Below are 288,358 nucleotides of genomic sequence, written 5' to 3' on the forward strand. Positions count from 1 at the left end.
CATATATTACACATTTCCGAGATATTTGAATTTTAGAATTTATCAACCAATCAGGGATCAGCTTCACGAACAAGCAGGCCTACAAAACTCAAGATAAAATTTGTGAAACGGATCATAACCTTGTTTGTCACTCTAATTATTTATCAAATTATTAAAACTCTACATTATTCTATTTAATACACAGAATAATTTCTATTTTTACTACCACTAACTGTCACCAGACAGTACAAAAAACATCTCTATTTATCTCATCTTATGTAATATAGTTTAAGAAGTGAGCATTATCTCATTCTCTAAAGCAAGTCTGACGCTGATAATGTTGCTATGGGATGTATCTGATAACATTATGGTGATATGTAGTTGGATCGACTTTAAACTTTAGTCAACAGGGTGAAGTCCATTTCAGGATACACCAAAGTCAGCACTGACATAAAAGCCAATTCAGCACCTTAATTGTCATGACACTTAACTGCAGTTACAAAGTATGCAAAAGTGCAGCATGCTAGGTTACTGAATGTAGACTGTTCAGGATAACTGTATCCAGCTTAGGATCATTCAGCTGGAACATATAAGGAAAGAAGAGGACTATCTAGCTGGTTTAATCCAGGCACATGTAAAATTATAGTTATAGAATTAGGCATGGGTTCTGATAGTTACCAAGGTAAGGGGAATGCAAGAGTCAGGGAAGGAATTACTGAATCTAGTCCTAAGGTTCAATATACTTATGTTATTTGTGAGAATGAAGGGAATATTGCACTAAACAAAGCTACTGTAAAATAGGTAAATGCAACTTCCACTTAGACTAGAAGCAAAACAACTGACGATATAAAGACAGCATATTTCTAGATTGTATCATGGCCAGTCTTCTGGAATAAGTTTGAAAACCAACCAATTCACTATCCTTATGAAAGAAGAAATTCCTCAACGGGTAAATAAAATTATAACATTTGGTTCTGGAATCTCCCACAAAGGACAACAATCTTCCAGCATCTACTGTCAAGCCCCACTAAGAATCTTGTATGTTTCAGTTGGTCACCTTTCATTCTTCTAAAATCTAATGAGTATAGACCCAACCTATTTAACCTCATTTAAAGCAGAGGAAGCTAGAAACACATGGAGGGGACTTCTGTAAATTAATGATGACACTGGAACAGCAGAAAGGGGCAACCCAACTTCAGGAAGTCAGGCTGTAGAATTGATTCAGGTAGCAATGAAAAACGATAAACGCAATAATTCATTTATGGGAGGGGTATACAGGCTGTCTAACAGTATCCACATTGTAAGACAAAGTTTCAAGAAATAGTGGGAGTTTGTTGGAATGAAATGGCAAGAATCATGAGAGGTTTTAATCAACCTAACTTGGAAATATTAGAGGGGTAAACATTGCCTACATGAGGAGTTCATAGTGTGTTTTCAGGAGTTTCTTAAGAAGCTCATTCTGGAGTAAACTAGACAGTAGGCTATACCAGACCTGTTATTGTGCAACAAGGTAGGATTAATTAACTTCACAGTGAAGGCACCCCTTGGTAGCAGAAATCATAAATTGATTGTTACATTCAGATTTACTGAGTGAAAAGTGCATCTAAGATTGTTGAAATTAAATAAGGGCAATTATGAAGGCATAAAAACAGAGCTGGCATAAGTGAATGAGCAGATTAGGTTAAAAGATAGATCAACAGTGATGTAGTGGTAAATACCTGAGGGGATATTTCAGAATCTGCAAGACATTCCAAAGAGAAAGACGTTTCTAAAGGGAGGACTCACTGTTCGTGGTTAACCACAAAATTTAAAGATGGCATCAAACCAACAAAAAAAATGTAGTTCTGCAAAGATGATTTGCAATTCAGAAGACTGGATGAAAAAAACAAAGAATGACTAAATGATTAATAAGGAGGGAAAAATTAGAGGACAAGAAAAAGAGAGCTGGAAATATAAAACAGATAGTAAGACTTTCTGCAGACCTTTAGAATTGAGAAATTAGAAAGAATTGGTCTAGATAAAGTAATTATAGTGAATTAGTAATGGAAACAAGGAAGATGGTAGATGACTGGACATGAATACTGTAACAGCCTTCACCAAAGGGATTATAACATCACAGAAATATCTGTAAAAATAGGGAAATGGAAGGCAGGGAGGAATTCAAGAGAATTACAATTTCTAGGGTTGGTACCGAACAAATTGTTAAAACAGTGGGATGACAAGTTCCAGCAGCTGATGGATTTCATTCTAAGGTCTTAGAAGGGCACAGTGAGATTGTTGTTCGGCTTTAATTTTTCAAACTTCTTGAGATTTTTGGAAGGGTCAATCAGATTGGAAAATAGAAAATATAACTCCTTCATTCAAAAATGAAAAGTAAGAAACTACAAGGAAGCTAGCTTAACACTTATCATAAGGAAGATGCTAGAAGTCATTCTTAAATAACATATGTCACTTCGAAAAGTTCAAGGTAGTCAAGCAGAGTCAACATAGTTTTGTGAAAAAAAAATCATGTTTAATTAACTTGAGTTATTTGAGGAAGTGACATGCTGTGGATAAAGGAGAACCAGTGAAGATTCTGTACTGAGATGTTCAGAAGGCATTTGATCAGGTATCATCAAAGATTATGACAGAAAATAGAATCTCATAGTGTATGGTATGAAATGTTAGCATTCATAGAAGATTGATTAGCTAACAGGAAACAGGCATAATTAGGTTATTTCCTAATTGGCAAGATGTAATGAATGGTGTGTCACAGGGATCTGTGCAAGAGCCTCAATGTTTACAATTTACATAAATAACTTGGATGCAAGGACCAAAGGCATCACTACTAAATTTGCAGATGACTGAAAGATAGGTAGGAAAGTAAATGTTGAAGAGAACGTAGGCTATGTAAAATTACAGAAAGGGTAAGTGAGTGGACAAAGAGCTGACAAAATTAACTATGATTGGTAAAATGTGAAATTGTCTACTTTGGTAAAAAAAAAGCAGCATTTTATATAAATGGTGAGAGACTGCAGAGTTCTGAGATGCAGAGGTCTGGGAGTCCTAGGATATAAATTGGAAAATGGTTACTATGCAGGTACATTAGGTAGTTTGAACACGTATTCTTATGGCGATGGGAACTTAATACTAACGTAGGGAGATGATTCTTCCATTATGCAGAGCATTGGCAAATGCAGACCTGGACTGTTGTACAGTATTGATCTACTTTGTTAAGATGTAAGTGTATTGTGAGCAGTTCAGAGGTTTACTAGACTAATACTTAGAATGGGCAGTTTGTCTTATGAATGTAGATTGGACAAAGCTTGAATCTGCTGGAGTTTAGAAAAGTGAGAGGTAATTTAGTTAAAGCATATAAGAGACTGAGGTATCCTGATAGAAGTGGGAGGGATATGACTATCTAGAACTAGATGGACATTGGACAAACAGGCAGAAAACTAGCCACCAAGATACATGAACATCAACTAGCCACTCTCACTAGTATCCTTACATACAGATAAGGAAGGACACCACTTCGACTGAGCCAACACATCCATCCTAGGACAAGCTAAACAGAGACACGCACAAGAATTCCTAGAAGCATGGCATTCCAACTGGAACTCAATCAACAAGCACATCATGTTACACCCCACCTACCACCCCCTGAGAAAAAGAACAGGAAATTACATCACCACAGAAAATGACATCACCAACCGAAAGAAGCCCAAACATATAAATAGAAAGCAGGAATCATCGGCAGTGCTTTGCCTGGAGGCGCACTGAAGATGTTACCTAGTAGGGTGCCAAAATAACTGGAAAAGAATCTTCCAGGTCAGCAAACAAACCTACAATTAGATGATACTGTTTAAACATCAGGGGTCATCCTTTTAAACTAAATATGAAGCTTTCTTTTTCCCTCAAAAAGTGTTGTGTGTCTTTGGAACACTTTTCCCCCAAAGTAGGTAGAAGTAGTTTTTGAATGTTTTTTAGGCAAGGCTAGATAGATTCTTGATAAGTGATGGGGTGGATGGTTATCAGAGATCGGCAGGGAAGTGCAGTAATCTGATCAACTATGATCTTATTGAATGGTGAACTAGGCTCTAGGAGACAAGGAGCCTTTTTATCCCAATTTACATGAATGTCTTCCATCTCTTGGAAACAACACAGAAAGGTGAGGAAACTGTATTTCAGCTATATATTTTCCTCAAACCCCAACTGGAGTATAGTATTCACTTGTAGACACTGAACCTCAGAAAAGATATAATTAACTTTAGTAAGAGTTTGAAACAGCTTTTACAGGGTAATATAAAGGATAAAAGAGGGAACCATTGAGGACAAATTTCATTAAAACAACTTGTAATTGCTTAAATTTGTTGGTAAAAGAGTGATCTAACCAAGGTGTTTAAAACAAGAAAGAATTCTACAGAGGGAGAGTATTTCCTCAGGTGGAGTCCCTGTCATGGAGGCACAATCTTTTAATTAGAGCTAGGCCATTTAAGGACATTTTTACACAAATGTAGTTAAAATCTGGAACTCTCATTCTGATAACATTAGAAGTAGTGGGTCTATTGAAATTTCCAACATCGATATTGATAGCTTTGTGATAGTGTACACTTTTAATTGTTACACACAAAAAGCAGCAGCAATAAAAGTGTGTGGAATAAACTATTAAGGGACAAAGACAAACTTATGCAGGAATTGAAGGCAATTAGTCATGTCTTAGAAAAGGAGTGCACATCTGCTTGATAACTGGCTGCTCATGCCACAAGGACAACTGTTTGCCCTGCAGAGGAATTTACGGAGTTATTCCAGGAAAGCTATATTTTCAAACAGATAGTCAGTGCCAAATGTAACAAGGAATAGTGAAGTTAATTCTGATAAAAAGGCAAGGTACGGACTTGTAATATTGTGGATGAAAAAGTCTAAAGAAGCATCAATACTATCACATCATGGACCTGAAGGAAAAACGAAAACCAAAACAATTCAGCAGCAGAACTTTGAAGAACAACACTGCACAGGATTGAAGCTTGGAAACTTCCATAAGACAGACACTGTTGTTTAGAATTGCAGTTATATTCTACCATTAATTGGGTAATAGTCAAGCTGAATTGTGAGGCTTAACTTTCTTCCTTGAAGGGTCTCATTTTGATTGCTACATGCAATAAAGTTTAAATCATTGTTTCAGTATTTGATTGTCTGTGAGATTTCTTAATAAGTACCTGATTTAAAGGTAACTTGTGGTGATTTGCCCACAAGAGCCTTGCAACATAAACTATTGAGGATTACAGAATAAACACAAGTTTTAGATCAAACATCACAAACTGAATGATGAATAGGCTTCAGATGTGAATGGCTTATTCCTGTTCCAGTAAAATGTTACCACTAATTCAAGCTCTGAATTATTTATACTTATCTCTCTAAATAATTATTTTAGGATGCAAGTCCTAAAATTGAACCTTTAAGTCCTTCTATAGCAGATAAACAAATACATTTTATACTGCGATATCGCACATTTACTGTTTACCAAACAACTTCCATTTTGATAGCATCTTTAGTGTAGTAAAGAATCACAAAGCAGTTCAAACAATATTTGGCCTCCAGCCACATAGGATGCAAACAGAGTTGAATAAACATTTTATCAAAGGAATTTAAGGCATTCAACAAAGAGATTGACTATAGATAAGCATTAAAAAAATTCTAGATATAGGGGCCTAGGCTGCTGAAGGATTTTTTACATCACTGGTGCTGTAATAAAATCAGAAATGTTCAAGAGGCCAGAGTTGGAGAACTGCAAATATCTTGGGAAGTTATAGAACTGTACAGAGAGATAAGGAAGGGCAAGGCCATGGAGACATTCGATAATAGAATTTTTGAAAATAGTTTAGCCGTATTAGGAGCCAAGGTGTGCAAGGGTTAGCACAAGGGGACAAAGCTTTAAATTGAGGGGTGATAGATATAGGGCAGATGTCAGATGTACGTTCTTTACTCACAGCGTAGTAAGGGCGTGGAATGTCCTGCCTGCAAAGTCGTAGAGTCGCCAGCTTTAAGGGCATTTAAATGGTCATTGGAGAAACATACAGATGATAATGGAATAGTATAGGTTAGTTAGGCTTCAGTTGGGCCAACCTGTGAAACCATCGAGGGCTGGAAGGCCTGCACCATGCTGTATGTTCTAGGGTGATGGTGAATCTGATTTGATCCAAATTAGGGTATGAGCAGCAAAGAAAATTGTAGAGGTACATGTTAACTGAAACTGAATGTGCACTACTACTGTAATGTTGATAAACTATGGTCCAAATCCTTAATCACAGCCAGACCTGAATCCTGAGAGAAGTAGAAGAGTCCTGAGGAACAGAGTCTCACCCCAGGCTTGGCTTTACATTGTTACCATAACAATGCACTGATGCTGAACTTGCAGTGTAAATGCAGACTATGTCTGCAGTTACACTCACCGTCTGACATGAAAAAATTCCAGTTTTCAAAATCATTTTAGGATTCAATATGTGAGAAACAATGCTCACACACTTCAATAATTGCAGTCCGAGACAAAATCTGAATCAGTAGTGTCCTTTATTTTTACACTTGCAAGTGGGTGTGATGTCCAGTGCCAGGCAAGGCAGAGGACATACACACACCAAATTCAACAAACTCTCGATATTTATATAATTTGGTTCCTACATATTTTTTCTTATTTCATTGTTTCCCCCCTGTTTACATCCTCCACTTCCCTAAGACTGGTCCCACCACTCCTGCTTATCTCTTGCCTTATCCGGCCTTATATGTGACAAAATGCTTATTTCTGGCCTCACAAGGCCATTTGACCTCATCCCACTGCAGGTCATTGTTAGGCATATTCTTTCTTCATCAGTATCTACTCTTTCCATCTGGGCTTCTCCCGAAGCCACTCTGATCTTTATGACCTCTTTAATTAGGGTTTGTTCCTGTGTCTCTGTAAAAGTGGGAAACAGATGTTTATACCTACTGTTTGTACAGGCGTGTATCTAGCCTAACTTCATCCCCTCACGACATCTTATCTATTTGTCCATAATATCTACCATTGTTTTGCAATCACGTTTCATGCTGGCATACAATTTTAGCTAATACAAAAACAATTATATATTTCCTCCACATAGTTTCCATTCTTGTTGACTCAGCTCTTGGCTGAAACAACCACACACTGATATGAGTTCATTTACTTTGTATCAGAAATTATAATTGCAGAATTGCAGAACTGCAGAAGTAACATTAATTTACCTATATCCCACAATTTCCCCTTTTTATAATTATCATTTGTTATCTTCTGCATTTTTTCTTTTAAACATCGCCCCCAAAATTCGCAAGCATCATTCCGGAGATTTCATCCATCTTGGTCTCACTCATCTCCTCATTATTTAGCCGATAAAGTTCCTCTGACTGAATCCTTTTTAGGGGGCATCTGTTTCATCAAGGCTGTTTCAATCAGTCTTTCGGTGAGCCCTCGTATACAGGGTATGATACAACAGCCAATGGCCACCAATACCCCGACTACTACTTTCAGGGAAGTAAGGATAGAAACCACCACCCCCTTCCATTTTCCAAACCATGATTCAAGCCATCCCGTGAGAGTTGTGTCTACTCCTGAATTCTCAGCCAGTTCCTCTGCTAAGGCCCGAGTAATTGAACCATCAGGTGCAGTGTTATTAGGAATAAAGGTACAACAACTTCCTCCTAACATCACACACACCCTCTTTCTCTGCTAAAATCATATCAAGGGCCATTCTGTTTTCCCATGCCATTCTACTTGTCGCATCAAGCTGTTCTGATATTCCTTTAACCGCATCTCTTGTATAATTTATAAATCGCTGTTGATTATAGAAAATGTAATTTATCCAATCTACATTTTTATTAATTGTTACCCACCAAAAGAGAGCTGACTCAAAGCCTGCTGCAATCTGGTTACGAGCCTTGAATTCATCAGGTACTCCCCTGGGGACTCCTACCAAATCAAGATAAATCCTGTCATCAAAAGAAGTGTCTAACAGTAATCTCTTACCCCTTCCCTTTTTCCCTACTATCTTTTCCTTCTCAAATGCCAGGGTAAATGGAATTGCCAATTGTACAATTGCACATATCCTTCTCCAATCCGGAGGTATTTTGCCTCCACAGTACCACCACAGATCCGCTCGGGGAACCTTTAGTGCTGAGTAGTTCCCTCCCTTCTCCGTTTCGGTAACATTCTTAATCTCTGTACATAATTTCAGCTCCCCCAAATCTCTCGACCGACTTGTACCTCGCCTGCGCACACACGACATGTGATTTCCAACTGCGGCGGAAAATGTGGGGGGGACTTTTGCATATTTCTTCTCCAAGGGAGGGAACATTAGAGATAGGGAGGTACAATTCCTATCATTCCATGCAGTCTCATCCTGATACAGGGCTATCATACATTTCATGCCCTTCCTGTCTCGCTTCCACCCGAGCGGAAAGGGTACCACCTGGGCCACTGGCCTACCGGAGGCACATGCATAGCAATTGCTTTTGTTCAGACTTTTTACAGTATACTTTACCCATTCAACCCAGGCTTTTGCAATCCCGTAACCAGTTTCTATTTCGATGGTCTGTTTCAAGTCCTTTACCTCTATAATTTTTACTACTTTAGGATCATCAGGAGGGGTGAAAGGTTGTATCTTATTACACAGTAATTCTACCCGTTTTCCCTGTCCTACGCTAATTCGAAAACAACAGCCCAAGAAATCCTTCCCATTTGCTTTCATTTCGATCCCAAATGTTTCATTTAATTGTATCTCATAGGTGCCCCCCCCCCCCCCCAGAATTGCTTCGTGCTATGTGGTTTTCCTTATTGTTAGGTATATTGGGACAATCGCGAGCTGGTCGGAATGGGGCCCGGTGTACTGTGACGAGACCATTATACCAAGTACCATCCCCAAGGCCATCCCCATAGGACTTAAGATGTATCTCAGAGCTGCGGTACTGTTCCTGATTATCTACATCCCCACAATTTACTAAGCTGCATGCATCAGCGTCTATTACTTGTGGATTATCAGACTCAGGAACTGTTAATAATACATATGAAAATAATATTTGACAAAATCCCAATACTAAGAGGGCTAGCATCATAACTCTAAGCATTCCCAGTATTCTAAACATCATGCTGAAGCACAAAAAGACTTAATATACAATCTTACAGGAATAATCCCGCACTCGCGTCACCACTGTATAATCAGTTACTCAAAGTCTCTTTAGTCTGAGTTTCAACGGGTCTTGCATTGATTCGGCTGTCCAGACTTCTTCCTCAACTGGAGGGTCCACAGGCCCTTTGATCCGAGTGTAGTGAGTCCAGCCTTTCTCCGCCGTCCTTATTGCCGTTTCGGTAGTCAAAAGAGCCTGGTACGGCCCTTCCCAGTCCGGCTGCAATTTAGTCTCTGTCCATGATTTTACTAAGATCCAATCACCCGGCCGGATGGGGTGAACGGTGAATTCAAGGGGTGGAGTCTGTGCCAATAAACCCTGTTTCCTGAGGAAAGATAAAGAGGAGGACAAGCCCAGTATATACTTCTTTAAAAACAAATCTTTAGTTTCGGGAATTGGCAATTCTCCATTCGTTTTCAGATAAGGTAATCCCAATAAAATTTCATAGAGGTATAGTCCCAAATCTTTCCTTTGCCAAGGGACAAGCCCAAAAGGCATCCTTTAAATCTATCACACTAAACCATTTGTGGTCATGGGGGATCTTACTTAATTTCTTATCAGTCCCTCAATTACTGGCTGCAGTCCTCGTGTACCTTCTATGAAAATGGGATATTGTCGCTCACAGACAATGTCCCCTTTCCTTTTTAAATTTATTAGAAGGGGAGGGACTTCCCTTCTCTAGCCCATACAATAGGGTCTATCTCTCTCTCCACATCCTCTGTCAACATTGCCATTTGTACAACTATTTTTTTTTCCTGAATTCCAATCTCCAGTCCTAAGAGGATAATTAAGTCTCTCCCTAGTAAGTTACTTCCTATATCAGGGATATACAGCAGTTCCCCTGTGACCCTATCCTTAGGACCTTCTATCATCATAGGTTTAAATACTGGAACAGTAAATCCTTCCCCTTTTACCCCCAAAATAGTAATTGACCGTGTTGACATTTCTACTTTCTTTGGTTTAAAATTCAGCGATGACCGTGCTGCCCCCGTATCTACTAGGAAGACTACCTCTTCCCTATAGGGTCCCACTTTCAGGTTTATCAAGGGTTCCTGGTGGGCCCCCGAGGGCAGGAACCCCTGACACCCCTATTCTTCATCAAAATTCATAAGCAGAATTGCCCTTTCTTCCCTTTGTAGATCAGGACACTCCTCCTTAAATGCCCTATCTTCCCACAATAATAGCATCTACTATTATACTATTTACTGGGGAAGAAAGGGGACTTATACGAGGAGCAGCCATTAAAATATGCGACAGAGAACACCCGATTGGAGATCTCCATCTCTGCCCCTGTCGCTCGAATCCTCTATCAAATGCTCCCCCTTTTCCTCTCCCTCTTCCTCTCCCTCTCTGTCCTACATGCTGCCACCCGTCGCTCCGGTTGCTCACTATTGGTTCCATTCTTTTCTTAACTACCTCATCAACCGTAGCTACCATCATTTTCACCTTCTGTTTTTGTCTCTCATCCTCCTTCTTTACAAACACTTTCTGTGCCTCTCTTAACAATTCATCTAATGGTTTTTCACTCCACCCTTCTATCTTCTGTATGTCTGGCCATGCCTTTGTCACAAAATGTACTTTCAAAAGACCCTGTGCCACTGGGTCCTCAGGGTTCATTCCAGAATATTTCCGCATTGAGTCCCTTAATCTTTGCAAGAAAGCTGAGGGAGTCTCATCTTTCTCCTGTCTAACTTCAAAGGCTTTAGTCAAATTCTGTGACTTCAGAACTGCCTCTCTTATTCCTTTTAGAATTAGGTCTTTCAATTCCCTAATTTCTTCTCTTTGCTCTGGGTTTTGGTTTTCCCACTGGGGGTCTCTGAGGGGAAACTTTACCTCTCCCTGTCCAGCATCCCCATCTCCAATCGGGTGTTCTCTGTCCCATATTTTAATGGCTGCTCCTCGTATAAGTCCCCTTTCTTCCCCAGTAAATAGTATATTCAAAACAGACATTAAATCAGCCCAGGTATACAGACTTGGCTCCAAAAATTGATTAATTTGTTCAGACAACCCCACTGGATCCTCAACCAGGACCTTCATTTCCTTTTTAAATGTTCTGACCTCCCCACTGGTGAGGGGGGCACTTACAAACCCAATCTCTTTGTCCCCTATTGATACATCCCGAAGGGGATAAGTCATTACGTTCTTCCTTTGTTTTTCTTAAAGAAATATTGCACTATTTCTAGCTCCCCATAACTTCAAACACCAATTCATCAATTCATGCTTGACTAACTTTTAAAGCCTGTTCCTAACTTGTAAATATATTTATGTTCATTTATTCAGTATTTAATATTTAAAATGTAAAATGCATACAGTTCCTAATTTTGAAATCCACTGTAATCACCCAGTTTTAGTCCCTTAATTTAAATCCAAAATTAGTTTTCTTAAGTTGTCCTGACCAATCATTACTCAATTACAATACTATAGGTCATGAAATAATCAGAGCTGCCTTAAAAGAATTTGTCTATTCAAGTTTAAAAAAAAACTTCTAATGCATGAACATTGGCTGAATCCAAGGTCACAGATATTAACCATAGGATTTTATTTTTACTATAATCTAATGTTGAACTGAAACTTCAACTGTCCTCCATAAATCGCTTTTATGTAAAGATAAAAGAGATTAGTTAGAAACTGACAGTAAGGCAGTCATGACCTATAAAAAGAACAGGAGTTATCATTCTTTTTTTCATAATCTCTCTAGAATCCTTAACCTTAAAATAAATCATGTTAAGTTTCCATAATAAAAATCAGATTCAAAACAGTCCTGGAAGTCAAGCTCCAGGGAATAAAACGCAAACATTCAATCACCAACAAACAAATGTTCATTCAAACCAAATCACAACGGGTTAAACTTTCTACCAGCTGTACAGCTCTTTTCATTCTCTCTCTCTCACACCTTGACATATAAATTCAGATATTTACAAACCCAGTCTTCGTCCGACCTGTACTTTGGCCAGAAGATGGCGGGACGAAGAATGGATTCCTTAGTCCATACAAAGCAACAATATTTAATCATCCTTTTCCCTTGTGCAAGTATTATTTTGCCAATTCCACAACATCCTGCCCAAAGGACTTTCTGGAGGTATGTTGTAAGGGACCCCGCCTCCATTTCTTCTTTTGTTTTCCTGGAGGCTTTTTCCTTACCCACGGCACAACCCATATTGAGTTCCTTCGTTAGTCCCTTATTAACTACTAAAACTCAATCCCGGCCACCAAGGCAATACTTAAAAGTCAATTTTCTTACCTTGGTCTGTGCACAGAGTTGCCTGGCCCCTTTTCGCCGTATGTTCTATCGAGCTCCTATCACTGTCTGATTCAGATGTCTCTCTTGTGGGATCCGTACCAGTCGCCCAAGGGAGCGGACCAAACCAGGACACAAGACCGCTCCTCAATGGGGAACGGGACGCGTCTTCCCAGTGTCCAAGGCCAGCCACTTCCCCCCGGCGATGGAAGAAAATCCCGGACAGCCCCCAATTGTGAGAAACAATGCTCACACACTTCAACAATTGCAGTCCGAGACAAAATCTGAATCAGTAGTGTCCTTTAATTTTACACTTGCAAGTGGGTGTGATGTCCAGTGCCAGGCAAGGCAGATGACATACACACACCAAATTCAACAAACTCTCGATATTTATATAATTTGGTTCCTACATTTTTTTTCTTATTTCATTGTTTCCCTCCCTGTTTACATCCTCCACTTCCCTAAGACTGGTCCCACCACTCCTGCTTATCTCTTGCCTTATCCGGCCTTGTTTGTGACAAAATGCTTATGTCTGGCCTCACAAGGCCATTTGACCTCATCCCACTGCAGGTCATTGTTAGGCATATTCTTTCTTCATCAGTATCTACTCTTTCCATCTGGGCTTCTCCCGAAGCCACTCTGATCTCTATGACCTCTTTAATTAGGTTTGTTCCTGTGTCTCTGTAAAAGTAGGAAACAGATGTTTATACCTACTGTTTGTCTCAGCCTGCTCCTGCCCCACCGAACTCATCTCTGCATACCTCGACACGGTCCTGTCCCCCTTAGTCCAAGAACTCCCCACCTACATTCGGGACACCACCCATGCCCTCCACCTCCTCCATGATTTTCACTTCCCCGGTCCCCAACGCCTTATCTTCACCATGGACATCCAGTCCCTATACACCTCCATCCCCCATCACAAAGGACTTAAAGCCCTCCGCTTCTTCCTTTCCCGCCGTACCAACTAGTATCCTTCCACTGACACCCTCCTTCGACTGACTGAACTGGTCCTCACCCTGAACAACTTCTCTTTCCAATCCTCCCACTTCCTCCAAACCAAAGGAGTAGCCATGGGCACCCGCATGGGCCCCAGCTATGCCTGCCTCTTCATAGGATATGTGGAACTGTCCATCTTCTGCAGCTACACTGGCACCACCCCCCACCTTTTCCTCCGCTACATCGATGACTGTATTGGCGCTGCCTCATGCTCCCACGAGGAGGTTGAACAGTTCATCCACTTTACCAACACCTTCCACCCCGACCTCAAATTCACCTGGACCGTCTCAGACTCCTCCCTCCCCTTCCTAGACCTTTCCATTTCTATCTCGGGTGACCGAATCGACACTGATATTTACTATAAACCGACCGACTCCCACAGCTACCTAGACTACACCTCCTCCCACCCTGCCCCCTGTAAAAACGCCATCCCATATTCCCAATTCCTTCGTCTCCGCCGCATCTGCTCCCAGGAGGACCAGTTCCAAAACCGTACAACCCAGATGGCCTCCTTCTTCAAGGACCGCAATTTCCCACCAGACGTAGTCGACGATGCCCTCTACCGCATCTCTTCCACTTCCCGCTCCTCTGCCCTTGAGCCCCGCCCCTCCAACTGCCACCAGGACAGAACCCCACTGGTCCTCACCTACCACCCCACCAACCTCCATGTACAACTTATCATCTGCCATCATTTCCGCCACCTCCAAACGGACCCCACCACCAGGGATATATTTCCCTCCCCTCCCCTATCAGCATTCCGAAAAGACCACTCCCTCCTTGACTCCCTCATCAGGTACACACTCCCTACCAACCCAACCTCCACTCCCGGCACCTTCCCCTGCAACCGCAAGAAATGCAAAACTTGCGCCCACACCTCCCCCCTTACTTCCTTCGAAGGACCCAAGGGACACTTCCATATCCGCCACAAATTCACCTGCACCTCCACACACATCATCTATTGCATCCGCTGCACCCGATGTGGCCTCCTCCATATTGGGGAGACAGGCCGCCTACTTGCGGAACGTTTCAGAGAACACCTCTGGGACACCCGGACCAACCAACCCAACCACCCCTTGGCCCAACACTTTAACCCCCCCTCCCACTCCACCAAGGACATGCAGGTCCTTGGACTCCTTCATCGCCAGACCATGGCAACACGACGGTTGGAGGAAGAGCGCCTCATCTTCTGCCTGGGAACCCTCCAACCACAAGGGATGAACTCAGATTTCTCCAGTTTCCTCATTTCCCCTCCCCCCACCTTGTCTCAATCAAATCCCTCGAACTCAGCACCACCTTCCTAACCTGCAATCTTCTTCCTGACCTCTCCACCCCCACCCCACTCCGGCCTATCACCCTCACCTTGACCTCCCTCCACCTATCGCATTTCCATTGCCCCTCCCCCAAGTCCCTCCTCCCTACCTTTTATCTTAGCCTGCTGGACACACTTTCCTCATTCCTGAAGAAGGGCTTATGCCCGAAACGTCGATTCTCCTGTTCCTTGGATGCTGCCTGACCTCCTGCGCTTTTCCAGCAACACATTTTCAGCTCAGGCGTGTATCTAGCCTAACTTCATCCCCTCACAACATCTTATCTATTTGCCCATAATATCTACCATTGTTTTGCAATCACGTTTCATGCTGGCATACAATTTTAGCTAATACAAAAACAATTATATATTTCCTCCATAGTTTCCATTCTTGTTGACTCAGCTCTTGGCTGAAACAATTACACACTGGTGTGAGTTCATTTACTTTGTATCAGAAATTATTATTGCAGAATTGCAGAAGTAACATTAATTTACCTATATCCCACAAATATAATCAATTGTCAGAGTACAGACATTTGCTATTTTCAAATTACAGAGCATTACCTTCAGTGACCATACAAAATAAAGATGGTTGTGTATTAGTTGTGGAGCCAAAAGCAAATGAGAAAGTTCTATGAATAAGAATTATAAATATTTAGAGCAGGTCAGTAGTGTCTGTAATGAATAAGGAGGTTCTGAAAACTGCCTTTTTCCTAATCAGATGCTGACTAACTTGCTTCACATCTCCAGCATATTCCAAGTTTTAATTTCAAATTTCCAAAATTTGCATTCTGATTATTTTACTAAACAATAATTTGACTGAATTAAAAAAATGTTACAGTCAACAATAAATGATGAGGTGTGATCACAAGAATTTTTGCAGCTACTGCCTTAATATTACAAACTCTGGCTCCTAATGTGCCCCTTTCTGTTTGACCAGAAGTGTGCCTCGTACTATTTTGACACTCGTGAAATTGCAATGAAATTCAAGTCTTAGCCCCTTGAGGAAGCCTCGTTCATTTATTTATCATTGATACTGAACAGTAGAAAAAACCCTCCAATAAGCATAGCAGTCACTGTCATCTCCATTAGTTTCTGAATATGCCACCTCCCCTCCAGACTTTCCTTGTTTTTGCGAAGCTGCATCCTTCTCCAGCGTTGGGTCTGCTCCCTGGCCAATTGCTCCCCATAATGAGCTTTGTAGAACTCATCAAAATTGAACATCGATTTCTCGGAGCTCAATTTATCTGACGAGCTCCAAGCCTGTGATTGTTTTGACGTTGAGGTTTGGGCTTTCTCCAAAGGTTTCTTCCCGCTACGTAAATCTGCTGCTGTCAAAATTCCCCGGTCATACTTCTTCCTTAGGGTCACGCTTCCCAGCACGGAATATGCCTCATTGATTTGAGTGAACCTCAATGCTGCTTCCTCACTGCCTGCATTTCTGTCTGGATGGTAACGAAATGACTGCTTGTAGTATGCTGATTTGATCTGGCTCTGGGTGGCACTGGGAGAGATTTTCAAAATATCGTAGTAGAGCGTGTTGCTTGCTCGAGGAAGTGGGACAGCATTATTTCTTCCAGAGTACCTGTTGCCATCTCTAAAGTAGCCGTAGGGTCTGCACTGGTGATGTACCATGGTGACAAAATGCCAGTGTCCGTTACTGTCTAGGGCTGATGCCCAGCCATTTGTGACGATTGACCGTTTAAAGCTCCAAAGGCCCTGGAGGTATTTGTGGTTCCTCAAGTGAGGGGCCAAGACCCGACAGGACAGGCAGCTGCCACGGTGAATAAACCCATTAACATGCATCATGTATAGGTCAGTATTACTGAGCTCCCTATTCTGGGAACAGAGGTGCCTTTCCAGTGGAAATGTCACACTGCCAGCTACAGGAGGGTCACTGCCAGGTGTTTGCTGTGTGCGGTGTAACTGTAGGGCGGTCGGAGCTTGTGAGAGCCGGCTCCCCTGCTCTGCTGCTCGCCGCCGCCTGGGAGTGTTCCGGCTGGGAGTGGGCTCCAGGATCCCAGCCGCGGCTCGGCTCTGGGCGCCCGGCCTCTGCGCCACCGAGGGAGATAGCAGCAACCGCCGCCGTCCACCGGCCCCCTGGTCAAAAACGCCGGCGGCTGCCAACCTGGATCCACCGCCCAGATTGCAGGCGCTAACAGTCAGCTTGCGGACACAGTCCCCGGGGTTCCGGTGCTGGCGGACCCTCACCGAGCGACCGGCGAAAACCAGCGCCATCTTCACGGCCCACCTTGTAGGGGGGGGGGCCGTGGCTTTGACTGACAGGCACGGCAGCTAATCACAAGGCTCTATCCTCTAACCGCCGTTACATCCAGCCACTCACCGCGTCCGCACGTCAGCCTATGACAGTGACCGTTCCGTTTCGGCACCGCCCACAGGCTCCTGATTGACAGTTCCGAGAAATCACTTGTTACTTCAATTCCAGAGACATCGAGATAGGGTATACAACTCGGAAACAAACTCTTCGGTGCAATTCGTCCATGCCCACCAGATAGCTTAGCCTAATCTAGTCACGTTTGCCAGCATTTGGCTCATTATCCCTCTATTCCTTCCTATTCAGATACCCATCCAGATGCCTTTTAAACATTGTAATTGTTCCAGCCTCCACCACAGCCTCTGGCAGCTCATTCCATACACACACCACCCTCTGCATGAAAAAGTTGCCCCTTAGGTCCCTTTTAAATCTTTCCATTCTCAACTTAAAACTATGCCCTCTAATCTTGCACTTCCTCGCCCCAGGGAAAGCTCCTTGTTTATTTACCCTATCCATGCCCTTCATGATTTTATTAACCTCTATCAGGGCACCCCTTAGCCTCAGACGCTCCAGGGAAAACAGCCCCAGTCTGTTCAGCCTCTCCCTATAGCTCAAACCCTCTGACCCTGTCAAGAGACCAACATCCAAGTCTGATTCCTCTATACGTTTTAGGCAATATTGTTGAAGGAAAACTAATTTGTTATTTTCCATTAATACGTGTGAATGCATTATGTTCCCAAGATGGTTGATTTTAATCATAAACATCAAATTTACAAATAACAGAAAGTGTTGGGGGCCACTGAGCAGATCTGCAGAGAAAGTTATTAACATTGCAAGTGGATTGACTTGGTTAGAAATATTTACAAACTTAGTTTTCCATACAAAAATATTCTTTGTTTTTACACAAAAATGTAGTTTTGATGAGAAGTCATAGGTCTGTAACATCAGTGGTGGAGGAACATTTGGAAAAAAAACTAAGGGAAAAAAATATTCTCCACTTGGATAGGCAAGGATTAATAATGGATAACCAGCATGGCTTATCAGGGGGAGATCACATCTGACAGGTTTGATTGAGTTTTTCAAGGAGGTGACTTCATGTACAGATGAGGATAGTAAGGCTTTTGTCAAGTAAAACAAAGAACTATAGATGCTGGAGATTGTTTATCAACAGAAATTGCTGGAGAACCAAAACAAAAGCAGAATTTCTGGATAAGTTTCTCTAGCAATTTCTGTTTTTGGCTTTTGACAAGGCTAAGTGGATTGACCATGCTAAATTGTCCACAGCTGTGCAAGCTATGTGCACACATGGTAAATGCAGGTTTATTGGGACAGGGTGGGGGCCTGGGTCTGGGAGGGTCAGTGTAGACTTGATGGGCCAAATGGCCTCTTCCCCCAATCTCGTGATGCTATGATTTTAGGTCTTGCATGGCGGGCTGGTAAAGATGCTAAAATCCCATGGGGTAACATGGCAAATTGTATCCAAAATTGGCTTAGTGGCAGGGTGCAGAGCTCAAAAGTTATTTCTGTGACTGGAAACCTGTGTCTAGTGGTGTACCAAGGATTCTTTGCTAAGTTCCATGCTGCAATGTACATTAATGATCGAGATATGAACATAGGTGGTATGATTAATTAGTTTTGAATGCAAGTGCAAAGAGGTTATGATGGAGGTGCATACAATGTTATTTGTGCCAAAGCTGGAGGTCTATGTGCAGTTCTGGTCAGCAAACTATAGGAAGGATAAGATTGTATCATAGAATCTCTACAGCATGGAAGCACGCCATTCCACCAATCCAGTCCACACCGACCCTCTGAAGAGTATCCAACCCAGACCTAACCTGCTATCCTATCTCTGTAACTCTGTATTTCCTATGGCTAATCCACCTACCCTGCACATCTTTGGACTGTGGGAGGAAACCAGTGCACCCAGAGAAAACTCACACAGACATGGGGAGAATTTGCAAACTCCACACAGTCACCCAAAGATGGAATCGACCACTTGTGCTGAGGCAGCAATGCTAATGACTGAGCCACCGTACTGCCCCAGAGCAAGTGCAGGAAATTCACCAGGTTTTTGGGTGGTTTGGAACAATTCAGGTATGAAGAAAGACTAGACAGGTTTGAGATGTTTTCCTTAAAGCAGAGAAGGCTGAAAATGGACCTAATTGAAGTGTACAAAATAATGAGGGGTATAGTGAGTTTAGATATGAAGAATCTTTTCCCTTCAGTAGAAAGGTCAGTAACTGGGTAGCACATTTTAAGGTACAGGGCAGAGGTTTAGAGTTCATGTGAGAAAAAGAACTACACACAAAGGCCAGTGAGTGTTTGGAATTCACATTTGAAAGGATGATAGAAACAAGGACTTTTACCAAGACTTTAAAAATTATTTGGCTGAGCACATGAAATGCCATAGCATAAAAGCCAAGTGCTGGAAAATGGTAATGGAATAGATGTTTGACTACCGCACAGCAATGATAAGCCAAAAGGCCTTTTTCCAAACTATAAAAACTCAACAAGCAAACGTGAACTCTGTTCCCCTCCACCGATGCCGACTGACTTGCTGAGTATTCCCAACACTTGCATCTGCTGTACAGTACTTTGCTTGTAAAAGTACTCAACTTTTCTGAATTGGTTTCCATTTCACTATATTTTTTTCCTCTCTGTGAAACTCCTGAAGCCATGCCATGTTAAAAGTGCCCCACCAAAAAGAAGCATTCTTCATCTATTGCCAAGAACGGATTGGATATTGGTTTGGGCTGGACTACAGCCTAGCCATCACCTTGCAGGAAGGTCGTGATGACGTCCTCTATGCACGTGCCAGGGCTGCGTCAAGCGGACGCACGGCGCAGGCGCAGAGTCCAGCTTGCGGATCGGGGCCGTGCTTGTCAGAAAAGGAGATAAAGTTTTATTTTCCAACAAAATCTCGGATGAAAAGATGTCGGGCCGGTCGGTGAGAGCAGAGACACGCAGCCGAGCCAAAGATGACATCAAAAAGGTTATGGCAGCTATCGAGAAGGTCCGAAAATGGTGAGCCGCTCTCCGATAAATACTTTTATTGAAGGGGGAAAGACGACGCACGGGCGGGAGCAACGGAATCCGGCTGCGGAAGTGATGTGAGGGACATTTGATTGACGTTATATTCAGCCAGTCAGGAACGACGGTGACCTACGGTTCCTGTGGTAACCGCGTCTCTGGACTGACGAGGAGCTAAGGAGGCTAGACTTCCGGTTGTATTGCAGGAACTGTGTGGGCAGTGCCAGTTTGATTCATTTGCTGAAAGTCCTACAGTGAAGTCAAATTAATAGTAGAGCAGGCCCCGTTCTGGAGCATTATTCTCTTCTAGGGGAAGAGCAGTCTGGCTCCTGTTCGGCCACCTGACAAATTCCCTCGTCCAGGAGACTTTTTCTTTTAAAACATAGTTCTAAGTACCTAGTCGTAAATGGCCTGTAGTCTTATTTAAAACTGAGGCTATTAGGTAGTCAACGGAAGTTTCTCTGAGATGTTGGTATAGCACTGTTCAAAGCATGCAGTTAAATTCCATAAGTTCTTGTTCTTGTTACACTGTAGCTTGGATACAGTGGCTGCAAACTCTAAATTACCTTCAAGGACAAGTGCTGCAGAAGCCTGTGAACATCACCTGCATGTTCCCTTCCATGTCACACACCATCTTGACTTGCAACTTTATAGTTGTTCTTTCACTGTCTCTGGGATAAAATCTCAGAACTCCCAAACAGCTCTATGAGTGTCCATACACCCTCAGGACTCCAGCAGTTACATTACATATTAGATTACATTCTCTACAGTGTTGGAACAGGCCCCTTCGGCCCAACATTTCCACACCGACCCTCGGTATCACTTTCTCTAGGACAGTAAATGCTCGTGATGCCCACATCTCAATAAAAAACTATGGTCTTGTAAATTTTTCCATTCCTTCTCAAAACAAATTAAAAAGGATTTGGTCTCACTGTTGCAATGTATTTTAACTTATAGTGTATTAGGAATCTAGGCCACCTGCGTTGCAACATTAGTTTTTCTCTCTCTGCCTATAGGTATCTATCTCTTACAATGGCATCAACTTGTGCTGTTGCAATCAAGCCTTATATCTTAAAGTGCCCCATGCACAATAGTGCTGTTCTTGTAAAAATGTGGGAGGTATTTGCTGTTGGCAGCAACATGGAGGCAAATTTGTATAAATTCAAACACTTCCTCCTGTCAATTAACTGAAGAAAACTGGCAGTGTAATCAGGCACAGTTTGTTCTATTCCAGTGCATTGGCTGTGTTTAACAACTGAACACAAAGTAAGACATGTTACTGTTGTAAATGCTGAAATTTGAATAGGAGGAGAAAAAGTATAGAGAGAAACAAAAGTGAGCTGCAGGGAAAGAGCTGTTCTGTTTAACCTGTCAAGAGGAATGCTGGAGGCAGCTAATTCTCTGGAGGAGAGGGAACTGGCAGCAATTTAAGACCTCAGAAAGATGCAGCCTGCTATGGGCAGTGGGGAAGAAATCATTTGTGTAAGCTATGCTACAGGAAACTGGTTCAGGACATCTTGGGAGACTTGTGTGAAAGAACTGAACATTATAACTTCAGGAGAAGTGAACCCATTTAAATATTTATTTTATTATTGTCACATATACCTGAGTACAGTGAAATGTTTTATTTTGTGTGCAGTACAGGTAGATCATATCATGCAAAATGTATTAGGGTAATAGAACAGACTGAGGAATACAATGTAATGGCTGCAGAGAAGACGTACAAAGAAGGGATCAACATTAAATTTAAAATTTGAGAGGTCCATTCAGAAATCTAGTAATAGCAGGGAGGAAGCTGTTTAATCTGTTGGTATGTGTGTTTAAATCTTTGTATCTTCTGCCCAATGGAAAAGTTTGGAAGAAGTTATAACTGGGGTGGGAGGAGTCTTTGATGATGTTGGCTCCTCTCTCGAGACAATGAGAAGTATAGGTGGAGTTAGCTTGCATGATGGACTGGGATGTGTTCACAACTTTCTGTAGTTTCTTATGGTCCTGGGCAGAGCAGTTGCCGTACCAAGCTGTGATGCATCTGATAGAATGCTTTCTGTGGTGCATCTATAAAAATTGGTAAGAGTCTTCATGGACATGCCTGTCTCTGTTCTATAAAGAGTGTAATTTGGAGAATGTTATATCAAATAAAAATGCAGCAGTTTGTTAAGAAACTAATAAAGATATCTTTTTCTGTCGTATATTAATATGAATAACAATCAGTTGTACTTAATTTATATAAAAGAATGCTGCAGGTGCTGGAAATCTGAAATTTAAAAAAAAAGAGTGTGCTGGAGAAACTGAACAGGTTTGGCAGCATCTTTGAAGTGAGAAATGTTTTGAGTTCAGTATGACTTCTTCTGAACAGATAGGAGCTGGAAAATCATGGCTTTTTGGCTCATGACAGAGGGGGAGGAGGAGCAAGTGAAACAGCTGGTGAATTTGCTCCAAAGCAGAAGATCATGGCAATGATAAGGGTGCTAGATTTGCAAAATAGTGAATGTTAGCTGTGAAAGGAAAAAAAATTAGTCCACTTTGGTGAGAATTGTATTTATTAGTTCCAGTAATTGATTGACACAGTGATTAGCACTGCTGCCCCACAGTGCCAGAATCTTGGTTTGCTTCTTACCTTGGGCAACTGTCTATGTGGAGTTTGCACATTTTCTGTGTCTGCACCAGTTTCCACTGGGTACTCTGGTTTCCTCCCACAGCCCAAAGATGCGCATTGGCTATGCTAAAACTACCCAGTAGTTACTAGGGATGTGCAGTCTAGGTGGATTAAATTTATTTCTGAAATTGTTAAACACAATATTGAGTCCTAAAGACCATAAGCTCCCGAGGCAGAAGATGAGGTTTGTTTCTGCAGCTTGTGTTGAGCCTCACTGAAGCACTGCAGCAGGCCTGAGACAGAAATGTTGACCAGGGAACACGATGCTTTGCTGAAGTGGAAGACATCGGGGTTACTTTAAGAGTCTGAGCATAAGTGTTCAGCAATGTAGTTTCCTAGTCTGTATTTTGTCTCCCCAGTATAGAGTAAACCAGATTGTGAGCAGACTGAATGAAGTTCAGTTAAATTGCTGTTTCCCTGGAATGTGTGTCTGGGGCATTGAAGAGTAAGGAGGAGGAGATAAATGGGCAAGCGTTGTAAGGCAAGGTGGAGTCGGGGATGTAGGGAGATGTTGGGAGTGGACCAAAGTGTCGTGAAGGAAACGGTCCCTCCGGAATGCTGACAAGGGTAGGGAGGGAAATACTTGTCTGGTGCAGGCATTGTGCTGGAGGTGGAAATGATGGCTTATGGTCTTTGTATGAGCAGACTGGTGAGGTGTAAAGTGAAGAGAAAGGGAAACCTTATCTTTGTTGTGTGACAGGAGGAAAGGGATGAGGGCAGAAGTATGGGAAATGAGTTGGTCCTGTCAACCCATGGTGGGGGTTGTTTGGGGGTTTTGGTCCTTGGGCTGAGGAAAATAGTAGACATTTTATGAGATCCCTCCCCAGCAGAAGGTGGTATCATCAGAACAGATGTGACAGAGAAGATGAAACTTGGAGAATGGAATGGTGTCATTACAGAAAGCAGGGTATAATCAAGGTAACTGTGGGAGTCAGTGAGTCTATAATAAATATTGGTGGCCAGGCTATCCCTGGAAATGGAAACAGAGATGAAGCGGTGTGGAATTTGGGTGCAAAATTAATAATTTCTTTCCTCCAATTCTAAATGATACAGAGAAACTGCATCAATTACGTCATTGATGTACTAGAGGATGAGTTGTGGGGAGTGATAGGCAGAATTGGGTACCTATACCTTTGACCTGAACAAGTGAGAGGAGTTAAAGGAGAAGTTGTAAAAGTGAGGATGAGCTTGGTCAGGTGGAGGGTAGTGCTGGTGGTGGGTACAGTTCAGGCCTTTTCTCAAAGAAGAAGCAGAGAACCCTCAGACAAAATTGCTGGGGAATAGTGTAGACAGCTTGAATGTGCATGGTGAAGAGCAGATGTCTGGAGCCGAGAACAATTCTTTGAAACTGACGTGAAGTATCCAACGAGTTATGGATGTAGGTGGGAAGGGACCGGACACGGGGAGTTAAAAAGTTGAGTCAAGGTAGGAAGACATAAGTTCCGTGGGGCAGGAACAGGGTTCACCAGGGCAGTTCTGTTTGTGAATTTTGAGAAGTAGGTAGAAGCAGCTGTGTAGGGTGGGGAGCTATGAGGTGTGATGCTGTTGGGAGAAAATCTCCATATGAGATGAGATCAGTGACTGGAATGGAATTGGTGGGTCATAGCCTGAGGGAGATAGAGGAGGCATTCTAGAGCTGATGCTCAGCCTCCACAAGGTAGAGGTTAGTATTCCAGACAAGAACAGCACTATCCTTGTCAACCAGTTTGAATTTAAAAGTCAGGGTTGGATCTGAGAGCAAAGAGAACTGTGAGTTCAGAGGACAACCGATGTCACGTTGACTGTTTTCAATGAACGGATAAAAGGCCAGATGGAGAGGTTGAGGAGGAGGAGAGTTTTGGAGGCAGAGGAAGGAGTCTCTGGGTTGGGGAGAGGACTCCTGCTTAAGGATACAGTCCTGCAAATAATGGTGATGGAAGAAGATTTTGATGTCAGGTTGTGTCTTAAATTCATTGAGGTTGGGACACAAGCGATAAAACTAAATTCTTTGCTGGTACAGCAATGGAGAGTGGAGTGTCAGAAGGTGTGGTAAATACCAGATAAGAGTTGGGGTTAGAGGTCAGAGGGTTTAGGTCAGTGCAGTGGTTCAGTGGTTAGCATTGCTGCTTCATAGTTCCAGGGACCTGGATTTGATTCGGGCCTTGGGCAACTGTCTGTGTGGAGTTGAACATTCTCCTTGTGTCTGTGTGAGTTTCCTCCAGGGACTCTGGTTTCCACCTCTAGAGATGTACAGGTTAGGTGAATTGGGCATGGAAAATTGCCCATAGTATCCTGGGATGTGGAGGTTAGATGATTTGCCGATGGGAAATGAAGGGTTATATGGTAGGGATAGAATTGAAGGGAATGGAAGGGGAGGACGCTTTCAAAGCGGCATGTGTATCAATGAATTGTTGCAATTTCCATTCCTTAATATCTGAGAAGAGAAAAAGTTTCTTGTTAAAATGTTGAATGAGCTAAAGAATGCAGTGGAACTCGGGGATTGAGATAGCATGAGTTGGTGAGGATGGAGAGAGAGGTCAAGATTGTATATGTGGCAGCACATGGCACTGAAGGTGGATATCAGGATGTGCTGAGAACAGCTGTCTGAGGAGCATTGTACATCACAGAGATACCTCGGATGGATGTATTTGGAATCCATGTGCGGTAAGTCTGATCCTGAGGCAGTCACTGAGGAATGAATTATGGCTATATAAGAGAGTTTTGGTGAAAACCTTTATCAATCAGGAGGATCAAACATAGATTTCTAGCTTCCACAGTTCTTTGTTTTTAATCAACTTATTCAAATTGCTATCTTCCCAGTAAAACAATGTATTCACTTTTGTAGACAATAACAAGAGTATCTGTACTGAATCTGTTTAAAACCTCAGAGACGGGCTAGGAATGTCAGGATTTGTAAATGGTTATATTTTAAACAGTCACTTATTTCCGATATGGAATGGAGTTGATGGTCTAAATGTTATCAATTAACATTTCATCCAGGATTTAAAGCCCATATGATTTTACATTACCATGGAGATAGGCTTTGGGAAATGAGAAGTCAATAGGAAACCATTATAGGATCGGGTTGCAGGTTTCCCCAAGAGATTGCTGAACTTTACAGACATAGCCAGTGTTTAAGACTCTCAGAAAGAGGATGATAATTGGCCATTTACTATTATTCATTATGTGGAATGCAGGTAGCACCTCAGTTTCAGACTGAAGAGACCAAATTCATGGGAGTAAAGAACTGAGAATAGCTTTGGACTGGTTTCTGGAGGATGAATTACCCACTTAAAAGACAGAGTAAACTAAAGCTGTGGAGATGGATTTCTGGCTGGTAATTGTTCTGCAATTAATAATGTTATAATTAATGCAATAATGTTTAGTTGTTGCAGAGTGATTAAGTTATTTGTCCAATTATCCACAAGCTCAGGCTGGGGATCTGGATTTGATTGAAGTCACACTATTCACTTGGTGGAATTTCAATTCAGTGCAAATGAAAGTACCAAACTATCTTCTGTCATAAAAACCCATCTAGTTCACTAATGTCCTTTAGTGAAGCAAATATGCCATCCTTGCCTACATGTGACTTCAGATCCATAGCTCTGCTTGCTTTCTGAAATGGCTGAGCAAACCACTCAGTTTAAGGACAATTAGGGTTAGTTAACTATCCAGTGAGGTGACTGCTGCCCTACTCAGTGACACCCACATTCAGGGAAAGAATAAGCACAGCGCTGTCACCAGTAATGTTAGGATCACTTTGAGGTGATATATTAAGAGCATCACATAAAGCTCTTCAAAAACAAATATGTCATGGAACCTTTTATATCCAGGTGACCAGGAAAACGTTTTCCTCTTGAATTTGTTTTCCCTTTACCAATGTACTTTTGCACTGTACTAAACCACCTGCTTAGATTATTTGCATAACACTAAATTAGAGCTTGACTCCTTGATTTTATAAATCAAATAAAAATGGTTTCACTGAATCAAACTGATACAAAGTGTTCTATTCAGGTTTAACAATGTAGAAATAAGGTAGGCCATTTAGCTACCTACTTTGTTCTTTCATTCTATGAGATTGTACCTGACCTGCAACCTGCTCCTTATAGCTGTCTCTGTCCCATACTCCTTAATACCATTGACTTAATGTATTAATCTCAGTTATAAAATTAGCAATTGAATTAACATTAATTGCTGTTTGTGGAGGTGAATTTCAGACTTCCATCAATCTTTGCATAAAGAAATGTTGTCTGATTTAATTGCTGACATGTTTGTCTCTAATATTTAGATCATGTTCCCTATTCTGAGGTTTTTCAGTGAGTGGAAATGGGGTACATCAGCAGAAACTATCTGTACTTCTAGTATACTAGATTTCAATCAAATCACCCTTCTAAATTTCAGAAAAACAATCACAGGTTGTTTAATCTCTCCTCACAGCTAAATTCAATTATTATTCTGGTAACCCTATACTTGACCAAGTCTGAGGTCAGTAAATCCTTCTGAAGGTGTGGTGCTCAAAATCTACAACTATCAGGATTCCAGGAATTTAATCAGGGTTTTGTATAGCTGAAGCATGATTTCTTCTTCCTTGTATTCTACTCCAATATCTATCTGCAATATATTTTTAATTCTCTCATGGGGCATATATGTTGATGGCTGGCCAGCATTTACTGCCTGTGTGTAGTTGTTCTTGAGAAGGTAATGTTGAGCTGTCTTCTTGAACTGCTGCAATTCATTTCTGTTGGTTGAACCACAATGCCATTAGGGAAGAAATTCCAGGATTTTAACCCAGTGACAGTGAAGGAATAGCGATGTATTTCCAAGTCAGGATGGTGAGTGACTTGGAGAGGAACTGGCAGGTGATGCTGTTCCCATGTATCTGTTGCCTTTGTAATTCTGGATGGAAATGGTTGTGGGTTTGGAAGGTGCTGTCTGATGACCTTGGGTAAATTTCTGCAGTGCATTTGTTGCTGAGCATTGCTGGTGGAGGTTGTAGATGATTAGCATGACATCCACAATCAAGTGGGCTACTTTGTCCTGGATGGTGTCAAGTTTCTGAGTGTTGTTGGAGCAACACACATCCAGGCAAAGTGGGGAGTATTCCACCATAGTCTTGACAAATGGGTCTGGGTGGTTTACTCTTCAGGAGGTCAGTGTGGATTGTTGGGCCTTATGGTCTATTTAGATGCTGTAGGGATTCTATGATTCTATGTAGATGGTAAACAGGCTTTGGGGTGTCAGGAGGTGAGTTACTCTCTGCAGTATTCCTTGCCCTTGACCTGCTCTTGCAGTCACTGTATTTATATGTAACAAGTCCAGTTGAGTTTCTGGTCAATGGGAACCAGACGTTGATAATGGGGGATTCAGTAATGGTAATACCATGGAATGTCAATAAGCAGTGGTTAGATTGTCTTTTATTGGAGGTGGCCATTGTCTGGTATGTGAGGTGTGAATGTTACTTGCCACTGATCAGCCCAAGCCTGGATATTGCCTGCATTTTTTGCATTTGAACATGGACTACTTCAGTATCTGAGGAGTTACAAATGGTGCTGAAGACTGTGCAATTGTTGATGAACATCCCCACTTTTGACCTTGTGATGAAGGGAAGATCTTTGAGGCATCTCAAGATGGTTAGACCTAGGCCACTACCCCGAGGAACTCCTACAAAGATGTTGTGGAGCTGAGATGACTGACCTCCAACAAATGCAACCACCTTCCTTTGTGTCAGAAATGACCCGAACCAATTAAGAGTTTTCCCTTGTTTCCTATTGATTTGGTTTTGCTGAGGCTTTTGATACCATATTTGGTTGAATGTAGCCTTGATATCCAGGGCTGTCACTCTCACCTCACCTCTGGAATTCAGCTCTTTTATCCATATTTGATCCAAGATTGTAATGAAGTTAGGAGCTGAGTGGCCCTGGCAGAACCCAAAGTTGGTTTCGGTGACTGTTTGTGTGGAGTTTGCATATTCTCCCCATGTCTGTGTCGGTTTCCTCTGGGTGCTCTAGTTTCCTTCCATAATCCAATGATGTACAGGTTAGGTGAATTGACCATGCTAAGTTGCCCATAGTGTTCAGGAATGTGTAGATTAGGTGCATGAGTTAGGGTATATGTAGAGTAATAGGGTAGGGGAATGGGTCTGGGTGGTTTACTCTTTGGGGGAGGTCAGTGTGGACTTGTTGGGCCTAATGACCTGACACTGTAAGGTTCTATGATTCAATAAGCTGATGATTGCTGCGCACTTGCTGCTTGATGGCATCCTTCATCACTTTTACTGATGTTTCAGAGTAGACTTATAGGGTAACAATTAGCCAGGTTGGATTTGTCCTGCTGTTCTTGTACAGGACATAACTGGGCAATTTTCCACATTGTTGGGGGGGATGCCAGTATTGTAGTTGTACTGGAACAGCTTGGCTATGGGTGTGGCAAATTCTGCAACACAAATCTTCAATACTATTGCCATATTTAAATGACCTGTGAGCCTAGATTGTCCAGTCTGCTTAGACCTCCACTTTGTCGAGCTTTATCTAGCATCTTGCCATTTATCTTTTTTAGGGCAAAAATGGAAGATCTCACATTTGCCTATATTGAAATCTCTTTGTCGATTCATTGAATATATTAATATTGCTCTTTAATACAATATTTTCTGTCATTGGCAAATATGGATATATGGCTGTGTATCTTATCAACAAAGTTGTTACTGAATGCAATGAAACATTTTTTTTTGTTTTAGAGCGTGCAAGTGATTTATTTAAGTGTGTGGCACACGTTAATTTTTTTGCCTGGCAAGTTTGAAGGCAAATGTTATGTGCGGCTGTGTAGAAACATTTAGGTTGCTGCATGTCTGCATATCTTGCAGGGAACACTGCAATAGTCAGTTCCTACAAACTATTAATCCAGTTCTCCATCTCCTTTCGTTAAGGCAATTTCCTTAATAGGTCAACAATTTGCCTTCAATTCCATGAGTTCAGACTTTGGCTAATGGCCTCTTAGGAGGGACTTTATGAATGACTTCTAAAATCCATATGAATAACATCTATCAATATTCTCTTGTCATTTAATTCATTCAGCTCTTCAAAAAATTTGATCTGATTTGTTAAACATGACTAACCTTTACAGATCTATGCTTGTTTTTTGTGATCAACTAAAATGCTCACATTATTTACTCACCTTGTTCTTAACCTTTAGACTGCATAAATTTTACCACGCAGAAATTAAGGTAACTGGCCTTTAATGCCCTAGTTTACTTTTCTCCCCTTTCTTAAGTAGCAGAGGGCGATGCATGATTTTCCAATCTAAAGGAATAATGTCTGAACCAAAACAACTTTGGAAGCTCATAATTAGGACTTCCACAATGTTCTCATCTACATTGTTTAAAGCCCTGGAATAGAAATGAACCTGGTCTGGGGTATTACAGCTTTATTGCCATTACTTTCTTCGTTACTGTTACCTTGAATATGGTAATTTTGTTCAATTCTTGTTGCTGATTCAGTAATAGTTATGTTAGGATGTTTAATATGCTGACCTCTTTGCTGCAAGTACTATTAAGATGGAATTATTCAGTTTGCCTGCATTTCCTTATCATTGATAATATCACTATTAATTGTTTTCGAGGAGCCCATAATGTTTTGGGTTTTTTTTCTTCTAATTCAAAGTACCATGACTAGGGTAGGAATAGGTCCAGTCAAGGATAGTAGTGGGAAGTTGCGTGTGGAGGCGGAAGAGATTGGGGAGACACTGAATGAATACTTTTCTTCAGTATTTACTCAGGAACAGGGCATTGTCGTCGATGTGAATACTGAGACACAAATAAGTAGAATGGATGGCTTTGAGGTATGTAGAGAAGAGGTGTTGGAAATCCTGGAAAAGGTGAAAATAGATAAGTCCCCTGGGCCTGATGGCATTTATCCTAGGATTCTCTGGGAAGCAAGGGAGGAGATTGCAGAGCCATTGGCCTTGATTTTTATGTCCTCTTTGTCTACAGGAGTAGTGCCAGAAGACTGGAGGATAGCAAATGTGGTTCCCTTGTTCAAAAAGGGGAGTAGGGATAACCCTAGTAACTATAGGCCGGTGAGTCTCACTTCTGTTGTGGGCAAAGTCTTAGAGAGAATTGTAAGGGATAGGATTTATGCACATCTGGATAGGAATAATGTGGTCAAGGATAGTCAGCATGGTTTTGTGAAGGGCAGGTCGTGCCTCACAAACCTTATTGAATTCTTTGAAAAGGTGACGAAGGAGGTTGATGAGGGGAAAGCGGTAGATGTGGTATATATGGATTTTAGTAAGGCGTTTGATAAGGTTCCCCATGGTAGGCTACTGCAGAAAATACGGAGATATGGCATTGAGGGTGAATTGGAGGTTTGGATTAGGAATTGGCTGGATGGAAGAAGACAGAGGGTAGTAGTTGATGGCAAAGTTTCTTCATGGAGTGCCGTCACTAGCGGTGTTCCGCAAGGATCTGTTTTGGGACCAGTGCTGTTTGTCATTTTTATAAATGACCTGGAGGAGGGGTTAGAAGGTTGGGTGAGCAAGTTTGCGGATGATACGAAAGTCGGAGGAGTTGTTGACAGTGAGTAAGGATGTGGCAGGTTACAGCAGGATATAGAGAAGCTGCAGAGCTGGGCAGAAAGGTGGCAAATGGAATTCAATGTAGCTAAGTGTGAGGTGATTCACTTTGGGAAGAATAACAAAAAGATGGGGTACTGGGCTAATGGTCGGATACTTGGTAGTGTGGATGAGCAGAGGGATCTTGGTGTCCATGTACACAGATCTCTGAAAGTTGCCACCCAGGTAAATAGTGCGGTGAGGAAGGCATATGGCGTACTGGCTTTTATTGGTAGAGGAATTGAGTTCCGGAGTCCTGAGGTCATGATGCAGTTGTATAAGACTCTGGTGCGGCCGCATCTGGAATATTGTGTGCAGTTTTGGTCGCCATACTATAGGAAGGATGTGGAGGCACTGGAACGGGTGCAGAGGAGGTTTACCAGGATGTTGCCTGGTATGGAAGGAAGATCGTATGAGGAAAGACTGAGACACTTGGGGCTGTTTTCATTAGAGAAAAGAAGGTTTAGGGGTGACTTGATTGAGGTGTACAAGATGATTAGGGGGTTAGATAGGGTTGACAGTGTGAATCTTTTCCCGCGTATGGAGTCGGGTATTACAAGGGGGCATAGCTTTAAATTAAGGGGGGGTAGATATAGGACTGAAGTTAGGGGTAGGTTCTTCACTCAGCGAGTCGTAAGTTCATGGAATGCCCTGCCAGTAGCAGTGGTGGACTCTCCCTCTTTATGGGCATTTAAGCGGGCATTGGATAGGTATATGGAGGATAGTGGGTTAGTATAGGTTAGGTGGGCTTGGATCGGCGCAACATCGAGGGCCAAAGGGCCTGTACTGCGCTGTATTCTTCTATGTTCTATGTTCTAAAGTATTTTATGTTGGTTTTAATATTCCTTGCACGTTTTGTTTTATATCCCCTTTTCGAAATTCTTAATGTTGGTTTTGTCACCCTTTGCTTTGTAAATTTACCACTCATCATAATCGATGCATCTTCATTTGCACTTCTATGTACTTTTTTTATCTTAGTTTTATGGTCTTTCCGAGAACATATTGATTTTGGAAACTATCCCAGTTATACTCCAGAAACGTACTACTTTCTTGGCACATACTAGTTTGCTTTTATAAGAAAAGTTAAAATGCTTGAATGTATATTTCTTTGCAATATACATTCAAATCATTGAGACATCTGCCATACTGTTATAAGGTCCGCAACAATCCCGTCAATACTTACGATCTTCCCAACATAGATGTCCCCTTAATTATTTAATGCTCTACAGCTACTACATTACGCTTCTTCTTTACCTCCTCCTCCATCCTCGCTGGTTAGAATTCTGACTTTTTTCTGACAAGTCTTTTATCCTCATTCTCACATGGAACAAGTGCATTGTACTCCTTGGATATGATCACTTTTTCTGTTTCCTGATTTCTAATTCAACTAGATTCCCTTACTCTATATGCTATCAACAACATCAACACCAGCATGTACCTGTACCTTTTAAGAGGTGGGACTGAAGTTTGGAGAAAACTATCCCTAAATTCTGTGTTGAAATGTCTGCAATTCACACAGCAGTTTAGTGAGCTGGACAGATTTGAGACCGATTCACCTACTGGAAATGTGTTCACTTGAAGCAGTCTTGCTATCTACAAATTTCCACATTCTGCAATGCAAATACACAATCTACCATATGTAATGCATAGCATTTATATTATTCATAACTACTGTGTGTTTATAATCTAAGTTATTGTTTTATTGCTTCAGAGAAATTAACCTATAGCAGAGAAGGAAGCTGTTTAGCCCATTGTGTCTGTACTAATTCTTTGAAAGCTCAGTCATGACTCGTCCCACTGCCTTGCTGTTTGTCTGTAAATTTGTATGTTTTCCAAATATATCTGAAATCAGTTTCCGTCAGTTTTTTTCTGGCACAATGTTCCATATTCCAGCAATTCAGCTCTTGAGTAGAGAGACAAATCGTCATCTTTTCTATAAATAATTTAATCATGATAATGAATTCATGACTTCTATTTATCAAGCAACTTGCTGGAAAAACTAGTTTTGCTTTACCTGCTTTGTTAAAAGCCTGACCTCTTGAAAACCTCTGATGTCACCTTTTTCATGTATCTGCCCAAGGGGGACAGTACTGTATTAGCATTTTCAACCTCTCTTCAGAACTGAAGTCCTTCATCATTGATAACATCCTGATAAACTTTATTTGTACTCTTTTTCTAATGCCTTTACATTATTACAAGCATCCACACTTCTTTAGCTGAGGCCTGAACAGTATTTTCTAACGTTCTAAACTAATCTGTGTTTTTATGCTTTAATCCTTTATTTATAAATCCCAGTAGCCTGTATGCTTTTCAATTACCTTATCAAGTTGTCCTGCCAATATGTCAGAATTGATGTATTTTAACACCAAGGTCTCTCTGCTCAACTATACTGTTCACAAATGGGTCAAATATTCTGTAGTGTCTTTCCATATTTATTATCTGTGTGCATTGCTTTATATGCCTTCATTCTAAGTCATTCTGCAGTCTATTAACTATCCTTGTCGTAATATACTTTAGCAAATAATATATAAACTTAATGCTGCTCCCTGTATCAGAATCGAGGTAATTTATATAGATTGAGCAGGAGAATCGACGTTTCGGGCATGAGCCCTTCTTCAGGAATGAGGAAAGTGTGTCCAGCAGGCTAAGATAAAAGGTAGGGAGGAGGGACTTGGGGGACAAAGCTTTTCACTGTGCCTCGGTGCATGTGACAATAAATTCAATTCAATTCAAAATTAGTAATCTCCAAGACTGAAATAATGTGACCAATACCTCCACTTTTTTTTTGCTTCTTTTTACAACCTAGCACACACTCCATCTGGATCAAGAGACAAATCAATTTCCAGTCATTCAAATTTTTTTGTCATATCTTTTCTATTTATTATTACCTATTCATAATTTCCTGCTAATAAAAACATAAAAAGCTGGAAAATCTTATCAGGTCTGGCAGCATCTGTGGGGAGAAAGCAGAGTTGATGTTTCAAATCCAAAGTGACCCTTCTTCAGAACCATTGAACCAGTATCTGCAGTTCTTTTGGTTTTTCATAATTTTCCACTTTTTCTTTTTGAGTTCACCACCACAACAACCACTCCTTTGTGAAAGTACGTGAAAAGCATGTACTTAATACTTTTACAATGCTACTTGACTCTACGTGAAGACTTTCTTTTGGTCTCTAATAACTGCTTTTACTTTCTATGACATTTTTGGAAACAAACCCAAATTTTAAAAGAGACAAGCTCTCTAATGAGGCATGTGTCTCTTTTTATACACTTAACATATTTGAACAGGATTTTTTTTTAATGACATACCTTCATGGCAGCGGAACCTGAACTCAGATGTTCTGGTCTAGAGAGACATTACAACTGTGCCATAGACCCCTATAAAGTAATAGTTCAGGCAATTGAATTCCTCATCCAGTAACATTACCACTATGATGCTGGTCCTGTAAATGGCTACTTGATGCTCTATTTTAAATGTAACCAGCGCAGACCTGCTTTGACACACCTTTTGGGGCAGGTAAGACTTGAACTTTCAGACCCACAGGTATGGATACACCACCTCGGGATCCTTACAAAGTTTTCGATCTTTGGATTACTAGTCCAGTAACAATACTATTATGATTCAATTTCTATAAATGACTGCTTCATACTTTTTAAATAAACATTTAACTAAAATCAATTAAACCTAATTAAAAGTTAACAGCCCTCTAAAGGGACACTATAAGAAAAATCAAATGCTCAAAGCAAATTTAAAATGTAAATTTCAATGTAATTACGGGTCAAGATTATGCACTCCAGCCCCTGCGGTTCTTACAATTTATATCTTAATAGAATGTTTTATGGTTCAATTTAATTTTGCTTGCTAATCTTTTCTCATAATGCTTTTGCCTCCCTTATAAACGTTTCATTTCTCTTCTGTACTTTCCATGATGTTTCTGGTTAATAATTGAATTTTGCTCCTTACAGTTGTAGAAGTCTCCTATTTCTATTTCATTTCGATTTTTGTTTCTTTTTATCGTCAGAACGGACGAACTGTGGATGCTGTACCTTCTCCTTTCAAAGGAATATGCATGGTTTTTACTTGGACTAGCTTTCCCTGACCATTTTCCATTGCCCTGGAATAATAGAGAAAGATAAAGAGAAGGGAGACACACACTAATATGGATTAATATTACAGAATAACCTTGGTTATCTGAACATAGATTATCTGAATTTCAGATTATCCAAACAATTGAATTGAATTGAATTGAATTTATTATCACATGTCACACTGAGGCATGGTGAAAAGCTTTGTCTTGCGTGAAATACAGGCAGCTCACAGAGGCTTAGCAATACTTATTCTCCGCGAGGACAAAGGGTTGTGAATGTGAACACACAAGAGCAACATATGTGCAAGCCCAAGCTGTGCGCTGTAACAACAAGATTCCCCCTCAACATTGACTCGCTCTGTTTTGAAAATCCAACAATTTTTTTCCTCAGCTCATTCTCTAGAGAGTTAAATCAAAAAATGCACTCGCACTTTTAGTTTCCATTGTTTTTTCCTCCCGTTATCCCATGATGACTCTTTTTTTTTCCAAACAAAAAATAGTTCAATATCTTTCAGCTGACAAGAAAATTTAATGTAACCTTTTTTTTGATGGGGAGAGCAAATCGTAGTGAGTTAGCTCACGTGAAAATAATCACGAGGAAAACTTGATGGGACGAAACACAAGGAAAACATTACTGCCCCCTCTAAAAAACATTAATGAGAGATGGAAGCTGAAGTCAGCGAAAAAACTTTCCCTCTCTCTCCTGTATTTCCCTCTCTCTTGTATTTTGCACCTGTCTCTCTCTCAAAGTTCTCGGCGATCGCTATGGAGCGAGGGACAACACTTGGTTAGTCTGGGCAGTGGAATGACACAACAGAAATATGCGGCTGGTGTTGAGGACTGGGATAAAACTGAGGAAAATATCAGCGAAAGCTTTCATAGACTTCAGTCACACTCTAGTCAAAATATGATTTTATTTGTAAATTATCATGAATTTTTAACCCAATATCCAGTGTTTGTATACATTTTATTGATTGAAAGAATTAAAAATCTGTAAACATGCTTTTTTACGTATTTATGTTCAATATGGCTTCCTTTGTTCGGATAACTGATCTGTTCGTAAGCAATCAGTTAACCAAACAAAATACTCCCTGCCCGTTGAGGTTGTTCTGTTTCATGTTAAACGGAAATAATTTGCTCATTGATCCTGGAAATAATCCTATTTAGGTGTGTGTGTGTGTGCGCTGTTGCATTGTTGGAAGTATATGTTAAGCTTAAAACAATGAGAAGGAGGTGGAGAAATGCTGAAAATTTCAAAGGTATTTAACAAAAATAGGGTGGTAATATTCAAAAGTTTATTTATCATAATGTAAAGTGAGGAAAATATAACATTAAAATAGCGAAGAAGAATGTTTGCAATCAATGACTTTAATCCGACAAGAAACGAAGTGGAGTAAGTGGTATAAGAGGTCATCTGCCCAATTATGGACAAGATAATCAGAGGGTTAGTTAGGGTGGACAGGGAGAGCCTTTTTCCAAGTATGGGGACGGCAAATACAAGGGGACACAACTTTAAAGTGAGGGGAGATAGGTATAAGACAGATGTCAGAGGTAGTTTCTTTACTCAGAGAGTAGTAAGGGTATGGAATGCTTTGCCTGCATTGGTAGTAGATTCGCCAAGTTTAAGTGCATTTAAGTCATTATTGGACAGGCAAATGGATGTACATGGAATAGTGTCGGTGGGATGGGCTTCAGATTAGTATGACAGGGCAGGCGCAACATCGAGGGCCGGAGGGGCTGTACTGCGCTGTAATGTTCTATATTCTATATGTTCAATATAATTCCTTTTAAAACAACTATGGAAATAGACCAGAAGACTTTGAATTTGAAAAATATTCACAGCTAATTTGAGAGATATAAGAGGAGATGGGTACAGGTGAATTAGTAAAGATGATTCCAGGGTAAAACAAGAATATGAAAAATCCCTCTGACCTTGATTAAACCAGGTCTCTGTTCATGCAACCACATCATAATCCCAGTTACCAATTTGTGCCAAATATCACTCTTATTAATGAGACTGATTTCTTTAATTCCAATGCAGCATAAAATATCAATTTTCAATTTGAGTATATTGCAGGTTAATTTTGAAAAGTTATATAAAGGATATTAAGTGTTATGGTCTTGAAGCAATTTGGCACCATATACATTACTTCTCTTGGGGTTGTCCATGGCAAACTGGAAGCTAGACCACTAATCACTTGTTACAGCGAAATCATGTTTTTGTTTGACCCTTTAAGGTAGCATGACATAATTGCTGTAAATATATAGTGAAGTAAGGTCAATAAGAATTGAATTGATTTTTGTTTTGGCAGATTGCCAGTAGTCGTAAATTTCTGGCTCTTGGTCAGTTTGTAAACTACTTCAGCAACTACAGTCAACATGAGCGTGATGTGACTAGCATGTTTTCTTTTGTACATATTTTAATATACTTATATTTTAATATACATACAATTTGTTGATATTTTACCCAATGTGACAGATTCTGACAATGTGCATCAGTTAATAGAAATTTTAAACCTGAGAACTTAAGTTTTTATGACAGAAGCTTTTTGTGACTATTGTGATTACTGCCGTGCGCTGTTTACATTTCTAACAGTCACCAGCGAAGACTGTATCTTTATTAGTCTGTGTAGATTCGCATGACATTTATTTGAACTTTAAATCTCAAGTCTTCTAAAAATTCAGCTCATTGACAGTGAACTCTGAATTACCACAGGGAGAAGAAATGGGTGACGGTGGGTGATACATCATTGCGGATCTTTAAATGGGTACCAGTGACTGACCCTAAAGAGGTTGGTAGAGATGAAAAATTACACCCTCATATTTCATGCTTATTCAGTTAAATTGTATTTTTTTTCTTGTCTGTAATGTAATATCATGGATTTGGTCCTACAACACAAAACAGCCTGACTTTAAACTATGTACCAGATATTGATGTTGGAGCTATATTACATTGTTGATGTAAGGAAGTTTTAATTTGATAAGCAGAAAAATGTTCAATTTTTTAATAGAAAAATTGCAAACCAAAGAGTAAGTTGCACTAAGTTGTTTTATCACAACTCCTGGGTTAGAGGAAAGAAAATATTTCACCATGTAAGTATAACTGATATTGCCAACCAATAAGTTTTCCCTTTCTTCTGTTTATAAACTGTTGGGAAAGTGTGAAATTTGCCCTGATAAGTGCAAGATGTAGCTTTGAAAGCATTTCTCTTTGTTCAGCAATATTGCAGTTCAGATCAATCAGGCTTCTCTCAGTATTTTCTCAAGATCAGTCATGATAACACACCCTGTCTGTTCCACTTAAAACAAAAACAGAGTACAATCAGACAAAGTCAACATGGTTTTGTTAAAGGGAATTATGAGTAATAAATTTATTAGATTTTTTTGAGAATCTCCAAGCACTTTTGGCAAAAAGTGCTTGGTGATTCCAGCAGTCACTTAAGAAACAAATGCTGTAATTGATAATTGACAGTCAATTAACTTTTTGATTTTTCTCCTTCTTTCCAAAGGATATCCGAGCTCCCCGAATGACTCAATTGGTAGGTTTTGTTTTTATTTATTTTTTCACAAAACATGGCTGGTTCAGCATTTATTGTCCAACCCACGTAGAGTCATAGAGATATACAGCATGGAAACAAACCCTTCGGTCCAACTCATCCATGCCGACCAGATATCCCAACCTAACCTTGTCCCATTTGCCAGCACTTGGCCCATATCCCTCTAAACTCTTCCTATTCATCTACCCATCCAGATGCCTTTTAAATGCTGTAATTGTACCAGCAAAAACCACTTCCTCTGGCAGCTCATTCCATACATTAACTGCCCTCTGCCTGAAAAAGTTGCCCCTTAGGTCCCTTTTATATCTTTCCCCTCTCACCCTAAACCTATGCCCTCTAGTTCTGGACTCTCTCATCCCAGGGAAAAGACTTTGTCTATTTATCCTATCTACGTCCCTCAAGATTTTATAAACCTCTATGAGGTTGCCCCTCAGCCTTCTATGCTCCAGGGAAAACAGCACCAGCCTGTTCAGCCTCTCCCTATAGCTCAAATCCCCCAACCCTGGCAACATCCTTGTAAATCTTTTCTGAATCCTTTCAAATTTCACAACATCCATCCAATAGGAAACAGACCAGAATTGCATGCAATATTCCAAAAGTGGCCTAACCAACGTCCTGTACAGCCGCAACATGTCCTCCCAACTCCTATACTCAATGCTCTTACCAATAAAGGAAAGCATACCAAACGCTGCCTTCCCTATCCTATCTACCTGCGACTTTACTTTCAAGGAGCTATGAACCTGAACTCCAAGATCTCTTTGTTCAGCAACACTACCTAGGACCTTACCATTCGGTGTATAAGTCCTGCTAAGATTTGCTTTCCCAAAATGCAGCACTTTGTATTTATCTAAATTAAACTTCATCTGCCACTCCTCAGCCCATTGGCCCACTTGAGAAAGGATGGTGGTAAAGCACCGTCTTGAAATGCTACAGTCCATGTGCTGTAGGTACATGCACAGCGCAGTTAAGAAGCGACTTCCAGGACCTTTTCAATAGTGAAGGAACAGCAATATATTTCCAAGTCAGGTTGGTGTGTGTCTTGGGAGGGGAGCTTGCAGATGGTGGTTCTCCCTTGTCCTTTTAGATGACAGACATTGCAGGTTTGGAAGGTATGATTGAAGTAGCCTGGGTGAGTTGCAGCAATGAGTAGATGTCTTGTAGATGACATTCACTGCTGCAGTGGTTGTAAAGGGAGTAAACATTGAAGGTTATTGTTGGAGTGCTAGTCATGCAAGCAGTTTGTCCTGGATGATGTCAAGCTGCTTAGATTTTGTGGAATTGGCATTGGTCATTACCTGACAATTGTGTGGCTTGAATATTGCTTTCCACTTATTAGACCAGGTCTGGATGTTGTTCAGATCTTTCTTATCTGGATATGAACAACTTCAGTATCTGAGGAGTGCTGTGATCCCAAGTGATGTTATTATTGGATAGGTCAGATCCCAAAATGAAAACTGGCTTGATGAATTTTTAATTTAATTTAATGTGGTGGTCTTTTACTCAGACATAAGCACCCTGAATCATAGATTTAACAGTAAAATTCATTGTACAAAAGAAATAAAAATAAAATAAACCGAGCTATCTGCATATGATTTGAAAAATATCAAAACATATACTGAAACAAATCCCATCTACACCCCAACACAAAACTTCATAGTCACTAAAAAAAAAAAGGTAAATATCCATTCTGTATCAGACCTGTAGGTTTGAATTAACTGCTTCTTCCTTTGACATTTACAGCTGAGATCTTGGACTTGCTCAGCTTTGAATAGCCAGTTCATGTTCCAACCAAATATTCCTAAACTGGAATTTTCACAGACTACTGTGTCACTGAGATAAATTATTTCCTTCACTGCACTGAATCATAGAAACCATACAGTGCAGAAAAAGGCCATTTGGCCCATTTGAGTCTGCACTAATGCTCTGAAGAGCATCCCACCCAGATGTAGCACCCCACCCTGTCTCCATAACTCCGCATTTACCATGGGCTAATCCACCTAGCCTGGAAACCTATGGACACAATGAGGCAATTTGGCATGGCCAGTCCATCTAAGCTGTACATCTTTGAACTATGGAAGAAAATTGGAGCACCTGGTGGAAACCCATGCAGACACTGGGGAGAATGTGCAAACTCCACACAGTTACCCAAGGCTGGAGTCAAACCTGGGTTCCTGGCACTGTGAGGCAGCAGTGCTAACCACTGAGCCATAGTGCTGCCACTGAGCAGCTGCCACTGCGGCAACTGACACCCAAACTCCAAATCTTTACGCAAGCCTTGAACATCTCCTTTTCCTAGGAGAGACAACTTGTATCTGACTTAAGTGAAGTCCCCTTTGAACTTCGCCCAAAAGCATTTGAAATAAATTTGTAAAAAGCTTGCTTATTCCAGACTATGATAAGCTAATGACTTAATGTTTCCTCTCTCTGGCCATAAATCCCAAAGTATAAACAAACTTTCGTCAACATTCCAGGAGGTGCTTACTGGTTTACATATTATGGTTCTGGAAAAACTAGTCAATTTTTAAACCTCTTCACAAAAATAGACCATCATCCATATGCCACCAGTTTAAACTTCAAGCCTTACCTCTCTATCTCATTAACAAGATCTTTCTCTATCTCCAACAAGGCCTGGACAAACTGCATTACTCTTGTGTAAATTCCACTCATTTCACCTCCCCATTAGTAGCCATGCCTTCAGCCATTCCATCGATATCATTAAAAATTCACAGCATGAGAAATGAATATTCGGTCCTTTATGTCTTCACTGGAGCTCAGAGAGCTTTCCAGCCTTATTCCACATTCTGACTCTTGGTCTCTCGCCTTGTAACTGCAGCACTTCAAGAGCTAAACTCAATGCTTTTTAAATGCATTGAGCATTTCTGCCTCTATCTTGCTTGCAAGCAATATGTTTCAATTCCCACCATTCTCCAAATGAAAACATTTCCCCTTGAATATTCTCTACATCTCGTACTTATTACCTTTAAATCTATGCTACTCTGGTGCTGCCCCCTCAACCAAGGAATTAAGGTCGTTAGAGCACTCATCATAATTTTATGCACTTCAGTTTCCACTGTTCCAAGGAGACTAGCCAATGATCAAACTATCCAGTCCTTCCTCCTAAACTTCTCCAGCCTAGACAATATGTTTGACAATATCCTTTGTGGCTTTTCTCATGCCATAACCAGAACTGCATGCTGTATGTCATTTGTGGCGCAATTTGCATTTATACAAATCTAGCATAATCTCCCTACTTTTATTTTCTATATCTTATATTCTATATAGGCAATAATGCCATATACCTTCTACACTATGTCATTATCTGTCAGGTCAGTTTTGGGGATCAGTGGACATATATTTATTCTGTTCTTCTAGATCTCTTGGTATTGTACTAGTCATTGTGTGTTCCCTTGTCTTTTAACCTTTTCCAAATGCATTAACCAACATTTTCTGGATTGAACTCCGTTTTCCATTGTGTTTTTTCAAGCTGACTAGTTCATTGACATCCTCCTGTAGTCAGCAGTTTTCTTCTTCATTAATACAATTGCCCATGTAGTTGTATCATCTGCAAATTTCATTATACCACCTGTATTCAAATCCAAATAATTGATACAAGTACAAAAAACAAGGTACGCAGTACTGAACCCAGTGGGAGCCTACTGGAAACAGGCTTCTAGTCTGAAAACTCCATTGATCATTATCCTTTCCTTAATAACTCTGAATGATTCAGATTTGGCTCCAGCTTGTCACTTCATCTTGAATTCCATGCATCTTACTTCTGTGACCAGTCTGACATGTGGGATCTTATCAAAAGCTTCACTAAAATCCATCTGTATCACATTCAATACACTAATCCCATGACTATCCTCATTACCTTGTCAAAAAAAATCAATCATCTTAGTAAGACACAACTTTCCAAAAAGAAATCCATGCTTGCTAATGGTCAGAAAGGCATATGGCATACTTGCCTTCAATGGTCTTTGTTTAATCTACTGCCTTTCTGAAGATAAATTAAGATTTATACTGTCCCTTAGAACTTTCCCAATAATTATCCCATCTCTCTTATGAAAATATATTTTAGAAAATATATTTTTCCTGGATTTTACTCGAGAATATTTCATGAGTTTTAATTGTTTTTCTAATTTCCTTTTAATTTCACACTTTACGACCTTTAGGTTTCCTGCAGTACCTGTATTAAGCCCTCATTATCAGTAATTAGCTTTCATTTTTCTCTTTATCTTCTTCTTTAAGGTCCGTGACAGGCAAGGTTCTCTGGATTTGTTTGTCACAGCCTTTATCTTTAATGGAAATTCTTGCCATGAAATCTCACTATCTCTTGTTGAATGCCTTCCACTGACTTGTCACTGCCTCACTTTCAAGTAACTGTCTTATCATCAGGTTTAGCTACATCAAAACTCATTTGGTCCTGAATGCCAGAATTTCTTCCCAAAACCCCTCCAGTTTTTTGCCTCTTCTACCTCTTTTAGGACATTCCTTGAAACTTCTTTGACTGAACTTTTAGTCATCTTTTCTGATAGTTTATTCATTAGTTCAACAATTTTTTTAATTTCCTTTTATTAAACTCCTCTTAAGTACCTTGGGAAAATGCTGTGTAAATGTAAGTTACTGTTGTTAAATGAGGGCTGAAGGGTACTGTCATTGCTTCGATTCCTTTGTTGTCTTATTAAAGAGCAATTGAAGAAACAGCTTTTAATTGATTAAGCATCTGATTACTTGATTTGAACTATCAACACCCTTTCTCCGAAGCACTCTTTTCCGCTCCCACCGCCACTCAACTATTACATAAATGCTGCCCCCTTCACATTTCACGTCAGTTCTGATGAAGAGTCATTTAGACTCAAAACGTTGGCTTGCTTTTTCTCCATTGACGCTGTCTGACCCACTGTAATCTACAGCATTTTGTTTTCAGTGCAGAAATTAAGTGTTTAATTTAGTTTGTCCCTGCCTCTTTGTAAAGAAAAGTCTGTTGTAATTATGATGTGCCATCAACTCAAAATTCTTTTTACTGTGGGGATAATTACACATTGGATAATATAGTATTAACCGACTGTATGCTCTATTGATATTTAGTAGAGGTATACCAGGGATGGAAGTGGAAGGGTCAAAAGGTGGATCAAGGCAGAGGGATGAAGTATTTATTGGAATTACTTTCACCAGCCTTCTGTGGACTGAATGTAATAAAAAGTTAACTGGAATTACTTTCAAATACATTTCTAGTGGAAAAATGTGCAAGGTTCAATTTCTGTACGGAAGGAAGAATGAGTTTAAAAAATGCTTTGCTTTACTCTGCAATCTGTTTCCTTTCTTTTGCTGCATCCTCTCTGTTCCACATAAAACAAAATAAGAGTCCAGTCTGACAGAGTCAACATGGTTTTGTTAAAGGGAATCATGACTAATAAAACGTATTTGGAGTTCTTTAAGGATGTAACAAGCTGTGGTAAAAGTGCTGAAGAGATCAGAGCCTTGACAAAATACAATCTGTATCAATACTCCAAACAGGGAAACCTCCTGTGTTATAATCAAATTTGCTACTGACAGTAAAGAAAGTTGTGGTTGAGGATGCAAAGTCTGCAAAGGTATATAAGTAGAGTGGGCAAAAATTTGGCAGCTGGATTATGATAAAAGGAGATGTGAGATTGTCCACTTAGTCAAATGAATAGTAAAATAATGGGCTCGAGGGACCAACTGGTCTACTCCTCCTATTTCTTAACTCCTTAGGACAAAGCAAAATCGAAGAACAGTCTTGAAACAAAAAGTACAAAGGGAGACAAAGGCTTCCAGCTGCTGCCTGTGTCAGATAACAGCTCTTCCCCCATCCTCCTGGAACTGAATGGTAAGTATGTTTAAAATGTTAGTACTTGATGCTCTGAGATGACCCTTTGCACGCACTGTTCGATTTGATTTGATTTGATTTATTTTCTTCAGCTATGAGCAATGTTGAAGAGATTGCATATCGTTGTTCTGGGAAAGTAATGCTAAGTGGGCCCCTTGAAAGGTTTATTTAATTTTTGTTTACAATTAAGTGGCTTGTAAAATAAGTTCAAAGGGCTTCAAGAATCACACTAGAAGTAGAGGACTAGAGTCACATGTAGGACAGACCTGCATAACAGGTACCTTTACCTGAAACTAGTTACGTTTTTCAAATCTATTTTTTTTTCTCTTATATTACCAAATCTTTGGCTATTAAATTTCTTAACTTACCTAGTGGAATTTGAGATGCTAATCTAGTTCAGTGTCGTAATAATAATCCCACTACTTTACCATTAATGCTGAATGATAATGAACTGTGTGAACAAAATCTTACCATTTGATATTTTCATGTGCAATGCCACATTAAAATAGGTTAATAATTTTGTTGTTAGCTTAAATATTACCAAATTATTATAAGAACATTAACATTTCTGTCATAAATGCTCTTTGTGACAACCTTGATTCATCATCTCAAAATCCTACATGTGACCAGCAAAACATCATCTTAGTATTAAATGATTGAAAAGACATTGTTTTTCAAAATTTGGGCAGAGTATATAAATAGTTTTTCTGAAATTTCATAAAGAGTGAAAGTGTCGTGAAACTTCACTGACGCTAAATGTCAACACTAATTTAAAGGAATGGTTTCGGGCATCTGTGGTGCAAGAAGTAGCATCCTTATCTCTGAGCCAGGAGTTACGAATGAGCCCACACTTATAATTACACCCTCCTTATCCAGCAAATCCTAAGAAGGCCAATCAGTTTGGAAACCTGCAAATTCCAACATACCATAATGGCAGATGGTAGGAGTGGGAGAGATTCCTGACATCCTTGTGATAAAAAGAATGTTGGAGCCTCTACCATCATTATCCATAGCTCCAGAATACAACATGCATGTTGCTGCAGCAGCTCTAATACTGTGAGTAGACAGTGACATACCACCACCATAGGAGGGAAGCTGAGGAATAAGTGCATGATTTATAACAGAAAATAGAAAATATGAAATGTTTAATCTCCAGTGCAACTGGTGCAATGATCTTTGTTATGCTGACTACAAAGTAAATACTAGTAAATTGACTAATATTTTGAAAAAGTAACACAATGTTAGATCAATGAATAAATGTGAGTAAATGCTCAGTCCAAGATGTAATTCTTGATCAGTATATAGTTATGTGGTATCAGTGGTGTCAAAATTAAAAACTGTATTTGGTCAAAGTTCTTGGACTAATGAAGAATAAGTGTTTGGCAGGAGTATTCTTATGGATTCTTGTAGAGAGAGGAGGAAAACTTCTTCAAGGAAGGCATCCTTGCAAGAGGATTCGCAGTAGGGTTAAAATCAACGAGGTAAAAACAAGGACTGCAGATGCTGGAAACCAGAGTCTAGATTAGAGTGGTGCTGGAAAAGCACAGCTGGTCAGGCAGCATCCGAGAAGCAGGAAAATTGATGTTTCGGGAAAAAGCCCTTCATCATTCCTGAATAAACAAAGTGCAATAAAGGGCACAAAGTGAGGGCAGTTTCAGGTTGGTTGTGTTAACACCCATTGTTATTTGGACTTCCAGTAGTAAATACCTGTAATTTATGCAGTAATCGCCAGACTCAAGCTCTTTCTTCAATGAAGAGATGGATGGACTCCTACAGTGGCACTATTTAATAACAGCAACATTCAAATGTGCAGTGCAAACTAGCAAATATGATGGGGTCTTCTCAGCTTAATCCTAATTCCACTTATTTGATCTGAGGGTCTTTGTGAGCTCCACGTTTAGCCTTCAGTCACTAAGTTAAGTGTGGATAAATGTTCAGATCAGAAAGATCTTGGCTTTGATGTCAGATATTGTGGAACAACCTGATGGTGTTTACTATCCTGACTTGTACATGAAAAGTGGTCACCTGGGAACAGCCAAGCTTCTTGGTCACGTAACCTTGCAGGAGTCAGTGTCTCCAGGGAAGCAGGGACAAGAACTCGGGAAAAATCTTATTAAATTGTTTTTTTATAACATTAATGGGCATACATTGTACCTAAATGATTGGAAATCTTTTTCCTTCTAATGATCATTTCAGATTGATTAAAATATGATTGTGTGTTTTAATCTTTCAGATGAGACCAGTAATCAGAGCTCCTTATCAGATGCCTACCAGGTAAAAGTGGACAGCAGTACAAACTCGAGCCCCAGCCCGGAGCAAAGTGAACCTGTCAGCCCAACGCTTCTGTCTGATTTTAAAGCAGATGACTCTCAGCCTCCCATGCTTGGGCAGGAAAGCATGGAAGGTATGGAGAGCAACAGGAATTATATTGGCTGTTACTGTGCAATCACTGTGAATATGTAAAACTATCCTTGAGTAGTTAATTGGATGACCATTCAGAGCAGATCGCAGAGTGTGCTGAGTTGTCAGAGGTGCCATGCTGCCTTTAAAATATTAAAGTGTGGTCCAGAATGACCACTTAGATAATTGTGAACAAGAACCCAGGGGCGCGCGCGCGCGTTGCGTTGGGTGAACGTAGCTGAGAATGAAATAGGTAGATGAAGGTGGGGGAGAAGGTGATGGGGTGAAGTGGCTAGATGGCAAAGGTGATGGACAAGTTAAGAGGGTGGTGACAAGTTGGAGGCTTGGGACTGGGATAATGTGGGTGGGGGTGGGAGGGGGGAGATGAAATGACCTATCCCCACGACTAGGGACATATTTCCCTTTCCAACCCTATCAACGTTCCAGAGACACCGTTCTCTCCACGGCTCCCTTGTCAGATCCATGACCCCACCAGCCCACACCCTACTCCTGGCACCTTCCCCTGCCACTGAAGTACAAAACCTATGCCCACACCACCCCCCTCACCCAAGTCCAAGGCCCCAAGGGATCCTTCCACATCCAATAGAAATTTACCTGTACCTCCCCCAATGTCATCTACTGTATCTGTTATGCCCAATATGGTCTCCTCTACATCGGGGAGACTGGATGCCTATTTGTGAATCATTTCAGAGAACATCTCTGGGACACCTGCACCAACTAACCCCACTGAAGACTTCAACTCCCCCTCCCACTCCTCCAGGGACATGCAGGTCCTGCCTCCTCCATTGCCAAAACCTTACCACATGGTGCCTGGAGGAATAACGCCTCATCCTCTGCCTTGGGACCCTGCAACCACATGGATCAATGTGGATTTCACCAGTTTCCTCATTCCCCCTCCCCCCACATTATCCCAGTCCCAAGCCTCCAACTTGGCACTGCCCTTTTGACCTGTCTATCACCTTTCCTATCTACTTGCTCCACCCTCCTCTCCAACCTATCACCTTCTCCTCGACCGTCATCAACCTATCACATTCTCAGCTACTGTTCCACCCCCCTCCCATTTATCTCTCAGCCCCCTGTCGGAAAGCCTCATTCTCCTGCTCCTCGGATACTGCCTGACCTGCTGCTCTTTTCTAACATCACACTCTCGACATAAAGATTATGCACCCGCATTGAAGTTTACACAACATTGATCAATTGTTGGTAAACAGAACATCCCTAGACAACTTATTCTTGTACTGTAATACCCTTTAAAGGAAGACCAGCATGCATTTGATGTCCTAATTGCTAATTTTGTGTCTTTTGCACAAATACACCAAAGTCATAGAGTCATAGAGATGTACAGACTGGAAACAGACCCTTTAGTCCAAACCGTCCATGCCGACCAGATATCCCAACCCTATCTAGTCCCACCTGCCAGCAACCGGCCCATATCCCTCCAAACCCTTCCTATTCATATACCCATCCAAATGCCTCTTCAATGTTGCAATTGTACCAGTCTCCGCCACGTCCTCTGGCAGCTCATTCCATACACGTACCACCCTCTGCGTGAAAAAGTTGCCCCTTAGGTCTCTTTTATATTTTTCCCCTCTCACCCTAAACCTATGCCCTCTAGTTCTGGACTCACCGACCCCAGGAAAAAGACTTTGTCTATTTATCCTATCCATGCCCCTCATAATTTTGTACACCTCTATAAGGTCACCTCTCAGCCTCTGATGCTCCAGGGAAGACAGCCCCAGCCTGTTTAGCCTCTCCCTGTAACTCCGATCCTCCAACCCTGGCAATGTCCTTGTAAATCTTTTCTGAACCCTTCAAGTTTCACAACATCTTTCCGATAGGAAGGTGACCAGAATTGCACGCAATATTCCAACAGTGGCCTAACCAATGTCCTGTACAACCACAACATGACCTCCCAACTCCTGTACTCAATACTCTGACCAATAAAGGAAAGCATACCAAATGCCGCCTTCACTATCCTCTCTACCTGCAACTCCACTTTCAAGGAGCTATGAACCTGCACTCCAAGGTCTCTTTGTTCAGCAACACTCCCTAGGACTTTACCATTAAGTGTATAAGTCCTGCTAAGATTTGCTTTCTCAAAATGCAGCACCTCCCACTTATCTGAATTAAACTCCATCTGCCACTTCTCAGCCCATTGTCTCAGAACATCGTAGTTAAATGTTTTATTCCCTTAAAAATATATTCTACTATATTATTCATACTACTAAAATGAATACAGCACACAATTTTACCATTTCACTTTCCAACTGATGTCCCCAATTGTCCTCACAACACACACCTGTGTCATTTCTGTGGTGCCATTCAAGATGATCAGCTTGCTAACACTATTGAAGAATGCTTAGAGCTATGCATGAAGAATAGTGGTCTTGGAGAGGTACTGAAGGCTACTTGGTATTCATGAAATTGTATTGCAGCAAGAGACAACATCCTCCTTACAAGTGAGATGAAAAAAAGTGTCCCATTGTTTCTATGTACACAGTAATAGTGACATTGTAAAACTCAGTACTTAGCCTTCGTCTCTTTCCTGCAGAAAACATTGGCTGTCAACTAGGATGCAGATCAATCAGTACTGCAGCTCTTCCTCAGAGTAGCCTACCTCAATCGTCAATCTGAACACTAATACTAATTGTTCCAACAGAGATCAACCAACTAACTAACAGAATCGACCTAAACTGTGAGCGTCAGACAGCTGTTCAATTGTAAATGCATAGGTTTTCAGAATGGGACCCTTGGCTGGTTACCCTGAAGCCATTGCATATTGTCCTCTGTATGGCCTCAGCATTAAAATCAACTAGCTCTGTTTAAGACAGAAAATAATGGCTCTGTTCCTCACTAATTCACTTATAATTTTATTCATTAATAAAATAGTTTTATTTCCCTGATGCTTTGAATAAAGTGCAAACAGGTTTTCAATTTCCAAGTTATTTTAGTCAGATTCTCACAATTCTCTTTTCTCCTGCTAAGATCCCAACCATTTTTCTGACTCTTATTCAGCAAGTGGACATTTATGGTTAGTCTGGATAGAAATTATGGTAATTTCTCAATTCTCTCTCACAGAACCTTCCCTTCCTTCCTCAGAAGTAGGAGATGACCCTCCAATGCTTACAAAGGAGGAGCTGGTTCCCTTGCAGCCTCAGGTAAGCCACGAACCAATTGTGTGTACACCTACGTTTTGGGGAAGACTGAGCTCCTGTATGTTTTAGTGTAGTTGTGAGAATGAAGCACACATTCGAGTTAAGCTCCAAACCCCAAATTTAAACTTTTCTAATAGCACTTCTTTTACTTGATTTATTTAGATCAGTTTGGACATGTATAAGTTAAATGTGCAGATCCCAACATTTTAATTTGGATAAGCACACAGACAAATGAACAAAAGTCAAGTCTTAGGGTGCGTGTGCATTGTCATTTTGGTGTAATTATCCCTGTGATTCATTTTTATCAAACAGATGTGAAACTGGTGCAGAAATTTGACTCCTGCTTCAAGGCCATGGTTTCCAAATTAAGATGACACATGCAAACGCATTTAATGCTTACCAGGATAATAAACTATTATCCTGGTAGAGGATGGGAAAAAAAAGTGAATTTCATCACTGTGAATCTTAGGATTTGAGCTAATAAGTAAATGCTATGAAAATTGGGAAGCTACAGATTCTTTTAGGAAAATTGGTTTAAGTCACCAATCATGTAGTCTCTACTGTAAAATGAATATTAGATTAGATTAGATTCCCTACAGTGTGGAAATAAGCCCTGCGGTCCAACAAGTCCACACCGACCTTCCTAAGAGTAATCCACCCAGACCCATTCCCCTATCCTATATTTACCCCTGACTAATGCACCTAACGCTATGGACAATTTATCATGGCCAATTCACCTGACCTGCACATCTTTGGATTGTGGGAGGAAACTGGAGCACCTGGAGGAAACCCACACAGACATGGGGAGAACGTGCAAACTCCACAGACAGTCACCTGAGGCAGGAATCAAACCTGGGTCCCTGGTGCTGTGAGGCAGCAGTGCTAACCACTGAGCCAACGTGTCACCCAGTTGTGGAGAGACAGATAGGGAAAATCTTGCTCTGATGTTTTCCATGGTCCGTTACCTTGTAGAATCCCTGTCTTTAGTGTTGCACAAGAATAACCACTTTAATAAGTACAGAAAGCAGTGCAACAGGTAGGATGAATGAGTTGCAGAGCAGGAGAGAAATTTGGAAAGTGATGCTATTGGCAATATTGATCCAGAGAATAGAGCATTTGAATTTTTATCGTATTTGAATTTTTTTAAGCAAATTAATTATTTTAGGATTATTAAAAAGTATTGTCAAAATAAAACTGAAAAGTGGTATTAATAATTTCCAGTTTCCAAGGTGGATATGGTCTTTGTGGCTGTCTGTCTTTAAATTATTATGTACCACTGACACTAAACTCATTTTTAACAATAAAGCTCATGTATTGGATGAATCAAAATAAGCAAATTCTTTGGTGAATTCAATGAAGACAATATTCAAGTGGGAGGCTGAAAATCTCACTGGATCACAGAATTTTAATGGGAAAAATGTAATGTTATATTCAGCAGTAGAAAGATTAATCTTTTTTCAGTTTTTATTTCATAGGGACCCATTCAAAATGTTAATACAGATCTTGGTTTTCAGTGAATTTTCATTTGAACCAAAGTTTTGTAGTTTTAACAGCAAATCTTTAACATGCTTTTTGATTCTTCAGATCAACTCTTTCTATGGTTTGTTATCAGGTTGTGGAAGAGGAGGATGATGAATATTCAGGGGCACCACCACTGAAGAGGGTATGCACTGGACAGAATGCTGTGACCCAGCCAGTAACCGAGAGCTAACCCAGAATCTCAATTTGGCTCTTTGCCATGGTACAATCTGACTTGACCATCACACATATGACTGACTTTGAAGAATGATATTTATTTTCTACTTTTAATGAATTGTGATGGTTGTGACTTTGGAGTCTGAATTTATAATGTTTCTGTATTGCAGGATGATGTCCCTTTTGTTGGGCATAGTTCATGGCTCCATTGGGTCTTCCAAGTTGAAGACACTTTTATATTGATGGTGTCAAAAGTATAACCTAATATAAAAGATATGCTCTCCTTGCCTCTGAATTGTGTCTAACATTTGGTTTTCATCAATCTTAAAATTACCTATTGGAAGTAAGAACACATGGGCTTCCTTCTTATTGACCCACTACAGGGATTGATTGCACACTGCTACAGTATAGAGGGAGGAGCACAGACTTCAGGACTGTTCTTTTGGAGCCCTAACATCAATATGAAAGTGCCTTGACATTGAAGTGCCTCCAATCTTAATCAAGGCTAAATGAGCTTACTGATGACAGATTTGTGCTAAGATTGATTCTTGACTCTATCCCGAAATTTTTAGTTTTCATCCTGAAATCCTCCTTATGATACAAAGTTGCGCTTTATCATTTGTAGCCAAGGAAAGCACAATAGGGTGCAGTTTAAAAAAATTGAATTGTTGAAGTTGGATGGCTATATGGAAGTATTTGGTACAACATAAGAACTAGGAACAGGAGTAAGCCATGTGACTCCTCAAGTCGGCTTTGACATTTAGCAAGATCATGGATGATCTGATCTTGGTCTCAGTTTCACTTTTCTGCTTCTTCCTCTCAACCCTTGAGTCCTTATTGTTCAAACTTCTGTCTTTCTCAACCTTGAATATAGTCAAGGATTCAACCTCCACAGTGCGGTGGGTAGAGATTTCCAAAGATTCTTCTTCATATTTATCTTAAAAGGGCAGTCCCTTATTCTGGAACTATACTATACATTCCTCAGGATAATGCGTTCCAATAAGAACATCTCCCATTCTCTTAACCTCTGAGTACAGATCCAACCTTTCTTCATAAAATAACCCAAAAAATAAACACATAAGTATATTGAAAAATGCATTTTCTGGAGTTCATTATTTAATAAATTTGCTTCAGTGAAAAAGAATGGAAAGTCTTGTGAAAGAACAGGTTTCATTTTTAAGTTAATGTAAGCCGTTGCTATATCTTTGACATATGTGGAAAATGATGCACTTAATTTTCAGTGATACTGAATCAATCTTTTATACCATGTTTAACCAGGACTTGCATTTTTCACTAGGGAGAGCACAATGGTGGCTCAGAGATGATTTAAAAATATGCATAGAAAATAGATTCTGTTCTTTAGTTTATTTGCTTTCAGTCAACAAGCAGCCAGGCTTATTGTGACAATGGTGTGAGTGTTAGTGACTTGACGACTGAATTGGATTTAACTGTACTTCACTCCACATTTAAATCATCCATTGGCACTGATTCCACAGGTTCACACAGTAACCACTTTGTCAAAAGAGGGGAGTATATAGCTGTATACGGAACATATCCCACCTGGGAGTTGGTATGATGAGAGGAGGAAGGAAGAAAATCTCCACCCAAACACCAAACCATTCACATTCTGTTACTTCATTTACTGAATCAAATTGCCAACTGTCTTGCAGCTGATTTTACTGAAATCAGACCATTTCTTATCTGGAGATGATCCCAGATTGAACATCAGAAGTGGAATGTAAATGGTAATACTAATCAACCAACCATTTTAAGGATAAGTACAATATATGAAGGTCCTTAAGCATTTTGATCCTTGTATAATACACTGGTTATCAGGTTACAATATTTCAATGTTTATTGAAACATCACTGTCTATATTAATTGTTAGCTGGAATATTACCAACAGATTAATACTTTATGAAACCCCATTTGGCTCACATTAAGAATTATTGTCTAAGCGTGGCTCGAGGGGTCTGCAGTTTGTGTGGACCATCTCTGATCCTGCAAGAGCCAATCAACACTTTCAGGAAGGAAAATAATTTTCAAAAATTGGGTATTCATTTCCTGATTTTATTATAAACCGATTGTCTACCTTCAGTTTCTCATTGCTTTTCTATACAATTTTTTATTGCCTTTTTTGGCACAAGAATACAGGAAATTAATCCATTAATTACACAGCAAAAAGACAGTTCACAGTAATGTTTAATATTTTTCTTCTTATCCATACTATACTTGGAAAGTGTTCTTTTTAATGGAAGTTTCTACCTATAAATAGTGCTCCTGCCAAAGTATCTCCTTTCTGCCTTGCATATGCAACACAAACCCATTCAGACCCTGCCCCATGATCTACACTGACTACGTTGCCTAGATGTGAGTACTAGTGTTTTTTTTAGTTAGATACAGTATTTAACTTCTGATGCTTACTTGTCTCATTTTTATCTTTATTAATGTAACTCTCCCCTCTTTCATGGATCAACCCAAATGTAAAGCTACTCAGTGTCTCAGTTTAGTTATGATGTGGAGGTGCTGGTGTTGGACTGGGGTGGACAAAGTTAAAAATCATACAAGACCAGGTCAGAGTCCAAAAGGTGGATTTGGAAGTACAAGCTTTCAGAGTGCTGCTTCTTTGTCAGGTAGCTAGTGGACCAGGATCATAGGACATACTATATATATAGCAAAAGATCATAGTGTCATACAACTGATGCATTATATTGAGCAAACAGCAATCTAGATTTGTTGAATATGTTGCATCAGTTGTATGACACCATGATCTTTTGCTGTAAATTCTGTGTCCTATGATCCTGCTCCACTAACTACCCGACGAAGGAGCAGCACTCTGAAAACCCTTCCCTCCAAATATAACCTGATGTTGTGTAATATTTTTAAAAAACTCTGTTTAAAACATTTATCACTATATGAAAAGCGGATTATAGTAAATTGGCAATCTATTTTAAACCTGCTTGATGTACCTTTTTTACTGAAGTTGATATAAAAGAACGTCAGGTAAGATGTGAAATGGATAGTTTATTCATCATTGCCTGTTTCATCCAGCAATTCATGTTGAAAGCACCCCAAATTTCTTCTTTCTAGAAGTATATCAGTTGCATATTCTATAGCTTTGTTTTGGCTGAGTCAGTATTTTGGCCTTGTGTATTAGATCTGTATTCCACTTCACTACTACTTAATCCTAACATTCTAGTCTTTAGTACATACCCCAGTGAATAGCTTTGTCATTTTTTAAGATCTTGAAAACTTTAAAATGTGTTAAATGTATTTTATATGAAAAAGAAAGTATGTTTACAGTGTGGTCTCTTACCTTATCTCATCCACAGACCCCATCCCACCACTTCCCCAGCCCAGTGGAGATTGTGTACTTTGCTTCTTGCTACTTTATATAGTGGCTGTTTTAACCACTGGGATCTCTTTCAAAGTTTCTGAAGAGCAGAGATTTCCTAGTTACAATACGGAGACACCTATCTTGTTGATATAGATTTTGCTTTTCATGGAAGTGAAGCCAGAACAATGTGAAACTATTAAAAGATTGTAATTTCTGAAGAAAAATGCATAAGAGTTATATTTTTGAATACAAAGAGCTAAATAGATTAATCAATTTGTACATTGAATATTTTTCTTTGCTATTCCACTTAGCTTGCTCTTTTTGAAGGAAACTATCATTTTTGTTAGTTTATTTTTCATCGAGGATATTACATGGAAAATTTGCTTTGTATATATGGTATTTTGTGCAATGGAATGGAAACGAGCCAGAATATTCTGGGGCATTCAAACAGGCTCACATTTTATTTCAAAATAAGGTTTGAATGATAGTAAGTTAATTTTCCTATGATGTAATGGACTGTTCATTTTTGATGTTGTACTGGAACATATGTTGTTAAGTTAAATGCTGATAATTCTGATTTGTAACTCAACTATTTTTCCAATCAATGTCAGACAACACAAATGTTGATGAGGGATTCTAAATGTCTGCATAAAAAGTCTTCATCATTATTGGATCAAAGATGCAATAAGCATTGCTTAAAGAAGATCCATGTACTTGGTGTATGATACATCCATTTGTATTGCAGTCAATGTTAATAATTAACTTGTGAATCACTAAACCTCTGTTTTAAATGATTCAACAATGTAATTAAGTTCCTTTCATAATTTAAGAAAAATCTTGTTAACTTTATTGCAAAATTATTTCTGGCTTTTTCTGCCTCAAATAAATTTGTCCAGGCAGTGAAGAAGAAATGTTAGTAATTTGTCATACTTTAGCAGTGGGACATTCCAAAGAAACAAGATTTGAAAGGTATATGTACACTGTCAGATGTGGTATGGTGCCTCGACTACACTGTATTTATAGTTGCAGACTTTACAAACATCACCTAGAGAGCATTCAATTTTACAAAATGTCTAGTTTGATTCTATTGCACAGTCCAAATTCTAAAGAATAGTTTATCAGTTAGATGTTTGGTTTAAGTATTTTCATGTTCAATTTTCTTTTAAAATTTTGAAAAGGTAAGCACCAGCCTTGGCAATCGGTATAAGCACATGTGTATATTTTTAAAGTATTTGTGTATTATGGCCATTTGCATATTCCACTGTTTAGGATAAAGCACTTACTGAAAGTTATTTTCTGATATTTACTGAGGCACCATAAAATGGGTGCTGATCCTCTCCTATTGCCTTCAATGTGTATTGACTTCAAAATATGTCTCCTATTCATCAATACTGAGACAGAAACAATGTATTAATCACTGGTGCGTGCCTCAGTGATAAAAATTTGCAAAAGATGCAAACCATAATGTCAAAAATACTTTTTTTACCTCAAAGGTTAAGTGTTGCCTTTCATATTGTAAAACCTGAATGACTATTTAGATTGCTATTTGAAATGCTTGTGAAAATAAAGTGTTGCAATGCATTAAAAAGTGCACTATTTTACTTAGAATATCAATCAAAGTGATTATAATACCTGGTAAATTCATACTTGTGATTTGGAATGTGATATGCCACCTCACACAGATACAGATTGCAGTTCGGTGCAATATACTTGAGATTTCAAAAGACTAAAGTGGACTTAAAGTGACTAAATTGAGGTTAGGGGCTGAAGAAGCAGATTGACAGGTTAATGTTAATAGAATGAAATTTGTAACCATTATTATTTATTATTTACATAAAATGTTTACCACCAAATTGGAAATTGTTTAAATTGATAAAATGTAAAAAAAAAATAACTTGCAGATTGGGCGGGTAAATGGCAACTGATAGGTGTAAGGTGGTATGGTTTGTTAGGAGAAATAAGTAAGTTACCTTGCAAAATAAAAGCTGGTATGATACAAATTCACAAATCATGAAAATCAAAAATGCTGGTTAACAAAGCTCTAAAAATGCAAATAAAACATTAGGGTTCATAACTTATATTTTTGTATTTAAATAACTTAGTATTATACTTGTATTGAAACTTAGACCACATATTGAAGTACTAGGCAAATATCTGGTTTCTATATTGCAAAAGCAATGTAAAGTTACTGAAGGGGATGCAAAAGAAAATCTGACAAGAATTCCACCAGAGCTGAGAGGTTACAACTATAATGGAAGGCTAAACAAGTTTGGGTTCTTTTCTTTCAAAAAGTGAAGTTTCAGATGTGATTGGATTGAGGTCTAAGATTTTAAAGGAGTTTAATAGGGCATAGATATTTTCACTTGTGTTATTGTCCAAAACACAGGGCCATAAATACAGGGGGCGGCACGGTTGCTCAGTGGTTAGCACTGCTGTGTCACAGCACCAGGGTCCCAGGTTCAATTCCAGCTTCAGGCGACTGTCTGTGTGGAGTTTGCGCATTCTCCCCGTGTCTGTGTGGGTTTTCTCCGGGTGCTCCGGTTTCCTCCCACAGTCCAAAGATGTGCTAGTCAGGTGAATTGGTCATGCTAAATTGCCCATAGTGTTAGGTGCATTAGTCAGAGGGGAAATGGGTCTAGGTGGGTTACTCTTCGGAGGGTCGGTGTGGACTGGTTGGGCCAAAGGGCCTGTTTCCACACTGTAGGGAATCTAATCTAAAGTGGGCAGCACGGTGGCACAGTGGTTAGCACCGCTGCCTCACAGTGCCAGAGTCCTGGCTTCAATTCCCACCTTGGGCGACTGTCTGTGTGGTGTCTGCGTGGGTTTCCTCCGGGTCCAAAAAAAGATGTGCAGGTTAGGTGAATTGGCCATGCTAAATTGCCCGTAGTGTTAAGTGTAGGGGAATGGGTCTGGGTGGGTTGCTCTTTGGAGTGTCGGTGTGGACTTGTTGGGCCGAAGGGCCTGTTTCCACACTGTAAGTAATCTAATCTTTAAAAAAAAGCCACTCATATCTACATTGTAAACCAACAGCAACCTGAATATACCAAACTGCAAATCTACTAAGTTTACATCCCCCATGAATTCCTGTATAGTAGTGAGACAGGGACTACTTATGATCGGCAAGGTATCCTCAGCATATCTTGGGAAGACAAAGTCACCAACTTTGAGGTCATCGTTCGTGAAAGCATACACAATTTTCAAAAAATATCTGCAGTGACTTGTCATCATCTGTCCAGAAATAATTACATGTGTGGTAATCTGGACACTGGGTCTAATCTACTGGCTGTGTATATCTAGAGTCATAGAAATGTATGGCATGGAAACAAACCTTCGGTGCAACTTGTCCATGCCAACCAAATATCCTAACCTAATCTCGACCCTTTCTATTCATATACTCATCCAGATGCCTTTTAAATGCTGCAGTTGTACCAGCCTCCACCAATTCTTCTGGCAGCTCATTCCATACATGCACCACCCTCTGTGTGAAAAAGTTGCCCCTTGGATCCCATTTATATCTTTCCCCTCACTCTGTAGCTTTGGCTCTCCACACACATCTTTCTCTCCCCCCGGGAAAAGACTTTGTCTGTTTATACTATCCATGCCACTCTAAAATGTAGCACCTCAAATTTATCTAAATTAAACTCCATCTGCCACTCCTCAGCCCATTGGCTCATCTGATCAAGATCCTGTTGTACACTGAGGTAACCTTCTTCACTGTCCACTACACCTCCAATGTTGGTGTCATCTGCAAACTTACTACAACACACCTACAGGTGAGCTATGAAATAAGGAAACATTGAATCAGGCAATTCGGAGACAGCCATTGAATGTTGAGATCCCTGGAGAATGATTATTCAGAGGGGCTATCAAAAGAGGAGGGAAGAAATGGGAAATGTCTCAGCGCATTGCCTTTATCTGCAGCAAGTGCAACAGAGACTGCTGTGCAGGAGTAGGACTTCTGCATCACAGTAAGTGATGTTTAACAGAATTGACTACCAAAGTGCAAGCCATTGTCTCGTGATTTGGGAGGCTGACAAACTAATAAATCAGTAAGAAATTCTATGGAAAATTCTTTAATCAAAGTAAAATCAACATTCAGGAGATACTCAGAAGGTCAGTCAGCATCTGTGGAGACATAAATAAAGTTAATAGAGTTCAATGACCCCTTTTAAGCAATCATGTGGAGTTAAGTTGCAATCAGTCATGATCTTAGTAAATGACTGTGCAGCTCAAGTGTCTTACCCCTGTTATGTATGTTCACATACACATATAGAATGTCAAACTGACAGGGTGAGATGAAGTAAGATGGGAAGACACTTGTGATTGAGATAAATTCTGAAAATGGTTGGGCTGTAAATACTATGAAACACAAGAGTGATTCTATACATGTTATGATTGCTACCACGTAGCACCCAACATTCATGATTATACTTGAATTTTCCTGAGTACTGCAGGAACACTGGATTGCCATAATGTGTAGGTGCTCGTGTTGTACTGAGTGGACTAAATCAGAATTCACAGGACACCTGAAGAAGAGGGGCTGCCCTTCGAACGCTTGCGATTTCAAATAAACCTATTGCACTATAACCTGGTGTGGTGTGACTTCTGATTTTGAACATTGAATTGACAGTAGAGAAAATAATCTCCCTTAGTTTGTTAAATTTCCTTTTTTCTTTATAATTTAAATGGTTATTGCTTGTGTCCCTTGAGGAAGGGCATCTCATTTGATAATTTTATTTGGTTGATGGGACTGAGCCAACCGAAAGAGAGTGAACAATTCTGGAGAGAGAGAGTGTGCAAGTTGCTGCGGTGTGAGCTGGTGGTTGACCAGGAGGACGGTCTGCAGCGGCAGTTGTCAGCTTGACTTGTCAGGGATATAGAGCGTTTGGACAGTTCATAACCGAGAGGCGTGAGAGCCGCCACCGCTGCTGCCCGAGCCGGGTGGGTGGGACACAGGGCTCCATCACGCTGCAGCCGGAGCTGAGGCGGGCTCCGCTCCCACACGAGCTGCAGGAGGATCCGGAGTGAGGCGTGAGGCCTACTCCGTTACCAAGGAAACCGCGGGGACAGCGGGCATGGCGTATTGCGGCGATGAGCGGGTGGAAGCGGTTTACCGGACCCGGGACCCGGTGAAAAATCTCCGGATCCGGTACGGGGCGAGGAGAAGATTAACCCGGGTTATTTTCTTCTGGGGTGGAAGAGAATGAGAATAACACGTTCTTTGGGCGGGAGGGGGAGAGGGTGTAGGAGTGAGGTGAACACCGTTGTGAGAATAATGAATATTTGGTTGTAAATGAGATGAATATAAGGTCAGGAAATGATCGTGTTTAATGTTTGAGGGGTGTGTAGAGTGTGATGGTGGGTCATATTATTGTGGGGTAGAGCATTCAGCTGTTGCATTTATTGAATAAAACTTGTTTTATTGCTTCAGTATGGAGAGGCGATGTCCTAAGTGGTATTATTATTAGACTTTTAACTCAGGGGACACTGATGGTGTCCTTGGAACTTGGGTTCAAAACATGTCAGATGGTGAAATAAACAACCGCCTTGAATTAAGAGTCTAACAATGACCATATAACCATTGTTGATAAAACTCATCAGTTTCACGAAAGACCTTATACTCCTAAGCTGCTGTCCGTAACTGGTCTGCCCAACAAACCCACTGCAATGTGATCGATTCTTAACTGCCCTCTGGAAAATCCTGGAAGCACAATAAGTGTTGGCCCAGCCAGTGATATCCACATCCTGTGAACAAATAAAAGAAACATGTTCAGGACAGAAGAACATGGGAGTGGTTCCGGGTAGAACGGTAACTAAGGATGATGTTTTTGGACGAGAAACTGACTAGATGGTTCTATTTTTCTAAACAAAAGCGAGATGTTGAGATGGAAAGTTGGATTCATGAAGGACAGCCAATGATCTCAATCGAAAACTTACCTGTGAAATGTTGCTTATCACTGTTGCACTTTGGCTAAAATTGCATTTATGTCAGAGTTACTCTGTCAAGCTGTCAAAAAATGTAGTGTTGGAAAAGAATAGCCGGTCAGGCAGCATCTGAGGAGCAAGAGAGTCAACATTTCAAGCATAAGCTCCTCATCAGGAATGTGTGAGTGTGTTGGCGGGGGGAGAACGGTGAGGAAAGGGGGCTGACATAAATGGGAGGGTGTGTGGAACTGAGTGGAAAGTAGCTGGAAATGAAGGTGGGGGTGATGGTGATATGTCAGAGTGGAGGGTGGAGCAGATAGGTGAGAATGAAGATGGACGGGTAGGGCAATGCCGAGTTGGAGGGTTGGATCTAGGATAAAGTGGGGGGAGGGGAGATCAGGAAACTGGTGCAATCAACATTGAACCCGTGTGATTGAAGGGTCCCACGGTGGAAGATGAGGTGTTCTTCCTCCAGGCGTTGTGGGGCTAAACTTTGGTAGTGGAGGAGGCTTGGGACTTGCATGTCCTTAGCACTGTAGGAGGGGGAGTTGAAATGTTTGGCCACAGGGTGGTGGGGTTGATTGCGTGTCTCCTGGAGATGTTCTCTGAAACGTTCTGCAAGTTGAAGTCCTGTTCCCCAATGTACAGAAGACCACATGGAGAGCAACAGACACAGTAGATGAGACTTTTGGAGGTGCAGGAAAATCTCTGCCAAATGTGGAAGGATCCTTTGGGGCCTTGAATGAAGGTGAGGTGGGAGGTGTGGACACGTAAAACCTGTCTTATGGCAGCAAGAGAAAGTGCCGGGAGTAGAGAGTGCATTGCTTGGGGATGGAGACCTAACAAGGAAGTCGTGGAGGGATATGGACTCTGCAGAATGCAGATAGGGGTGGGAAAGAAATATATCTCTCGTGGTGGGATCTGATTGTAGGTGTTGGAAAGGGCAGAGGATAATGTGTTGTATCTGGAGGTTGGTCGGGTGAAAGTTGAGGACTGGGGGCGGTCTGTCCTTGTTGCGATTTGGAGGGGTGGGGTTCAATGGTGGCGGTGCAGGAACCCCACCCTTGAACTTTGCCCTTGAACCCCACCCCTCCAATTGCAACAAGGACAGAACCCCCTGGTCCTCAACTTCCACCCCACCAACCTCCGGATACAACGCATCATCCACTGCCATTTCCGCCACCTACAAACAGACCTCAGCACCAGTGATATATATTCCCTCCCCACCCCTGTCTGCATTCCACAGAGACCATTCCCCCTGTGAATTCCTGGATGGGTCCATGCCCCCCACCCCCCACCAACCCACCCTCCACTCCTGGCACCTTCCTTTGCCAATGTAAGAGGTGCAAAACCGACACCCACACCTCCCCCTTCACTAATATCCAAGGCCCCAAATGATCCTTCCATTTCCGTCAGAGATTTTCCTCCACCTCCAAACACCTCATCTACTGTGTCCGTTGCTCTCAATGTGATCTCCTGCACACTGGGGAGACAGGACGCTAATGTGTGGAACATTTCAGAGAACATCTTTGGGACACAAGCATTCAACCCCACCGCTCTGTGGTCGAAAACGTCAACTCCCCCTCCCAGTCCGCCAAGGACATGCAAGTCTTGAGCCGCCTCCACCACCAGATTCTAGCCACGGGACACCTGGAAGAAAAACGCTACCTCTTACACCTTGGGACCCTCCAACCACACGGGGATCAATGTCGATTTCACCAATTTTCTGATCTCCCCTCCCCCCACTTTATCCCAGATCCAACCCTCCAACTCGGTACAGCCCTCTTGAATTGTCATACCTGTGCCTCTTCCTTCCCATCTATCCACTCCACCCTCCACTCTGACCTATCACCATCATCCCCTTACCTTCATCTACCTATCACATTCCCAGCTACCTTCCCCCTCACAACCCCACCCTCTCCCATTTATCTCTCAGCCCCGCTTGGCCCCCCACCCCACCATATTCCTGAGGAAGAGCTTATACTCGAAACATTGAATCTCCAGCTCCTCGGATGCTACCTGATGGCTACCTGATGACCAGCTGTGCTTTTCCAGCACCACCCTTTTTGACTCTGATCTCCAGCATCTGCAGTCCTCACTTTCTCCTCACTCTGTCAAGCTTCCTAGCAGGTTATTCATAGTATTAATAAGTTTATTGTTAACCAGACAATTTCAATAATTTAAATGTTAAGTTGACTGAAGCAAGAAGTTAAGTGTGTTCAATTTTGTTTTGAAGTGTGTGGCTTCAACGGGTAACCCCAACGGCAGTCTTCACTCAACATGTTCTGCAACCAGCAATTCAACATGGACAAAATCTCATTGAAATGTCTACGTTTGACACCCAGTCTTCAGGCAGAATGACAGGTAAACTCCACATTTATCACATGCAGTCATTGAGTCATACAACACAGAAATGGACCCTTCAGTCTAACCAGTCCATGCCTAACATAATCCCAAACTAAACTAGTCCCACCATTCTGCTCCTGGCCCATATCCCTCCAAACCTTTCCAATCTTTTAAATGTTGTAATCGTACCTGTGTCCACCACTTCCTCAGGAAGTTTATTCCACATGCGAATCACACGCTGTAAAAAAAAACCCTTATATCTTTTTTAAATCTCTCTCCTCTCATCTTAAAAATGTGCCCCCCCAGTCTTGAAATTCACCGTCTTAGGGAAAAGACAACTACCATCAACTCTACCTATACCTCTCATTATTTTCAACTTCTCAAGTTCCTATGCGGATTTTGCTTTCCTTGTTATTTGAATTACCAACTTGTTCCAAAGTGAGTTTAACATGGGATAATAGAGTTATAGGCCACTGCATCTTATAACAGTTTGGTTGAGAGTGTAGAGATATGTTATGCTGTATGACATTTGAGACAGAGTGATTGTATTGTTAGTAAAGACAAGCTAACTCTTTCATTAGCATTTCTATATTACTGTCCTCAAACTAATGTCTTCGCACATCTCCAGATTTGGGTGTATGCTGTCCTCAGTTTTGCTCTGCAGTTGAGTGCTCGAAGATTAGCTATAAATGTTCTTTTTCTCTAAGGCTAAGTGCCTCAGGGGGCATTCGAGGCCCAACCACCTTCAGGTGAACCATCAATAACTTTTTCTCTATCATAAGATCTAAAGTAGGAATGTTCACTGATTGCAGAATTATAATCCCATCTAAGGTTATTATTGGGAAAGTTGGATCCCAAAGTGAAGTCTGCTTTGGTAATCATGTTTGTTTTGGTTTTAACAAGGGGTCGGTTTCCCTTTGATACACAAGTGTGCAAATTTTGTCTTAACAATAAAACAAATTAATTTTGCAAAATAAATTATAATAAAATAGAATGAACAATCTATTTACTTAAAGCACAAAATTCAAGTGTTTTAAATATGCAGTAAAAGTATAATCCTGTTAATCCCAAAATAGTCCTGTACCAATTCCAAAAAAAACCAAGTCTCTTACAAAACAGCCAATAGCAATCCTTCTACAATACTCACATCAGCATTCCTTGGTTAACACCTCAGTAGGTTTTTGGTAACAATTACTTTGGCTCCTAGACCAGGACCTCTAATAACTTTATTCCTGGAGTTGTCATACATCTGAGTTTAAACAAATTCACCTTCATGTTTTCTTTAGGATTTTATCTCAATATTTCCAGCCTGGGGCTGTCATTAATTCCTTACTCTAATGTAGTCTAGTTTACCATATTCTCCCCTCCTTAATTCCATCACTATTCAAACATACTTGCCCACTTGAATCTTGTCTTAATTTCCTTCTTTTAACCTGTTCTAAGATATTTCCTCATTCTATTCTTACTGTTGTCCCATTTCCCTATCCCTGTATCAGTCGAAGTAAACACTCAGAGACACAGTACGACTTTACCTTCATATTTATTCAGGGCTCTGAGAGACAGACAGAGAGAGAGAGAGAGAGAGAGAGAAAATGATTGTGCATATGCACAGAGCCCTGAGTTCTCAGTCTTCTCTCGAACAGCAGATTCTTAAGGAATTATATAGTTACTTACAGGGAGCACCAAACAAAAAAGGTAACATCTTGTTGGGTGACCGTTACAATCAGCGAACATCAACAGTAAAGATTAAGCCATCTGGCTTTATACTTGAATGTTCTTAACCTTGTTAACTGGTATTACACAATGGATGCTTTTTACCTCGTTAACCCACTACCCTTGCCTCCAGAACCTCTTTGTTTACTGCAAGTTCTTATCTGGTCAAAGTCATTCTAGCTGAGCAGTTATCAAGCAACCCAAAACTTAACTCTTTCCCTACCTGCTCATACCTTATACACTTTCTCATTACCACCACTGGAATATTGCCTATCCCTAAGCTATTTCCCACTCTGAAACATTCCTCCATTCTATCTTGATATGTAATAATGCTTTTCAGCATTCTCTCCTTACCCATGGTGAGGTATTACCCATTTTTCCTTATCTATGCAGAGATACATAAAGTAAAAATTGCCATAGTCCCAGAGGACCAAAGGGCTGCTCTCTCATTTAGAGAAAGAAACATTATGCTGGTTTAACCTGATGGTTACTATGTCTCAGGTAAGAGGCAATGTCAAGAAGGTGGGCTCTTCATGTTGATCACAGCCAGTACATAAATTTAAACCACATTATGCTGTCACAAATTAGCCATATAACTGACTGGGTTAACTGACACACTCCACCTAGCACACAGAGAATCCCCTATTGTTTCCTTACCTATACTAAGATGTTCTCCTACTCTATCTTTAACTATGCCAATGTATTCCTTAATTTTGTCCTTTTTTGAGACTGCAACAATATTTGTCGTTTCTTTCCTTCATTTTTTAGGTGGTTATCGGACACATGACCAGGAGGAGGTTGTGGTGGGTTGGCAGGAGAAGCTATTCAGTCAGGTAACTCATCTGTCATTTTACTGTGAAATCAGAACAATAGTGATTGATTTTGAAGTTTACTGTTAAGGCGGAAGGATATTATTTGAGGGATATATTTCACTTTATATCTTTGCTTTACAATATATTTTTAAAACAAACAACCGTAAATTATAGATTAGAAGCAGCCCTATGCTAGCATCAGGTCCACTAAATTACATAATTTCATTTAATCAAATTGAATTCATAAAGCAGTCACTATTTCAAGACTAGATTGACAGATTTAGTGCTCTGAGTGTGCTGGTGTGGTAGGATTTGTGGGGCACAATCATGTTGGTGTGATATAGAGGAGACTGATTGACCTCAGACTATTCTATAGGTGGTCTGTAACCTTACCACTGAAGTCATTGGGAAGTAAAGATGAAGCTTTTATTCCCCTTACATATTAAAAATTTGTTAGGTACTGCTTCTACTCCAATGACCAAATGGGAGGCAAGCCATTTTATTTGCACAGATTTGACTATTGAGCAAGGCAGCAACGCTGAGCAGTTGCTCAGTGCAGTAAATGCCGAACAGTGAGGGATTGGAGAGTGAGGGCAGATCGCAGAATCATTAGAGTAGTTGTACCACAGAAAGAGGCCATTAAACCTATTGTGTCTATGCTGGTTTTCTACCCAGTTTGCGACCTCCACTTGGTGCTAATTCCTTGTTTTTCCCTCTAACCCTGCAATTCTTTCCCTTTTTCAAATAATAATCAAATTACCTTTCAAAAGCGACTATTAACCATGTCTCCATCTCTTTCCAGCATATTTTAGATTCTAACTACCTGTAGCATTAAAAGGGTTTTTCTCACATTGCCACTGCTAACTTTTAGCATTCACATTAAACCTTTCCTTTCTCGATCCTTTCACCATAGGAACAGTTTCTCTCTATCTAGTATGTCCATGCCCCTCATGATTTTGAACATCCTTATCTTGGCTAACTCTTCTCTTATGCAAGCAATGTCAATTTCTCCAATCTTTCTACGTAACTGAAGTTTCTATACATACAGACAAGGAAGTACACCACCTTGGCTGGGACAACACACACATCTTAGGTCAGGTGAAACAAAGACATGCTTGAGAATTCTTAGAGGCATAGCATTCTAACCAGAACTCCATCAATAAACACATCGATTTCGATCCTATCTACCTTCCCTTAAAAAAAAGAACCAAAAATGACATCACCCACCTTAACAAAGGAAGACTTATATATAGGGAGATGGGACATACCACCAGCACTTCACTGGAGACTCTCACTGATGATATTACCTAGTATGGTGACAAAACATCTGAAAACATCAGTGAGCTAACTTACATACTGAACTTTCTCATCCCGCGAACCATTTTTTGAGAATCTTTTTGCATTATCTCTAATTTCTTCAAATCCTTCCTAAAGTATGGTGCCCAGTCTTAGATGAAAAAAAAACATCCAGTTCAGGCCTTACCTATATTTTATACAGGTGTACCATAAATTGCTTTTTTACTCTGTATGTCTGTTGATAAAACCCACGTTGCTGTCCCACCCAGACCCATATGCTTTTGTGTCTTTTTCAGCAAAGCCTTGACAAGGTCTCACATAGGAGACTTACAAAGAAGGCAAATGCACATGGAATACAGGGTGATTAATAAAGAACATTTAACATTGGCTCATTTGTAAGAGATAGAGATGGCTGAAAGTTGCTTTAGTGACTGGAAGCCACTGTCTGGTGACATGCTACAGGAATCTGTGCTGATTCTCCTATTATTCATCATTATATACATTACATAGATGACTGTGTCGGGGCTGGATTAGTAAGTTTGCAGATGACGCAAAGATTGGTAGGGTGGTTAACATTGAGGTTGGGGTTCTTTAGGCTCCAAGAAGATATCAACCAGATGGTCAAGTAGACAGATAAATGACAGATGAAATTTAACTCTGAAAAGTGTGAGGTGATACACTTTGGAAGCAGTAATTTGACAAGGAAGTATTCAATGTACAGCATGAACTAAGAAGTTCTGTGGAACAAAGAGACCTCTGAATGTTTGTCCATAAATCTCTGAAGGTGATGTTAGGCTGGTGAAGAATGCTTATGGGGCACTTGCCTTTATCAATCAAGATATAGGAGAAAGTGAGGACTGCAGATGCTGGAGATCAGAGCTGAAAATATGTTGCTAGAAAAGCGCAGCAGGTCAGGCAGCATCCAAGGAGCAGGAGAATCGACGTTTCGGGCATGAGCCCTGACTCCTGAAGAAGGGCCCATGCCTGAAACGTCGATTGTCCTGCTCCTTGGATGCTGCCTGACCTGCTGCGCTTTTCCAGCAACACATTTTCAGCTCAATCAAGATATAGATGACAAAAACATGGAAGTTACATTGGAGTTATGTTTAACTTTGGTGAGACCACAACTAGAGTACTATGTGCAGTTCTGCTCACCACATTCAAATTACACTGAAGTGGGTGCAGAGGTGATTCACCAGGATGCTGCCTGGGGTGAAAAATTGAAGTTACAAGGAAAGGGTGGACTGGCTTGGTTCGTTTTCATTGGAGCAGAGAAGATTGAGTGCTGAAATGATTGGGGTGTACAAGATTATGGGGGGGGCATGGACAGAGTGGGTAAGGTGTAGCTATTCTCCTCAGTTGAAGGGTCAGTTATGAGGTGACATCGGTTCAAGGTGAGGGACAGGATGTTTAGGTGTGGATGTGAGGGAGAGCGTATTTATCTAGATGGTGGCGATGGTCTAGACTGTGCTGCCTGGGAGGGTGGAAGAGGCAAATTACCTCTCGTTCTTTAAAAAGTGCTTGCATGATCACTTGGCATGTCATAATATTTAAGGTGATGGGCCAAGTACCAGCAAATGGGATTAGGTTGAAAGTCAGGTGTTTGTCGGTGTCGGAAACCTCGACGGGCCAAAGGGCCTCTTCTGCACTGTGATTCTATGCTTCTCTTTTTGATGTGTACTATTTTATTTTATATTGTCTCTCTGTTTGACCTACCCAAATGAAAAGCCAAACTTCAAAATGATGCTGAAGTGTAGCAACTCTCCATGCACTGTCCCTAACAAATTATCCCCTCACATCTTTCATAATTGTTGTACTCTCTTAAATCTCAATTATATCTTTCTATGTGCCTTCTCTGCAGGCATAACACCATATTCTGCATTCTGTTCTATTACCCTGACGTACTTATGTAAGGTATGATTTGTCTGGATAGCATGCAATACAGTATTTCTCACTGAATCTCAGTACGTGACAATAGTAAATCAAATCAAACCCCTCTGCATTGAATTTCATCTGCTTCTTATCCACAAATTATAACACATTCTGGGGAATTCTTGCATTTTTTTTGTAATACTTCCAAGTTTCCAAGTATAAATTTGTAAGTTGTGCCCTGGAGAAGGAGATCCAAGTCAGTCGTATAAGTCAGGGGTCCATTGTTTATTACACTGATTAAGAATCTCATTTACCTCCATTCTGAGAAGGCAAAGATTTTTAACACAATTCAGCCAATCTCATATCCATGGTTGTACGGTCCATGAACTCTACTTTGCTCGCATCTGTTGTGAGACATATTATCAAATGTCTTTTGGAAGTCCATGTACACCATGTTAACAACATTACCCTCATCAACCTGTTACGTTATCAAAAATCATGTGAAAGTTAGTTAAATACAATTTGCCCTTAAACCATACTGATTTTCCTTACTGAACTCACATTTGTTTATTAGCTTTGTCCTGAATTATCATTTCTAAATGTTTTCTCACTACTAAGGTTAAACTGAATGGTATGTAGTTGTTGGACTTGTATTTATACTGTACATCCTTTTATGAATGAAGGTGTATGTAACTTTTTGCCATTCTCTAATCTTCTGATAACAGTCTTGAAGCTCAGGAAAATTGGAAAATTAAAGCCACTGTGTTCACAGTTGCCACACTCACTTCCTTTGGTATCCTTGGATGCATCTTATTTGGTCCTAGTGCCTTATCAACTTTTAAGTAGACAGGCAATCCATTAACCATCCCCACCTCCCCCACATCAATTTTAAATTATTCATGATTCTGAGCCTCATGTTTCATCATGATCTGCATCTTCTTTCCTCATAAAGGCAGATGCCAAGTATATATTTAATAACTCAGGTATGCCTCTATATCTATATGTCAATCCTCTAATCAGTTCCACTTCTATTTGTATGCCTGCAGAGGGCTTGCAGAAATTGGTGATTTGAAAAGAACATTTTTTTCTTCTCTTCATTCGTGAGATGAGGGCATCACTGGCTAGGTCAGCACTTATTGTCTATCCCTAATTGCCCAGAGGGCAGTTGAGTCAACCACAGAACTGTGAGTCTGGAGTCACATATAAGCTAGACCAGGTAAGGATGGCAGTTTCCTTTCCTAATTCCACCATCTACCTTGGAAGGATTCAGACCTAGGTCTCCAGAGTATTACCTGGGTAGCTGGATTAACGTTCCAGTGATAATACTACTAACCTGTCACCTCCCCTAAGAATTTTCTAGAATATTCTGTTTTCATTCTAGTTTGAAATTGATCTGTTCAAGAACGAACATGCCTGTCAGAGTCCTTTGGACTTCCAGTATCGCAATGAGATCCTGTCTTTGGAGGAAACAGAGAAGAAGAACTTCCGAATCTTCACCTGTACTGACTTCGACCGATATACCAACATGCAAGAGGTACTGAAACTCAGTCATTGCTGCATTTTTATGTTAAAAATGGTCAACAATTCAGCAGACCAGGATCAAATTGAATTGCTAAGATTGCTTATAGCAGACAAATCCTGATCTTCCAGTTAATGTAATCTCTATGGTTTTTCTGGAACTTCAAAACAAGGTAATATAGTGTTCACAGTACAGATTATAAGCATCTGATAGTGTTCCTCTGGTACTGTATATTGAATAAAAGAAAGTTTAAATAAGTTTGAAGACAACCTGATATATTGTTTGTGAAATACTATTGTTTAACCGAAGAATAAAGTCAGTTGCGCTCTCTTAGAATTGGGAAACATCTCTAGAATAAGTAAAACAACATATTGAGGTTGGTTAACTTCATGATAGTGTGACTCGTACTCAAGATCATGTCTATCTGGTCAGAAAGTATTTTGAGAATGGATGAAGATGAATCTCAGGAGCAAACAAAAAAACTATCATTTGGTGAGTTGTGTTTTGCATAAAACCTTCACTATACTGTCTGCCTCTACTGATTCCAACATCTCTTCTTCCAAGCACTTTCTTTGTTGGTGCCAAAGACTACTATTTAAACAAGACCGGGTTCCTTAAAAATGGGAATGTTACTTTTTATGCATTTAATGGTGATTTATTGTCTGAAATTGAATAAAAACTACTGTTGATATAAATAGTAAGCTACAGAATTATCGGCAAGCTTGTTAGTATTAGAATAGCAGAAGAATGTCACCAGATATTGTAATTTGAGGTGCATTAAATGACCCTCCATCTTGCAAGCATTGTCTATTTACAGTGTTTATCACATCTTTCTATTTTGATGTCATGGAAGATGAATTTCAAATTTTAGACAAAAATTTTAAAAGGAGTCTTTGATTGTTAGATGTTGGTTATAGAACTGTTAATATTGGACCAGTGTTTCTGGAATTGTGCAGATTTGCTGAGTAGTACAAATAGGAAATCTTCATTGCAGTACATTGCAGGGGCTGTGAGAGTTACACATCAACTTATCTAAAAGTTTTGAGAGTGTTGAGATTTTGGAGAAGATTTATTACTCAGGTTGTGGATCAGGTTGTAAATTTGCTCACTGAGCTGGTAGACATTTTGTCATCTTGCCAGGTAATATCGTCAGCGAGCGTCCAGTGAAACGTTGGTGTTCTCTCCCACTTGCTGTTTATCTATCTCGACTTGTTGTGGTAGGTGATATCGCTTTTGATTCTGTTTCAGAAAGGTTGGTAAATGGAGTCTAAATCTATATGTTTTTTAATGGAGTTCCAGTTTGAATGCCAGGTCTCTAGGAATTTCCGTGCATATCTTTGTTTAGCCTGTCCAAGAATGGATGTGTTGGCACAATCAAACTGGTGTCCCTCTTCGCCAGTGTGTACGGATTCCAGTGATAGTGGTCATTGCAATCCTGTGCACAGTATCATAGTGGTTATACTGCTGGTTTAGTAATCCAGAGGCCTGGACTTGTAGTCAGCCTTAAAAGTGGAAATCCTATGGCATTAATGAACAGGCTGAAGACCAATTCTTATACACTATAAAATTTCAGTAGCAGAACAGGAAAGTATACCAAGGAATTTTCTAAAGCTTTTAACAGAACATGATACATAATAATCCAATAAAAAGCCACATATTTCTAAACCTACACACAACATAAACAGAGACATCTATAAAAATATAATCAAATACCCACCACCATTTCAATTACGTTACAAAAGGGAAGTGAATTCCCAGTGGGATTTGGTGATTTTTGTTTTGCTGGAATGTTTGTTACTCAGCTATAGAATATGATTATTCTGGAGGGTCAGTTGTGGTATAAGAAAATGGCAACTTACTGTGCAGTAGTGAATTGTCCTTCAGCTGATCTGGCCTACATGTGACTCCAGAACCAGATGCAATGTGGTTGACTGTCAACTGCCATTTGAAATGACCTAACAAATAGTTCAAAGGCAGCTACGGATGGGCAAGAAGTGCAGGCCAGCTAGTGACACCCACATCCCATGAGTGAATAATAGTAACAGAATATGATAGCGTCTCACAAATAGCACAATACGAAGGTCAGCCTGACAGTTGTTCTCCCCCCCACCATCAGTATTATTAATTTCCAATAGTAGGACTAATTCCTCCATGTGCCAATAGGTACTTCACACAGATGATTCAATTCTTTATTTTTGCCTCTTGAGGCAAGCTCCAGCATCTGTAACAGTTCCTGCAGGTTTGGCTCTCAGCTGCTGTAAGTACCCATACTGAGGTCAGAACTTTACTGAATGTACTTATGTTTCTGTTTTTATAATTGATGTGGAAGACCCATGCAAACTTTTCACCCACTTTGGTCAGGGTAAGAGATCATGTTGCAGCTGCACTGAGAGCAGCCCAGACTTAGGCTGCAGGAGCTGGCACTTTAATTGTAGCAGATTGAGAAACCTTCGACCTCTGATGATATTTGAGGGATGGAGCATTGAAGTCTGAGTTTTTGCAGTGCGATGTTTTCTCATCTCTTTGTCCTCCTATTTTAAGAAAGGGCTCAAACGGCATTACCTCAGTCAATGATAAGAAGTGGTGCTGGACAGGGAGGTGTGTCAAGTAGAATCATCATTTTGTTGGACCCCTTGAAACATTGTAAGGATCCATGGACCCCTGGATGTGAATTTCTGATTTACAGATAGAAACAGGGTATTTGGTACAACAGTCCTGATATTGTAATTCACACAAACCTTCTCTCAGGAGAAAGTGAGGACTGCAGATGCTGGAGATCAGAGTCAAAACGTGTGGTGGTGATGAAGAGCTTATGCTTGAAATGTCGACTCTCCTCCTCGGATGCTGCCGGACTGACTGTGCTTTTCCAGCACCACACGTTTTGACCATGAACCTTCTCTCAGCCTACTTCACTTTAAAGGATTTGTCGATGATCTTCTCACAGAAGTAAATGCTGCTGATACTGCAAATCTGAAAGAAAAACCGTGAGACCTGGAGAAACTCAGTAGGTTTGACAACTTCCATAATAAGAGAAACAAGTTAATGTTTTGATTCAGTTTGACTTCTTCAGAATGGGAGAGTGGTGAATTCCTATGTTGAGAAAAAAGGAAAATATGTCAGAAGCATGATGGCATCATTGGAATAGGTATGATGGAGGTGGAGAATGGAATGGATTCATTAGACAAGAAGCACACTGTGAGAATGTGGAGTCAAAGTAACTAGTAATGGTGAATTTGTCATGAATATTAGCTGACAGTCCTTTCATGTATATGAAAACAGAAGTTGAAGAAGGGAAAGGAAGAGTGAGAGATAAACCAGATAAAGCTGAGAAAAGGGTGGACATTTTGAAGCAAAATGGATTTATTTTCTAGTTCTAGATGAAAGCAGGAAGCAGAACTGAAACAGTCTTTGATGTACCAGAAAAACAGAGTTATGGGAGGGAGCCTGAGTAGGAATGGAACAAGAAATATTCCACAAGTCCCACAAAAAGACAGGCAAAGTAGGGCCAATCGAGATTAACTACACATTGACTTGGAAGGAATTAGATTAATTAAAGGAGAAATTCAGTGAGAGAAGAGGCTCTGCCAGACAGAGGGTGGTGGTGTGAATGTGAACTATTGAGGCCTTCATTTAAGGAATAAGTGGAGAACCCTCAGACCATCCTACTGAGGAATGGAAGTGCAGAGGGATTATGTATCCAGAATGGTGGTGGTTAGGGCCAGAAAACTGCAAATCTTTGAGATGCTGTAGGGCATTAGAAGAATCGCAAATGTAATTGGGAAGAGCTTGGACACGGGTAGAAGAAGAGAGTCAAAGTGGGAAGAACTAAACTGGAGTGTAGGCATAGACTAGAATGATGAGTCTGGAAGATCAGTTCTGTTTCTGGATTGGGGAAGAACATAAAAATGTTCTGTATTAAATTGGGGAACTATGAGGTAGAGGGAAGATTTCTAAAGGAGATGAGGTCATTGACAATCTGGAAATAATGGCTTGATGTTCAGGCATGGGGTCACTGTCTAGGGGAAATAGGAAGAAGTATCAGATAGTTGACATTTAGACTCTGCGACATAGAAGACTATGTACTATTCTTGTGGCCAGGTTTGTTAACAAAGTCAGAGTTAGACCTGAGAGAACAGAGTACAGCAGGTTCAGAGGTAGTCAGCAGAGATATTTAAGGTGGTTGATTTCACGCTGACAGTTCTTGATGATGAGATTGTGAATGGGTCAAAGACCAGATGGAGGAGTCCATGTGAAGGGAGAATATTGGACACCCGTGAAAGAGTCCATGGATTTGAAGGCAGGGACATCTGACAGCAGAAGTGGATATAAAGGTGAAGGTGACTGAGATAGGGTTCAGTGTTTTGCCGCTCCTGAAATTCATTGAGGTGGGGGTGTAAAGATATAAAACTGAGACTTTTGTTGAGTGCAGATTGTTCAGTATGTTAAAATGGAAACTCAGAATATAGTGAATACACAACAAGAGATGGAATAAGGTGAAAGGTGGGTCAGAGGAACTGGATGGGAAAGGGTCAAGAGAGATGTTGGCACCCATAAATTGTTGGAGCTATCATTCTTCAACATCATTATTTCTCCATACTATGTCTATGTACACTGAATGTATCCTTTTCTTTTTCCTTTTATTTCTTTCTTCACTTATTGTTTATCTATACTGGCTAGAATCAGAGATGTACAGCACTGAAACAGACCCTTCGGTCCAACTCGTCCGTGTTGACCAGATAACCCAACCCAATCTAGTCCCACCTGCCAGCACCTGGCCCATATCCCTCCAAACCCTTCCTATTCATATACCCATCCAGATGCCTTTTAAATGTTGTAATTGTACCAGCCTCCACCACTTCCTCTGACCACTCATTTCCATACACCACAACTACTTGAAAACGTTACACATTAGGTCCCTTTTAAATTTTTCCCCTCTCACCCTAAACCTATGCCTTCAAGTTTTGGACTCCCCACCCCGGAAAAAGACCACGTCTGTTTACCCTATCCACGCCCCTCATGATTTTATAAACCTCTATAGGTTATCTCTGACGCTCCAGGGAACAGCCTTTATCTATAGCTCAAATCCTCCAACCCTGATAACATCCTTGTAAGTCTTTTCTGAACCCTTTCAAGTTTCACAACATCCTTCCTATAGGAGGGAGACCAGAATTGTACACAATGTTCCAAAAGTGGCCTAACCAATGTCCTCTGAAGCTTACCCTTCAGTCCAAATCGTTCATGCCGACCAGGTATCCTAAACTAATCTAGTTTCATTTGCCAGCATTTGGCCCATATCCCTCCAAACCCTTCCCATTCATGTACCCATCCAGGTGCCTTTTAAATATTGTAATTTTACCTACCTCCTCCACTTCCTTTGGCAGCTCATTCTGTTCACACACCATCCTCTATATGAAAAAGTTGTTTCTTAAGTTCCTTTAATATCTTTCCCCTCTCACCTTAAACCTATGCCCTTCAGTTTTGGACTCCCCGACCCTGGGGAAAAAGACCTATTCATGCCCTTTATAATTCTATAAACCTTTATAAGGTCACTCTGAAGCTCCAGGAGGAAATAGCCTCAGCCTCTCCTTATAGCTCAAATTTTCCAACCCCAGCAAGGTCCTTGTAAATCTTTTCTGCACCCTTCCAAGTTCAACAACATCTTTCATAAAGCAGGGAGACCAGACGTTTTCATACCAGTCCAGTTCCTCAAACTCATGCAGCATATACTAGACTGTAGCCCAGCTGTTATGTCTTCATTTCACACATTTTCATCCTCCCCTTCTTTTCCACAATTTGATGGTCTATTTCTTTTAGCACGTGTTGTCCTTTTATCTTTTATTCCAAACCATTTGGATTCTGTTTCTGCTGTCATTGTTTTCTCTAATGAATCCGTCTAATCAGCAATCCGTCATATCTTCATCCTTCCCTATCCTTTCTATTATGTTATTATCCGCAATGTTTATTTGCTATATCTCTTCTTCATGCAGCCATTTATGCGATTCCTTCCTGGAGATTACTGTCTCCATTAGCCCATTTTATTTTGAATACAATGTACTTTACTGCACTAAGAATTTAACTGTTGTTAAGAGGTCTTTCCATACAGCTGATAACTATTTATTTCATGACCTTTTTAAGTTTATTTTTGTTCCTTACCTTGATCTGACCTTTGTTGTCCTCTACAATTACTTTCATCATCGAACATGTTGTTTTCACAAGATTCCTCTTCCCATTTCTTCTACACCCCTCCCCACAACTCCCATGCTAAAAATGTATTCTAATACAGATAGAATTTTCTCTCAATATCAGACTATTTATAATGTTAAAATATGACAAGTTTTGCATACAGTTAACACCAGAACTCACATCTGAATTGTTGAATTTGGTCCTTTTACTGGAAAAGTGATGGGACATACTGATTTTAATAAGATAAGCATCACATTTCATTCTTTTCTTTGTATGGATGTGTTGCTGTTTTCTGTATTATTTTTACAGAAACACTCCTTTCATGTTTAGTGCATAAGCCAAGTGCTTTCTTCATAAAATGTTGGTATGATATTTATCCAGGGCCATTGAAGTCAAGGCCAATACTTTGCTAGCACAAAATTCACACTCAACTGCCAGCAGGAGATAGTAGTTAATTTTTCTTGTCCTTTTGATCCTAGCCCACTGAGATAAATGTCAAAGATCAGTTACTCGAGGACAAACTGTGAATCAAATCTAGATTCTTGTACACTGAATAGATAGATTCTCACAGTCTAGAAGAAACCCATTCAGCTCATTGCATCTGCCTTGGTCTTTAAAGGAGCTATTCAATTAGTCACACTCCCCTTCCCCGAGAGTTTTTTTTTGCTTTTCAAGTAAATATCAAATTCCCTTTGAAAGTTACGATTGAATCTGCTTCCATCAGCATTTTAGTACTAGAGCAGGCAGCTCATTGACTCAAAGAGATTGGTACAAAGCTTTCCTTTAACCTTCCACACCATGTATTGTGACTGGCTAAGAAATAGAGAAGCTGGTGACCATTATAGGGTTCTCTAAGTGACAATGTGACCCTGGTTACAGAGCTATGTAAATACTGAACCAAACTGAAGTTGTGCCAGCTGTTGGTAGTAAATGTGTATCCTGTTTTCCAGTATTCTCAGTCTACGACCACATCAGCAAAGGAGGTTCCATCGTATCTGGCAGAAAGGATGTCACATGTTCGACGCAGAAGGCAGGAGCGCAGAATGATGTAAGTGGAGAGATGGCAAATATTCATTTGATAAAGCAGTGGAAATATTGAAGTTTGTGTTCTAAACAGAGATACAATTTAAATATCTCTTTAAATATGGAGTACCTTATGCCAGCTCAGTAAAATGCTAAGCATTTTGCTTCAGTTGTTTTGAGTCTTTATTTGGGTCTATGTGTTAGTTGTAAATGGAGTGTTTTGAACCATAGCCTGCTACTGTGTGTGAATCCTTCAGTAAGTCCAAATTTATAAAGGCATTCCTTGCTACATTTTTTCTTTCATCTGTCCATGAAGCAACCAATCTGTTTTGATTTTCCTATTATCATTCTCTTTCTAGTCTCTCTGACATGTTCTGTAATCTGTGGGTATCATCTAATGTCTGTACCCAGTTGACTACCCTGAATGTGCAAGTTTACATGTAGAGAATTAGAGGCTGTTTGATTGTGGGTGATTTCACAACTGAGCCCAGGCATTGTCCTGTGTAGATTCATGTGAAAGTCATCAGCAAAGTGGGATAGTAGTGTTGTGGAGTTGAAGCACTTTACTGTGGACAATATCAGTAGAGATTTGAAGAAATTGCAGAAAAAAGGAGATTCATGTATCAAAAAGGGGTGGACTTCCTTTACCTCTTTTTCCTTGTTGATTTTGATTTCAAACTAACTTGTAACTGTACAGAGAAAAAGCTCAAAGTTTGTGAGAAGATTTGTAGCTTGGGTACTTCTTTGATTCCTGATTCTTCATCCTGTGTGAGAGCCTGGACAGTGATGACAGAATATTTGTGGAGAGCTAAAAAGATCTGTCAGAAATGAGCCTGACCAGGGTTTGCCTATGTCTTTTCCAGTAGGGATCAATGGATTGCAATTGGGCTGATTTTCTTTTCCAGTTTGACTCCTATAATAACAAGCCATGAAATTAGTATGGACCAGGTGTCAAATTTGAAGGCTTTTGTACTTCCTAGCTTTCTATGAATTTGGCAAGTTGAGAGTTTTCATCATACTCTTGACTTGTACTTTGCAAATGGTGGGCAGGCTTTTGGGAAACAGGAGGTGAATTACTTGTTGCACAATTCCTAGTTTCTGATTCGCTCTTGTAGCTACAGTATTTGTGTGGCTAATTACAATTAAATTTCTGATCGCCCAGGATGCAGGTAGTGTGCGATTTAGTGATGGTAGTGTCATTGAATGTCAAGGAGTGCTGGTTAGGTTCTCTCTTGTTGAATATGGTCATTGCCTGGCACGTGTGGAGTGAATGTTACTTGCTACTTGTCAGCCCAAGCCTGGTTGTTGTCTAGATCTTGTAGCATTTAGGCATAGAGTGCTTCAGTATTTGAGAAGTTGCAAATGGTGCTGAAAATTGTGCAATCATCAGTGAATGTTGCCACTTCTGATCTTGTGATGGAGGGATAGTCATTGGTAAAACAGCTGAAGATGGGAGGACCAAGAACATTACTCTGAAGAACTCCTGCTGAGATGTTCTAGAACTGAGAAGACTAACCTTCAACAACCATAACCATCTTCTTTTGTGTCAAGCATGATTCTAAACAGTGGAGAGCTTTCTCCTTGATTCAGTACACATATGTTACATTGTTTGCATTCATAGTTTCAGAGAGTGAAATTGCAAATCAGTAATGTTATAAGCTTATGTATACTAAGAACAAAAATAAAAGAGCCCAAGATAATTTCTCATTGAACTTCCTGTAACCCAGATGAGGCCTTACTCTCCACTTTTGAAACTATTTCTGGCTGTGAAAAGCTAGTATCTAACTCCTTGCATTATTGTTCCCAAGAGAGGAGACTTCAACTTCTTATATGCGAGTGGGACTAGCTAAGTTAATGTAAACCAGGAATTGAACCTGGGTCATTGTCTTGAGGTGGGAAGCAAACTATAATGCCTTTACACTGACATTTTATGTTTACACTGACAATTAGGGAAGGGAAGGTTCCAAGGTCACGGATCATTACCTGGCAGCCAACTGAGGAGTTTGTGAGGAATAATCATGTCTTGAATAACCCTATGCAAACCATGTATATTATGGGAGACCTGGGGCCCTACGGAAAGTAAGTCTTCCATCTTTGAGTCAAAATCATTCTAGATTGAATTTGCTGACATTGACTACAGTTTTAATGGTCAATTCTGTTCTGATTGTCTAGGCTGGGGAAGCGTGAGGATGAGTATGTACTGTGCACCATTAAAGTGGACAACAATGGTGTTCTATCCATAAGACCAGACTTCAGTGGCTCCAAACCAGCCTACAGGCAAGCACTCTATTCTGATACCTCTGAGTATTAAGATAGTAGTCAATGGCATCTGTATTTCTTGCATTCTGTATTGCAAGATATTTTTGCAACTTGTTAGAGTTTGAGACACTTGGAAGTTAATTCAGTGGCTTATTTTGTGTGCGCGAATTCTTGGCCCAGATCACTCCCTCCCGTCTGGATTTCCTCTTCAGAAATAATTTATCCACATCTATCTTGCTGAATCTGTTGAGTCAACATTATTCTTCTGCTTCTAAACTTCAAGGGCTACAATCCACGTTAATGGAATCCTTCCCCAAAATGTAACTCTTTAAGCCCTAATGTATTCTGGTAAATCTTTGCTCATCTCCTTCTAAGATCACTCTCTCCATTCTGAGATGTTATGCCCAGAACTCATCCCAGTTCTGCAGATAGGATCAGATCATGGCTGGCTGCAGCTGAAGCATAACTTGCTCACTTGTGTTTCACAGGCTCCCTCGAAATAAAAGCCAACATTCCATTAGCATTTTCTTGATTACTCTTTATGTTTGTTCACTGCAGATTTCAATGCATACAGACAGCCAAATCTTGTTAATCCATCACAACTTTTCTGTGCCATTGAGAAAATATGTCTTACATTAAAATCTAAACTGAAAACTAAAACATTGGAAATACAGAGGTCATTTAGTGTTTAAAAGTAACTGGTTAACATTTGGATGGAGACTGTGCCACTTTTGATTAACAATTAGGTTAAGGAAGATGCTTCTTTTACAGGACTAATTTGAAGGGAATGGCAGGCAAAAGGTGGAGGTGAGGAGTCCAGAGATGAATTAGTTTAGCAGGCACCTGAAGCAATGGGTCTGAAATATTGGAATGGGGTTAAATTACATGGGAAATGGAAAAGAAAAAACGAAATCAGAAGTGGGCACAGTGCCTGGTATGTCACCTTTTGTAACAAGGGTGTCTTAGCTGTGAACCTGTGCCTTGAAGGTTAAGATATTCAGTTGCATTTGGCCATTCCCAATATTTGATAAATCCTGAATCAGCCCACCACAATTTGTTTATATCAATGCTGTGAGATTCCTCCAATGGAAAATGGAATTTAAACTACATTTATGCTGACACCTTTGCTATTAACTATCATCTGCTATTTACAATATATCTCAATTGTGGCTCAGTTGGTAATAGTTCTGCTTTTGCATCAGAGGCTGTCGGTTCAGGTCCGATTTCAGTGACACAGGACAGCAATCTAAACCAATATTCCAATGCAGTACAAAGAGTTCCCATCAGGGTCCTCTTATAGAGCACAAAGGATTCCATGGTTCTGTTTCAGAGAGATGAAAGAATTGTCTCTGGTGTCCTGAGCAGTGTTTATCATTCAATCAATATCAGAGTGTCTGGCCATTTTCACATTGCTATTAATGGGATCCTGCTGTTGCAAATTGATTTCACCATTTCCTGCATTATATCAATGTCATCTCTTTAAAAAAAACCTTTAATAGAGTGTAAAACATTTAATTGTGAAAGGTGCTATACAAGTGCAAGTCCTCATTCATTCATCTTTTCTGTAAAGGGAACCTAACCATTGCCTTTATTATAAATTCTATCTGAAACATTAATCTTTCTCATTCAGCTGCTGATTGTTCAAATGTGAGCTGCTGGCATTTTTTTAGTTTCTGAAGCCTTATAATTTTTGTTAGATTTTCTCCTCCAAAATTGAGTCTGCTTGTTTATCAAATAGACCTGTGACATAATTTCCTTTTTGAACCTTTGGTTCTTATTTCTGTTAAAAATCACACCAGGTTATAGCTTGGTGCTTCTAAATAAACCTATTGGACTATAACCTGTTGGTGCTTCTAAATAAACCTGTTGGACTATAACCTGGTGTTGTGTGATTTTTAATTTTGTAACCCCAGTCCAACACTGGCATCTCCAAATTGTTCTTATTTCTGACATTCTCCATTTTGGCTATGAATAGAATTGAGACTGAAGGAGAGAAGAAGGATCTATGGCTGTACACAATTAACAACGTATCCGTCACAGTCCAGAAGGAAGATCAGGAAAGAGAGAAAAATCTCTTCAAAGATGTAAGAAAAGGTTGCTTTTTTAAGTGAGGTGATGCTCATTTTCTTCAGGCTAACCGGGGCTGCATGTAGCTGTTGAATTATGTTGATTAGAACTGATACTCCTCCATCTCAGAACAAAGGTTAACTTGTGCTTAAAAGCCCAGTAAGAAATTATTAATACTTATTTTCTCATGTCTCTCTCTCTCTATGCACTAAGGCAAAATAAGGTGTGACAGAATGACACAACCACCCATTTGTACCATACACATGTGATCCTTCTTCAATTTTGAGCCTATCCACTAATATCTGTTGGAAGATGTACCTAATTTCTGGAGTATTGTGAGCAGTTTTTATCCACTTATTTAAGGAAAGATAGTATTTCATTGAAGGCATTTCAGAGAGGGTGCACCAAGATGATCACCAGCATGGACGATTGTCTTGGGAGCAAAACTTAAACTGGTTGGGACGCTGCTCCTTGGAATTTAGACAAGTGAGAGGTGCTCTCATTGAAACATATAATATGTTGGGGCTTGACAGGCTAAATGTGAAGGGAACGCTTCCACTTATGGGAGATAAGCAGAGGGCTCAGGATAAAGGGGTGCCAATTTAAGTCTGAGTTGAGGAGGAATTTCTTCTCTGAGGGTTGAGTGCTTTTGGAACTCCTTGCCACACAGAGCTGTGGGGGTAGAGTCCTTGTGTACATTTAAGACTGGGACAGACAGATTTCGATCTTTAAGACAATTAAAGGTTAAGGGGAAAGATGAGGAAAACCGGTATTAGGAATATTGGATAAGCCATGATCTTATTGAATGGCAGAGCAAGCTGGAGTGTCTGAATGGCCTACTCTTATCCCTTATGGTCATTCTCAGTTAGTGTCTCTGAAGGCCATTAAATGTATAGCTAGACAGTTACAAGATTAATACAAAGAATACATCAACAGAAAGTGTGTTGCACTTTTTACAGTGTCACAGTACCATGAATTTAGCTAAGAGAGCACTGTACAAAACAGACATCAAGCCATTATCTATGGATAGTGAAGAAACAACCTACTATAAATTCAACTGGCTGCTGTGTAAAATGGAATTGCAAGGAGGTGCTGTGTGTTCTGTTTTTGAAATATCCTGATTAGAGGTGCTATATCTTCTGCTCCTATGTGGTATTCCCTAACCAGCAACATTTTGCTTTGCTCCTGCAGAGTCCTCATAGGAGCAAAATAAATAGCACCTTTTCCAGCATATGTTTAATTCAGATAAGTGCGAGGTGTTGCAATTTGGTAAAGCAAATCTTAGCAGGACTTATACACTTAATGGTAAGGTCCTAGAGAGTGTTGTTGAACAAAGACACCTTGGAGTGTAGGTTCATAGCTCCTTGAAAGTGGAGTAGCAGCTAGATAGGATAGTGAAGAAGGCATTTGGTATGCTTTTCTTTATCGGTCAGAGTATTGAGTACAGGATTTGGGAGGTCATGTTGCAGCTGTACAGGACATTGGTTAGGCCATTGTTGGAATATTGCGTGCAATTCTGGTCTCCTTCCTATCGGAAAGATGTTGTGAAACTTGAAAGGGTTCAGAAAAGATTTACAAGGATTGTTGGCAGGTTTGGGGGCTTTGAGCTATAGGGAGAAGTTGAATAGATTAGGGCTGTTTTCTCTGGCGTATCAAAGGCTGAGGGGTGACCTTATAGAGGTTTACAAAATTATGAGTGGCATGGATAGCATAAATAGACAAAGTCTTTTCCTTGGGGTGCGGGAATCCAGAACTAGAGGGCATAGGTTTAAGGTGAGAGGGGAAAGATATAAAAGAGACCTAAGAGGCAACTTTTCACGCAGAGGGTGGTCCGTGTATGGAATGAACTGCCAGAGAAAGTGGTGGAGGCTGGTATAATTGCAACATTTAAAATGCATTTGGATGGGTATATGAATAGGAAGGGTTTGGAGGGATATGGGCCGGTTGCTGGCAGGTGGGACTAGATTGGGTTGGGATATCTGGTCAGCATGGATGTGTTGGACCGAAGGGGCTGTTTCCGGGCTCTACATCTCTATGACTCTATATGTCAGACTGAGCTAAGTAAGCATTCTGTACTGAAGTGATTGTCTCTGTCTCAGTATCTACTGATCTTTCTCAGGTTCTCACTTATTCTAATCCTATCACTTCTAACAAGTCGTTTCTTATTTGTTTCTCCAAGCCTAAATTCTGTCTTTCACATCTGTTTACGGTTTTTCCCTAATTGAAGACATAGTTTCAATAGACAACCTGCTTTTTTGTTTAACGTTACTTCCATGAAGTTTTCTGCTTTTTGTTCTTGTCAAGCACATTGATTTCCAATGGCTCAGTGTAAATTCCAAGTTGTTCCAAACTATTTGTGTGCCTAAGAAGGATGCTGTGTTCCGAAAAAGATTAGAAGAAAATTCTAACTTGTTCTCCGACTTTTCTGTTGTGTCTTTTCTTTCTCATCTCTATATTTAGAGATTTTAGAGATTTATCTGAGAAGACTCCTACGAATAGTTCCTTGAATATGTGAAGATCAAGGGTCAATTAAGGGTTTACTCCATATCACTTGATCCAGACCTGAATACTCTTCACTCGTTCAATCCTCTGTTTCTTCTGTAATCTTTTAAAATCAAGCTGAGCATTACCTGATCTATCTAAATCTCAAATTTACCAGTTTCCTTGTTCCAGCCCTTGTGATGTTTGATAATCAGTACTATTAAAATTCTTCCTCATGCTCCACCCTCAGCCTGTGTACAACAAACAAAATAAACTTGACTGAGTATAAAGTCTAGTTTAATATACACTAAAAAAATTGCTTTGATGATTAAGCAATGATAAATATGCAGATTCTCATCTTTAACTGTATATCTAATTTGTATTGCCTTTTATTCAATTTCAAGTCTTGACAATTCAGATCTTACCCTTTTTGTTGACAGCTGTACAACAGACACAAGGATTACCTTCATACTTTGGTTGGAGAAGAATTTGAAATAGTAAGTTTTTGTTTTCCCCTTTTAGCTTTAATTTTCAAGAAGATGCAATAATTTTACATGTATTTAGATACGATGCGTTGGTCGCAAGATTGGTAGATTTCCAATATAAGCAAGTCCGCATAGAGTTATACACACTTCAACCAGAATTAGCATGAAGCTGACCATTGCATTAGTAGTGAACGTAATTTCATTGAGGCAAAAGTTAAAATGTTAGTTATGCTGACTAGTATTTCCAGAGAGCAATTGCCATTTTTTGATATCAAATGGGCTATACTGCTGCTGTCTCACTTGCAGGTAACATAACTACTGTTCATAGATCACTTTGCCAATAGCTTGGGTGGTATTTGGGAAAAGGGTTCAGCTATTTTGGCTCTCGAGCCTGAGTTTCTGTCTGATACCAAGATGCTATTATTGTATTCATCTCAGTGCATGGACCAGTAATAATAGGTGATTTTAATTTTTATAATGACTGAGTAAAATTATCAGCCATAATGCAATTAAAAGTCACATGACACCAGGTTATAGTCCAACAGGTTTATTTAATCAGTATTAATGTAGTGAAAGATCAATTCCTGAAATGTGTACAAGATGGGTTTCTGGAGCAATACATTAAGGAATCAACTAAAGATTTAAATATTTTAGATTTAATAATGTTTAATAAGAAAGGGCTAATTAATAACAATGAGGAAATAATGACTATAATATGACAGTTTTATTTTACGTTTGAAAATGATATGTAATTGGTTCTGAAACTAAAGTCAAAAATCTGTACAAAGGAAACTGTAGATATGTAAGGGAGTATGGAAATGCTAAGGATAGTATTTAATGAAGTATTACCTTGTTTCCGAGGAATAAATTATGGCAGAGTGTTACTACTGGTGAACCACAGGATGAGTGCTTGACCCACAACAGTTCCCAGTGATTTGGGGATGTAATAATTAAATGTAATATTTCCAAATTTGATTACGACATAAATCTGGGAGGGAATGTGAATTTTAAGGAGGATACGGGGTGACACGGTGGCTCAGTGGTTAGCACTGCTGCCTTGCAGCGCCAGGGACCTGGGTTCAATTCCAGCCTCTGGCGATGGTCTGTGTGGAGTTTGCACATTCTCCCCTTGTCTGCGTGGGATTCCTCTAGGTGCTCTGGTTTCCTCCCACACTCCAAAGGTGTGCAGGTCAGGTGGATTGGCCATGCTAAATTGCCCATAGATGTGTAGGTTAGGTGCATTTGTCAGGGGTAATGTAGGGGAATGCCTCTGAGTGAGATACTCTTTGAATGGTTGGTATGAACTTGTTTGGCAAATTGGCCTGTTGCACACTGTAGGGATTCTATAAAAATGGACGGCGATGGACTAGTGGTATTATCTTGAGACTATTAATCCATCAACCTGCCAAGGTCCTGGAGCACCTTGGTTCAAGTCCTGACATGACAGGTAGTGGAATTTGAATTCTGGAATAAATATCTGGAATTAGGAGTCTAATGATGATCATGATACAAGGAGGCTTCGAGGAAATTTGACATTCGATGTGAATAGGCAAGAGCATGTTGCATAGAATATGGTGTCAATAAGTGTTAAGTTATACACTTTTGGTAGACAAAAACTAAAAGTTCAAGGATCGGTAGAGAGAGATTAGGCTGTGTTGATGTCCCCAAAGATACATGGGTATCTTTGTTCATGAGTCATTATATTCAAAAAAGAATTTGATACATCAAGGGGTATGGGGAAAAGTAGGATTATGGCTTTGAGGTCGAGGATCAGTCATGATCGTACTGAATGGTGGAGCAGGCTCAAGGGACCGAAAGACAGAGTCCTGCTTCCAGTTCCTATGTTTTTTTCTATATTTATAGGCTAGCATTCAGGTCCAGCAAATAATTAGGAAAGCAGATGGTATGTTGTCCTCCATTGGTTAATAGGTTGTTTCCCTGCCTGTTGAAGTAGATGACACAGAGATAACTTGTTAAGAGAGTCCTAGCCTGGAGAAGAATGGAAAAAGTACTTGAAATAGAATATAGAAATTCTAATTTCACTCAGGAGTTGTAGGACACAGTTTGAAATATGTGAACAGCCCTATGAATGCAAGAGTAAGGAGTGGCAACAGACTGTGCACTGCCAATTAATAAACTCATGGCTGGTCTGATTGTAACCTCAGCTCCATGTTCCTGCCTAAGCCTGATAATCTTTGACTGAAAGAAAAGCAAACTACTGTGGATGCTGGAATTTGAAATAAAGACAGAGAATGCTTGAGAAACTCAGTCGTTTGGCAATATCTGTGGAGAGAGAATATTCTGAAGAAGGCATATTGTACTCAATGTTAAATCTTTCTCCGCGGATGTTTCTCCAATGTTTTGTTAGTAATCTTTTATCTCCTTACCTCCAAGAACAATTTTGTTCTCTTGCTTAAAGTTGTGTCTTGTCCTTTTGACTTTACAGATACCTTATAAAGTTAACTGGTTGATAGTAAAAAAAAAAACCCTAGCTACTGCTACTCTTCCTATGAACAGAATAGGCCATTAAGCCTCTTGCACCTCCTCCAAATTTATTACATCTTAGCTATTTATATGATAGCTCCATATTATATTATAGTTCTAGGTTTTTGTGAATGCACACCTCTCTCAAATGGTCTTATTATACTCCATGAATAGCCTGACTTTAAAACCATATACTTGATTTCCACTTTTTAGAGAAAATATTCTGTACCCTATCAAGTACTTTTTGTCATTTTAAACAGTTGAATCAGATCATTCTTCATCAATGATGACTTCTTAGGTCCTTATTTCTTTGCATTCCCATGAAGAGATATCTCTTTACCACCCCCTGAGAAAAAGAACAGGAAATCACCACAGGGAATGACATCACTAACCCAAGGAAACCTAAACAAATAAATAGAAAGCGGGCCATACGACCAGTGTTTCATCTGATGATGTTACCTAGTATGGTGAAGAAACGTCTGAAAATGAACCTTCTAGCTCAGCGAGCAAACCTACATCCAGAGATATCTCTATTTGTTCATCACTTTCTCTCTTCACCTGCGATTCAATAAGAAACCTAGATATTATAACCACAGACTGACATCTTGATTGACTATGATGTGTCAAATTCGAACACCACACTTCTTTTCTCACAGTCTATGATTTCTTTTTGGTCAAATTGAAATGGATTGGTGAACAGATGGTTGATGTGTGTAATGAAGGTGTTTGAATTGTGATTGACTTCAGTTTTGAAATTCATTCCATTCTAATTCTTGCAGCCTCCCATTGGTACTCTTCAGTTGTTTGTGAATGGAGAAATTGGTAAGTTTGTTATGGCATTGCTTTTAAAAACCTAGACGTTCTTACGAGCAAAGACTATATCGCATAAACCTTCACAAGAAATAATGGATCATGTTGGCACTATTTAAATACATCCCCTGGTGGCAGTACTAAGCAATGCTAATCAATAAGTTTCTGGGCTGACCCACAGTGAATAAACATATGAAAGATGAACAGCAGGAGAAGATTTGCTGGTCTATCATGTCTGCCCTATACGGCCACAATTCCCCAAACATTGCTATTTGCAACATTGCCAGCGATCATGTAATAACCGAGGGAGAATCAAATCTGAAAAATTGTCTTGGACTATCTAAGGTAATCACTACTAGTCTAGATGAACATCCATTGTCTGAATTCATTATCTGTTTGAATCAATTGTTTTACTTTTTATATTCTGTGATTTCCACCCTGATCAAGATTTAGTCCAGATCTCTTTTTAAGATCAATGGATCTGTGCCCACTCATGAACATGAACTAGTTTTATTGGTGTACTGTCCTCAGAGTTGTACAGCATGGAAACAGTCCTCTTGGTCCAACCTGTTCATGCCGACCAGCTATCCTAAATGAAACTAGTCCCATTTGCTAGTATTTGGCCATATCCTTCTAAGCCCTTCCTATTTATGTACCCATTCAGATGCCTTTTGAATGTTGTAATTGTACCTGCCTCCACCACTTCCTCAGGCAGCTCATTCCGTACATGCACCACTCTGAAAACGTTGCTCCTTAAATCCCTTTTAAATATTTCCCTTCTCACCTTAAATATGCGCCTTCTAGTTTTGGACTTTCGTACACTGGGGAAAAAGATCTTGTCTATTTACCCCTCATGATTTTATAAACCTCTATAATGTCACCCCACAGCCTCTGCTCCAGGGAAAATAGCCCTAGCCCATTCAGCCTCTCCCTATAACTCAAAACCTCCAACCTCGGCAACATCCTTGTAAATCTTTTCTGAATCCTATCATATTTAACAACATGTTTCCTGTAGCAGAGAGACCAGAATTGCACACAGTATTTCAAAAATGGCTTCACCAATGTTCTGTACAGCCCCAATTCCTATACTGAATGCACTGACCAATAAAAGCAGCATACTGAAAACCACCTTCACTACCCTATCTACCTGCGACTCCATCTTCATGGAACTACGAAGTTGCACCCAGGGTCTCTTTGTTCTGCAACACTCCCAGCACTGTACTGTTAAGTGTTTAAGTCCTGCCCTGATTTGTCTTACCAAAATGTAACACATCACATTTATCTAAATTAAACTCCATCTGCCACTCATCACTCATCTGATCAAGGTCCCAATGTATTCTGAGATAATCATTTACTTGTCTGCTACCCCACCAACTTTGGTGTCATCTGCAAACTTATTAATCGTTGTTCCCATGTGCACATCCAAATCCTTTGTATAAATGACAAAGCAGTAGACTCAATATAGATTCTTGCAGCACATGGCTGGTCACAGGCTTCTAGTCTGAAAAACAATCTTGCATTACCACCGTCTATCTCCTACCTTTGAGACAATTTTGGATTCAAATGGAAAGGAAAGAAAAAGCTCTTGACTTACTCTTTCAAAATTTGATTGCATGATCCCAGTCTTCTAGGCCTTTATAGTTTTAAACAGTCACCTGTTTTCATTGTGTTCTGAAGAAGGGTCACTGGACCTGAAACGTTTACTCTGCTTTCTCTCCATAAATGCTGCCAGAATTGCTGAGTTTCTCCACCTGTTTCTATTTTTGTTCCAGTTTCTGAACATCACCCTGATGTGGGAATCTCTTGTCCAAACAAACTGCAAAGCCTTATTGCTGATTTTTCCATTGCCTCCAGTATCATTCATCATATAAAGATATCAGAGCTTTGTCCTCATATAATTCTTTTGTCAACAAAAATCTGTATGTAATACTGATTCACTTTGGCAATGCAACCTAGTGCTACATTTTCTTTGGATATATTTTTATAGTATGATAATGAATCTTAAAATTATGTGCAATTATACAAAGATCTCTTGCATTCTCAACCAACCTTTAGTCCTTTTATGTTGTAGATATAAATATATTTGGCATCTTGTCTACATGCATACCACTACCTTTGTCTGAAGTAAATGTCATTTGCCAGATAAGACTCAGTTCTCCATCAGATCAAGATTCAATTGCAGCCGTTTATTTCTATTTAGAGCCTCAGCACTGATCAATAGCTGGTCATGACCAGAGCAATGGTGAGGTGTACTGGAAAACATCAGTATGTCTGACATTGGAGGAGAAAAGCCAGTCAGGATTTCTGTTGCTGATCAGTATATTGATATCAGTATATCAGTTCTGTTGCTGATAAATATTCAACTTGTACACACGAGCTAAATAGTCTGCAAAATTCATTGTGCAGTGTCTAAGGGCAATTGTACTAGTTGGATTTTGTATTCCTAGCTTAGAATGCTGCACATGGTTTGTTGAGTGTGCGATGGGACTAATTAAAATAATTTTAATTTGAATTGGATCATCCATCATCACACAGTTGTTAAATACTTTGACAGGATAACTGTCCTCTCTATAGGGTGATTTGACCATTACTGCCCAGATGTGAAGTGGGAATCATCAGTAAATCCTTGTAGTCCCCTAGGGATTCAGCATAGTGCCCAACAGCATGCTGTCACAGTCAGTTGATATGTGGTGGTTCATAACAACTAAAATCTATAATCTCAAATTTTATTTTATAATGTGGGACTTTTATTAGCTCTAAAATGGCAGTAATGCCAATGTATCCTATGATGCATTAGTAAATCTTTAAATAAACAGATAATGCAGACTGATTTTTTTCATTTCCCATTTGGATCTCCTTCCCTTTGGTCAAAGTGAATCATTAGCCATGTCCTCCCAGCCCATTTTCTCTGTGGTCCCTGTAATGATAAAAAACAAAAGTTCTTATGTATCTGCAGACAAGCTTTCTAAACATTGCACGACTCATCTGTCTGCAACATCACAGTACAATAAGTGCAAGTGCAACCTTTTTTCCAAAGATGTTGCTTTACTGGGATTTCAGATGATAATGGTGAAAGTCTAGCTGTAACCTTGGATAGCTGCAGAGTAAGTATTCACAAATGATGGGAGGTGAACATTGCTGCTAGTTCCTGATACTCAGCAATAGTTGAATACTAGAGGAATGGGAAATCTTGACTGGGAGTCTAAAACAAAGTGGTCACAAATGGATTTTCTCGTAGACTTTGCACTATATGCCTTATAAGTTTGGGTATGCTCCATGAAGGAACCAGATATTTTTGTAGTGTTGGGCCAGATTCAGTGTTTGATTTGGCTGATTTTACTTTTGATCTTTCAGTGTCAGCTCAGGGTTTTGAATATGACAATCTGTATGTACAGTTTCTCCTTGAACTTCCAGACAGTAAGTATATTATTATTTCTTCTAAGTGTGCATGTGCATAGGCGATAGTATGTAGCTTTAGCTTTTGCACACTCGTATGTTACTTTGCCTCTCCGTCTGTAATTTCTCCTTTTCCTTCACTCTCTTGGTCTCGTGTTAATAAGTTATTCAACATCATGTGTGAAGTGAAATTCCCACTGGCTAATGCTCCACTGCTCATCCGCCTAAGTGAGTAAAAGAAGATTCCTATTAGTTATCACTCTCTAATTGTCCTGCCAGTTTGTAACAGCTTTGTCCTCCCCTGCTGAACCACCCATGTGATTGAAGGATAAGCTATACAGGCTTCCCTTTTCTTGTTGAACTGGTGTCAAGAACAATGGAGCAGTTCAGGTACAGGTTATCTTTTTACCTGCTCAACTTCATTTCTTAAATTTTGTTTGTTTATTTCCCCAATAAATAAGAATTGACAATTTTTAAAAAGTTTTCCTCATTCCAAAGATGTGCAGGCCAAGTGAATTGGCCAGGCTAAATTGCCTGTAGTGTTAGGTGCATTAGTCAGAGGGAAGTGGGTTACTCTTCGGAGTGTAGGTGTGGACTGGTTGGGTCGAAGAGTCTGTTTCCACAGTGTAGGGAATCTAATCTAATAACTTGTATTTCTGATATCTTGAATTACTGTGCAACAATTCTAATCCAATGTATAGAATCTATGCTTTTGTCAGAGCTCCACCTTGATTTATTTTTCAGCAATTTCATACATCACCTGGTCTGTTTGTTTATACTGGCAAATTTCCTGCGACTTTGTTTGCAGTATATGTGAGGAAACACTTGACTTATTAAGGTCGGAAACATTTTGGCGTCCAACTTAACTGTTATTTTGCTACTGAAGTGGAGTTTCTGTGGAAGGTGGTCTGTCTGTTAAAGGTTGTGAGGTGTATGTGTGGAAAATAACCATATCGTAGAAAAAAGGAAATAATTGGCTTGCATTTAAAGGGGCTCAGAACACATCCAAAATACTTCAGAGGCAGTCAAGTATTCAAGAGACTTCCACGGTTGGCAAAGAGATAAATAATAGATAATCTAAATTGGGTGGAGTCAGATAAAGCATAGAATTTGACCAGGATACCAAGGGTGCTGCCCAGTTCGAATTGTGCAATGGGAGCATTTATGTCCATTACTAATGTGTTCCCATTAGTATTTAATATGTCATTTGAAAGACAATGCCTGCAAAAGTACACCACTCTTTGTTCTGCTCATAAGTGTCATGCTGAAATCTAGAGTTATAACTAGGCCAAGGCTAATCCTGCATTTGTTTAGAAGTTAGTTGCTATAGAGATTCTGAGATATTCACTGCTTGCACATGTCTGGCTTCCCCCCCAAAGGTCAGAAGAAACCAATAGGAAACTCCTTATTTTAATAAGTGATTGCTTTGTACTATGGTAGGTACAACTTAATATTAGAGTCAAGATTAGAGTGGTGCTGAAAAAGCACAGCAGGTGCTTCATTCCTGATGAAGGGTTTTTGCCCAAAACGTCGATTTTCCTGCCCCTGAGATGCTGCCTGACCTGCTGTGCTTTTCCAGCACCACTCTAATCTTGACTCTAATCTCCAGCATCTGCAATACCTACTTTTGCCTACCACTTAATATTATACATCTGTATTAATGGATCTCCTGTAGAGTTGCTGGCAGTGAATCTAAAGGCATGCATTTTTTTTTGCTGTGTAACAATATATTGCCAAATCTAAAATTTATGCTAATTTAGTTGAAAATGTTTTTATTATTAAACTTTATAAAATATTGCAGAAGGATTCATAGATTTTTGAGATCAAATTGTGTTTCAATTGCTGAAGGTATTGAAACAGCATTCCTGATCATTATATATTTTTATCTATTTAGTAAAGTTTATGTCTTTGCTTTTTTATTGAAACCCAGAATTAAGTAATGGGGAACTTAATTAATTGACAGAGAAGTGGGGAAAATACATAATAATCATGATATATGGAGAATTTGGGAAGAACCTAGAAGCAGTGAAAGGAGGGTGGCTTGGTGTATCTGGAAGAAGGAATATAACGAAGGGGATGTTTAAAACAGTTAAGTGTAACTTTTCATCATTTCTTTGAACTTTTCTTTAATTTTCTTTACAGCACTGACTCATCAACACAGATCTGGGAAAGTTACCAGAGTTATTTGAAGCTTTTAGTGTGCTCATACAAACATGCAAAGTAGGAGCAGAAGTAGGCCAATTGGCCCCTTGAGCCTTTTCCATTATTCAATAAGATCATTGCTGATCTGATACTGCATATTCTTGCCTATCTCTGGTAATCTTTCCCCCCCATTCTTGCTTATCCAGAATCTATTAATGTCTATTTTATAAACATCTTAAGAATTCTGCTATCATTGCCTTTCAAGGAAGAGAGTTCCAAAGATTACTGACCCTCATTGAGAGAGAATTTGTCTTTACCTCTATCTCAAATAGGCCATCCCTTATTTTCAAGTACCCCTAATTATAGATTCTCCCATAATGAAAAGAACACCCTTTTCATATTCACTCTGTCAAGACACCTAAGAATTTTGAATGTTACAATCAAATTGCCTTTTATTCTTGAAAACTCCAGTAAGACCAACCTGTCCAACGTTTCTTTACAAGGAAGGTGTCCATTTCAAGTGATAAATTTTCTTTAAACTGCTTCCAATGCATTAACATTTTTCTCTAAATATGGAGGCCAATCTGTGCACAGTACTGCAGACATGGTCTCTCAAATGTCCTGAATAACTGAAGCATAACCTCCCTACTTTTATATTTCATTCACTTGACAATAAATTATAACATTATATTAGCTTTCCTAGTTACTTGCTGTATCTACATGTTTACCTTTTTGTGACTCATACACTGTGACACCCAGAATCATCTGTATTTGAGTTCTGCAATGTCTCATCATTTAGATAGTATGCTTCTATTTTATTCTTCCTGTCAAAATGGAAATTTCAGATTTTCCCACATGATACTTGTATTTACCAAACCTTTGCCACTCACTAGCTATACCCTTTGTAGTATCCTAATGTGCTTTCCATAACTTACTTTAACATTTGTGTCACCAAGAAATTTGGCGATCAAATCTTTGATCCTTTCGTCTAAGCATTTATGTAAATTGAGGCCTCGGCACCGGACCTTGTGACACACCACATCTTACCAACCAGAAAGTTATCCAATTTATTGTTAACTTGCCAGTCTTCTGTCCATACCAAATGATACCCTTGCACCATGAGCTTTTATTTTCCCCTATAATCTTTGACATGACACCTGATCAAATGCTTTCTCAAAGCCTAAATACAGTACATCCTTTTTGTCCACAGCATGTTACATCTTCAAAAAACTAATAAATTGTATAAATGTGATATTGACTCTGACTTTTCCTAAGTGATCTGCTCTAATGTCTTTATTAATAGCTGATAATGTCATTTTTGTGACAAATGTTAAGTTAACTGGCTTGTGGCTTCCAACTTTGCTTCCCTCAATTTTTGAATTAAGGAATTATACTCGTTATTTTCCAATTTAATGGAATCTTCCTTGTAATTACAAGTATTGTTAAATTGTACAAATTACAAAATCAAATTATAAAATTATAAGCTGTAATTATAAACACATTTTTGTGCTTTATATCCTTAACAACAGTGGAACCAATGTTGAATACTTTTAAGGCAGAAGTTGATAGATCCTTGATTAATAAAAGGGAGTGCAAGGTTATTGGCAATAGGCCAGAATAAGGAGTAATCAGACTCAGTCATGATCTTTAGAGTGGTGGGGCAGGCTTGAAAGGCTCAATGGCATTCACTTGTTTCTAATTCACTTATTGTATAAGCTTACTAAAATCTGTAATAACTCAGGAAAACTTCTGAGATTTGAATTTGTGAATCAGTGCTATAAAAATTTAAAGGAAAGGACCAGTTTGATAAAGACTCAAAATAGTTTCTAGATACTCCCTCACATTATTCTAGATTCCTTTCTACTCGATGCTCCTATGTCATCCTCCTTTCTCTGCCTCCAGGTTCTCTCCACACTCCAAGCCAAAAGTTGTTTTCATCAACTTTTTAGGAAAGAGTATTAATTTGTATTTACTTAGCACCATTCATGTTACTAACCATCCCAAGACAGTCCACAAGACTGTTATCAAACAAGTTTGAACTACATCTTGTAAGATACTAAGGCGGTTGAGCAACAGTTGTTTTAAGACGCATATTAAAGGAGGGAAGAGAGGCAGCGTAGTCTAGGGAGGGAATGCAAAAGGTTAGGACATAGTGGCTGAAGGCATGGTCATCAGTAGTCCAGCAACTAAAGTTGGGTTGCTCAGGAGATCAGAATTAGAGAGATGCAGATATATTCTAGAGTTGAGGAGCTGGAAGTGATTGCAAAGGCATGGAGGGGAAAGACTATTGTGGGATTTGAAAAGAAGCTTGAGTATTTAAAAATGCGGGCATTGCATGGTGAAGAGCTCATGTAGGTCACAGAAGTCCTGGGTGAATGGGGCTTATTGCAGGCGAGGTCATGGTCCAAAAACTTTGGATGAAAGGAAATACAGGTACACAATCCTTTATCCAAAAACCTTGGGCCAGTTGTTTTTCAGATTTAGGAATTTTTTGGTTTTCAGATTTCGGAATAAAAGACATTTTCACAGTGAATTTTAAAAACAGTTACCGAATAGCAAACCCACGTGTGACTAGTACGAGTGCTGAGACACAATTGATGCCTGCCAGTGCTGAGCCACACCGCCACATCACACCTGAGTGATGTGGTTTGAGTGGGTGTGGAGATGGGTCACCTGTTCGCATGCCAAACAACCTTGATATGCAGAAAAAAATCTTCACGAGAAAAACTTCAAATTTCGGAGCTTTTTGAATTTCAAACTTTCAGATAAAGGATTGTGTACCTGTACATGCTTTTTGCAAAGCTTATAATATACTATGTGCAGCTACTAGATGTTTTAATGATTTGGATATGGTTTGTTCAACATGGTGCACAACTATACAGTTTCAAAATATTTATAGGGTAGGTGCAGAGAGATTGTGGGAAAGTCGAGAACCTGAGGCATAATCTCAAAGTAAAGTATTGCCTGTTTAAGACCGAGGTAAGGAGAAATTTCTTTTGTGAGAGTACAAAATTTGTGGAATTATTTACTGCCGAGGAAGTGGAGAGGCTGATCTTTAAGAATATTCAAGGCTGAGAGAGACTAAATTTTGAACAGCATGGGAATCTAGGGTTATGGTGAAAGGTGGGAAAGTACAGTTGAGGGTTATCAGATCAATCATGATCTCATTGAATGGTACAGCGAACTCAATGGGCCAAATGGCCTACAGTCGGTTGTTTCCTATCTGTCCCTTCGTGATTGTAATTTTGGTTCAGTGACCATGCGGTATGTGACACATCTGGTGTATGGTACCAACAAAGCTTAAATAATTATTTTATTTTTTAATGTCTAGATTGGTTCTGTTCTTCAAGACAGCAGTTGTCTGGAGTGACACAGACCTGCTCTACCAAGGTCGAGGGCCGGGTAAGGACATTACAAGAGCAATGTTTGAATTTTGTTAATCAGATTACAAATACAGTTAAGATGATCAGTGAATACTTAAGTCCGTGTGTTGTGGGCATTGCTGATAAAACTAACAGTTATTGCCTACTTCTAAATGCATTTGAGGAGGTGGTGGTGGTGGTGAGCTACCTCTTATAACAACCTGGTGTCGGTACACCTGTGCAGTTAGAAAGGAAGTCCAATGAATTTGAAGGAATAAACGCTATCTGTGGAACCCAGGAATATGTGACTTGCTGGTGAAGTTGTGGTTTGTGGTGTTCCTGTGTGTCTGTTGCCTTGCTTTCCAGCTGATAGAAGTTTGGAAATTGCTATTACAGGGGGCTTGACAAATAACCGCTACTGTGTGATAATAATGGATGAAATGATTATATATGGTAGTGGAGGAGGATCAAGAAGTCATATGTTGCTGTTGAACATCTTGTGCTGCTGGGATTGCACCTATTCAGGCAAGTGGGGAGTGTTTATTCCTTCGCAATAATGACTTCTGCATTACACATAATGAAAAGTCTATAGGGAGTGAAGCCTAACAAACACTCATGGTTTGTCCAGTTGAATTTCTGGTCAGTGGTGATCCTTGATGTCTGTGATGGTGGATTCTGTGATAATTCAGTGTTGTTGAATTGCAAAGAGAGGGTTAGCTTGACTTTTGATGATTGGCACAGTATGGCATGATTAACCTGTCACTTATGAATCAAAACCTGAATATGCTGTACAGCTGCAGCATGACATTCCAACTCCTATACGCATTGCGCTGACCAATGAAGGTAAGCATGCCAAATGCCTGCTTCACTACTCTGTCTATCTGTGACTCCACTTTCAAGAAGCTATGCACCTGCAGCTGTAGATCTTCATACAAGAACACTCTCCAGGGCCCTACCATTAAATTTATAAGTCCGCCTTGGTTTGTCTTGCCAAAGTGCAGCACCTTACATTTATCTAAATTAAACTTCATTAAACACTACTCAACCCATTGGCCCATCTGATCAAGGTAAGATCACCTTTACTTTCCACTACACCACCAATTTTGGTGTCATCTGTAAATTTACTAACCATACCTCCTATATTCACATCCAAATCAGTTATATAAATGACGAAAAGCAGTGAAGATGGCACCGATCCTTGTAGCACACCGCTGGTCACAAGCCTCCAGCCCGAAAAAGAACCCTCCAGCACCATCCTCTGTCTCTTATCTTCAAGCCATTTTGCATCCATTTGGCTAGCTCTCCCGGGATTCCATGTGATCTAACCTTGCTAACCAATCTACCATGCAGAGCCTTGCCTGTATAGACGTCTACTGTTCTGCCTACCTCAGTCTTCTTTGTCACCTTCAAAAATCTCAGTTTTTTTTTAAGTATAATCACTGTTGAAGGTAATTTTACTCAATTTCACAGCAGCATTTCATAAACAGCAATGTGACAGTGAGTGTGTAATCTGAGTGATTTTTGTTTGAAGGCTAAATATTGGTCTAAGCTAGGGTTGTCAGCCCTGGCTCAGTGGATAGCCCCCTCGCTTCTGAGTCAGAGGTTGTGAGTTCAGGTTCTACTGCAGCAATTTGGGTGCAACATACAAGATAGCATTCAGGGCTAAACTGCCAAAAGGGTCTTTCTTGGTTGAGACATTGAACTGGGAACTGTCTGTTGTGTCAGGTCTATGTTAATGATCCATGTCACTGATTTAAAGAAGTGTCCTGGTCAATAATTATCCCAGCAATAGCAGACCTGTTGAGCTGGCTCTGCTATTTATTTTGTTTTGTGGCTGTTCTATGTGTTTTGAATTTCACATTCCTATCTAACTCTGAATAGCCTTTTATTCTCTTGCCTAACAAGAATCTACTTAGATATGCCTTAAAAAATATTTAATTACTCTTCCCTCACCACTTTGAGGCAGAATTCCAAAGTCACATAACCCTATGCAAGAAAAAGATTCTGCTCATCTCTGTTCTGAAAGGGTGAGTTCTAATTTTAAAACATTGCCCTCTAGCTTTGGCTGACCAACAAGAGGAAACATTCTTTTCACAGCCAATTGTCAAGATCATTTGAGATATTATACATTTCATGAAGTCACACCTCACTCTTCTAAACTCGAGTAGAAGCAAGTTTTGGTTTGATTTATTATTGTCACATGTACTGCGAAACAATGTAAAGTATGATGTAAAGCAAATCATACCTTACAAAAATACATCAGGTTATGGAACAGAGTGCAGAAAATAGTTACAGCTACGGAGAAGGTGCAGAGAAAGATCAATTCTAATATATGAGAGGTCTGGTCAAAAGCCTCGTGTCTCCAATCAATCCTAATAAGGCAAAACTATCAATCCAGTAAATCTCCTCTGGACCACCTCTGCTTCCTTAAATAAGGAGATCAAAACTCCAGCTTCCTCATTTACCCTCCGCCCACCTATATCAGTCCCAACCCCCAGATTCAGCACTGCCCTCTTGATCTGCAATCTTCGTCCCGACCTCTCCGCCCCCACCCCCTCTCCGGCCTATCACCCTCACCCTCCTCTCCTTCTACCTATCGTATTCCCAGCGGCCCTCCCCCAAATTCCCCCCCCCCTACCTTTTATCTCCGCCCGCTTGGCACACCAGCCTTATTCCTGAAGAAGGACTTATGCCCAAAACGTCGATTCTCCTGCTCCTCGGATGCTGTCTGGCCTGCTGTGTTTTTCCAGCATCACATTTTTCAACTCTGGTCTCCAGCATCTGCTTCCTCACTTTCCCCATTAAAAAAAACAGTATCCCATTTGCCTTCTTGATAATGTGCTACAACTGCAAACTATTGTTTGTGACTCGAACACCTAAGTCTGATTTCAGCTCCAAATTCACCAGCTATACTCTATTTAAGAAACACTCTGCTTTTCTCAATTTTTTTTGTCAATATGAATAACTTCACACTTTCCCATATTATACTCCTTCTGCCAGAGTTTTGTCTACTCACTCAACCTACCTATATTCATCTGCAAACTTGTTAGTAGTCTTCACAACATACTGTCCGAATTCTTTTGGGTCATCTGTGAACTTAGCTACCATGTCATTGCTTCCTTCATGTAAGTCTTTGATTCAAAAGGTAAAAAATCGATCATTCAGCACAGAACCCTACTGGACTCCATGTTTCATATCCTACAGTAAGACAAAGATGGACTTATATTTATTCTGTTTTCCCTCTATGCTAAAATGTTAAACCTTACATGGTGAACTTTTATTTTCTGCAGTAACCTTTTATGTGGCCTTTTATCAATTGCCTTCTGCAAATCCAAGTGCAAAGTGTGTGTGTGTGTGTGTGTGTGTGTGTGTGTGTGTGTGTGTGTGTGTGTGTGTGTATAGTGCAATGGTGGTCACCTGTAATGTGACATGAACCCAAGGTCCCGGTTGGCTGAGTCACATGAGTACCTGCCATGTACAAGGTGGGAGGTGTCCCCACGCGTAATGGTGGTATCTATGTCCACACTCTGACACGTGTTGCAGCGCCTACCGTGACAGGGTTGTATGGAGTTGTCCTGAGAGCCGGGCAGCTTGCTACGAACAGCGATCTGTTTGAGGTTTGGCGGTTGTTTAAAGGCAAGTAGTGAGAGTGTGGGAAGGTCTTGGTGAGGTGCTCATCCTCATTGATAATGTGTTGCAGGTCACGAAGAACATGGCGTAGTTTTTAAGCTCCTGGGAAATACTGAACAACGAAGGGTACCCTGTTGGTTGCAGCTCGTGTCTGTCTCCTGAGGAGGTCATTACGGTTCCTTGCTGTGGCACGTTGGAACTGGCAGTCGATGAGTTGGGCATAGTACCCCGTTCTTGTGAGGGCATCCCTGAGTACTTCCAGGTGTCTGTCACGTTTCTCCTCATCTGAGCAGATCTGGTGTATGCGTAGGGCTTGTCCATAGGGAATGGTCGTTTTAATATGTTTTGGGTGGAAGCTGGAGAAGTGTAGCATTGTAAGGTTGTCTGTGGATGTGTGGGGACACCTCCCACCTTGTACATGGCAGGTACTCAAGTGACTCAGCCAACGTTGTCTATCTTATACGTTGCAAGCAAGGGTGCCCAGAGGCATGGTACATTGGAGAAACCCAGCAAAGGCTACGACAACGGATGATTGGGCACCGCACAACAATCAACAGACAGGAGTGTTCCCTCCTAGTTGGGGAACACTTCATTGGTCCAGGATATTCGATCTCGGACCTTCAGGTGACCATCCTCCAAGGCGGACTTCAGGACAGGCAGCAGAGGAAAGTGGCCGAGCAGAGGCTGATAGCTAAGTTCGGTACCCATAGGGAGGGCCTCAACCGGGACCTTGGGTTCATGTCACATTATAGGTGACCACCATTGCACTATACACACACACAGATACTCCTACACACACACACACACACACACACACACACACACACACACACATACACACAGACACACATATACACAGACGTGCACAGACATCCACACACACCCTTACAGACACACACACTCCCGCACCCCCTCACAGACTTAAGACACTCTGCACTCACTACACACACACATATGCTTTCTCACACTCACAAACCCCAACCCAGACAGACACACACACACACACAGACAGACAAAGACCCACATGCACACATATATTTTGTGGGGTGAATTTGTACTTGCAGGGTAACATTGTACTTTGCTCAAAAACTGCATGAATACATGTAAAACTCTGTTATCTCACTTTTTAGATTAGAATCAATCTAAACATCATGACATAGACAGAGAACACAGGGGGCTAACACCTTCAACATATTGTCTAGCTATCACCATTGTTAACAGCTAACCTGACAATGCAACTTTTTTAAAAAGGTTTTGTGATTTATACATGAAAGAAGTGAAACTGTCATGGTATTCTAACAGATGAAAGGCTTAACAGACAATCAGTTTTTCAATGTATAATTTTTGTTACATCACACTGTAAATTTTTGCTATACATTCTGTGTGTTAGGATTGAGCCCTCCACTACCACCTGATGAAGGAGTGATGCTCCGAAAGCTAGTGTGCTTCCAATTAAGCCTGTTGGACTATAACCCGGTGTTGTGTGATTTTTAACTTTGTACACCCCAGTCCAACACCGGCATCTCCAAGTCATGCATCTTCTTCAGTTTGCTTAGTACTACTTCCCTCAAGATTGTAGTTTCATTAAGTTCCTCTCTCCTACCTCCTGATTTTCAGCTATTACTGGAATTTTTTTGTGTCTTCACAAGTTAAGCAAAAACTTGTTCATTTCTTGTACCATTTCCTTATTATCCATTTTTAACTCCCCATTCTTGTTCGCTAGAGGACCAATACTATTTATTTATACTTGCTTTTTGTTTTAAAATAGCTGTTGAAACTCTTGCTATCTATTTTAATATTCCTAACTAGCCTCTTGTCATTCTCTAATTGCTTTCTCTCGATGAACTTTTGTAAATCTCTGCCATTCTTTATATTCTAATCAATTATTTGACCTGCCACTCATTTTTGTGCAGTTATATGCTTTTTTCCCTAAGTTTGATGCTTTCTCTAATTTTCTTAACAAAATCACCAAAAATATGTATTTGTTATTACATTGCTGTTTGTGGGAGTATGCTGTTAGCAGATTGGTTGCTACATTTCCTGCATTACCACAGTGAATACTCTTCAAAAAATCTCATTTGTTTTGAAGAGTTCTAAGACATCTGAAGGTAATGAAACTTTTTTCTTAATTTTTAGAACTCCAGGTTTCCTCTCCTCTTCAAATAGTATCATTATCTATTCATTCTCTCTCATTGATGGTGTTTTAATAACTCTTCTGTAAGTTGTCACTTGCAATCCTCACAACCACACTGGATTGTCAGTCTCAATTCCACTCAGGTACTTGGTGTAGGACTTAATCCACAAACGCGATTGAAATTTTGTGAGAAAACGTATACTTTATGTTCAGAACTAGGTTTGCCTATGGGATTATTTCTTCCAAAGTATCTTGCTTCCAGTAATGATGATGTGATTAAGTTCCCCAGAAGAGAAATAATAGTAAAATGATCAACAAGAATTGATTAAAGGTTGTGTCGATTATATGTCTCTGATCTCAACAAGAGATTTAGTTTTCTTTTATTTTAGAATAATCTAGCTGCAAGAAATCTCTTTTTTTGAGCAATTCTGATAGCTGGTTGAAAGCTTTTCAACCTCTTGTTAACTTAGGACTCCGAACCTTAAATTGGACTTCTATGATTCCCAAGAAGAGAAGGATTGAAGTAGAGAGTTAAAAAATATTAACATGAATAGAGTCCTGAATCAAGGTGATCATGTTTAAGACACCTGTCCTGCACAGCGAGCTTACAATAGTCAGATGGTTGGAGGAGATTTTAAGCAACAAACTCACTAGATGTAAGTGCATGAACCCAAGATATTTCACCTCATCTATGAATCTTTGAAATAGTACTTAGTAGAGAATCTTGCAAATTTTGATAAGCTTCTGACTTGAATCACTGAAAGTATAAACCAAATTGATTTAAAATGTTGAATTCAATTTGGTTTAAAGTACAAGTATCTGTTTATTGTATTTTTAATATTTTTAATGTAACCAACTGCGTGAAATAAATTGAAGTTATTGTATTCATATTCTGTCATATTTTAAACCAGGCAGCTGGTGGCTTCATTCTTTCAGTAAATCTCTGGGTTTTTGGATTTAACAAGTGAAGACTTTACTGGGTTCTACTGCAATTTTAACACTTCTATTTCGAGATTCCACTAGCAAGATACTGCTAGTGAGGCACAGCTGAAACTGTAAAACAGTTTTTAAAAGCACGTACACAAGTGCCATAATCCACAGATTTAAGGGAACTGTTTTGGAATAAGATTCCAATGTACTTCAGTTTTAGTAGAAAATCTTGGGTACTGAAAGATTAAAGCAAACCAGTGCTTAAAGCATTGAACATCAACGCTGAAGAGCTCTCTGTCTAATTTCTGTTATTATTTTAAATAGGAGAATGTGGCCTATTTTTCATATCCTTTCAACTTTGAAATGACCTTAAGAAGTGAGGATCAGCCTGAGGGTGAGTTTCCAATTTCTTTTTTGAAGCCAGAAGCCCCTCTGAATTATATAGGATCTCAGAAACTCCACCAGTATAAGCATCCTAATTTGTTTGAGAAATTAAGGTTTTTCCTCTATCTGTAGAATCACAAATGCCAAACAATATGTTTTGTACACAGATACCGAAGCTCTCTGCTTTCTTTTCTGGTGTCAGTCCAACTAGTTCTTTCCCAGTTCTCAATGCATTCTTCCCATAATCTAAGCGCCCGAGATAATGATCTTTAAGCTTCTGTTGCTATTACAAAATTGCCGTTTGTAAAGAGCTTTGGTCGTGGAGTAGCTGGTCTTCGGGTTTTCTTGTATGGGAATGACTGGGATTGGGTGCAAATTGGGAGAGTGGGGATCAGCTTTTGTTCGTAGCTTTTATTTTACTGGGCCTTGTAATAACGGGGACCCAGGTGGTAGTGATGGAAAATTCAGTAAATGAACACAAGTCTGGAATTGAAAGCTAGGATCAGTAACCATATAATCATCTGGTTTATTAATGTCCCTTGGAGGGCTCAATCTGCCATCCTCATCTGATCTGCACCCACGTGGCTCCAGGCCTACAGCAATGTCTGTATTTCAGCTGTCTTATGAAATGGCTGCATTCCTGATGAAGGGCTTTTACCCGAAACGTCGATTTTACTGCTCCTCGGATGCTGCCTGAACTGCTGTGCTTTTCCAGCACCCCTAATCCAGAATCTGGTTTCCAGCATCTGCAGTCATTGTTTTTACCCTTATGAAAGCAAGCCACTCATGTACCAAACTGATTCAGAAAAGTCAACAAGAAATAAAAAGGGACAGGCTACCTGGCATCCAATTAGGCCTGGGAAAAAAACAATGACAAATGCAATCGTGTCAACCTACAAAGACAAATCAAGCAACAGTCTGATGGAAACATGCTTAAGAAATCATACGTTTCAGCCAATTGCACCATCACTAATTGAGGAAGTAACGAGCAGATTACCTGAAGGTGAACCAGTGGATGTTATCTACCTGTACTTCAAAAAGACCTTTGACAAGGTGGCACTGAGGAGGCTGGATCGAACCTTAGCTGTCTGGCAGAAAGCAGAGAATGGAGATAAAAGGGTCCTTTTCAGGGTGGCAGCTGGTGACAAGTGGTGTTCCGCAATGCTCAGTGTTGGGACAACAACTTTTCACTTTATACATTGACAATCTAGATGAAGGAACTGAGGGCATTCTGGCTAAGTTTGTAGACAAAACAAAGGTAGACAGAGGGACAGGTAGCATTGAGGAGGCTGCAGAAGAATTTGGTTAAGTTAGGAGAGTGGCAGATGGAGTACGATGTGGGAAAGTGTGCAGTTTGGTAGGAAGCATAGAGGCATGGACTATTTTCTAAATGGGAAGAAAATTCAGAAGTCTGAAGAGCAAAGAAACTTGGGAGTTCTACTCCAGGATTCTCTCAAAGTAAACTTGCAGGTTGAGTCAGTAGTTAGGAAGGCAAATGCAATTATGATACTTATTTTGAGAGGACTTGAATATAAAAGCAAGGATGTATTTCTGAGGCTCTATAAGGCTCTGGTCAGACCACATTTGGAGTATTGTGCACAGGTTTGGGCCCTATACCTCAGGGAGGATGTACTGGTCTTGGAGCATGTTCGGAGGAAATTCACGAGAATGGTCCCATGAATGAACAGCTTAATATTTTGAGGAATGTTTGAGGACTCTGGGTCTATACTTGATGGAGTTTAGAAGGATGAGAAGGATAATTGAAACTTACAGAATACTGAATGGCCTGGAGATTGGGAGTGGATATTGGGAAGATGTTTCCATTGGTAGAAGAGACTAGGACCCAAGGGTACAGCCTTAGAGTAAAGGGAACATCTTTTAGAATGGAGACAAGGAGAAACTTCTTCAGCCAGAGAGCAGTGTATCTGTGGAATTCACTGCCACAGAGGCTGTGGAGGCCAGGTCATTGAGTATATTTAAGACGAGATAGATAGGTTCTTGATTGTAAAGGGGATCAAGGATTACGGGGAGAAAGCGGGAGAATGGGGTTGAGAAACATATTAGCCATGATTGAATGGCAGAGCAGACTCGATGAGTTGAATGCCCTAATTTCTGCTCCTATATCTTATGGTCTCATAAACATGTGAAACAATCCCAAATCAAATAAATCGTACCCAAGTTCTGCAGACCTGCCACATCCATTTGTGAATGTTGGTGGACAATTAATTAACTAATGTAAGAAAGCATCTCCAAAAGCAGACTCATGGTGGTGGCAAAGTCGAGTTTGAGTCGGTGCTGTACCCAGTTACATTGCTGGCACCTGCATTGGTGTGGTTAGTTGAACACTCAGTGGTGAGATTATTGGTGGAAATGAAGTGGCGCTGAAGAAAGGTGACTTTTGTTCTAGTGGCAACATGAAGGGGGCTCCTGCCTGGCCACCAGGCCCATGGCCTGTGGTGGAGCACTTAACAAGAAGGGCTGTAAATGTTGTTGTTATTTTTTCATTTTCTGCCTTTATATTTTATGTTGTGGTTTATTTTTCTGTATTTTAAGATGGTGCTGGTGAGTGGTGACACTACAACACAACACTTTTCATTGTACCTTGTAACAAAATACACATGACAATAATTAAATGAAATAATGGACACTTTTAATTTTCCCCACTGTTGATGTCAGGCTGACTGGTCTATAATTCCCTGTTTTCACTCCACCTCCTTTTTCAATTAGTGGGGTTATATTACTCACCCTCCAATCCATGGAATCTTGAAAGATGACCATCAGGGAATATAGTGTTTCTGAGCCACTTTCTTAAGCACCGTGGGATGAAGATTATTGGGTCCTTGAGAATTATCGGATTTTGATCCGATCAATTTCCCCAACACTACTTCCCTACGAATGTTGATTTTCTTCAGTTTCCCCCTTTCTCACTAGACCCTGTGTTCCTCAACATTTTTGGGAGGTTATTTGTGTCATCCTTTTTGAAGACAGATCAAGTACAGACATAATCGGTTTGCCATCTCTTTGATCCCCATTGTAACATCCCCTCTTTTTGACTGTAAGGGGCTACCTTTGTCTTCTTTTTCTCTTCACTCTTAACTGCTGAATTCCTGAGGTGAGAGTGACTCCCCTTGATATCAAAGTAATATTTGACGAAGTATGGCATCAAGGAACCATACCACAATTTAAGGCAGAAAAACTCTCCATTACTTGGAGCCATACCTGATACAAAGTAAACTGGCATGGTGATTGGTGGCCACTCATCTCATCCCTGAGGCATTGCTGCAGGAGTTCTTCAAAGTAGTGTTCAATGCCCAACCATCTTCAAAGACTTGATCCTCCTTCCACCATATGGTCAGAAATGGGAATGTTTGCTGATGACTGGACAATCAGTCACGACCTCTACCACCTCAAAGTACAAGGGCAGCCGATGCATGGGAACATCACCACCGCTTGCAAGTCCCTTCCAAGCTGCACACTACCCTGATTTGGAATTATATCAGAGTCAAAATCTCAGAATTCCCTTTCTAATAGCACTGGGAGTCCCCACACCAGATGGACTTCAGCAATTCAGGAGTGTGGCTCATTGCCACTTCCTGCAAAGAATAATTAGGGATGGTTAATGTATATTGGCTTTGCTAATGATGCTCAAATCCTAGAAAGTATTTATAAAATTACTGTGTGCTTCCCGCATGATACACTTCCTCTCAGCAGGCATGATCATAATCAGGGAGGGTTAGATATGCATCAACAGTCATCCTAGGCTGGATATCCAATAACCCATTTTGAAACTTGCTGCGTTAATTGTTCTCTATACCAGAGTGTTAACCACAATGCATTCAGAGTGACACAGGTAACGCTCTATTAACCAATATGAAATGAATGAGAGTAACCATCTAAGCAAATCTTGATTAGATTTTCTTTCCCTGTCATAGAGTCATAGAGATGTACAGCATGGAAACAGACCCTTCGGTCCAACCTGCCCATGCCGACCAGATATCCCAACCCAATCTAGTCCCACTTGCTAGCACCCGGTCCATATCCCTCCAAACCCTTCCTATTCAGTCAGTTCTCTCTTTTTTGTCTCCTCCTGCCTTACAATTTCACAGGGCCTGAAGTAATGCTATACCTTATCCAAGCTGCTTTTATTTGAACATGATATAATCATACAAACATTGGAGTTTGTCACTTTGACAGAGCTCTCTTTTCAATGTATTTTCCATACATCCTTCTTGTAAGATACATATTGCCATCTCAGCTGTGGATTGGAGATCCTGGGCTAAAAATATTGGAGAATTTAAAGAAGGTGGAAATAGAAAATTTTGAGTGAGACTAAGCCCCAAAGCCTAAAGGGTTTAATGGTCAGCACTCAAAGTAGTCTTCTGCTGTGTCAGGGGATCTGCAAATCTACACACCTGCTCACAAGGACCATCTATCAAACAATACTTCATAATCCCAATACTACCTGAGATTTCTGCATGCATGAGTACATACTATTTATTACTAACAACTGTTAAATCATTTTTTTAAGTAGTGTTACTCTTTTCTTTAATGTGGCGTATACTGCAAAGGTGCCTAATGAAACACAAATACAGGGTGCTTAGCTGTTCCCTCTAACTTGACAACATTGTACCAGTACGTCGTGTTATTAGCTGACTGTGACATTGAAATTAAGAATGCAAAGTATTTCAGACTCTGTCTACTTTATCTCTTGTGTTATGTCTCTTGATACTCTTAAGGAATTACTTGAACTTTGAGATAAATTATCAACGCCTTGAAACTTCCTTTGAGGGGACTGGATATTGAAGGAAACCTATCAGTGCTGAACTGTGGATTTTCTTCTGTGTGTATTAGCCACTACAGGCTTGTGCAAGCCTATTCTAATGCTTAAATACATGCAACTCTAGCTACTAATGGTGCACAGAGGTTGAATGTTTTATTGATGATGTATGTATTGCATCCTGCCTTCCTGTATGAGGTACTTGGGTACGTGTAGTTGAGGTGCTCAACCTGTCGATGCAGATTACTACCAGTGTTCAGTTGCCTAAAACTGCACAACATAACATCACAGAACATTAAGAATCTTTCTTTTGCTTGTCCATCCAACTTTTTGGGACATTGGCTTGCAGGTTATGTACAACTGAATTCGTCTCCATCTAACCCTGCAGTTCATATTGAAGAGCCAGAGCAAGTGGTCAGGCATTACTAATGCCTGAGAGTTTTGCTTCCCTGACTACAGACAGGCATGTGATGAAAGCTCCTGTGGATGATTTTCTTGGATCCAGTCTTCCATTGTGGCACCACCTTCATTCCAAAGACAGCCTGCTTATCACCCCAAGTATTGCCATTCCTAACCGGTACTCTCTGCTATCATCAGACAAAATAACTGAGGCCTAATAGAATGTGAGGAAAGGTGATAGATATTTGAATTACAGATAAATTGAATCTGAATTGGTTATATAAATAAGGGGAACTAGTAGTCAGTATTGTGTTGTTTTATATAATGTGAAATAAAGCTCTCTGGTTTAAAACAATAAGCATCTCGTGTATAATATTGATAGCAGAGGATGGTCGGAAGATAATAGTCCATATCAGTTTTTTTTTAATACTCCATATGAAAACTAGTTTGTAAGTGCAGCTGGTAATAAAGAAGGTAAATGGAATTTATTGCTAAAGGAATAGGGTATTAAAGTAGGGAAGTGTTGCTGCAACTGTTCAAGGCATTAATGAGACTGCCCCTGGAATATTGTGAACAAATTTGGTCCAACTTGAGAAGTGATGTAGTTGATTTGGAGACATTTCAGGGAGCTCCATGAGATTAATTTTAGAGATCGGTTTGTCTTGTGAAGAAATCAAACAGTTTCGGCCTATATTCTGTAGAATTTAGAAGAATGAGAGGGGATCTAATTGATCGATTACTCTTATTGAGGTATCTAAGATGCTAAAAGGAATTTGAAAAGTAAATCTAAAGAGGATATTTCCACAGTGGAGACACTCTGGAAGTAAAAATAATTGTGTATATGACCTAAATGATGCTTCTAGAGTTCAATACTTTTCAGTAAGGGTTGTCTTATTGGGCTATCCTCAATTAAAAGCAGATCCTGCATTGTTTTAGTTGTACCATGAGGGCAGATTTCAGAAATTTCATGACATTTGTTGATTTTTTTTAAATGGATGGGAGCAGTGAATTTGAAAATGTTGTCATAGATGGGTTTAAAGCAGAATTCTAAAATTGAAAGTGAGGCTTCTGTGGCTTTTAAGTATATTGGATTATAAACTGAGCACAAAGGATTGGATGTCATATTGTATCAGCAATCTTAGTTGGAAAATGTTAGCCCCATTGCTGTTAGTCAAAGTAGGACCTCACAAAAAGGTGCAGCAGCTTCTAAAGCTGAAATAGAGGCATTTTGAGGTCTAATTGGACAACTGAATTGCTGGTCATTCAAACAAAGACAGATGCCAGTTTGGAAGTGTTAGAGTTGAGTACGATACAAAAATTCCCAACATGGCAGATGTTATTTCACCAAACATAACATTGAAAATAATAAAAATCAAGTAATGTGTTTTGAAATTCCCCTTAGTGAGAGATGCCAGGTATATGAAATTTGTTTTTTTTGTGATGCTTCTTCTACAAATCTCTGTAATGGGTTCTCAAGTGCAAGAAAGTTTATAATTTTTCTTATGGGAAAGGGAGGTATATGTTAATGTTTAACTTGGGAAGCTAAAAATGTACCTTGGTGGCAAAATCTCGTACTCACTGTGACATGGTAGATGTAGCCTTTCTCTTAGCAAAGATGTTGGAAGATTTGTATCATCAATAGTTACAAGTGAGGTGCCGGAAGACTGGAGGTTGGCTAACGTGGTGCCACTGTTTAAGAAAGGTGGTAAGGACAAGCCAGGGAACTATAGACCGGTGAGCCTGATGTCAGTGGTTGGCAAGTTGTTGGAGGTAATCCTGAGGGACAGAATGTACTTGTATTTGGAAAGGCAAGGACTGATCAGGTACAGTCAACATGGTTTTGTGTGTGGGATATCATGTCTCATGAGTTTTTTGAAGACGTAACAAAGAGGATAGATGAGGGCAAAACGGTGGACGTGATCTATGTGGACTTCAGTAAGGCATTCGTCAAGGTTCCCCATGGGAGGCTGGTTAGCAAGGTTAGATCTCATAGAATACAGGGAGGACTAGCCATTTGGATACATAACTGGCTCAAAGGTAGAAGACAGAGGGTGGTGGAAGAGAGTTGTTTTTCAGACTGGAGGCCTGTGACCAGTGGAGTGCCACAAGGATCAGTGCTGGGTCCACTACTTTTCATCATTTATATAAATTATTTGGATGTAAGCATGTATAGTTAGTAAGTTTGTAGATGACACCAACATTGGAGGTGTACTGGACAGCGAAGAAGGTTATCTCAGATTACAACAGGATCTTGATCAGATGGGCCAATGGGCTGGGAAGTGGTAGATGGAGTTTAATTTAGATAAATGTGAGGTGCTACATTTTGGGAAAGCAAATCTTAGCAGGACTTATGCACTTAATAGTAAGATTCTAGGGAGTGTTGCTGAACAAAGAGACCTTGGAGTACAGGTTCATAGCTCCTTGAAAGTGGAGTCACAGGTAGATAGGATAGTGAAGAAGGCATTTGATATGCTTTCCTTTATTGGTCAGAGTATTGAGTACAGAAGTTGGGAGGTCATTTTGCAGTTGTACAGGACGTTGGTTAGGCCACTTTTGGAATATTGCGTGCAATTCTGGTCTCCTTCCTATCGGAAAGATGTTGTGAAACTTGAAAGGGTTCAGAAAAGATTTACAAGGATGTTGCCAGGGTTAGAGGATCTGACCTATAGGGAGAGGTTGAATAGGCTGAGGCTGTTTTCCCTGGAACGTTGGAGGCTGAGGGGTGACCTTATAGAGGTTTACAAAATCATGAGGGGCATGGATACGATAAATAGACAAATTCTTTTCCCTGGGATGGGGAATCCAGAACTAGAGGGCATAGGTTTAAGGTGAGAGGGGAAAGATATAAACGTTTTCACATAGAGGGTGGTATGTGTATGGAATGAGCTGCCAGAGGAAGTGGTGGAGGCTAGTACAATTCCAACATTTAAAAGGCATTTGGATGGGTATATGAATAGGAAGGGTTTGGTGGGTATGGGTCAGGTGCTGGCAGGTGGGACTAGATTGGTTTGGAATATCTGGTAGCCATGGATGAGTTGGACTGAAGGGACTGCTTCCATGCTGTACATCTGTATGACTCTACGACACTAAATTCTAGAAAGGGATTCGGCAATAATACACATTAAGTGCTACATTGATAATATATCACTATGGGAGAATGTATGCAGAACAAAATTTTTGAATGCAAAGCCTGAGGATCACTATTATAGTTTTGAATGGATAGTGGATTATAGAGAAATCTCTGAATTGAAATGGGTGAATAGCAGCAATCAGCTGTCTGATTATTTTGCCAAGAAAGGAGCAAATTCTATGAAACTGTTGGATATACCAGGAAAAGGATGTTTGGAACTTTAAAGTGCAAAGAAAAATACAAGAATTTATGTTGTTATTTTATATGCTTCTTTTGTTCGTGTGTATAAACAGATTCCTCTTTTACTTTTCATATTATATATAAGATTTGTTTAAAAAGAAAAAGAGGAACCTTATTATCTAAAATGGTCTGAAGGAATACCTGAGACTTAATGGAATTTGAGAAAAGGTGATGGATGTATTAATTAAGTGTAAGTTTGGTGTGAAATGCTTATATAAGTATGGGGAGCTGGTGATCAGTAGCCGCAGAGTTTAATGGAGTGTAGCTACCTGAAATAAAACTCTTCCTGCATGTGTGGACTGGGCTCTGTTTAAGAACAATCATCTTCCAGAGATTAATATTCACTGTATCAAAAGATCTTGTCAGCATCTGAAGTAACCTTCTACAAATGATACACCTGTGATTATAAGGTTAAATGTTGTTTAAAACTCTCCAGTAATTACAGGCAAAAATCACGGTGGCTCAGTGGTTAGTACTGCTGCCTCACAGCACCAGGGTCCCAGTTTCGATTCCAGCCTCGGGTGACTGTGTGGAGTTTGCACGTTCTTCCCGTGTTGCGTGCGTTTCCTCCCACAATCCAAAGATGTGCAGTTTAGGTAAATTGGCCATGCTAAATTGCCCATAGTGTTAGGTCAATTAGTCTGAGGGAAATGGGTCTGGGTGGGTTACTCTTCAGAGGGTCACTGTGGATGGTTGGGCCGCAGGGCCCGTTTCCACACTGGAGGGAATCTAAAAACTGTGAAAGTAAAAGTTGTCTTTTCCAATGTCTTCCCAATTCAACTCTCCAAAGAGTGCTAATTCCTGCTTTCCTCCTCACCTTTTCATTACCAGTGATAATTTAGAAATTAGTCTTGACACAGATGCCTGTCTTTGACCTACATCCCCCAAACCAAATAAACACATGCCTATAGCCAGTTCATGATGCAGTCAAATGTTTTTTTTTGGTTTTATTTTTAATTGTTCTCCCCATTTCCTTACATGAAGCTCAGCTGTATCTATGTTTTTCCAGCGCCTTATGTAAAAATCTCTTTTTATCTCAATGCATTAAGTCCCTTGTGTGAAATTTTACTGTATCTGAGCGCCTTAACAATACACTGTCAGTAACAGTGAGAAATGTTTAAGTGTCATTATTAGTCTGATATTTTCTGGATTTTTCAGATACCCTGCCGCAGTGGCCTGTGCTTTACTTTGGAGTTCATTCTTCTGATTTCTGGCAAAGACATCGTATTGAAGGATACGGGTACATCAGAATCCCAGACAGTCCTGGTAAGAAATTGTCTCTCCTCAGAACCCAAATCAGAAAATACCATCACATTCAGCAAAATAGCAAGTGAGGAGACAACTGACAAGATATGTGTTCTGAAAAAAATTCAAACCTGGTCTATCCCTCCACAAGTGCGGAATATTTCCAAACTTGTCTGATTTGAAGCATTTACTGTTTTTGAGCGTTTTAATTCACCAGTGCTCCCTAGTCTTCTTCACACACATTCCTGATGACAAACAATTCCATAGTTTCCCACATTGGTCTTCTGCCATGCTTGCCTGATCATTCTTAATGCAAAGCTGGTCAGTGAGTGTTGAGAAGCTATTGGAAGAATCTGAACCAGGCTGGTTTCGTCTTTCTGTGACTTCCATGCATATTATAGCAAGAAGGAAAGAATGGCTTATTCCTGCCCCACTTGATGGCAAATTGAGGCACTTCTCCTGCTAAGTTTGCACTTAGCTTTGAAATTATGTCTTTGAGCTCCTTCATCTTTACAACTCTGAACTTTCCAACACAATCCTCACCTGAAATATTGGTCAGTTTCTGTTTGGTGACATTCTATTGTCATGCTCAGAAAACTTCCATTCAACTTCACTTGCTTATGTTCCATAATATATACCACTGTGACTTCCTTCTGTAACTATAAAGTTGAAAAATAAACCATTTTGTTCAGAACTTCCATCTCACTGATGAGACTTCAACTCAAACCACATCTAACAACCTGCTGTGAAGACTCTGCTCACATTTTCACAGCTGTAATGAAATACTCCACAGCAGTTGAGACACAGCATTCTAAAACAATTTGTAATCTTCTTTAAAATTGGGAAAATCAATTTTTTAAATGTTTAAAAATTTACAGAATCACATCTTTCCCAATCAGTTTTTTCTGAGGCCACATCCATCCCTTTACCAAGTTTTGTTGAAATTTCTAAGTTAATTTTTGAGATACATTGTTTACAGATGAACAAGCCAAAACATTATTCCTACCCACCTTCAAGAACACAGGTAACCAACTCAATGCGCAATGTATCATTAGACACATGTTTGTGGTGGAATTAGTTGAAACAAAATATATAATAGCAGCTAGACTTTCAAGAGCTGCTTTATCAAAACACAACACGAATATTCCAATATCCAATATTCTTTCCTTACCCTGGAAAGGGTTTTTTAATGATGAATTACCAAAACTGACCATTTCAACTATTAAGAAAAATATCAGGTTGATAAATACTTATATATTTTAATGCACATCCAGTGACACTGTTGGAGAATGGGATATTTTTCTTTTTATTATCTAGTGTTAGTATTGAGAAGTTACAAGTCTCACTCACCACAGATCAATGCAAAATAAATCTCCTTTTACTCTGCCTCCAACCACTTGTATTCAACCTTAGAAGCACATTCCTAACTAGGTCAATGTGGTATTTTTTGGTTGCTCGCACCTGCTTGGCTGTGATCTCTAACTGAGATTAAAGAAAAATAATTATCTTCTGATCGGTTTGTGACATGTGTGTGGTTTGGTTTACGACTGCAAATTCGGCTCCTATCGATACTCTAGATTTTGACAAACTAATATGTTCAACATTTTGGATATTTCTCCAAGACCTCTGCAACCAGAATACTTTTCCAGTATTTCTACTTTATATTTCTAGCCTCTTGTCTCATTTCTGTTAGACCCTTTTATCGCTCTGTCTGTGTTGAAATTGAAGCTAGGTACCAGAGGTGAGGTGTTAATAGCTAAAGTTAATTACTGGCCTATATTTTGTTTGCCTTTTGTGTAATTTCTTTTATTTTCAGGTAGCTGCACTCTGACTTGTCAGACCTGGAGACCGATTGTCCCTGGAACTGTGGCAGAAATGCGAAGATTTTTTGTTGGTGGCTTCCTTGAACTTGAAGATATGACATACACGCGGACCCCAAGCACATTCAAGGTAACTATGAAAATTAGTGGAGATGATGTGAAATTTTTAAGCTGTAACAGGTGCCCACCCTCACCCTACTCACTTGAATTGTAAGTTCGAGCTGTGTGGTACTGAATTGAAGAGCAGGAAGATCCTACTTTAGATCTCTTCCGATGCTGCAGCAGCAAATTACAGCCAGACGTTTGCTTGCAGGACTTCAGTTTGTGGTATCTCCTAAGCAAGAAAGAGAAACAAAATAATTTGATTTCTTGTTCCTGATTGTTGCACAGTATCTGTAATCTTTGCTGGAGAAAGGATCATGGTAGGTTGACCGTGGATAGACGAGGTTTGACTCAGTGGATGTCTGTAATCCATGGCTCTCAAATGTCAAATAGCCATTTCAGTGTGTTAGCCAAGGGCAGATGGGGACTTAAGTGGAAAAAGGGAAGAAAATTATAGCAAAAAATTCAGTAAAAATTCCATTTTGTCAGTGAGAAACTAATTTCTGGAATTGATAACTTTTAACTAAACACAGGTTATCAGTTTTATTGGCCCCAGGGAAAGGGTATTCAATTGCTTAAAGTCGACTTCTATCTCAGACTGCTGGTCTGCTTCTGCCAAATACTTGACTGCTAGTTTTCCTTTTCTCTGCTTTGTTCAATTCCAAGCTTTGGTGGCATTTTCCACCATTGCAGTTTGAATTGTGCTGGGAATCTTTCAATAAATAAACAGTCTGTGCAGGACTTTGAGCATGAGTGAACGTTTTATCAAAGTGTAGGCACGTGTAACTGGGTCAAGTCTGAAAAGAGACACGAGCTTTGAACGTGACTGAGAAGGAGAATAAGGAATAAAACAATTCAAAGAGGTTTAACAGAATGGAGAAAAGCAGGAGAGAAGATGAAGCTAAAATGCTAAAAATAAAAAATAGCTAGAACGGGAAGGGTGAAAAGGGAGGAAAAGGAACGAAGGGAAATAAAAGAAGTTCTGTTAGAAAGTTATTTTTAAAGAGACTTTGCTAGGGGATGTCCTGTGTTGTGTGATGGATTAAGTATAGTGTGATCGGTTGCTGCAGTAGACTAAGGATGCTGCGGTCCTCCAACAACCACCTTGCTTGTTGTGTGAGTAACTGCACATGAATCAATCTGACCTTGAGTGCTGTTCATCTACATAGTGCTGGGATTGGAAGGAGGTGCCTGCCAAAGCTGGAAACACAAGATATAAAAATATGCTGTTACTGCAGTAACAAAACTGTCTCAGTTATAAATATGAAACTTTGAGTATGAGGTATGAGTTAGTTACAAGGCTGCTTTGGCTCATAGTCATGATTTGGAGATGCCGGTGTAGGACTAGGGTGTACAAAGTTAAAAATCAAAATGTTAACTCTGATTTCCACAGATGCTGGCAGACCTGCTGAGCTTTTCCAGCAATTTCTATTTTTGGCTTCTGTTAAAGAGGCTAGCTGAAAAATTAGCATAACCTCAACAGGCAAATCAGCAACCACCTGATGATAGAGCGGCGCTCTGAAAGCTAGTGCTTCCAGTTAAGCCTGTTGGACTATAACCTGGTGTTGTGTGATTTTTAACTTGGCTCATAGTCTCATTGTCTAGCTTTTTGTTCCACTTTCTATGTCACCACACTATCATTGCCTCACTCTGTCTCCTTTAGTATCTTCTGCATTTCGAATGCCTCACCTAATGCCATCCCTCACACCTCGAATCAGGAACAATAGCAGAAATTGCTGGAAAAGCTCAGGAGATCTCGTGAGTTCTGAGCAAGAGTCATTTGACCCGAAACGTTAGCTCTGATTTCTCTCCACAGATGCTAAGCTTTTCCAGCAATTTCTATTTTTGGCTTCTGTTAAAGAGGCTAGCTGAAAAATTAGCATAACCTCAATTGGCAAATCAGCAATCAGGACTGAGGTGGCAGGTAGAGGGTAGTGCCTGTACATCATTTAAACCACTCTTCCCCTAAACTTATTTCACAGCAGACTGTAATGTGATGTGCAAAGGTCTCCATTCAGTAACTGCTATCCAACAGAATCTTTAAACTCCAGTGGTACAATTGATACTGTGAAGGCAAATGGAAGGTTGCATCAACAACTGGTCCTTAATCATACAGGCTCACCTGATCATTGTAATGAGGCAATATCCTGCAATATCCAAAAAATCACATGCTCCTCTCCACAGGGCAAATATTTACCCTCCACTTTTGGTAAACTTCGGCTGATATAAAACTCTAATCCTCTCATGCAGCAAATTTTCCTCCATATCCTAATTGACTTAGGTTAATTTTATTCCTTCACATTCTATAGAACATAGAACATAGAACATAGAAGAATACAGCGCAGTACAGGCCCTTGGGCCCTCGATGTTGCGCCGATCCAAGCCCACCTAAACTACACTAACCCACTATCTTAAATGCCCATAAAGAGGGAGAGTCCACCACTGTTACTGGCAGGGCATTCCATGAACTAACGACTCGCTGAGTGAAGAACCTACCCCTAACATCAGTCCTATATCTACCCCCCCTTAATTTAAAGCTATGCCCCCTTGTAATACCCGACTCAATACGCGGGAAAAGGTTCATACTGTCGACCCTATCTAACCCCCTAATCATCTTGTACACCTCAATCAAGTCACCCCTAAACCTTCTTTTCTCTAGTGAAAACAGCCCCAAGTGCCTCAGTCTTTCCTCATACGATTTTCCTTCCATACCAGGCAACATCCTGGTAAACCTCCTCTGCACCCGTTCCAATGCCTCCACATCCTTCCTATAGTATGGCGACCAAAACTGCACACAATATTCCAGATGCGGCCGTACCAGAGTCTTATACAACTGCATCATGACCTCAGGACTCCGGAACTCAATTCCTCTACCAATAAAAGCCAGTACGCCATATGCCTTCCTCACCGCACTATTTACCTGGGTGGCAACTTTCAGAGATCTGTGTACATGGACACCAAGATCCCTCTGCTCATCCACACTACCAAGTATCCGACCATTAGCCCAGTACCCCATCTTTTTGTTATTCTTCCCAAAGTGAATCACCTCGCACTTAGCTACATTGAATTCCATCTGCCACCTTTCTGCCCAGCTCTGCAGCTTCTCTATATCCTGCTGTAACCTGCCACATGCTTCCTCACTGTCAACAACTCCTCCGACTTTCGTATCATCCGCAAACTTGCTCACCCAACCTTCTAACCCCTCTTCCAGGTCATTTATAAAAATGACAAACAGCAATGGTCCCAAAACAGATCCTTGCGGAACACCGCTAGTGACGGCACTCCATGAAGAAACTTTGCCATCAACTACTACCCTCTGTCTTCTTCCATCCAGCCAATTCCTAATCCAAACCTCCAACTCACCCTCAATGCCATATCTCCGTATTTTCTGCAGTAGCCTACCATGGGGAACCTTATCAAACGCCTTACTAAAATCCATATATACCACATCTACCGCTTTCCCCTCATCAACCTCCTTCGTCACCTTTTCAAAGAATTCAATAAGGTTTGTGAGGCACGACTTGCCCTTCACAAAACCATGCTGACTATCCTTGATCACATTATTCCTATCTAGATGTGCATAAATCCTATCCCTTACAATTCTCTCTAAGACTTTGCCCACAACAGAAGTGAGACTCACCGGCCTATAGTTACTAGGGCTATCCCTACTCCCCTTTTTGAACAAGGGAACCACATTTGCTATCCTCCAGTCTTCTGGGACTACTCCTGTAGACAAAGAGGACATAAAAATCAAGGCCAATGGCTCTGCAATCTCCTCCCTTGCTTCCCAGAGAATCCTAGGATAAATGCCATCAGGCCCAGGGGACTTATCTATTTTCACCTTTTCCAGGATTTCCAACACCTCTTCTCTACATACCTCAAAGCCATCCATTCTACTTATTTGTGCCTCAGTATTCTCATCGACAACAATGCCCTGTTCCTGAGTGAATACTGAAGAAAAGTATTCATTCAGTGTCTCCCCAATCTCTTCCGCCTCCACACGCAACTTCCCCCTACTATCCTTGACTGGACCTATTCCTACCCTAGTCATTCTTTTATTCCTAACATACCTATAGAAAGCCTTAGGGTTTTCCCTAATCCTATCTACTAAGGACCTTTCATGTCCCCTCCTTGCTGCTTTTAGCTCTCTCTTCAGGTCCTTCCTGGCTACCCTATAACTCTCAATCGCCCCAATTGAACCTTCACGTCTCATCTTGAGATAGGCCGCCCTCTTCCATTTAACAAGGGATTCCAATTCCTTATTAAACCACGGCTCCCTCGCACGACCCTTTCCTACCTGCCTGACAGGTACATAATTATCAAGGACACTCAATAGTTGCCCCTTGAACAAGTTCCACATATCATTTACACTCTTGCCTTGGAGTCTACTTTTCCAAGCCACACATCCTAAGTCATGCCTCACCGCATCATAATTTCCCTTACCCCAGCTATAATTCTTGCCCTGTAGTACACACTTATCCCTCTCCATCACGAGTGTAAAAATCACCGAATTATGGTCACTATCCCCAAAGTGCTCACCTACCTCTAATTCTAACACCTGGCCTGGTTCGTTACCCAGAACCAAATCCAGTATGGCCTCACCTCTTGTTGGCCTGTCTACATATTGTGTCAGGAAACTCTCCTGCACACATTGAACAAACACTGACCCATCTAACGAACTTGAGCTATAGCTTTCCCAATCAATATCAGGAAAGTTAAAGTCCCCCATAACAACCACCCTATTACTGTCACTCATCTCCTGAATCACCTTCCCAATCCTTTCTTCAATGATTCTAGGACTATTAGGAGGCCTGTAAAAGACTCCTAACAGGGTGACCTCACCTTTCCTATTCCTAACCTCAGCCCAAACTACCTCAGATGGCAAGTCCTCATCCATCGTCCTTTCCACCGCTGTAATACTATCTTTGACAAGCAATGCCACACCTCCCCCTCTTTTACCCCCACCTCTAAACCTACTAAAACATTTAAATCCCGGAACCTGCAGCAGCCAATCCTGTCCCTGTTCTAGCCATGTCTCCGTAATAGCCACAACATCGAAGTCCCAGGTACCAACCAACGCTGCAAGTTCACCTACCTTATTTCGTATACTTCTTGCATTGAAGTATACACACTTCAAGCCACTTCCCTGTTTACAGGCACCCTCCTTGGAAATTGATGCCATGTTCCTCACCTCCCTACACTCCAGGCCCTGCACCCTGAAGCTACAATCTGGGTTCCCATGCCCCTGCCGAGTTAGTTTAAACCCCCCCCAAGAGCACTAGCAAACCTCCCCCCAAGGATACTGGTTCCCCTCAGGTTCAGGTGTAGACCATCCTGTTTATAGAGGTCCCACCGTCCCCAGAAAGAACCCCAGTTATCCAAAAACTGGAACCCCTCCCTCCTGCACCATCCCTGAAGCCACGCATTTAATTGTTCTCTCTCCCTATTCCTCGAATCTCTATCACGTGGCACGGGTAACAAACCAGAGACAACAACTCTGTTTGTTCTGACTCCAAGCTTCCAACCTAGCTCCCTGAAAGCCTGTCTAACATCCTCAGCACTCCTCCTACCTATGTCGTTGGTGCCAATGTGGACCACGACTTCGGGTTGCTCCCCCTCCCCCTCCAGGACCCGGAAAACACGATCAGAGACATCACGTACCCTTGCACCTGGGAGGCAACATACCAAACGTGAGTCTCTCTCGTTCCCACAAAACCGCCTATCTGTGCCACGAACTATCGAGTCCCCAATTACTACTGCTCTGCTCTTCTTCACCCTTCCCTTCTGAGTAACGGGGACAGGCTCCGTGCCAGAGACCTGAGCCCCGTTACTTACCCCTGGTAAGTCATCCCCCCCACAAATATCCAAAACTGTATACTTGTTCTTGAGGGGAATGGCCGCAGGAGGTCCCTGCACTGGCTGCTTCCTCCCAGTCCCCCTCACTGTAACCCATCTATCTGCCATCTTTGGAGTTACTACTTCCCTATAACTCTGATCTATGACCCCCTCTGCCTCCCGAATGATCCGAAGTTCATCCAACTCCAGCTCCAGTTCCCTAACACGGTCTTGGAGGAGCTGGAGATGGGTGCACTATTCTAAGTTTATAATACTCATCCTGGGCTTTTGTGGCACAGTGGTAGTGTCTGTGTGTGTCTGAGACAGAGGGCCTAAGTTCAGGCTCCTTTCCCCTTCCCCCCCCCCCCCCCCCCCACCACCACCTCCAACCCAGCTCCAGATGTATGTAATAAAATCTGTGAACACATTGATTACAATATATCCAAAATGTTCATCTGTGTTTAAGAACCTTTGTGTCCTCCATTCTCTCTATCTTTGTAACTTTCTTCTGTCTTGCAACCATGCTTCTTTAAACCGATCGTTCCTCCAATTGTGGCATAAACTTTGGACAACATTTTATTTACCCCTACTAATTATCGTCTCCTTTGGCTCAATAAATGCAATTTGAAAAGAAAGGAGATTGAAATTTGAAAAATTAATATAATGAGAAAGAAATATGATGTGAAATATGAGGGATGTTATGGAAAAAGACCAAAGCTTGAGATACAGTTAAACTATCTTCTTTGCATTCAGGGAAAGAGATTGAGTCGATTTGGTTTCAGAACAGAAACAACAGGAACTGTTACCGTGAGGTTTCATTGCATACAGCAGTGCAGGTGAGTAGACCAAAGATGTCTGAACACCAGACAGACATGATGGATGACTTGAATCACTGGATCTGGTGAGTGATGTTTTCCGATGGCATTGCGGGCAAAGCTAATATTTTTTTGACCCCTGTTAATTGTCTTAGCAGCAGTAGAAATGAGCTGTAACCTTGAAAACATTTTGAGTGACTTGCTAGTCAACCACAATGCTTCGACTCTGAAGTCACATTTAGGTCATTATGGATGAGTGTGGCTGATTTCTTTCCCTAAAGAATGTTAGTGAACCAAATAGAACTTTATGAAACTGACCTTTGTGATGTGTATGAATCTATTGAGTTTGTGTTGTCATGTTTGATAGATCTTTCCTTGATTCGAGCATGGCAAGGAAAAAATCACAAAATGTTCTGGAACGTATGGGTGGACTTTCACATCAAGCCTCCCTCCAATCTGTCATAGGTATGTGATTATTAAGATGTAGCTGTGCTACGATACTATGTATTTAGGCTTGACTGGAAACTGTTACATAAATATTTCATTGGTGGTGTTTATTCCTGGCACCGGAAATTACTGCTTAACTATCTGCTGATTTCTTTTTTCCTTTATACTGTGTGAATAGCCAATGGTATCTTATCACACCACTGCATTCCTTAGTCTCTTTGCCTTCTTGGTGTAAGGTGAGACTATTTTGGGATCTTGATAAAACACTGCATTAGCAACTAGTCCATTCGGGTGGAATGGAGGATTAAGTCCTGGCTAGTTTTGTTGGGGAGTAAAGTTTCTTCTGTGGAAGACTCTGAGGTATTACTGTTGTTAAATTTGCAGGATTGAAAGATATCACAGTCGTTGTGCAAAGTAAAGTGTGCATGATTATGTAATAACAGTTAAACGAGCTGCACATTGTTGGGGGAGAAAGTGCTTTGCACAATAACAATGTTTCAAGGGAACATTGGTCCTAGACAAGATATGTTTGGGCAATACCAATGCATTTTCTTGTAGCCAATGGCTCAGCACATAGATGTCCCAAATTTGTGCTAAATTAACATTTTGCCCTGATTTTCAGGAGGGCTGGTGTGAGAAATTTGAAAAACTTGACTAACACTTAGAAGAACCCTCCTCATTAAGGGGTAAGGCAGTTTGCACATTTCATTGAATAACTGAGCTCATTACGCTACTCCCTGATTGGATGGAAGGTAATTTTGTTTGAAAAGATAACCTTCCTTTTCAGTTTTTCCACTGTATGCTTTGTCTTTTTTCCACTCAGCGGCATTTGGGCAAGCTCAGCAACGTATGCGTGAGGCACAAGAGAGCCTGTCAAAAGACCTGCTGCACGCATCATCATTTCTGGAGTCAAAGTCAGTGGCAAAATAAATCAACATCAGTTGCACTGGGCTGTGATATTACAGACTGAGAAATAAAACTGACTCATCCAGAAGACAGCAAGATTGGAGAAACAACCCTGGGAGCATGTATTCTGTTTAATTAGAGTTGGAACACTGCTGCTTGTTGGCTTTTCTATGGTCAAATTTTGAGTTTGCATATATTTCAGCAATGAATGAAGTTAAGCCTCATTGAGTCAGTTGTGGAGCCATAGAGAGTTTCTCAGCTGATTCTCGCTTGTACTATTCAGTCACTTAGAAATTGTGATAAATATGGGCGACATGTTTGAGCTCGTCAAATATTCATTAACTCCTGACAGCAATGCTAAATACTTATTGAAGAATACTTATTTTTCCAAGGCCTTAAATTAGACACTACCGTGTATATATTTGGCTACATATAGCTCCACAAACCAGAAGGTGTTAGCTTTGATTCCTGTTTTTATTTTGCTGGACTAGGTGATTTCATAGTAGCAAGAAGGACACTACAAATGGCAAAGCAACTTGGATGAAGAAGAAAATTCAAATGGTTCCTCCTTCAAATTGCAGTCCAAAACCCTTTTGTAAATGCCTATGTACATTTGAATGTTGGGTGATTAATTTACAATGCACTGTCTAGAACAAGAAGTCAAATCAGAATGCACATCCATTGTGTCTGTTCATTTCTTACATTTAAATTGCAGGACACCATTATCGTTGGAGGAGTTGACCACTTATAGTATGTCCATTTAAACCATGATAGCTGTATAATTCCCAATTAAGAAACGTTTAAACCCACAAAAGACTTGCAGAATCAGACAAGGCCAAAAATTCAGAATTTTATAGGATGCATTATTACTTGATCACTTAATTTACCAAGTATCTCTTTAATTTTCTGACAATATCAATATATTGTGCTGGATGAGAGGTGTTTCTTCCAACTTGGGGATGACAACCTTTAGAAATGCAATCGAGGGAAATGATTTATGTAAAATCCACTGAGAAATTCAAGATTTTGTAAGATATGTTTATACCCTAACTGTTAGCATGAATGCATATAGAATATTGCATATTTCTCATTTGAGCACAGAAAATAAGCTGTATCTGCAATACTAAAACTTACTTTAAACCTTGAACTGAAAGTAGGTTGAAGGACTATAGATACTGGAAATCTGAGGCAGAAGCAGATAAGGCTGGAAATTGCATGTATTTTCATTATTTTCAGTTTTTATCCCTTACTCTTCCACCATCACTGAATTAGAGAAATCCTTTAGTGTTCATTTAATTTTTTGATGTGTGACTCATTAACAAAGGAAGAAATGTATTTCCTCTTCATATATTACGGGTCAAACATTCCTATGATTTTAGATAATGACTGAACATTCCAAAAACTGGTGATAACTCAGGATGTTGCACAAGTTCAGTCGTGCACCATTAGCAATTATACAAACAACCTTAAAGTAAGAAAACAGGTCTTGTGGCACATTAGGTAACATTCCTGCCTCTGAGCCAGAAGTTCTGTGTTTCAAGTCATACTCGAGAATTTGATGGCCAAAGAAGATGCATTCATAATGCAGGAGAAAGGGAGGACTGCAGATGCTGGAGATCAGAGTCAAGAGTATGCTGCTGGAAAAGCACAGCCGGTCAGGCAGCATCCGAGGAACAGGAGAGTTGATGTTTTGAGCATAAGCTTTTATCAGGTCACCCTGATGAAGGGCTTATATCGAAACGTTGATTCTCCTGCTCCGCGGATGCTGCCTGACCTGCTGTGCTTTTCCAGCACCACACTCTCGACCCTGCATTCAAAACGCAGCCAAACAGATTAACAATCTACTTCTAAATTCTACTAACAGGAATGTTACCTGCCAGTGACAGGTGGTGAAAGTGGGAGAGATTCCTGGTAAGCTGTGTGATGGAAAGCAGATGGGAGCCTCTACCATCACTGTTCATGAATGTGGACTGCAATATGCATGTAAAGCTGCATGTTTCTACTTTGAAACCTTGGAGAGTGGTCAGTTAGCTGGGTGGCCAGTGTTGGTCAGATTGGTCCCGACATAATGGAGCTCGATCCCCATTTTGGCTGGAGTAGATTTGGGACCTGCCGCCTTGCCCTACCTAAGGTGAAGGTCGTTGGGCAGTGGTCAGATCTGACTTTCGGCATAAAGCTGAACAAGGTCATAAGTCAAGAGGGGCTGGCCCAAATGATGCATTTGTTAACATAACTACAGTGGCCCTCCCTGAATTCACACCTGCAATGTACTGATACAGTCAAGCATTAAAGCCACTACTAAATAAAACAATCATACCAAAACCATCTTTTGTTTGATGCAGTATAACATATGCATCTGTTCCTCAACTGTTATGAATTTGTTAAATTGTCTTTTGTATAATTGAAGCTGATTTTCTACCCTGCATATAACCTAAGAAAGAAAAGAGCTCAATGTCCAACACCTATCTGCCTCAATTTATTCATGTCCTGCCCAGGCCCTGACTTCACTGAACAATCTCTCTCTATCTGTCTCTCTCTCTGTCTCTCTGTTGTTTAATATGGTTTTCTACTCTGCATTTTGTTTTGATTTGTTTCAGAAGGTGATACATTCTGGGGTTTGATATGGAAGCCCAAGCAATGATAATTCGGGAGCTGTGAAATGAAAGTCTTGAATCTATAATACACAAATAGTTTGTGAGGAGTTCACTATCATTTCGTAAAACTTTGGCGCAAATAGGTAACTTTTAAAGATTCAATGACAATGGGTCGGATTTTCATGGTCCCAGTTAGTACCAAATGGAGATAGGCCCAGGCAAGCATGGCCACCAAATGAGCCAACGTACATTCCTGTCCTTGGCAATTTCCATAGTGTGAGAAAGGAAGCGGGCCCTAGATACTGCCTGCTGCTGTGAAATGTACAGCTGATATCACTGCAGACTCAGTAGCAACCAACTCCAAGTCAGCTATTTTTTGTGGAGGCAGTAAATCTCTACCAGCTGTTGGAAGGCATGACACTGAGATGAGAAGAATTTGAAAGGTAAGTAAAATAGTTTTGTTTTCTTTACAATTCATTATGAGGTGTAACAGCATGAGATCTTTGTGCTCTTAAAGTGAGCAATGACTGCTGTCATTGTTTACTGGGTAGTTAGATCTTCCAAAAAGTTTGCCACATTGTTACTTCTGCCAAATGACAACTGTCAAATAATGACCAATGTAGAAAAGTCATTAGCCGATTAGAGCACATTTTACACAATTAAAAGGGTAACATAGTGTAATGACCAAGTGTATATGTTTAACATTTTTCTCATTTTATATGTTCAGTCTACAAAGCTGTTGAGATTGCAGTTTTGAAGTCTATCTGCTTACTTGGGGAGTTTTATTGGCTTTTGGCCGCAATTTCCATGCCAAATTGGTTTGCAAGTGCTTGACATTACTTACAGGTTTTGTTTGAAAGGTCTGGTGACTTGGGGAGCAGTGAGTCATTCACCAGCTTCCAACTGTTACAACGGAATGTCTGAGTTCTGCTCATAAAAATGGGTAATGGTTAGAGGATGGGAGTAAAGGATGCATTAGGAGTAGCGGTAGAAGTGGGGACTCTACATTGCTCAGAAGCTTTAACAGCATATAGAAGAGCACCTGGTTACATAGTAAGCACTGGGATGAGAGTTTTTGAGAACACAGGCAGGTCTTTTAACCAACCCACTTGGACTAGACCCACTTCTACTTTCAGCTCCCAGTGTTAGACCCACATCCAGGCAGTTCAGAGTCTGGACACCTGGAGATCCTGCTTGCTGACCAACCCATCACAAGATAAAGATTAGATTTGTCTTGCTTTCATTGAGAAGAAAACTTTGGACAATTTTTCACATTTCTCTTTTTATTGAGAGTTTTTAAAATAAAATTACAGAGGAGATTGTATAACAATCTTATGGTACAACAACAATAACAATAATCTGACTACTACTCTACAAAACAAATCAAAAATACCAAAAAAATTCTTCCCATGCTACAATTCAATAAATAATTAGACATAATAAGTTAAATTAGGTTGAGTTGAACTAAACTAATTGAACTTAATTTACACCACTCAGCACCACCCCACCAAAGCTCCCATCATCAGGAGCATCAGTTAACATAGAACAATACAGCACAGAACAGGCCCTTCAGCTCACGATGTTGTGCCGAACATTTGTCCTAGCTTAAGCACCTATCCATGTACCTATCCAATTGCTGCTTAAAGGTCGCCAATGATTCTGACTTTGCCACTCCCACAGGCAGCGCATTCCATGCCCCCACCACTCTGAGTAAAGAACCTACCCCTGACATCCCCCCTATACCTTCCACCCTTCACCTTAAATTTATGTCCCCTTGTAACACTCTGAAACATACCTGTATTTATTCAGGATTCTTTCTCTCAGGGTCCCTCGCCCACCATATACAGTTTTTGTGGCAAAAAAAGGCCCCAATCAGTATGGTTTATAAGTCTGTGTCTAGGTGATTCAAAAAGGGCTGCCACGTCTTTTAAAAAAGTTCTGTTTTCTGTTGCACCATACTTGTAAGGAAGTCTAGGGTAACATACTCCATCACTATCCTATGCCATCCTGAAAGGCCCGGGGGTTTTTTGAGACCCAGCTCATCAGAATGTTATTCCTCGCGCGATATGTAAGGATATTAAACAGTTTCTTCCCAAGCTCATCTAGAGAAGGCAGATTTGGCAATCCTAGAAGGAGAGACACTGGATCTGCCTTAACCTCAGTCCCCAAGATCTCCTCCAACACATTTGCTATGGTGCCCCAATATTTACGAATCTTATGGCATGACCACAAGCAATGTATGAGTGTACCAATGTCTGTTTTACATTTAGGGCACTTTGGAGAGGCTCCTTTTTCTTAAATTTTGCTAGCTGCTCTGGGGCCAAATGGGCTCTGCGGAGAATCTTTAGTTGCATTTACACTGTCTTTCAGATATCCTCCCATACTTCTGCCAAAATTTCTGCTCCCAATTCTTGATTCCAGATTCTGTAAAGCCTTTCAATATCTTCTGAGACACCCCCTCCCTGCAAATGATAGAGGGTACGAAGCGAGAGAGTGCCTGTGGATCGAAGCACTCTCTTCTCCACATAAGACTCATAGGGATGAACCAATAATGTGTTCTTTTTCAGTATAAAGTATCGACTCTGAAAATAGCAGAAGAGGTCCCTACTGGACAATCCATATTTATGACTCAGCTGATCAAAAGACATCATGACATTCCCCTCAAACAGGTCTCCCAAACAGGAGATTCCCCTAGACTCCCATAACTTAAAGCCGAATTCTTCGATCCCGGCCTAAATCCTGGTATTCTTACTATGGTGGTAAGCGGGAAGGTCTTACGTAAATTACCCTCTATCTGTCACATCATTCTCCACGCTTTGACCATATTAATGACTATCAGATTTTACAATACTCCATGACAGTTCTCATCCTTTCCACGAATAGCAAATGAATAAGGGGACATTTTGCCTGGGAGGCTTCAATATCAAGCCACGTTGACATTGGATTTTGACAAGCTCAATCATTCACATAAGACAAAAAAAAACTTACTTGATATCTTTTGAAGTCTGGGAGGTCTACAACCCCTCTCCCGAACCCTGTGGAAGCTGCAGCTTAGCAGACTTGATAAGAGGGTGCCTGCGGTGCCAAATGAAAGATCCAAGCCAATCATGAAGTCTCTGTGGTGTTTGTCTAGGTAGCACCAGAGGGAGCATTCACAAAGGATATAGTGGGCAAGGAAGAACATTGATTTTGGTCAGATCTATTCGACCCAACCAGGATATTGATAACATCTTCCAAAGCTGAAGGTCTTGTCTTCTCGAGCAGTTGTAGAAAATTAGCTTTGTACAATTGGTGAAAGGCAGGGGAAATGAAAATACCTAAGTATAAGATAACTCCCTGTGACTACCGTCTTCAAGGTCAGTTACTCCCACAAGACCCCTCACGGACATTGCATCCGATTTTGTAAAAATAATTTTATACCCCGAAAAAGAGCCAAATAAATTAATATTTTTGTATTAAACGGGGCACAGACACTGTCAGGTTAGCCAGGCCATTCATGAGAACTGCTGCCAGGGGACTGCCACCCACCTAGCGAAGATCCCCCTCTCCAAGACCAAACAAGTTGAAGACATAAAAAACGTATGGCCATTTCATCCAATTACACGCTTTTTCCGAATCTAGGGAGATTACCAAGCCTGGGATTGATCTTTGCTGGCACATCTGGACCATATTCAACACTCTTCTGATGTTGTTAGAGAAGCTGCAACCCGTAGGTGTTCAGACGATTTGTAGCTCGGGTGCTCGTTATTGTGGTTCTGTTCGCCGAGCTGGCGACAAAACCTAGCCAGAGAAACAATAGCCAACCTGCTGGACATACAGAACAGACAACAGGACGTTGAATCTATCAACAAAGACGGCATACTCAAACTACTGGACCTGTGCCTCACAACACATTTCACATTCAACAACCAAATATATGAACAAATCAATGGCATACCCATGGGCTCACCCATCTCTGGACTCATAGCAGAAGTGGTAATGCAAAGATTAGAACAAACAGTCTTACCGCAAATTCAACCCAAACTCTGGGTCAGATATGTGGATGACTCCTTTGTAATCATTAAAAACACAGAAATAGAGAACATACATTGGATCATCAACGTCACACTCACAGGAATCCGATTCACTAGAGAGGAAGAAAAGGACAACCAACTCCCATTCCTAGATGTGATGGTACAGAGAACACCTAATGGAGAATTCACCACAAAGGTATACAGGAAAGCCACACACACAGACCAAGTCCTGAACTACGAAAGCAACCACCCCAATACACACAAAAGAAGTTGCATCAAGACACTATTCAAAAGGGCCACAACACACTGCAGTACACCAGAACTGCAAAAAGAGGAAGAAGAACACCTATACAATTTATTCGCCAAAAACGGATACCCGCGCAATTTCATCAACAGATGCCTAAGGGAAAGACAACGGAACGAGGACATGCCGCAACCCAAAGGACTAGCCACACTACCATACATCAAGAGCATTTCCGAACTGACAACCAGACTACTGTGACCACTAGGACTCATAACAGCACACAAACCAACAGCCATTCTCAGACAACAACTCACCAGAACGAAGGTCCCGATACCCAGTATGAGCAAAACCAACGTAGTGTACAAAATCCCATGCAAGGACTGCACAAAATACTACATAGGACAAACAAGGAGACAGCTAACAATCCGCATCCATGAACAACAACTAGCCATGAAACGACATGACCAGCTATCCTTAGTAGCCACACGCAGATGACAAGCAACATGAATTCGACTGAGACAACACTACTATTATAGGACAAGCCAAACAGAGAACAGCCAGGGAATTCCTAGAGGCATGGCACTCATCCACAGATTCAATCAATAAGCACATTGACCTGGACCCAATATACCAACCACTGCAATAGACAGCTGGAACTGACAACTGGAAGCGGCAGATTCAAACCACTACAAATGCCAGAGGAAAGATCACAGAAGCGCTTCACAGGAGGCTCCCAAGCACTGAGGATGTCACCTAGACAGGGGACGAAACATCTGCAACACAAATTTCCAGCTCGGCAAACAGAACCACAACAAGCTGCAACCCTTAATGAAACCTATCTGGTTCTCCTTTACAAGAGAGAGCAATACTTTCTCCAGCCTCAACAGTAATGTTTTAGACAGAATTTTAAAATCCACATTTATCAGCAAGATGGATCTGTACGAGGTGCAGTCCTCAGGATCTTTCCCTCTCTTAAGAATAAGGGAAATATTAACTTCCCTGAGAAAGGGTGGGAGGCAGTCCTGACTGTATGAACGTTTATACATGCCCAACATTGGCTCAGCCAACATGTTTATAAACCCCTTATAAGACTTGTTCGGGAATCCATGCCTTGCTGCCTCTTGTATCACATGTTGTCAGAGGGACATTCAAAAGGGAGGCCTGCTCCCAAATTTTACCTGGAAAACCCAAGTTCTCAAAAATGGACTCTATCCTTGCCAACCCATCCTCACAGCCCTCCGACCAATATAACTGCATAAAATTTCCTAAATGCTGAGTTGATCTTTTTGGACTCACGAGTGGGAGTACCAGTACCCTCTCTAATAGGCATGATAGATTGAGGAGCACTCTTCTTCCTGGCCAGATATGCCAAGTATCTACCTGGCTTATCACCATGCTCAAATAGTCTTTGCTTTGTGAAGGAGACCTCTCTCTTCACTGCCTGGGTGAGCACAGAGTTCAGAGCAGCCTGGAGAGCTATAATCTGCTGTAACTTAGTCACAGATGGCCTCTCAAAATATGCCGTCTCAGCTGCCTTCATCCAGGCCTCAAGTATATGCTGGTGCTCTCCCCTCTGTCTCTTCCAGGTCGCTGAGTACGAGGTAATTATACGCCTTGAAAAAGCCTTGGCAGTCTCCCAGAACACCAATGTGTTACTGGCCATATCCGAATTAATATTCCAAAAAATCTTAAACTCACTTGTGAAATACTCAATGAACTTACTCACTTTCAAGAGAAAAGGATCCATGTACCAGTGCCACATATCTGTCCCATTATCCGTGATCTTAAAATCAAAATACACTGCCGCATGGTCCGAAATGGCGATGTTCCCAATCTGATAGATCAGTACTGAATCTAAAAAAGTCAGCGGGGCAAAAAATATATTGATCCTTGTGTGGCACTTGTGCGGGTTGGAGAAGAAAGTAAAATTCCTTCCGTTTGGGTGAAGACACATCCACCAACCCCAACTCCTCACAGAGGTCCACCTCTGTGGTTTGGGTTGTGGAGACATGCACGAAAGATCCCTTGGCATCCTATCTACCTCAGGATCCACAAGATGGTTGAAGTCTCCCCCTATAATTGTGTGGTACACTCCAAGGGCCATCAGTCCAGAAAGTGTATCAGTTAAAAATTTGAGGGGTTGTGCTGGGAGGCAGTAGACATTCAAAATGCTGTACTCCTCCCAATGTATTAGGGCTTTGAGGATCACAAATCACCCATTAGTTTGGTCTATCAACTGGAATGGTAGATTCTTCTGTATTGGTATAGCCACTCCTCTGCTTTTGGAATTAAAAGATGAGAAGAACACCCGGCCAAACCCTCCCCGCTGTAACTTTGGATGCTCCTTATCATCTAAGTGAGTTTCTTGTAGCAGAGCAACATCGACCCTCTCCTTTCTGAGACTTGACAGCACTTTCTTTTAACCAGTGAGTGACTCCCCTTTATGATTTTTCATATTTCTAAGTAGATGTCAAGGTTGTAGATGCTCTTAAACGGCATAACTAAGGAAACAGCTAAATCTGGAGTGCAATTCTTCAATCCCATTGCTGGGCCCAGAGTCTTTGTAATATTCAATATCTTAAGCTGTATCTTGATATCCCATGGGGTAAATTGATTTGGTTGAAGACAAGGATGTGAGATGCAGGGGACATTGGGGAAGAGGCTGAGAGATATTATCAGTTTGGAACTTCTGGCTGAAGATAATCACAAATGCCTTTGCCTTGTTTTTTGGGGTCTCCCAAAATGTGGATATTTGTAACAGCTCATCCTTCTGCTAGTTGTTTTTTGTACACTGTCACTCACTACTGGATTTGAGAGGACTGCAGATTTTATCCATTGGTTGTGCAATTATTTAACTGCACACAACACTCATTGACACCATTCAGGGCAAAGCAAAGGCATCACAAATATTAACTCCCTCCACCAAATGGAGAAAGATTGCAGAAAGTTACAGCACAGGGAATTGGGCGGAGTTCTGTATAAATTGCAGAAAGCTGGCATAAAAGTTTAGCAGGTAATAAAGAAGGCAAATTGAATGCTTGCTTTTACTTCAAAGGGAACGGAATATAAAAAACAGGAAGGTCCTGCGAAAACTATGCAAGGCACTGGTCAGACCTAGGCTAGATTGCTGTTAACAGATTTGGTTCCCTTATCTAAGGAAACATACTGGCATTGGAGGCAGACCAGAGAAGGCTTGGAGGTATGGAGGGACTTTCTTATGAGTAGGTTAGCCCTGTAGCCATTGCAGTTTAGAAGAATGAAGTGACCTTATTGAAACATAGTTTAGATGTGGAGAGGTTGGTTTGTCTTGTGGGAGCATCTAGGATCATGGGGCATAATCTCCGAATAAGAGGTCACTATTTAAGACAGGGATGATGAGAAATTTCTTCTAGGAATGCATTATTTTAGATGGCTGTAGAGGCTAATTCATTAGATATATTCAAGACAGAGATAGACATTTCTAATCGTAAGTAAATCAAGGACCATTGGAAAAAGGCAGGAAAGTAGTGTTGAGGATTATCAGCTCAGCGGTGATCTCATTGAATAGCAGAACAGACTCTGGGCTGAGTGGCGGACGTTTTATGGCCTTATGGTCTAACTTTAGAACATAGAACATTATAGTGCAGTATGGCTCTTCGTCCCTCGATGTTACATCAAGCTGTGAAACCAATCTGAAGTCTATCTATCCTATACTATTCTATTTTCATCCATATGTTTATCCAATGACCATTTAAATGCCCTTAAAATTGGCGAGTCTACCACTGTTGCAGGCAAGGTGTGCCATGGCCCTACTACTCTCTGAGTAAAAAACTACCTCTGACACCTGAGTGGTTAGCACTGCTGCCTCACAGCTCCAGAGACCTGGGTTCAATTCCTGCCTCAGGCGACTGTGTGGAGTTTGCACATTCTCCCCGTGTCTGCGTGGGTTTCCTCCAGGTGCTCCGGTTTCCTCCCACAATCCAAAAATGTGCAGGTCAGGTGAATTGGCCATGCTAAATTGCCAGTGGTGTTAGGTGAAGGGGTAAATGTAGGGGAATGGGTCTGGATGGGTTGTGCTTCGGTGGGTTAGTGTGGACTTGTTGGGCCGAAGGGCCTGTTTGCATACTGTAAGTAATCTAATCTACCTGTCCTATATCTATCATCCCTCAATTTAAAGCGATGTGCACTCATGCTAGCCATCACCATCTAAGGAAAAAGGCTGTCATTGTCCACCCTATCTAACCCTCTGATTATCTTCTATGTCTCAATTAAATCACCTCTCAACCTTCTTATCTCTAACAAAAACAACCTCAAGTCCCTCAGCCTTTCCTCATAAGACCTTCCCTCCATACTAGGCAACATTCTAATAAATTTCTTCTGCACCCTTTCCAAAGCTTCCACATCCTTCTTATAATGCGGTAACCAGAACTGTACGCAATACTCCTAGTGTGGCCACACCAGAATTTTGTACAGCTGCAGCATGATCTTGTAGCTCCGAAACTCAATCCCTTTACCAATAAAAGCTAACACACTGTATGTTTCTGAACAACCCTATCAACCTGGGTGGCAACTTTCAAGGATCTATGTACATGGACACCGGGATCTGTCTACTCATCCACACTACCAAGAATCTTATCATTAGCCCAGTACCCTTTATTCCTGTTGCTCCTTCCAAAGTGAATCACACTTTTCCGCATTAAACTCCACTTGCCACCTCTCAGCCCCACTCTGCAGCTTATCTATGTCCCTCTGTAATCTGCAACATCTTCAGCACTATTCACAACTCTACCGACCTTAGTGTCATCTGCAAATTTACTGACCCATCCTTTTACGCCCTCATCTAGGTCACGTATAAAAATAACAAACAGCAGAGGCTCCAAAACAGATCCTTGCGGTACACCACTAGTAACTGAACTGCAGGATGAACGTTTCCCATCAGTCACCACCCTCTGTCTTTCAGCTAGCTAATGTCTGATCCAAACTGTTAAATCACCCTCAATCCCATGCCTCACTATTTTGTGCAATAGTGCCTTACTGAAATCCATATACACCGCATCAACCACTTTACCCTAATCCACCTGTTCGGTCACCATCTCGAAGAACTCAATAAGGTTTGTGAGGCACAACCTACCCTTCTCAAAACTATGTTGACTATTGTTAATCAACTTATTCCTCTGTAGATGATCATAAAATCAATCTCCAATTCTAATTTCCAACACTTTACCCACAACCAAAGTAAGGTTCACTGGTCTATAATTACCAGGGTTGTCTTTACTCTTCTTCTTGAACAAGGGGACAACGTTTGTTATCCTCAAGTCTTCTAGCAGTATTCCTGTGGACAATGACAACATAAAGATCAAAGCCAAAAGCTCTGCAATCTCCTCCCTGGCTTCACAGAGAATTCTAGGATAAATCCCATCCAGCCAAGGGGACTTACTTATTTTCACACTTTCCAGAATTGCTAACACCTTCTCCTTGTGAACCTCAGTCCCATCTAGTCTAGTAGTCTGCAGCTCAGTATTCTCCTGGACAATATTGTCTTTTTCCAGTGTGAATACTGATAAAAAATATTCATTTAGTGCTTTCCTTATTTCCTTGGACTCCACGCATAACTTCCCACTACGATCCTGATCGGCCCTAATCTTCCTGAAGAAGGGCTTATGCCCGAAACGTCGATTCTCCTGTTCCCTGGATGCTGCCTGACCTGCTGCGCTTTCTCAGCAACACATTTTCAGCCCTAATCTTACTCTAGTCATTCTTTTATTCCTGATACACCTATAGAAAGCTTTAGGGTTTTCCTTGATCCTATCTACCAACAACTTCTCATGTCCCCTCCTGGCTCTTCTTAGCTCTCTCTTTAGGTCCTTCCTGGCTAACTTGTAACTCTCAAGCGCCCTAACTGAGCCTTCATGTCTCTCCTAACATAACCCTTCATCTTCCTCTTGACAAGAGATTCAATTTCTTTAATAAACCACGGCTCCCTCACTCAACCACTTCCTCCCTGCCTGACAGGTACATACTTTTTAAGGACACACAGTAGCTGTTCCTAGAATAAGCTCCACATTTCAATTGTGCCCATCCTCTGCAGTTTCCTTCCCCATGCTATGCATCCTAAATCTTGCCTAATTGCATCATAATTATCTTTCTCCCAGCAACAACTCTTGCCCTGTGGTATTTATCTATCCTTTCTCATGGCTGAAGTAAACTTAACCGAATTGTGGTCACTATCACCCAAGTGCTCACCTACCTCCAATCTAACACCTGGCCAGGTTCATTACCCAGTACCAAATCCAATGTGGCCTCACCCCCTTGTTGGCGTGTCTACATACGGTGTCAAGAAACCATCCTGCACGCATTGGACAAAAACTAATCCATCTAAAGTAGTCGAACTATAGTATTTCTAGTCAATATTTGAGTTAAAGTCCCCCCTAACAACTACCCTGTTATTCTTGGTCCTATTCAGAATTATCTTTGCTATCCTTTTCTGTACATCTCTGGAACTAATCTAAAGCTATAGAAAACTCCCAACAGGGTGAGCACTCCTTTCCTGTTTCTAATTTCAGCGCATACTACCTCAGTAGACGAGTCCTCAAATGTCCTTTCTGCAGCCGTAATATTGTCCCTGAACAATGCCACACCTCTCCTGCTTTTAACATCTTCTCTGTTCTTACTGAAGCATTTACATCCTGGAACCTGCAACACCCACTCCTGTCCCTGCTTAATCCATGTCTCCAAAATGGCCACAATATCGAAGTCCTAACTTTTACAAGTCAGCCTGAAAATCCAGTGAAATATTTCCCAATTGACCTAAACAGAGTTCTGGCATTAAACTGCATTGAAAACCTGGCGTATATCAGTATACTCTGATTCCATTCTTCCCATTGTAATATTTCTACAAAGGTAATGTTATGAGTCACGTTCCCTCTAATTTTCGTTCCAGCTTTGTGGATCTCTATGGCGGCAGCGACTTCCAGAATTGGTCGACAATGCTGCCAGTCGCCACAAACAGAGCCTTGGCATGGCTGTGCGCAGCCTAGAGGGAACATTGGTTGAGTCACAAATTGCAGTACATAAAAACGATGTTACATTTTATTGCTGATATAGTTCCATAGACCTTCATTATTTCTAATTGTTTTTGCACTGAGCTATAATTTTGTGCAAGGTAGCATACCTTCAAAAATTGCTGAAATCTTATAACAATTATTTTGATTAATTTCCATTTAATCACAAACTAAAAGGTATTTTGATATGTGACCATGTACAAATTTTAATAAGCTGGTGACAGGACAAGGAGAAAGTGAGGATTGCAGATGCTGGAGATCATAATCAAAAAGTGTGGTGGTGGAAAAGCACAGCAGGTCAGGCAGCATCCGATGAGCAGGAGAGTCGAAGTTTCGGGCATAAGCCCTTCATCAGGAATGTTAGGGAGGAGTCCAAGGGGGCTGAGCTTGGGCAGATCGGGTTGTGGGAAGGAGGATGGACAGGTGGGAGAAGTCCAAGAGGGCGTTGCCGAATTGGAGGGTTGGATGTGGGGAGATGACAAAACTGGTGAAATCAACATTGATGCGGTGTGGTTGGAGGGTCCCAAGGAGGAAGATGACGCATTCTTCTTCCAGGCGTCGGGTGGCTAGGATTTGGCAGCGGAGGAGGCCCAGGACTTGCATGTCTTAGTGGAATGGGAGAGGGAGTTGAAATGGTTGGCCACAGGGTGATGGGGTTGTTTGGTGTATGTGTCCCAGAGATGTTCTCTGAAATGTTCCACAAGTGGGCGTCCTGTCTCCCCAATGTAGAGGAGACCACATCGACAATAACAGACACAGGTCTTTGGATGTGCAGTAAAATCTCTGCCGGATGTGGGAGAATCCTTTGGGGCCTTGAATGGAGATGAGGGGGGAAGTGTGGGCGCAGGTTTTACACCTCTTGTGGTGGCAAGGGAAGGTGTCGGGAGTGGAGAGTGTGTTGGTGGTGGGTGTGGACCTAACTAGGGCGTCGTAGAGGAAATGCTGATAGGGATGGGGAGGGAAATATATCTCTGGTAGTGGGATCTGACTGTAGGTGGTGAAAATGGCGGAGGATGATGCGCCGTATCTGGATAACTTCATAACAATGTCCTGTTGCCAAGTTTGCAGATGACACAAAAATAGGTGGGAGAACAAATCAGAATGACACAGTTTACAAAGGGATATTAGCAGGTTAGGTAAGTGGGCAGATGTGAGAAAATGTGAGGCTATGTGATTTGACAGAAATTGAGGACCTGAATATTATTTAAATAGGAAAGACTGCAGAAAGCATCCAAATTCAGTCAGTAGTCAGGAAGGGAAATGGAATGTAAAGCACTGGTTTGACCCCACGTGCAATACTGTAGACAGTTTTGGTCCCCTTATTTAAGGAAATATATACTTGCATCAGAGGTAATTCAGAGAAGGTTATCGAGGTTGCTTCTGGGTATGGACGGATTTTCATATGAGTAGGCTGGACTTCTATTCATTGGAGTTTAGAAAAATGAGAGAAAACTTTTTAAAATTCATTCACATGATGTGGCTGTCGCTGTCCATCCGTGGTTGCCTGTGAGAAGGTGATGACGAGTTGCCTTCTTGAATTGCTCCAGTCCACAATGCATCAGGAAGGGAATTCCAGGATTTCTACCCAGTGACTTTGAAAAATAATGGCGCCATTTCTCCAAGTCTGGATACTTAGGGGCTTGGTGAAGAACTTGCAGATGGTGGTGTTGCCATGTGTCTGTTGCCCTCACCCACCTAGACAGTAGACCAGTTTGAAAGGTGCTATTCAAGGAATCTCAAGAGTGCTTCTTGTAGATAGTATACCCTGCTGCTTCTGTGTACCGGTGATGGAAGGACTGAATGATTGGAGTGGTACCACTCAGCATGCTGCTTTTCCTGGTTGGTGTCAAGCTTCCTGAGTGTTGTTGAAGCTTCCCTCATTCAGAATTTGTTAGGGTAAATCCCTTTGAGTGAGAATCTAGGATCAGACAGCATAATCTCAGAATAAAGGGTGCCCATTTAAGGTAGATATTAGAAGAATTTTTTTCTTTGTAGTTAATCTGTGGAATTCTTTACTGCAGAGAGCTGTCAAGGGAATCGGGGGTTATTTAGATTAAGCAGGGAAGTAGAGTTGTGTATTATGTGATCAACCATGATGGGCCACAGTCTCCAAGATCTTACTGTCTTATCTTGAAATTTGTTTTTGAGTACACATTCAATTTACACGTGAAATCTGTTTCCACCACCCTTTCACCTATTCCTCATCACTGAACATGCTATTGGTGCAAAACAATTTATTATTTCTCCTTTTACTCTTTTGTAATAACCTAAGGGAAGCAGGCTAAGGCTGGGTACAACGTTAATTTGTTTTCCCCCCTCCAGAACATGGTAGTTTTTATAATGCGTGTAATGTCTTTGAATGAAGCCACTTTTTCACAGCATCAGATAAGCATCAAGAATCCCATTCCAATGTTCAAAAGAGAGCTCTGTCCGCAAACCCTCCTGTCACCTAATATCATCAAAGAGATATAACCAGTCAAAAATTATTTTGCTACCTATAGGATCTAGCTATACAAAATGCTTATGAAACAGTATTCTGAAGCAATTCAAAACTTCATGCTTTTATGTAAATATGTATGTGGCACAAACATTTAAATACATGTTTTCAAGGATTGATATTTGAAAATGGTAAATGCTGACTCAGAATATTCATTTTATTATTTGTAAACTTGGGTTCTGAAATAGTCAAAACCATGTATGGCCTTAATTTTGATGTGCATTACATATTGTGTGTGTGCATTAAGGGGAGATACGGGGCTTGAATTTTCTGAGGCGTGGTAACTTCAAATAGATTACTAGTCTGCTTTTTTGTGAAAGGAGAGAGCTGTATGATGAGATTCTGATCACAGCTCCTTCAGAAATGTGGAGCCATACTTCAATTTTGACAGTTCTTTTATAACACAGAGGAATCATGAAAAGGCAATCCTTTACAGTCAGGTATTATATTCTGAAATGCAAAGGCCCAAAGTCACAGTCACTTTGACAGCTGCTAATAAATGGGAAATACATATGGTAAGTGTGGAGTTAAGTTGCGTGTGGAAGCAAGGGGGCCAGAAAAGTGATTACTTAGAGTAGGTCAGGATGTGTAAGAATAATAGGACTGGTTGGAAAGGATGAATGTTGGGTCAGAGGTTGCAAGTGCAACGCAGGTGGAGGGGGGAAGCAGGTTTGTCCAGAATGGGCACGGGGCAGAGGCAGATAGGGGAGAGTGTATGGAGCAGGTGAAGGGGGTTGGGGTTGGATCCAAATTTCAGTTTTGCAGAACTCACAGATGTTTGTTTTATTTTGATATTTTTGTAGTTCAGGTGTGTTCATAATGATTTTTTAAATAAATGTACAAAGTTTGTTTCACACAAAAAGTACATTATTTTCCACAACAGAACTATTTTACAAAGTCTTATTACAAATATCAGGTCAGGTGGGCCAGTGGGCTGATGAGTGGCAAATGGTGTGTAATTTAGACAAATGTTCGGTGCTGCTTTTTGGAAAGGCAAATCAAGGCAAACTTGTACACTTAATGGTAAGGTCCTAGGGAGTGTTGCTGAACAAAGAGACTTTGGAGTGTAGTTCATAGTGCCTTAAAATGGAGTCATAGGTAGACAGGATAATGAAGATGATGTTTGGTCTGTTTGCCTTTATTGGTCAGTGCATTAAGAATAGGAGTTGGAAGGTCATGTTGCAGCTGTCCAGGACTTTTGGAATACTACATGCAATTTTGGTGTCCCTGCTATAGGATGTTGTGAAACTTGAAAAGGTTCAGAGAAGATTTACAAGGATGGTGCCAGGGTTGGAGGGTTTGAGCTATAGGGAGAGGCTGAATAGGCTGGGGCTATTTTCCCTGGAGCTTCGGAAGTTGAGGGGGAAACCTTATAAATAAATACACTACTATCATAGGGCAAGCCAGACAGAGAACAGCCAAGGAATTCCTAGAGGCATGGCATTCATCCACAAACTCCATCGACAAACACATCGACCTGGACCCAATATACCAACCACTACAGCGGACAGCTGAAACTGACAACCGGAAGCGGCAGGGACAGACCACTATAAACACCGGAGGAAACATCAAAGAAGCGCTTCGCAGGAGGCTCCCAAGCACTGATGATGTCGCCTAGCCAGGGGACGAAACGTTTGCAACAAAAACTTCCAGCTCGGCGAACAGAACCACAGCAACGAGCACCCGAGCTACAAATCTTCGCACAAACTTTGAACCTTATAAATATTTTTTAAATCATTGAAGGGTCATTGGCAGAGTGAATAGACAAGGTGTTTTCCATAGGGTGGGGAGCTCAACACTAGAAGGCATAGATTTAAGGATGGTTTGGATCTGGAATGGAGTGGGTCAGGTGATAGTCTGGGAAGTGTACCTGATCTCCAGGTGTTTTGAGTGTGGGGTTAAGGATGGGGGTCAGTTGAATAGTCTGATGATGTAATTTAGTACTTTAACATTGAGTTATTATTTATTAAATTTCACCAGAGACCTCTGAATTTTAAAATTTAAATGAAGACTTTCAGAGAGTTCCAAGCACGACATAATTGCCCCTTGAAATGTTCAATTTTCTTGGCAATTCCTCTGACGTCTGCCAGCATCGGAATCCACAGAGCCCATAGCACATCTCCCATCTATGCCGACATAACAACTTTCTCGTCATCAGAAAATCAAGGCCATTCTTTTACTTTATATTTGTTCTGTGTGTTACTGGAGTGTCTGAAGTTTGTTGTTACATGATTTTTTTAATGAGGGTTCACTACCTTGGAGTAAAGCTTGAAGTGAACAGCTCAGTCCATTAGGAAAAAGCGGTAGCAGAGATTTTTTAAAAAGTCATTGCCTAGCCACTAAGGTCCAGCAGCACAGAAAGACAGGAAGTCAAGGCAGGCAGTGGGCAGAAATTCCCTATGAGTGAAAAGTGCTGCTCGTTTGGCAGTCTTCAAAAAGTCAGAGCTGGAGAAAGAAATTCTGAGTGGCTCAAGAGAAAAAATATCCAGAAACATGAAACTGTTCAAAGATTAGTGTATGGAAAACATGTATTTGCTCTGAAACTATTTGCGAGTCACAAGAAAACTCCAGAAGCCAATTACAGCTGAGCTGACTGAAGAAACCTAAGCGGACCCTTCACTAAGTCTAGTGGAAAAGCACAGCAGGTCAAGCAGCATCCAAGGAGCAGGAAAATCGGGCAAAATCCCTTAATCAGGATTGAGGCAGGGAGCCTACAGCGTGGAGAGATAAATGAGAGAGGGGTGGGGCTGGGGAGAAGGTATCCAACAGTACAATAGGAGGATGGAGGTGGAGATAAGGTGATAGGTTGGAGAGGACGGTGGAGCAGATGGGTGGGAAGGAAGATTTGCAGATAGGACAGGTCATGAGGATGGTGCTGAGCTGGCAGGTTGGAACTGGGGTAAAGTTGCAGGGAGGGGAAATGAGGAAACTGGTGAAGTCCACATTGATGCCATGGGGTTGAAGTGTTACAAGGCGGAAGATGAGGTGTTCTTCCTCCGGGTGTCAGGTGGTGAGGGAGTGGCGGTGGAGGAGGCCAGGACCTGCATGTCCTCGGTAGAGTGGGAGGGGGAGTTGAAATGTTCAGCTACAGGGTGGTGGGGTTGATTGGTACGGGTGTCCCGGAGATGTTCCCTAAAGCGCTCTGCGAGAAGGAGAAGGACCCTTCACTAAGGTTGAGCATCTCTCAGTTTCTAGTTGAGGGTAAATATGATAGTGTCATAGTGCTGAACAGCATGGAAACTGACCCTTCACTCCATCCATGCTACCCAGATATTCTAAATAAATCTAGTCCCATTTGTCAGCATTTGGCCCATATCCCTCTAAACCTTTTCTATTCATATACCCATCTAGATGCTTTTTAAAGGTTGTAATTGTATCTACGAGCCTGCACCACTTCCTCTGGCAGCTTTCCATACATGCACCACTGTCTGTGTGAAAAGGTTGCCCCTTAGGACTCTTCTGAATTTTTCCCATCTCACCTTAGACCTTTGCCCTCTAGTTTTGAGCTCCCCACCCTGTGGAAAACACCTTGTCTATTCACTCTATTCATGACCCCTCAATGATTTAAAAAATATCTATAAGGTTCCCCCTCAATGATTTAAAAAATATCTATAAGGTTCCCCCTCAACCTCCGAAGCTCCAGGGAAAATTGCCCCAGCCTATTCAGCGTCTCCCTATAGCTCAAACCCTCCAACCCTTGCACCATCCTTGTAAATCTTCTCTGAACCTTTTCAAGTTTCACAACATCCTATAGCAGGGACACCAAAATTGCATGTAGTATTCCAAAAGTCCTGGACAGCTGCAACATGACCTTCCAACTCCTATTCTTAATGCACTGACCAATAAAGACAAACAGACCAAACATCATCTTCATTATCCTGTCTACCTGTGAGTCCATTTTCAAGGCACGATGAACAACACTCCAAAGTCTCTTTGTTCAGCAACACTCCCTAGGACCTTACCATTAAGTGTACAAGTTTGCCTTTCCAAAAAGCAGCACCGAACATTTGTCTGAATTACACACCATTTGCCACTCGTCAGCCCATTGGCCCACCTGATCTGATATTTGTAATAAAACTGTGTTAAATAGTTCTGTTGTGGAAAAGAGTGTACTTTTTGTGTGAAACAAACTTTGTGCATTTAGTAAAAGAATACTATGAACACACCTGAACTGCAAAAACATCAAAATAAAACAAACATCTGTGAGTTCTGCAAATCTTAAAAATTGCTAAGTAAACCTCAGCAGGTCTGGCAGCATCTGTGGGGACAAGCAGTTGTGAATGTTTAGGGCGTCAATGACTAGGCTGCAAAAATGTAAGTCTAGATCAGAGTGGTGCTGGAAAAGCACAGCAGGTCAGGCAGCATCCGAGGAGCAGGAAAATCGACGTTTCGGGCAAAAGCCCTTAATCAGGAATAGATCTATTCCTGATGCTTTTGCCCGATATGTCGATTTTCCTGCTCCTCGAATGCTGCCTGACCTGCTGTGCTTTTTCAGCAACACTCTAATCTAGAATCTGGTTTCCAGCATCTGCACTCCCTGTTTTTACCCTGCAAAAATGTAATGCTAAGTTTCACTCTGGGACCTGTCCACTGTCATAACATACATCAAAACCTGTTACTTTACGTCCAATTATCTTCGACAAGTCTTGTATTAACGTGATTTTTATACTGCAATAATTACTCAACAGTTTTCAGGAATGTGAGAAGCTGTCAATCATTATTTCTGGTGTACACCTGATCCCCTTCTGACAGAATCCAGAAAGTCACTGAACTCGGAAACGTTAGCTCTGATTTATCTCCACAGATGCAGTTGGATCTGCTGAGGTTCTCCAGCAAGTTCTACACCAAGTTGAGTACAGGCCTGGGATTGAGGTGAATGGTGGGCCTACTCCAACCAATGACTGACAGACGCCTTAGAGCCGCACACTCTTGTAATTTACCCGCTTTATCTACCAACCAATCCCCACCTCTACCACACTTGCTGGGTGCCCGGGCTCTGATTGACGGCCGACTGCACCAATCAGCTTCCAGACCCCGCCATCAATCAGCACCAAACCCCGCCCTCTTCTTCTTTCCTCCAATCCGTGAACCATCAAGTTAGATTTTGCCGCTTTACTTTGTGCGTATGTTTTCATTTTTAAAAAAAAAGACTCGTCCTCTTTCTTAATAAAACGCCCGATCTTGACACGCGCCGGCACTGCTTCTCCCTCACACTCAACTTGACGGACTGTTCGGCCGAAGCGAAAAAATATTTTCCTCCATCGCCAGTTTAACCGACGGCCGTAACCTTTCACCTTCGAAATCTCGAACCCGCGCTCGAAGCGCGCACCGGGTGACGCTGATGGACAGCGGCGCACAGCCAATCGGAGGGCGGCGGCGCCGTGGAACCGGCCAATGAGCGTGCCGGAGGGGCGGGTGTTTCCGGCAGGCCGTTCGGGGGTTGCGCGGTGGCGGGAGGTGTCGATCGGCCGCCGGTCGGGAGCCGAGCTGCGGAGCACTCCCGCCATTTTTGAACTCTGCCGCTGGAGCCGGGGCGCGAGGATCGCGCCCTCCCCTTCTCTTTGGGCGATCGGGGCGGCGGAGGAGCGGACAGTGCTTAAGGCGTCCATCAGCACCGGCAGGAGCTCCCTCTGAGAGCCGAGCCGGCCGGCCGGCTGGCCAGCTGGACCATGGCGCCGCTGCTGGGCAGGAAGCCATTCCCGCTGGTGAAGCCGCTTACAGATCTGTCGGCAGAGGAGACCATCTATGTGATCGAGCACAGCGGAGAAGGGTTCCGGAGCAACGAGTATCCTTTAGAGCCGAGCCAGGGAGCTGAGGCGATCGGAGCCTGTCCTGGGCCGAGAGACAACGTCTCCCAGGGACAGGGGCCTAGGTTGGGGGCAGGAGCCGGTGATTTTCCTGCTGCCGGGAAGGAGATGTTGTGGGAAGATAGCGCCCTGCTGTCACTATCTGTCAGCGCTGGCCTGATCTGCGGCAATATCCTCCCGAGTGAATTCACTGAACGTATCCAACTCCACAAGTTAGTCATTGTCAGGAGGCCCGATGCTGCCAGGCTGGGCCTACTCTCAGGCAGCTTTACGGTGCAGCCCTGGAGGCGAATGAATAAAGGGGCCGCACGGGAACAAGCTTCTACTCAGCTCACAAATTAAACATATGGCTGGCCTGTGGTCCCATGTTTTAACTACTTTCACGACAGGACTGATTGCAGCTGTCAAAAGACTGACCCAGCGCTTTCCCAGGTTAATGCTGATGCTTCCGCAGCATCAACCTTTTTCATGAGTGAATGACTTATCTTTACAACTTTGTGCAATTTGTTACTCAAATTGCTCTTCGTCACTCTGGATCTGTATTAAATCGATTAGCTTCATGCAGAAATGAAAATTGATTATGCTGAAGACTTGAACAAATAGTTGAAAATGCTAGAAACACAAAGCAGTCTAGTCAGCATCTGAAAACCCAGAGGGGTGTGATAACGGATTCTGATCTTGAGTGTTAGCGATCTGTACCTTTTGTAAAATGCTGTTCCCTGCGTGCTTTAGTTGTTACCTCGAGCTAAGCATTCTATATATTTCTGATATGGACAGGACAGTCTTCTGTGGAGCTTTGGGAACATTTTTAAAAAATATTGAAGCCTTTTCATATATTAAAATTATTTGAGAAAAGCATGATTCAAGAATACAGTGGAATGATTAAAAAGATCTCAGAGCTTTTTTTAGAAAAGTTTAGATTTTTTTCTTTGCGTTTGCGTAGTATCCTGAACTTCTTTTTACTTCTGATCATTCTACAGGAGTGCTGCCTTTTTTTAACGTAAGTTCACGTATTTTGTTTGCTGAAGGCACAGTTCAAGCATTTCATTCTAAAGCACATTAAAAAATCTTACAAGGTTTTGCATGCAAGTTTTGAGAAATGTAAATGAAAGGAAGTGGAATCCCTGTGAAAGCAGTATGTGTGTAAATTGCAGCAAAAAGTTTCACTGATTTATTTTATTCCCTTAGCTGTAGCTACCAACTTAAGCTTTCTAATAGCTTATATAGATTTGTGTGGAAGGTTTTTAAATTGCACGTAAGCTATCTATGTAGTCTACATGAGCAAAATAACTTGTGTCACTAGCTCAGCTGTTTAAATGTGTTGGTAAGGATTTTTTGAGAAAGGAAATCTTTATTTAAAATAAATGTTAAACTTTTGAGTTATTGCAGTGTGTGTAAAGTTTCCAGTTTTCTTTTATCTTGGTTTGGGATCTGTGAACTTGAGAACACAGTGTGCTTTGATCATTAACATCCTGCTTTCTTTGAGGTCTGTAAGGGCAGTACTGCAGTTCTACTGTTAACTGGATAAAGTTTGCAACTGTGATTTGCATGCCTTCCTGGTCATTGAGATGTTTTGGGTACAGCATTTCATGTTGACAAGCCTTTTTTTTAAATGAAGAAAGAGACTGGTTGCTTTTTAAAAAAGGTTTTAAAACTGCTACAGGATAGTTATTTTCTTTGGCCAATGCTTGTTTAGAAATGGTACTAGAATATCAGTGTCTTTGAATATATTCTTCAGACTAGGGGTTGGAGGTGACTGGAGTGCAGAAACAAAATCAATGTATGTTCTTGTGGAAGACCATTTTATTGATGATTGACAAGAACTTAGAACACACCTGGAAGAAGAGCTTTGTTTGATTAATTGTCATTGCCTGTCTGCAGATATTTACTTGCAGCTCTATAACGCTTCCTGAAGGACTTGAAAAGTGAGAAAATTTTAGTTTGTATTCCTAAAACAGGGCTGAACTTAATGATTATGACTTCTTGCCATTGAAATTTGACGCTGTGACTGAAGAAGTTATTTTTTCCTGAACCTGTGTACAGATGAGGTGAGATTTATTATGCCTTTATACAAATATATTTTGTGACATTTTGGAATTAGCCAAGTCACAAGAATAAATCCAAACTTTTGAAAGTATTGATCATCTCCCGATATCATGGATAGCTGTGATGCTAGATTAGGTTTTAGGTAGGATTCCCGATTTTGTTGTGTATTACTAACTTTAGTATGGGCAGCAGTCTCTGATCGGCAGGGACAAATAACTTTTCCAATACTAGGTGTGTAAAAAGTGATCTCCAGTGGAAAAGCAAGACTGCATCATGGTGTAACTGGTTGCGGAAATTGATGTTGATTCGCATTATTACTGACAAGTAATGAATGCAAAATTTCAGAATGATGCTTAGGAGTGATGAAGTTACCTTGATCCTGTCTTTTCAATGATGGTAAAGGCTAAATGCAGGTAACTAGTGTTTTGAGGAGGTGATTTACTGAGCAGTTTCTGAACGGACACACCCTGTGCAATGTTTGATCTTGATGGATAAGCTGCCAGATAGACGAAAGGAATTCCATAGATCGTTTAGCTTCATCTGGAGGTTGTGGCAGAATTGGTAGTTGTTTTTTAACCATCCCCAGCCGAAAGTTGCAATACGTTTTCATTGTGACTTTCACTGCCATGTTGTTGACAAATACAAATTGGTCTCTTGCTTGGACACCTTCTATCTAGGAATAATGTTCGAAGTTTCCAAAGATTTCCTCTTTCATAATGATCATCTTGAGGACTGTCTCCTGGTCAAGATACAATGTTGCATTGTTGTCTCAATACCTACATAATACATTAGTACCAGTAGATTGTAGCAAGAATTATATGTAAACAAATGTCTTTGAGTTGTCACTACATGAAACTTTGTTTCATTCTCATCAAACTTTCTTTTCTCTCTCTCTCCCCATCATTTCTAAAGACAGCAATAATTTGAGCATCATTTGCACTGTTGCACGGCTGTGACCTGGGGGTAATGCAAGAGCATCTGGATATTGTCCAAATGTTTTCATTGGAGTTGCTGCAAAATAATCAGCAACTGGAAATTGATAATGATATCAAAAGAATTTTATTTGATGCAGTAATGTGAGATTGCCATCTTAAGAGTAATGATCTTAATTCATCACTTCTGGCTGGGGGGGTTGCTTTGCTGAACAGTTTCTTGCTGTCATGCATGCTGTCATATTAATGAAGTCACATGGGATAGTTTACTGTATCACATTAGGATATTGTATGTAGTCCTGACATCACTGCATAGAGCTATTGCACAATGTAGATCATCTCCATGTAAAAATAGTTCAGCAATATAAAAGATTTAACTAATCGTTATTGCAGAGTATGCTAATAGGAATTGCAAGCTTTGAGCTACAAGTGGTCTGGCAAGGTACAACATACTAATGGGAACTTATAGGCAGAGTACATAATTATTTTTCTGTGAAATGTTGTGTTTAGCAGTGATAGGAATCCATAGGGAGTATAGTCACACTATAGTTACTGGGCTTAGACCAGTATTTTCAGTACCTGATTTATTACTGACTGTAAGTTGCACTGACATCAGTGCTAAAGAGATGTGTGTCTGTGCTTGCAAACTTTCACAAGCAGCTCTGACAGGCAATGCAAAGATCTGAGATAAGTTTCGCTCCTAAACTTCTTTTCTCAATATTTTTACAAATAGAAACTGCTTAATTTGCCAGAGTACTGATTTGTTGTGATAGTTTGTATCCTTGGCTTGAATTGTTCCTCCTGTGAAGGGAGTTCCTTATCTTCTAATTCTGATGCAATGGTCACAGTAAAATCGCTAATTTGTAACTTCAAATGGACCACCTGTTCAAAATGCCTGCTTTAAACTCTAGTTTTTTATATTTCTCTGTCGTTAGTTTGTGTGGGTGCCGGGTAAGAACATGATCAAGCGCCACTGTGTACGAACACCATTAAATGTTCTGCAGAAGCATACTTGAATGAAAAGCTAGAAGTTGCTTGGGACTACTGCATTCCATAGCAGCTGGTTTCTTCAGACCAGCACGCGTTGGGGAAGATTGAAGAAAAATATGAAACAATAGTTTTCATTTTGATTCAGGCATGAAGTGAATTGGAAGGCGGGGGGGGCAAATGGATTCAACGACTTGAGAATAGGGAACAGAAGGTCAAGGGTATGAAAGTGTTTGATGTGACATTGTGATGTTTTATGTTTCAAACTTTTTTTGTGCAAACCTTGAATTTCATTCTTTATTTTCCTGAGTTAATATTCAGAGAATATGAATCCCGGTTGTCTAGATATGCAGAGCGAATCTGGACATGTAAAAGCACAGGCAGCAACCAACTCACACACAAAGAGGCCTGGGAAGAGGAGCAAGAAGTAACTGAACTGTAAGTAAATGACATTGTAAATTGCAAAATACATTTAATAAGTTGGGAGCAATTTATTGCTAGAGAGAATTCCATAAAACTCAAGAAATAGAGAGTATCTGATGTAACATCATCTCAAGAACTGTGTCTTCAAATTAGTGCTGGTGTTAATTTAAGTTATACCCTGTTAATACATTTTTTTAAACTATTACTTAAGTGATTAAGGAAAGAGCGAAACAAAGGAAAGTTTGCACATGCACACTTTTTTTGTGGCTGGAAGTATATTCTCCACACTTTGCTTAGCATAATTTTTTATTAAAGGTTTGTATATCTTGGACATCTTTGAATGCAGATCATAGTTTATTGAAAACAAGGGATCATGTCCTGTTTCCTTCACCATTAATTCTTATTATGACATTTTGTAGTTGGGAGCAATTTATTGCTAGAGAGAATTCCATAAAACTCAAGAAATAGAGAGTATCTGATGTAACATCATCTCAAGAACTGTGTCTTCAAATTAGTGCTGGGAATGTGGCCCATATTGAGCCAAGCAGGTGCGCTGGTTTCAGCTTACAATCTATATTTGAGGACTATATTCTACTTGTTGAATAATGACAGCATTTTCTGGACTATAAAAATGCATGGTTGTGTATGAAGTAAATTTTGTTCTATCCGTTGAGCAATTAAGTAAGCTTTAAGGCAGAAAGACTGGAGAGCTTCAAATGCATCTCCTGATCCATACATTAGAACCTACAGGATCTAATGAGTCTCATTTGGGGGAGTGATGACAGGGTGGTATATGGAAGCTCATTCTGAGATGCGGCATTAATTAACTTATCTGAGAATAATTGGTTGGAAATGGTGTTAATTTAAGTTATACCCTGTTAATACATTTTTTTAAACTATTACTTAAGTGATTAAGGAAAGAGCGAAACAAAGGAAAGTTTGCACATGCACACTTTTTTTGTGGCTGGAAGTATATTCTCCACACTTTGCTTAGCATAATTTTTTATTAAAAGTTTGTATATCTTGGACATCTTTGAATGCAGATCATAGTTTATTGAAAACAAGGGATCATGTCCTGTTCCCTTCACCATTAATTCTTATTATGACATTTTCTAGTTTGATATTGAGAGTTGAGGGGAAGGAATGCTATTTAAAACATCGCAGTTATCACTTAAGTACATGGTTCACATGAACTGTATCTGTAGGAAATAATATGCCTGTTATTATGAAATCAAAATGCCATTTATTAGTCAATCTTATTATGAAATCTGATCTCAAACTAAAAGGTCAGGAGGGAATAATACTTGTGTTGATACTAGGCTTATTTAACACGCTGGTATCAATGCTCTAACGCAATGCAGCTTAATTTGTCAGTCTAATATGTGTGGATTATTTTTTAATCCATCATTCAAACTTGCTTTTGTTGCTGGCATGCAGCTAGTAATCAGTACTTCATCCTATCGTATGACTTAAAATACACTTCTCCGATGTATAACCAGTTTAGAAGGATGATCCCTCTGTAGTTCCTTTTTTTCCTAGTTTGAGTCAACACACATTAAGACTTTGAACCTCCTTTCACCATAGCATCCTTACTGTTATTGACTTGCTGAACTGTGCCGTCTCCTCTAGTTTGGTAATCCTAATTCTCCATAAATCCATTATTTTCTCTCAATTTGGGCATTGCACCTGATACGTTCTTCATCTCCACTAGTTTAACAGATCCGAATAGATATGTTATACTGTTGGTTCAGCCGTTCATTGGCAGATGTGACTGGACTACTTGGAATACTAGAGCTTAAAAATGTGTTGCTGGAAAAGCGCAGCAGGTCAGGCAGCATCAAAGGAACAGGAGAATCTACGTTTCGGGCATAAGTCCGTCTTCAGGAATGAGGAGGGTGTGCCAAGCAGGCTAAGATAAAAGGTGGGGAGGGGCGTTGGGAATACAATAGGTGGAAGGAGGTTAAGGTGAGGGTGATAGGCCGGAGAGGGGGTGGGGGCGGACATCCACACCAACCAATCCAACCGCCCCGTGGCTGAACACTTTAACTCTCCCTCCCACTCTGCAAAGGACATGCAGGTTCTTGGCCTCCTCCATCGCCAGACCATGGCAACACGACGCCTGGAGGAAGAGCGCCTCATCTTCTGCCTAGGAACCTTCCAACCACAAGGGATGAATACAGATTTCTCCAGCTTTCTCATTTCCCCTCCCCCCACCTTTTCTCAGTCCCAACCCTCAGACTCAGCACCACCTTCTTGACCTGCAATCTTCTTCCCGACATCTCCGCCCCCATCCCCTCTCCGGCCTATCACCCTCACCTTAACCTCCTTCCACCTATCGTATTCCCAACTCTCCTCCCCTAAGTCCCTCCTCCCTACCTTTTATCTTAGCCTGCTTGGCACACCTTCCTCATTCCTGAAGAAGGGTTTATGCCCGAAACATCGATTCTCCTGTTCCTTTGATGCTGCCTGACCTGCTGCGCTTTTCCAGCAACACATTTTTAAGCTCTCATCTCCAGCATCTGCAGTCCTCACTTTCTCCTACTTGGAATACTATCAGATTCTGTTCTTGTCTGTTAAAACTATCTGTCAACCTGAACTACGGAGATATCCTCCATCTTTTCTTGACTGAAAGCTGTTTTAGATTCCTCTATCCCTGACCCTTCAGTCTCACCTTCAGTAGTTCACTGCCTGAACACATCCCAGCCTTGTGCAGTGGCATAGTAGTAATGTCACTGTACCAGTAAACTTGGTCTCAGGGCTAAATCTGGGGATTCGATACAGGCCACGATAGAAAGTGAAATTTGAATTCAGTAGAAACCTGGAATAAAATTCAAGCCTGATGGTGACTATGTAACCGTGGTCAATTGATGTAGAACCTGTCTAATTCATTAATATCCTTTAGCGAAGGAAGTCTACCATCCTTACTGGTCTGGCCTATATGTGACTTCGGACACACACAATATAGTTGACTCTTAACTGTCCTCTGGGCATTTAGGAATGAACAATAAAAGCAGACTTATTTAATGATGTTCACACCCCAGGAACAAATTTAAAAGGAGCCTGCCTAGCCAAATTTAATGCTCCTTTTTGTCCAATCCCTGAAGTTCCATTGTTATCTAATTTCTCTTGACTCATTCCATCTTTTTTTCATGGCATCTTATCTCTTGTTCTCCATACTCTATTTCCACTGTACTAGCTCAGTTTTCCTTTCTGAACCCCATGCTAGTTTATGTTATAAATGTATCTTTCCTCAAGTGTTGTCCCTTACTCTTTCACCCATTCCTTAAAAATAATCCCTTGAAACCTTGTGACCTACTGTCCCATTTTAACATCCTGCTCCTCCAAAATCCTTGAAATGTTTTCCTACTTTTCTTAGAATGTATGAATCCCCCCCCCCCAATTAGTTTACCACCCATGCCAGTACAAAGGAACCTTGATTATCCAAATTTCGGATTATCCAAACAAGATCACAAAGTCCTGATGCTTGGCTAAACTATGTTATCCTGCATTTGATTATCTGGCATTCGATTAACCGAATGAAAAATCCCCCTCCTGTGTCCTTCGGATAATCAAAGTTCCTCTATATACCAAAACAGAGCTTTTATAAATAACATCTTGTATGATTGACAAAGATAAACTTTCCCTCTTGACATTGACTGCATCGTCGTCTTCCATTGCTGTCCATTATCATTCAGCAAGACAGATCTGTTCTCACCTGTTTCATCCTCATGTAATTGTAGCTATAGAAGCATTTGCCATAGCTTCGCTTCCTATTCCAGCACAACTATTGTAGATGAGCCCAAAAATCAATTCCTGGACTCTTTCAATTTCTCATTTATCTGTTGCCTTTTTACAACATCATCCAAGTTATGCTAATTTTTGCACAGAAGCTAGAGACTACAGGCTCTGCCTTATAACTACTTGCACCTCAACTCCTCCACTGTTGCCCTCCCTCATCCCATCCAATACCGCCCCCCATCCCATCCAACACCGCCCCTGCGCCTGCTCCCAAACCCCATCCAACACCGTCCCCACTGGCCCTCCAACACCGCTCCCCAACCCTGTCCAACACTACCCCCCTGCCCTCTATAAACTTGAGATCATCCAAAATCCTCTTGGCAATGTTTCAACAAGCAGCATGTATCATTTTCCTCTTGTCACTCTACTTACTTGCCAATATTGGATCCTGGTCAAAAATTATAATAATTTTAAACTCGGGCTTGTTTTAAAACAGTCTATAGCCTTGTCCTTCTCTATTGCTGTAATTTCCTCTCGTCCCACCACCCTCTTCAGATATTTACATTCGACTCATTCAGGCCTATTGTGTATCCCTAGTCATTGCTCCACAAATGTTGGCTGGTCTTCAGTTACCCAGGTCACAAGCTCTGGCATTCACTTCTATGCTTATCTACCTCACTTGACTCCTTTAAGATAGTTTTTAAAACTTTCCTCTTTGACCAATGTTTGATCATCTGACATGATATCCCCTGATGTGGCTATATCTTTAACTTAGTTTTGTAGTGGTCATTTGCAACATCTTAAGAACTTTCATTACTTTAAAGGTGCTGTATAAATACAAAGATGTCACTACATGTGTCTTCCTTTTCATCTAATCCATAATTACAACACTGAGCTGGACTGTCACATATTACCATTGTTAATGATAGTTAACCAGAATCAGGCAATATTTTTGATGCTGTCAAATTGTGAAAGTGACTTGGTTAGTAAAAAATAAGAGGGTATGAGTTAAAACACTGCTTATACACTTGACTTCATAGCAGTTTGAAGTTTTGTTGCAGCTGAGAATAATGCAGGATTCAGATGAAATGTGCAATAATACGATAACTACCGAGGCACCAGGACCCTTGAATTATGTGGAACGTTTCAGTCATGGCTACTGCTCATGATTCTTGTTCATGGTCCACATTTAGAGAGTATGATTATATGATGGATCAGAATTGATGAGTAAGGATCAGATCAGGCTTTGTTTGGATACCTTTCTTTCATAATTGTATATTTGAGTGGAATTGCTTACAAGCAAATAGATTTCCGGGATGCCAGAGGCCTTGGTTGATTGTCAGTAGACCTGTGTGCTTTTAAAGAAAGGAGAGGCGGGTGGGCAAGCAAAGGCCGGTTAATTTTATAAGCGAGACTTTTATGAAAGGTATTTTCATTAAGAGTGTAAAATGATTTACAGGTACTGGAGTTTGACACCATCTACTGGCTGAGTATTGAATGGACTTCACAGTCACTGAGAAATCTTGCATATTTAACAAAATGTTAAAGTAAATGGGGGAATGTGAGGATGTTGCGTTTGTAAGTTTAGGGAAGAGAGGAATTCTTGTTCTCAAAACAGATTTGAGAAAAGGAGCTTTACCTTTCCTGTTGCAGCTAGATTAAATAGGGCTTTGCTTTGTGAATCCTTAATGTGTTGTCCGTCGGTTGGCTGCTAAGTTTTTATTCAATATTTTTTTCCTCATCCTTCCTTCCTTATGTTGAAATTAAGAGACTTTGATCTTCTCATTCCCCAATTCCTTAAAATGGAATTCCTCATCACCATTTTTTCTATAACTGACAGGCTTTTACATTGAAGGCCCAGTTATTACCTAATCATTACTTTCTTTTGATAAGTTTTTGATACTGTCTAAATTTCTGTTGATGGTTAATTGTTCAAAAGTAATGTGAAAGAATTTTTGATTTGAGTTAGAAGTGAAAGTGATCCATCTGAAGTGAGGGTCCTAGATCTGAGCAAAGGAAACTGGGAGTGCACAGGTTGTGAGTTGCTGCAACTGATTGAGTAACTTCATGAAAAGGCATGCTTGTGGATAGGAATTTAAGGAACAGGTGCATGCATTACAATAGTTGTGGAGTTTACCTGCCATACTCCAACCATGGCAGGTAAAAGAAATTAAGGATATTATTGATTTAAAGAAGAATTATGCAATTGCTTGAGATTTAGCAGGCCTGATAAATGACAGGAATTTAGAATTCAGCAAAGGAGGGCCAAGGTGCAGCAACCAGTTACGAAGAGAAATGTAACATTGGCCTTCATTTCGAGGAGATTTGAATACAGGAGCAAGAATATCCTGCTGCAGATGTTCAATGCGTTGGTGAAACCACACCTGGAGTATTATAAGAACAGATGCTAGCCAGAGAGGGAAATCTGCAATGGTTCACAGGCTAATTCCTGTCAGATGAAGAGAGGCTGGCTTAACAAGCCTAGTATTCACTCGAGCTTAGAAAAATATGAAGGGATTTAATTGAAATGTAGAAAATTCTGGTGGAGACATTGGAAACAGGAATGGTGTTCCCCTTGGCTATAGATGTAGAACGAAGAGCCACGATCTCAGGATGCAGCGCAAACCATTTCGGACTGAGATGACAATGGCGTAAACCTGTGGAACTCTCTATCACTTAAGGCTGTGGAAGGCAAGTCACTGAATATATTTTAGAAAGAAATAGATTTCCGGAGACAAAAGGTGTCTGTATGTTGAATTGGAGTTTAATTAGCAGAGATCTGTGAGAGCAAAAGAAATCATCAATATTCCAAAAAAAAATCAGTTTGAACTGACAATAATCAGCCCTTATTGAAAATACTGCAGTAGTTCGGCTGAAACTTGTTAAATGTACCCCACAATACCATATGTGGTATGGGAAGAGAGCAGGAGAATGACATTGAGATGGATCAGCTAATATCATATTGAATGATAGAGCAGATTCAGTGGGCCAAATGGCCTAACTCTATTTTGTATTCTTTTATAATTGTATAGTCTTTTTATTGTCTTGTTCTGCTTTGCTGTTCCTTGCAGGCTAAAGGAAGAATATCCAGTGTGGTTTGAAAAGCCTGTTTTAGAACTAGTCCATCACAATACATTGTCTTTAGACAAATTAGTTGACAAAACGTGGATGGAGATCATGACCAAGTTTGCTATTGGAGAACACTGCGAACTCCAGGTCAGTGTTGGTAGACCATTTGTAAGAACTTAAAAAATACTTCCATGAAGGCTTCGTGTCTAACGAAGTTCCCAAATTTCGGCCATAAATTCCAAGTTTAACTATAAAGCTTTGATTGTTTAGCTGATTTCCCAGATGGTCCCTGGGCAAATGAAAGAAAAATTGAGCATAATTTAAGGTCCTGATTACTCTCTGCTTTCTCATTGAAAATGCCACTTTATTGACACCAGAGGTTGTCACGATTTTGCTGGGCATGTCAGCATTGACTGGATACACCTGTGAAGAACAGACACATTGATATAGTGAAGATGCATCTTACCATGAGTCACTACCTCCTTTACTGTGTGCAGAAGAATATCAGAATTGAGCAAATCAAGCCTTGAAATAATGCAAAACTCTTTGGGATAGTGACTAACTAATACTAAATATTTGACAATTTGATGAAAGAAATTATCTGGGTGACAAATGTGTTTTGCTCTTTCATCCCTGAAACTTGAGTTCAAATGCCATTAGATCATCCTATATCTAAAACAAATTAGTTATACTTGCATTTGACAATGGTTCTGCTGCAATAAAGGAATGTTTCCCTTATAGATGTTTGTAATTATTGTAAATTCAAAAGTTATGCCAAATAAATGAAACATTTCTTTCCTATTAGGTTGGGGAAAATAAAATTCTTCCTGTAGTAGTGTTAAAAGTCCATCCTCTGGAGCCAAAGGAAGAATTACCTTCTCAGAAGAAAACTGATGGATCTTGCGATTCACCTTCCAGTGACAAGGAGAATTCCAGTCAGGTGGCACAAGAGAGCCTTGGTATAGAAGTCTGCAACAAAGTTGAGGACAGCAAGAGGGAAAACAATACAAGTATGTACTCAGTAGTGTCATGTATATGATAGAGTGAGACAGACATAGTAGGGGGACATTTGACAACATTTTTCCGTTAGCTTCCAGAGTGCCAAGAAGTCTATTTAGCCCTCTTTCCCTAAGCACGCATACCTTTTTTTTAATGTAAATGATCTCTAGCAATTCATAAACTCTACCTCGTTTTGTAAATGATTCAGTTTTTTCTTTGTGAATTTTTGTCAAACTGCAAAACCCACAATGTATAGTTTTCTGTTAATGCAATGGCATAATCAGTACAACTCTAAGTTTTCCTCCCACTATCAATTGGAAAAAAATGTCCCATTGATCAAAATACGGTTACTTCAACTCTGTTGTGACTCTAATCCTATTAACATTTGGCTACAGTCTCTGTTTAATTTTCAACTACTTTCTTGGCCTTGCTGTCTCTTTTGATCTCTTGCTGAACTCCCACATTTCTATTCAGAAAGCAGCTGTGAAAAAGTTATTTCATGCCAAGCCTACCATTTTCCTCAACAACCCTGAAGCAATTTCCAGAACTTTGGAGGTGTCACAATCTGTGGAATAAGACGTATTTATAAGGAAAAAAGTCTCATGTTTTATAACGATCGGTGTGAAGTATTAAAGCAGAGATAGTGCTGGCCTCTTGCAAATTGTTATTATGTAGTTAAACTGTTGTATCCAGTTTTGATTCCTTTTAGGAAGGATGAAGATGGTGCAAAAGATATTTGCTGCAATAATACTGAAAAAGAGGGGCCTTTGCTATGAGGACAGAGTAGAGAAACGACATCGTTTTAAGTTGAGCAAGGAATTTAATTCCAGTTCTAAAACAAACTGGCTTTAATAAAGTAAATCAGGAGAAGTATTATAACGAGCCAAGATTCTGTAACTTTGAAAGCAAAAGTTTGAGATCAAAAGGATTGAAAGAATACTTTATACAGATAGATATTAGGGCTTAAAATATCCTACCAGGTTATGTGGTAGTGAGAATAATCCACAATTGCTTTTAAAAAAGAAGTGGAATAAATGTTTGGACAAGAAATAAAAGGGTGTTGGGAAAGTGCAGAGGATTGGAAAATAGTTCGACAGATCGTTTTGAAACCTAGCAGCGATAGGATTTGCCTTTGGTATTGAAAAATGCAATAAAAGGCATAGGTACAGCATTTGGGGGTTGGGCTGGTTGTGGGATCAGTCGGGCAAATACTGAATTTTTTTGTTTTTTTTATAAAATTGTTGAAAATGTGTTGCTGGAAAAGCGCAGCAGGTCAGGCAGCATCCAGGGAACAGGAGAATCGACATTTCGGGCATAAGCCCTTCTTCAGGAATGAGGAAAGTTTGTCCAGCAGGCTAAGATAAAAGGTAGGGAGGAAGGACTTGGGGGAGGGGCGTCGGAAATGTGATAGGTGGAAAGAGGTCAAGGTGAGGGTGATAGGTCAGACTGGGGTGGGGGTGGAGAGGTCAGGAAGAAGATTGCAGGTTAGGAAGGCGGTGCTGAATTCGATGGATTTGACTGAGACAAGGTGGGGGGAGGGGAAATGAGGAAACTGGTGAAATCCGAGTTCATCCCTTGTGGTTGGAGGGTTCCTAGGAGGAAGATGAGGCGCTCTTCCTCCAACCGTCGTGTTGTTGTGGTCTGGCGATGGAGGAGTCCAAGGACCTGCATGTCCTTGGTGGAGTGGGAGGGGGAGTTGAAGTGTTGAGCCACAAGGTGGTTGGTTGGTTGGTGCGGGTGTCCCAGAGATGTTCTCTGAAACGCTCCGCAAGTAGGCGGCCTGTCTCCCCAATCTGGAGGAGGCCACATCGGGTGCAGAGGATGCAAAAGATGATGTGTGTGGAGGTGCAGGTGAATCTGGCGGATATGGAAGTTTCCTTTGGGGCCTTGGAGGGAGGTGAGGGGGGAGGTGTGGGCGCAAGTCTTGCACCATTCAGTTGTTTCAATGTAGTAGTCCCTGATCTGAGAACCATTGCTATTTGAATACTGTTTTTCAATGTTGTAGGTTTAAGACCTGCAAATGAGACTGGCTGCCTTAGGAAGATGGAACATTTTCCAATTCTACCGAAGTGTGTGTTAAATTTAAACTTAAGACCCAGCTAACAACTGAAAATTGATCTTTTCCAGATTAAGCTAAAATATAAACCCTTTTGAGTTGACTTTTAAAGCTTTAAAATTTTGCTGACCTATACTTCTTCCTTGTGACACACTTGCTTTACAAAATCTGGAATATTCACTTTGTAGGTTTAGGCAGCAAGCAATAAATTGATAAAATGTATGTGTAAATGAAAATTATCATTCTTATTCCATTCTAGACACTTGATAGTGTCATTTATAGGATTCTGTGTGATGCCTTAAAGCTACTGGACCTGCTTCCCTTTTATTTCAGTTTGGTTTGGCTCGTTACATACAGTAATGCGAGTGGCTGTGTAATGTCCGGTATCTCAACTGGCAGTGTAACAACTGAATGGACAAGGTTGCACAATAAATAATAGTGGCTATGTTATACTTATTAGGTGACCGAGCTCGTCGATCACCACGGAAGCTGCCTACAAGCCTCAAGAAAGAAGAAAAGAAATGGGTTCATCCAAAATTTCTGCCCTACAAGTATGATGTGAAGCTGCAGGAAGAGGACAAAGTGAGAAATAAAATAGACTTCAGTTTTATTTTCTTGATCACAGATCTTTGGTCAATCTGTTAAAATTTTATCTATATATAGGCTGCCTGATTCATAACCAACAGTGTCATTATGGGCAGTTTCAGGAGATGAAGTGGCATCTAGCAGGTAGAAAGTTTCCTGACGTGATGCAAAGGGTTTTACAACTGTATGGGATAGGCTAGAAGGACCAGTGGATCTTTTCTTGTCATGATGTTTTCATATCTTATTAAAATCAGTTTATTTTGGTTAATAGCAACTTGTAATCAATATATAGTGACACTCACTTTGAAGGATATCGACATCAATTCTGTAGCTACTCCAAGTGGTTTACTGTTTGTGTTAGTTTAAATTACAGGGCGTTCTAGTATAACACGATGGTTGCATTCCTCTGCACCCTCATGCTGTAGAAAATAGCGCTTATGGAAAATCACACTGTAGAAGGTTGTTATACCCATTCAGTAGGAAGTTTGCATTATCCAAATAGTGTCCACGGTTTGTCAATTGCGTTAGAGCCAATTCATGTTGACAAAACGCGTATTATTATACCAAAACGACATATACCTATTTTAGAATGAGTAGTCAGAGAAAATGTGGGGTATGTTATGCTCATCAAGATCTAAGGGGCTTCTTCCACCCCCCCGCCCTCCCATTTATCTCTCCACTGCTGAGGCTCCTAGCCTCATTCCTGGTGAAGGGCTTTTACCCGAAACGTCGATTTTCCTGCTCCTTGGATGCTGCCTGACCTGCTATGCTTTTCTAGCACCACACTCTTGACTTCACTTACATTGCTGGTTACATTCTATAGGGAGTTGGCTGGACAGCCAGTTAGTGATTCAGAAGTTTGCCAACAGCATGGGTTCAGTTCCCACACTGGCTGAGATTACCACAAAAAACTCTGTTTCTCATTCTCTCCCCTCATCTGAGGCATGGTGACGCCCAGATTAAACCACCTGTTGTCTTTCATAAGAGACAGCCTATGGTCCAGTAGGGCTATGGTGATTTTTTTGCATTCGATGAGAATATACCCAGTGACATTTTCTCTGGTCTTAATCTTTCTTTATTGCTGTATCATTAATGAACCGGCTAAATGTGAAATGCAAAATAACCGTTTAGACAATGTTATAACTAAGTTGGAGGAGGGTATCATTACTTGAGTCCCACTATTCCACAGATTTCAACGTAAACTAAAAATACTTTGGCCAGTTATCAAACTGACCAGTTCGATAACCTTGTTTATTTCAGCTTTTCAACCAAAAGTACCTATTAACCAAGTTTTTTAATAAACATAATAGTAGGTTTATTGTCCACACAAAAAATTCAAAATGAAATGCCATATTTGCTTAACATATACAGCTAATAATATAGAAGCAAAAATGCTCATCTCTAAAGATTCCCAAAGTACACACAAACACAAACTCTTCAGGGATAGAGACAAAAAATGCAGCGATTGATCTTTGAAAAAAAATCATTGATCAGTGGATTCTTGAATGTGCAGGATGTTCTGGAGCCCGTTGTTCTGATGTTCTCGCATCTGAAAAGTTACTAATCAGATATGGCTGTCTCTGAAGTATTGTAGACAAAATTTGCACAGGAAAAAGAAATCTTGAGATGTCTGTCTGTTTTCTCTTTTAAAGAAACAAATATGTTTCACCCTGAACTGATGTCGGAGAGTTTTCTTTTCTTTTGAGAAACAGCTGAGCTGTTTTTTATAACAGGATTCCCACCAACTCAGATGCTTCTCAACTGGCTTCTCTCCAACTCCGCTGGATAAAAGAATAGGTCCAAGCCAGTCAATATTCAATAAAAGCCCAGCCGATTCAAGATAGAGCAAGTCATTAATACTAGTAATGTGATCTCTCGAAAGACTTTATTCTAAAATCAATTTAATCACCTCTTAAAGAAACCACTCCAGGTCTGTTTACAAAACTTGAAATAAACTGAGAAGAAAAATTTTAAAAGGACCTGAATGGCAACTTTTTCACACAGGGTGGTTCGTATGTGAAATGAACAGCCAGAGAAAGTAGTTGATGCAGGTACAGTTAGAACGTTTAAAAGAAACTTGAATAGGTACATGGACAGGAAAGGTTTGGAGGGATATGAATGAAACACAGGCAAATGGATAAGACCATAAGACATAGGAGTGGAAGTAAGGCCATTCGGCCCATCAAGTCCACTCCGCCATTCAATCATGGCTGATGCGCATTTCCTAATGGGACTAGGTTTAGTTTGGGAAATTTGGTTAGCATGGACGAGTTGGAAGGAAGGGTCTGTTTCTGTGCTGTATGACTATAAATCAATTTTTCGCAATCCTTCAAATCCCAAGTCCTCCCAGCAATGAGTCTTAGCAACACCACTCATCAGATTGCTGAAATGAAGCAAAATTTAAATTAACATTATTTTCTCACTGAAAAGCTCAGTGTCATTGTGTGAATTTACACAACGGTCAACAGTCTTCCAAACCTTTTCTACATGACTACTCTGCCAGTGTGAACTAGAAATATTACCAGATCATATGCTAACCATTATCTTGATACCTAAACTAACTTGTTTTCCTTTAAATGAGGAGTCAGTGCATTGCTTTCAGCAGTTGGCCCTGGGTAACTGCTTCACGCACCACCCCTACTCATTACTACAACTACCTATCAAGGGCTCTCGGTGGTGTTGTATTATTCACATTGCTGGATTAACAGAGATTAGTTTTGGCCTGGAACCAAACTTAATTCTTCTTCTTTATAATGTAGTATTGATCATTGCACTGATGTTTTTGCCAGCATCTTATCTTTCACACTACATCTTCCTTAACTGGAAAACATAAAAAAGTGTATCTTGCACAAAGTTCAGTTCAGCTCTTAACTCAGTGTCTGCTGCCCTACAATGGCTCCATGTCAGTAAAGACACTCATCCTTCTTTGTTAAAACTTTTCAGAATTATAACTGTCCCCGTCTCTACTTCAGCCCTCTGGGATCTTTAGGGTTATCTAATTCTGACATATTGTAGATTCCTGATTTTAATTGCTTCATCATTAACTGACAGGATCTTGAATTCTGGAATTCCTTAAACTATTTGGCTTCTCTGCTCCATTATCCTTTTAAAACACTTCTCAGAATCTTCCATTTTATGTTTTTTCAGTGCTTTGCCTGGTATCTTCTTGTAAGGAATTATCAAATTTTGCTTGATAAACTCTTGTGAAGTGCCTTAGGTTAGTTTACAGCATTAAAGGTACACTGTAAGTGCACTATTGCACAGGGTAAAAACAATGACTGCAATGCTGTAAACCAGATTCTGGATTAGTGGTGCTGGAAGAGCACAGCAGTTCAGGCAGCATCCAAGGAGCAGCAGAATTGACGTTTCGGGCAAAAGCCCTTCATCAGGAATAAAGGCAGAGAGCCTGAAGCGTGGAGAGATAAGCTAGAGGAGGGTGGGGGTGGGGAGAAAGTAGTATAGAGTACAATAGGTGAGTGGGGGAGGGGATGAAGGTGATAGGTCAGGGAGGAGGGTGGAGTGGATAGGTGGAAAGGAAGATAGGTAGGACAAGTCCAGACAAGTCATGGGGACAGTGCTGAGCTGGAAGTTTGGAACTAGGGTGAGGTGGGGGAAGGGGAAATGAGGAAACTGTTGAAGTCCACATTGATGCCCTGGGGTTGAAGTGTTCTGAGGCAGAAGATGAGGCGTCTGGCGGTGAGGGAGTGGCGGTGAAGGAGGCCCAGGACCTCCATGTCCTCGGCAGAGTGGGATTGCACATTTGGCTGATTTGATTAAGTAACTTGATTTGATTGGTTAGTTCATTTTACTGATTCCAGTATTGTTTTGATGTGTATACTTTGCAAGATCATCTGGTGTGGGGTTTGAGGAAAATGTGGACCTTAATTAAATTTTAATTTTAGTAAAGGGAGTCCTTTTTCTTGTTACTATAGATAATTAGTAATGTACCAGTCGAAAGTCTCATCCGATCAGAAAGGCCACCAAACAAGGAAATCTTGCGCTATTTCATCAGACACAATTCCATGCGAATGGGGATGGGAGAAAACGCACCCTGGGTGGTGGAAGATGCACTCGTGCAGAAATATGCGCTACCCAGTAAATTCAGTGACTTCCTGCTGTCTCCGTATAAGGTAATTTTATTGTATTTCTTGAAACATTTTCTGCTTGAACTAATGTTATCTTTCACCTGTGGTACTGAGACTATGTGTAATGCCGTACCTTTCATTGTGACTAAAAGGAATTCTGCATAGCCTAGGAATCAAAGCAGAAAGGTTCTGGTTTGTATGATTTTTATTTAATGCTGGTCAAACCATTTGAATAGCATTTAAGTACTAGGTGGGAGTGGACTGAGTAGACAGGCAGGATGAAAGTTTTTTTTTGCTTGGACTGATGTTTTATAATTTTGCAATCAATAATTTCTCAGACTGATCCCAGTACAGCAGTGGTTGGGATGTTAATGTGAATTTCTTGATAATTAATGCAGCTTCCTAAATGGACTGAAGATGATGAGGTAAGGTGCCTACGTCATCTTGATCTGCATGACTCATTGTGCTATTAGTGATGGCTGTGTGTCTGTTTGGAGTATGGCTGTCCCTTCAAATGTTTACTTGTATTATTTGCTGCTGTCCTGTCATGGGTTTGCAAGGATAAAGATTCTTTTAAAGTGTTAATGAAATGTTTCATTGTGAGTTAACATCATTTTTGAACCAGTAGTTCTTGGGGGGGAAAAGATGAGGCATTTTAACAAGCTCGCCCACCAATGTTCTGGACTCAAAGAAAGTCCATATGTGAGCTTAGTGAATTGGTGCATTTGCTTATTCTCTATATTTTCCATCCAAGCATTTATCAATTGAGGTTTTTTTTCTGAACTGTTGAGAATTTTTTTTTGTATTCTGCACTCTGTTATTTCCAATAATTGAAGAATGGATTCGTCTAGAAATAGAGTTTAATCCAACTTCCAAAAACAAGCAAAACTGAAAATTCTTTTCGAGGCTAATTAATTAATTTTTCCACAGTTTTAAAGGGCCTATAGAGTCCAGAGGCAGTATATTCCTGGTAGGGTGAAAGGAAAGGCTGGTAGGTATAGAGAATGCTAGATGACTAAAGAAATTGAGGGTTTGGTAAAGAAAAAGACGGAAATATATGTAAGGTATAGACAGGATAGATCAAGTGAATCCTCAGAAGAGTATAAAGGCAGTCGGAGTACACTTAAGAGGGAAATCAGGAGGGCAAAAAGGGGACATGAAGTAGCTTTGGCAAATAGAGTTAAGGAGAATCCAAAGAGTTTTTACAAATACGTTAAGGACAAAAGGGTAACTAGGGAGAGAATAGGGCCCCTCAAAGATCGCAAGGTGTCCTTTGTGTGGAGCCGCAGGAGTTGGGGGAGATACTAAACGAGTATTTGCATCACTGCTTACTGCGGCGAAGGACATGGAAGGTATGGAATGTAGGGAAATAGATGGTGACATCTTGAAAAATGTCCATATTACAGAGGAGGAAGTGCTGGTGTCTTGAAACACATAAAAGTGGATAAATCCCTAGGATCTGATCAGGTGTACTCAAGAACTCTGTGGGAAGCTAGGGAAGTGATTGCTGGGCCTCTTGCTGAGATATTTGTATAATCAATAGTCACAGGTGAGGTGCCAGAAGACTGGAGGATGGCTAACGTGGTGCTACTATTTAAGAAAGGTGGTAAGGACAAGCCAGGGAACTATAGACCAGTGAGTCTGACTTCGGTGGTGGGCATGTTGTTGGAGGGAGTCCTGAGGGACAGGATGTACATGTATTTGGAAAGGCAAGGACTGCTTAGGGATAGTCAACAGCTCACAAACTTGACTGAGTTTTTTTGAAGAAGTAACAAAGAAGATTGATGAGGGCAGAGTGGTATACGTGATCTATATGGATTTCAGTAAGGCGTTTCCCTTTGGGAGACAGATTAGCTAGGTTAGATCTCCTGGAATACAGGGAGAACTAGCCATTTGGATACAGAACTAGCTCAGAGGTAGAAGACAGAGGGTGGTGTCGGACGGTTGTTTTTCAGAGTGGAAACCTGTGACCATTGGAGTGCCACAAGGATCTGTGCTGGGTCCACTACTTTTCATCATTTATATAAATTATTTATATGTGAGCTTAAGAGGTATAGTGAGTAAGTTTGCAGATGACACTAAAATTGGAGGTGTAGTGGACAGCGAAGAATGTTACCTCAGATTACAAAATGGGATCTTGATCAGATGGGTCAGTGGACTGAGGAGTGGTAGATGGAATTTAATTTAGATAAATGTGAGGGGCTGCATTTTGGGAAAGCTAATCTTAGCAGGACTTATACTCTTAATGGTAAGGTCCTAGGGAGTGTTGCTGAACAAAGAGACCTTGGAGTGCAGGCTCATAGCTCCTTGAAAGTAGAGTCGCAGGTAGATAGGATAGTGAAGGTGGCATTTGGTATGCTTTCTTTAGGGATAAACCACAAGCATTAGATTCCCCTCATCAACTGTGAGTTATATCCTCAATGAGCACCAGTCAATTTGTCAAACATGATCTTGTTTCGTAAATCCATGCTGATTCTGACTGCTGCCACTGATTTCCAAATGCTCAGCTTTTAAATCTTCCACAATGGACCCTTGTATTTTCCCTATTACTGAAGTCAGGCTGACTGGTCTATAATTCCCTCTTTTCTCTTTGTTTCCCTTTTAAATAGGGGGATCATTAGCAACCCTCAAATTTGTAGGAACTGTTCCACTATGGCTCTTAGAAGATGACTATTTCAGCAATCACTACATCTACAGCCACTTCCGTATCTACTTTTGTGATATAGATTATCAGGCCCTGGGAATTTATCGGCCTTCAAACCCACTAACTTCACTATTAATACTGATTTCCTTCAGTTTCTCCCTCTCACTAAACCCTGTGTTACCCAACATTTCTGATATGTTATTTATATCTTCATTTGTGTATGCAGAATAACTTTGGTTATCCAAACATTAATTATACGAATTTCGGGTTATCTGAACAAGATCTCAAGGTCCTGAAGTTTGAGATCGGAAACCAGACTATGTCAATACCTACAGAAACTCTCTTTCCAAGACACAGTGTCCACCAGTAAACTCAGCAAATTCTCTTCCACTCTGCCTCTGTCATTTATTTATTTTTGTTCATTTGTTCTTTCTCATCCAACAAGAATGGTAATGAACTATAAAATCATTTGTTGACATGCATTTATTTAACCAAAGTATTTGGTTTCGAAATTACCCACTACCGGAGCCGCTAAGAAATTGTCCTTGATCTGAAAATAATCTGCTGTACCAAGATTTATTGAAAAGATAACCATATACTTTCCATTGCGCTGAATGTGATTTTGCAGTAACATTTTTACCGAGTGGTTTTCATTTCGTAATGCATTAAAATGCTGATAAACTCTGCAGTGTAAATACCCTCTAGCAGGAAAGGATTTTACAAATGGATTGTAGCTCTGCACATTCAGAAGTAGTTCTGCTGGTGAAATATTTTCACTTTTTCTTTTTGGGGACACCTAATTTCCATCGTTGTTGAGCAGTAGCACACTTGTTTGTGTTCAAAATGGGAAGCTAATTTCCAACGATGCAGGACAAATTCAATGTAGCATCTCTGTACTACTTATAAAAAATGTAATTAAAACTCTTTCAGAAAGTTTAGTGTAACACACATAGAGACCTAATGCTCGTGTTGTAGTACCTCAGACTATGTCTTGGTGTTAAAGGGATGGAGCTGCGTTTGTAAATATTCAAAGTTATCTGGAAAGCTCCGATTCACTTTAACCTTTCTTTAAAATGGTTCCATTTAACTCATGGAACAATTCGATCTATTTAACCATTTTCAAAATTATCTGCCATCATAAATGCCCTTGTTTTGATTTGATCAAGCTGACTGGTGCAACACATGAGTTGATGCTTCTGGCTGAGACTTTGTGTCACAGGATTCCATTTACACTTGAGAATGCTTCCTTTGTGTACAATCAGATCAGTTATCTGAACAATCAGTTATCAGAACAAAATACTCGCCGCCCATCTCATTCAGATAATCGCGTTGTTCTGTACAGAGCCAAAGTATGTATTTAATCAGTAAGTCATTTCTTTGTTTCCTCATTTCCCCACAAATCAGCAACTTATGAAAACCCATAAACTGGTTCATAGAGTCATAGAGATGTACAGCATGGAAACAGACCCTTCGGTCCAACCCGTCCATGCTGACCAGATATCCCGACCCAATCTAGTCCCACCTGCCAGCACCCGGCCCATATCCCTCCAAACCCTTCCTATTCATATACCTATCCAAATGTCTCTTAAATGTTGCAATTGTACCAGCCTCCACCACTTCCTCTGGCAACTCATTCCATACACGTACCACCCTCTGCGTGAAAAGGTTGCCCCTTAGGTCTCTTTTATATCTTTCCCCTCTCACCCTAAACCTATGGTTGAAACCATCCGTGCTGCAGCTTATCACTTCAAAAACAGAATGTAATTAACCTATATGATCATGCTGTGACTACTCCAGAAGAGGTAGGGTTTTAACCTAGACCTTCTGGCCCAGATGAAGGGACATGCCACTGGGTCACGAGACGTTTTACTTACCATTTCATAATCACACGTTCAGTCCACCTACTGTCCGCCCTTCATTTTGGCACTCCAAAGAGAAAAACCTTCTTAAGCAAAATGAGCATGCTGTGACATCCTTTGCATCATGATATGAAAAGTATGAGAAGTCTCTAATAAGTTATTTGTGACAAACCCAGAATGTTAAATAAAAAACTTTGAACTACATGGCAAGCATGATCCTTTGGAAAGAGTTTCAGGAAAATCCAGGGCCTTTACACAGTAAGCCACCCCTCCAATGCTAGGATCTTAGCATGAGCCCCTTCTGCACTTGTGCAGAGCCGAACTATGCTGCACATTACCAAGAAACATCTGCTCTACAGGTAAAGTGGCAGACTAACCACATTAAACTCAGTAAATCTGGAGACACTTCCTCGGCTGCAGAGATTTACATGTGCAAAATAATAAAAATAAATCTGATGCACCTCAAGGGGGGGTTAAATTAAAAGTTAAACTGGGGAACGTCAGGATAAAATATATCAACAAACATAAAACGAAAACAGTTTGGGAAGGATGAATTGCTGATGTTTTAGTGAAATTTATTACTGACAATAATTAACATCTGCTGAGGTTGTTTTCCACCTTCCATTAATTCTCTCTCCCATTCTTTCATTCTTTGCCCTTTGTTCTTTATGTTCAGACTCTTCTCTTTCTCTGTGTGCCTTCCATATACTTTTAAGTTGGACTTGTGCTGTCTTTCTTTCTCCATGCGTTTCCTCATTTCTCCAGGCACCTTCCAAGATGATTCAGAGGCCATATTCCTCCAGTAGCTTCCATTACATACCTTGTAGCCACCTCTATCTCTGTCATCCCCTCCCCAGTCAGATTTGAAGTTCTACCCTCAGGCATTGATACAATTCTGTAGCCCTTTTGAAACAATCTGACCAACATTTGGTGACCCCCCCCCCCCCCCCCTCATTAGATCCCAAAATGGATCCCTTGACACCTGTTAATCCATCTTTGGGTCATTCACTTCATGTATTATCTTGGTAACTTGGGCGATCACTTTCCGTTGTGGAGAGGAACCAAACTCCAGCATTGAAGGTTCCTTGACTAAAAGTTCTGAAGAAACTTGGACCAAATATGGTAAAAGGTTACATAACATCTCTGGTAAAGATTAAAAGTCTCAATATGCTAAAGGTAATATAATGCCTCATTTACTCACCACAGTATCTGTCGATGAAAGTGGTTGGAGGCTGGTGTCCAGTGGTGTACCAAATTGATCAGTACTGGGTCCCTTATTGATCACAATTGATATAGATGAGAAAATGGGGGAATGCTAAATAAATTTGTGAATAAAACAAACGTTGGCCAAGTGGTTAACAGTGAGGAGGAAGTTTTAGGTTACAGGAAAATATAAACAGATTGGTCAGACAGGCAGATCAGTGGTAGGACAGTTGGAAGCTCCAAGGAACAAAGGGAACTTGGTTTGCTTGTCCACAGATGCCTGAAGGCTGCAAGATAAATTAATAGGGAGTTAAGAAGGCAAAGGCGGCACTTGCCTTTATCAGTTATGGCACAGATTATAAGAGCAGGGAGGTTATATTGGAGCTGTTCAAAACTTTGGTTAGGCCAAGCTGGGGTACTGTGTGCAGTTCTGCTTAGCTTACCATAGGAAAGATGTGATTGCAATTGGGGGAATGCAGAGAAGATTAGAACATAAAACACAGAACATTACAGCGCAGTACAGGCCTTTCAGCCCTCGATGTTGCGTCGACCTGTGAAGCTATTTTGAAGCCCATCTAACCTACACTATTCAGTTTTCTTTCATATGTTTATCCAATGACCATGTAAATGCCCTTAAAGTTGGCAAGTCTCCTACTGTTGCAGGCATTAATCAGAATGTTGCCTGAAATGAAGCATTTCAGCTATGAAGTGAAGCTGGATTGACTCGGGTTGTTTTCTTTAAAGCGGAGAAAACAAGGGAATACCTGATTGAGGTGGATAAGATAAGGTGTATAAGAGGCATTATCTGGGCTTAATTTAGAACCAGCAACACAGAAAAGACTTATCCTGTGCAGTAAGCTGTGAAAATTCGATAGGACAAGAACTTTACTTTTTAATTGAAAAGGAAGTGGCCACGGACATAGTTGATACATTGGTTTTAATTTTCAAATTCCCTTGATTCAGGGATGGTCCTACTAGATTGGAAGATGGCAAATATAATTCTTTTATTCAAACCGGGAGACCGAAAGCAGGAAACTATGGATAGTTAACTTAACATCTATCAGGAAAAATGTTCAAAGTTATTATTAAAGAAGATATAGCTGAATACTTAGACAAGTAGAAGGTAATCAGGTTGAAGTAATGTGGTTTTGTGAAAGGGAAATTATGTTTGAACAATTTATTAGAGTTCTTTGAGGAGGTAGCGTGCTATGAATATTCTGCAGTTAGATTTCCAGAATACATTTGATCAGGTGCCAGGTCAAAGATTGTTGTGAAAAAGCCAAAGGTGTAAGGGTAACATATTGGCATGGATAGGAGATTGGCTGGCAATTAAGCAGCAGAGAATAAATTGATCTGTTCCAGGATGGCAAGATCAATAAAGAATGTGGTATCACAAGAATTGGTTTACAATTGTTAACTGTTTACAATTTGTAAATAACTCAGCTGAAACAATGAAAGGTGTGGTTACAGAATTTACTGATGACAGAAAAATTGGTAGAAAAATAAGTTGTGAAGAAGACAAGGAGACTACAAAAAGTTATAGATAGATTTTGTGAGTGAGCAATCATGTGGTAAGTGATATAAAAGACCATAATCTGTCTGTACAGGTTTCTTAAAATATTTAGGAAATGGTTTCAAGCATATTGTATGTTAATGATTGGTTCTAGATGATTGGAGCAGCTGTAATGTGTTTATTAGACCATAAGGCCATAAAATGGGTACAAGGGTAGGTCGTAAGCTCACTCTGCCATTCAGTAGGATCGTGGCTGGTCCAACATTCCCCACCTTTCCTGCCCGTTCCCTGTAATGCTTGATTCCTCAACTGATCAAGAATCTATCTATCTCAGCATTAAATATACACAAGAACTCTACCTCTCGACTCTCTGTGGAAAAGAGTTCCAAAGACACTGAACCCGCTGAGAAAAGAAATGTCTCCTCATTTCAGTCTTAAATTGGCATCCCTCTATTGTGAGACTGTCCTTTAGTCCTAGACTTTCCTATGATGGGAAATGTCCTCTCAGCATTAATGCTGTTAAGCCCATTAAGAATCCTATGAGTTTTAATGTGATGGATCACCTTTCATTCCTTGAAGCACCAATTGTTATGGACCAGACCAGAACCTTCCAAAAGTACATCAAGAAGATAGCTTAGACCCTAACTTCTATATATATTTAAAGGCAAGTGTAAGGTGCTGTGTTCCAGATGTGATTCAATTTGTCCACCACTAAGCTTTAGGCAAAACACACTTTATTCTTACGTCACAGTTAAAATACAAAAAAAATTGACATAATTTAATTCTATTGAACTCAACAAAATAATGTATTACTTAACCAATTGTTTCAAAATAGGCAGCATCCCATAAACATATCCTTGCCAAGGCAACTTAGTGAAACAGTTAAGGTTCTCATGTGCTGCCCCTCTCCAGTCCAGCAGAATGAAATACTGATATAAATAGTCTGCTTCTTTTTCTTTCTAAAAAGAAGCCTCTTGTCCAAGGCTGTAGCATCAGTGAACACAGGCTGTTAGCTTAGCAGCAATAGAAACGTTCTCACTAGCTGAAAGCAAAGCTAATTTTTTTTGGGTCTGTATGAGCCCTAACCTTGGCCACCCATGCTTCTTTTGACTAAATGAGAAAACAATACCAGAGAGAATTCACAAGCTGTTTACCAACTAACTGCCCATCTGAAGCAGACTCCCAGTGTTACATTGGCAACACCTCTGTGCAAGAGAATCAACACAGAACACATCTCGCTTAAAGGCACAGTATTGTCACATCAATGAGTAGAGTCCCAGCCTGTTTAACCTTCGGTCATAGGACAGTCTCCCCTTCCCCCTACGCCTCCCCAAACAAAAACTGGGGATCACCTGAATGAACAGTTTCTGAACTGCCTCCAATGAAATACTTTCTTTCCTTAGGTTTGAGCAATAGAGTACGCTGAATAGGCTGGTGCTGTTTTCCCTGGAGAGTTGGAGGCTGAGGGGTGACATTAAAGAAGTTTATAAAATCGTGAAGGGCATGGATAGGGTAAATATACATGGTCTTTTTCCTGGGGTGGGGGAGTCCAGAACTAGAGGGCATAGGTTTAGGATGAGAGGGGGAAAATTTAAAAGGGACCTAAGGGGAAACTTTTTAGCACAGAGGGTCTTGCATGTATGGCATGAACTACCTGAGGAAGTGGTGGAGGCTGGTTAATTGCAACATTTGAAAGACATCTGAATGAGTAGGTGGATAGGAAGGGTTTAGAGAGATATGGTCCAAGTGTTAGCAAATGGGATAAGATTCATTTAGGATATCCGGTCAATATGGATGAGTTGTACCAAAGGGTCTGTTTCCATGCTGTATATCTCTATGACTCTAAATAAAAGGAGCAAAACTGCTCACAATACTCCAGACATGATCTTACCACCACCTTGTAAAATTGCAGTAAGACCTGCCTACTCTTATACTCCAACCCCCTTGAAGTAAGGGCCAGTATTTCATTGGCTTTCCTGAGTACTTGCTGCACCTGTGTGCATACAATTTGATAGTAATAAAGTAAATGTATAAAGTAAGTGTAGGCCATTTGGCCCTTTGAGACTACTCCACCATTCATTAAGATCATGGCTGATCTATCCATTGTCTCAGCTCCTACCTGCATTATCCCCATAACCCTTAATTCTCCTACTGTGCAAAATCCAAACCAACTGTGCCTTGAAAATATTTAATCAAGCTGCTTCTATTGCTTCCTCGTGCAGAGAATTCCATTGATTCACTACTTTCTGGGAAAAGCAGTTCCTCCTCATGTCTGTCCTAAATCTATTCCCCCTAAACTTGAGACTGTGTATCCTAGTCCTCGTCTCACCCACCAGCAGAAAGTTGCCGCCTCTATCTTATCTATCACCTTTGTAATTTTATGTTTGTAGAAGATCTCCCCTCATTCTTCTAAATTGTAGCAAGTGAAACCCCAGGCGATTCAACCTTTCCTCATAGGGTAACCTTCTCATCTCTGTAATCAACCTGGTGAACCTCCAAAGCCAGTATTCTCATTCCTCAAGTAAGGAGGTCATAACTGAGCACATTACTCCAGGTGCGGCCTCACCAACACCTTTTACAATTTCAGCAGAACCGCCCTGCTCCAAATTCAATCCCTGTAACAATGAAAGCCAATATTCCGTTTGCCTACTTGATACCTGTTGCACCCGCAAATTAATGTTTAGCGATTCATATATGAGGACTTCTAAATCCCTCTGCACAATAGTATGCTGCAATCTTTCACCATTTAAATAATATTCTGACCCACTATTTTTACTTCCAAAGTGGATAACCTCACATTTACCAACATTGTACTCCATCTGCCAGACCCTTGCCCACTTAATGTATCTAAATCTCTCTGCATATCCCACATCCTCTGCACTGTTTGCCTTTCCACTCAATTTAGTGTCATCAACAAGCTTATAAACATTGCACTTGGTCTCCTCTTCCAAATCATTTATATAAATCATGAATAGCTATGGGCCCAACACCAACCCCTGCAGCATCCCACTCACCAGTGATCTCAACCAGAGAAACACCCATTTATGCCAACTCCCTGCTTTCTATTGGTTAACCAGTCCTCTATCCTTGCTAGTACATTCCATAACTGCATGCATTCTTATCTTATGGATGAGTATTTTATGCAGCACCTTATCAAATGCCTTCTGGAAATCCAAATATATAACATCCACCTGTTCCCTCCATCCGCCATGCTTGTTACCTCTTCAAAAAATGTCAGTAAGTTGTCAAATACAACCTTCCCTTCCTGGGTCCATGCTGTGTTTGCCCAATGGAACTGTTTCCATCCAGATGTCTCACTATTTCTTCTTTAATGATAGCCTCCAGCATTTTCTTGAATACAGATGTTAAGCTAACTAGCCTATGGTTAGCTGCCTTTTGCCTACATCCTTTTTTAAACAGTGGCGTGACATTTGCTGTCTTCCAGTCCGCCAGGACCTGTTCGGAGTCCAGTGAAGTTTGGTAAATTGCCACTAACACATCTACTATATCTTCTGCCATTTCTTTCAGCATGTTGGCATGCATTCCATCAGCACCAGGGACTTTGTCTACCTTTAGACCCTCAAACTTGCTTTCTCTGTTTCATGTATAAGTACTTCGAGGAGAAAGTGAGGACTGCAGATGCTGGAGATCAGAACTGAAAATGTGTTGCTGGAAAAGCGCAGCAGGTCAGGCAGCATCCAAGGAGCAGGAGAATCGACGTTTACTGCAGTGTGTTGTGGCCCTTTTGAACAGTGTCTTGATGCAACTTCTTTTGTTTGTGTTGGGGTGGTTGCTTTCATTGTTTAGGACTTGGTCTGTGTGTGTGGCTTTCCTGTATACCTTTGTGGTGAATTCTCCGTTCGGTGTTCTCTGTACCGTCACGTCTAGGAATGGGAATTGGTTGTCCTTTTCTTCCTTCTTCCTGCAGAAGGGCTCATGCCCGAAACGTCGATTCTCCTGCTCTTTGGGTGCTGCCTGACCTGCTGCGCTTTTCCAGCAACACATTTTCAGCTCATGTATAAGTACTCCCAAGTCTTTTTGTGTTGCAGCTTTCTGCAGTTTTTTTCTACATTTAAATAATATTTTGTTCTTTTAGTTTTCCCTTCAAAAATGAACAATAATACTCCATTTGCCAATTATTTGCCCACTTACTGAACCTATCAGTATCCCTGTAAACTTTAAATTCCTCTTGCAGCTTGCTTCTCCACCTATTTTAATTTACCTGCAAATTTGGAAACAGTACTTGCTTTCTCCCTCCAAGTCATTAATGTGTATTGTAAACAGTTGTGGTCCCAGCATCTGATCCCTGTAGAAACCCACTCGTCACAGGTTGTTAACCTGAAAAAGAACTGAAAGGTGAAATTGTCCATTTTGATTAGAATTTTTAAAAAATCTAAATGGTGAGAAATTGTGGTTCTTTGAGATACAGAGAGATCTGCATATCATTGTGCATGAATTCAAAGTCTGTGAGAAGATTTGTAGCTCGGGTGCTCGTTGTTGTGGTTCTGTTCGCCGAGCTGGGAATTTGTGTTGCGGACATTTCGTCCCCTGTCTAGGTAACATCCTCAGTGCTTGGGAGTCTCCTGTGAAACGCTTCTGTGATCTTTCCTCCGGCATTTGTAGTGATTTGTACCTGCCACTTCGGGTTGTCAGTTCCAGCTGTCCACTGCAGTGGCCGGTATATTGGGTCCAGGTTGATGTGTTTATTGATTGAATCTGTGGATGAGTGTCATGCCTGTAGGAATTCCCTGGCTGTTCTCTGTTTGGCTTGTCCTATAATAGTAGTGTTGTCCCAGTCGAACTCGTGTTGCTTGTCATCCGATTGTGTGGCTACTAAGGATAGCTGATCATGTCGTTTTGTGGCTAGTTGGTGTTCATGGATGCGGACCGTTAGCTGTCTTCCAGTTTGTCCTATGTCGTGTTTTGTGCCGTCCTTACATGGGATTTTGTACACTACATTGGTTTTGCTCATGCTAGGTATCGGGTCCTTCGTCCTGGTGAGTTGTTGTCTGAGAGTGGCTGTTGGTTTGTGTGCTGTTATGAGTCCTAGTGGTCGCAGTAGTCTGGCTGTCAGTTCAGAAATGTTTTTGATGTATGGTAGTGTGGCTAGTCCTTTGGGTTGCGGCATGTCCTCATTCCGTTGTCTTTCCCTTAGGCATCTGTTGATGAAATTGCGGGGGTATCCGTTTTTGGCGAATAATTTGTATAGGTGTTCTTCTTCCTCTTTTTGCAGTTCTGGTGTACTGCAGTGTGTTGTGGCCCTTTTGAACAGTGTCTTGATGCAACTTCTTTTGTGTTAAATGGGGTGGTTGCTTTCGTTGTTTCGAACTTTGTCTTTGTGTGTGGCTTTCTTGTATACCTTTGTGGTGAATTCTCCGTTCAGTGTTCTCTGTACCATCACGTCTAGGAATGGGAGTTGGTTGTCCTTTTCTTCCTCTCTAGTGAATCGGATTCCTGTGAGTGTGGCGTTGATGGTCTGGTGTATGTTCTCTATTTCTATTTTTTTAATGATTACAAAGGTGTCATCCACATATTTGACCCAGAGTTTGGGTTGAATTTGCGATAAGACTGTTTGTTCTAACCTTTGCATTACCACTTCTGCTATGAGCCCATGGGTGTGCCGTTGATTTGTTCATATATTTGGTTGTTGAATGTGAAGTGTGTTGTGAGGCACACTTAAGTATTTGCAGTTCACCAGAAAGAGAAAGACAACGGAATGAGGACATGCCACAACCCAAAGGACTAGCCACGCTACCATACATCAAAAACATTTCTGAACTGACAGCCAGACTACTGCGACCACTAGGACTCATAACAGCACACAAACCAACAGCCACTCTCAGACACCAACTCACCAGGACGAAGGACCCAAACCCAGCATAACCAAAACCAATGTAGTGTACAAAATCCCATGTAAGGACTGCACAAAACACTACATAGGACAAACAGGAAGACAGCTAACAGTCCACATCCATGAACACCAACTAGCCACGAAACGACATGATCAGCTATCCTTAGTAGCCACACACTCAGATGACAAGCAACATGAGTTCGACTGGGACAACACTACTATTATAGGACAAGCCAAACAGAGAACAGCCAGGGAATTCCTACAGGCATGGCATTCATCCACAGATTCAATCAATAAGCACATCGACCTGGACCCAATATACCGGCCACTGCAGTGGACAGCTGGAACTGACAACCGGAAGCGGCAGGTACAAATCACTATAAATGCCGGAGGAGACATCACAGAAGCGCTTCACAGGAGGCTCCCAAGCACTGATGATGTCACCTAGACAGGGGACGAAACATCTGCAACACAAGTTTCCAGCTCGGCGAACAGAACCACAACATTGTGCATGAATTGCAAAAGATTAGCATTTAGGTACTGCAGGTAATTGGGAAAGCGAACAGAATGTCGTGATTTATTGCAAAGGGAAGGTAGCGAGGTTTGCTTCAGTTATACAGGGCACTGGTGAGACTACATCTGAATTACTGTGCACAGCAATGGTTACTTTATTTAAGGAAAGATGTCATAGAGTCATACAGCATGGAAACAGGCCCTTTGCCCCAACTCATCCATGCCGACGAGCTTTCTTAAACTGAACTAGTCCCATCTGCCTGCGTTTGGTCCAAATCCTTCTGAACCTTTCCTATTCATCAACCTGTCCAAGTGCCTTTTAAATGTTGTAACTGTACCTGCCTCTACCTCTTCCTCTGGCAGCTTGTTCCATACACATACCACTCTGCGTGAAATGTAACCCCTCAGTTCCCTTTTAGTTTTTTTTTTCCCTGTCACCTTAATCTTATGCTGTTTAGTTTTGGACTCCTCCACCCTGGGGAAAACAGCTTGGCTATTCACCCTATGATTTTATAAACTTCTATGAGGTCACCCCACAGCCTCCTATGCTCAAGAGAAAAAAAGTCCCAGCCTATCCAGCCTCTCCTCCTAATTCAAACCTTCCAGTCTCAGTAAAAAAGCTTGTAAATCTTTTTGCAATCTTTCCTGTTTAATAACAACATTCCTATTGCAGAGTGACCTGAATTCTATACTGTACTCCAAATGTGGCCTTACTAATGCCTTGTTTGGCTGTAACATGACATAACACCTGCACTCCGTGCTCTGACAAGCATGCCAAGTGCCGCCTTCACCACCCTGTCTGCCTGTGACACCATTTTCAAGGAACTATGTACCTGCAGCCCCAGGTCTCTGTTCAATAGCACGCCTTACTATTAGCTATGTAAGTCCTGTCCTGGTTTGTCGTACCAAAATGCAACACCCTGCATTTATCTGCATTAAAGTCCATTTGCCATTCCTTGTCCTAAGCAGATCAGAGGTTTGTTAAACTAATATATGGTAGGGCAAGATAGATGTTATCTTATTAAAAAAAGCTGGACAGATCAGGTTTTTACCCGCTTGAGAGAATCTAGAACTGGGATCACAATTTTTAAAATCAGGGGCCATATGTTTAAATCCGAAATGAGGTAAATTTTTTCTCTGTCAGTCATTAGTCTTTGGAACTCTCTTCCTGAAAAGGTGGAGTAAGCAGTGCCCTTGAGTATTTTTAAGGCTGAGATAAATAGATTCTTGTTAGGTAAGAGTATGAAAAGGTCACCAGGAATAGGTGGGAATGTAGATTTAGGTTATGATCAGATCAACCATGATCTTGTTGAATGGTAGGGCAGACTTAAGGGGCTGAATTGTCTACTCTTAATCCTACTGTGTGTATTTGTATATATGGAAGGCATATAAAATTATATAATATGATAGAATATCAGTGTGAGGGGAAATTATGTACATTTATTTTTCTAAAAAGGCTTACCTTATACATTTGCATTTCTGAGAAAGATTCTGATATTCCAACATACCCGAAATAGTTCTCTGTGCAAGCAATGACGTTATCAGTCTGTGATGACATCATTATCATCTGATTGTGGCCAGGACTGTATAACGGACTCCCACACACACATCCTTCCTCCAGTTGCTATCCTGTCAACAAATTCATGGAGTATCCTAGCTTTTCTCCTGTAAATCAATTTCTGACTGTCATAAAGAAAGTGGGGGTAAGGATTTTAAACAAGAGATTTTAATGGAGCATGTCAAAATTATAAGAGATTGGAGTATATGTGCTTAGCTGAGAACAGTCAAGAGTTAATTGAGGCTGGAGATTCTGCTGCTGAAGAGATGTTTGAGAGTGCGTGTTTCTCTACTTAAATGAGGAGAATATTTTGGCCTTGGCTTTGTAGTAGCAATAAAATGTGGCGTCTTTAGTCTGTGGGAGAACTGTGCTTTCTAGTGGCGTATGTTGTAGCTGCTTGTTTTTCATATAAATCCCAATGTCTGAATTTAGATCACTTGATATTTTAATCTTGTAGAAATGAGTCTTATGAGCAGGGGAGAATATCATGGTTCTGATTTTCTCTGCAGATCAAATGTTCTGTGTGAGAGGACTGCATTTATTTATTGGTTACCTACATCCCACCCACACTTTCTTTTACTCATAGATGGTTGTCATTTTAAGTGAAAATTTATAATTCTTGACTTTTGATTCAACTTCTATTCACAAAGCTTTTTTTGGCCAAGCTTTCGCTTGGCCCTCAACAAATTGTCGTCCAGATAGCTGTTCACATGTGACCAGAGGCAGTGGATTTCAGACAGTTACTGTAACATAAACAACATTTTAGACAAACTTCACATAACTCTATATCAGATCTTGCATGATGTTATTAGGAGTGAGTGAAATTCATTTCGATGAGCAATTGTGAACAATGACCAAAACCATTACCAGCCTTATACATAATTACATAATATAATACATGCAACTTAATCTTGAAATATTTTTAATTAGCCTGTTCTGATATGTTATGACACTCCTCTGTGGCACATGGGACTTCAACCCAGACCTTCTGGCATTGGGGTAGGGACATTACCACTGCAGTACAAGACCACTCCTCTTAATTTGGATGCTCACTGATCTACTGATAAAACTTCAAAATATGATTGGTGATCAAATATTCATGTGCATATGTTCTGACAGTGTGGATTAATATGTTTATTCATCAGGAGCAACTAATTCTGTGCTTGTGGACCATGTCTGATATTGCTAATGGAACTTTGTTAATCTGAATACAAATGTGTCTTTGGCTGGAAAATTGGCTTTTAAAAGTGACTGAGTCATTGTAAATCAGTTTTCAGGAAGAGGAATTGCTCCTTGAATCAATTCCGTGCATGTTGAAGGGAACTCAGAAAGGCAGGAAGTAAACAGCTAAAGTATTTACAAAGCAATAAAATGCAGTTTAAAAGGAAACAAGTAATTAGGAAGGCAAATGGAATGTTGGCATTTGTTTCAAAGACAATGGAGTACAGAAATAGGGAGGTCTTGCTAAACTATACAAGGTACTTATCAGACCACATCCTAAAACGCTGTGAACCATTTTGGTTCCATTATCTAAGGAACATTCTACTGGCCTTGGAGACAGCGCAGAGAAGATTCACTAGGTAGATTCTGGATGTGGAGAGACTGTTTTATAAGAGGAGGTTAAGTAGGTTGGGTTTGTATTCAGAACAATGAGAAGCGACTTTACTGAAACAAATTATTCCGGCCGGGGGAGGAGGCGGGGGGGAGACACTTGACAGAGCAGGTATGAAGAGGTTGCTTTCCCATGTGGGAGAGCCTACTCCAGAGGGCATAATCTCGAAACAAGAGGTTCCCCATTTAAGATAGAGATGAGGGGGATTTTTCTTCCAGTGTAGTGAATCTGTGGAATTCTTTTCCAAAGAGGGTTATCAAGTCTGGATCACTAATGTTCAAGGCTGAAGTAGAGAGATTTCTAATCATTAAGGGAATTGAAGTTTATGGAGTTGGGGCTGATCAATGATTTAATAATCCTCAAATCCAGCAATGGTATCACTGAATGACAGCAGAATTGATGGACTGACTGGGACTTCTGTTTCCGTGTCTTATGGTTTTATAGTGAAAAAAAATAATGGGGTGGTACTGGATGGAGCAGAAAGCATGACATTTATTTAGAATCATGTTTAAGCAAAATATTTTCACAGATCATCTGTCTAAATGGCTTTTCGTTGCACCCTTCTTTCTCATTAATAAGCCTCATCTTGATGTTGAACAGTTGTAATGCTAGTGATTTGAAAATGCCAAAAAGATGATTTCTCTTCTTGCACTTACTGGCAGTCTAATAGTTAAATTATCTGTTCGTATTGCTAGACACTTCAGTCTCCATAGTGACTGCTTAGTCACTGCCAGCATTCTTGTTTACTGAGCCTTGGCCTTAAGTTTCTTTGTTTATTGCTATTTCTTAATAAATTTATTAAGAGTATTTAGCTTTTTTTGAATTGCAAAATTAAGTTGGGGTCAGTGATTTGATTTTAAAGATTTCAACATTGTTCTATAAATCTACAAAAGTATTCCTCTACAAGCACCTGCCTGTCCTCTGATATTGGGTAATAATAGCAAAAGATTATGTTTTGAGATGCCTTTTAATACAAAAGAAAATGCTTTAAGTGTTTGATAAAGAGGGGGAAAGTACCACTAAGACAAAAGGGCGACAGCAAGTTGGTAGTTTTTAAAGAAGGGACTGCAAATCTTTCAGGAGAAGAGGGAGAGATGATGGAGCTTGTAAAGAGAAGTATCTGCCATCGGGGAAAGGAATAAGGAAGTTCTATTGGCAATGTAGACTTTGCAAAAGAGGAGTGTGAACGTTGAAGTGTTTACTGTTAGGAACCCAATGCTCAAAGTTCATGTTTGAGGTCTTGGGGAACTAGGAGACTAATTTACTCTATAAAGATATGGACTGGGTCTGTGATTTGCAGCAGAATATGATCTTCCGTTTGAGATAATGATGAGGAGAAATTTCTTCTTAGAGGGTCTTTAATCTGTTATTTTATACCACAGACTTCTGTGAAAGTAAGGTCAATGAATTTTTAAGCCTTTGTTAAGTTCTTGAATGATCAGGGAATCAAAGAGTAGACAGGAAAGTGAAGTTGAGATCAGTTCAACCATAAACTAATCTAATGGCGCAGTGGCAAGGGATGAAATGTTATGTATACTTCTATGAATTGGAGAGCTTTAAATGAGTTGAAGTTTTGAAATTTCATTTATCTGTAATGACTTCAATTGGAGTGGTTCGGTTTAGCCAAATACAACCAATTAAAGGGAATCTGTGACAAGTCTTGTACATGTACATTTTGTGCAAAGGTGACTACTAACTGAAGACAATTGTGGGTTATACAAAACCAGTTAGATAAAAGTTTGATTGCTGTTAACCTGTCTACATAATGGTGAAATGTAGTCACCTCGCACTTGGTAAAACTGAGCCATATGTCTTTGCATCCTATGGCAACATCACCTATATAGTTCAGGAAGAAGTGGATGAGGCAAGTAGTTATTCACAAAGGTACAATGGCTGAAGAATAGGTGGCTAAGATTATGATCAGTAGATAGTCATTCAGTATGCTTGTAGACCAGACATATTTCACCATGATGGCGAAGTCAACTGTGTCACCAACTGCAGTCAGATCATGAAGGAATACCATTGTGCTCACAGCCTCAAAGGATGTCATTTGTGATTGGTTAATGTTATTTTCAATTTTCAAAGGAAAGACTGCAACAGTTGCGGGAAAAGTGGGCATTGACGTGGAGATTTTTGAGAGTAATGCAACTTTCAAGATTAATGAATATACAATTTTGATTTATATGTTATGAAAATTTGAATTTAGCAATTAAAATTTTAAAATGCAAGTTTAATAAAAACTGCTGGTTTGAGAAGCTAGTAAATACATCTACAGTAATTGTATTCCAAGGGTCTACTTAAGGTTAAGAGTTGGAAGTGGGAAAACACTGACTAAAGGATGACTTCTCTCTGAAGTTCTTGGTAATGAAATGTCTGCACTTGCCTCAGAGGGAGTTAAATTAATAATATTGCTTTTCCAGACAAAAGCAGAGGTTTGAGAATTGCAGATATCCAACTTAAATATCTATCAGGGACATCCAGCTGTGCCATGATTTGTGGGGATAGGGTATCTGTAAATTTGTAAGGGTCTTCTTGTGGCATAATGGTAGTGTCCTTATCCCTGAACCGGGTAGGCCTGGGTTCAAGTCCCACCTGCTCCACAGGTTTGTAGTAACATCTCTGAAAAGGTTGATTAGGAAAGTAGATTATTTATCGATTTTGCAGCCTGCTTATGGTGCAGTGGTTATGTCCCTATCTCTGGACTGGGAGGCCCATATTCAAGTGCACCTGCTTCAGGGGTGTGTAATAATACTGAACAGGTTGGTTAGAAAAATATGTTAAATATAAAAACATATAGAGGAGGACTGTTGTTTTTCAGTGGTTGTGTCCTTACCCCCAAATTCAGAGACTTGGCTTCACATCCCACCTCCTCCAGAGCTGTATAATAACATCTGAGCAGGTTGATCAGAAAAACATGTTATCTATAGATTCAGTGCCCTTGTGGCACATTGATGGTTCCCTACCATTAGCCTAGGAGACCTGGGTTCAAGTCCCATCTGCTGCAGCAATGTATAATAATGTCTCTGAGTAAGTTGATTTGAACATATCATTATTTATACATGTCGGGTACTTGTGCGAAGTTGTTCTGTCCCTACCACAAAACCAAGAGGCCCAGGTTCAGGTTCCACCTCTCCAGACGAATTAAGGGTTTTTTCTGTTTGAACAGGGTAGGGATGGCCCAAACAACACACAATGCTGGAGACACTTGCTAGGTCTGACTGCATCTGTGGAGAGAAAAACCACATTAACATTTTTAATCCAGTATTACTGCTTCATAACTGAAAGGGGTTGGGAAATGTATTTTTGTATACTTTGCCACAGGCGGAAGAGGGGCAAAGGCACTGCAAAAAATGTGGTGAAAGAGAAAAAAAGGTGTAAAGTGGGTCAGAATTAAAGTGTGAAAGGAAGAGAATACATCCTCTACTAAAAGCCAAGTAAAGAAGACAAGGCTCTGTGTGTTGGGAGGGTGGCAAGGAGAGCGCGAATGTAAGAAAAATGGAAAACCGATATCATGGGGTCAGGCTGTAAAGATGTGGAATTCAACATTTAGTCCTCAAGGCTGTAAAATGTCTAAGCAAATGAGATGTGGTTCAAGCTTGTGTGTTGTGCATTATTGGAATATTACAGCAGGCCCACAACACTAATATTAGTATGAAAGCAAGGTGGTTTATTGAAATGGCAAGCAACTGAAGGTTGTGGTCAGTCCGATGGACATTGCAGGTGTGTTCTCAAAGTAGTTCAGACTGCAGTTGGTCTTGCCACTGTAAAGGAAGGTGCATTGTGAGCAGCAATCGCAGTAGAGTAGGTTGAAGGAAGTACGAGAAAATATGCTGCTTCACATTTGGCACCTATAGACAGTGAGGAGGTGAATGGGCAAGTGTTACACCTTCAGCAATTACATGACAACGAGCCATGGGGAGTGATGAAGCATAGTGTTTGATAGTGGATGGACCAGGGTGCCACAGAGGAATGGGCCATGCAGAATGCTGCTGGGAAGGGAAGATGTGTTTGATATGGTGATGGCGCTATTTTAAAAGGTGGGTAGACAGTAGACAAAGCCATTTTCAGTTGTAACTAGCCCTAGAACGTGGAAAAGAAGTTGGTGGCTAGCAGCTAAAAGGCATTGGATTTAAATGATTAGCATGGCATGGTCTCTTGGAGAAGAATGCTTTTGGAAAGGGGTTTTGTGTAAGGGAAAATGGGAAAGGAATTAAGGTGGAAGGCCGGAGTGGCAAAAGTGCTTAAGAGAAGTTTGGCTAATTTGAAATGCAAGAAGTAACAGGCTTCAGTCTTTGTGACAAAGAAGCCCATGACTTCTCATCCTTATAACAAAAGCAGAGTACTTCAGATGCTAAAGATCTGAAATGTAAAGAGAAATTATTAGACAAACTCAGCAGGTTTAGCAGCACGTTTGGTGAGGGTAACAGAGTTAATATTTCAAGCCCAATGCGATTTTCCAGTTTCACAGAAGTGTCACTCTGGGCTTGAAGTATTAAAGTTGTTTCTCATTCACAGATGCTGCTAAATCTCTTTCTCCAGCCTCTTGTCTTTATTTAGAACTATATCTGTTTATGGATAACTAAATCTGTTGACCACTGTTCTTTTTCCTTAAGCAAGCAGAGATGAGGGTCATAAAGGCAGTAATCAGGATGAAATAGAGTAAAGGTTATAAGACAATCTTGCCTTTTGGAGCTATTCCATTTCAGAGTTCATTTAAGTGATCATTGCAAATTTGTAATATTCATGATTTCAAGCATTTTTCAATATTTGTTTTAAATGAGCAATTCACAACTTATTGTTTATGCAGTGTACTGTGTAAGCTTGGCCATTGCTGAATAATAAAATATTTTTGCACTTGTTTCAGTACATGATTCATAACCCTGTTGTGAACTTGGGAAAAAGGAAAAGTGCTGTCTCACCAGAAGGTAAAGCCTCAAAAAAAGCAAAAGGTGATGGGGATCCAAATAAAGAGAAAAATAAGAAGCGGAAGAATGGAAACAAAGAGAAGGTTTCTCGGAACCCTCCTTTGAGCCCAACATTATGGGGTCATGTGCAGGTGAAAAAGGCTATGAATGGGAATGGAATGGCATACAATTCCAAAAGGTCTCCAGAACAAGAACTGGAAGAAGTAATGAAGATTGTAACACCAACCAAATTGAACACCAACTTCCACATCCCCAAAAAGGGCTCCAGTGCTGCTCGGAACTTTAAAAAGCTGCAAGCTAAGGATAAAGCGAACAACAAAAAAGAGAAATCCAAGAACAAGGCTAAGTTGCTCAACGGGCAGAAGTTAGCAGGGAATAGCAAATCTCCAAAAAAGAGTCTGAAAACTCCAAAGTTGAAGATGAAACAGATGACGCTTTTTGAGATGGCAAAATCCAACACATCAAAGACTGGAAAATCCCCGAAGGGTGTCGGAGGAACCTCAAGATCTATGTCTAAACCTCAGAAATACCTACCACCTTTAGCTTTACAATTTCTTCGATATTACAAAGAAAATAAGGGGAAGGAGGAGAAAAAAGGTGCGGTGTCTGCATTCATCACCAGGGTGGCCAAAGTGCTTTCCGCTGAAGAACGTGCTCGTCTACCAGAGGAAGTTGGTGATCTTGTTCAGAAACGTTATGAGATTTTGGAGCACAAAAGGAAGTGGGCAATGATGACACTAGAAGAAAGAGCAGATTATCACAAAAAAAAGCGTGAAGAGCTAAAGAAAAAATTAAAGGAAAAGGCCAAAGAACGGCGGGAGAAGGAGATGCAGTTAAAACTGGAAAAACAGAAGAGATTTGAAGATCAAACTCTTACGGGAAAGAGCTTACCTGCACTAAAGCTGGTTGATACTCCTGAAGGGCTCCCAAACACACTTTTTGGTGATGTTGCTATGGTGGTAGAGTTTCTCAGTTGTTATGCTGGTCTGCTGATGCCAGATGACCAGTATCCAATCACTGCAATCTCCTTGATGGAAGCACTGACCTCTGAAAAGAGAGGTTTCCTCTATTTGAACAGAGTTCTGTTGATCCTCCTTCAAACTTTGCTGCAAGATGAAATTGCAGAAGACTACAGAGAATTGGGGATGAAACTTTCTGAAATTCCTCTCACCTTGCACTCTGCTTCAGAGCTTGTTCGGCTTTGCATGCGCAAATCAGATGTGCAAAATGAAAGTGAAGCATCGGAAATGAATGAAGATGGCAAGGATTCTATGGGATTTGAAGACAATGAAGTTGCAGATGAATTCCTAGATAAGTTGGAAACTTCTGAGTTTTTTGAACTGACCCCAGAAGAGAAAGTAAAGATTCTAACAGCGCTCTGTCATCGGATTCTAATGACTTACTCAGTTCAGGATCACATGGAGGACTCGCAGCATAAATCTGCAGAGCTATGGAAGGAGAGACTAGCCATGCAAAAAGAAGAAAATGATCGGAAGAAGGCAGAAAAACAAAAGAAAAAAGAAATGGAGGCAAAAAAGAAAGAGCCAGAAAATAACAAAATGGGTGACAAGAAAAAGTCAGAGAAGAAGGAATTTGATAAGAAGCTAGAAGTGGACAAAGGTGGAAATGATTTGTTAACTGATGTCAATGGTAGTGAAGACCTCATTAGTGCAATTAAAAGCAGACGATTGATGGCATTGCAGGCTAAAAAAGAAAAGGAAGAGAGAGAAAAGCAAGAAAAAGAAAGAATGGAGAAAGAGGTGGAAGTAGAAAAGATTCGTAAGCACAAAGCAGCAGCTGAGAAGGCCTTTCAGGAGGGAATTGCAAAAGCCAAACTTGTCTTGCATCGATCACCATTGGGCACAGATCGTAACCACAACAGGTATGTGTAGTTTGTCCTTTCAAAAAATACTTGTGTTTTGCCTTTTTCCTTTTGGCTTCAGTAAAGATCTCACCCAATTCGAAGGTGAAAAATAGTTGGCTTTTTAGGTTTCTTTATATATTAAGATAACCACAAGGAGGAACACAACAGAAACCCTTTCTATTTAACTTTTCATTGAATTCATGAGCAGTCATGAACATAGATTCATACTCCTATTATATTGCCATCTAATTGAAAAAGAATCGCTATTGTACTACTCTACAATTGAAATTTCTCAATACTCAAGTTGACATGAATTGAACAGTTGGTTTCCCAACCATGTGATCCAAAGCATAAGAGGAAATTCAGTTCTTCAACCTCAAACATCCTTGCATTGAGCAGCTTGCCTGAACTTGACAGTATGTTGATTTCAATCAATAGGTGGGAGCACAAACTCAAGTTGCAGTAAGCTGTTACTGGTGAATTGAAGGAATGGCCCCAGTTGATTTGGTAAATTGATGCAGTGGTAGGAAGTCTGGTACAGAGTAGCACTCCTGGACACATAAATAAAAAAAATTTTGAATACTTTCTATATTCTGTTCTTTGTTTCTCTTGCTGCTGTATTGCCCTGTGCAAAATCGCAATACCTTCTCTGCTCATGCCCGTGATTAAAATTACAGTTAGGCCTCGTATAAAGAAAGGTGGCTGTGGTTGTTAATCATCTCAGTCCCGGGATGTATTTGCAAGGGTTCCTCAAGGTAGTGCTCCAGGTCCAACCAGAATCAGCTGCTTCATCAATAAGGAGACAGTGAGGTCTGCAGATGCTGGAGATCAGAGTTGAGAGTGTGTTGCTGGAAATTCACAGCAGATCAGGCATCAAGATGAAGGACTCCAGCCCGAAATGTCGATTTTCCTGCTCCTTGGATGTTGCCTGACCTGTGCTTTTCCAGTAACACGCTCTCGATTACTTCATCAATACCCTTGCCGACACCGTAAGGTCAGAAGTGGGAATGCTTGTTGGTAATTTGCACCATTTTTAATATCGTTTGTGGCTCCTCAGATATTGAAGTGGCTCACGTCCACCCGTAGCGAAACTTGTGCTAAAAAGTGGCAAGTAACATTCATACCACAGCATTGCCAGTCAATAATCATCTCCATTCAGAGAGAATCTGAACATTTACCCAGGGCATTCAATTACATCACTATGGATGAATTCTACATCATCAACATTCTGAGCATTACTATTGATCAGAAACTCAACTGAACCAGCTTTATAAATAAAACAAAGAGCTATGGAAACTGGAGATCTGAAACAGTTGGATTGTTGGATAAACTCAGCAAGTCTGGCAGCAACTGCAGCTATTTGTTAACTCTGCTTTCTTCCCACAGATCTGCCAGCTTTGCTGAGTTTCTCCAGCAATTTCTATTCTTGTTTCAGCTTTATAATTGCTGGAGTTACAAGAGTAGGTCGGAGACTAGGAAATCTGAGGTGAGTAGCTTGCCTCCTTTCTTGCCAATGCTTGTCCAATATCTGCAAGGCCCAAGTCAGGAATGTGATGGAATACTTTGCTTGCCTGGATTAGTGTAGCTTCAACAATATTCTGGAATCTTGACATCATTCTGAGTAAAGCAGCACACTTAGTTGGCACCAAATAACCACTTTCAATATTTTACTACCTTTGCCACTAATACATGATGTTAGCAGTTTGTACTATCTTCAAGTTGCATTGCACTCCTTTGTCAGCACCTTTACAATCAACAGCCTCTACCACATAGAGAGCAGGACAGAAAATGCCTGGGAAGGCCACCATGTACAGTTTCCCTCCATGATCGCCACAACCCTGACTTGGAACTATGTTGCTGTTCCTTCACTATTGCTAGGCTGTAATCCTGGAATTCCCTAAAGGCTCTATAGTGTACGTAGACTACGTGGACTACAGTAATCAGGAAAACAGCTTATCACCATCTTCTCAAGAGCAATGTAAGCTGCCCCAGTCAGCGAAGCCCACATACTGGGAATGAAAAATAGACCCCGATGATCTGTTCAGAATCTTTAGTTTTAATTGGAAATGTACTGCGCAGGAGTTTGTTGTTGTTGCTTTGCACTTTGAAATTGGGAGTACCGTTTGTGGAAAGTAACTAAGTTTATCATGAGCTGGATGAAGTTGAGGAGTAAAAGAATGTTAAAATTTTAGTATTTAATTGCAAAAGCAAATCATGTTGTGCAATGGCTTTTAGATGTTGTGAACTTGCTTGAAAAATATTAATTACTTCAGGCTGATGTTTTGCTATAATGGAAATGTGTTAAAACAAATGTTGGATTTTGGTCCTGCATGGGTTTGTCTTCATCTAAACAGACTTGTGCTTCACCTTTTCTGTAGATACTGGCTGTTTTCGGATCTGGTGCCTGGTCTGTATGTAGAGAAAGGTTGGGTGCATGACAGCATTGACTACAGCTTTACCATTCCTGAAGAATACACTCAACATGAAGAAGACCAGGATTCCAAAAGTAAAACTGCAATCTTTATTTTCTTTCTTTACCTCCGAACAGAGCTACTTGTACTCATTCTATATACATAATAATAACTGAAAAAATTTATGGCAAAGGACAATGCCCTGTACCCTGAGTTTTCTGTAGTACATCAGTGACTGTGTTTTCAAATGTACTTCATTAGCTATGAAGTGCTTTGTTTTGTTTAATGTTGTGATAAGTGCTGTATGAATGCCAGTCTTTCTTAACTCAAAATCAAGAAACCATTGTTCTTAAAATGATTTAGAATATCAGTTGTCCTCCTGGTCTAAGTATTATACTCAGCAATACGGACTAAAAGACCATGCTAAAATTAGCCTCAACATCAGGCAAGAAATAAAATTAGCTACGTTTATCCTGCTCCTGATTACTTTCCTGTGATCTAAGTTTGAAAGTGTTGGTTTGGGTGTCAGTTGAGCATGGGATTATACTTTTGCAAATGGAGTTTACAGGCAAGAAACTGGCGATATTGGTATTTGCGGTTCTTTGTCATCTGTCGTCTAGGGGATACAATCACTGGCTCGGTACTGGTAGGCATTTATTTCTATCTAGGTCTGTCTATGATTTTACATCAGCTAGGAGAAAGTGAGGACTGCAGATGTTGGAGATCTTAATCGAAAAGTGTACCTTTGGAAAATTGCAGCAGGTCAGGCCTGGTCCTTGGATGCTGCCTGACCTGCCCTGCATTTACAGAGCCAAACGTTTCAATATGGTTTTACGTGGTGAAGCCAGTATCAATAAGAAAATAGACACATTCTGGTCTATCTCCTTCATGTCATAATTTGTTTCCTTGATTTTAAATAACTTCTAAAGAGATTTTTTTAAACTCTTAATTTTAAAGATTGATATTTGTGTTATTAATATATTACTAATAACTATCCCCGAAATAATTGGCCCGCCAGTAACGCACACATCCATCAAATGAATGAAAAAAATGGATAAGAACTTCTTTAAATATGAAAAAGAGACAGGCCAAAGTGAACATAGACCTCTTAGAGAATGATACTAGGGAAATAATGGGGAACCAGGAAATGGCAGCGATGTTGATTAAGTGTTTTATGTCTGTCTTTCATTGTTGATGACATTAATACCATTCTGAAAACAATAAATAATCGGAGGGTTAAAGTGTAAGGTGGAAGAACGAATAAATACACTATCAAAAGACCAAAAGTACTGGGGAAACTAACGGGGCTCAAAATATGTTGTATCTGATGGATTACAGCCTATGTTATTAGAAGAAGTGGCTACAGAGATATTGGATGCACTGATAGTAGTCTTCCAATAATCCTTCAGTTATGGAAAAGTCCCAGCGATAATTGGAAAATAAAGATGTAGTGCCTTTATTCAAAAAGGGAAGGAGACAAAAAATATATAACTATAAGCCAGTTGGGTTAACATCTATTACTAGGAAAATGTTAAAGCTTATCATAAAAGATGTAATAGCAGAGCACTGAGAAATGCATAATCGAATCAAAGAGTCATCCTGACTTCATGAAGGGGAAATCATGCCTGACAAATGTATTAGAATTCTTTGAGTCGATAATAAGCAGGATAACTAAAAGAGAATCGGTTGACACAATATATTTGGATTTCCAAAAGGTATTCAATAAGATACTTTATAAAATTGGAGCTCATGATTTTGAGAGTAGTATATTAGCATGGATAGAGGATTGAGTAACAAATAGAAGACAGAAATTTGGGATGGGGGATGCATTTTCAAAATCCAGCCTGAAGCTATTGAAATGTCATACAGATCAGTGTTGGGGGCTACAATTATTTAGATATATTAATGACTTGAATGAGTAACGTGACTACATAATGGCCAAGATTAAGGATGATACACAAGTAAAATGAGAAGTAAAGTAGTAGGGATGACAGTGTCTGCTGAAGGATATGGTCAGATTAGGTGAATGGGCAAAACTTAACTGATGGAATATAATGTGCGAATATATGAGGTCATGCACTTTGGCAGAAAGAATAGAAAGGCTGAATATTATTTAAATGGAGAAAGACTGCAGAAGGCTACAACACAAACCAAAAAGCTAGCATAATCAGGTTTAATAGGTAATATGGAAGGCAAATTGACTGTTGGCCCTTACTTCAAAGGAAATAGAGTATTAAAATAGAGGTCCTGCTAAAATTGTAAAGGCACTAATCAGACAATACCTGGAATACTGTGAATAATTTTGGGCCCCTCATCTAAAGAAAGATATACTTGCATTTGAAGCAGTCAGAGAAGGTTTGCTGGGACAATTTGTGGTGTGGGGAGATTTTCTTAAAAGGAGAGGTTGAATAGGTTGGATTTGTACTCACTAAAGTTTCGAAGATTTAAAACATTATTGAAGCATACAAGATTCAAATAGGTCTTGACAGAGTTGATGTGGAGAGGTTGTTTTCCTTTGTGGGAGAGTCTAGGACCAGAAGACATCACCTCAGAGTAAGGGGCTGCCCATTTAGGACACAGATGAGAAATTTGTTTTTGAGGGTAATGAATGTTTGGAATTGTTTACAACAGAGTGTCATAGCAAATGATAAGTTTATTCAAGGTTGAAATAAACAGATTTTTATTCAATAATGGAATCAAGGGACATGGAGATATATATCATGAGAGTGGAGTTGAGGATTATCAGATCAGTCATGATCTCTGAATAGCAGAGCAGACTCAAAGAACCAAATTCCCTACTACGTTTCCAGCTCTTGTGTGTCTTAAGACAAAACATCCCTCCCTGAAATATGAAGATGCAAGGGTCTGATGAGAGTGTCAGTCTTTGTAATATTGCATTATTGGAGAAATTAATAGGACTGACAGTTCCCAAATACTTGGGGCACAATGGCTTTCACATTATGCATCAAAGAAATGGCTCTAGAGATAGTGGAAGCATTGGCGACCACCTTTAAAAAAAATGTTTACTCTATAGCAATGCCTCTAGATTGGAAAATTACAAATATAATCCCACTGTTAAAGAAAACAGCATTCATGTCTGGCAAATCTGATCAGAGTTTTTTTTGTGAAGATGTTTCTGGTAGTTCAATGTGAGAGAACCTGGATATGGTACACTTGGTGATTCTGAAGGCTGTTGATAAAATCCCAAACAGAAGCTCAGTAAGCAAATTAAAGCAAATAAGATCAGGTATAATATACTTGTATCGTAGTTGGAGGATTGGTTAACAGGAAGGAAGCAGAGTTGAGAAATAAATGGGTTATTCTCACATGGACAGACTGTGACCAGTATAGCGCTGCATAGATCAATCTTGGGCCACATCTTTTCCCCATCAATATCAATGGTTTGGATTTGGGGGTCAGTTGTAACATCTGCAAGTTTGCAGATGATTTAAATCTTGGTTGGAATGTGAGTTGTGAAGTGGTTGCAGAAAGGTTTCAAGGAACTTAGATAGGCTGAGATGGAAAGAGCCAGATGGAATATAATCTGGTTAAGTGTGAGGTTATTCACTTTGGTCAAAGGAATAAAAATGCAGAATATTTATTAAATGGAGAGAGACTGGAAAATGTTATTGTTCAAAGAGACCTGAGTGTTTTTGTTCATAATTTGCTGAGAGCCAGTACGCAAGTGCAGCAGACAATTCGTAATATGTTCGTCTTCATCATGAGGATTTGTACATTGGAACAAATATGTCTTCCTTCACTTATACAGAACACTAGTGAGACTGCACCTGGAGTATTGTTTGCAATTTTCATCTCTATTCAAATCCCATATAATGGTTGGAGTTAGAAATCCTCTGCTATTTGTATCATGTCAATCTAATTCCTGGTTTGATACTGATTGGTTATCTTGTTTGAAAGGCTAAAGATGGCTAACTTGTGAAATTAAAATCAGTGTTGATGAAATTGGGAAAGCTTTTCTCTGCATCAGACATGATGCAACTGGAAAGGGAAACTTCTGTTTTCCTGTGTTGTTGATCCTGATGAGTAACAACAACATGATCAAGGTTTTTGAAAGTTCCCTTGTGGAAAAGAAGCTGTGACTGCATCAGTTTATGATTGGTAGAAAGTGTATGTTTCTGTTTGTCTGTTTAATTGTATTTGGATAATTATGTTAAGAATGCTGATACTTGGTCTCTTCATAACTTGATTTAAACTGATTTTGTTATATCCGGAAATTAATAGGTAATGATGATGACAGCATTGCTGAGAGCAGCTTAAATGACAGTGGCCACCAGGGGTCCTCCCATACTGCAGACATTTGCATTGAAACCACTGTACCAAAACAAGGGCAGAATCTATGGTATGTCCTCCTTTTACATATAACCATGTTTACTCCTAACTAATAGTAAAAGACTTTGCTGCAGTGAATAGTTTCAGAAACTAGTCAAAATCTATTGGTTTTAAATACAAATACAAGCATTTTTTTTCTAACGACTGGTGTGGTATTACTACACAAGTAATGCTCTTGCACCAAGTAAAGGGGAGTGTTCTGGGACTCTGAACAATGCAAGGGCAACAGTTGACCTAGTTACAATTGGCATAAAGATTCAGCTTGAATGTCTTCCTACTCCATATTCCAGTTACATACTCTCACCATGTCAGTTTTTATGTCCGCAGAACATTAAGTAGCCTAAATTACCAACTTAAGAGCAGAGAAAATTGCAGCCGTAACATATTGGGGGAATGTTTTTACTGCACAAAATTTGAACTATGTTTCAGAACTGTTTCTGGAGTTTAAATCTTGAACTCTTGTTTCAGAATCCCATTTAAAAAAAAAAGGCCTAAGACATATTTGTGATCAGTAAAGCAAAATAATATTTCTTTACATTATATACCAGAAGGGTTTCAAGGAATATGGGCCAAATGCTGGTCAAATTGAAATGTCTGGTCGGCTCATATAAATTGGATCATATGATCTAATTTCATGCTGTATGACTCAATAAGTCAACTGTCCTATAATGAGTGGAAAGCGTTCATGAAAACATTTTGAATAAATTTGGCCTCACATTTAAGTTTAGAATGTCTTCATTGGCATTTTGTAACTTTTCATACGATTAACATCCTGCGCATTATTTGTTTAATTAAACTTGTATTCAAGGATTCTGCAACCCTAATTGGGATGATTTGTTTGACTTTTACAGGCATGTTTGTTTTTTCCTAGAGATTTGAGTATTTTAATATTTTCTGTTGAGGCATTTGTTCACTGTGAGTCAGTACTTTCTACCTCTGGAAGTATTGATTGGCAGTATTATTGATTTTATCTGCAGGTTTATGTGTGACACTCAGAAAGAACTAGATGAATTCCTGAACTGTCTTCATGTGCAAGGTGCCAGAGAGAGTGCGCTCAAAGAACGCCTTCAGAAAAAGTAAGTCTTCAAAATTCCATAGCTTGCTTTACGTTTCTCGGAAGAGCAGAATCTGCACATGTTCTTTGTAATTTCAGCATCATCAAACTTTGATCATCAAACTGAACTATCAGTGTTAACTCACTATCAAAGTCTTTTTTTTAATAGAAATATTCCTAGTGAGCAATACTGTCCACGTTATACTGGCTATATCAGCAGTACATATTGCATCCTTGACTGTAGCTATTGAAAGTTTATCCCTCCATATCTTCTCTTGAAAGCACAAACCTCATGCAAGATCATGGTTCCATGATGCCACATACCATCCAGTGCATTATCAGCATAATTGATTTTTGGTTGGTATAGTCTGTTCGTTCACGGAAAGACATTCATACCAACTGTGCGTGTTTTTTTTTAATAAGTTTCTCTATTCTAGAGCAGTTAAGGCCAATTTTAACATTCCAGTAGTCACTCAGGCCGATATTGGTAACTGGGTACAAACTCGGGATGGATGCTGGGACCTTCCTTTTCAGTATGTTAGAGGAGAAAGTGAGGTCTGCAGATGCTGGAGATCAAAGTTGAAACTTTATTGCTGGAACAGCACAGCAGGTCAGGCAGCATCCAGGGAACAGGAGATTCGACGTTTCGGGCACAGGCCCTTCTTCAGGAATGAGCAGAGAGTGTTCAGCAGGAGAAGATAAAAGGTAGGGAGGAGGGACTTGGAGGAGGGGCGTTGGAAATGTGATAGGTGGAAAGAGGTCAAGGTGAGGGTGATAGGTCGGAGTAGGATGGAGGCGGAGAGGTCAAGAAGAAGACTGCAGGTCAGGAAGGCGGTGCCGGGCTGGAGGGATTCGGCTGAGACAAGGTGGGGGGAGGGGGGATGAAGAAACTGGTGAAGTCCAAGTTCATCCCCTGTGGTTGGAGGGTTCCCAGTCGGAAGATAAGACGCTCCTCCTCCGACCGTCGCGTTGTTGTGGTTTGGCGGTGGATGAGTCCAATGACCTGCATATCCTCGGTGGAGTGGGAGGGGGAGTTGAAATGCTGTGCTACAGGGTGGTTGGGTTGGTTCGTCCGGGTGGCCCAGAGGTGCTCTCTGAATCGCTCCGCAAGTAGGCGGTCTGTCTCCCCAATATAGAGGAGGCCACACCGGCTGCAGCGGATGCAGTAGATGATGTGGGTGGAGGTGCAGGTGAATCTGTGGCGGATATGGAAGTTTCCTTTGGGGCCTTGGAGAGAAGTGAGGGGGGAGGTGTGGGCGCAAGTGTTGCACCTCCTGCGGTTGCAAGGGAAGGTGCCGGGAGTGGAGGTTGGGTCGGTGGGGGGTGTGGATCTGACAAGGGAGTCGCGGAGGGAGTGGTCTCTACGGAAAGCTGATAGGGGAGGGGAGGGAAATATATCCTTGGTGCTGGGGTCTGTTTGGAGGTGGCGGAAGTGACGGCGGGTGATGCGCTGTACATGGAGATTGGTGGGGTGGTAGGTGAGGACCAGTGGGGTTCTGTCCTGGTGGCGGTTGGAGGGGCGGGGCTCAAGGGCGGAGGAGCGGGAAGTGGAGGAGATGCGGTGGAGGGCACCGTCGACCACGTCGGGGGGGAAATTGCGGAAATTGCGGTACCTCCGCGGCTATGGGGAAGAACTCTGTCTCCGTGGTCGCCGCAGCTACTTCCGCCCCCAGTGACGTCAGCAACCTACATTTGGACCACATCGCCGCATGTGTCTCCACCCCCCCCGCCGCGTTCCGTCACCACGCCTAACCCCGCCACCCCGCCGCGTTCCGTCACCACGCCTAACCCCGCCCCCCTGCTGCGTTCCGTCACCGCGCCGAACTCCGCCCCCACGCCGCGTTCCGCCACCACGCCTAACTCCGCCCCCCGGCCGAGTTCCGTCACCGCGCCTAACCCTGCCCCCCCGCCGGTCTCCATCACCATGTCCAACTCCGCCTCCACACCGACCTCTGTCCCCGCCCCCAGGCCTAACCCCGCCTCCACATCCAGCTCCAGTCCCACACCAGGTCCTAGCTCCCCGCCCTGCCGTGTGTTCACCATCCCTCCAGACTTGCCCCTCTCTGAGGATGAAAGATCAGTCCTCAGCAGAGGTCTCACCTTCGTTCCCACACGTTCTCGGGTCAATGAATTCAATACACGGAGTGACATCGAACAATTCTTCCGCCGCCTTCGCCTCCGTGCCTTCTTCTTCAATCAAGACTCTCGCCCACCCTCTGACGACCCCTTCTCCCACCTCCAACACACCCCGTCCACCTGGACACCCCGTGCTGGCCTCCTACCTGCCCTCGACCTCTTCATAGCAAACTGCCGCCGCGATATTAACCGCTACCTGAACTCCCACACCCCTCCCACCCACTCCAACCTCTCACCTTCGGAACGCGCAGCCCTCCACTCCCTCCGTTCCAACCCCAACCTCACCATCAAACCAGCTGACAAGGGAGGCGCAGTAGTAGTTTGGCGCACTGACCTTTACACCGCTGAGGCCAAACGCCAGCTCGCAGATACCTCCTCCTACTGCCCCCTTGACCATGACCCCACCCCCCACCACCAAACCATCATCTCCCAGACCATCCATAACCTCATCACCTCAGGGGACCTCCCATCCACCGCCTCCAACCTCATAGTCCCACAACCCCGCACCGCCCGTTTCTGCCTCCTGCCCAAAATCCACAAACCTGACTGCCCCGGACGACCCATCGTCTCAGCCTGCTCCTGCCCAACCGAACTCATCTCGGCATACCTCGACACGGTCCTGTCCCCATTAGTCCAAGAACTCCCCACCTACGTTCGTGACACCACCCACGCCCTCCACCTCCTCCAGGATTTCCGCTTCCCCGGTCCCCAACGCCTCATCTTCACCATGGACATCCAGTCCCTGTACACCTCCATCCCCCATCACGAAGGACTCAAAGCACTCGGCTTCTTCCTTTCCCGCCGTACCACCCAGTACCCTTCCACCGACACCCTCCTTCGACTGACCGAACTGGTCCTCACCCTGAACAACTTTTCTTTCCAATCCTCCCACTTTCTCCAAACAAAAGGAGTAGCCATGGGCACCCGCATGGGCCCCAGCTATGCCTGCCTCTTCGTAGGGTATGTGGAACAATCCATCTTCCACGACTACACTGGCCCCACCCCCCATCTTTTCCTTCGCTACATTGATGACTGTATCGGCGCTACCTCGTGCTCCCACGAGGAGGTTGAACAGTTCATCCACTACACTAACACCTTCCACCCCGACCTCAAATTCACCTGGACAGTCTCGGACTCCTCCCTCCCCTTCCTAGACCTTTCTGTTTCTATCTCAGGCGACCGAATCAACACGGACATCTACTACAAACCAACCGACTCCCACAGCTACCTGGACTACACCTCCTCCCATCCTGCCCCCTGTAAAAACGCCATCCCATTCTCCCAATTCCTTCGTCTCCGCCGCATCTGCTCCCAGGAGGACCAGTTTAAAATACGTACAACACAGATGGCCTCCTTCTTCAAGGACCGCAATTTCCCCCCCCCGACGTGGTCGACGGTGCCCTCCACCGCATCTCCTCCACTTCCTGCTCCTCCGCCCTTGAGCCCCGCCCCTCCAACCGCCACCAGGACAGAACCCCACTGGTCCTCACCTACCACCCCACCAATCTCCATGTACAGCGCATCATCCGCCGTCACTTCCGCAACCTCCAAACAGACCCCAGCACCAAGGATATATTTCCCTCCCCTCCCCTATCAGCTTTCCGTAGAGACCACTCCCTCCGCGACTCCCTTGTCAGATCCACACCCCCCACCGACCCAACCTCCACTCCCGGCACCTTCCCTTGCAACCGCAGGAGGTGCAACACTTGCGCCCACACCTCCCCCCTCACTTCTCTCCAAGGCCCCAAAGGAAACTTCCATATCCGCCACAGATTCACCTGCACCTCCACCCACATCATCTACTGCATCCGCTGCAGCCGGTGTGGCCTCCTCTATATTGGGGAGACAGGCCACCTACTTGCGGAGCGATTCAGAGAGCACCTCTGGGCCACCCGGACGAACCAACCCAACCACCCTGTAGCACAGCATTTCAACTCCCCCTCCCACTCCACCGAGGATATGCAGGTCATTGGACTCATCCACCGCCAAACCACAACAACGCGACGGTCGGAGGAGGAGCGTCTTATCTTCCGACTGGGAACCCTCCAACCACAGGGGATGAACTTGGACTTCACCAGTTTCTTCACCCCCCCCTCCCCCCACCTTGTCTCAGCCGAATCCCTCCAGCCCGGCACCGCCTTCCTGACCTGCAGTCGTCTTCTTGACCTCTCCGCCTCCATCCTACTACGACCTATCACCCTCACCTTGACCTCTTTTCACCTATCACATTTCCAACGCCCCTCCTCCAAATCCCTCCTCCCTACCTTTTATCTTCTCCTGCTGAACACTCTGTGCTCATTCCTGAAGAAGGGCCTGTGCCCGAAACGTCGAATCTCCTGTTCCCTGGATGCTGCCTGACCTGCTGTGCTGTTCCAGCAATAAAGTTTCAACTTTTCAGTATGTTACACTCGCTTTACCTACTGAATTGCCTGCATATCATTAACCTGCAAATTTAAGCTTTCAACTATCCTGATATTGCATTACTGTAACTACTGAATACAAGTCTTTGATTCAATGCATACTTTGAGTGGATTTACAGGTTTTTGTCTCTGCAAAGCATGCAATTTTATTTGTTCTCAAGAGATCTTGTTTCCATAATTGGCTTACTTAGTTTTATTATAAGGCTGAAGTAAGATAATTATTCAAAGCAAAGCTGAACATGACATAACGTTGATGAAAATATTTCCTGCTCCTACAGAGTGACTCAGTATTTTAAGTGTGCAAACTTAATGACCAGAATCTTTAAAGGTGCAGTGCTAAATATAGTGGACTGTTTTTAAGAGAGAGATTTTTTCCATTGTCATTGTTTGCGTTTATTCTTTCTCTCCACTAGACTTGTATTTGCTTGTCAGCTGATGTACTCAATTCTTGATGTAGTAATCTTGGTTTAAACATCTAAGTTAAGGAAGATTTAGTTTGTGAAAAGAGAGGTTCTCTTGTGGTTTTCCAGGAACAAATTATTTAACTCATTTGGAAAAAGAAACGACAGCCATTTACTTTCTTGGCTTGTTGCACAGTGTACTCAAGTTGACTTTCCCTGAAGCTCTTGCCTTTCCACTGGGACCTGGTTGTTGTGCAATGATTTGCAAAGTCATTAGTGACAAAAGACATTCACTTACTAAAATAATACTTGGTTTAAGAATATGAGACAATACTTTGCATCTATCTGCTAAAGGATGTAAAACAAGATCATTAACTGGCTGGTTTTAAATATATTATAGAGTAATTTTGAATTGTATGAGAGTCAGTCATTGGTGCTGAGTCACTTAATCTTGTTTGGGTAATAAGACTGATCTCGAACTCCTGAGGACTTGAATGGAAAAACAGTTTGGTTCCTGCATCTGATGGATAATGAATGCTCTCTGAAGGAAGTGTATACATACATGGAAATCAGGAGTGTATAGTAATTGCATCAACTGCACTCCCTTGACTATAGTCATGTGACTTTTTTGTGAGTTATCTGATTGCCTGTGTTTAAATCTGTTTTATTATTTTCTTCATTTCTAAGTTTAATAAATTGCCTGTAATTGGAGTGGAGAAAATGTTTAAGTATTCTATATTTCACATTTCTCTCCTTTTCACTGTTGGGAATGCTAACTTGTTCTGGGAATAATGTTTCACAAGGCCAGATACTTTGTAGTACCTTCAGTAAATGATTACTCTTGAATGATTACTCGTGAGTGAAGCTGGGGGCGAGGATGACCAGAACTGACCTGACCTATGTATGCACACTTTACGGAATAAGCCGCTATTGCAAATTGAGAAGGAGCATCACCTGATTTAATTTTGCTATCTTCCTAGTCAACAATGTTTTAAGTACACCGCAGTTCTCCCTGTAATTGAGCACTGACTGCAACTAACTATAGAAAATAAACTAATTTTTCATACTATAGATTAGTCTACTGGTAAATACCATCTGTATGGACCGGTTTTATCAGTCATCATCTTCAACTATCTTGACTGTCTTTTATACTGATATAAAAATTATTGAGCTTATTAATTGGAAAATCTATCTTTGTTGCATAATTGGCTTAATATAGGTTGATTTTTTTAAAATAGCTGCTCTTATTTTTAGGTATCAAGATATCCTTCACTCACTACACTTGGCACGGAAACCAAATCTTGGCCTCAAGTCCTGTGATGGCCATCAGGAGCTCCTCAATTACTTGCGAACTGACCTGATTGAAGTGGCAACTCGACTGCAAAAGGGAGGGCTAGGATACATGGATAAATGTGATGAGTTTGAGGAGAGGGTGAGTAATGATACAAACATGCTACTGTTCTTAGCAAAGAGCTAGTTATATGGTGACCAGCTGTATTACACAGGGGATTTTAACAGTGTTTCTTTGTAATAGTTGTTCAGAATCCATGAACTGGTTCCCAGCAAAGGAGAGCTAAAAGAATCAGTGCTTCATTTTCCAGTTTCACGTCAGAATGAAAGTTTGGCTTAGTTCCAGTTGTTTACTTTGCTCCCTAATGTGGGACAGTAAAACTCTGGGGTCCTTGCCCAGCAAAGCATAGTTGTTCCAGACACCTATTCAGATAAATTTAGATTTGGATTCTTCATTAAGAACATATTATCAGGATTTAAAATAACAATTTATTTTTATTTATATATATACACACACATATATGTATTAAAAATGTCTTTCTCAACTGAGTTTATAAATTCTTATTAATCACCCTCTCTATAGAAATACTTTTTCTATCATTTCTTCAAGTATTACATCAAGAACAAATTTTGTTAATAACCAGGAATAGTAAGGAAATAGAGGAGGGAATTGAAGATGTTAGTCCAGAAGGCAAAGAGATGTTAAAAGAAAAGGTCAGCAGAAAAAAAAAGTTGTATTAAGCTCTAAAACATTTTATAAGCATTTAACTCAGCAAGTGTTTGTGCACATTTAAAAATCTAAAGGAAAGTCTTGATGTAGAGGTATTACAAAAGTCTTCACAAAGGAAGTGGAGGATGTGAAAATTGTACTGCAAGTGGAGATTGGTGTTGTGGACTAACGAGTAAGAAAGACTAACAGTTCTGGAAGTTGGTAAGTCAGCCAGGTCTAGATGGAATGCATTCTATGTTATTGAACCGAGGAAAGGTAGAATTGAGTAAAATTGATTATTACTTTTCAATCCTTACTGGACATAGCAATAGCACTAGAGGTTGGGTGTTAACTTAATAAAAGTGGTGGGTAAATTATTGAAAACCATTAAACTTTCAATTGGAAAGAGTGGGTTAAGGATGATATGGGCAAAAACATGGCAATTGGAGTTCAGTATAGAGAAGTGTAAAATTATGCAATTTTGAAGGACTGCTGTTGAAAGCCAGTGTAATATAAACAGCATAATTTTGAAAAGGTAGATGATCACAGAGACCTTATGTCCATTTACATTAATCTTTGCAGATGGCACAGCAAGCTGCTAAATTGGTTAAAAAGATCAAACTTTAATGAAGATTCTCATTCCATAAGTAGACATGAGAGGAATAGAATGCAAAATCAAAATGATCATAGCAAACCTTACAAATCTCCAATTAGGTCTCAGTTGAAGTATTGTGGGCCATATTGAAAATTGTCTTGACTCCTCAGTGAGAACTGTAAGATCTGGGATGGGAAGGTGGCTGTTGGCATCTACGAATCTGGAATCCGAGCGATTCAGCTCTGACCCCACTTGGGGTCCTGGCCCCTAAGCCCTGTTGTAGGCAATTTTGGACCCCATATTTTAGAAATGCCTGACAAACTTTACTGTAATGGAACCAGGAATGAAAAAAAACTTCAATGACAAGATGTTGGAAAAGTTAGGACTCAGAAATTTATGATGTGACTTAAGAATGATTTTTAGTTTGTAGGTTTTTGGAGATTAAAGAGCAAAAAAAGTGGTAAATTGGTCAATAATTAGAAGTCATTGATTTTAAATGATTGACAAAATGTTTAGAGAGATGGGATTTTTTTTTCACTGAATTCCAAGAACTGCAGTGCTCTTCTTAGAAAGGTGCTCTCTAATTACATTTAAGAGACAGTTCAATAGGCTCCTAAGATTGAAGAACATTCATCATCAAGGACAAAGCAGATATGTAGGACTAAGCATGAATCAGAGAACCATTCTCAGAGTGAGAAGTTGTCACTAGTTGGTACTGCAAGAATCACTGTGAACTGCTGTGGCTGTAGTAATCTATGCAGTTGACATTGGATGAAGGTGCCAGATGTATGGTTAAGTTTGCTAATGATATAAAGACAGGTAGGAAAGAAAGTTATGAAGAGAATGGAGAGTGCAAAGGGATAAAATTAGGTTAAGTGGATGGACTGGAAAATTTGAACTTGTCTACATGGACAGAAAGCAATAGAAAAGTATCATACTACTTAAATAGAGAAGGATTGCAGAATACAGATGTATAGAGGGATTTGGGTGATCTGGTACACGAATCACAAAGTTAGGATGTAGTTGCAGCCAATGGTTAGCAAGACAAATGGAATTTTTTTTTATTGCAGGGATGAAAACTTAACGTTGGCATGTTTTACTACAGACTTGTATGATATTGGTAATATCGCATCTTGAGTACTGTGATTTACTCTACCTAAGAAGATATAAATGAGTTAGGAATAATTCAGAGGAAGTTCAGTCAACTGGCTGGGAAGTGGATCTTTTGACGAAAGGTTGGACAGGCTGCTACTGTTGTTATTTGTGTTTAGAAGAATTAAAGTTACCTTATTGAACTTTGCAAGAATATGAGGGAGGAGCCAGACTAAAAAAAAGTGGATGCAGTGTAAGAATAAGCAGTCTCCTGTTTAAGACTCAGATTAGGAGTCTCATTTTCTAAAGATTATGAGCTTTTGGAACTTTGTTCCCAGAGGATGATGGAGAAACAGGGGCTTTGAATACTTCTAAGGCAGTGAAACTTTTTTGACAAATAAGGGAGTCAAGCGTTATCCTGGGCCAAATGGCCTATTTCTGCTCATTTGTGTGAAGATACAGGTGGGTGAGAACCACGTAGTGGCTAGTGCATGTATCATTCACTTGCAGAAATAAAAATTCAACAGTTGAGGATAAGCAAAGAGAGAGATAAAAGAAAAGTAATTATCTTCCTAGTAATTCAGCATTTTTTTCTGGTAAGGGATGCAGAACTTCTGTTGATGCTTATGTTCATGTTTTCAGTGTCCCAGTGCACATTGTTGCCAGTAAATTACTTCTGAGATTTAGCTATTGCTTTCTAGAAAATTGAGAGCAAGTGAGTAGTTCTTGTCAATTTATTTTTTGTAATGCTGATTGACACTGGGGTCCAAACATTTTCTGCTCTTCTGCCATTGGTGCATAGGATCATATTGTTGAGTCAGACTGGGAAGACTTGGATTTTCCAAAGTCTCTAGTTTCTCAGCCATAATTATTGGACCTGTGCCTTCTGTCAAGTGACTGCTTTCTAATCTTTTGCTTTTAATCTACCAGGTACGCTCGCTGGAGAGCCTGAAAGATTTGGGTGAGTGTGTGATCACACTGCAAGAGTGTATAATAAAGAAATTCCTGCAAGGTTTTATGGCACCCAAACAAAAGAAGAAAAAAGTAGGCGAGGAAACAAAAGTAGAGGAAATCGATGAGGAGAAGAAAATGGCTGAAGAAGCTAAGGTACGTTTTAGAATTTCAGCCTGATGACTTAACAGATTTGTTTCCCTAAAGAACATTGTGAACCAGATGGATTTTGTAACAAACACTGACAGGTTCATTGCGATTAGACTAACATTTTATTCCAGATTGATATTGAATTCCAAAAGGAGGAGGAGAGGGGACCAAATTGGGGTGTACAAGATAATGAGAGGCATAGATAGAGTCGATAGCCAGAGACTATGTTCCCATGGCTAACATTAGGGGTCATAGTTTTAAGCTGGTTGGAGGAAAGTATAGAGGGGATGAATGTTCTTTACACAGAGAGTTGTGAGAGCAGCAGTTGTGGAAGCAAGGTCTTTGGGGACATTTAAGAGACTGCTGGACATGCATGTGGTCACAGAAATTTAGGGTGCATACATGAGGATCAGTGGTCGGCACAACATCATGGGCTGAAGGGCCTGTTCTATGCTGTACTGTTCTATGTTCTAATTCAAATTTTGCCGTGTTGGTATTTGAATCATGTTGTCCGCAACATTAGTCTAGGATTCTGGATTACTGGACTTGTCTCTCCCTTGTAACTATTTTCTTTAAAGCTGGTCCTTAAAACTCTTCTCTAAGCCCAAGCTTTTGGTCACAAGTCCTAATGTCTCCTTTGGCTCAGTGTTTTTTTTATCTAAATACAGTCCTATGAAGGACAAGAGACATTTTACTGCATTAAAAAGCACCATAAAATGCAAGTTCTGTTTTTAATGTAACCCAACTTTCGATGACAAAATGGAAGTGTGGTTGATTGGAGTGTTTCCACCAGCCTTAACTGTGCCAGTACATTAAAAGGAAAATAATGTTTAAATCAATTTGCTTTAACATTACATAATGAACTCAATTTGCATAAAATTCATCGCTTCTAATTTTTCATAGTACCACTATTTTAACCCACTTTGAAAGTGCTGCTTCCAGTTTTGGAAAAAGTGTTGTGCATTTGAAGTAAGTGCAATTCAAGTAAGCAAATATGAACGCATTGCATTTCAGTAATTTTTATGCAAAGTCAGTGTGAGTACTGTATTGTTGGTATTAAGTTCCTCTGTGAAACAGAATAATGGGTGCAGAACTCTATTATGGCCTTATTATGGCTTTTGGTCTTATGAGCTGAATACAGTTGTATTACATTGCATGGGTGTGAACGAGAGGGGGCAGTATCAGCAAGTGTAACTGAATGGAATAGTTATTTATTTTATGTATTTCAGGAGAGGGATAACATTAGGAACAGGCAGTAATTGATTAGTCGTTTTCATGAAGTAGAGTATTGTGCTGCTATTTTTTACTTAAGACGTGCCTGCTTCTATTTAGGTGCTGGTGGTGTTCCACAGTAATCAGTTATTGCTGAATAAACATTTATTTAATCTAGCCATGTGTGGTGACCATTGACTATCCATTTGTCTAGCCAGTAATAGCAAGAACAGACTGTAAACTGAATCAAATTATCAGGAGAGACTCTAGTGTGCTTTGGAGAATAGCAGATGGCAAGGAGTGATTTCGATTTTAATTTGACTGCTGGCTTGTATTTTTTATTTTTATAGCACAGATATGGCATTGTCATACCATTCCTCTCTGTTTTATGTAATTGGAAAACTCCCAAAGTTTGTGATTAATAAATTGTTCTGATTATCAGAGATAGAAATACAGGTCTATTTAAAGACAAAACAACTCGAGCAGTGAATGTTGTTGATGCTCATCAAACTTTGTATTTAAGAGCTGAATTCTCAGTGGCTCTAATGATGCCACGGTAGTGTCCCAACTTCTAAACCAGGAGTTCAAGTCCCATCTGCTCCAAAGATACGTCATAATGTGCTGAATGAATTGATGTTTAAAAAGATCGACAAGATGAGTTGGACCAGTGTGTGCCTTTGTGGTTTATTTAAAAAGTGCTGCATTCTTTGCAATCTTGCTCATTGGTAATGTCTCTACCTCTGAACCAGAAAGCCTGGGTTCAAGTCCCATCTGCTCCGGAAGTGTGCCATAACATGTCAGAAAATGTTGATTGAAATAGCTAAAAGTAGAGGGAGCTTTATTTTTTTAAAAGAAACTTTTAAAAGTTCGCAGTTGTTAGCACTGCGGCATCACAGTGCCAGGTTCCTGGGTTTGATTCTCGCCTTGGCTGACTGTCTATGTGGAGTTTGCACATCCTCCCTGTGTCTGTGTGGATTTCCTCCATGAGCACCAGTTTCCTCCCACAGTCCAGTGATGTACAGGTTGGGTAGATTGGCCATGGTAAATTGTCCATAGTGTTCAGGGATGTGCAGGCTAGGTGGATTAACCATGGGAAATGAGGGTGACAGGGATATATTAGGAGGGTGGGTTTGGGTGGGATGCTTTTTGGAGGGGTGGTGTAGGCTCGTTGGACTAAATGGGCTGTTTCCACACTTTTGGGATTCTATGGTGATTGAGCTACTTTTGTGGTTCAGTTGGTAAGCCATTGTCATTGAGCTTGCACATCAGAGGTGTGACTTCCAAATGACAATCTGTATACAGTACAGAGGAACCTCAATTATATGAACGAGATGGGCGGGCACCATTTCATTCGAATAATTGATAAGATGGTTAATTGATTCAATGCCTCTCCTCTGGGCCTCGTGAGTTTTCTGAAGTTTTCTTTTTCCTCGCTCTGCCTTCCTTGCTCCCTCTCTGTCTCAGGGTCTGTTTCTGAGCAGAGATACACTTGTGTGTAAGGGACCTGCAGCATTGTTGTAGCCTCCCGCCCCCATCAGTTCAATGGGATTGACACAGTGCTTGCTAAGTCCACTCCCCGTTCAGGAGACTAGGCAGCAGCACATTGTGTGTGAGCCCCTGTCCACCCCCAACCCTGTCTGTGCTGCACACCCCACCCCCCACCCCACACACACACACACCCTGTGCAGCTGGACTGAACACCAACAATAAGACTGCTGCTGCCTTTAGCAGATGAGTCTCAAAATAGCACAAGCGTGCAGCCACGCATGCAACTTTTTGACAGGTTCCACCTTTGCCTTGCGCAGGGCAATGTTGGAGAGATTGTCTGGGGAAGGAGAGTTTAAGATACACCCCTGTGTAGAACACCAGGGAAAATGTGAGGAGAGAGATAGGGTGGGTGGTCAGTTATTTGGAGACAGTGCCTAGGCTCACATCGATGTCTAGGACAGTTCTCGGCAGCATTTCAGTAAGCCCGAATTCATTTTTGATTATTTTAAACAAAAGACACGGACAGCGTTGGAAACACCTCTTTGATGTAATGTTTCTGTCAGGATTTCAAGATCTCCTTTGGATAATTGATATTCGGATAATCAAGGTTCCTCTGTACTGTTAATTGACATCACTTAGCATGACTGGGTGGGTTCTGTGATCGTCCTTGGTGCACCTGAGCTAGAGAGGAAACGGTCATTGAGAATTCACATAGATGAGTTGATCTTTGTTAGGTACTGCTTGGTTGTAAGATTATGATTGGAGTTTGAGGCTACCAGGAAGGTTAAGCTCACTATTCAGGCTTGCAGTTGAAAATTAGTCATTTATGCTTCGCAGAATGAGTTGTAGCAATGAGACTGCTTTCTTTGGAGAAATCAGTGAAGGTAGTTTCCAAATAATTTTATTTGCATCAAGTTAAAAGTTTAGAAAATGTCTAAAGGGAATATTTCAATATAAAGTACTCCACTTATATTATTGTTAAATATATCAGATTTGTGAAGCATTTACATTTCTTCTAGCTATATGATAGTATAAGCCACGAGTATGATGATCTTTGTAGTCAGAAAGACTGTCCATGTTTTTCACATGTGCTTTAAAGAGCGAGAACATTTCCTAAAATGAGACTGGATATGAATCATTAAATTGCTTCATTTCATACTGAATCAATACATCAGTGTATCAATCATTGAATCTGCTTACAGAACAGCCTGGTTGCCTGTAGTCATACTATATAATGAATATATTATTTCTCCTTATTAATGTGTTGTAATTTAAAGAAAACTTTGTATCTGCTCTTTATTCTTTTGTGTTTAGTCACAGCTTGCCTTTGCAACATTTTGCTTGAAGATTTTACTGACACTGTAACCGCTTCTGGACTTCCCTTCCTAGCTTTGGCTCTGTTTATTTACAATCAGTAAGGATCAGACTTTTTTTGTTTCTAAACTTTCTTATTTTATAATTGTCTCTTCACTAACTTGCCACAGGTTGCTTCTGCCCTGGAGCTGTGGAAGTGTGCTATACGAGAGGCTCAGACCTTCTCTCGTATGCATGTACTACTCGGAATGTTGGATGCCTGTATCAAATGGGATATGTCAACTGAAAATGCCCGATGTAAAGTGTGTCGTAAGAAAGGTAAGCACATGATTCCATATGAACTGATTTTTAAAATTTGTTGTGTTAGAAGCCGGTCAGTAGAAAACATTATTAGATATATTTCAATGGACATTTTCACAAATATAGATTAAAAAGAAAATACACATCTGGTTAACTATTACTTGAAGCAAAAGTCCTAGCTTAAAAATGTGGTTTAAGAGTATTGATGACTTTAAGATTTTCAACTAGAAATATTTACCTCACTTCCTGTTGTCAGATGCCAGTATACTTCCTTTATGTTCTTGGCATTTTTGAGAGTTTTCAGAATGCCCAAAAACATTCTTTAGTCTTTCATGGGATGTGGGCTTTGTTGACTGGACCACCATTTGTTGCCCATCCCTGAATGCCCTTGAGAAAGTAGTGGTAAGTTGCTTGTGACTACTGTTCATCAAATGAATATGCACCAACAGTGCTGTTGAGAAGGGTGTTCTAGGATTTTGATCCAGTGGCAGTGAGGGAATGTCAATGTAGTTCCAAAATAAGATGAAATATAGTTCAGTGGGAACTTGCAATATTGATGTTTCATGCATTTGCTGTCCTTTCCAAGATGGTGTAGGTTGCGTATTGGTTTCGCAAATGTTGTTAAATCAGCTTAGGTGAGTTGCTGCAGTGCATGCAGATGCCACAGTACTTAGTGGTGAAGGAAGTGAATAGTTAAAGCGATGGATGATTTACAATCAAGCAGATGCATTGAACTGGTCTGTGTTCAGATTGTTGATGGTTGTTGGAGTTGCAATCATTCAAACGGATGGGAGAGCTTTTCATCACACTGTCACTTCTGTCTTGTAGATGGTGGACAGGCTTTGAGCAGTTGGGAGATATTACTCTCTACAAGGTCCCGAGCCAATTACATCTAATTTTGTAGCCATTTTATTTATATGGCTGGTCTAGATCAGCTGAAAATATGTTGCTGGAAAAGCAGAGTTGAGGGCCAATGAGGTGGAAAGCTGTGGGATGAGATTCCCAGGTGAGATGAGCTTAGTGATGGTCGTGGAATCAATAGTTTGATATTCAATAGTAGAATCATGGTCCAAGCTGGCACTCAGACTCTGTAAGGTAGAGATCAGTACGTCAGACAATAACACCACCTTTGTCGACAGGTTTGATTTAAAAATGGAGGTTGAATCTGAAAGTACAGAGTGCGATCAATCCTGGCGGAACTGCATTTTGTATGGTATGATCTGCCTGTTGTTAGGCCACTTCTGGAATACTGTGCAGTTCTGGTCCTGCTGCTACAGGAAGGATGTTGTGAAACCTGAAAGGATTCGGAAAAGATTTACAAGGATGTTGCTGGGTTGGAAGGTTTGAACTACAGGGAGAGGCTGAACAGGCTGGGGCTGTTTTCCCTGGAGTGTCAAAGGCTGAGGGGTGACCTTATAGAGGTTTATAAAATCATGAGGGGCATTGATAGAGTAAATAGATGAGGTCTTTTCTGTGGGTTGGGAGAGTGCAGAACTAGAGGGCATAGGTTTAAGGTGAGAGGGGAAATGTATAAAATGGATTTAAGGAGCAACTTTTTCACACAGAGAGCGGTGTGTGTAGGGAATGAGCTGCCAGAGAGGTTCGTACAATTACATTTAAAAGATATTTGAATAGGAAGGGTTTAGAAGGGTATGGGCCAAATGTTGGCAAATGAGATTAGATAATTCTGAACATTTGGTCGGCATGGACGAGTTGGACTGAAGGGTCTGTTTCCATGCTGTACATCTCTGATTCGAGTTTGCTAGGGTTCCTTCTTGTCATACTTAGACAAATGCAGCCTTAAATCTTGCCTCATCTCTAAAGTTCAGCTCTATTGACCATGTTTAAATAAGACTGTAATGGGGTCAGAGTGTGGTGGACCCAAACGCAACATCATTCAGCAGGTTATTGATGAGAAAATACTGTTTGGTTGCAATGTCAACAACCTTTCCATCACTTTAATAATCGCAAGTAGACTGAAAGTGGGTCATTAGCCTCATTTGATCTAGCGTACCTTTGCCCTTGGGTAGGACATACCTGAGCAATTTTCCACACTGTTGGATAGATTCCAATGTAGCTGTAGTGGAAGAGCTTGGCTAGGGGTGTGACTAGTTCTGACGCTCAAGTCTTCAATGTTACTGCTATAATGTTGTCAGGGCTCATAGTCTTTGCAGTATCCAGTGTCTTCAGCCATTTCTTTATGTGGCATGGAATGCCTATGATGCTGGGAACTACAGTAGGAGACCAAGATGTGTCATCCACTCAGCACTTCATGTCTTTATGCACTGATCTGTTAGAACTCCCACTTTTGAGGCTGGGATATTTGTGAAGCCGCTGCCTCCTATTGTTTAAATCACGAATTGTGGGCAATAAATATGGCAGGACTGTGGAGCTGGACTTTAGTCCATTACTTTGGGATTGCTTAGCTCTGTCTGTCATATGCTGATTTTGCTGTTTGAATGGCAAGCAATCCTATTGGTAGGTTTACCAAGTTGATCCTGTCTTGAACAATTTCTGAAACCGCTGTAAGTGAAGTATAATTGATAAACTCAGTTTAGTTCAATAAAGTATGATTCAGAAAGCAATGCACCATTACTATTTACTTATTCATCGCATGTTTGGAAATCTTGGTAAGGTTGATGAAGTAGTAGTATTGCTCATGCACTCCCCGGTAAAATGAAAATACAAAATGTGACTTGATTTCATCAGCTTTTTCCGTAATGAGGCTCAACTCTGAAAGTTAGTTTGGAACTGAAGAAAATAATTTTGTTCCTAGTGATTTTCTTTGAATGTGGCATATACTGGCCTGACCAAGATCAACGACTCATACTTTTATTTTTAATTCATGTTGTGATGTGTGCCTATAGCTTACAGCAACGACATCTGTGCTGCAGTGTTATTAATCTTTAAAAATAAACTGACCTAACTCTTAAGATCTGTATACAGAGGAACCTCGATTATCCAAACTTGATGGATGGGCACTATTTTGTTCAGATAATTGATTACTCAGTTAATCGATTCAATGCCTTTCCTCCGGGGCTTGGAGTTTTCTGTTAAGTCTGCTCCCTGTTCAACACACCGCATGGGAGCCCCCGCCCCCAAACCCTGTCTGCCCCTCCCTGCCCGCCCTCCAATTCCCTCCAACCCCGCCTCCAACCCAGTTTAACACTGCCCACCCCCAACCCTATCCAACACTGCCCCCCACCCTTCCCCACCACCCGCCCCTAATCCCATCCAGAACACCACACCCATCCGCACACCCCCAATCCCGTCCAGCACCGCCCCCGCCCACCCCCAGTCCTGTCCAAACACACCCCTGCCATCCCAACACCGCCCACCCCGTTGTCTCCCTCCCCCTCCGGGGCAGCCGGACTGGACACCAACATAAGACTGCTGCTGCCAAATACCACACACACACACGCACTACTTTTTACTGCAACATTTTGCAAGTTCCACCTTTGCCCTGTACAGGATAATATTAGAGAGAATATCTGGGGAATGGGGCTTTAGGGTTCACTCCTATGTAGAACTCCAGGGAAAGTGTGGGGAGGGGGAGAGAGGGCGGGAGGTCAGTCATTTGGAGATGGCACCTGGGCTCCCATCGATGTCCAGGACTGTGTTCAGCAGCATTTCGGTGAGCCAAGATTGTTTTCAATTATTGTAAACAAAAGACACAATCAGGGTTGAAACAGCTCTTTGATGTAATGTTTCTGTCAAGATCTCATTCAGATAATCCAATATTCGGATAATCATGGTTCCTCTATATACTTTTCGCTGCTTATAAGCCAGATGTGTTTGGCTGACTTTGTTTTCTTGCTGTCCAGGTGAAGATGACAAGCTGATCCTGTGTGATGAATGTAATAAGGCGTTCCACTTGTTCTGTTTGAGACCAGCCCTCTATGTGATACCAGATGGAGAATGGCTCTGTCCAGCGTGTCAGCCAGCCACAGCCAGACGTGGCACACGTGATAGGTAATCCTTCAACCAGCTTACCACTTCAGCGCCTGTTGACTTCTGAACTGTTATAACTTTGTTGCAAAAAGAATATGCTACTGCTGAAATGGATTCCAACCAATCAAACTGTCGAGAACTTTAAAAATAACTCTTACTTATGCATTCCGTTAACGTTTCAAGTTGTATTAGACTAGCTCCTCTTTTTTTTATTGAGTTATTTTGTATACAACTTCCCAGACAGCACTCCTGATCAATAAATTACTTCATTTATAAGCAGACCTATTTTAAAGCAGCTCAGTATTTGTAAATTAAGGTTGCTTGTTTGTTTATTTATTTACCTTCTGTCCTCAGTCTTACGTCCACCTCTGAGAGGCCCAGAGGCCCATAATAGACTAAGAGTTATGGTCTGGGCCTTTTTGAGAACATAGTGATCGTTGGATAGTCTAGCCAGCGAGTCTGCTGTTCAGTCAGCTTGGTAACTTGTGACAACATGCTAACAATGATTGTGTAAAATGATTCAGTATGTGGTTGGTGCTTACTCCTCACAGCACTTTAAAATTAGGTTTTATTGTTAACATCATTTCATAATTAGTGTGAAGACTTTTTTTTGTAATAATTCAAGACGTGCTGTTTTATTTGGGAGCAGGGAATTGCATTTTTCTTTTGCAGAAATTGAGTTGTTGCTTTCCATTCTTCCTTAATGGGTCGGAACAGAGGGAAATTGGAGAGTTTTTCTAAGAATTGGCAGAACAGAATTATAAGATGCAGCATCATGAAGTTACATTTATGTAATGCCTTTCATACAATTAATTGGCCCAATGTGATTCACACATACGTTTTAAAACAAAATATGGCACCAAGGCAAGCCACAAAAAAAAATTGAGCCAGATAACCAAAAGCCTGGTCAAAGAAAGACATTTGAAGGAGTGTCTGAATACAAAAGCTGGGAGGGTATTTCCAGAGTAATGGAAGGTGCAGCCACCAGTGGTGAAGCTGCTAAAAGCTGGAGTTGAGATCAAAATTAGAAGAGCACAGATATCTCTGAGTTGCAAGACTGGAGAAAATTAAAGCATTTGGGAGGGATGGGGACATAGAAATTTTTGAAAACAAAGGTAAGAATTTTAAAATCAAGATGTTGTTTGACTGGGAACTACTGTAGATCAGTAAACCCAGTGAGCGTAGGTGACTGGGACTTGGTACATAAATCTGTTCAAAACTACATTCACCAATTGAAATGTCTACTAGTTAGGAATGTTTACATATATGTAAAATCATGCTTTGAAGTAAAACATCATCACTGTTTTCACCACCTTCTTAGAAATTATGCTGAGGAGGAAGATGAAGGTAATGAGGATGAGGAGGATGAAGAAGAGGAAGTGGAGGAGGAGGACGAGGAAGAGGAGGACGAGGACTATGAGGAGCGTGGAGGTCCCAGACTCCGATGTAAGTTTTTGAACTTAACCATCCGCTGCTGGGAAATAATTTTAACCTAAGAATTTAAAATTTGGAGTGACCATCTATGTTTTATTTGGATCTGCTTCCCTCTTTGAGAATTCTATCTCTTCACTGCCTCCCTTAAATTACTTTTGTTTAAGCTGTTTGCAAAACTTTGCCCTGCCCATGCCCTGTGCTAAGTTTAATTTTAAAATATTAATTTAGTTCTCTTGCTCGTGCTGCCATGTTGCCATAATGAATAGAATGATATAAGTAGTGTGGAGTTAACCGGAAAATGCTTAAAATTAAATTAATTTGGTATTGCATGTACAGCTCAAGAATGTTCCATACCTTATTCAGCTTTGCTAATCTGAAATGTCAACAATAGAGCTACAAATTGCCTGTGCTGCTTTGCCCTAAGGAAGTGAAAGATCAACCAAACTTCCAAGTCTTAATTATTGTCCAATGACTGTGGATTTTAATTCATATAGTCTCATGTAATGCTGTTTATTTGTTCAGGGATAGGTACTTTGTGGTTGGGAAGAGCCTGTGAGATTATTTGAGCATGAATCTGCATCTTTGTAGGGAAAAAATTGTTGCAGAGTTTTATGAAAAAATTTACACTTTCCACTTTCATAAAATGAACTTCATTGAATCCTGCAATCTAAATTTCAGCATTGTGATGAGAAATTTGGTGCTGTAAAAGAGTTGTTAGTATCCAGCTTTAACTTTAAACAAAAGTTTTGTCTTTGGATTGGAATGCCACTTGAGTCGTAAAGCATGAAGCATATTGTCAGTAGAGTGATTGCATATAATTCTTGCTGTTTAAAGCGAGGCCCAGGAAAGCTGCCAAAGGAAAACCAGGCGCTCAGGGCCGTCCTCCTAGGCAGGCCAAACAGCTGGGGAGGAAAAAGGCCCTACACGGTCACAGCAGGAACACTCGACACAAGACATCACCTGTCAATGGCGTGGACATTGATGAGCTGGTAAGTACAGAGTGTCAAAATTTCAGGACTGGCAAAAAGAGAGTTGTAAAATGAACAGGTGTTTGTCTGCAAGCTTCTTAATCTTCTATTGTGTATTGCAATCTGGACTCAAGGTAACAAATATTCAGCTCCATGGAGACAGTCTGAACTAGTTTACAGCTTCTTGACCAATGTCTCAAGGAAAACATCAATAATTTCTATTTTGAAAAAATATGTATTTTCTACTTTGTCAGACAAATGAAAGTTCAGTTGGTGCTGTTATTCAGAATTGTGTTCTAGCTAAATCATGCTTATGTAAGTTTCAATTACTTGTTAGCCATGAAGTGGCATCATTTGAGAAAGGAGAAGAGAAAAGGATTGTAGATTCTGACGATGGACAAATGTTACTAGCCCTAAGATCTGATTGTTTAAGTCAGCACTTGCAGTAGAAGAGGTGATTATACACTAAAATACCTGATATTGGGAATATAATTTTTCAAGACTAATATTTTTAGGTCAGTGGAACAGTACAAAACGTGTGCAGCATTTCATACTCAAGTATTTGTGCCCCTTCTCACCAACTGCTCTTTGCAATCCTACATGACTTGAGTTACTGATCTAAACAAGCTTGCTAAATCTCCAACTATGCTGATTTTGTTGGCATTGGTGGATATCAACTCAGTCAGCCTGAATTAGGTAGGTGAGAATTGCCTTTGATTAACACCTTGGAATAGCAATATCATCCAGCAAGTGTGTTCTCATAATCTGGGGACTAGGTAAATAACAATGAGTTCTGTGGGATGAGGTTTACATGTTCAAAAAGGCAACCCAAATTGTGAACGAGTTCTTTCTGGAGTCCGTTCACAAGTTGCAGCACAATGCAGGACATTAGAAAGCAGCTGCTCACAAGTATAGGAAATGTACATTTGATGGATCTTCAGATTTTAAAACCATGTGTGGGATGGTGTTCGTGAGTCAGATGTTCGTAAATTGGGGACCCGCAACTGTCAGGAAACCTTTACCAGACACAAATCAACCTCTTCAAAAGGGTTCAGGCAGGTAAGATGACTAAGGGAGAAAATGAATAAAGCCATGTGTGTGAATTTGAATTTCATCAGATAAATATTATTTACTATGGAGAATGCATTGATTTACTTCACCAGTTTTATACAGTAGAAATTAATCCAACTTAAGTTGTATGTGGATAGACTATGCTTCCAAATAGCAATGACACCCAAGGTGAATCAATTTCAGTTTGTGTTATGATTTGTAGATTTTTGCAGAAACTGTGTTTCACTGGGTTTTGGATCTTTAGGATAGAGTAATCACGACCAATCTATATTTGCTAGGCCTAGGAGTACAATGCACATGCTTTAAGACAGCAAATTGGATGAAGGATAGTTGAGAGAACTATATAGAACATATCCAAATCAGTAATGTCCAGCAAATTGTAGGAATTACGTTCACCTCAGTGGCGTATTATTGATAGGAGAAGGATGAAAAGTGGTGCAGGCTTCCAGAACCTAATTCAAGTTCCATGGTGGAATCCTCATTGTCATCACAACCATAAAATTGTCTTCCAATTGCAGATAACACCAGCTTAAATTTTCATATGAAATATGTTTTTAACAAAAGTGATATATTTCCCAGTCATTCAGAGACAGCATTGTTATTGCATTACCAGAATTGGATGTGGGAATATGGCAATATATTCTCAGACACTGGTTTCTCTTACTCTCTTGAGGTGCTTTAAAATTGTTAACAACTTAAAGCTCCTAAAAATAGGAAGATCAGTCATTTCAAATGTTCTGATGTGATGAAGGCAGGTGTTCTAAAAGAAATCTAATGTGTTTGCCTTCGAGAGCAAAGAGAATACACACTGAAACCTAAAATGCAAGCTCTCATTTGGAGTGAAATCGTGAAGTGACAAATTATTGTAGATTTCCTCCTCTTTCCCAAAAAGTAATAATCAAGCTGTGTTATTATGGGAAGTTTATTTTTATTTCAGTTATGCATGTTGATGCATTATTTCCCACTCTCTTCGATTTTGTTTTGTTAAAAAATATTTCCAAGAGTTCCTTGTTGGTGTTACACCCCTTAACAAGTGTAGCAATATTTTTTCTACACACTGGTGAGGGCTATAAAACTATGACAAGCTGAATATACTGCCTTCCTGGTCAGTGACTTTTTAAAATAACAATATTTCCAGCATTAACAAGCTAGTAACCAGCCCAGTGTGTGTGTAGCATAAGCACCAGTTGTACTCATGTCCAGCAAATAAAATCAGCCAAATCGCTCTTTCCAAGTAATTAATTTAAAAAGAGAAAACTTTGCAGAAAATGGAGTTTAAAAAGTATCTGCATTGTATTCATGATCATAGCAGAGAGTGTTTTACAGCCAGTATTTCTGTACTAAATCACTGTAGAGATATGGCAGTCTATTTGTGCAGAGCTAATGCCTACAAACAGGAATATAATGACCAAAATATCTGTTGTTTTGATATCGATTGAAAGATAAATAATGACCTGGACTCTGGGAATGTTTTCTTTGCTATTGGTGAAAATAGTGCCACAAAATCTTTTCTATAGCCAAAGAAGCAAGCAGAGCCCAGATTTAAGATCTCACCTGAAAGATGGTACTCCTGACAGTGCAGCATTTCTTCAGTAATGCACAGGATTGTCAGCTGTGATTTTGGTGCTGAAGAATTGGAGTGGCGAGCTGATAATACTACCTTTTGACCTGGAATTGACTTTGTGGCAGACTTTTTTTTCATTCATGAGATGTGGATGTTGCTGGCTAGCCCATCATTTCCTGCCCACCCCACTTGCTCTTGAGAAAGTGGTAATGAACTGCCTTCACAAATTTTGATAGACTTCATTTTGATGTATCCCAATGCCTTTTGGGAGAGAATTCCAGGCTATTGATTCATTAACACCAAAGGGACAATAATATAGCTCCAAGTCCGGGTAATGAATGGCTTGAAGAGAAATTTGCAGGTGGTGGTGTTCCCATTTGTCTGCTGCCCGTGACCTTTGAGAGTGTGGTTGTAAGTTTGGAAGATGCTGTTGAAGGAGCCTTGCTGAACTTCTACAGTAGAGTGGATTCTGGGTAATCTAAGATGAAGAACTGTAAAAAAAATTGTGGCTGTAAGAGCTACTCTTTTTTTTTAGGTGTTTCAGATGTTGGAGGTGATTTCCTCTAATTCCAGGAGCAGCAATTACTGTTTTATATGCTCTTGCATTGTTTTGAAACTTTGGGCAAAAAAAGAACAAACAACAGCACTTTAGAAGTCAGAAAGAGAGACAGAGACATCACAGTCAGAGAAAGTAACCTACACTGCTGTCTGTCACAGCAGTGAATCTGCACAGTTACTGCCTGTGCTGTTTGAGTTCAAATATCTCTGGACATTGGAGTGCGCCTAAGAAAAACAGTGAAATTCATAGCTAATCTTGGAGCAACATGTGTGGGAGAGCTCACAGCACAGGAGGTTAAGTGCATAGTCTTTCAGTGTAACCTTGCTATAAATTTACAATAGTGAGTAGAGTGGGTTCTTTTTTGATTATATGTTTTATTGAGATCTGTCTCTTGATAAATTTAAAAATATAAAACATAGGTCAAAGTTATTTTTAGAGCAATAAGACTGCTATTTTCCAGGTCTGCAGGTTGTTAAGGAGCAAAGATGGCCTTTAATACAAGTGATGTGCTCTTCCAGTCAGTTGTGTGAGATTAGGGAGAGTTTCCATGTACTGATGATAATGTCTGCAGGAAGTGTCTTTGGTTGTGAATCCAAGCAGATCGCATGGATCGGTTGGAGTGGCAGTTAGAAGCAATGAGGGGTTTACAGGAACTAGGGGGTGTATTGGATGGAATTATAGGAAGGGGAAAAAACCACAGATACAGTCAGGTAGATGGGTACCTCCAGGAAGGGGAGGCAGATAGTGCAAGAGTCTCCAGTTGCTAATTCCATCTCAAACAAGTATGCTGTTTTGCAAAATGTAGACGGTGATGGACTCTCCAGTGAACGTAGCACGAACAGCCAAGTTTCTGATAGCGAGACTGGCTCTCATATTATGAGGGATATGTCCAGTTCCAGGCTCTCAATTGTGTTAGGGAAGTGTCTAGTCAGAGGCACAGACAGACGTTTCTGCTGCCAGCAGTGAGAATTCAGAATGGTGAATTGCCTCCTTGGTGCCAGGCTCAAGGTTATCTTGGAGAGAGTGCAGAATATTCTCAAAGGAGAGAGGGACCAGCAAGAGGTAGTTGTGCACATTGAAATTAATGACATAGGAAGGGGGAAGGATGAAATTCTGAAGGGAGAATATGGAAAGTTAGGCAGGAATTTAAAAAGGAGGTCCTCACGAGTAGTAATATTTGGATTGCTCCCAGTATTATGAGCTAGTGAAAGTAGGAATAAAAGGATAGAGCAGATGAATGCATGGCTGAAGAGCTGGTGCAGGGGGAGGGGTTCACATTTTTAGATCATTGGAATCTCTTCTGGAGTACAAGAAGGATGGATTGCACCTGAATTGGAAGGGAACTAATATATTGGCAGGGAGATTTGCTAGAACTGCTTGGGAGGATTTAAAATAGTGGGGTGGAGGCATGGTGTGGGGCAGGGGAGGGGGCGTTGGGGGGCATGGGGAGTGAGACTCGGAAATAATGAGGAAAGAGATCAGGACAGTTGATAAAAGGAGCAAGTCAAGCAGGAACAAAGCAGAGAACGAGGTAGGACTGATAAATTAAACAGCATTTATTTCAATGCTAGAAGCTTAGCAGGGAAGGGAGGTGAACTCAGGGCATGGTTAGGAACATGGGACTGGGATATCATAGCAATTACAGAAACATGGCTCAGGGATGTACAGGACTGGCAGCTTAATGTTCCAGGATACACATGCTGTAGGAAGGATAGAAAAGGGGGCAAGAGAAGAGGGGGAGTGGCGTTTTTGATAAGGGATAATATGATAGAAGGCATTTGGTGTTAGGGACAATATTCCTGGAAATACATCCAGGGAAGTTATTTGGGTGGGAGATTTGGATACAGAACTGGCTTGATGGTGGAAGACAGAGGGTGGTGATGAAGGATTGCCTTTCAGACTGGAGGCCTGTGACCAGAAGTGTGCCACATCGTTCGGTGCTAGGTTTACTACTTTTCTTAGGGCAAGACTTACACATTTAATGGCAAGGTCCTGGGGAGTGCAGGTTCATAATTCCTTGAATGTAGAGTCGCAGGTAGATATGATAGTGAAGAAGGCATTTGGTGTGCTTTGCTTTATTGGTCAGAGTATTGAGGAAAAGGAGTTGGGAGGTCATGTTGTGGCTTTACAAGACATTGGATAGGCCAGTCTTGGTATACTATGTGTAATTCTCACCTCCCTCCTATCGAAGGGTGTTGTGAAACATGAAAGGGTTCAGAAACGATTTACAAGGATGTTGCCAGGGTTGGAAGATTTGAGCCAAAGGGAGAGGCTGAATAGGCTGGGGCTGTTTTCCCTGGAGCATCAGAGGCTGAGGGGTAACCTTGAAGTGGTTTATAAAATCATGAGGGGCATGGATAGGGTAAATAGACAAAGTATTTTCCCCGGGTTGGGGGAGTCAAGAACTAGAGAACGTAGATTTATGGTGAGAGGAGAAAAATTTAAAAGAGACCTATAGGGCAACTTTTTCACACGGGGTGGTGAGTGTATGGAATGAGCTGCCAGTGGAAGTGGTGGAAGCTGGAGCAATTCAACATTTAAAAGGCATCTGGATAGGTATACGAATAGGAAGGTTTTCGAGGGATATGGTCCAAGTGTTGGCAAACGGGACCAGGTTAGTTTAGGGTACCTATTTGGCAATGACGAGTTGGACTGAAAGACCTGTTTCTGTACTGTACATCTCTATGACTCTATGTAAGTAGTATGCATTGCTGGCACTGAGTATTGTTTTTGGAGGGAGTGGGTGTGGTGCCAATCAGGTGGGATACTTTTCCCTGAATGGTGTCAAGCTTTTTGAGTGTTGTTGGAGCTGCATTCATCCAAGCAAGTGGGGAATATTCCATTACTGTCCTGCCTTGTGCTTTGTGGAGTCAGAAGGAGGTTTACTCACTGCAGCTTTCTAGCCTCTGACCTGCTGTTGTAGCTACAGTATTTATCCAGTTCAATTTCTGGTCAACAGTAACCCCCAGGATGTTGATAGTGAGTGATTCAGTGATGGAAATGCTGTTGAATATCAGAAGGTGATGATTGTGCCTGGTACTTTTTTTTGGAATGAATATTACTTGCTACTTATCAGCCCAAACATGCTGCATTTGGATGTGGATTGCTCCAGTGTTGAACAAGTCTGTCCCCAATAGGACAGGCATAGAATTTCCAGTTCCCTGGCTTCATCCCATCACTGGATCATCCTTCAAAGGCAGAATATGGAAGGAACAGTTTAAATAGTTAGTTGACCCCATTTATGGCATATCATGTGGAGCTGACTAGAATTTTCCGATTAGTTTCCGTGTTCCCAGAAACATGTAGAGTAAGAGCTATTGCTTGAAGGTGGGAAACTGGATTGCTTTTCCAGGCAATCTTAAAAGCCACCCTGCCTTAATTCAGCTGTCACCATAAAATGTTACTTAATAGGAGCAAATTACTGTAGATGTTGGAATCTGTACTGAAAATAACAAATGCTGGCTATCACAGGCAGCATCTGTGGAGAGAAAGCAACCTAACTTTTTGAGTCTAGATGACTCTTTGTATTTCTTCCACAATGATGGTACAGTTGCAAAGGACTTTGTTAACCAAAGTTTTAGAAGTAGAAAGTAACTCTGCCTTGCTTAATTTTGAAAAATCAGTTTTTGCTTCTCTAGCGCTGATGGACCTTCCACTGAACCTCTGGTTTGAGAATCCTCTTCGATCCTTAATTAGATGTCAAGTTCACCTCTTCCCAATGGCCAATTTGCAAAAAAATCACAGCTGGTTATCTATTCCCTGTACATTGTAGGAATTTGAGCCTGGTAGTGTGAAGCCTGTGGGGAAAATCCTGCAGTCCGTGTGGTCAATGTAAAGTGGCTCTGTTAGTTTCAGAAATCTTATCTACAGACTTTACCTGAGTACATCTATAGAGAAACTTTGTAGCTAGTTCTTTTAAGATTCTTATGAGGCAGCTGTATACTTTGGAGTTTTCTTCCCGTTTAGATAGGCTAATTGATCTCAATAGCTGCTTACATTTGTGTTTATCTGTATCTCTGTTCCTTTGCACAGGCCTTCTACAAGTTTTGCCTTTCCCACCTACTCTTTATATATATTTCTTAATGCTTCACATTTTGTGTCTGTCTCTAGCTCTCCATATGGTATTATGGAGGCCAAAAGTATGTTTCCAGGCTCTATGGTTCTTCACTTGGATGAGAAAAAGTCTCCTGAACCCTTTCCTGAAAAATATAATAACCACTGCAATATGTATTAAGTTATAGGCATGCCAGTCATCAGGAGTCCTAATTTTTATTTTTGTTAAGTCGTGAGCTTTGCTACGAGTGTTGTGAGGTAATTCAACTGATATCCATTCTATCTCTGTTCTGCATCCCATACCTGCGCTGTATCCTCCTTAAACGAGCTTATACAACTAAATGATTCAAATGTGAACTGTAATTATGGAGTGTCAGTCACTGACTGCAGAACACACAGGCAAAAGAAAAACATGAGGGAATCTGGTCTTCCAGGGACTTGGAAATGGTCAGGCTTTAAAGCATGGGGGAAAAGGAGCCAACAAGCAGAATACTAGGCATCTGGCAAGGTACATGTTGTACCTGAACCCTACCAGGCATGTGCTTGACAGCAACCAGTAAAAAGTACCAGCGATCAGATTGGTAGATATCTATTATCCACAAATCATTCAGATCCCAGAGAATGGATATTCAGTTGTGGATGATTTAACAGCATTGAGGATTATTGTTCTCTGTACTCTTCCCCTACCCGGCCTCCTAAAAATGTGCCTTCTGACCCAGGGTCATGAAATTCTTGCTTTTGAGAAATTGACATTGGCATTTCAGCTATGCTGGTGGATCTTTTCTTCTTCTCCGACTTGGAGTTGATCAAGCAAGAGACGTCAGGAAATTATTCTGGGCTGGACAAAGGGAGCAAGAAATCAGCAGATGATTTGTGACATATCTCAACAGAAATGTTCTTGAACCCTTACGCTTTGTGAATTATTGAGAAATGATTCATGGGTTATTAAAAGGGTTTAAAATAGGACTCAATGTATCTGTAGGCTGGGAGGTCCAATTAGTATCAGAATCCCAATAATGTAGCTGCAGGCTCAGACTGTTTGTACTGTTGACAGTTGTTGGTGGCCTGCTGGGGTTGGTGAGAGTCGCAGTACTCAGACAGCTGTCCTGTTGTACTTCAGCCAAACAGAAGTGGGGTTGTCTTTCATGGGCAGCAATTATCAGGAGACCAAATAAACAGTATCTACAGCCCCAACCCAATAATCCAACCTCATTTATCACAGTCAGATTCTGGAGGATAAACCAGTGCAGAGTGCATTGGAGATGTATGTGTTTCTGTACTGACGTCTCTCGTGCACTTGTGATTAAGGAGTCTGTGTAAGATAAAGCATGTTATTCCTTTACTAGAATTGCATTAAGATGTAATGGACCTGTCAGGTTCTATCTGTATTTAAACTGTGGAAGTCAAGCTTTATCTTCATATATACTTATAAGCATTTGAAGCTGGTCTGTTAATTTCAGTTCATCTCCGATCATAGTCCTGGTAAAGTACTGAAAGCAACATCACACCGGTTCGTTGCACCTTACCGGGCTGGTGAGCTGTAAATCAAGCACTGCTATTCCCAGAATCAGTACATAAGTTAAAAGTTTTAAAAATAGCCAGAATTTCCCCAATTTATCTATCTTTTAGATCCAGGTTGACCGAAAACATAACAAGAGTTACTAAACAAGAGTTACTATTTATTATAAATGAATAGATTCTAATTATAGATAATCAATATGAACACTCAACATACAACTCTACTAGTTAAAACTCGTAAGCACCTAAAAACTCCTCTACACACAGATATAGACCTAAAAAAATGGTGCTATGGATAAAAGGAAAGACTGGGAAGACAGTTCAGCAATCTCGTCCACAGGGATTCTCAGCCCCCTTGGCCCACAAGCCTCATTCGTGATAAATGGCTTATGCCCAAATCATTGATTCTCCTACTCCTCAGGATGCAGCCTAACTGGCTGTGCTTTTCCAGTACCACACTCTCAGCACTACCAATAAAGGCAAGCGTACCAAGCATTATCTTGTCTATCTGTGACTCCACTTTTAAGGAATTATGAACTTGCACCCCAACGTCTCTTTGTTAGGCAGCACTCTCCAGGACCTTACCATTCAGTGTATAGGTCCTGCCTTGATTTGCCCTACCTCCCATTTGTTTAGATTAAACTCCATCTGCCCATCTGATCAAGATCCTGTTGTGCTCTGAGGTAACCTCCTTCACTGTCCACTACACCACCAATTTTGGTGTCATCTGCAAACTTACTAACTATACCTCCTTTACTCACATTCAAATTCCAACTAAATAGTATATTTCCTTGACTCCAGGACAGCTTCGTCCTCCAGAACTGTAATATTTTACTGAAACAAGACTGTTCTTTCCTTATTTTTCCAGAACACTATGTATCAGGAATGTAAATAACTATTTCTGCCTTTCTCTTGAACCACATTGATTTATCACCACATCAAATGTCCAGATGTCTGTTTGCATCATGATGATCTTATATATTAGGATTTGTGCTGAATTTATGCACCTGCAAACCTGAATTAAATCTTACTGTATTCCCTTTTGCTCTGATCTTCTGTAGTGCTTTACCATTCCTTACCCTTATGCTATCTGTCTGCCCAAATGCATTCTATTCCTTTGTTTCTTCTTTCTAAAACCACATCCCTTTTGCAAATTAATTTAACTTCTCTTCTGCAATATCTGACCATTTCCTCTTTTGTATCTCATCTTTCTCTGAGGTTATTTACTGCCTTGAAGTTCTGTCCCTTTTCAAAAGCCAATTCAAATCACTTTTTAGTCAAACATTTTAACCCCACCCAAGATTAACATAGGAGCTAGGAGCAGGAATAGGCCATCTGGCCCTTCGAGCCTGCTCCGCCATTCAGTAAGATCATGGCTTATCTTTTCATGCACTCAGGTCCACTTATGTGCCCCCTCACTATAACCCTTAATTCCTTGATGTTCAAAAAATTATCTATCTTAGGTATAAAAACATTTACTGAGGAAATCTCAACTACTTCACTGGGCAGGGAATTCCATAAATTCACAACTCTCTGGGTAAAGAAGTTTCTTCTCAATTCAGTCCTAAATTTGCTCCCCCTAATTTTGAGGCTATGCCCACTTGTCCTAGTTTCACCTGCCAGTGGAAACATCCTCTCTACTTCTATCTTACCTGTTCTCTTCATATTTTTATGTTTCAAAACGATCTCTCTCTCTCACACACAAACACAAACACACACACACACACACACACAATTCCTCTAAATTCCAATGAATATAATCCCAGTCTACTCAGTCTCTCCTCATAAGCCAACCCCCTCAACTCTGAAATCAACCTAGTGAACCCCCTTTGCACCCCCTCTAGTACCAGTACATCCTTTCTCAAGTAAGGGGACCATAACTGCATGCAGTACTCCAGGTGTGACCTCACCAGCACTGTGTACAGCTGCAACATAACCTCTCTGCTTTTAAATTCAATCCCTTTAGCAATGAAGGACAAAATTCTATTTCCCTTCCTAATCACCTGCTGCACTTGCAGACCACTTGTGATTCATGCACGGGTACCTCCAAGTCCCTCTGCACAGCAGCATGCTGCAATGTTTAACCATTCAAGTAATAGTCCTGTTTACTGTTATTCCTACCAAAATGGATGAGTTCACATTTATTAACATTGTATTCAATCTGCTACATCTTTGCCCACTCACTTAAACAATCTATGCCCCTTTGCAAAGTTTCAGTCCTCTGCACACTTTGCTGTACCACTCATCTTAGTGTCACCCGCAAACTTTGACACACTACACGTGATCCCCAACACCAAATCGTCTATGTAAATTGTGAATAATTGCGATCCCAATACTGATCTCTGAGGCACACCACAACTCACTGATTGCCAACCAGAAAAGCACTCATTTATCCACACTCTTTGCTTCCTGTTGGTTAACCAATCCTCTAAACATGTCAGTACATGCCTGTAGTGCCTTTCATCTTTATCTTATGCGGCAGCCGTTTATGCAGCACCTTGTTGAATGCCTTTTTGGAAATCCAGTTACCTCACATCTATTGGGTCCCTGTTGTCCACTGTGCTCATATTGTCTTCATAGAATTCCAGTAGATGAATTAAACATGACCTGCCCTTTATGAACCCATGCTGTGTCCGCCCAACGGGACAATTTCGATTTAGATGCTTTGTTATTTCTTCCTTGATAATAGGTTCAAGCATTTTGCCCACTACAGAAGTTAAGGCAACCGGTCTGTAATTCCCCATCTTTTGTCTACCTCCCTTTTTAAAGACTGGTGTCATAGGTGTTGTTTTCCAATCTGCTGGAACTGCCACAAAGTTCAGTGAATTTTGGAAAATTACTACAAGTGCATTTGCTATTTCTCCCGCCATCTGTTTTAGCACTCTGGATGCATTCCATCAGTGCCAGGAAACTTCTCTACCTTTAGCTCCATTAGCTTGCCCAACGCTATCTCTTTCGTGATAATGATTGTTTCCAGGCCCACACCTACTTTTGTCTCGTTGTCGATTGCTGGTATGCTATTTGTGTCCTCCACTGTGAAGACCAACACAAAATACCTGTTCAGTGCCTCATCCATTTTCTCAATATCCCATTATTAAATCCTCCTCCTTATCCTCTAAAGGTCCATAGAATCATAGAGATGTACAGCATGGAAACAGACCCTTCAATCCAACTCATCCATGCTGACCAGATATCCAAAATTAATCTAGGTCAATTTGCTAGCACTTGGCCCATATCCCTCTAAACCCTTCCTATTCAGTAATTATCCATCTGCCGTTTAAATATTATAATTGTATCAGCCTCCGCTGCTTCCTGTGGCAGTTCATTCCATAATGTTTACTTTAGCCACTCTTTTCGTTTTATATTTATGCAAACTTTTGCTATCTGTCCTTATATTCTGAGCTAGTTTATTCTCATAATCTATTTTACTTTTCTTTATCGCTTTTTTGTGGCTTTCTATTGACCTTCGAAGCTTTCCCAATCTTCTAGTTTCCTGCTGCTCTTGGCCACTTGTATGCTTTCTTTTTCAATTTGATAGCCTCCCTTATTTCCTTAGACACATGGCAGATTACCTCCTTTCAGACTGTCCTTCCTTTTCACTGGTATATACTTTTGCTGAGCAGTCCAAAAAAATTACTTTGAAAGTCCTCCACTTCATCAGCTATCCCACCATAAAGTTTTTGCTTCCAGTCTAGCAAACTCATTCCTCATCCTATTGTTGTCTCCGATAATACACAGGTGTTAATCCACCAGCCTAACTTGGTTATGATTCCTGCCTTATTCACGCCATACAGTCATAGAGATGTACAGCACGGAAACAGACACTTTGGTCCAACTCGTGCCAATCAGATATCCCAACTCAATCTAGTCCCACCTGCCAGCACCCGGCCCATGTCCCTCCAAACCCTTCCTATTAATATATCCATCCAGATGCCTTTTAAATGTTGCAATTGTACCAGCCTCCACCACTTCCTCTGGCAGCTCATTCCGTACACGCACCATCCTCTGCGTGAAAAAGTTGCCTCTTAGGTCTCTTTTATATTTTTCCTCTCTCATCCTAACCCTATGCCCTCAAGTTCTGGACATAAAGTAATGGACCCAGGCCTCCAGTCTAAAAAGCAACCCTCCAACATCACCCTCTGTCTTCTACCTTCGAGCTAGTTCTGTATCCAGAAGGCTAGATCTAATGGAATACCGGGAGAACTAACCTTGCTAACCAGTCTTCAATGGGGAACATTGTCAAACGCCTTACTGAAGTACATATAGATCAGATCTATCACTCTGCTCTTATCAATCCTCTTTGTTACTTCAGAAAACTCAATCCAGTTTGAGAGAAATGATTTACTACGCACAAGTCATGTTGACTATCCCTAAGCATTTCTTGCCTTTCCAAATACATGTACCCTCCAGATTCCCTCCAACACGTCTGGCTCACTGGTCTATATTTCCCTGGCTTGTCCTTACCACCTTTCCTAAATAGTGGCACCACGTTAACCAACCTCCAGTCTTCCGGCACCTCACCTGTGACTATTGATGATACAAATATCTCAGCAAGGGGCCCAGCAATCACTTCCCAATCTTCCCACAGAGTTTTAGGGTACATCTGATCAAGTCCTGGGGATTTATACACTTTATGCGTTTCAATACATCAAGCACTTGCTCCTCTGTAATTTGGACATTTTTCAAGATGTCACCATCTATTTCCCTACATTCTATATCTTCCATGTCCTTTTCCACAGTAAACAATGATGCAACATACTCGTTTAGTATCTCCCCATTGCCTGTGGCTCCACACAAAGGCCTTGCTGATCTTTGACGGGCCCTATTCTCTCCCTAGTTACCCTTTGTCCTTAATGTATTTGTAAAAACCCTTTAGATTCTCCTTAACCCTATTTGCCAAAGCTATCTCATGTCCCCTTTTGCCCTCCTGATTTCCCTCTTAAGTATACTCCTACTGCCTTTATATTCTGCTAAGGATTCACTCGATCTATCCTGTCTATACCTGACATATGTTTCCTTCTTTTCTTAACCAAACCCTCAATTTCTTTAGTCATCCAGCATTCCCGACACATACCAGCCTTTTCTTTCACCCTAACAGGAATATAATGTCTGTGGACTCTTGTTATTTAATTTCTGAAGGCTTTTCATTTTCCAGCCATCCCATTACCTGCGAATATCTGCCCCCAATCAGCTTTCGTTAGTTCTTGCCTAATACCGTCAAAATTGGCCTTTCTCCAATTTAGAACTTCAACTTTTAGATTAGGTCTATCTTTTTCCATCACTATTTTTAAAACTAATAGAATTATGGTCGCTGGTCCCAAAGTGCTCCCCCACTGAAACCTCAGTCACCTGTCCTGCCTTATTTCCCAAGAGTAGGTCAAGTTTTGCACCTTCTCTTTAAGGTACATCCACATACTGAATCAAAAGTTTTCTTGTACACACTGAACAAATACCACTCCATCTAAACTCAACAGTATGGCAGTCTCAGTCTATGTTTGGAAAGTTAAAATCCCCTACCATAACCACCCTATTATTCTTACAGATAACTGAGATCTCCTTACAAATTTGTTTCTCAATTTATAGCTGACTATTAGGAAGTCTATAATACAATCCCAATAAGGTGATCATCCCTTTATTATTTCTCAGTTTCACCCAAATAACTTACCCGGATGTATTTCTGGGAATATCCTCCCTCAGTATGGCTGTGATGGTATCCCTTATCAAAAACACCACTCCCCCTCCTCTCTTGCCTCCCTTTCTATCCTTCCAATAGTATTTGTATCCTGGAACATTAAGCTGCTAATTCTGTCCATCCATCAACCATGTTTCTGTAATTGTTATGATATCCCAGTCCCATGTTCCTAACCATACCCTGAGTTTATCTGCCTTCCCTGTTAGGCCTCTTGCATTGAAATAAATGCAGTTTAATTTATCAGTCCTACCTTGTTCTCTGCTTTGTACCTGCCTACCTTGACTGTTTGACTCGCTTCTTTTCTCAACAGTACTAGTCTGTGATTGATGTCTTTCCTCACTATCTTCCCCCCCCACCCCCAAAACTTTACTAATTTAAATCCTCCCAAACAGCTTTAGCAAATCTCCCTGCCAGTATATTAATCTCCTTCCAATTCAGATGCAATCTGACCTCCTTATTCAGGTCACTCCTACCCCAGAAGAGATTCCAGTGATCCAAAAATGTGAATCCTTCTTCCATACACCAGCTCCTCAGCCATTCATTCATCTATTCTATCCTCCTACTTCTACTCTCACTAGCTCGTAATCCAGATATTACAACTCTCGAGGACCTCCTTTTTAAATTCCTGCCTAACTCTATATTCTCCCTTCAGAATCTCATTCTTTTCCCTTCCTATGTTGTTGGTTCCAATGTGTACAATGACCTCCTGCAGGGCCCTCTCCCCTTTGAGGACATTCTGCACCCTCTCTGAGGCATCCTTGATTCTGGCACCAGGAAGGCAACACACCATTCTGATTTCTAGCTACTAGCCGTAGAAACATCTATCTGTGCCTCGGACTAGAGAGTCCCCTAACACAATTGATCTCTTGGAACCCGACGTACCCCTCATTGCATTAGAGCCAGTGTCAATACCAGAAACTTTGTTGTTCGTGCTACGTTCCCCTGAGAACCCATCACCCCCTACATTTTCCAAAGCAGCATACTTGTTTGAAATGAGGACAGCCGCAGAAGACTCATGCACTACCTAACTACCTCTCTTACCTTTCCTGGAGTTAACCCATCTGTGTGACTGTACTGCGACTTTTTCCCTTCCTATAACTACCATCCATCACACCCCTTTGCTCTTGTAAATTCCTAACTGTCGCTCCAACCGATCCAATAACACGTAAACTCTCCCTAAACTCTCTCATCTGACAAGAAGAGCATATCACTCTACTAAGGGCTATTTTGGCTTCTTCCAATCTGTAGACCCATAAAATAGAACTGTCTTATTCCTCTACATAACACTGCTCCAAGTTAACTTAATACTTAAAAATATAAGCCATAAGTTTAATCAAGAGACATATCTCAGTAAAACATCCAATCAAGAAAGAACCCACTCTATTCACTACTGCAGACTTATAGTAAAGTCACACTTAAAACGAATCACTTATCTGTTTCAGTAGAGTTGATATAGTAGTGAATGTGAACAACTACTAGGATATCAATATTGTCCCCACATTGTTTCATGCACCATTTGAAGATTAATGAATATTAGTCTCGCTATTTTTTGGTTTTGATTCCTCGAGAGTAGATGTAGCTCAATATTGCCTTCATTGTCAGAAATTTTGCAGTCTGAGAACAGTAATGCAAATTTGTATTCCATGACAGTCAGTACATGGAGCATGGAGCAAAAAAATATTAGTTATTTCTGCAGACTGTGTATAGTCTCACCTTTCATGGTCTCTGATTAATCCATTGATCTCTAGAGGAAGCATTTGAATAATCCCTGTATCCAAGGTTAATAGAGGTCTCAACTGTATTTACCTGTTTCCACATGCCACATTCCTTCATTTTGCCTGTAATGAATACATTTTGTACAAAATGTGACTCTATCCTGGCTTCCAGCAACAAAGTTATCTTTATTTTAATTTGACTTGGAGTGTGGCACCGCTATTTAGACCAACATTCACAGTCCATCCTTAATTGCACCGATGGTAGTTAAGAGTCAACCATATTGCTATCTAGTCTGGAGTCACATGTAAATCAGATCATATAAAGATGGCGGATTCCCTTCCCTAAAGGACATTAGTCAGCCTGATGTGCCGTTAAGGTATCGACAGTTGGTTGTCATTGGGCCAGCTTTTAACTCAAGATTTTTTTAAAAATTCAAACCTCACCATCCACATTGGTGTTTGAACCCTGTGTTTCTCAGACACTTGCCAGGAATTCTGGATTACTGGTCCAGTGACATCACTACCACCACCAACTTGCTTTAATGTGGATGGTCACAATCTCATTTTTATGCTTGCACTTTCAGGCATGTTATAAAGTGTATTTATAACTTTCAGACTAATGTATAACAGCCCTAAGTTATGGCCTCTGAATACAAGGCTTTATTGTCTGAAAATCTGAGTTTTACAGCATATTCCATAGTTGGGTAAATATTGTCACGTAAAAGTGTGAAATACACCCATTGCAAAGTATTCAGTTTAAAACCAATAATTAAACTTTAGTGAGTTGTCATATGATCTGTAATGTTAAAGATTGTGATTTCTATCTGTAACATCCGTCCTCTCATATTTTTCAGTGAGTTCCAATGGTGAGTAGCTAAATCAGTGATCGTGGTGCAATTCTCATTCTATCCTGAGATAACTGATCTTGGTTCAGGCAGTGGAAGTGAATTTATCATTGGCCTCAATAATCTTGGGCTAATGAGAAAATGAAGCATTAGTTTCAGTCAGTGTAGTCTAGCTCTGACAACCTGCTCGAAGAGTGTTTACAGGCAGGAGTACAAACAGGAACTGATGTGATTGAAATGCTTGCTATCAGAGTTTTTAAATCAATAATGAGTTTTTGTTTGAGGCATTTTGAAGAGTAATACAATGTTAAAATCAGCTATTTTGATTAATTTTACATTTTTTTCTTTTTAATAGTGAAATGCAGTTGAGTTCATAATCACTGGTTTCTTCTGCCTGTAGGTACAACAAAGAACAAAATATCGGTCACGGAGACTAAATCTGGAGCTTGCAAAGTGTGAAGAAATCCTGAACAAATTAATCAGATCAAGATATAGTTGGCCCTTTAGGTAAGAACAATAAAAGTTGTCACTTTAAAAAATGATGCCTGGGTCTGTGTGGAGGCCATTCATTTTTGTATAGAGCATTTAAGTAAAATTGGTTACAGTAATTCAGATATTAAGTTGAAGCAATGCCTTTATAGTTGCTTTTAGGGCACTATGTCAAAGAACCAACGAGAGAAAAGGCTGATTTAAATCTGATTTTGTGCAATAGTTAATAGTAACTAACATTACTATGTTAATGTTTATAGTGTTGCCAAAAATTAATAGTAAGTCTAAGGGTTGCAAGAAATTGAAAAAAAATCAGAGGATGACCAAGAAAGCGATATGAGGGAGAAAATGGAATGATACTAAATAAGCAGGAAATATAAAATCAGATTGTTCACGTTTCAAACAAGAGTTAAATAGAACGAGAGTAGTGAAAGTAGCCATGGGTCTCCTAGAGCAATGATAAGAGAAATTATAATGGAGTAATGAAATTATTGTAGGATGATTGTAAATATTCTTGAATAATAACTAGGATTTTTAAAAATATATATTGTTTTCACAGTAAAAGACTTAAAAAGAATGATATTTCAGATGGTAAGGCAGCAGTGCCTAATGACAGTGAGGAAATCCAAAGAAAGTAATCTAAAGGAAGGAAATAGCTGGGGGAATTAATAGGCTATCATGCCTACACACTAGAGTTTAAAAGAAGAGTTAACTACAAGGTTAGTGAATGCATTAGTTTTGATCTTCGAGCATTCACTAAACTTTAGAACTGGCTAAGTGGATTCCAAGGTAGAAAATGTAACCCTGTTATTTAACAGAGGAGGGAGAGAGAAAGTTGGAAACTTAATTCTAGCCAGCCTTGCTACTAGTAGGAAAATTCTAGAATCTATTATTTGGAATGTAGTGAAAAGGCACTTAAAGATTCATATGGTTATGCAAAATCAGCGCAGTTTTCTGAAAGGAAAATTCTCCCTGATAAATTTTGTCCTTTTTTTGATGGGGTAACTATCAAAACCATTGAATGTAACATCTCTGGATTCTTGAAAAGGACAACCTGCTGCACCGGAGATTACATATAGGGTTACATATAGGAGTTGGTATAGATGTCGTGGCTTGGTCTAAGGATTAGTTCATGGACAGAGAGCCATCAAGACTTAACTGTTTTTGCGATGGTACAGTTAAGTTTCAGTTCAGTGGTACAGTTAGAAGGGACACAACAAAGGTTAGTTTGATTCCCTAATATGGGAGCATTGTCCTATGAAGGCAAATGAGTGATGATATCATTGAAATATAAAAGTTGGCTGGACAGGATAGATATTGAGAGGAGATTTCTTTGGTTGGAGAGTTTAAAATTGGAGAAACTAGTCCCAGGATAGGAGTTCCAGCATTGACCTGATATTTCATTGACACATTGCAAAGAGTGTATTGGAATTCGAGCCCCACTATTCCATGAGCAGTCACAAATGTATAATCTGACCAGTTAAATCAATAGGATAGTTAATTTCAGACTGTGACCACTATTCATGATATTAGAAATTTTTTCTTCTCTAAAAGGAGGTATGGGGTGGGGATGGGGGGGAGCAACCAAAGCAGGGAGGAGAGAGAGAGAAGAGCGCTTGCTCACAGGCATTTAGAGATCTCCGTCCAACTTCTGTTTCTCCTCAAAATTTTCTGACAGACTGCTACTTGGAGACAAACCAAGCTGTTGTTAGGCAGTTTTTTTTTTATCCATCCCAAAAGTACCTTGTCCCAGTTAGTGTCACAAAAATATCGCATGCAGGTTCGTAAAATAAAAATATGCCTTTGTGTAACTAATTAAGTTGACTGTACAGTTCCACTTTTTCCTCCACATTGTAACTGGTTCAATGTCCGCAAGACAGCAGTCCATACTTTCATTTTCCAGTCTATATTTCAAATAAGGTGAATGTGGTTCTTACATATGACTCGCGTGAGAATTTTCCACTTAAAGGATTGCAAATCTTGGCAAATCTTTGTCCCAATGAAATATGGATGTTCAATTATATATAAAACTGAGGATTGATAGCCTTTTGTCTGTTTGTTGGAGGAGTGGGGGGCAAATGGTTGGACGCTGAAAGGGTATGAGAGATGAGATAGAAAAGTGGATTTGAACTAGAAGATTGGCCAGGATTGTCTTGATGACAGCAAGCTTTCGGAGACATGCAGTTTGCTCCTATTTGTTTTGGTTAAGAACACTCTTGGGCTGAACCATTGATATGATAGCTGGGTGTTACAGTTGGACTCTGCACCTTTGTGCTAGGAGGTGTTATGTTCCCTATTTTTGATGATAATTCTTGCCAATGAGTGATCAAGCAGGATAAGATCCATCTTGACTATGCTGTCATAAGTAATTAAGCAAGAGCTACTTGGAATGAGCACTAAAGGATTGTCTGTGCCTGTGGAATTGTGTTCAGGCAAGAGTCATAGAGCTGTATAGCATGAAAACAGACCCTTTGGTCCAACTCATCCATGCCGACCAGATATCCTAAACTAACCTAGTCCCATTTGCCAGCACTTGGCCCATATCCCTCTAAACCCTTCCTCTTCATATACCCATCCAGATGCCAGCCTCCATCACTTCCTCTGGCAGCTCATTCCATATGCACCACCCTCTGGGTGGAAAGGTTGTCCCTTGGGTCCCTTAAAAGTTTTAGGAAGCACTTTATTACATTTACTCTCAAAACCAGCAAACTGCAATATTTGTTTTCTAGTCACACACTTGTCATTAATTAGGTGACCAAGATGCATTGTGCCAGATCCAGCAATTACAGTGATAGAAACATGATTGGAGCCGAGTGCAAGAGGAAGCAGAACAAAGATATCAATTCCAGAAGGCAGTAACCTGCTGTACATTCAGTACAATTTAAACTGGACCTAAATGAAGTTGGTACAACTTGTGGTTATCTTTTTTCTGTATAGACGTGAGTTTTACAAATTGCTTTTCCTCTTTTCTAGAGAGCCTGTGACAACGGATGAAGCAGAAGATTATTTTGAAATAATCTCTAAACCTATGGACTTGCAGACCATGCAAAGCAAGTGTTTATGCAGCACCTACAAGACTGTTGAAGAATTTCTTGAGGATGTTAAACTGGTGTTTAACAATGCAGAACAGTACAATCAGGAGGGTAGCCAGGTTCTTACTTGTGTGGAGAAAACTGAACGATGTTTCATTGACATGTTGGGAAAACATCTTCCCAACTATAACTACAAACGGGGCAAACCACGAAAAAGCATCCAGAAACGGAAAAGGCTGGTGCAAGTAGAACTCGAGGAGGAGGATGAGGAAGATGAGGAGGAGGAAGAGGATGAGGAGGAGGAGGAGGAAGAAGAAGAAGAAGTAGACGATGAGTATGATGACAGTGACGCAGAATCAAGTGAACATTCCATCCCACCACGTAAGCGCCGGAAGTGAATCGAAAATAGCTGAGCTTTCTGAATAATGGATGTAGTAATTATTTTGGAAACTGCAGACTTGTTTGTACTTTAAATGTTTACGTTGACTGATTTGACATACTGGATCAAATACAAAACTTCAACCAAACCTGGACATTTTCATAGGAATACAAAAATGTTGAAGTCTAAACCTCTTGCAGATTTTTTAATACTCTTGTTGAGTTGGGAGATCCTGAGAGCTGAAAGTTCCTTGTTTTGTTGAAAATAGTTGTGAAATTAAGATCACAGACAAGGAGCTCTGTTGTTCTGATTTTATGACCATAGAGGGGACCTTTCTCAAAAATTTGTGTCCCTTGGTATCAGCTTTCAGCAAAAGCTTTCTGATTTGTTCATCTTAACCGTGGAAGTGGTCAATTCAGGGAATTAGACAACCCCTCAATTGTTGGTCCTTGGTCCTTCTAAATAACACTGCCTCGCTGGAGAGAGTGTACAATTAATGGAAGTTCAGCTGATTGCAGGCCAAGGTGTTCCACAGTGCCAGAGTACTTACATTGCATCACCAGCATCTGTTTTATCCAGCTGGGTTTTAGGTTTGACCATATGATTGAATATGTGCAAAATTGTCTCACATTGATCGCAACAGTATTGTAAATGTACAGCTGTTCTTTATAATAAGGAGAAGTATCCTGCCCTCGAATGTTTTGCCATCTGAAGCAGTAAAATGAGCTTTTCATATGAACCACCAGCCATCGTGTAACTTATGTCACCTGTTTAATTGACTGTAGTCTTGAAGGAGTCACTTACCTGATGAACGTGTGCAGGATGTTTAGTTCAGAGTCCGCTTGGTTTCAAAATTGAACAGTGGTCAGTTCTGCATGTAATGAGCAAAGGTAACTGGTTTATACGCTTAGGTCGTCTACCCTGATTTAGCTGAGGGTCCAACCAAATGGATGTTAATGAATAATATATGGGTGTCTCTAGTTTCTTGAAAGATTCTAATTTGCCCTATATACTAATTGGTGTGGGGTAACAGCACTCTGACTTAGAATTGCTGTCAGCCAACAAGCACGAGACGTGGTAGTAAATCTTTACTATGTTTGACATGTAAGATTCCCTTTTGATCTGCCTAACCATTCTGGCTGACCAAATAATTCTCATGCAACACCATCGGATTTTTAAACTGAAGAATTGTAAAATACTCCTTTTTGTGTGGAGATTTGTACAGTGCATACAGATATGTAGATCTAACCAGATTAAGATCCTTGTGTTTCAAGTTGTCAGAAAAATTGTGGCGCAACTTGAATTTGTTTTCACCTTTGTTACTGTAGTTTGTATAAATAATACATATTATTTTGAGTATTTGTGAGCAACAAATCTTTCAAAGCCCTATTCACATCTGCAGTTCTTTTCCTTGGAGTGAGGGGGAAGGAAAGCACTGATCTAAAATTTTCTGTTTCTTTTTATGAGAGTTTCCCCCTCTTTCTACTTGGCGTTTTATCACCGTTCCCAGTCACTCTCAGTTGTGTAGGCAAGTGATGTAGAATAAAACAGTGGAATTTTGACATTGTATATTTTCCCAAATGTCTGTGGTAGTTGTTTGGGGAGGGATATGCTTGTATTAAAAACATTTTTGGACTTTTAAATAAAAGCAATTACATTTAAAACTTCGCAAAAAAAAAAGTAAGGGTTATGTGTGCCCTGTAACTTAAGTGTTTTTAAAACATGTTCAATGAGTTGCTGCTTGGAGACTAACTGTTTTCACTGGCTGGCAGGCTTGGATATTGTCTGGCTTTTCTAGTGTGATTCCATCTCTCTTGAGTTTATCTCGTTTATCTGTGACTACATCTCTGTCTTTGAGTATTTCTTCTGGTGACTTCTCCATGTTTCCTTACTGACTATGCTGGGCTCACTTCTGTTGCATGCCCCATGCTGTCTTATCTGTGGCACGCTCTCTACTGCTGTTCCCTCTCTTTCTTGCTTTCTCCCTTCCCCCTGTGTCATGTGCTTTTGCATATGTATGCGTGTAATCTTTTGATTTCCATGTTTTTTCTTTGAATTGATTGCCGTTGTGTGCATCTGTCCCCCTCTGTCAGTTGTGTGTATGAGTGTGCCTTTGTCGTTAAGGGACAATACATTTCACAATCCATTTGTCTACATATACCTACTCCTGTGTCAGCATTCAGACTCCCATACGCATTCAATATGTAATATGAGATTGCTCCAAAGAGGACCACCTGCCCTCTTTCCTCTTTCTCCTTCTTCACCCTGTTGAATATGGCACCTGTGATTAGACTCTTATGTAGTTGACTTAGTCTACATAGCAACAGTGGGGACTCTACAGAAGTATCTCACTAGTGTGAATGCTGATGTAACAGTACCCTTTTTTAAAAAAAAAACTTTCTTCAAGTCAAAAAGCACTTTTAAGCTTAATTCTTTACAGGCACTGCTCAACAATGGAACATACAAATAAGAGGGTATCATCAGCCTTAGATGTACAAATCTAAATGTGCTATTTCATGAGTAATTATAGAATGTCATATGTTTTGGAGCAAGTGCAAAAGCCTAATCTACCTGGATTTTGTGTTCTAAATGCACTTTTGTACTGGGAGAGAATGTTGACGTGTAACTGAAATAGTCTTGCATATTGGCAGACACATGGAGGTCTGCTGAGCGTTGAAAATGCATGAATTTTAGCCTTCGCATTATTTTGGAGATCAGGATGCCCAGGCATTATGCTTGTGCACTGCATTGGTTTATATAAAGCAATCTAAGAAAGTAAGAATAGGGAAACAATACAAAAGAAATTTAAGAAAGGGAGTATTAATAACCTAATCAAACTTGAAATGAACCCTATTCTGGATTAATTACATCAGTGCATATTTAAGTCAAAGAAGAGGCACTTTCACGTGTACATGAAACTCACTATGAAAGGGAATAATTCCGGAAGACTATCAGCATTTCATGTGATTCCTCCATTTATACATTGGTGGGATAGATAAGAAAATCCTTATTTAAAAGATGCCATAAAAATGAACTTGAAGTTGGAACTCTGAGTAGTTAGAGTGAATTTTAAATCTGAAGGCAATGTTTGACCAACGTTTTTGCACTTAGAGCGTTATACAGCATGGAAATAGACCCTTTGGTCCATATCCCTCACCTCTTCCTATTTATGTACCCATCCAGATGCCTTTTAAATATTGTAAATATACCCATACTTGCTTTGAAGAGGTAATAGTGGATATACAGATTTAATATTTTTAGGCTTTCAAAAGAAGCATAATGAGGTGTCACAATGATTCAGTTGTGGGATCAAAGGACAGTAGCAAAATAAATAGCAAGCTATTTACAAAACAGACATGATAGAATAATCCTCCACTTTTGCTGCTGCCTCCAACATGAAGTCACTATCAAATATATCTTCTCCTCTTTCAGAATTCTGAAGGGACTGCTTTCTCTACAGCACCTTGGTCCACTTCTCAAACAATACCCAGTTTGTTTTATTAGACATATTGTGCCTTTTCATGCAATTACAATATAATGTCAGTCCTTTTACCTTCTCACTATCAAAATATCCAAATACATCTTCCAGATGAAACAAAAATTTTGTTTCTTTATGCTGTATTTGCTATTTTCAATGTAGTCTGTTCAACTTTGGTGACAGCAAGGACAGATTGGGTAACTTCAAACAACTTTTCAGTTGAGAAAATAGACCCCAGGTTTTTGATCACCTGTCATTTAGTTTTCCAGTTTGGTCTCATGCTGACCCATCTTCTAAGCTTTCAGTGTTCCAGTGGAAGCATAAGCAGCAGCATCTTTTGATTTGGCACTTTCAGATTCTGTGGACGCATTATTGAGTATAACATTTTCAGGCAGTAACTTCTCCAACGTTTTTCTTCTGTTTTGATGGGTTTACTCTTTTTCTCTTCAGGCAGTAACTTTTCATAATTCTGCATTCATCTACATTCCCATTTCCCTCAGTCCCTTTGGCCTCAGACCACCAGCTGTTATTTAATCTCTCCACCTATCGCAAACACTCCCTTTTGTCTCTTATCCCCAAGCCCCACTTTTTTCATCTTTTCATTTCAAATCAATTATATCTGTTTCTTTCTTCACGGCTGTGCCCTGACCTCTTGAGTATTTCCAGCATTTTCTATCTTTATTTCAGATTTCCAGCATCTATAATATGTTGCTTAGATATTTCACTGAACTTGGTTCTGAGAAAGCTGGCTAATGTCAATTAATTCTTCGTTGATCGGACAGAGTCTTCAATAATTTTGATATTTTTGCTAAAAGAGTTGGTAGCCCACTGGTGTTGAGCAGATTGTTCTGTCATAAACTCTGGAAATAAAGTATTGAATTTAGTACTTTGTGCAGCTTTGATTCGTCAGTTGTTGTCTGATTATGTCTATCATCTTTCTTGAGTGGAAACATCATAGGCCACAACCACTTCTGTCAGTCAAGACATTTCCAGACTCTCAATTTCTTTTGGAATATCCTTTCATGCGACGTGAATGAGTTTTTCCAATTTTGCATAACTTTATTACAAGGTACTCTTTCTTTCTCGAGATAGCAGTTTCATTAAAGTGCATCAGCATAGAATCATAATCATTTTCACAAAGTGCAGCAAACACCTGGAATTTGTCACACTTGATTTGATAACATAACAAATGTTACTGCTGTGGTGAGAGTGTTGAAGTCCTGGCTCAAAGTCATACACTGCATGTGTTTTCTATATAATACAGCGACTTGCAGTAGGATTTTTTTTCACAACGCCTGAAAGCTTTCTGATCATTCCAAATGTTTTCTAAGTGAAAATCGAAAGAACTGTAGATGCTGTAAATCAGAAACAAAATCAGAAATTGCTTAATGTTCAGCAGGTTTGGCAGCATCTGTGGAGAGAAATGAGAGTTAATGTTTAGGTTCGAGTGACCTATTCAGAGTTCTGAGGGAGAGTCACTCGACCGCAAAAGTAATTCTCGTTTCTCTCCACAGATGCTGCCAGACCTACTGAGATTCTCCAGCAATTTCTGTTTCGGTGCAGACTTTTTCCTAGTTGATTTCTGCTAGTCATAAGATTAGATTAGATTACTTTACAGTGTGAAAACAGGCCCTTCGGCCCAACAAGTCCACACCGACCCGCCGAAGCGCAAACCACCCATAACCTTTACCTAACACTACGGACAATTTAACATGGCCAATTCACCTGACCTGCACATCTTTGGACCGTGGGAGGAAACCGGAGCACCCGGAGGAAACCCACGCAGACACGGGGAGAATGTGCAAACTCCACACAGTCAGTCGCCTGAGGCGGGAATTGAACCCGGGTCTCTGGCGCTGCGAGGCAGCAGTGCTAACCACTGTGCCGCTCCAAATATCTTATAGTATGACTATTGTTTTTGAGCTCTTTGCAAGTTAATGTCTATTTCCTTATTCCCCACCAAATTGCTCAAAGGTAAGAAAATTGAAGATTTTAGAAATGTCTGGATGCTGCAGGCTGAATATGGAGAGACTTGGTGATGAAATATGTGTTCTGTGCCTGCAGATGGCAGTTGTGGGAGCACCTCACAATTTTGCCAGAGATATCTTCCTATTTCACCAGCTTTAGGCTTGTTGCCCAACTAAAGGCCGTGAGCTTCAAATGATGCCAACTTAATCATGGGGCTGGCAACTGTGGGCGGAACGGTGGCACAGTGGTTAGCACTGCTGCCTCACAGCGCCAGAGACCCGGGTTCAATTCCCGCCTCAGGCGACTGACTGTGTGGAGTTTGCACGTTCTCCCCGTGTCTGCGTGGGTTTCCTCCGGGTGCTCCGGTTTCCTCCCACATCACAAAGATGTGCAGGGTCAGGTGAATTGGCCACACTAAATTGCCCGTAGTGCTAGGTAAGGGGTAAATGTAGGGGTATGGGTGGGTTTCGCTTCGGCGGGTCGGTGTGGACTTGTTGGGCTGAAGGGCCTGTTTCCACACTGTAATCTAATCTAAAACTGCGATAGCTAGTGCTGAGGCAGATTGGGCCCACAAGGGTGCCGCAATTTGAAAGGCATGTTTAACAAAAGATTAGAAGTCAAGAGACCAATCTGGTAAGCCCGTTTTGAATGGCTAATTAGGCTACTGAGGTTTGTCTACCCACAATATGCCCTGGGGCACTCAACCTCTTGCTTCCCTAATGCAGGGAGAACACTTCCATAAAGCTGGCAGCCTCCTTTTTTTTTTCTTTTGTGTGTGTGCAGGTGTGAGACACAAAGTGCACGAATCTTTATTCAAATTCCACCACCAGGAAGATAGGAAAACACCCGGGTGGCCAGTGACAAACACTGCCCTTCACATCAAAGGGCAATGCTGTGTGATCAAAACAGTGAGGGGGAGGGTAGGGCAGCCTCCTTGTGTGCCAGAGGGGCTTTCTGCTGATAGGCCCGTGAAGAATTGACCCTAAATATGATCCTTAACTTTGAGAGGAAGTGAAGTGAGAACCCCTGAGCAAAGCAGTCAGCATCAGCAAAAAGAGCAGTCAAGAAAAGGACAGCATGGCAGAGTTAGATTGATTGGAATTGGTTCTTGCTGTACTCCAAAGAAAGGTTTGGTAATTCTGTGGTAAATTGTTACAGTCTTTTGAGGGGTATATGACATTCAAGAAAAAAAAGGCTTGTTGGAGAGATAATACTTAATCAAGGAGTGTGTTTGTGCAACAGTCAAAGGTGACCTTGCAGCAGGAGATCAGGATGCAGAGGCTGGAGGAACAAATTACTGCAGATGCTGGTCATGCTGGAGATACAGATTCTCACATTCCGATCACTTTATCTGAACTAACAATATCTTTTTTCCATCAGCACTCTAACCCCACTACCCCCACATGTACACACACCCCAGACTGCAGTTGGTTCTGATATAATGCAATTGTCACCTTATCGCGCAATCTTGCATTATAAGAAAGTTGCACAATAGTCCCACCAGTTAAACTAATGGGGCCGGAATTGCATTATAATCAATACAGGTAAAGAAAGTTTTTGTGTTCTACAAACAACAGTCTAAATTCTTCAATCATGTTAAAGCCAATTCACGGTGAAGAAACATGCATCATAGCAGAACTGACTGTATAGCATAAATGCTGTCCCCTCCACCTTTCACTCAGCTCTAATGAAGAGTCATCTAGATTCAAAACATTAACTTGCTCTCCATGGATGCTGCCTCACCCATTGTGATTTCCAGCATTTGTTGTTTTTAGGCTACAGTATCTGTTTGGGTGAAGGTGAGGAATAGAAATGGAACTAAGTTGTGGAAGTGGGCTACATGCTCGTAACAGTTACAGATGGTTCTCCTATAATCCACGTTTTGTTAACATGAATTTGCTACAATGTTTTTGATGAATTGGAGACACTTTTTCTAAAGCATGAATTTTTAAGCATGTTGGCTGTAACGACATTATGTCGCCAATACTTTAAATGCTGTTTCTAAAGTGATTTTTCTAAAATGCAAGATTGCACAAGAACACTGCCATCATGTTATAGAACTGCCTGTTCTGTGGCATAGGACAAAGCATACAAGAAAACACATATTTTAAACATGCATAGGGCAATTATGAGAGCATGAAAGTTGAGCAAACTGACATGATTTGCATACTAAGGGGATAGATCAATAGAAACATCATAGCAAACATGGTTCATAAACTTCAATAGCTATATTCCTACTACAAGAAAAAAATCTAAAGTGAGGACTTGTGTGGTTAACTAAAGAAGTTTCGAAAAGCATCAAACTTAAAGCGTGCAATTGCATATAAATGTGTGGTAGGTAAAAGTATAAAGAATGTCAAAGAATGACCAAACGATTAAACAGGAGGAAGAAATTAGAATTAGAGGTAGCTAGCTAGGAATGTAAAAACAGCCAGAGTTTGGACAGCTACTTAAAAAAGGAATAGAGTAGGTAAAATGAGTATTAGCTTTTTGGACAATGGGAATGGGGATTTAATAGTAAATAATAAGAAAATGGTAAAGGAAACCCATGAAATTTTATTTCAGCCCTCACTTAGAGGATATGAAGAAAGCATTCCTGTAATACCTGTAAATAAGGAGTTGGAAGAAACAGGCAAAATTAATGAAATTACAATCACTGAGTAAGTGGTACTGAGCAAACTTAGAAAGCTGCAGGCTGACAGGTCTCCGGGCCCAGATGTAACATCACTCTCGGGTCTTAAAAGAGGTTGCAAAGGAGGTAGTAGGTGGGTTGGGGTTAATTTTCTAAGATTTCCTTGAATCAGGGCAAGTTCCATTGGACTGGAGTGTAGGAAATGTATCACTTCTATCCAGGAAGGGAGGGAAGCTGAAAACAGGAAACCGAATCCATTTAGTATAAGGTTGTCATAGTGTTTGAATCAATCATTAAAGAGCATATAGTTGCGTACTTAGAAAAATACAAGGTAATTGGGAAGTGTCATCATGGTTTTATCAAAGGGAAATCATGTTTAACTCATTTCTTAGAGTTCTGTGTAAGAATAACATACTTTGTAACTAATGGGGAGACTGCATACAAACAGTTTTGGATATCCAGAGGGCAATTAACAAGGTGTCATATCAAAGGTCATTGAAAATAAAAGCTTGTGGTTTGTTGGGGAGATTTCACTGCGGTGTTTAATGTAGGGCTAGGGAGGGTGACACTTCCAGCCCTGAAATGGTTAACAACAGCCAAGCGAGCTGCTGCAGGCGATTGCATGACTGCTGGAGCTTGTAAGGGATATGCATAATGTTAATTAAATCTTGGAGCCTGTAAATACCAGCCAGTATCAATTGCCCCATCGAAACTCGGGATTAATAAAGAAACTGATCGGAATCTGTAACAGTTAGACAAGTGTGAATTGCTCTATCGGAACCTGTAACTAGTGAGTGTGAATGGCTCTATTTAAGTCTAAAGATGATAAGTGTAATTGACAATTTAGTTAAACTAAAACTATTGAAAATGGCTAGCCTGTCAGACGCATAGTAATTCCTTGACACAATGGACTATTGAATACGGGATCGGAACCGCTCCCGGGGATGGCTGAGCCATTGTCAAGCACAGCAGGAGCTGGACAGGCACTTCGATGCGGCCAATAGGAGGACGGATCCCCAGCGCGCGCAGATGAATGGACCAATGGGGAAGGCGAACTGACCGGGGACTCCAGGCAGCGCGAAGTCCATTGTGTCAAGGAATTACTATGCGTCTGACAGGCTAGCCATTTTCAATAGTTTTAGTTTAACTAAATTGTCAATTACACTTATCATCTTTAGACTTAAATAGAGCCATTCACACTCACTAGTTACAGGTTCCGATAGAGCAATTCACACTTGTCTAACTGTTACAGATTCCGATCAGTTTCTTTATTAATCCCGAGTTTCGATGGGGCAATTGATACTGGCTGGTATTTACAGGCTCCAAGATTTAATTAACATTATGCATATCCCTTACAAGCTCCAGCAGTCATGCAATCGCCTGCAGCAGCTCGCTTGGCTGTTGTTAACCATTTCAGGGCTGGAAGTGTCACCCTCCCTAGCCCTACATTAAACACCGCAGTGAAATCTCCCCAACAGGTTGTAGAGGGTTATGACATTAGTTTTGAGATGAGCTTGGCTGGCAGAAAACAAAGTTTGCAGAAATGGGTCTTTGATTGGCAGGATGTGATGAGTGGAGTCCAAGTGCAGCCTCAAGATTTTAGGATTTACATCAATGACGTAGATGAGGGGGGGTGAAGGCATGGCAATTAAATTCACAGACAATACCCAGACAGGTAGCAGAGTATGTTGTGAAGAAGACAATAAAGTTGTAGATGGTTAGAAATAGGTTGAATGCAAGGATACGAAATTGGCAGATGGAGTGTAATGAGAGAAAATGAAGTTTTTCACTTTAGAACATAGAACAGTACAGCACAGAACAGGCCCTTCAGCCCACGATGTTGTGCCGACCACTGATCCTCATGTATGCACCCTCAAATTTCTGTGACCACATGCATGTCCAGTAGTCTCTTAAATGTCCCCAATGACCTTGCTTCCACAACTGCTGCTGGCAACACATTCCATGCTCTCACAACTCTCTGTGTAAAGAACCCGCCTCTGACATCCCCTCTATACTTTCCTCCAACCAGCTTAAAACTATGACCCCTCGTATTAGTCATTTTTGCCCTGGGAAATAGAGTCGATAGCCAGAGACTATCTATGCCTCTCATTATCTTGTATACCTCAATTAGGTCCCCTCTCCTCCTCCTTTTCTCCAATGAAAAAAGTCTGAGCTCAGTCAACCTCTCTTCATAAGATAAGCTCTCCAGTCCAAGCAGCATCCTGGTAAACCTTCTCTGAACCCTCCAAAACATCCACATCTTTCCTATAATAGGGTGACCAGAACTGGACGCAGTATTCCAAGTGTGTTCTAACCAAAGTTTTATAGAGCTGCAACAAGATCTCATGACTCTTAAACTCAATCCGCCTGTTAATGAAAACCAAAACACCATATGCTTTCTTAACAACCCTGTCCACTTGGGTGGCCATTTTAAGGGATCTATGTACCTGCACACCAAGATCCCTCTGTTCCTCCACACTGCCAAGAATCCTATCCTTAATCCTGTACTCAGCTTTCAAATTCGACCTTCCAAAATGCATCACCTCGCATTTATCCAGGTTGAACTCCATCTGCCACCTCTCAGCCCATCTCTGCATCCTGTTAATGTCCCGCTGCAGCCTACAACAGCCCTCTATACTGTCAACAACACCTCCAACTTTGCAGACAACACAAACTTGCTGACCCATCCTTCAATCCCCTCATCCAAGTCATTACTATTTGTAATTTTTATTAGAGGCCCAAGGACAGAGTCCTGTGGAACACCACTCACCACAGACTTCCAGGCAGAATATTTTCCTTTTACTACCACTCACTGTCTTCTGTTGGCCAGCCAATTCTGTATCCAGACAGCTAAGTTCCCCTGTATCCCATTCCTCCTGACCCTCTGAATGAGCCTACCATGGGGAACCTTATCAAATGCCTTGCTGAAGTCCAGATACACCACATCCACAGCTCGACCCTCATCAACTTTTCTAGTCACATCCTCAAAGAAGTCAATAAGGTTTGTGAGGCATGACCTGCCCTTCACAAAGCCGTGTTGACTGCATTTAATCAATCCATGCTCTTCCAGATGGTCATAAATCCTAACCCTCCGAATCCTTTGGCAGGATGAATTTTAAAAAGCAGAGTGTTAGCAAGAAACTGCAAAAGTTTGAAGTGCAGTGGGATTCGGATATTATGGCACAGGAGTTACAAAATGTTAGAATATAGGTACAACATATATTTTAAGAAGACTAACGAGATTCTCTCCTTTATTATAAGAGGCATTGAGCATAAACATAAGGATTTATACTTTAGTCCCAGCAATGCCCTGTAAAACTATGTCTTGAATATTGTTTTGGTCTCCAAAGGATGTAAATGCACTGAAGGTGGCTCAGAAGAGGTTTACCAGATTGGTACTTGGAGTGAGCAGCTTGTCTTACAAGGATAGGTTTGGCAATTTCAGCATGTTTCCACTGGAGTTCAGAACAGTGAGTGGTGACTTACTTGAAGTCTATAAGATTTTGAATGGTCCTGACAAAGTGGACATAGAAAGGATTTTTCCTTTTATGTATGAGTCCTGAAGGAAGGAGACTGTTTTAATATTTGGGAGTCATAGTTTAAGACAGAGACCAGAATCTTTTTTTCTCTGTCAATCTATTGTGCAACTTTGAAAATATGTCACAGGAAGTGGTGGATTGGGGGAGGAGAGAGTGGACATTGAATATTTTTTAATCCCGCAGATTTTTGTTAGGCTGCGGGATTGAGAATTATTGGGAGAAGATGAGAATATAGAATTCTAAACACAAAAACGATCCACAAAAAGATCAGCCATGATCTTACTGTATGGCAAAGTAGGTTTAAGGAGCTGAATGGTCTATTTTTCTGATTTCATCACTTTGTGTATGTATATGTATTTAAATTTGGCTCCCACCGCACGCATGCACACTTGCTCCAAATAGAGTCCCACCATTGAAAATGCTTGTTATTTCATACCTATCCACGTATCTGCTAACTTTCTCAATAACTATCATCTCTGAATGCTCATCCACGATCAGCATTAAACTGATTGGTCTGATTCAGCTCCATGACTAATATGGATCAAATCAGTGCTAATAGTGTAGGGTTCAATCCCATTCCAGCTGGGTAAGATTTTGAGACCATGTCCTTCACTTCCCTGCGGTGGAAGTTGTGATGCTCTGGGTCAGAATGGCCTTTGGTCAGACACCTCAAGATGTAGAAGTATTTCATAAATGGTGAGCAACTAGGAATTTGAATGGAACACAACAGCTAGAATCTGCAATGTAAAGTGAAGGAGTTATTTTTCAGTTGCGACACAGCCTTGATCAGACCACATTTAGCATGCTGTGCTGTTGTTTGAGAATCAGACCTTGGAAAATTACATTAGATCAGAGGTGGCCAATTGTATGGGGGCTAAAGACACGTCACATATATATCTATTCCCTTGAGTTCAGAAGATTGAAGTGTGATTCTGATAGAGTATTTATAATAATTAACAAGTTATTGTGCAAATACATAAAAACACGGGAAAATCACTAATGAAATAATGTAATCTTAACATTATCGGTAGACATTTCAGTGGTGAATTTAGGAAACACACTTTCATGTAAGTGTAGTATAAGATTAAACTCTGGCCCAAATAGCATACTGGCTCAATTGAAATTTTCACTGTTACGGTCAATAGACTTTTGTCAGGGAAGGATATGAAAGGATTAGGAACAAAGATGAAAAAACGGAGCTGAGGTACAGAACAAACATGATCCAAAGTGTCCACATTCCTGAACCAAGACACTGAATTTTAAAACTGGTCAGATATAATATATTGTGATTTAGCACCTTAATGACATTCTATGCATTGAAGGAATTCATGTTTAAATTAATCATTAGATTAATTTTTAAGGTATTGATTAAGATTCTACCTTTCTCTTGGCTGGTTTAGGATTTCTAAGCGTGGACTAATTCATTCCCAGCACCAAACATAAACCTGCTGCCAGTAATTATTAGCATAGTTCTAAAAATTGTGTCTTTTCCAAAAAAAAATGCAAAGCAAAACTTGAGAGTGTCTATTCTCTGATGCTCGCTTCTAAAGAGATTGTGCATAAAACAGCTCTTTAAACATGTGTTTCTGCTTACATTTATGCATCCAACTAACTGCTAGGTGTTCCCTTGATATCTGAGCCAAAGTGATGTTTGCCTGGAGCTGCCAGCTCTATAATGATAATGTTTTAGCAAGAAACCCTCCATTGTTCACTAATCGAGATGGCCACTTTACAATTGGAACAAGCATGCTTTCTCCACAGTAGAACTTGTGTGGATGAAGTCTAATATCCTTTCATAAGTTTCAGCATTGAGTGGTAAAACTGCATTTTACTGACTACCACGTAGGTAAAATCTTGGCACTAAGGCTTCATGAGAAATGGGAAAGTTTTAGCAGAAGCAATCCAGATACTAAACTCTGCTGAGCAGTTCCATCACAAAGTTTCAAATATTTAATGCCTAAACAAGGGCACATGATTAGCACTACAGTTCTGAGCATCAGAGGTTCTTGGGGTCTGTGCCAATGTACTTATCTACCTGTGGGCTAAAAGTTAAACGCTCAAATTCCACCTGTCCTGCAGGTATGTCATAACATGCTTGAAAACTTGCATTAAAAATAATTCAAAACATATAGGCATTTGCACCCTCCTGGGTCAGCCAGGGCTATTATAGTGCTGCCATGCTCACCAGTATTGATATAGATCTGGCATCAGCCCTAGGACTGTCCTGTCCTATAGAGCTCAATTTCCCCATTGGACCACTTTTGGTAGCTGAGTTATAGGAAATCTACAGAATTCACAAGTTGAACATCCTGTGGTTCCAATCAATGATGCATAACTAGTCAGGGGAAGAAGTAGAGAGTGATTGAAGATGTCTTTAAATTTTAGAAAAACCTTCAGCATTCTAGAGGAGTCCAAAACTAAGATGAGAAGGAGAGGGAATGATTTAAAAGGAACCAGAGGGGCAGCGTTTCACACAGAGGGTGGTGCCTGTATGGAAGGAGCTGCCAGAGAAGGTGGCGGAGGGGTCAAATGCTGGCAACTAGAACTAGATCATTGAGGATATCTGGTCAGCATAGATGAGTTGGACTGAAGGGTATGACTCCATGTTGCATAAGTCTCTAACACTGGGGTTAGGATGGAAGTCAAGAAAAATGCAATGCACTTAATAACAATTAAGAACAAAAGAACAACCTGACAGTGAAAATTGTGATTTGCCTGGATAAGTTAAAATTCCTACCACATGCTGGAACTAAAATTTTATTTTTCAGATTTGATGGAGGCATTACATCTTAAATTACATCACTTAAAGCACAAATTTACAGTAGTGATTTCTTTACTTTGTTGGAATTTATTGTGTAAGGTAATGGTTGTGAAAGAACTAATGTTGATATTGCATTGATCTCCAATGTTGATGTCAACCACAGGCTGTGAGTGGAAGCAGTGAGATCTGTACCAGCAGTCATAGGAAGCAGAAATGCTCTAGAAATAGAAGGCTTTAAGGATTCAGAGAGAGAGAGAAAAAACATCTTACAAGACTGTTGAATATATGAACTTCAGGAAAACAGGCCTAAAATACAAGAGCAAAGATGTACTGCTGAGGTTGTATAAGGCTCTGGTCAGACTGCATTTGGAATATTGTGAGCAGTTTTGTGTCCCGTATCTGAGCAAGGATGTGCTGGCATTGGGAGGGAGTTCCAGAGGAGCTTCACAAGAATGATCTGGGGATGAAGGGCTTGGCACATGAGGAGTGGTTGAGAACTTTGGGTCTGTACTCAGTGGAATTTAGAAGAATGAGGGGAATCTTACTGAAAACTACAGAATACTCAGAGGCCTAGATAGAGTGGACGTGAAGTGTTTTCCACTAGAAAGAGAGAATGGACCTGAGGGCACAGCATCAGAATGAAGGGACAGTCCTTTAGAACTGAGATGAGGAGTTTCTTCAGCTAGAGGGTGGTGAATCTGTGGAACTCATTTCAAGGCAGAGATAGATAAGATCTCGTTTGATGAGGAGATCATGGGTTATGGGGAGAAGGCAGGAGAATGGGGTTGAGTAACATTTCAGCCACGATTGAATGGCAGAGCAGACTTGATGAGCCAAATAGCCTAATTCTGCCCTTATACCTTATGTAAAGATTAGAGTGGTGCTGGAAAAGCACAGTAGGTCAGGCAGCATCCGAGGTGCAGGAAAATCGACGTTTCGGCCAAAAGCCCAATCATCATTCCTGATGAAGGGCTTTTGCCCAAAACATCGATTTTCCTGCTCCTTGGATGCTGCCTGACCTACTGTGCTTTTCCAGCACCACTCTAATCTTGACTCTGATCTCCAGCATCTGCAGTACTCACTCTCATTCCTATACAGCTAGTTTAAGTGGTAAGAGAGCAAGATTAGCTGGTTATTCAAGTGTCTCATGAAGGGATATTAACTAAAGAAGGTAGCATTGAGTGAATGCCAGAACTAAACCAAGCACTGTCATGCCTAAGAACAGGTGTTTTATAATTGAAATATGGTGACCCTTCATTGAGGTCTGATTTAGGTTATCATTGAGGGGAAAAGTCTTAAATCTTTATTTCTAATAAGATGATTTCAAATAGTTCTTATATAAAACAGTTGATGTGCTTTTCTTTTTTTTCCACACAAGCTTTGATGTTTCAACTCTAGAATCTAGTTTGTCGAATGTTACTATTAGGAGAAAGTGAGGACTGTAGATGCTGGAGATCAGAGCTGAAAAATGTGTTGCTGGAAAAGCGCAGCAGGTCAGGCAGCATCCAAGGAGCAGGAGAATCGACGTTTCGGGCATAAGCCCTTCTTCAGGAATTCAGGATTCCTGAAGAAGGGCTTATGCCCGAAACGTCGAGTGTTACTATTAGCTGGGATCATAAACTAAACATTTAAAAGAACAACGAAAAGTATTTAAACTGTGATTTTGGCTGGGAGATTTGTAAGGGCTGCAGCATGAGAGGGTTATTTTTTTTAAAAAAAGAAAGAAAGTGCACAGTGTTTTAGATTGAAAGATGGGGAGAACATTTACTTTGCCCAGAGGTGGTACAGGAAAACATTTGCTGCGTAGTCAGAAAACTCCAGAAAAGACAGGCAACTACCATTTTGATCATTAAGGACAATAGAAAGCCCTGAAAAAGACAGGAAAACACAGAGATATGAGATTACAAAGAAATTAAATTTTAAAAGTTGAAAGCAGTAAATCACTACAGACTGGCTAGTTAGTAGAATTCAAAGCATTATTGAAGAATTTAACACAACATTTCTACAATGCAGAATTGCGTAAGACTGACAAAGAAAATACTGTACACAGTATAGTAAATTTTGAGGAATTGAGTTCAAAACAGTGCTAGTGGATGGGAGAATAAAATTTAAGGAACAGCAGATAATAAACAAGATAGTGAGATGATAACATTTAAAATGGTTTCATATCAATAGGAATTCAGAAAGTGTTATGATGTTTCTTTCAATTTAAGAATTTAATAAAATCTTCAAGAAGGTTTAACAGAAGTGTTCAGCTTCTAGGACATTCTGTGGAACATTTCATTAATGACCTCCACAGATTGGTAGAAAACTGAATTTGCATCTTTAAAATCAAAATTTGTGAGAGAATCAGTGCTGAGATTTTTGATGAAACTTTGTCAAATATATTTTTAGAAGATTTTAACTTTGGAGAAAGCTATTCAAATCAAAATGATTACAGAAGCTAAAAAGGCTCACAAATAGATCCTGAGCCAAGTGGGCAGCAAAATCTATTCACTCCAAAGCTGCAGGACTCAACAGAGACACATGACAACACAGAGAGTAAGGCAAATTACAGATAGGGTGAGCTCGTGTCAGTGCCGAGAAAACAAGGCCTTACAGTCATAGATAACATCACAAGGGAATTCAACATTTGTAAAACTGTAGGTCACTTCCAAAAATGTGTAGATGTAAGACATGGTTTCAGAACAATAGAGATGCTGGTAGTCATACCCGCAAACAAGTCTACACAATAGAACACCCATTGCCATTAGAAAATATACTAGCATTGGATGGGATACCTCCACTTTGCGGAAAAGCCAGAAGACATAGAATTAGTTTATGTAAATGGATTTCCTGTTACATTCAAACTTGATAAAAGTGTCAAGGTCATTAACCTATCACACCTGTTGCTATTAGAAGTTAGAACCATTACCAGTTAGAAGAAATGTAGTCACAGCCCACAGAGATCAGATAACATGTGTGATTTATATATGTTAATATATTATATTTGTTAGACCTTAGAATTTGAAGTAGCGATGGCTGTTGGCCTGTGTGTATGAGAGGAGAATAATTGACATGTCCATCTTCCTGAAACCCCATGATTTTAAACCAGTTTGTGTCAAAGGGTGGTGACTGGGGGCCCTCCTGAATGATATGTGATTTTTAATGTATTGGGAGAGTTTGATGATTGAAGATAGCAAATATTGAAAGATATTAACTTACTTTTCATTGAAAGAATCAAGAGTCATATTTTTAATTTTGCTAGGGAATAATCTGCAAATTGAAAAGCATTTGACAGCAGTTCTCAAACAACCAAGCAGGGTTCAGACATAACTGTTTTTCCTAGAGAAAGGAGTTACTTCAGAAGTTAAGAACTAGGTTACTTCCATGTATGGGTTTGAAAATTCCATACCAGAAGTGTTTAGTTAGAAATGAGAAGGGGTCATCTGAAGTTAAGAAAGCTTAAACTCGGTTGTAATAATCAAGGAAGAAGCTATCAAGCTCTCAAGACAAGAAATTGGGTGGGAAAACAGCTAAGGCAAAGCTAGAGATATAAAAATGAAGGGGACTCTCTGGAATTTGAGTAGTGATTTTATGGAGAATAGATGGGATTTTAATTTGCTGTGTGTTTTCAAATCTTTCAAACTGCTATAGGTAATGATTTTGTTTAATAAACATCTGTTTAATTGTTTAACTAAATAAACAGCATTGTGTGCTTGTACTTCAGTGTAGAGACTACCATATTAAAATTAAAAATAATCAAGCTGGATTTCAGTCTGGGGACATATGGGATTGGTCTAGTCATCAGATGGGATCAAAATCCATAGTGCAGGTGTAATTACATAAACTGAGTGAGTGAACCGGAGGGGATGTAGTATAATGGACTAGCACTATATCAATAATGATGGTGCTAATGGTATTCTAACATCAGCCAAGTAGAGAACAACACCAGAGAGTCTAGAGAGAATGTAATGGAGCACTCATCTAGAAAAAGGGGAACCTAGGGATGCCAGAGTCTAAAGATAATAGCAGCTGAGTAAACAGAGTCGCCTCAAGGAGTGTGCATGTAGACACTCAATGCTGGAGAATATAGAATCCATGAAGCAACCAACAAGCCAAGGCATGTTAGAAACAGGGTTATCTGCATCTACCAGCAATATTCTCAACACAATTGCTAAGTGAGATTGAGTCTCTGCAGAAAGAAAAGCACTAATTTGCATGAACAGCATTGTTTTAAGGGCTATGACTGTATTGTTGCCATTGGCTTTGTGATGTACTACTGGGTTAATCTTGAGCGCTGGACTTTTACTAGAAGGTGGTGAAGGATTTGAGGTAGAATTCTGGCAATAAGCTGGAAAGAGCATTCTCAAACTAAGTACCTGTTTAGGGAAGATCCATTACTGACTTGATCATGAGGAAGAGAGTGACTGGGCTTTTGGTCCATTATAAGTGTAACAGAGCCACAACAGATTTATGCAGGGTACATCATATTGGACAATTTTAATTGAATTTTTGGATTTTCAAAACCTCTTGATAAGGTTCAATATACAAAATTATGAGACCACTAATAATTGGAGGAAACCTGGGATTGATCATTAATTGTTGGAATACCAAGAATACAGGTGAAGCAAGTATATGCTGATTGGTAAGTGGTGTTCCATTAGGATCTGTACTGGGGCGTTAGTTTATCACCTGAGAATATAAAGTTTGACATCAAAATCTGCTGTATACAAACAGGCACAATACATCGTGTCATTAAGTTCACAACCTGAGAAAGGAACGTGTACAATCTAATTGAATGGTCAAAACTGTGACAGACAAATTTCATGATGGGGAATCTGAGAATGACAAGCTAGAAACTTTCCAAATGGTGAGAGTTGTGAAGAGAAAACAGAACTGGAGGCCCACTGAAGATGTTACCTAGTATGGTGATGAAGCATACCTACATCCAGAACCTCAACCTGAGCTACAAATCTTCTCAAAACTCGCTAGAAAACAGAACAGTCCACGTACAGTTCGCAAATCATCAAAAGCAAATACACAGACACAAACAGCATTGCCTGAAGAAGTATGGCCTTTGGTAGCTGCTGACACTGAGTGTCTGGCTGAAGTCTAAGCTGAATTCCTGATGGACTATGCAGCTTCTGCTGTGGGTCTGCAAGTCTGAGCCAAATCTACCTGGTACTCTCCACTGACTCTCAATTACTCACGGTTATGTTCCAACTCATCTATGAGCCTTCCCTACCAGAAAAAGATGTTGCGTTGTCCTTCAGATAGCTGATTATAGTTAGATCATCATGAAGAGACTTAGACTTAGGATGATTTGTGTTTCTGGAATAGGGACAGGTACTTAGTTTGAGAATGCTCTTTCCAGCTTATTGCCAGAATTCTACCTCAAATCCTTCACCACCTTCTAGTAAAAGTCCAGCGCTCAAGATTAACCCAGTAGTACTTGTTGGTATTTAAATGCTTATTGCATGTGACATTGGCTGGTGTTAAATCAAACCTCGGAAGATCCCACTCAGCTTTACTATTCGATCTGAAATTGTGTCTTCATAAGTAGCTTGAGGTCTCTCTGAATGGATAACTGAGAGAAGCTGAACAAATTTCCAACAATTCCTCTTCATTGAAATAAACATGTCCCGCTTCACTACTAACAGTCATATTTCTGAGCTAAGTACAGTCTCAGGAGACAAGATAACCATTTGCATTTTAATAACTTTAATTCACAAATAAAATACTCACTGCATGGGCTTGACATTGGAATTTCCAAGATAAACAAGCCAGTGGAATTTCTGACTTAATTGAAATGTAGCCATCATTTCCTGTCCCCATTCCAAGTCCTCCAGTTTTTATATTCATTCACGATAGGCATCTCTGGGAAGTCCAGCATTCATTGCTCATCCAAGTGTCCTTTAAATGCTAGTGGTGAGCTAACGTATTGAGGATAATCAAGTGGCTTGCAAGACCATTTCAAAGAGCAGTTAAGAATCAACCACATTACCGTGTTTCTGGAGTCACATGTAGGCTAGAAAGTGACTGAGGATGGCAGATGTTTCTCTCTGAAGGATGTAAATGAAACAAATGAGCTCTTATGACAATCTGGTATGTTCATGGTCATGATTAATGACACCAGGTATTACTTTGGTTCCAGGCGTTATTAAAATTGAACTCCCCAGCTTTAGTGACCTGATGGGTTGCAGCTCATTGGTCTTGGCCATTGAGTGACTTGGTTAGTAACATAACCACTATGCTGCTTTACCTTCACAATAACCTATCTTTGAAGAGCTGACCTGTGGAGAACACTATTCTGTGGCAATCACTCTGGGGTCCAGTGTAATCCCACATCTGCACTGCAGCCAACATATTGGAAAACCAAAACAAAATTCCACTTTGACAGATTTCAGTGCACTTGTTCCGATGGCCACCTTTGGCAGGTTTCCCAGTCTCCATGGTAACAAAAATATGTTTAAACTGGAAAGAGTTTCCTGACTGACATTTCCTAGGTTCTGCTGTAGTATAGTTCTGGGTTTTGCTTCTAGCTGAAACCTTTGGACTATGTTCCAGTCGATGTGGTACTGGACACCTGCAGGGTTTTTCACAGCCCTGAATAAATCTGATACCGAACAAAGACTATACCTCGGGGGAATAGGACAAAAACAAACAGAAGCTTCATTTTACTGGCATAACAAGTGTCCTGCTGTTGTGAGCAGTAGTTTGGATTCCGTTCAAAGACTATCAAAGTGACCTGACCTCATTCCAACTGTCATATAAACCAAGACAAATGGAATGCTATCTTTTTGAAAGGCCCGTTAGGCTTATCCAGGCCCTAGGATTGAAATGCGGCCTTTAACAGTTGTAATTGTAAAGTTACCCGCTGAACAATATGTGCAGCCTTCTTGCATTGTTGAAAATCACATAACACCAGGTTTATTTTGAAGTACAAGCTTTCAGAGCACTGATCCTCCATCAGGTCGCTAGTAGTACCTGACAAAGAAGCAGAGCTCCTAAACCTTGTACTTTGAAATAAACCTGTTGGATTATAACCTAGTTGTGTGTGATTTTTAACTTTGTCCACCCTAGTCCAACACCAGCACCTCCACATCATAGACCTCCTACAGTGACACCCGCACAAAAGAGATTCCAAGGTGAAGAACTGACATTGTGACCAGGCCCCAGCAGGTGAGCACTTCTCTTTATGGCCTTACTTTCAAGGAGCTTGTTCCAGCTGCAGGTTCTACCTGTTCAAGCCTGCAGCTGCTTCCATTCAATGTTGACAGCTAATTGGAGCAGGCAGACAGCTTCCCGATGAAACAGGAGGATTCTGTGCGGTTGTAATTAGCCCATAGCTGAAACACTAACGCCTCACATCGATAAGAAACAGCTTTTCCTGTAACTCACAGGTGGATGAAATTCTTGTGAAAACTTAGGTAAGCTTCTTAAAGTGAGGTAACCTCACCAATCCATTAGTCTCAACATAGGCCTGTGCTTTATAAAGGATTTATCTCTGGATTCGCTTGCTTTTGGGATCACAGAATAAGGAAACAAATTCCTCTCTGACCTCTGTGTGCAGACTGTCCAGTTGACAGCTTTTAAACTCCTGAACAATTTTAAGCCTGGAAGCCCGGCCAATCAGTATTGCACAGGAACACTGTACACATACACACAGGCTTCTTTGCTGCTTGGTTCAGTGATAGGCACAGCTGCCATTGTGACTCAGCTGTGTATCACTCCAAGTGCTTGTATCTGCAGAATAATGCCATCCTCAAACTAACAATCTCACCAGAAAGACTTTAGCATCAAATACATGAAATTCAATTGGAGTCCTCAGAACATGTTCATCATGGCTCAATGGTGCAGTTGTCCCTAAGTCAGACCTTATAGGATCATGTCCCACTTTGGATCATCACAGGATTACAGAATTGTGACAGTGCAAAAAGAAGCCATTTGGCTCATCATGCCACCACTGGCTCGTCAAACAAGCATCATTGTCTGGTTCCAATCTCCTGCCTTTTCCCCAAACCTTGCACTCTATTTCTATCCAAATAACCACCCAATGCCCAGGTGAATGTCTCAGCTGAACCTGCTCCCACACATTTTCAGGAGTGCATTCCAGACCCCAACTACTTGTTGTGTGAAAAAGCTTTTCCTCACAACACGCTTGCCTCATTTGCATTTGTATTTCTACACCCTCTCATTCTTCTTCCATGTTGGTGTGGGAACAGCCTCTCCCTCCCTACGGTGTCCAGCCTGCTCATGAATTTCAAAACCTCTACCAAATTTCCTCGTAGCCTTCTTCTCTCCATGAAGAACAGACTTATTCCAAAATTCTATTGTCATAATGGAAGTTTCTCATTCCTGGAACCATTCTTGTAGACTAATTCTGCATCCTCTCCAATGCATTCACATCTTTCCTAAAATGTGGCACTCACGACTGTACCCAATACTCCAGCTGAGATTGAACAAGTGTCTTATAGTTCAATGTCACTTCTTTATTCTTCTACTCTATGCCCCTATTGATAAAACCAAGGACACTATATGCTTTATTAATTGCTTTGTCCTTGTGTCATATATTTTCAATGATTTGTGCACGCATGCCCCCAGCTCCCTGTGCTCTTGCACCCCCTTTAGAATTACACTCACTATTTAATTTTGTCTTGTGTTATTTCAATCAAAGTACATTACTCACACTTTTTCACATTGAATCTCATCTGCCACTGACCCATCCATTCCACTAATGTGTCAATGCCCTTTTTGAGTTCCACACTGTCCTTCTCACTGTTTTCAATTCTTCCAAGCTCCATGTCATCTATAAGCTCCATGTCATCTGTATGCTTTCACATTGTCCCAACATACTGAGATCCTGGTCATTCATATATACCAGGGAAAGCAAGGGTCTCACATCCGACTCCTGGGAAAACTCCATGATAAACCTTTTCCAATCCAAAAAAAATCCATTGGCCAATACACTCTATTTCCTGTCACTCCACCAATGTTGTATCGATGTTACTATTGTCCCTTTTATATAGTGGTCTGTAACTTTGTCACAATCTATTGTGTGGCTCTATATCAAACACCTTCTGGAAATCCATGTACACCACATCAACAGTGTTACCCTCATCAAGTGTTTCTGAGAGCTCTTCAAAATACTCCAGCAGGTTAGTTAAATATGACTTCCCTTTAGAAATCCTTGTTGGATCTTCTTGATCAAGCTACCATTATCTGTGCTTCACCATGGAAGAGAAATTGGCAGGTCTGTGGTTGCTGGCATTGTCCTTACAAGCTTTCTTGAACAAGGTTGTAATGATTGCAATTCTCCAATCTTCAGGCACCTCACAGGGAAGATTGGAAATATTGTGGCCCAGTGTCTCCACAATTTCAACGCTCACTTCCCTCAAAATCCTTGAATGCATGTTATCCAGTCCAGGTGCTTTGTCAGCATTGAAGTGCCAACAATCTATCCATGATTTCTTCCTTATTCATTTCGCACCTTCCGAGTGCCAGAGTTCCCTCCTCTGCCACCATGATCTGAGCAGCATCCTCCTCTTTGTAAAGCCAGGTGTAAAGTATTCATTTAGCACCTCAGCCATACTCCTGGCTCCAAGTGTAAATCCCCTTGATGGTCTCTAATTAGCCCGACTCCTCCTTTAACTACTCTTTTACCAATGCGATGCCTATCTATGCCATCCCCTTTTATGTTAGCCGCTTGTCTTTTCCCATTTGATTAGCTCAGTTGGCAGTATATGTCTGGTTTGCGATACAGTGTGATGCCAACAGCACAGGTTCAATTCCAATATTAACTGAGCTCAGCATGAAGATCCCATCTTCTCAGTCTCGCCTCCCCCATGTGACCCTCAGGTTAAACTCACCACCAGTCGTCTCTCTCTAAGAAGACAGCAGCCCTGTGGTCCTCTACGATTATGGTGACTTCACTTACCTGTCTTTTCTCATAACTCCTCTCTGCTACTTTTATTTGCTTTGTCACCTCCCCTATAAACCTTTGGTTATCCTCTTGGATCTGAACTGTATTAAATACTTTACACCTGTCATAAGCACATCTTTTCTTTCTAATGTTAATTTCTATCTCCTTTATCATCCAAAGGTACTCTGAATCTGTTTGTTCCAGTGAACTGTGAACAAGGTTACCTCAGAGTACAACGAGGTCTTCATTAGATGGGCCCATGGCCTGAGAAGAGGCAGACGGAGTTTAATTTAAATAAATGTGAGGTGTTGCATTTTGGTAAAGCAAACTAGGGCAGGACTTACAGTCAATGGGAGGACCCTAGGGACTGTTGTTGAACAGAAGGACCTATGGGTACATGTTCATAGTTCTTCAAAAATGGTGTCACATGTAGACAGGTGAAGTAGGTGTTTGGTATGCCTACCTTCATTGGTCGGAACACTGAGTACAGGAGGTGGGACATCATGTTACAGAACTACAAGATATTGATGAGGCCAATTTTAGAATATTGCATTCAGTTCTGGTCTCCTTGCTATAGGAAGGATGTTGCTAACTAGAAAGGGTACAGAAAAATGTACAAAGACATTGCCAGGAATGGAGGGTTTGAGTTATAAGGAGAGATTGGATAGACTGGGCCTTTTTCCCTTGGAACATTGGAGGCTGAGGGGTGGCTTTATAGAAGTTTATAAAATCATGAGGGACATGGATAGGGTGAATAGTCAAGGTCTCTTCCGCAGGATAAATGGAGTCTAAAACTGTAGGACATCGGTTTAAGGTGAGAGGGGAAAGATTTAAAAAGGACCTGAACAGCAACATTTTCATGCAGAGGGTGGTGCATGTATGGAATGAGGTGCCAGAGAAAGTGGTAGAAGTGGATACAATTCTAACATTTAAAAGGCATCTGGATGGATACATGAATAGGAAAGGTTTACAGGGATATGGGCTGTATGACTCTATCACTCGATCAGAGAATATACCTTGCCTGTACCTGAACCATCTAGTAGCCCATTATAAACTGTCTGTTCTTCCTGCCAACCTTTTGATTTAGTTAATCTTGTCCAGCTCTGTTCTTGTCCCAATGAAGACATCTCTCTGCCAATTGATATTTATTCTTCTGGATGGTTGCATGTTATTCTCTACCACTAACCTGGACCTTATGATGCAATGATCACTGTCCCCTAAATGTCGCCCACACTGATCCATTGGTTCACCTTATCTCCGAGATCCAAGTGCAACAATGGAGCGTGCAATCTAGACAGACAACCCAGTGCTATGCTGAGGGAGTGTTGCACTGTTGGAGGATCGATCTTTTAGATAAGTTGTTAAATTGACTCCTACCTGCCCAGGAGAAAGTGAGGACTGCAGATGCTGGAGACCAGAGTTGAAAAGTGTGGAGCTGGAAAAGTGCAGCAGGCTCATTTCCCCTCCCCCCACCTTATCTCAGTTCCAACCCCTGGATTCAGCACCGCCCTCTTGACCTGCAATCTTCTTCCCGACCTCTCCGCCCCCACCCCCTCTCCGGCCTATCACCCTCACCTTCACCTTCTTCCACCTATCGTATTCCCAGCACCCCTCCCCCAAACTCCCCCCACCCCCACCCCACCACCTTTTATCTCAGCCTGCTTGGCACACCAACCTCATTCCTAAGGAAGGGCTTGTGCCCGAAATGTCGATTCTCCTGCTCCTCGGATGCTGCCTGGCCTGCTGTGCTTTTCCAGCACCACACTTTTCAACTCCTATCAAGTAATTGTAAAATATTGCACAGAATTAATTTAAAGAAGACCAAGGCATGAGTATTCCCCAATCTGCTGCTCCAAATTCATCCTCAGTCAACATCAACACCACAGATTATCTGGTCATTATCACACTACTGGGTATGGGATTGTGTTTTGCAGATTAACTGCTGTCATTCCTACATTACAACAGTGTTTACAACTATAAAGGATTGCTTTGTCTGTAAAGTGGTTTGGGATGTCCAGAAACCATGAGAGCCACTACGAAAGCATGACTTCATATGCAGGGTGTTATATTGGAAAATAGAGAAATTAGAACAAAGATGTCCTTGATGATAATTAGATCCCACCATGCATTGTTCAGATTATCACATTATAGATTGGAAATGAAAGGTATGGAAATGATGGAACATAAATTCATTATAGAAATCATGACCAAAAATCTGGAGCTGTCCCCATTGGAACAGAGAAAGGCTCAGAGGATCAACTACAATATTTGAAGGTTTTCAAGGGTTTCAGAGTGTAATTGGTGAAATATTCCTTACAAATTGGTAAACCAATAACAAAGGGGCCGCAAATTTGAGATTAACACTGGAATCTGTAAAAGGAGCTTGGGAGAAATTTTTCATGCAAATGGTTTACAAGATACAAGATAAATTACGGTGAGTAACGATTGAAGTCGGTCATGACATTTAAAAGGGAATTAGGTAAACACTTGAAGGAAAAAAATATATGAAATGATACAGGGAAATGGGATTAGCATGACAAGCTTTGATGATCAGCTCTCTAAATGGCCTCCTAGTGTGTTGAAATTTCAGTGATTCTGTGCCAGTTTCCATCTGAAGTAGTCCAGCATTACGTGAACTTTCTGTAAACTGATTGTGCTTTCGGGCATTTTACCAATTTGAATGCAGGTTTGTGCATTCTGAGCAATGCCCTTTATTCCTTCAGTTGTTGGCAGCAGGTGACTACCATTTTAAAGAGTCTGTTACCAGGATAGTGACTGCACCAGCCATTGTATTCCTACAGCTGGACTCTTCCTGGTTCTCGATGAGAGGGTGGTCTGCAAGGGTTTGGTACTGCTGCTTAAAAACAGGGCCATCCTGAAATAATTGTTCAATTCTGTTTGATACCTCCTGGGCCACCTGCCAAACAGCTGTAAAGTTTTGTCAAGCACCTTACACTGGTAATTCATTTTCATGATAGCTGTTTCAAATTCTAAGCCTTGTTTTTCAGATCCCTCCAGCCTCAGCCTTTCCTTTCTCTGTAACCTCCTCCAGCCTCACAACTCTTTGCCAACCTGGGCCTTCCCTATTTTGCGCGCATTCCCTATTTCCTTTGGCCTGTCATTGGCAGATGTCCTCACCTCTCCTCAGTGCTGTCCTGAAACCTCCCTGCGTCGCTGTGTTTCTCTCCCACTTCATGCCATTCTTGAAACCGATCTCTACAGTCAACCTTTTCCTTACCTGCTCAAATATCTCCTAATGCAGCTGAGTGTCAAACTCTGTCTGGGCGTCACTCCTGTGAAGTGGAACTTTTACTGCATTAACTCCCCACTTGCCTTGGTAGGGGCAGCTCCAACGATTCTAGTTATCAGGCTAAAGCAGCTCAATTGATTGGCACCCCACTCATTGTGTTCTGAGGAAAGGGTCATTCAACCCCAAAACACTAACTCTGATTTCTCTCCTCAGAGGCTGCCAGACCTGCTGAGCTTTTCCAGCAATTTCTGTTTTTTGTTCTTGATTCACAGCATCCACAGTTCCTTGGGTTTTACACCACTCGGCATTCTCAGCTCTCATTTCCTTCACCACCCCCAGTGTGCGCTGGTACCAGCAACAACTCACCAAGGCTCCATAGAAAGCACCTTCCAAGCCTACAACCTGTACCATCTAGAAGAACAAAGGCAGCAAAACACCACGCCCTGCAGGTTCCCCTCCCAGCCACACACCATCCTGACTTGGAAATATTTCGCCATTGAGAATCAACCCCATTGCTGCAAGCCTGGACTTACAAAAGGATGGCAGATCGCTTCCCCTCTTGGACACTGATGATCCAGACGAGGCTTTTAAATAGATATCATGGCACCATGGCGAGACTTGCTTATAATTCGAGACCTGCAAACCTTCACCTACAATTCCATGAATGTGCTCGTTTTGAACAATAACATATTGATTGTACAGCTTTACAGAAGTTGGACATGTTGGCCCTCTCTCTGAGTCTGTCTCTCATGTGACCTCTCACATCCTCACAGAAGTGTTACACAGGTTGTAGGTTTGGAAGGAGCTTTCTATGGAGCCTTGGTGAGTTGTTGTTGTGCATCTTGTAAATGGCACCAGTGTGCACTGGGTGGTGAAGGAAATGAGAGCTGAGAATGCTGAGTGGTGTGACGGAGCTACACTGCATACCCACTGCTCAAATGGAACAAGTAAGGTCCGTGAGGCGATTGCAACTCTTCGAGTTGCAATTTGGCCTCCGGTAGCTTAGCTTGGAGGTCCCTCAGCTGTTCAAAGCCACAGAGATGTCTGTGCAGTTTCAGTGTGGAGGGGGTGAATGATGTAGCCAGTTAACCACTGGGACCTGATTTCAAGTCCAATCTCCATTCCTGAATGAAATGCATTTGAACAATCTCAATGATTTCCCTCGCTCGAAAAAAAAGCCTTTAGGACGCTGTTCTGGCAGAGTTGCTAGGCTCAGCTGGAGAGAATATAGGAAGTAGAAAGGTACCTCCAATCAGGGGCTTTTATCAAAGTCTAGGGCAGGAGACCAGCGGTTTAACTCAGAAATGACCTGTACTGGAAGTGGGGCGATTTTCTCTCCTGTCACTCTGATTCACACTTAATTTACATTTAAAAAGCAATAGATGCATTTACACAACTGTGTTGTGTAACTCAGCTATTGCATACTGTAATCAGACCGAGAATGACACAACTAATTTTGTTTGCTTTCATAAACTTGCCATTTTCAGCTGCTGTGTTAATGTGTTACTGAAAAAAAAAAGACTTGCAATTTTTTTGTCAACTTTCATACTCCCAAACTACTTAATAGTCACTGAACAACTTCTGAAGCCTGTTCACTGTTGCTTTGGATGTGATGCAGCAGTCAACTCACGCACAGCAAGGTCCTACTTCAGCTTGTTCTTCTGCAAAGTAGTGTGCTCTTTTACAGTCACCTGAAGGATCCGACAGGGTCTTCACTTAATGTCCCACCTGAAAGAACACACGTCTGACAGTTTAATACACTCTCACTACTGCAATGGGGGGTAAGCTGAGATTTCTATGATGAGGTCAATGGAGTGAAAACAGAACCAACCCAAAATGTTCCGGATTCTGTTTTTCTATCTGGGTCAGGAAGTCAGTTCAAATTGGAAAGTAGGGATTTCACCAGCCTCCAGCCCTGCAGATTAATATTTTCTCCATCACAGTGAAAATTTACAGTATTGAGTCCAATAATCAAAAAGAGTTTAATAATTATAAACAAAAATCAAAATTGCTGGTGAAACTCTTTGTTTTGTTTTCTTAATAATTATATCCCTATCGCTTTTTAACCCTCACACCCGTGCCTGTCCATGCATTTCTTTGAAGCCTGTTAAAGTTCTACCTTTTTCCAGATATGATGAAAGGTTTCTTTCTAGTTTTGCAAATACAGCTTCACCTGTGAGCCTTTGTTTTAGCTTTTTTTTTTGGTTTACATTTCAGATTTCCAAATCTGCAATATTTTACTTCGGTATTTAATAACTCCAATTTGGACCTTCACGTTGGGGAGTGCTGTAGTCAGGGTGTTTATGTCCTAAGTTTGAGTGAAGGATTGTTACCTGGTTACTAGTCAGGATGTACTACAACAGATTAAAGGCTGTTACCTCAGTTACTTTTTGTTATATATTATGATAGAATGAAAAACTGTTAACTGTGTTACAAGTCAGTAACTATTAGGATGGGATGAGATACTGTTATTGGTCTTAATAAGTTATTATGTGTGAAGACTGCGTCTTTTAATTTTTCTGTTATTTTTGATTGTGGACTAAATGAGAAAACAACAGTTTTAAGAAGCAAAGATTGCTGAAGCATTGCATATTTGTAAAAGTGAGTAACCCAACACTGATTGTAGCTGTTTAGACGGATTATTGTTTACACTGATTAAAGATACTATTTACACCAATTGCAGGTACTGTTTGTACTGATTGTAGGTACAATTTACCCCAATTGTAAATACTGTTTACACTGATTATAGGTACTATTGACACTGATTGTAGGGAATATTTACGCCGATTGTAGGTAGTGTTTACCCCGATTATAGGTACAATTTACACTGATTGTAGGTACTGTTTACTGATTGTAGATACTGTTTACACTGCTTGTAGGTACTGTATGTACTGATGTTTAGGAACTGTTGGTACAATTGTAAGTATTATTTATACTAAACATTGGTACTATTTACACCAATTGCCGATACTGTTTAGACTGACTGTCACTACTGTTTGTACCGATTGTAGGAACTGTTTGTGCTGATTGTAGATACTATTTACACCAATTGTAGGTACTGTTTGTACTGATTGTAAGATACTGTTTACGCTGATTGTAGGTATTGTTTGTGCTGATTGTAGGTTGTGATTACACTGATTATATGTAAATACTGTTTATACTGATTGTAGGTACAGTTTACTGATTGTAGGTACTGTTTACTGATTGTAGATACTGATTACACTGATTGTAGGTACTGTTTACACTGATTTTAGATACTGTTTACACTGATTGTAGGTACTGATTACACTGATTGTAGGTACTGTTTACCCTGATTGTAGGTACTGTTTAATGATTGCAGGTACTGTTTGTACAGATTGAAAGTACTGTGTACACCGATTTTAGGTACTGTATACACTGTAGGTATTATTTGTACTGATTGTAAGTACTGTTTACACCAATTATTGGTACAATTTACACTGATAGTAGGTATTGATTACACTGATTGTAGCTACTGTAGGTACTGATTTTAGGTACTGTTTATACTGTAGGTTTTGTTTGTATTGATTGTAGGTACTGCTTATACTGATTGTAGGTACTGTTTGTACTGATTGTAGATAATGTTTACACTGAATGTAGGTATTGTTTACACTGATTGTAGGTATAGTTTACAGGGATTATAGGTACTCCTTGTAATGTCTTTATGTACTGTTTGTACTGATTGTAAGTACTGTTTACATGGATTGTAGGTATTGTTTACACTAATTTTAGGTACTGTATGTACTGATTGTCAGTATTGTTTGTACTGATTGCAGGTACTGTTTACACTGATTACATGTACTATTTGTACTGATTGTAGGTATTGTTTGTACTGATTGCAGGTGCTATTTACACCAATTGTAGATACTGTTTGTACTGATTGCAGGTGCTATTTACACCAATTGTAGGTACTGTTTGTACTGATTGTAAGAACAGTTTACACCGATTGTAGGTACTATTTACAGCGATTGTAGGTACCATTTGTAGGTACTGTTTGTACTTATTGTCAGTTTCTGTTACACTGATTGTAGGTAGTGTTCACAGGGATAGTAGGTACTGTTTGTACTAATTGTAGGTACTGTTCACAGGGATAGTAGGTACTGTTTGTACTGATTGTAGGTACTGTTTACACTGTAGGTATTGTTTGTACTGATTGTAGGTAGTATTTACTCCAATTCTAGGTACCACGTATACTGTATATAGAACATAGAACATAGAACATAGAAGAATACAGCGCAGTACAGGCCCTTCGGCCCTCGATGTTGCGCCGATCCAAGCCCACCTAACCTACACTAGCCCACTATCCTCCATATGCCTATCCAATGCCCGCTTAAATGCCCATAATGAGGGAGAGTCCACCACTGCTACTGGCAAGGCATTCCATGAACTCACGACTCGCTGAGTAAAGAACCTACCCCTAACATCTGTCCTATACCTACCCCCCCTAAGTTTAAAGCTATGCCCCCTTGTAATAGCTGACTCCATACGTGAAAAAGATTCTCACTGTCGACCCTATCTAAACCCCTAATCATCTTGTACACCTCTATCAAGTCACCCCTAAACCTTCTTTTCTCCAATGAAAAACAACCCCAAGTGCCTCAGCCTTTCCTCATACGATCTTTCTCCCATACCAGGCAACATCCTGGTAAACCTCCTCTGCACCCGTTCCAGTGCCTCCACATCCTTCCTATAGTATGGCGACCAAAACTGCACACAATACTCCAGATGCGGACGCACCAGAGTCTTATACAACTGCAACATGACCTCAGTACTCCGGAACTCAATTCCTCTACCAATAAAAACCAGTACGCCATATGCCTTCTTCACCGCACTATTTACCTGGGTGGCAACTTTCAAAGATCTGTGTACATGGACACCAAGATCCCTCTGCTCATCCACACTACCAAGTATCCGTCCATTAGCCCAGTACCCCATCTTTTTATTACTCATACCAAAGTGAATCACCTCACACTGAGCTACATTGAACGCCATTTGCCACCTTTCTGCCCAGTTCTGCAGCTTATCTATATCCCGCTGTAACCTGCCACATCCTTCCTCACTGTCTACAACTCCTCCGACTTTCGTATCATCCGCAAACTTGCTCACCCAACCTTCTAACCCCTCCTCCAGGTCATTTATAAAAATGACAAACAGCAATGGTCCCAAAACAGATCCTTGCGGAACACCGCTAGTGACGGCACTCCAAGATGAACCTTTGCCATCAACTACTACCCTCTGTCTTCTTCCAGCCAGCCAACTCCTAATCCAAACCTCCAACTCACCCTCAATGCCATACCTCCGTATTTTTTGCAGTAGTCCACCATGGGGAACCTTATCAAACGCCTTACTAAAATCCATATACACCACATCTACCGCTTTCCCCTCGTCCACCTCCTTAGTCACCATCTCAAAGAATTCAATAAGGTTTGTGAGGCACGACCTGCCCTTCACAAAACCATGCTGACTATCCTTGATCACATTATTCCTATCCAGATGTTCATAAATCCTATCCCTTAGAATTCTCTCTAAGATTTTGCCCACAACAGAAGTGAGACTCACCAGCCAATAGTTACTAGGGTTATCCCTACTCCCCTTCTTGAACAAGGGAACCACATTTGCTAGCCTCCAATCTTCTGGCACTACTCCTGTAGACAACGAGGACGTAAAAATCAAGGCCAATGGCTCTGCAATCTCCTCCCTTGCTTCCCAGAGAATCCTAGGATAAATGCCATCAGGCCCAGGGGACTTATCTATTTTCACCCTTTCCAGAATTTCCAACACCTCTTCTCTACATACCTCAAAGCCATCCATTCTACTTAATTGTGACTCAGTACTCACATTGACAACAATGTCCTGTTCCTGATTGAATACTGACGAAAAGTATTCATTCAATGTCTCCCAAATCTCTTCAGCCTCCACACGCAACTTCCCACTACTATCCTTGACTGGACCTATTCCTACCCTAGTCATTCTTTTATTCCTGACATACCTATAGAAAGCCTTAGGGTTTTCCCTAATCCTACCAACTAAGGCCCTTTCATGTCCCCTCCTTGCTGCTCTTAGCTCTCTCTTCAGGTCCCAATTGCCCCAATTGAACCTTCACGCCTCATCTTTACATAGGCCGCCCTCTTCCATTTAACAAGGGATTCCAATTCCTTATTAAACCACGGCTCCCTCACACGACCCTTTCCTCCCTGCCTGACGGGTACATACTTATCAAGGACACTCAATAGTTGCTCCTTGAACAAGCTCCACATATCAGTTACGCCCTTGTCTTGAAGCTTACTTTTCCAAGCCACACATCCTAAGTCATGCCTCACCGCATCATAATTTCCCTGCCCCCAGCTATAACTCTTGCCCTGTAGTGCACACTTATCCCTCTCCATCGCTAGAGTAAAAGTCACCGAATTGTGGTCACTGTCCCCAAAGTGCTCACCTACCTCTAATTCTAACACCTGGCCTGGTTCGTTACCCAGAACCAAATCCAGTATGGCCTTACCTCTTGTTGGCCTATCTACATATTGTATCAGGAAACCCTCCTGCACACATTGGACAAACACTGACCCATCTAACGAACTTGAGCTATAGCTTTCCCAATCAATATCAGGAAAGTTAAAGTCCCCCATAACAACCACCCTATTACTTTCACTCTTCTCTTGAATCATCCTCGCAATCCTTTCTTCTACGTTTCTAGGACTATTAGGAGGCCTGTAAAAAATTACTAACAGGGTGAGCTCACCTTTCCTATTCCTAACCTCAGCCCAAACTACCTCAGACGGCGACTGATTATGGTGATTGTAGGTACTGTTTGTAATGAATTTTGGTACTACTTACACCGATTGTAGGTGCTGTTTATACTGATGGTAGGTACCGTTAATACCGATTGTAGGTATTGTTTGTATGCATTGTTCGTACTGATTGTAAGGTACTATTTACACCAATTGTAGGTACTGTTTACACTGATTGTAGGTACTGTTTACACTGATTGTAGATACTGATTACACTGATTGTAGGTACTGATTACACTGATTGTAGATACTGTTTACTGATTGTAAGGTACTATTTACACCAATTGCAGGTACTGTTTACACTGATTGTAGGTACTGTTTACTGATTGTAGGTACTGATCACATTGATTGAAGGTACTGTTTACAATGAGTGTAAGTACAGTTTGTCCTGATTTTACATTGCGTTTACACTGATTGTAGGTACCATTTATACTGATTCTAAGTACTGTGTACACCGATTGTAGGTACTGTTTACAGATTGTAGGTACTGTTTACACTGATTGTAGGTACTGTTTACTGATTGTAGGTACTGTTTACACTGATTGTAGATAGTGCTAACAGTGATTGTGGGTACTGTTTACACTGATAGTAAATACAGTTTACACTGATTGTAGATACTGTTTACACTGATTGTAGGTAATGTTTACTGATTGTAGACACTGTTTACTGATTGAAGATACTGATTACACTGATTATAGACACTGTTTACACTAATTGTAGATACTGTTTACACTGATTATAGTTACTGATTACACTGATTGTAGGTACTCTCTACTGATTACATTGATTGTAGATACTGTTTACAGATTGTGGGTACTGATTACATTGATTGAAGATACTGTTTACAGATTGTAGGTACTGATCACACTGATTGTAGGTACTGTTTACACTGATTGTAGGTACTGTTTACACTTATTGTAGGGACTGATTAAAATGATTGTAGGTACTGTTTACACTGATTGTAGGCATTGATTACAGTGATTGTAGCTATTGTTTATAGATTGTAGGGACTGTTTACACTGATTGTAGGTACTGTTTACTATGATTGTAGATATTGATTACACTGATTGTAGGTACTGTTTACACTGATTGTAGGTATTGATTACACTAATTGTAGGTACAGTTTACTGATTGTAGGTACTGTTTACAGATTGTAGATACTGTTTACACTGATTGTAGCTACTGTTTACACTGATTGTAGGTGCAGTTTACACTGATTGTAGGTACTGTTAACTGATTGTAGACACTGATTACACTGATTGTAGGTAATGCTTACTGATTGTAGACACTGTTTACTGATTGAAGATACTGATTACACTGTTTGTAGACACTGTTTACCGATTGTAGATAATGATTACACTGATTGTAGGTAGTTTACACTGATTGTAGATACTGTGTATTGATTGTAGATACTGTTTACACTGATTGTAGATACTGATTACACAGATTGTAGATACTGATTACACTGAATGTAGGTACCGTTTACTGCTTGTAGATACTGTTTACACTGATTGTAGATACTGTTTACACTGATTGTAGATACTGTTTACTGATTGTAGATACTGATTACATTGATTGTAAGTAATGTTTACTGATTGTAGACACTGCTTACTGATTGAAGATACTGATTACACTGATTGTAGACACTGTTTACTGATTGTAGATACTGATTACACTGATTGTAGATACTGTTTACACTAATTGTAGATACTGTTTACACTGATTGTAGTTACTGATTACACTGATTATAGGTACTGTTTACCGATTGTAGGTACTGTTTACAGATTGTAGATACTGTTTACACTGATTGTAGATGCCGTTAACACTGATTGTAGGTGCAGTTTACACTGATTTTAGGTACTGTTAACTGATTGTAGATACTGATTACATTGATTGTAGGTAATGTTTACTGATTGTAGACACTGTTTACTGATTGAAGATACTGATTGCACTGATTGTAGATACTGTTTACTGATTGTAGACACTGTTTACTGATTGTGGATACTGATAACACTGATTGTAGGTAGTTTACACTGATTGTAGATACTGTTTATTGATTGTAGATACTGTTTACACTGATTACACAGATTGTAGATACTGATTACACAGATTGTAGGTACTGTTTACTGCTCGTAGATACTGTTTACACTGAATGTAGATACTGTTTACACTGATTGTAGATACATATTACACAGATTGTAGATACTGATTACACTGATTGTAGGTACTGTTTACACTGATTGTAGGTACTGTTAACAGTTGTAGATACTGATTACACTGATTGTAGGTAATGTTTACTGATTGTAGACACTGTTTACTGATTGAAGATACTGATTACACTGATTGTAGACAATGTTTACTGATTGTAGATACTGATTACACTGATTGTAGATACTGTTTACACTAATTGTAGATACTGATTACACTGATTGTATATACTGTTTACACTAATTGTAGATACTGTTTACACTGATTGTAGGTACTCTCTACTGATTACATTGATTGTAGATACTGTTTACAGATTGTAGGTACTGATTACATTGATTGTAGATACTGTTCGCAGATTGTAGGTTCTGATCACACGGATTGTAGGTACTGTTTACACTGATTGTAGGTACTGTTTACTGATTGTAGGTACTGTTTACACTGATTGTAGGGACTGATTAAAATGATTGTAGGTACTGTTTACACTGATTGTAGATACTGATTACACAGATTGTAGATACTGATTACACAGATTGTAGGTACCGTTTACTGCTTGTAGATACTGTTTACACTGATTGTAGATACTGTTTACACTGATTGTAGATACTGTTTACTGATTGTAGATACTGATTACATTGATTGTAAGTAAAGTTTACTGATTGTAGACACTGCTTACTGATTGAAGATACTGATTACACTGATTGTAGACACTGTTTAGGTGATTGTAGATACTGATTACACTGATTGTAGATACTGTTTACACTAATTGTAGATACTGTTTACACTGATTGTAGTTACTGATTACACTGATTATAGGTACTGTTTACCGATTGTAGGTACTGTTTACAGATTGTAGATACTGTTTACACTGATTGTAGATGCCGTTAACACTGATTGTAGGTGCAGTTTACACTGATTTTAGGTACTGTTAACTGATTGTAGATACTGATTACACTGCTTGTAGATACTGATTACACTGATTGTAGGAACTGTTTACTCTGATTGTAGGTACTGTTTACACTGATTGTAGATACATATTACACAGATTGTAGATACTGATTACACTGATTGTAGGTACTGTTTACACTGATTGTAGGTACTGTTAACAGTTGTAGATACTGATTACACTGATTGTAGGTAATGTTTACTGATTGTAGACACTGTTTACTGATTGAAGATACTGATTGCACTGATTGTAGATACTGTTTACTGATTGTAGACACTGTTTACTGATTGTGGATACTGATAACACTGATTGTAGGTAGTTTACACTGATTGTAGATACTGTTTATTGATTGTAGATACTGTTTACACTGATTACACAGATTGTAGATACTGATTACACAGATTGTAGGTACTGTTTACTGCTCGTAGATACTGTTTACACTGATTGTAGATACTGTTTACACTGATTGTAGATACATATTACACAGATTGTAGATACTGATTACACTGATTGTAGGTACTGTTTACACTGATTGTAGGTACTGTTAACAGTTGTAGATACTGATTACACTGATTGTAGGTAATGTTTACTGATTGTAGACACTGTTTACTGATTGAAGATACTGATTACACTGATTGTAGACAATGTTTACTGATTGTAGATACTGATTACACTGATTGTAGATACTGATTACACTAATTGTAGATACTGATTACACTGATTGTATATACTGTTTACACTAATTGTAGATACTGTTTACACTGATTGTAGGTACTCTCTACTGATTACATTGATTGTAGATACTGTTTACAGATTGTAGGTACTGATTACATTGATTGTAGATACTGTTCGCAGATTGTAGGTTCTGATCACACGGATTGTAGGTACTGTTTACACTGATTGTAGGTACTGTTTACTGATTGTAGGTACTGTTTACACTGATTGTAGGGACTGATTAAAATGATTGTAGGTACTGTTTACACTGATTGTAGGTATTGATTACAGTGATTGTAGGTATTGTTTATTGATTGTAGGTACTGATTACATTGATTGTAGATACTGTTCGCAGATTGTAGGTTCTGATTACACGGATTGTAGGTACTGTTTACACTGATTGTAGGTACTGTTTACTGATTGTAGGTACTGTTTACACTGATTGTAGGGACTGATTAAAATGATTGTAGGTACTGTTTACACAGATTGTAGGTACTGTTTACTGAATGTAGATACTGTTTCCACTGATTGTAGATACCGATTACACTGATTGTAAGTAATGCTTACTGATTGTAGACACTGTTTACTGATTGAAGATACTGATTACACTGATTGTAGACAATGTTTACTGATTGTAGATACTGATTACACTGATTGTAGATACTGTTTACACTCATTGTAGATACTGTTTACACTGATTGTAGTTACTGATTACACTGATTGTAGGTACTCTCTACTGATTGTAGGTACTGATTACATTGATTGTAGATACTATTTACACTGATTGTAGCTACTGTTTACACTGATTGTAGGTGCTGTTTACACTTATTGTAGGTATTGATTACAGTGATTGTAGGTATTGCTTATTGATTGTAGGGACTGTTTACACTGATTGTAGGTACTGTTAACAGATTGTAGATAATGATTACACTGATTGTAGGTACTGTTTACTGATTGTAGACACTGTTTACTGATTGAAGATACTGATTACACTGAATGTAGACACTGTTTACTGATTGTAGATACTGTTTACACTAATTGTAGATACTGTTTACACTAATTGTAGTTACTGATTACACTGATTGTAGGTACTCTCTACTGATTGTAGGTACTGATTACATTGATTGTAGATACTGTTTACACTGATTGTAGCTACCTTTTACACTGATTGTAGGTGCAGTTTACACTTATTGTAGGTACTGTTAACAGATTGTAGATAATGATTACACTGATTGTAGGTACTGTTTACTGATTGTAGACACTGTTTACTGATTGAAGATACTGATTACACTGATTGTAGACAATGTTTACTGATTGTAGATACTGATTACACTGATTGTAGATACTGTTTACACTAATTGTAGATACTGATTACACTGATTTTATATACTGTTTACACTGATTGTAGGTACTCTCTACTGATTACATTGATTGTAGATACTGTTTACAGATTGTGGGTACTGATTACATTGATTGAAGAAACTGTTTACAGATTGTAGGTACTGATCACACTGATTGTAGGTACTGTTTACACTGATTGTAGGTACTGTTTACACGTATTGTAGGGACTGATTAAAATGATTGTAGGTACTGTTTACACTGATTGTAGGTATTGATTACAGTGATTGAAGGTATTGTGTATAGATTGTAGGGACTGTATACACTGATTGTAGGTACTGTTTACTATGATTGTAGATACTGATTACACTGATTGTAGGTACTGTTTACACTGATTGTAGGTATTGATTACACTAATTGTAGGTACAGTTTACTGATTGTAGGTACTGTTTACAGATTGTAGATACTGTTTACACTGATTGTAGCTACTGTTTACACTGATTGTAGGTGCAGTTTACACTGATTGTAGGTACTGTTAACTGATTGTAGATACTGATTACACTGATTGTAGATAATGCTTACTGATTGTAGACACTGTTTACTGATTGAAGATACTGATTACACTGTTTGTAGACACTGTTTACCGATTGTAGATAATGATTACACTGATTGTAGATACTGTGTATTGATTGTAGATACTGTTTACACTGATTGTAGATACTGTTTACACTGATTGTAGATACTGTTTACTGATTGTAGATACTGATTACATTGATTGTAAGTAATGTTTACTGATTGTAGACACTGCTTACTGATTGAAGATACTGATTACACTGATTGTAGACACTGTCTACTGATTGAAGATACTGATTACACTGATTGTAGATACTGTTTACACTAATTGTAGATACTGTTTACACTGATTGTAGTTACTGATTACACTGATTATAGGTACTGTTTACTGCTCGTAGATACTGTTTACACTGAATGTAGATACTGTTTACACTGATTGTAGATACATATTACACAGATTGTAGATACTGATTACACTGATTGTAGGTACTGTTTACACTGATTGTAGGTACTGTTAACAGTTGTAGATACTGATTACACTGATTGTAGGTAATGTTTACTGATTGTAGACACTGTTTACTGATTGAAGATACTGATTACACTGATTGTAGATACTGTTTACTGATTGTAGATACTGTTTACACTGCTTGTAGATACTGATTACACTGATTGTAGATACTGTTTACACTGATTGTAGATACTGATTACACAGATTGTAGGTACTGTTTACTGAATGTAGATACTGTTTCCACTGATTGTAGATACCGATTACACTGATTGTAAGTAATGCTTACTGATTGTAGACACTGTTTACTGATTGAAGATACTGATTACACTGATTGTAGACAATGTTTACTGATTGTAGATACTGATTACACTGATTGTAGATACTGTTTACACTCATTGTAGATACTGTTTACACTGATTGTAGTTACTGATTACACTGATTGTAGGTACTCTCTACTGATTGTAGGTACTGATTACATTGATTGTAGATACTATTTACACTGATTGTAGCTACTGTTTACACTGATTGTAGGTGCTGTTTACACTTATTGTAGGTATTGATTACAGTGATTGTAGGTATTGCTTATTGATTGTAGGGACTGTTTACACTGATTGTAGGTACTGTTAACAGATTGTAGATAATGATTACACTGATTGTAGGTACTGTTTACTGATTGTAGACACTGTTTACTGATTGAAGATACTGATTACACTGAATGTAGACACTGTTTACTGATTGTAGATACTGTTTACACTAATTGTAGATACTGTTTACACTAATTGTAGTTACTGATTACACTGATTGTAGGTACTCTCTACTGATTGTAGGTACTGATTACATTGATTGTAGATACTGTTTACACTGATTGTAGCTACCTTTTACACTGATTGTAGGTGCAGTTTACACTTATTGTAGGTACTGTTAACAGATTGTAGATAATGATTACACTGATTGTAGGTACTGTTTACTGATTGTAGACACTGTTTACTGATTGAAGATACTGATTACACTGATTGTAGACAATGTTTACTGATTGTAGATACTGATTACACTGATTGTAGATACTGTTTACACTAATTGTAGATACTGATTACACTGATTTTATATACTGTTTACACTGATTGTAGGTACTCTCTGCTGATTACATTGATTGTAGATACTGTTTACAGATTGTAGGTACTGATTACATTGATTGTAGATACTGTTTACAGATTGTAGGTTCTGATCACACGGATTGTAGGTACTGTTTACACTGATTGTAGGTACTGTTTACTGATTGTAGGTACTGTTTACACTGATTGTAGGGACTGATTAAAATGATTGTAGGTACTGTTTACACTGATTGTAGGTATTGATTACAGTGATTGTAGGTATTGTTTATTGATTGTAGGGACTGTTTACACTAATTGTAGGTACTGTTTACAATGATTGTAGATACTGTTTACACTAATTGTAGGTACTGATTACACTGATTGTATATACTGTTTACACTAATTGTAGATACTGTTTACACTGATTGTAGGTACTCTCTACTGATTACATTGATTGTAGATACTGTTTACAGATTGTAGGTACTGATTACATTGATTGTAGATACTGTTTACAGATTGTAGGTTCTGATCACACGGATTGTAGGTACTGTTTACACTGATTGTAGGTACTGTTTACTGATTGTAGGTACTGTTTACACTGATTGTAGGGACTGATTAAAATGATTGTAGGTACTGTTTACACTGATCGTAGGTATTGATTACAGTGATTGTAGGTATTGTTTATTGATTGTAGGGACTGTTTACACTGATTGTAGGTACTGTTAACCGATTGTAGATAATGATTACACTGATTGTAGGTACTGTTTTCTGATTGTAGACACTGTTTACTGATTGAAGATACTGATTACACTGATTGTAGGTAGTTTACACTGATTGTAGATACTGGTTATTGATTGTAGATACTGTTTACACTGATTGTAGATACTGATCACACAGATTGTAGATACTGATTACACTGATTGTAGGTACTGTTTACACTGATTGTAGGTACTGTTAACAGATTGTAGATAATGATTACACTGATTGTAGGTACTGTTTACTGATTGTAGACACTGTTTACTGATTGTAGATACTGTTTACACTGATTGTAGGTATTGATTACAGTGATTGTAGGTATTGTTTATTGATTGTAGGGACTGTTTACACTGATTGTAGGTACTGTTTGCACTGATTGTAGGTACTGTTTACTGATTGTAGATACTGATTACACTGATTGTAGGTAATGTTTACTGATTGTAGACACTGTTTACTGATTGTAGATACTGATTACACTGATTGTAGATTCTGTTTACACTAATTGTAGATACTGTTTACACTGATTGTAGTTACTGATTACACTGATTGTAGGTACTCTCTACTGATTGTAGGTACTGATTACATTGATTGTAGGTACTGTTTACAGATTGTAGGTACTGATCATACTGATTGTAGGTACTGTTTACACTGATTGTAGGTACTGTTTACACTGATTGTAGGGACTGATTTAAACGATTGTAGGTACTGTTTACACTGATTGTAGGTATTGATTACACTGATTGTAGGTACTGTTTACCGATTGTAGATACTGCTTACACTGATTATAGATACTGTTTACAATGATTGTAGGTACTGTTTACACTGATTGTAGGTACTGTTTACTGATTGTAGATACTGATTACACTGATTGTAGGTAATGTTTACTGATTGTAGACACTGTTTACTGATTGAAGATACTGATTAAACTGATTGTAGACACTGGTTACTGATTGTAGATACTGATTACACTGATTGTAGATACTGTTTACACTAATTGTAGATTCTGTTTACACTGATTGTAGTTACTGATTACACTGATTGTAGGTACTCTGTACTGATTGTAGGTACTGATTACATTGATTGTAGGTACTGTTTACAGATTGTAGGTACTGATCATACTGATTGTAGGTACTGTTTACACTGATTGTAGGTACTGTTTACTGATTGTAGGTACTGTTTACACTGATTGTAGGGACTGATTTAAACGATTGTAGGTACTGTTTACACTGATTGTAGGGACTGTTTACCGATTGTAGATACTGTTTACACTGATTGTAGGTACTGATGACATTGATTGTAGATACTGTTTACACTGATTGTAGGTACTGTTTACTGATTGTAGATACTGATTACACTGATTGTAGGTAATGCTTACTGATTGTAGACACTGTTTACTGATTGTAGACACTGATTAAACTGATTGTAGACACTGGTTACTGATTGTAGTTACTGATTACACTGATTGTAGATACTGTTTACACTAATTGTAGATACTGTTTACACTGATTGTAGTTACTGATTACACTGATTGTAGGTACTCTCTACTGATTGTAGGTACTGATTACATTGATTGTAGTTACTGTTTACAGATTGTAGGTACTGATCATACTGATTGTAGGTACTGTTTACACTGATTGTAAGTTCTGTTTACTGATTGTAGGTACTGTTTACACTGATTGTAGGGACTGATTTAAACGATTGCAGGTACTGTTTACACTGATTGTAGGTATTGATTACATTGATTGTAGGTGTTGTTTATTGAGTGTAGGGACTGTGTACACTGATTGTAGGTACTGTTTACACTGATTGTAGGTATTGTTTACTGATTGTAGATACAGTTTACCTATTGTAGATACTGTTTACACTGATTGTAGATACCGTTTACACTGATTGTAGGTGCAGTTTACACTGATTGTAGGTACTGTTATCTGATTGTAGATACTGATTACACTGATTGTAGGAAATACTTACTGATTGTAGACACTGTTTACTGATTGAAGATACTGATTAAACTGATTGTAGATACTGTTTACTGATTGTAGACACTTTTTACTGATTGTAGATACTGATCACACTGATTGTAGGTAGTTTACACTGATTGTAGATACTGTTTATTGATTGTAGATACTGTTTACACTGATTACACAGATTGTAGATACTGATTACACAGATTGTAGGTACTGTTTACTGCTTGTTTACTATTTACACTGATTGTAGGTACTGATTACACTGATTGTAGGTAGTTTACACTGATTGTAGGTATTGTTTATTGATCGTAGTTACTGTTTACACTGATTGTAGGTACTGTTTACGCTGATTATAGATACTGATTACACTGATTGTAGGTACTGTTTACGCTGATTATAGATACTGTTTACACTGCTTGTAGATACTGATTACACTGATTGTAGATACTGTTTCCACTGATTGTAGATACTGATTACACTGATTGTAGTCAATGTTTACTGATTGTAGATACTGATTACACTGATTGTAGATACTGTTTACACTAATTGTAGATACTGTTCACACTAATTGTAGTTACTGATTACACTGATTGTAGGTACTGATTACACTGATTGTAGATACTGTTTACACTGATTGTAGGTACTGTTTACACTGATTGTAGATACTGATTACACTGATTGTAGGTACTGATTACACTGATTGTAGATACTGTTTACTGATTGTAAGGTACTATTTACACCAATTGCAGGTACTGTTTACACTGATTGTAGGTACTGTTTACTGATTGTAGGTACTGATCACATTGATTGAAGGTACTGTTTACACTGAGTGTAAGTACAGTTTGTCCTGATTTTACATTGCGTTTACACTGATTGTAGGTACCATTTATACTGATTCTAAGTACTGTGTACACCGATTGTAGGTACTGTTTACAGATTGTAGGTACTGTTTACTGATTGTAGGTACTGTTTACACTGATTGTAGGTACTGTTTACTGATTGTAGGTACTGTTTACACTGATTGTAGATACTGTTTACACTAATTGTAGATACTGATTACACTGATTGTAGGTACTCTCTACTGATTACATTGATTGTGATTGTGGGTACTGTGGGTAAACAGTACCTACAATCAGTGTAATCATTATCTACAATCTGTTAACAGTGCCTACAATCAGTGTAAACAGTACCTACAATCAGTGTAATCAGTATCTACAATCTGTGTAATCAGTATCTACAATCAGTGTAAACAGTATCTACAATCAATAACCAGTATCTACAATCAGTGTAAACTACCTACAATCAGTGTAATCAGTATCTTCAATCTGTAAACAGTGTCTGCAGTCAGTAAACATTACCTACAATCAGTGTAATCAGTATCTACAATCATTGTAAACAGTACCTACAATTAGTGTAAACAGTACCTACAATCAATAAACAATACCTACAATAACTGTAATCAATACCTACAATCAGTGTAAACAGTACCTACAATCATTTTAATCAGTCCCTACAATCAGTGTAAACAGTACCTACAATCAGTGAACAGTACCTACAATCAGTGTAAACAGTACCTACAATCCGTGTGATCAGAACCTACAATCTGTAAACAGTACCTACAATCAATGTAATCAGTACCTACAATCTGTAAACAGTATCTACAATCAATGTAATCAGTAGAGAGTACCTACAATCAGTGTAAACAGTATCTACAATTAGTGTAAACAGTATATACAATCAGTGTAATCAGGATCTACAATTAGTGTAAACAGTATCTACAATCAGTGTAATCAGTATCTACAACTGTTAACAGTATCTACTGTTTACAATGATTGTAGATACTGATTACACTGATTGTAGGTACTGTTTACACTGATTGTAGGTACTGTTTACAATGATTGTAGATACTGATTACACTGATTGTAGGTGCAGTTTACAATGATTGTAGATACTGATTACACTGATTGTAGGTACTGTTTACACTGATTGTAGGTACTGTTTACAATGATTGTAGATACTGATTACACTGATTGTAGGTACTGTTTACACTGATTGTAGGTACTGTTTACAATGATTGTAGATACTGATTACACTGATTGTAGGTACTGTTTACACTGATTGTAGGTATTGATTACACTGATTGTCGGTATAGTTTACAGGGATTATAGGTACTCCTTGTAATGTCTTTATGTACTGTTTGTACTGATTGTAAGTACTGTTTACATGGATTGTAGGTATTGTTTACACTAATTTTAGGTACTGTATGTACTGATTGTCAGTATTGTTTGTACTGATTGCAGGTACTGTTTACACTGATTACATGTACTATTTGTACTGATTGTAGGTATTGTTTGTACTGATTGCAGGTGCTATTTATACCAATTGTAGATACTGTTTGTACTGATTGCAGGTGCTATTTACACCAATTGTAGGTACTGTTTGTACTGATTGTAAGTACAGTTTACACCGATTGTAGGTACTATTTACAACGATTGTAGGTACCATTTGTAGGTACTGTTTGTACTTATTGTCAGTTTCTGTTACACTGATTGTAGGTAGTGTTCACAGGGATAGTAGGTACTGTTTGTACTAATTGTAGGTACTGTTCACAGGGATAGTAGGTACTGTTTGTACTGATTGTAGGTAGTATTTACTCCAATTCTAGGTACCACTTATACTGTATATAGATTGTGTTTGAACTGATTGTGGTGATTGTAGGTACTGTTTGTAATGAATTTTGGTACTACTTACACCGATTGTAGGTGCTGTTTATACTGATGGTAGGTACCGTTAATACCGATTGTAGGTATTGTTTGTATGCATTGTTCGTACTGATTGTAAGGTACTATTTACACCAATTGTAGGTACTGATTACACTGATTGTAGGTACTGTTTACACTGATTGTAGATACTGATTACACTGATTGTAGGTACTGATTACACTGATTGTAGATACTGTTTACTGATTGTAAGGTACTATTTACACCAATTGCAGGTACTGTTTACACTGATTGTAGGTACTGTTTACTGATTGTAGGTACTGATCACATTGATTGAAGGTACTGTTTACACTGAGTGTAAGTACAGTTTGTCCTGATTTTACATTGCGTTTACACTGATTGTAGGTACCATTTATACTGATTCTAAGTACTGTGTACACCGATTGTAGGTACTGTTTACAGATTGTAGGTACTGTTTACTGATTGTAGGTACTGTTTACACTGATTGTAGGTACTGTTTACTGATTGTAGGTACTGTTTACACTGATTGTAGATACTGCTAACAGTGATTGTGGGTACTGTTTACACTGATAGTAAATACAGTTTACACTGATTGTAGATACTGTTTACACTGATTGTAGGTAATGTTTACTGATTGTAGACACTGTTTACTGATTGAAGATACTGATTACACTGATTGAAGACACTGTTTACACTAATTGTAGATACTGTTTACACTGATTATAGTTACTGATTACACTGATTGTAGGTACTCTCTACTGATTACACTGATTGTAGATACTGATTACACAGATTGTAGGTACCGTTTACTGCTTGTAGATACTGTTTACACTGATTGTAGATACTGTTTACACTGATTGTAGATACTGTTTACTGATTGTAGATACTGATTACATTGATTGTAAGTAATGTTTACTGATTGTAGACACTGCTTACTGATTGAAGATACTGATTACACTGATTGTAGACACTGTTTACTGATTGAAGATACTGATTACACTGATTGTAGATACTGTTTACACTAATTGTAGATACTGTTTACACTGATTGTAGTTACTGATTACACTGATTATAGGTACTGTTTACTGCTCGTAGATACTGTTTACACTGAATGTAGATACTGTTTACACTGATTGTAGATACATATTACACAGATTGTAGATACTGATTACACTGATTGTAGGTACTGTTTACACTGATTGTAGGTACTGTTAACAGTTGTAGATACTGATTACACTGATTGTAGGTAATGTTTACTGATTGTAGACACTGTTTACTGATCGAAGATACTGATTACACTGATTGTAGATACTGTTTACTGATTGTAGATACTGTTTACACTGCTTGTAGATACTGATTACACTGATTGTAGATACTGTTTACACTGATTGTAGATACTGATTACACAGATTGTAGGTACTGTTTACTGAATGTAGATACTGTTTCCACTGATTGTAGATACCGATTACACTGATTGTAAGTAATGCTTACTGATTGTAGACACTGTTTACTGATTGAAGATACTGATTACACTGATTGTAGACAATGTTTACTGATTGTAGATACTGATTACACTGATTGTAGATACTGTTTACACTCATTGTAGATACTGTTTACACTGATTGTAGTTACTGATTACACTGATTGTAGGTACTCTCTACTGATTGTAGGTACTGATTACATTGATTGTAGATACTATTTACACTGATTGTAGCTACTGTTTACACTGATTGTAGGTGCTGTTTACACTTATTGTAGGTACTGTTAACAGATTGTAGATAATGATTACACTGATTGTAGGTACTGTTTACTGATTGTAAACACTGTTTACTGATTGTAGGTACTGATTACATTGATTGTAGATACTGTTTACACTGGTTGTTGGTACTGTTTACACTGATTGTAGATACTGATTACACTGATTGTAGGTGCAGTTTACACTTATTGTAGATACTGTTAACAGATTGTAGATAATGATTACACTGATTATAGATACTGTTTACTGATTGTAGACACTGTTTACTGATTGAAGATACTGATTACACTGATTGCAGACAATGTTTACTGATTGTAGATACTGATTACACTGATTGTAGATACTGTTTACACTAATTGTAGATACTGATTACACTGATTGTATATACTGTTTACACTAATTGTAGATACTGTTTACACTGATTGTAGGTACTGTTTACACTGATTGTAGGTGCTGTTTACACTTATTGTAGGTACTGTTAACAGATTGTAGATAATGATTACACTGATTGTAGGTACTGTTTACTGATTGTAAACACTGTTTACTGATTGTAGGTACTGATTACATTGATTGTAGATACTGTTTACACTGGTTGTTGGTACTGTTTACACTGATTGTAGATACTGATTACACTGATTGTAGGTGCAGTTTACACTTATTGTAGATACTGTTAACAGATTGTAGATAATGATTACACTGATTATAGGTACTGTTTACTGATTGTAGACACTGTTTACTGATTGAAGATACTGATTACACTGATTGCAGACAATGTTTACTGATTGTAGATACTGATTACACTGATTGTAGATACTGTTTACACTAATTGTAGATACTGATTACACTGATTGTATATACTGTTTACACTAATTGTAGATACTGTTTACACTGATTGTAGGTACTCTCTACTGATTACATTGATTGTAGATACTGTTTACAGATTGTAGGTACTGATTACATTGATTGTAGATACTGTTTACAGATTGTAGGTTCTGATCACACGGATTGTAGGTACTGTTTACACTGATTGTAGGTACTGTTTACTGATTGTAGGTACTGTTTACACTGATTGTAGGGACTGATTAAAATGATTGTAGGTACTGTTTACACTGATTGTAGGTACTGTTAACAGATTGTAGATAATGATTACACAGATTGTAGGTACTGTTTACTGATTGTAGACACTGTTTACTGATTGAAGATACTGATTACACTGAATGTAGACACTGTTTACTGATTGTAGATACTGTTTACACTAATTGTAGATACTGTTTACACTAATTGTAGTTACTGATTACACTGATTGTAGGTACTCTCTACT

The 288,358-nt window shown here is 40.2% G+C and overlaps 4 protein-coding genes across 9 annotated transcripts; 3 read left to right on the plus strand and 1 right to left on the minus strand.

Moving 5' to 3' along the window:
- Positions 1-15,685: 15,685 nt before the first annotated feature.
- On the minus strand, positions 15,686-16,945 carry LOC122563833 (uncharacterized). The gene has a single exon (XM_043718024.2). It carries the CDS (start codon positions 16,923-16,925, stop codon positions 15,708-15,710), a length of 1,218 nt encoding a protein of 405 aa, XP_043573959.2. The 5' UTR covers positions 16,926-16,945; the 3' UTR covers positions 15,686-15,707.
- A 2,532-nt stretch (positions 16,946-19,477) lies between these two features.
- On the plus strand, positions 19,478-54,668 carry LOC122564114 (B-cell CLL/lymphoma 7 protein family member B-like). Of its 2 annotated transcripts, none has more exons than XM_043718701.2 (7): positions 19,478-19,986; positions 38,036-38,111; positions 38,829-38,858; positions 44,613-44,727; positions 46,961-47,131; positions 50,248-50,306; positions 51,916-54,668. In XM_043718701.2, the coding sequence occupies exons 1-7, from the start codon at positions 19,895-19,897 to the stop codon at positions 52,012-52,014; spliced, it is 642 nt and encodes a 213-aa protein (XP_043574636.1). In that variant the 5' UTR covers positions 19,478-19,894; the 3' UTR covers positions 52,015-54,668. The 2 variants fall into 2 exon arrangements, with proteins under 2 accessions (XP_043574636.1, XP_043574635.1); XM_043718700.2 differs by having other exon boundaries at positions 19,480-19,986; positions 50,227-50,306.
- A 5,527-nt stretch (positions 54,669-60,195) lies between these two features.
- On the plus strand, positions 60,196-124,979 carry mks1 (MKS transition zone complex subunit 1). Of its 3 annotated transcripts, none has more exons than XM_043718702.2 (18): positions 60,196-60,484; positions 63,497-63,624; positions 66,088-66,152; positions 70,681-70,833; positions 77,952-78,049; positions 79,975-80,103; positions 80,197-80,301; positions 82,259-82,367; positions 85,272-85,328; positions 88,580-88,622; positions 91,965-92,027; positions 97,480-97,550; positions 104,529-104,598; positions 114,293-114,400; positions 116,196-116,329; positions 122,890-122,972; positions 123,319-123,416; positions 124,222-124,979. In XM_043718702.2, exons 1-18 carry the CDS (start codon positions 60,411-60,413, stop codon positions 124,326-124,328), a joined length of 1,695 nt encoding a protein of 564 aa, XP_043574637.2. In that variant the 5' UTR covers positions 60,196-60,410; the 3' UTR covers positions 124,329-124,979. The 3 variants fall into 3 exon arrangements, with proteins under 3 accessions (XP_043574637.2, XP_087833609.1, XP_087833608.1); XM_087977483.1 differs by lacking the exon at positions 60,196-60,484 and adding an exon at positions 61,985-62,008; XM_087977482.1 differs by lacking the exon at positions 60,196-60,484 and adding an exon at positions 63,253-63,390.
- Positions 124,980-146,139: 21,160 nt separating this feature from the next.
- baz1b (bromodomain adjacent to zinc finger domain, 1B) lies at positions 146,140-242,465 on the plus strand. 3 transcript variants are annotated; one of them, XM_043718704.2, is made up of 19 exons: positions 146,140-146,477; positions 150,786-150,902; positions 157,697-157,841; positions 158,500-158,704; positions 161,210-161,331; positions 165,267-165,464; positions 165,818-165,844; positions 187,037-188,979; positions 191,340-191,467; positions 195,615-195,732; positions 196,700-196,798; positions 202,988-203,165; positions 206,350-206,526; positions 210,705-210,852; positions 214,659-214,806; positions 216,107-216,231; positions 217,054-217,208; positions 234,605-234,711; positions 237,667-242,465. In XM_043718704.2, exons 1-19 carry the CDS (start codon positions 146,362-146,364, stop codon positions 238,121-238,123), a joined length of 4,713 nt encoding a protein of 1,570 aa, XP_043574639.2. In that variant the 5' UTR covers positions 146,140-146,361; the 3' UTR covers positions 238,124-242,465. The 3 variants fall into 3 exon arrangements, with proteins under 3 accessions (XP_043574639.2, XP_043574641.2, XP_043574642.2); XM_043718706.2 differs by lacking the exon at positions 165,818-165,844 and having other exon boundaries at positions 146,142-146,477; XM_043718707.2 differs by lacking the exons at positions 146,140-146,477; positions 150,786-150,902; positions 157,697-157,841; ... (2 more) ...; positions 165,267-165,464; positions 165,818-165,844 and adding an exon at positions 180,605-180,705.
- The last annotated feature ends 45,893 nt before the right edge of the window (positions 242,466-288,358 follow it).

This window comes from Chiloscyllium plagiosum, unplaced genomic scaffold (assembly GCF_037043375.1).
Source record: "Chiloscyllium plagiosum isolate Xiang-an unplaced genomic scaffold, Cpla_swu_hap1 HiC_scaffold_31, whole genome shotgun sequence".
NCBI classification, from domain to species: Eukaryota; Metazoa; Chordata; class Chondrichthyes; order Orectolobiformes; family Hemiscylliidae; genus Chiloscyllium; species Chiloscyllium plagiosum.

Bases quoted from the DNA above. Each gene is read 5' to 3' on its own strand.
- LOC122563833 (XM_043718024.2), bottom strand. From the start codon at position 16,925: ATGGCGCTGGTTTTCGCCGGTCGCTCGGTGAGGGTCCGCCAGCACCGG.
- LOC122564114 (XM_043718700.2), top strand. From the start codon at position 19,895: ATGTCGGGCCGGTCGGTGAGAGCAGAGACACGCAGCCGAGCCAAAGAT. The intron at 38,112-38,828 runs GTTGGTAGAGAT...TTCTTTCCAAAG, and splicing joins CAGTGACTGACCCTAAAGAG to GATATCCGAGCTCCCCGAAT. The intron at 47,132-50,226 runs GTATGGAGAGCA...TCTCTCTCACAG, and splicing joins TGGGCAGGAAAGCATGGAAG to AACCTTCCCTTCCTTCCTCA.
- mks1 (XM_043718702.2), top strand. From the start codon at position 60,411: ATGGCGTATTGCGGCGATGAGCGGGTGGAAGCGGTTTACCGGACCCGG. The intron at 80,104-80,196 runs GTAAGTCTTCCA...CTGATTGTCTAG, and splicing joins GACCTGGGGCCCTACGGAAA to GCTGGGGAAGCGTGAGGATG. The intron at 92,028-97,479 runs GTAAGTATATTA...TTTAATGTCTAG, and splicing joins TCTCCTTGAACTTCCAGACA to ATTGGTTCTGTTCTTCAAGA.
- baz1b (XM_043718704.2), top strand. From the start codon at position 146,362: ATGGCGCCGCTGCTGGGCAGGAAGCCATTCCCGCTGGTGAAGCCGCTT. The intron at 210,853-214,658 runs GTAAGCACATGA...CTTGCTGTCCAG, and splicing joins TAAAGTGTGTCGTAAGAAAG to GTGAAGATGACAAGCTGATC. The intron at 217,209-234,604 runs GTAAGTACAGAG...TTCTGCCTGTAG, and splicing joins GCGTGGACATTGATGAGCTG to GTACAACAAAGAACAAAATA.